Raw genomic sequence first — 282,035 nt, 5'->3', positions numbered from 1 at the left:
GGCAGAAACAGACACCGGAGACATAGGGAGCAACAGAGACAAAGACAGAAAGACAGAGAAAGCATCACTGAGCCAAGGGGAGGCCCCTGGATGGCCGGCCCTGGACAGCAAGCACATTGGGCTGCATTGTCTGCAGAAGCTTGTCTGTCTCCACGATTTCTCTTGAAATTCTTCTATAATGAGCAGTCAGTCCCTTCCCACAGGCCTGATGCCAGCACAGAGGGTGAGGCTTTGCTCCTCACATCTAATGAGGAGTGGGCTCTCCCTCTGTGTAGGCTGGGCAAAAGTAAATCAGCATCTGGGGAAATTGGGGACAGAGAAGACCAGACATTTGGGTCAAAAGGAACCTTAGAGGTTACCTGGTCCATCACTCCACATTTTATGTTTTTATGATTATAAAACACAATTTATTGAAGTCTTTTGTTTTTAGTCATTACACACATTCACACACACTCACACTGCATGCATGTATGTGCACACACTCTCACAATACACATACTTGCACATATGCACACGCACAGTACACACATCTATACCTCACACACACATACACACTCACAATACACAACTCACACACGTATACTTTCACTCATGCACACACACACATGTGCACACAGGATGAATTCTCTTGGCCTATGACCCCATTTCTTGGAGCAGAAATCTAACCCTCCAGTCTGGCTCACCCAGCTGGCAGGAGCAGAGCCAGTGCCAGGAGCCACATTACCTGACTCCTGGTCTGAAGCTCCTTGGAAGACTTTTGTTTTCAGGGACTAGGTGGGTGTTTATGCTGGTCTTGGCTCCCATCATGGTCAGCTTCCCTAGTAACTCCAGGGTGAAAAGGACAAGTGGCTCAGCTGTGATCTGCAGCCCCAGAACCCCAAAGCCAGGTATACTAAGCCATATCTGAATAGGAATGCCTTCTATGATATCCCTGAGAGTAGCCACCCAGCTTTTGCTTGGAGATCTCCAGTGATGATGGGGAGCTCACTACCTTCCAGGACAGCCCCTTCCACTTTGCTCAATCAGTCAGTCAATAAACATTTACTGAGTACCTACCATATTCTAGGCAGCTGGGTGGCATGGTGGATAGAGTCAGGAAGACTCATTTTTGTGGTTCAAATCTGGCTTCAGACACTTCCTATCTGTGTGACCTTGGGCAAGTCAGTTCACCCTGTTTGCCTCAGTTTCCTCATCTGTAAAAGTGTTGGAGAAGAAAATGGCAAACCACTCCAGTATCTCTGCCAAGAAAATCCCAAGTGGGGTCACAGAGAGTTGTACACGACTGACAGACAACCGTACAACAACCACAACAACAAATATTATAGGCATGGTGTAAAGTGCTGGGGATCAAAATAAGAAAAACAGGGCCTGCCTTAAGGAGCTTCCAGTCCAATGAGGGCAGCCAGTGCACAGCAGGAAACTGAAAAGGGAGGAGCTAGCGGGGAGGCAGGAGCCGGGATGTCCAGGAGGAGCCACAAGCAGGCAGAGCCACCGATGGGAAATGGAGAGTTCCCTGGAAAGCTCTGAGCCTTCCACAAAAGGAGGCTCTGGGAGGAGGCGCATGCTTCCCGCTCCAGCCCTTGCATCAGTGGGGGCCATTGGGTCCATCTCGCCTTCTTGGGGCTGGCTGTGTCCTCCTCCCCGAAATCCTGGCTCCAGGGTTGTTATGGTTGGGTGGGTGGCAATAGTCCCTGTCTTCAAGCATCTCACAATCTAATTGGGGAAAATAAAAGCAGACAACTCTGTACAAATAGGCTGTGGACAAGAGCGGCTGGAGATTGTCCACAGAGGAAGGCGCTGAGATTCAGAGGCACCAGGAAGGCTTCCTGGAGAAGGTGGGCTTTTAGCTGGGACTTGGAGGAGGCTGGCAAGGCCAGGAGGAGGACTTTGGTGCAGGTCTGATTGTCATGAAGTTTCAATCTGCCTCTCAGCAGCTTCTCCCACCTCACTTCTTGTTTGGGGCTGAGGAGAACAAGCCCTTCAGATACCTGGGACAGCTCCCAAATCCTCCCTGGCTTCTCTTCTCCACAGTTCTCCCCCTCCCCCTCACTGCCCTGATCTTGAGAATGGCACACACTCCAACTGCCTCCTCGGACCAGTCTCCAGCTCATCACTGTGGTCCTCACGTCTGGACACCCCTGCTCTGGGGAAACCATCATTTCCCTCATCCCAGACTCTCCACCTCTCTTGTTTTTATTTTTTCAAGGAAATGACAAGCCAGGCAGCCTTAGAGCAGACCCTTCCCCAGACCCCGTGGGCTAATTTCCCATGCCCTTGCTTGGCTCACTGCTCTGGACTTTCTCAGCTGTTCTGGGGAGCCCACACACATTTGAACTGCCTGTCAGTCAAGGGTCTGTTAAGCATTGTAAAGAATGAAGGGGAAAAAAGAATGAAGAGGAAGACTCCCTGCAGCCTGCTACTGTGGAGTCACTCATCCCCTCCTCCAAGCTCACGAGGACTTCAGATCACAACGAATTCTTGGTCCTGGTTTGGTCACGTGACTTTGGACAACACCTCCCTGCTGAGCCTCTGCCTTTAGAGATTGGCATCTGAACCCTTAGCCAGCATGCTGCTCCAGGAGGAAGTCAGCCTGCATGTCACCAATCCAAGCCTCCCCTGCCATTTCATATGAATGATGATAAGAGAATGTAGCAGGACCTGTCTCCAAGGACAGGGACAGTGAGTCAGTCAGATTGCCCAGTGTGGAGACCCTGAGGCTGCTGACTCAGCCTGGAAAGCTGAGCAGAAACCAGGCGGAATGGGCTTGAAAGGCCAAATGGAGCAGGTTTTATGTTATTCTGAGGACCACAGGGAGCCACTGAAGCTTCTTACATCGGGTAAAGAGTTGGTCAGATCTCCCTCCCTCCCTCTGTCTCTGTGTGTGTGCATGCGTGTGTCTGTCTGTCTGTCTCTGTATTCTCCCCTCTCCCTCTACATCTCCCTCTCTCTATCTCTGTCACTGAAGAGTCCTAGACAGTCCGAGTCTGTCATTGTTTGCAGGCTGCCCAGGATGCCAACCTTTACTTTGCTCATTCAGGTCATTAGCAGGTTTTTGTAGAGCTCTGCGTGGCAGTGTCCTGAATTTGGAGTCAAGGACCCTGAGTGTGAATTTCCAGTTCTGATGCTTACTCCCTACATGACCCTGGGCAAATCACAAATCCAGTGACAAATAGAGTAGGTGCTTAATAAATGCTAAATAAATAACTCACTGACCACCTCTCTGGGCCTTAGTTTCTTCAGCTGCAAAGTGATGGGCTTGGAATACTTGAGCCTAGAGCCCTAGCCATCAATCAATTAAGTAATATTTATTAAGCACCTACTATATGCTAGGTGAGGTGCTGGTGAGACAAAGAGAACAGCAATAGTCTCCCCCCTCAAAGGGCTTGGAGTCTATCTGGAGAAACAAAAGGTGCTTCTCTCAGTGAATAGGAAGCAGACAGAAAATGAAAACAAGGTAATTTGGGGGCAGGGGGCAGAAAGAAAGATTTCCTTCCCACGTAGCTACATGAGCTGCTGAGCTCTGAAAGGAGGCAGCTGTGAGGAAGGAGGGCATTCCAGGCATGGGCAAAGGCATGGGGGCTGGAGATGGGGAGCTCTGTGTGTGAAGACCAGTAAGTATTCCACTTTGGCTGAGCTGTGGAGTTCATAAAAGAGACCGATGTTCCATAAAACAGAAAAAGGGGCAGCTAGGTGGCGCAGTGGATAGAGCATCAGCCCTGGAGTCAGGAGTACCTGAGTTCAAATCTGGCATCAGACACTTAACACTTAACTAGCTGTGTGACCCTGGGCAAGTCACTTAACCCCAATTGCCTCACTTAAAAAAAAAACACAAAAAAAAACAAAAAACAAAAAAAGACAGAAATAGATGGGGGAAGGGGAGGGGGAGGATGAGGAGAAGCCCAGAACATGTGTGCTCTGCCTGTAGGGGAGATAAGGCATGGCCATGGGGACAGTTAATCGAGCATATCCAGCCTTCTATCTCTAGGTGCCAGCCTGTATCAGTCAGGATGTGGGAGCCATGGTCGATTGTAGGGGAGAAGGAAATGCTGGGGGGTGCAAACTTCCTAAAGGACAGGGTAGGTGAGATGGGTTTCAAAGTAGGAGTCGGCACGAGCCATAGGCCCTCCCTGGAGTCCCATTGCCCTGGTATTCTGTGAAAGTGGGAAAATGAGAAAGTTTGTTAAGCGTGAGATGCTCCCCAAAGTACAAAGGCTCATCTTTTTTTTTTTTTTTTTGTGAGGCAATTGGGGTTAAGTGACTTGCCCAGGGTCACACAGCTAGTAAGTGTTAAGTGTCTGAGGCCGGATTTGAACTCAGGTACTCCTGACTCCAGGGCCAGTGCTCTATCCACTGCGCCACCTAGCTGCCCCAACAAAGGCTCATCTTAACAGGTGGTTAGCTCCCCTTCCTTGCAAGTCCATATCAGGGATGCTTGGTCAGCTGCTGGTTGGACTAGATATCTCTGGCAAAAATCCTTTTCCAGGGAAGGGCCAGGGACTGTTTGAAGGAAGATAGGGGCTCCAATTGAGAGAGAGAGATTGGGGTGGGGGGCTGGGGCAGGGGGAGGGGGAGGTGGGAAGTGAGGCTAGGGAAAGCCAAACAGCACGAGGCCAGCTTCAAAATGGAGGCCATGGCCAGGTTATGAGGGCCTCTGCTGCCATCCAGGATTATATTTTTCATTCCTCAGCCAGTTGGGATCTACAGATAACTTTTTACCAGACAAGTGTCCTGACCATGGTGAATATTCTGATGGAAACCCTTCTGATGAAGGACTTGTATTCCCCACACCACCCCTCCCCCCAATGTCTCCACCTAGCAAGAAGAGCAGTGTCCTGGGCAGCCCCTGGGCATGGGCCTGGGCTCCCAGCAGGGGCTGTTTTCTAAGCTTCACTTGGTCTTGCCCTCCTAAAGAGGCAAGGCCTGGCTCAGATGAAGGCCTTGGCCAGTGATGGGCTTGTTTTTCCTAATAACAGAACAGTCACCTGAGCAGAACCAGACCTGATCAAGGCAGCTGATCTGGGAGAATTGTTTGGGGAACACAGCTAGCAAGACAGCACCTTCCTCACCTCCTCTTAGGTGCTGTTCCCGGGCCCCTGGAGACCCTCCTCAGGAGGGCTTTACGGGCTCCAGTAAGAACTCAGTCAGTCCATAAGTGTTTATTAAGCATTATGTTCCAAGGGTTGTGCTAAGCACTGGGGGTGCAAGAAGGGGTGGTGGGGGCAGGGTTTCTGCCCTTGAGGAGTTCTCATCCTGATATGGAGGACAACACAGAAATAAGGAGACGCAGACAAGGGTTTTCTAAGTCAATATGGGGGCCCTCTCTATTTGGGGCTGACACCACAGGCCTCTTCCAGCTGGAATTCATGATTCTCCAGCTCTGCCACCTTCTCTTCTCCAGGCTAAACCTCCCATTCAGGCCTTTGTCATTGCACACAATCACAGCAACAGCAAACGATGATCAGCTGTGAATGACTTAGCTCGTCTCAGCAATACAGAGATCCAAAGGTCTCATGATGTAGCGTGAGATCTGCCTCCAGAGAAAGGACTGAATGTGGATCGAAGCTGACTTTTTCTCCTTTGATTTGTGTGTGTGTGTGTGTGTTTGGTCTGTGTTTCTTTCCACAACATGAGTCATATGGAAATGTTTTGCGTGACTGCACATGTAGAACCCATGTCAAAGGGCCTGCCTTCTCCAGGAGGGGATGGGGGTGGGAGAACAGGAGAACATTTCAAACTCAATTTTTAAAAAGAAAGCTAAAATTGTGTCTACATGTAATTGAAAAAAATGTGTTTGTGGATGAATTGAAAGGCGTGAATCAGTAAACCATTTGTTAACTGCTTCCTGTGTTCCAGGCCCTTAGGGTTCAAGGACAACCGCAGAGACAGCCTCACCTCACTTCCATTCTAAGAGGGGAGACAACCTCCAAAGAGGGAGTTCAGCTCTCTGGGTACATGTTGCCTAGGATCCTAGATCCGCAGCTGGAAGGGCTCTCAGATAGCAGCCGGGGTAGCCCCCCATTTTCCAGGGAGGGAAACTGAGGCCCAGGTTGCAGACGGGCTCTGCCAGGGCTAAATCCAGCTGGAATTTGATCCCAAGTTGTGTCTCCATCTGTATGTAATCCTGCAGAGAGAGAGAGAGAGAGAGAGAGAGAGAGAGAGAGAGAGAGAGAGAGAGAGAGAGAGAGAGAGAGAGAGAGAGAGAGAGAGAGAGGAGAGAGAGAGGAGAGAGAGAGGAGAGAGAGAGAGGAGAGAGAGAGGAGAGAGAGAGGAGAGGGAGGGAGAGGGAGGGAGAGGGAGGGAGGGAGGGAGGGAGGGAGGGAGGGAGGGAGGGAGAGAGAGAGAGAGAGAGAGAGAGAGAGAGAGAGAGAGAGAGAGAGAGAGAGAGAGAGAGAGAGAGAGAGAGAGAGAGAGAGAGAGTGTGAGTGAGTGTGTGCGCGCGCGCGCCCCTCTAAGTGTTGGAGGGAGGTGGGGGGGGAGGGGGTGGGCGCTACGGCTGACTAGGTCCTCCTGGGCGGTCCAGGGGCGGGTTCTGGGCCGGAGGGCCCCGCCCCTGCCCCTCCCCGCCGGGCCTCCCTCCCTGCGCTTGTCCTGCTCCAGACGCTGCTGCTGAGACTGCTGCGGCTGCGGCTGCGGCTGCTTCCCCCACCTCTTCCCCCAGCCTCCTGTCCCAAGGCTCGGGCTCCCCTGGTTCCAGGGCTGCGAGGAAAGAGAGACAGAGGTAAGAGACTGGGCGTGGGGGAAGCGGACTGCGGGGTCCGAAATGGGCCCCCTCGGCCGCCCACTCTCCTGCGCTCTGGGGGGCCCGCTGAGATGGAGGTTCTTGGGGCATCCGCGGGTCTGCAGCTGCTGGTCTTTGGGTGGGGGTCTCAGGTTGGCTCCGGCTCTTTCCTCTCTCACTCCCCCGGTTTCTCCCCTCCCGCCCCAAAGTCTCTGTCTCTGTTTCCGGCTCTCAGTCTAGGTCTCTGTCATCTTCTCTCTTTTTCTCTCTCTGCTCATCGCTGTGTGTGTGTGTGTGTGTGTGTGTGTGTGTGTGTGTGTGTGTGTGTGTGTGTGTGTCTGAGCATGGATATATCGCTCTGTCTATGGCAGCGCGTACGGGTTATATGTCTGTCTCTCGCAGTGTGGGTCTCTGAATCTGCCCATGGTGTGTGTGTGGGGGGGGGGGGTCTGTCTGCGCATGGATGTCTCGCTCTGCCTATGGCAGTATATGCGTTATATGTCTGTCTCTCGCAGTGTGGGTCTCTGAATCTGCTCGTGGCTTGTGTGTGTGTGTGTGTGTGTGTGTGTGTGTGTGTGTGTGTGTGTGTGTGTGTGTGTGTGTGTGTGCGCGCGCGCGCGCTCGCCTTCTCGCGTCTTTGTCTCTCCCAGCCCGAGTAATCCCCTGCCCTCCTAAAAGCTCGCCGCGGAAGACCGGGCTACCTGACTGACACCCGGCATCAGCCTGGGGTGGGGGTGGGGGGGAAGAAGGAGGGACGCTCCGCCCAGTCCCCCCTTCGCCAGCACCCCGCCTCTGCCAGCAGTCAGCGCCCCACCTTTCCAGGTCCCGGACCCGGCACGTCCCGCTGGCCTCGCCTGTGGGCCGGAGGGAGTGAGCCTTGAGGACTGTGTCTGCGCGCTCGCGATCACGCTCTCAGCGCGCATCACCGGCTTGATGTCTCCCTGCCCGTTTGTCCCGGGTTGTCCCCAGCCTGACAGACGGCAAGAGGAAGGGGTAGGGGGCAGGAGGGGACAGAGGCGAAGGGTCCCAGGTGGCACCTGAGGATCGAGGGGCTACCTCAAGTGAGACCAAAATCTCAGCAGAGGAGGGGTGACGCTGAGGAGTTTCCTAGGCCAAAGGGTGTGCGTGCGTGTGTGGCAGTGTGTGTGTGTGTGTGTGTGTGTGTGTGTGTGTGTGTGTGTGTGCAGCCGTGTGCCAGTGTGCTTGACAGTGTGTGTCTGTTGCAGGGGTGGAGGAGGCCCGGCTGCCCCTGCTCCTGCGGCGGTCCGGCCTTTCTCGTCTTCTGTCCCTCAGTCCCCCTGTGCAGCCATTTCCCCTGCCCGTAGAAGTGCTATTCTCCAGGTCCCAGTCGCGCTATTGTTAGTTGTTGAAAGGGACCCGTGGGACGCCTGGGAAAAGGAAGAAAGTGGAAGGCGCGGGGTCTTAGCAAGTTCAACATGAAGTCTGGCTCGAATGCCGTGGATCATTCCTTTCTTCTTTCCTCCAATAGTGAGCCTTTATTATGCACCCGCTGTGTGTGGAGGCCTTAGCTGAGGGTCGGGGTCTGTACTGGAAGAAGTGTTGTTTGTGTAGGTGTGGGGGGAGAGTCCTGGACTGGAGACACCCCAGGACACCATTACACCCGGGCTGGGCCAACAACAAGCTGCGCCCCAGGGAAAGTCTCTTTCCCTGAGTGCCCTCTGTGGCACGTGGGACTCGGCACTGTGGGATTGGCTGGCGGAGGCTCAGGGACCATTCTCCCAGGATGTCGTGCAGATGTGGATTCCGCTGGAGAGCCTCGATGGGCTGAGCTTTATTGACTCCAAGCTGGTGGATTTGAGTGCGAGACTTCCCTGGCCTCAGTTTTCCTCATCTGTAAACTAGGATAGTAGTACTGGTTGTCTAGGGCTTGGATTGCGGTGAGGACAGGGCTGTTGTGCAAGCCACAAAGCAGTGGAGGTAGGAGCATTCAGAGATTCTTGCTTTAGGCTCTGCCCTGTTGTATTTGCCTCAGTCCCTGAGTGAGCTCCTTTCTGGTTCACATGGTCCACGACTCAGAGATCTTCCTGTGTCTGGGCTCCCTGAGGTTCCCACTGCCTCTAAGATGCTGCACCTCAGAGCTCTCAGCAATGGCTGCCGTTTGGCAGTGCCTCCGGATGGGCTCCAACCCCTGCCGTCATCTCACTTACTACCTGGATTTGGTGTTTGGGAGCCGCTGGGCAAACCTGCATGGCTCCTGCTTCTCCGGTAGCCTGGGGTCTCACTGGGTATGCCAGCTGAGACCGTTAGAAGCTGGCAACCTGTACTGAAATGAGGCTCCCCCACACTGACCCTTCATTGGAGGGGAAACATTTCCTGAGAAAAGCTCTTCCCTTTGGGGACTTCATGATCAAGCACAATGATTAACCAGCTCCAGATGCCTGGCTCGGCTCAGGAGGCACAAAGGTGAAAGCCACACAGATACACACACACACAGCCTAGCTGGGGTGGTGAATGGTGGGCTGAAGGGAAGAACAAACACACCAATGGACCTGAGCTAGAGTGAGGAAGGTCCTAGCTTCCGAATAGGTCCAGAGCAGGGCCCAAAAGGAGGTGGGGTTGGGGGTCAGGGAAGCTGCCCTAAGCCGGGCCTTGAAGGAGGAGAAGGGTTTCTGCCAGAAGAGATGCTGACGGAGGGAGGGAGTGGTGGGGGTGCTCCCCAAGGCAGCCCGTTGAGGGTAGGGCTTGTTCATCTTTGGGGGCTGAATGAAAGCTTGCTGACCAAGGCCTCGCCTGGGGCTCCCCAGCCTCACTCGGTGCTGGGCACAGGCGGGCACCAGAATGGGTGAGCTCCTGAAGGTACGTTCAAGGTGGCCCAGGTTATTCCCCTCCCCTCCCCCCCACCCCCACTCCACTTCATTGGACAGAGGAGGAGCCTGGGTCATTTGCCCAGGAGACTGAGCTAAGTGAAGGCAGAGAAGGGCTAAGACTCAGGTGTCCCCACGACGGGGGTTTGCTTTGGTCTCAGGCCTGAACTGGGGGGAGCTGGAGCTCACGCTCAGCTGGCTCTCCTGCCTCCACCTTCTGGCTTCTTATCCCACCCCCTGAAGCTTCCATTCAAAAGGCTTATCTCAATGGGAATTTCCCAGGTGATGGAGATAAAAGCCAAAGCATGCTGATTCCCCTTGGTCTGTGACTTTGTGCTCACTAAGCCCTGGTTTTAAATTCATTTTAAAATGAAGAAATGCCCCCATTGAATTGGAGTAGAAGTCAGTGTAGGCTCCATACAAGGAGGTGCCTCCCAGCACCCATCCCAGGAGCTAGTTAGGCCTAACCTTTGTCAGGGCTGCATTGGGTGAGTCAAGGGGGGAGGGAGGTAAGCCCAGTGGTGTCTGGGGTCCTCTCTGGCCCTCGATGACCCAACCCTCGGATCCTTTGGCCACCCGTGACTCCTACCCATACTACCTATGGCAAGGCCATGCCCAGCCCAGTATGTTCTGTACCAATTTAACAGAAAGTTGTACCTAGGCAAGTGCTCAAAGGGAGCTGCCTGCCTAGGAAGGGAATGATACACGTTTGGATTCATCCTCTCTACAAGACTTCTCAGTCAGTTCAGGAGAGAGGCCAAGAGATATGTGAGGTCTGCTGGGGCTGGTTGCTGAGATCCGGGGAGGGCAGAAGAGGGGCAGGCATCCTGCTTAAGGAGGCCTTTCAAAGGTGGCTAGCAAAGGTGTGTGTGGGGGAACATTCCAGTCAGAGAGGGAAAGGAGCAAGGAGGACAGTCATCCAGTTTGGCTGAAGCACATTTCCTGGAGGGTGGCAGCAGGTGCTGGGGTGGGGGGGGGGGAGGTAAGGGTTCAGATGCCAGCCTGAGGACCTTGAACCTTACTCTACAGGCTGCAGGGAGCCCTGGAACATTTTTGAACAGAGATGAGACAGAATCAGATGACTACATGAGAAGATTATCCTGGTAGGTTCCTGAAAGATGGGTTGGAGAAAAAGAGAGAGAGAGAGAGAGAGAGGGGAAGGAGTGTGCTAGGCACTGTGCTAAGCACTTGACAAGTACTTTCTCATTTGATTTTCTCAACAACCCCAGGAGGAAGCTGCTATCATTATCCCCAATTGAAGAAACTGAGGAATAGAGAGGTTCAGTGACTTGCCTAGAGTGGCACAGCTGGTCAGCGTCTGAGGCTGGATTTGAACTCTGGTCTTCCTTACTACAAGGGCAGTGCTCTGGGTACTGTGGCGCCCCCTGGCTGCCTTAGAAGAGACTCTTGCACCAGGTTGGGCAGGTGGTCATGATGTGTGGTACTAAGGGTGATGGCTGGGAGATGAGGGGCAAAGGAGACTTACATTTGAGTCCTTGGTCTGTCCTCCTCGGTGACTTCAGACACACCAACTCATCCCTCTGAGCCTCAGTTACTCACCTAACAAATGGGGACAATTTTTTTGAATTTTTTATGTGTTTTGTTTTTATATCCCCTTCACTTCCAACTCTGCTTTGTTCCTGTCAAACTCAACAAGCCATCCCTAGTAACAATAATAACAACAACATGACATATAAGGACACACCAAGGAGCATTTCAGTCAGACTAACTGACTGAGCCCTAGCCTCCCTGGCCCCCCCACCCCACCCCACTCCTGTAAGAAGGGGAGGGAGAGGTGACTCTGGCCAAGTCTTCTTGGGGGATGAGCTCCCTGTCTGTCGGAGGGTTTGGCTGCTCTCCCTCATTGGCCTGTGCACCAGGACTGTCACGGTCTTCCTGGCTCTGCCGACCTCAACCTGTATTGACTCTTCTAAGATTCCTGTTGCTTCTTGGCGCTCATCTCGCTTCTTCTTCCTTCCAGTCCAACAGTGTTTGCTTCCATTCCACTTCTCATCGGTCATTCCTCCACAGGGAGCATCCACCTTGTTTCCTGGTCTTTGCTACCGTAATTTAGGGCTTGTTGTTGATGGAGCCTTCCTTGACCTCCTTGGTCTGTGGCCCCAGCAGCAGAACCTCGAGCACAGAGGGTCTGGACATTCGAATCACTATCTTATAAGAAGCTTCCCTGGGGCCGGCTAGGTGGCACAGTGGATAAAAGCACTGGCCCTGGATTCAGGAGTACCTGAGTTCAAATCGGGCCTCAGACACTTGACACTTACTAGCTGTGTGACCCTGGGCAAGTCACTTAACCCCCATTGCCCCGCTTAAAAAATTAAAAAAAAAAAAAAGAAGCTTCCCAATTGCTTTCCCTGGTGGTCCCCCAACACATAGTTGTGTGCTCCTCCCTGCAGCACCAGTCATTCCCATCCATTGGGAGTCCAGGGAAGCCGAGGACTGTTTCAGCTTTTATTTCTCTCATTATTAGTGATTTGGCACAATTTTTCACATAGTTGTGGATTGTTTGAGAACTGCTTCTGACCTCAGTTCTATTGGGGTACTGGGGCCTACAATTCTGACCTCCCAGACTCTTGGAAATATTCAACAAGGTGACTTAAGGAAATGATAGCCAGCACGTAGCAGACAGCTAAGAAATGGCTGTTGGATCCTATGAAAACCTCTTTGTAATAAAAACTGGCATAGAACATTGTCTGTATATTGAAGAAATGGTTTGTCTGCCATGTGAAGAAGTTAGTGAGCTCTCTGTCAATGGATGTATTCAAGCAGTCTGGATGGGCTCATCTAGAAGGGATGCTAATGAACATATTCTCACCTGGAGAAGGAGGTTGTACTAGATTGCCTGTAAGACTCCTCCCCAGCCCCAACCTTCCCTGTTCTCAGGCCCCTCCCAGCTCTGACATCCCCTGTTCCTTTCAGTTGTACAATTTTATCAAATGAGACAATTTAATAACCCTACCATGAAGGTTTTAAGAGGCAATAGTGAGGGGCAGCTAGGTGGCACAGTGGATAGAGCACCGGCCCTGGAGTCAGGAGTACCTGAGTTCAAATCCGGCCTTAGACACTTAACACTTAAGTAGCTGTGTGACCCTGGGCAAGTCACTTAACCCCAATTGCCTCACTAAAAAATAAATAAAAATTAAAAAAAAAAAGAGGCAAAAGTGAAAAGAGCATGGTGGGGCAGCTAAGTGGCTCAGTGGATAAAGCACTGGCCCTGGATTCAGGAGGACCTGAGTTCAAATCCAGCCTCAGACACTTGACACTTACTAGCTGTGTGACCCTGGGCAAGTCACTTAATCCTCACTGCCCCCCCCCCAAGCATGGAATTTCGATTTAGAAGACCTGTCCCACTCTGCCCCTTATCAAGCTTTGTGACCTTGGATGGAGGGGTTCCCCTTTGTGGGCCTCAATTTCCTCACCTGCAAAATGGACATAATTCTGCCCTTTGCTCCTGACTTCACTGGGCTTTTCTGTGGAAGCAAGAGTCGCAACGATGGCCTGTTCTTACCCTTTGCCAGCGTCACCCCTTCCCTTCTCTGCCAAGTTCTCTTCCCCTGTAACCTGGGCCCGGCCTGGCCTCCTTCCCGGGCCGTTGGCGGCATTCATGGGCGACTGTGACCTTGAGAGGGGCTGCAGAAGGTGCAGCTTTTCTCTCAGGACCCCCCCTCCCGAGAAGAGCTCAGGGTTGTTTAGCCAATAGGAGACACCGTCCTTGGTCCCTGTGGAGAAGCCCTGGCCCAGAAGCCGCTGCTGGCTGGAGCCCTGCTGAGCTGGGGTGGGGGAGGCAGTACTGGAGGCTTCATTTCCATTCTGTGCTCCTTCAGCTGGAGTTCTTGGAACAGGAGGAGGTAGAGGAGAATTCTCGGAGTTCAGCTGAGTCACCGTGGAGACTCATCTCTATCATTTGGCTTCTGAGTCAACAATTCGCTCACCTCTGAAATGGGCAAATTGATGCTGTGTTACCACAAGGGCTGACTAATATTTCCTAAGTTATTTGAATCCCAAAGTCATCTAAAGGGCTTCTGGGATGTCGAAGCAACATCACTATAGCAGCAAGAGGATTGATTTCCCAATGCATGCCTGGGGGCTGCCGACGGGCTGTGCAGGCTGGAAGGGACCTCGGAACAGAGGCTGTGCTGGGTGCACCCATACTCCTGAGCCTGCAGCCTAAAGAGAGCAAAGGAGGAGGAGGCAAAGGGAAGGAAATGACTGTTCTTGATTTATTCATTCTATGTGTGACGAGCACTGTGGGAAGCACTTTACAAATATTATCTCATTGGATCCTCACAATAATGCTGGGAGGGAGGGAAGTGCTGCTATCAACCCTAGTTACAATTGGGGAAACTGAGGCAAAGTTAAATTTCTTGCCCAGGGTCACAGTGTTTGAAGCTATTTTTGATATGCACAAGAATACTGATAGCGGCTCTTCTTGAAGTGACAAAGAACTGATAATGGCAGGAGTGTCCATCAATCAGGAGGTAGCTGAACAAGTTGTGACAGATGATTGGGATGGAATCCTAGGGTGCTGTAAGAAGTGATGGAGAGGCGGGGGCAGCTAGGTGGCACAGTGGATAAAGCACCGGCCCTGGAGTCAGGAGGACCTGAGTTCAAATCCGGCCTCAGACACTTGACACTTACTAGCTGTGTGACCCTGGGCAAGTCACTTAACCTCCATTGCACCGCAAAAAGAAGGAGGAGAAGGAGAAGGAAAAGAAGGAGGAGAAGGAGAAGAAGGAGAAAAAGAAGTAGTGATGGAGGGTTAGGGTTAGGGCCAGAGAAACCTGGGAAGCTACAGATGAATAGATGTAGAAATGGGAGAACAACTTATAAAATCACAATGACAATGCAGAGACAGACAAGATGACTGACCATGACTCCTGAGGGCATATGGGGAAGCACCGCTGACCTCCAGAGATGGGGATGGCCAATCCAGGAGGTAGACCCACTGTCTGGCACGTGGCCAGTGGGGAAGTTGAAGCCTTTGGTTTTCCTTATGTCCTGGGGAGAGTTAGGGGCTGGAGGGGGGTGGGGCAAAAACAAAAGGAAAAGAAAAGAGGCTCATTGAAGGATTTTTCCAAATGCATAGATGGAAACAGAGACAAACAGGACATGATTCAAGGAATTATGGCAAATGTATCTACCATTTAAAAAGACAAACTGTACATCGAAGAGACTCACAGTTTCACATATAAATCATTTCCTTTTCTGTTTTGTATATGGAAATATTTTCCCTTTTGGGGGTATGCATTAAGTTGAGAGTAAAAAACTAATACTATATAACAAAGAGCATAAAACATGCAATGTATGACCTGGGAGGGGCCTCAGAACAGGGCAGGGAGAGCCGGTAGGGGCCTTTGAGCTCCTCCATCCTCCTTTTCCCCCTCCCCCCATTCTACAGAGAAAAAAAAAACCCAAACCTAAAGTGAGATAGTGAGCAAATCAGTGGTGGAAAAGTTGGCACTTGATCCTGACACTTGCATCTGCGGCTTGTTCCTCGAGGCCACCCACCCCCGGCCGGGCCCTTAGCTGCCCATCCTGGCTGTGGCAGTGAGGAGTACAAGGTGGCTGGGGTCCCCCCTCCACCAGGCAGCTCCAGCCTCTTCCTGATATCAGACCATTAGAAGGCTGCTGAGGTGGTCTGAGGCCCAAGCATTAACAGAGTTTCTAATGAGGTTCAGTTTCTTGGAGGTAACCAATGGGGCCTCTCTCCTCTTGTCCTGGGAACGAAGGAAGGAGAATCAGTACATCTGATTCAATGGAGCCATCGCTCTCCCTCCTGCCAGTCACCAGGAGCTGATACAGACGCCTCTGGGAGCCTGGGGTCCTCTGCAGATAAGATGGAGTTTCCTCTTCTAGGGAGTCAGAAAGTTTGGTCTGACCTTGCAGGTTGATAGGGCACAAGATGCCAGACTGGAAAAGCCCCAGGCCCACCTTCTCATTTTCCTGGTGGTTTGAGAGGACCTGGCTTTCATTGCTGCCACCTAGGTCACCTTGGGCTGGTCCCTTCACCCCTGGTGGCCTGACCTAGGCACAGCCTTATCCCTTATTTAGGGCTTCAAAGGCCCTTTCCAGCTCTGTCTGTGATCTTCTCAACAAATAGGAAGCTAATGGGACCCACAGAATGAGTCCCCAAACTCTGCCTTTGGAAAAAGGTAGGGTTGGGCTGGGATCCTGGCCCTGTCACACATACATGTGTGACCTGGACAATTCACCTTACTCCTTCATGCCTCAGTTTCCCTATCTGTAAGATAAGAGTTTGGCACTGACCTCAAAGGTCCTCATAAATCCATAGCCTGTGGGGCATGAATGGGGCTCAGCATAAACAGGTACCCCAGGGGAAAGAACCTTGACTCACCCCACATGGCTTTGAGTGAGTCAAGTATCCTCTTTGTGTCCCAGTTTCCTCATCCATAAACTGAGGAGGTTGGATTAGCTGGGGTCCCTTCTATTCTTAGGTCTAAGAACCTTTGAGGAAGGAAGGAGGGAAGGAGGGAATGAAGGAGGGAAGGAAGGAAGGGAGGGAGGAAGGAAGGAAGGAAGGAAGGAAGGAAGGAAGGAAGGAAGGAAGGAAGGAAGGAAGGAAGGAAGGAAGGAAGGAAGGAAGGGAGGAAGGGAGGGAGGGAGGGAGGAAAAAAGGAAGGAGGGAGGGAGGAAGGAAAAAAGGAAGGAGGGAGGGAGGAAGGAAGAAAGGAAGGAAGGAAGGAGGGGGGAGGAGGGAGGGAAGGGAAGAATGAAGGAAGGAGGGGGGAGGAGGAAGGAAGGAGGGGAGAGGACAGAGGGAGGAATGAAGGAAGGAGAGGGGAGGAGGGAGGGAAGGGAGGGAGGGAGGAAGGAAGGAGGGGGGAGGGAGGGAGGGAAGAATGAAGGAAGGAGGGGGGAGGGAGGAAGGGAGGGAGGAATGAAGGAAGGAGAGGGGAGGAGGGAGGGAGGGAGTAATGAAGGAAGATGGGGGGAGGAGGAAGGGAGGGAGGGAGTAATGAAGGAAGGAGGGGGGAGGAGGGAGGGGATCCTCCAGATAGAGCCAGCAGGTACTTCAGAGGCGGTCTATCCCAATCTCCTCATTTCACAGAGGAAACAGCTGAGAGGCAAGAACTTGTCCAAGGTCAAACAGGGAGTAAGCATCAGAGGTGTGATTTGAACCCGGGTCCTCTGACCTCAGAGCCAGTGAGAGGAGGTTAAAGGAAAGATGGCAGGAAGACAGACAGGCAGGGCTGTGATACTTTGGCATTTCCCTGAGTCACGTGGTCATGTGCTGAATGTTAGTTAGATTCAGAGAATGCCTGGGAAAAGGCCTGCCCCTGTTACCCTTCCTTGTCCAAGCTACTGCTCACTCCCCATCTACCTAAGGAATCACTAGGATGGGTCATGAGCCCTGGGCTTGGGGTCAAGAGACCTGGGCCTGCCACTGACCTGCTCAGGTGACCTGGGGGAGGCACTTCCAATCTGCTTTGGCATCTTAGTTCCCTGAGGAAGGAAGCTCTAGCTCTGAGGAGAAGCAGCACCAATGCTCGTGCTGACTACTGAGAAGGAGAACCACAAAACAAAACTCCTGGGAATGATGAGGTATCCCCCAAAGGCAGAGGGGGGGTGGTCTCCTCCTCACAGGAGGGCACTGTCACTCCGACTTCTTGGGAGGCCCCTGAGGTCCCTCTTTGGACATAACCACCGGCTTCTCCATCATCTGCCCCCTGCCCTGCCTTACTGGCTTTTCCCACCCTTCCCCAGATGCCACCTCATGTTTATTTCCTACATGTTTGTGTGTGTTTGCATGTGTGCATACTGTTTTCTCTGATGGAATGTCAGCTCCTTGGAGGCAGGGACCGGTCTGTCTCGGTGGCTCCTGTTTCTAGCCCAATGTTCATTGCCTAGGAACCACTCCCTATGTGCTTGCTCCTTCACTGATTGATTTGCCCCAGTGGGGTGGGAGATAGAGCATCCCATTTTATGAAGGAAAATGTTGGAATCCACAGTGAGGAGAAGACTCGCACCACGTCATGCAGCAAGATTGAGACAAGTCTGGACTTGGGAGGCTTCGTGGGACAGCAGGAAGAGGTTTGGCTTTGAGCTGGAGCACCCTGGTTCAAATCCTTTCCCTGTCACTGAGTTTACCTGCGTGATCTTGGCTAAGGCACTTCCTCAGTCAGTCACTACACATTTATTAGACACCTAGGATATTTTCTTATACCTTACTCTCTCCACCCCACTCCACTATCTGTTCTTCAAACTATTGACCCCAACGTCTTGGCTGTCCCATGAACAAGATCCTCCATCTCTTGGCTCTGGGCTTTCTCTCTGGCCGTGCCCCATGCCTGAAACGTTCTCTCTCCTCTGCTCTGACTACTGACCTCCTGGATTCCTTTAAGACCTAAATAATATCTCATCTTCTACCAAAAGCCTTTCCCTCCTTAACCTTAATTCTTTCCTCTGATATTTACCTAATTTACTACACACATATGTAGATATTTGCATGTTTTCTCCCCCATTATATCCCTAACTCTTAGCACAGTGCTAGAACACAGTAGGCACTGAATAAATGCTTGTTGACTTGATGACTATGTATGTGCCAGACACTGCTAAGCTCCGAGGATACAAAGAAAGGCAAAAACCAGTCCCTGCCCTCAAGGAGCCCAAAGTCTAATGGGAGAAGAGAACTCTGTGCAAACAAGCTATGGACTGAGTGAATGAAAGGTAATTTGAGAGGGGAAGTCACTTGATGGGGGTGAAGGGGGCAGAAAAGGCCTCTTGCAATAAGCAAGCGAGCCTGAAACTGAGTCTTGAAGGAATTTAGGAAAACCAAGTAGCAGAGGTGAGGTGACACAGTGTTCTTTGCATGGGGAACAGCCAGTGCAGAAGCATATCAAAGGAGGGATGGAGGGTTGTGTTAGAGAAATAGCAAGAAGTCTGGTGTGACCAGATCATAGAGTACCTGGAGAGGAGGAAAGCAAAGTATAAGAAGACAAGTTAAGGGAGGAGGGAGCAAATTATGAAGGGTTTTGAATGCCAAACAGAGGATTTTGTACTTGACCTCGAGGCGGCCATCTGGAGCCACTGGAGCTTGCTGAGTACAGGGTGACATGGTCTGACTTGCAATTTAGGAAAATCATTTTAGTGGCTGAAAAGAGGATGGACAGGAGTTGGGGAGACTGGAAGCAGGCAGACCCCACCTCCAGCAAGTTACTGTAATGGTCCAGGTGTGAGTTGCTGAAGATCTTCTCCAGTGTGGAGACAGGAGAAATGGAATATTGGAGAGATGCTGGAGAAGTAAAATTGATGAGAAATGTTGCAGAAATGAAATCAACAAGAGATATGGCAGAGGTAAAGTTGCAGGGGTGGTGATGAAATTGATAAAAAAATATTGCAGAGATGAAATTGAAGAGATAAAGTTACAGAGGTGAAATCAACAAGACATCTTGCAGAAGTGAAATTAAAGAGAAGCTGCAAGAGATATTGCAGAGATGAAATTGAAGAGAAAAAGCTGCAGAGGTGAAATCATGGACAAGAGATATTGCAGGGAGTGAAATGGACAAGAGGTGGTGCAGCAGTGGAATCAGAGGACTTGGCAACAGCTCCGATGTGGGGGAATGAGAGATAGTGAGGAAACCAGGATGACTCCTAGGGGTGGGACCCTGGGATCCTCAGAGGATGGTGGTGCCCTCCCCAGTAACAGGCAAACTAGGAAGAGGAGAGGGTTTGGGTGGGGGAGATGAGAAGTTACACTTTGGATATGTTGAGTTTGAGATGCCTATGGGAAATCACAGTAGAGATGTCTAAGAGGTAGAAATGTTTAAGAGGTAGTTGGCGGGGCAGCTAGGTGGTGCAGTGGATAGAGCACTGGCCCTGGAGTCAGGAGGACCTGAGTTCAACTCGGGCCTCAGACACTTAACACTTACTAACTGTGTGACCCTGGGCAAGTCGCTTAACCCCAATTGCCTCACCAAAAAAAAAAAAAAAAAAAGAGGTAGTTGGCGATACAGGCCTGGAGCTCAAGAGAGAGCCTAGGGCCAGATGTAGAAATTTGGGCCTTATCTGCATAGAGATGAGGGTTGAGAAAAGTCCATTAGCGTTGGGATTGAAGAGATGGTTGCTAACTCTGGAGAGAGCAGTTTCACTGAATGAGAGTCCTAGATTATGGGAAAGCTGGATGCAATGGTCCTTGAGGCTCCCTTCCAGGTCTCAGTCCATGACCCTGCAATGCCCAGTCCAGTGCTCTTGGCAGAGACTCTCTGCATCTGGGTGTGAATGCTTCTCTGATTAAACTGCACTTTCCTTGGTGTACCCACATGGGGCTCAGCTTGGCACTAGCCCCAAAGCTTTCAAGTGGGTCCATAGTGTGTGTGTGTGTGTACGTATGGGGGGGGGTGTCCAACTGTTTATCCTGCTCAAGCAGCCCTTCTTTTATGGCCAAGGGACTCAGTGCCCTGATCTCTCAGTGGTGGGAGGGTTAGGAAATGATTTTCTGACATGTACAGGAAACCCACACAATTCACCAGCTGATGAAAAGCTGTTTCAAACCTTAACGATGTGGTGGAAACTGGCCACGGAGAGGAAGGAAGACATCTTCACCCATGCTCAGATGCTTCTCCCTGTGAACCCTCTAGGGCTAGAGGAGAGGAAGGCTGGAGCCAGGGGAGGGGGCAGTCAGATCAAGGCATGTGGCCCATCCAGGAAAAGTCATCACATTTGCAAGTCTGCTTTAACCCTGAGGTTGGGACCACATCGGAGGAAAGGATGGACAGGGTGTGAAGTGGGAGTCTGTTAGGAGCCTAAGACCTTGGGTTCAAATCCCCTCTCTGTCAATCCTCCCTGGGCGGCTTGTGGGTTTGGGGTGAGGATTGGAAATTGCATCCAAGTGCTTACTGGATGCATGGAAGCCATGGGCTTGGGGGCAGGGGGAAGATGACCAGCAGGGTCAGGTGGGCCAGGTGGGCAGCACCTGACACTCTTCCTCTTGAGGGGCCAGAAGTGTGCCTCCATGAGTCTGGAAAGGGTGCAGGCCAAGGACCAGCAGGTCTCAATCCTGGAGGATGCCAAGGGGGATGAGACAAGCATGAGCACCTCACTGCCCCCAGCCTGTCCCACCCACCACATCCCCTGGATGCTCTTCCCCTTGTCAATGGCTCCATGCTTGAGCACAACGTTCCAGGTGTGGGTTGGCCAAGACAGTGGACAGCAGACCAATTGCTTTGCATGGTCACCTATTTTTCAAGGACTCGGCCTCTGCAGGTAGGGGTGCTCTGCGCCTACCCGGAGGGGACAGTGAGGCCCTGCCTACCCCTTGTGCCTCAGTCCTTCTGGACTTGGAGCCTGGCCTTGTTCTCTGGGCTTCCTGACCTCACCTGAGATTTAGGGCCCAAAGTGTTCCACTGGCTAGCTGGTCTTACCTTTGATCAGCCTAGTTCTGTCATTTCAGGGACAGTCACTGCAATTCAGTAAGCATTAAGTTAACAACGATATACAAGGCCCTGTGTACAATGGAAGGACTGACCCTCAACCCAAATGAGTTCACTTTTCTTTCCAATCCAGTCAGCAGTGATTGAGTGCCTGCTGACAGCTGATGCTGCCTTAGAGTTGGGGACGGCTGGCCCTGGCCTCAAGGAGTTTCCACTCCACTTAGATGGTTCCTCCTAGAAGCCAGCTATGCCCCCCCCAACATTCCAGGTGGGCAAGTTCCAGTCTGTTGACTGCTGACTGCTGACCTCATGTGGGTCCTCAGAGTTAGGCAGACCGACTAGTAGTAACCTCACTTTACAAGGAAGGTGAGACTCAGGCCCAGTGACAGGCTGCTGTATATTTGCCCAGGAGAGGGTCCCCTAAGGTAACCTGTGTCTGAGCATGCTGCTTGGTCCTGGGCATGGCATCTCAGGCTGAGGAGGCTCTAAGGATGTCATTTTGGAAGGACTTTGAGGGGGACTTGTGTTCATCCAGGTTTTATTAGAAACCCAAACAAACAAACAAAAGATCCTGGGTTCAGTCTATTGGCCAAACCACTCCTTTCACTGTGACCTTGGACAGATCCTGTCTCACCTTGAGTCCTCACCTACAAAATAAGGGGTATAGACAAAATGGTCCTTAGGTCTTACCTAGGGATGCCATTCAAAGGCTTCTTTCTGCCCTTTCTGTTCCATGTTCTGTGTCCCAGCTCTGACATTCCCTTTCAAAGGTTCCTGATACCTCACACCCCATGACTTCTGAAGCCCCTTCCTGCTTCAAACAGATGATTCTATGACCTTCCTTAATATATAAAAGGCCCTCTTGCCTCCATGTTAAGAGATTGGGCCTTCATAGAAGATGTTCTACAAGGAGGGCCTTTCCCATTTTATACTCACCCCCCCCCAACACACACACTTGCCATCCCACTCCCTATGAGCGGGGCCTGAGACTGGATGGGGGAACAATTGTCAGATGTGTCCTTCTCTGTCTCTCAGCAGTCGGCCCTGCCCAGAGATACCTGCTGAAGGGACGTGCAAGTCCCCATCTTGGGCTTCAGGATTCCTCCTTCTTGGGGCTGGAAGGCAGCTGCTTCCTGGTTCTCCCTCCGCACTGTCTGGAAGCCAGGGTCAGGCCTCTGCTCACTCACTCCTCCCAACTCCCTCCATCTTCCTGGGAGAACTCCCATCTCTCCCAACATCCTCTTGCCACAGACTGGGTAGGTGGGGAAAGGAAGAAGCTGAGGCAGGGCTGATAAGCTCTGGAAAAGGGCTGGGGAAGGGGGCTGTGCTGTGCCCCCCACTCCATCCCAACATTGGCTCACTGGCAGCCCACAGCCTTTATTGAGTCTTTACTGTGTACCAGGCATAGATTCAGGACTATTATTGGGCGCTAAGAAATGGCAAGTCTGAGGATGTCAGAAATGGGAGAAGAAAGAACTTCAGCCATGTTAATGGGAAGGTGACTACCAGGAGGCTGGAATAGGCAGGCCCTGAATGGGTGGGAGCCAGATGAGGAAACTTCCTCTCATTGGCACCTTCCTAGCCTCCAGGGGTAGAGCCTGAGGGTCTCAGATGACCTCAAGTCTGACCCTCTCATTGGACAGCTGAGGTCGCTGAGTAGTGAAGGGGCCAGACCAAGGTCACACAGTACAGCCAAGGCACTAACTACCCAGACAGACTCCGGTCTTCATAGCTGTATCTAATCCTTGTATTTGACATTTTAGCTCCCTCCTTCCTTCCTTCTTTTCTTCTTCTATTACATGGGGGAGGGGAAGAGAGTCTTTCCCCTCAAACTTTTGGGCTAGGAAGGCTGGAGGCATCACCACAATGCTCTTTCTTCCAAAGGTCTGCTTCATGCTTCTTGCTCCTAAGCCATGCCCTTTCCTTCCTCTCCAGGGTTGCCAGGAACCTCAGCAGGTGTGACTGTACCCCTCTCAGGCTCCCCTTGACCAAGATTCTGCCAGATTCCTCCAGCCCCTGAGCAGGTGAGACCGTTGGGGACACAGGGGCCTCCTGCTCCTGAAGGCCCCTTGGCCCTGCAGGGGTGAGGTCTTGCCCAGCTCCCCAGCCATACCCTTCTCACACCAGGATGCCTGGTGTGAGAGCCCAGGCCGGGAGCTGGACAGCAGGGTTCTAGTCCAGGTGTGAGTGCCTCTCTTTCTAGTTTTGCCGTGCCCTAGGACAAGGGGTGAAACTCGGTAGCCCTGTTTTACAGATGAGGAGGTACTGTGACCCAAAGATAGGAGGAAATCGAGTCTCCTTCTCCTTTTATGGTTGCCCAGCTCACAAGGCTGGTAAATGGCCCAAGTGGGATCCAAACCCAGCTCCCCATCTCCAAACTGTCCTCAGCTTCCCACAGTGGTGGCCACAAGGCATGAATCATGAGCCAGGACTTCAGGATGAGGTGTGTCGGAAGTCCGGCCTCTGGACCTCCTGGCTGGAAGCCGCCAGCTTCCAGGGGACAGGCACACCCACAGAAGCCCAGCCTGATGACCCCCCCCCCACACACACCCCTCTGCCAGCCTGGCTTTACCTGATCAAGGTAAGAGAGGAGCCAATGAAGGCCTGGCTTCATGAGGTCCAAGGAGGGCTGGGTGGCATGTGGGCCCTCCAAGCTAAATCAGTAGTGGGGACAGAGGACGGGGAATCCTGGGCTGCTGGACCTGGAGACAGGTCCTGGGTGCAAATCTCCACCTCGGGTCTTTTCCCTGGGGTCCTGGGACAAGTTGCTCCAAGTGCCTGAGTTTCAGTTTCCTCATCTGTAAAAGGAGAGAGTAGGGCTCCCCGAAGTCTTGGATACGAATAGAGGGTATGAATCGAGGCCGGCCATTAGGGGACAGAGAGGTTCCAAGCTAGACTGCAACAAGATCCAGGAGGCCTCTACTAGCAGGTCAAACGGGAAAGGCAGGCTGGCAGGGGCTTAAGGAGGGCCTTGAATGCCAAGTAAAGAGGGGAAGGGCAGCTTTCCCTGGTGAGCAGGGGCAGAAAGGATGGGTTGATGAGGAGAACGGCAGAGCTCGGGGCTAGGAGGCAATGGCTGCAGTCCCGGTGGAGGCTGGGCTGGGCAATGAGAGCCGGAACAAGCCTGGGAGACCTGAGCAGAGCCCGGGAAGAGCGGAGGGGTTAGAGGCACGGGGGCGTTGCCGGGAGCATGGACAGGACTAGGGAAGTGAGAAGAGGGAGCGGCAGGAAAGCTGTCGCTGAGCCCAGTCTGCACGTGAATGTGGGGGTCCGGGCAGCCTCGTTAGGGGGTCCTGGTTGACTTTGCTGAATCACTGGCTCTCTTGCTTTGTCTCCGCTTTCCTCGGTTGGTCTCCCCGCGCCCAGATCTCCCCAGGTATTGGTCACTCCTCAATGTGCAGCTATGCATCGCGGTGATGAGGTTTGCCCAGAAATCTGAGGAGGCTGGAGCCACTGGACACATCACAGCTCAGGGATGGGCTGAAGCATTCCTAGGAACAGCTGACCCGTATAACGACTTAATGATTTCTTCTGGCTAAGGACATTAACGTGGGTGTGCGGAGGCGGGGAGGGGAGGGGGGGGGAGCTTAAAAGTCCAGCAGTGATTGGAGCAGGGGGAGGGGGGTTGGAGCTAGAGTGAGGAGGAATTTGATGCCGGGCTGAGGGATGTCTCTATATTGGGCTCCAAGCAATAGGGAGCTGCTGCAGGTATTTGAATAGAGGAGCGGTGAGGTCAGCGTATGCCTTGGGAAGATTGTCTGGGCCCCTGACTGAAGGATAGATTGTCAAGGAAGAGTCTAGAAGCAATTAGGAATGGATTAAAGCCATCTGGATCGTAGGGTCTGACAAGTGTGACCACAGTGGGGGCAGAACATGGGGTGGGTGAAAACAGAGCCCTGGATTTGAAATCAAAGGACCTGAGCAAGTCTCCTCAACTCTCTGCACACCACTTTCCTCATCTATGAAAGAAGGACCCTGGACAGAAGGTCCAAACTTGGGAGCTCAAAGTCTCTGAGCTTCATCTTATGTGATGGGGGCAGGATTGAGCAGTTGATTGGCTGGGGGGGGGGCGGGGAATGAGGGAGAGAGAAGGGCCAGAGATGCTGCTGAGGTCTGAGCTTTGATGACTAGAAAGATGGAGGAGTCATCAATACAAGTGAGGCAAGTTGGTAAAAGGAACCTAGAAGGAGGGGGGAAGGATGAGAAGTTCCTTTCAAAGACACTCTAAGGGATCCTGGAAAGGGGCTGGTGACTGACAAAGGGGTTTATCTCCAAGAAGCTTCCTTGGGCTTGCTGGACGGCTTGGCTACAGATCCCTAGTGTTCAGCTGTTCACCCTCAGCTGGTTGAGACCTGACCATCACTGGCAGCATCAGAGACCCCCTTCCCCCTTGCTCTGAACCTAGCTGGCCCCTAGCACCATAGTGGTCCTGCTCCCAATGTGTGTGTGTGTGTGTGTGTGTCTGTCTGTCTGTCTGTCTGTCTGTCTGTCTGTGTGTGTGCAGTTGGTCTCTGGGAGCACAGGCTCCCTGGGAAGAACTCCTTGGTCTGTAAATCAAATGCACAGAGAGATGTCCCAGGGCAAGAGCAGCTTCCCATGAAGATTTTACAGCACAGGAAGGAAAATGAGAAGTCACATTGTGGGGCTTCATGGACTTCAGTCTGGGAGAGATCTGAGAACAGAGAATGTCAGGATTTGTGGGGGTGGGGAGCACCTTAAGACTCAGCACAGAGAGGCTTCTCAGGGCCTCAGAACAAATGCCTGGTACGTCAGAGCTGAGAGGGACTGGAGAGAGAATCTCATTTAATTGTCTAATTTTACCAAGAAAGCAAGTCTGGGAAGGAGAAAGGGAATTGGAGGGGGAGGGGTGAGTCCTGGAAAGTGCTTTGGATGTGTTATTGTTACTATCAGAACCAGCACCACCATTGTTATCTGCCCCCTTCCGGTGGGCAAAGCACCTCCCCATCTCCTCTGAGTTCCCCAACAACCCTTGGAAGCAGTGGGTGCAAATATCATGTCCCCTTTGCCGATGAAGGGATTCCCGCCTTCCTGAGGGTGCAGAGCCTTTTGTGCTCTCCCTGCTTTGCCTAGAAGCCCAGCAGGTCACCTTCTGGAAGGCTCTTCTCCGTCTTAGACCTTGGACTGGCATCCCTGACTCCTGCAGGGTGGGGCAGGGTGGGCATGAGCCCTGCTCATTGACAGTCACCCTCTGTCTAGGCCTGGAAGAGTCTGCACCTTCTTTCCCCCTTCCTTCTTTCCCATCTTCCTGCCTGTTACCCTCCCAGGCCACTTCATCAGCATTTCGGGTCAGCTCCAGGCTTCTGCCTGAGCTCCCCTCTTCTGTTGTTTCAAAGGGACTATGAAGGTGACAGCTTGGGCTGATATGAGACAGCGAGGCCGGTCCGAGTCCCCCCCTTAAATCCCCAGCCAAAGAACACAGACAGCATGCTTTGTGGTGAACTTTCTGTCCCTGGAGTGGGGAAGCCCTTGGGGAGCAGGCTCTGGAGGGCAGATTGTGAATGTCTGTAAACCACAGATGGGGAGCAGCCGCCTGTGATCGCCAAGCTCAGCTCATGGCTGCTCACTCTGAAATCCCACTGCAGTTTTAACACCTTTTTTTTTTTCCTCTCTGTCATCTGCCTTTGAGATGAGTCGAACTGAAGGAGATTTTAAAAAACACCCCCTCCAGACACACACAAAGACACACACACACACACACACACACACACACGCACACACACACACACACTCTCTCTCTCTCTCTCTCTCTCTCTCTCTCTCTCTCTCTCTCTCTCTCTCTCTCTCTCTCTCTCTCCTGTTCTTCAGAACCTGAACTCATCAGGTGACTCAGAGTGACTCCCCCGAAGCAGGCAGGCTCTCCTAGCAAGCTGGATCACAGCCAGTTTCAGTGGAGGCACTGGGTAGTCTGGCAACATCAAGGCTCTCAGAGAAGGGTTTTGTACAAGTATCCTTTCCCCTTCCCAGACTTTTCAGACCCCACAGTCATTGAATTGTAGGCTCCAAGAATCGGGCCTTCACAGGTTCTTTGTCTCAGAAAATCTCAGACTCTTGATCCACAGAGGATTAGAATCTTGGCATTTTAGCCCTGGTAGCTCACCATCTTGTGGAGTTTCCCAGTCTGCCAGTCTTACACTTGTGGACTCTGTCGGGCTCAGAAAATGTTTGCTCCTTGTGCTCATAGAATTGTAGATTCATAGAACATTAGTCCCTTAGACTCAGAGAATCTCTGACTCATAGATGGGTAGAATCTTTGAGTGCAGAAAAGACCTTGGAAGGGATCTTTTCTAGCCATCCATCTGTCCATCCACCCATTCCTCCATCCAATGACAGAAGCCTCCATGCCACATCCCAGTAAGTGGCTTGTCCAGCCTCTGCTCAGACACCTTGGGTGAGGATGTGTGCTATAGTGTGTCAGTTTCCTCACCTGTGAAAGGGACAAGCCTGGCTGCCTCCAAGCCCCCTTTAGGAGGTTCCAAGGAGATATTATGTGGACTGCACTTTGCATGGGTCAGCTGAGGGCCACCACTCACCTGGGCAGCCTGTAGAAAAGATCGATCAGCCATCAGGCATTTCTTGAGCCACTTCTTATGGGGAGCATGGGGCTGGGGGCTGGGGGCTGGGGACCAAGAATGAAGCCATTCCTGCTGTCAGGGATCTGACACTCCCATGAGGGATGTAGAGAGTGGAAAAAAAAGAAGTGCATTTATACCAATATAATGCAAAGCAGTGAAAGTAGGCTAGGTTTTTGGGGAAGGGGTGAGCACTAGGGACTAAAGGAGGGAGGGAGATCAGTAATGGCTTTGTGCAGATGACAGTGTGGATTGTGGAGGGGGAAGGTGTGAGGGATGGCTGGAGGGAAGGTCAGTCGGGGAGTCCAGAATGCAGGTGGGGACAGGGAGTGCGCAAGGATGTAAATGGTCCTATGACCAAGGTATGTCATGGTTTTAAAGCCAAATGTAGGGCGATTGGATAGAAGGGTGATGTCAGAGGAAGAATGCTTTGGCCGCAAGTGCAGAGTGAATTGGGCAATGCGGACTTGAGGTGAGGAGACCGCCCCAATGGTTCAGGCCAGAGGTGATGAGGTCCGGACTCAGTGGGGATAGGATGTGAGACAGGTGGTGAAAAGAGAGGGGATTTGGCCACTGATGGGCTTTGTGATGGGAGTCAGTGGGGGACCTCGAAGTCAATGCTATGGTTATGAAACCAAAGATAGGAAGGACAGCAGCACCAGGGATGGTACTAGGGGAATGTGGAAAGAGCAGCAAGATGAGGAACTCTGCTGTGGACACGCCAGGTGTCCAGGATGTCCAGTCGTCACACTGTTCAGGAGGCCATTGGGGATTCAGGCTTGGAGCTCAGAAGAGAGACTGGGGTTGACACTTAACTAGTGGGAGCTTAATGTGGTCTGCAAGAAAGGACAGGGCAGAAAAGCAGATGAGAAGAGGACCCTAGTCAGGGCCTTGTGGAGCCCCACAGTCAGGAGCCAGCAATAAAGACCCAGACGGAGGAGGAGGACAGGAGGGGAAGGAGAGGGGGAGGAGGAGGGAGAGCAGGAGGAGGAGCACCCCACAGACCCAGAGAGGAGAGTGCCCAGTAGGTACCTGAAAAGTGCTTTTTGACTGACTGATGGACTAGCCCTGTCGCCTCAGAGCTCAGCCAGTCTGTGCTTACCTGCACATAGTGGTGAGAAGCAGGAGCCCCCTGCCTGAGCATCTCAGCTGATGTTACCGAGATCTTGTGAGAAAAGTGCTGTGGAAATAGTCATCCTAACACCAATGATGATGACTGACCTCTGCTGGGTTGCTGCTCCCTAAGCAAGAGGACAGAAAGTACCCCCAGACCACTCTTTGTCCTGAGCTCTGTCAGGATCCCTTAAGGGAAGCACCTTGCCCAAAGTCGCCCATGCAGTAACAGCGAGAATTTGAACTGAGGCCTCTTGATCCCAGGTCCAGGGCTTTTAGGTTAATAGACATAGAGATAGGACCTCCAAGGTCATCCAGTCCCCCTGCTGCACCCCCCCCCCTCCAATAGATGTGATCCAGGAAAAGGAAGGGATTTGTATAAGATCACACATGCTCCACAGTGGGATTTGGACCTGCTCCTCTGATCCCAGACTCATCCCTCTTTCAACTATTCCCCGATGCCTTAGTGGTCAGAGAGGGACAGAGAGAGAGAGGATTTGGTCTGATCCAACTCTGGACAGATGTGTGACTACTCCAAGCACCCCTGCCCTCCCTGAAGGGCCCTTGGATCCCTTGGCCAGAACAGACAGGAGTTTCTTTCTTAACTTTTTGAATTTTAAATTTTATTTATTTATTTATTTTTGCAACAAACATTTATTTTTTCCAGTTACATGTAAGGGTAGTTTTCAACATTCATTTTCATAAGATTTAGAGTTCCAAATTTTTCTCCCTTCCTCCCTTTCCTTCCCCCTCCACAAGACAGCAACCAATCTGATATAGGTTATATATGTACAATCCACAAGTGCTCTTTTTATCAGTTCGTTGTGTGGGTGTAGATAGTATGCTTCATTTTTAGTCCCTTGGGATTGTCTTGGATTATTGTATTACTGAGAGTAGTTAAGTCATTCACAATTGCTCATTGAATAATACTGCTGTCACTATGCACAATGTCCTCCCAGTTCTGCTCATTTCACTATACATCAGTTCATATGAGTCTTTCCAGGTTTTTCTGGGATCATCCTGTTTGTCATTTCCTATAGCACAATACCATTCCACTACAATCATATACCACAGCTTCTTCAGTCATTCCTCAATTGATGGACATTCCCTTGATTCCCAATTCTTAGCCACCACAAAGAGTTGCTATAAATATTTTTTGTACAATTTCCCCCCTTTTCTCTTTTTCATGATTACTATTGTTAACTGTTTCCCTCCATCCTATTCCCTTCCCCATGATATTTATTCCATTATCCATCTTCTTTCATCCTATCCCTCTTCAAAAGGGATTTGCTTCTGTCTGTCCCCTCCCCCGATCTGCCCTCCTTTCTTTTGCCCCTCTCTCTTTATACCCTTCCCCTCCTATTTTCCTGTAGGGTTAGATATATTACTCTACCCAATTTAGTGTGTATGTTAGTCCCTCCTTGAGCCAATTCTGATGAGATTGAGGTCTTTGAGCCAATTCTGATGAGTGTTAGGCTCATTTACCACCCAGACTAAATAGATTACTCCATCTAATTGTGTATATGTGTTAATCCCTCCTTGAGGCAACTATGATGAGTTTAAGGTCTTTGAGCCTATTCTGATGAGTGTAAAATTCATTTACTGCCCGGCTCCTTACCCCATCTCTTCCCCCACTCTATAAGCCCTTTCTTGTTTCTTTCATATGGGATTTCACCCCATGCTACCTCTGCCCTTTCCCCTCCCCCAGTGCACTCCCCTCACCCCTCAATTTTACCTTAAAGATGTCATCATGGGGCAGCTAGGTGACACAGTGGACAAAGCATCCACCCTGGACTCAGGGGGATCCCAGCCAAAATCTGGCCTCAGACATAAGACAGTCACCCACTGCATGACCCCAGGCATGTCCCCCAATTCCAATTTTTTATGGTTCTCTAGGGTCTTGTATTTGAAAGTCAAATTTGCCATTCAGTTCAGGCCTTTTCATCACCAATACCTGAAAGTACTCTTTTTCATTAAAGTCCCGTTTTTTCCTCTGAAAGATTATACTGAGATTTGCTGGGTAGGTGATTCTTGGTCCTTTGCCCTCTGGAATATTATGTTCCATGCCCTCCAGTCCTTTAATATAAAAGCTGCTAGATCTTGTGCTATCCTGACTGGGGCTCCACAGTACTTGAATTCTTTCTTTTTGGCAGCTTGCAGTATTTTCTCCTTGACCTGGGAGCTATGGAATTTGGCTATAACATTCCTAGGAGTTTTTCTTTTGGGATCTCTTTCAGGAGGTTATTGGTGGATTCTTTCAATTTCTATTTTACCTTCTGCTTCTAGAATTTCAGGGCAGTTTTCCCTGATAATTTCTTGGAGGATAATGTCTAAGCTCTTTTCCTTGATCATGGTTTTCAGGTAGACCAATAATTTTCAAATTATCTCTCCTGGCTCTATTTTCCAGGTCAACAGTTTTTCCAAGAAGATATTTCACATTGCCCTCTATGTTTTTATTCACTTGGATGTGCTTTATTGTGTCTTGCTTTCTCATAAAGTCACTAGCTTCCATTTGTTCAATCCTAATTCTTAGGCAATTATTTTCATCAGAGAGCTTTTCCATTTGACTTTTCAAGCTGTTGACTTTTTTCTCATGTCTTTCCTGCATCACCCTCATTTCTCTTTCCATTTTTCCCTCTACCTCTCTAACTTTATCTTCAAAGTCCCTTTTGAGCACCTCTATGGCTTGAGACCAATTCATCTTTTTCTTGGAAGCTTTAGATATAGGGGCCCTGATGTTGACATCTTTCTCTGAGGGTGCACCTCGATCTTCCCTGTCACTAAAGAAACTTTCTATGGTCCTCACCTTTCTTTGTCTGCTCATCTTGCCTTTCTTTTACTTGACTTTTAGCTCCTTAAAGTGGGGCACTATTTCCAGGCTGCACTATCCCAAACTTCAGGAGGTCCCAGGTGGTATGATTTAAGGAGGAGCAGGTTCTTCACTCACCTGGCCTGTTCCCTGGTCCGAAGATGACCCCAGACCAACTTGTTTTGTGTGCTGTGGTTGTCAGCTCTGATGAGCCTGTGCCCTTTCCCCACCTGGGCCACTGCTACTCAAGCCTACTTCTTGGTTCCCAGCAGGGGTTAAAAACCCAAGTTCTGCCTCAGCACCAGCATAGACCCCTGTAATCTCCCCCCTGCCAAGGGCTCAGTCCTCTCACCAGACTGTGAGCTTAGTTCCAGATGACACTGGCACTGCAGCTGATTCAGAGGCTCGGGGGTGGGGGGGTGGTCTCTTTCTCTGGTGAGGCCTTCCTAGGACTGGATCTGTGTCAGTGTGAATGTGGAGTTGGACTCCACTCCTGTCTCAGCACAGCAGTTCCCTCCTTCCGACCTTCCAAGGCATCTTTGGTTGGAAAATGATCTCAGCACATTCTTCTGTGGATTTTACTGCTTCAGGAATTGTCCTATGGCATTATTTGGATGTTTTTTTTGAGCAATCATGTCATGAGTTTGAGAGTTCACTGTCTTTCCTCTGCCATCCAGAAATTCTTTCTTGATTTGGCTCCAGGGCTCCCAAAGGGAGTAGCATCGGAGTTGGATTTTCTATATGAATAGAAAGTCAATGGGCAGAACCAGCAAAGACCAGATATGAAGGTGTTGGATGCATTTTCAGAGGTTAGGAATACATCCAGGTTGGCTGGACTTAAGTTTGTGGAAGGGGGTGATATGAGATAAAGCTGGAAAGATGGGGTGGGACCCAATTAGTAAGGCCTTGAGTACCAAGCAAAAGAGATGATCTTGGACTGGGAGGTAATGGCAGCCATGGAAGCTCTGTCTCTCCAGGTGAAGTAGAAGTTATGGGGGAGGTCCCATAGACAGAAATGGAGAAAGGGGACAGCAGAGACAGGGTTTGTCTGTGGAACTGGACAACTGCAGTACCCTCAGAAGGAATGGGAAAGTAGGGAGAGGAGGACTTGGGGAGAGAGATGATGTCTTTTAGCATCTTTGAGCCCCAAATTGCTTATCTGCAACATGTCCACTGAACAAGGGCCCTCTCAACTAGTGGGAGCCAGTGGGTTTGGTGCCCAGTTGCAGGGGAGAGGCAGAGAAGGGTGGTGAGAAGAACGTGGAGCCAGGAATGCTGGGACCTGAGTTCAAGGACTAGCTTTGCCACTTCTTCATTGGGACTTCTAGTCCCCAAATCCCTCTATTCCAACAGTGCTGAAAGGACTGTGAGCCAACCTGCCTAGAGCTATGGAAGTCACATCCAGTGACTGGGCAGCCCTGTCCTGTCCGCCACCCCTGGGCACTGGAAGTGGGGTCCAGCAAAGCCAAAAGTTTTATTGTAGGGCTCCTACTCTCACAGGGGAATCCCTGACCTTCCCTCTTCTAAGACCCCTCCCAGCTCTGACCTTCCCTGTTCTGAAGCCCCTCCTAGTTCTGACATTTCCTGTTCTGAAGCCCCTCCCAGTTCTGACATTTCCTGTTCTAAAGCCCCTCCCAGCCCTGACCTTCCAGGTTCTAAGACCCCTCCCAGCTCTGACCTTCTCTGTTTTAAAGCCCCTCCCAGTTCTGACATTTCCTGTTCTAAAGCCCCTCCCAGCCCTGACATTCAATGTTCTAAGTTCCTTCTGATTTGGCCTGATCTCAAAGGAGTCTAACCTCCCCACCAGATTTGGTTTCTGCCAAATTAGATGCCTAGAATTAGGCTCAGCTCTCTTGGCATCATGGGCCTTTGGGTATGGCCAGGCTGGAAGTTCATCCCCATGTTTACTTGTCCAGTAGTGGGAAAGGAGCCAGAGGCTGTTTCTTAGGGTCTCATGAAAAGAGCCCCACCTTTGGGGCCTGGGACCCTCAGTTTGGGTCCTGGTGTCACAGTGGTCTTGGAGCTCCAATGAAAGCTGGGTCAGAGCTGGGATTTGAGCCTAGGCCTTGGGCCTCTGAGTCCAAAGCTTCAGTCCGCTGACCCTGCTACACTGAACAGGATGGGAGGCTGGATGTGCCCTCCGGCCTGTCTGGACCTTATATACTCAGCTTCTCAGCCTCACTTCCCTCTTCTGGCCCTTCCCCGCTCTGTCTGTCTGAGCCTGGCCCGGGCATGGGCTCGGGAAAAACATCTTTCTCCCCTAATGATTGCTGCTTACTCCAGATGGAGGGTGGCATGTGACCAGCAGCAGGGTCAGCACTCAGCCAAGGCAGAATCAAACAATGAACACCGTCTTGGGCTGGAGTCCCAGGGCAGCCTAGAAATGCCTGCCTGGGGGAGCAAGTGAGCTCAGAATGGGCTTGGGTCAAAACTCTGAAAAGCCTTCCCTAGAGATGGAGGAAGATGGGCTTCCATCATGAGGCCGGGGTGGGGATTGGGGGTTCTTCCTCCAGACTCCTGGGGGCAGATTGTTCAGTTAGGTCCGGCTGCAGGGCCCGGGTCCTAAACCTGGCCAGTCACAGAGCTTCTCCTCTGGGGTCCTCCCATAATTTCCCAGTACCTAGAATGTCCTACTTGCTCTGGGTGCTCTGGAGCATCTGCAGGGCACACCTGAGCTTGCTTCTTCCTCTGCCTCCTGTGCTCAAGGAGCCCCATGGCATTCCTCATTGGCATTTCTGCCCAGAGGCATTGTGGGGCTGGAGCAGCTGCAGGAGCCCTGGCTATAGAGTCTGGAAACCTGAGTCTGTGATTTGTCAAAGGAATGAGAATGGACTCCAGGATCTCTGAGTGTCCTTTGAGCCTCTGTAGTCTAGGAAGCTCTCAGCGGCAAGCCTCTGCACCCTGCCCACACTGTAGATTTCTGGGAACCCTGCCCAGGGCATGTGGGGCCAAGGGCTCCCTGCCCTATGGTGGGAGACCAGTCCCAAATGGCCAAACCTGGCTATCTCTGAACTGCTTCTGAATGTCCCCTGGATGTTTGGGAGCATGGAGGGGGAGGAGAGGGGGGCAGTGCTGGATTTGTCATTTCTTTAGAAATGCAGAAAGTCCCTCCATCAATGCAGTTGGGGGGGCAGCTAGGTGGCGCATTGGATAAAGCACTGGCCCTGGATTCAGGAAGACCTGAGTTCAAATCCGGCCTCAGACACTAGACACTAACTAGCTGTGTGTGACCCTGGGTAAGTCACTCCTCATTGCTCCATCCAAAAACAAAAAACACTATGCAGCTTGGTCCTGTTGAATCCTCCCATAACAGTCCCTTCTCTGCCCCGAGCAGCATCACCCAGCCAGGAGGTGTGGGAGGGAGAGAGGTCTTTCTGAATCTGAGGTCAGCTTTCTGTGACCAAGAGCCCCAGGGCCATCTCCATCAGGGGGGATGGGGAGACCTGAGCTAGTTCTGGCTCTCCTACCGTCTGGGTCCAAGGGAAAGAGAGTAATCTGGGCCGACTGAGGGGCCTCTGAGTACAGAGTTAGGGGACCCGGTGACTGTCCCGTCTGCTGCCGGGTTTCTTCATGTGGCCTTCATCGGAGGCATGTTTATCTCTAAGTGTGTAGCATCTGGTGGTCGTGTCCCCAAATGTGTGTTGTTCCTGCCTGTGTTGTGTCTGGTGGCTTCTAGGTGTGTCTCTGGGTTTAAGGAGGTGGTGGGAATGTCTGGGTATGCAAGTGGGTGATATCCTAGGGCATGTGTGTATGCATGTGTGTGCATGCCTGTGTGTGTGTGGGGTGCTTTGTGTCCCAGTGTTGTGTACTTCCGTGGACGTGGTGGCAAGGGGGGCACCCACTGGGGCTGGGCCTCGAGTTGGCTCTGAATCGCTTTGCCTGGGTCTGTGTGTGTGCCCTACGTGCTGCTGTGAGTGTATCTGAGCATGTTTTCTCTGGATGCATCGCATGTGTGCTCATGAGCTGTGTGCGTGTGTGTGCGTGCCCAAGTGTGCTAAGGGGCTGCTGGTTTCCGGGAGAGGCCACAGCTGGCGAGGCTGGAGGGAGGAGCCTCAGGGTGACAGCTGCAGGGAGGGAGGGGGAAGCAGGGGTGGAGCTGCCTGAAATGCTGGGAGGGGGCGGGGGACCTGGATTGTGGGGCTCCCAAGGAGCTGGGTCTTTGGCCCGCCCTGCCCCGCCCTGCCCCGCCTGGCCCCCGCTGGGCCTTTGCCTCCGGGGCCCAGCAGGGAGGCTACATTATCTTTCTCTGCCTGTGTATGTGAGAGAGAGCGCGTGTGAGTGTGAGAGCCAGGGAAATGATTAACCACTGTCTGTGACGTGTGAGCAGGGCAGATTCAAAGTTTGCTTTCTGCCGGTGGGCACAGGCTGCTCGGGAGAGGCCGGACACGCTCGCTCCCTCATTCGCCGGCTCTTTGGGCTCTCTCTGGGCTCAGCCTCTCTCTTGTCTCACGAGCTCTGACTGTCTCTGGCTCTCTCTGAGTCTCTCGCGAGCTCTGACTGTCTGCCTCCCTCTAACCCTTCCTTGCTGGGCGGAGCCGCAGAGGCAGCCGACGTTTGTGTCTAGTCCAGCGCACAGCACATAGGGGTGGGGACTCCCCCCAACATCCCTGACCATGAGGACTCTCCGCAGGTTAAAGTTCATGAGTTCACCCAGCCTCAGTGATCTGGGCAAGAGAGAGCAGGCAGCCTTGGATGAGCGAGGGGCCCAGCAGCGCCAGGCCTGCTCCAACGCCACCTGGAACAGGTAAGGGCTTGTCCGCCTGCCCCGGGGGCTGGTCCTGGCCCACAAACTGCTGCTGCTCCTGCCCTGCAGCCCACAAGCCTTCTCTCTGCCATAGGCTCAGAGGGTTAGGGCTGGAAGGGGACCTCAAAGCTCAGGCAGCCCATTTTACAGGTGAAGAAGCTGAGGTCCACCGAGACCAAGGGGCACCTCTAGTGTAAGCTATGGACCGTGCTGCAGAACTGGGCTCTGGGTCCCAGCTTTGCTACTAACACACAGTGATGAGCCACTAGAACTTTTCGGGCCTCAGTGTCCACATCTGTCAAATGAGTGCCCACTTAAGTGGGAGGTAGGTGGGTGGGTGGAGGAAGGAAGGGAGGAAGAGAGGGAGGGAGGGAGGAAGGAAGAAAGAAAGAGAGGGAGGAAGAAAGGAAGGGAAGGAGGGAGGAAGGAAGGAAGGAACTATGTGATCTCTGAAGTCCTTCCTGGTTCTAAAACCTTTTTGGGGCAAACATTTTCTGCTTGCCTCCCTCCCTCCCTAATGGTGGTGTTTGTGTCTAGGTTTATCCCCCCCCCCATTCCCCCCCAGACACACCCATCCATTGTATTCATGACCAAGGACCACAGCTCCCCTCCCTCTCCCCCTCCACACATACATTTAATCATCCAGGGCTAAGTCAGCTGAGGTCTTGGGGTGAGCCTGGTTTGGGAATCCTGGCTGCTCCAAGGAAGTGTGGATCCAGGGTTGGGTGGACCCATCTCTGTATGGGTCAGTCCCAAGCCATTGTCCCAAGGGCTTCCCTCATCTCCTTTCATTCTTTGTTAAGAAGGAAGAGGATTGAAAGTGAAAGTGATGTATAAAACACCTTTTCTATAGTGACTTTCCTCTGACTAGCCCTGGGAAGCAGAAGCTCAGGGGTCAGCATCCCCACTCCACAGACGAGAAAACTGAGCCTCTGGAAGGGGAGATGAGTTATGCAAGGTCACCGTCTGAATGAACTCTCTGTAGAGCAGCTCCTGGGTTTTCTGGGCTAGAAAAGTGAAACAAAAAGATCTGTTCTTCAAAGAGTTTATTGCACTGATGGGGTAGGGGGTGGGGGAAAGTTCTGCGCACAGATGGTGGTAATCACAGTAGAGAGCAGGCATTTCAGGGGTAGGAGCGCCTGGGCAGCTGGGGCACAAGCACAGGCTGCGTGTGCGAGGTGATTCCCATGTGGAGTTCTTTGAGCTGGGGGTGAGGAGACATCCTTCCAGGGATGGGTCGTGAGACCTCAGGTGGGAAACGCTAAAAACGTGACGTGGGCCTGAACCCTGGGGTGTGTGAGGGGCACACATGTGAAAGCTGCGGGGGGGGGGGCGTTAAATTCCACTGCAGAGCTGGCATTTTCTCCTCCCTCCCGGAGCTGCATGGCAGGGGGTGCCCTGAGACCTGCCTCCATCCCTCCTCCAGGTGGAATGAAAGGGACCATTCATTCCTCTTTGCGGCAGTGGCCACAGCTCTGGAGCCGGCCGCTGTGGGAGGCATCTGCAAAGGGAGGGCTCTGTGGCACTCAGCAGGCAGAGCGAGAACAGAGCCTGCCCTGCTCCAAGACAGCAGCGGCACATCCAGAGGGGGTCCCATCGCAGAGAAGGTGGTCTCACTCCCTCTGAATTCTCCTCTCTCCTGGCATCATAGACTGAAAGCTAGAAGGACAGGGAGAGGGCAGACAGTCCTAGCACAGTTCCTAGCACACAATAGGAGTTTAAGAAATGGATGTTGGATCCCTCATTTCTCAGAGAAGGGGAATCGACTAAGGATCATAAATCTGGGGCTGGAAAGGCTTGTGAATCAAGGACATGGAAGCCCAAGTCAGGACTCAACCAAAGTCATGCAGGGAGTGAGATGCAGGACCCCTAGTCCTGCATTCTTTTCCTGCCTCAGTGCTGCAGCCCCGCTGTGGCAGCCCAGTGAACACATCCCCAAGAGGCCAGTCACAGGGGGGTGGGACAGGGAGAAGACCCCCACCCTTCCCCCAAGGTACAGTCTTGGTACTCCTAGATCCCTGGGGCATACAGGGCAACAGGGGCCGGTTTTACCTTCAGGGAAACTGAGCCAAGGAAGGAGCCATGACTTGTCCAGGGTCCTGAAACTGTCCAGGGCAGAGTGCCTCAGAATGAGGATTAGAGTTGGTTAGAATGTCTGTGTCCTTATCTGTGACACCCCCCCCCATTTCCCCACGACCAGGCTCTTGATGAGGAGGCCTGGGGGGAGGGGGATAACCTGGAGGTTATCCCCAGTGGGCTGACGTCACAGGGAGACCCCTGGGCCCCAAAGAAAGCTGTTGAAAGCTTCCCGTCTTGTGTCCTTTTCCTCTGCTCCCTTACTCATCTCCTTCCAGGGATCCCAGTAATTCTCAGTGCTTAACCACTTTAAGATGATAAATAAGCAATAATCTTTAAAGCTGCCAAAGCACTTCCAAGGCTACAGATATGGATATTGCCATTTTACAGTTGGGAAGACTGAGGCCGAGAGGTGACTTGTCTATAGTAACAGAGGACATGGGATTAGCACCCAGGTCTTCCTGACCCTGAGGCTGTGTCCACTAAACTCTAACCCCAGGAGGCAGCTAGAACAGGCATTAATTAGCATTGAAGGGAAGGAGCTGGCCTAGGCCCCCTGATTCTGCTCCCCTCTGTCCTGCTGAGGGTCCCTCCTCCCCACCCTTGACCTTTTGGGATGGGGCCCATCAGTGTTTTCTGGAGGGCACTGAGATGGAGAGATCTCCCAGGTCCCTGTGACCTGGACTCCAGTTATCTTAGATTCGAGTCTCCTCCCCCATTCGGTCTCTCTCCCCCAACTTATGTAAACAGTCCCCACCCTGAGTGACCCAGGGCTGGGGGGGGGGTTGACCTGTCTCAGGATTGACTGGCAGGTGTAGGTCCCTGGAGGGCAGAGCCTGAGGAAGGGCAGGTGGGACTGGTGCCAAGGAGCAGGTTGCCACAGGCTTGCTGTGTAGGAGGTGCAATGCCAGCAGTCACCAAACACTTGATGGGGCAGGATCTCCTTGGGTTCTGAAAGCTAGAGGGGTCCTGGCAAAGGGCATCGCCTGGAGCACTCATGAAAGCAGACAGGGAAACAGCCAGATCCCATCCTGGTCTATTTCCACTTTGTCCCAGAACCTGCCTGGCTCACAGGCACTGGCTGGGGAGGGGGCTCAGAACCTGCGCGGAGGACAGACCAGGTGGAAGGAGCTCAGCTTCCCCCCACCACCACTCTGGGCCTTTTTTTGCACGTGGAATCTCTTTCATCTTTCTTAGGGCTCTGACCTGATCTGGAAGGGGCCTCCCACAGTGGGATCCCTCGCTTTGAAAAGCCCAGGCCTAGGGGTCCCAAGACCTGCAGTCCTGCTGACAGCCCCTGTGAGGTCATCCAAGGCCTCGGAGCTTTTTACAGATGCAGAAACTGAGGCCCCCTGCGGCTCCCCAGTCTGGCAGTGGCCCCTCTGCCTTCTGCCCTGGTCAGGTCTCCTGAGGAGGCCTGGGCTGCGCTCTGCTGGACAGCAGGAGGATGTCCAGAGGGGAGAGGGGCCTAGAGACCCAGGAAGGAACTGGGCATGTGGACCCCGGAGGAGAGAGAGGTGGAACTCGGTGGCCATTGTTAGCTGGGCTCTGCAGAACAGCTGGGAAGAGGCTGAGGCCTGAGAGGGTGGAGGAGACAAAGGGGCCCCTGAGGCTTGGAGGAAGAAAATCTTCCCAGTCACTAGAGCCTCCCCTGCCCCCACCCCAAGAAATGGCCTCCTGGGGAGGCCGTGAAGGGAGGCCTGGGGAAACCAAGTCCAGCAGATGCTGGAAGGCCCCTCTGCAGGCCCAGAAGGTCCCTCCCCACCCTGGGAGTCTGGATATGAGAACACCAGGATGCTTGTGTCTATGACTCTGCTATCCTGAGGGGCTCATTGCGGCAAACATGCAATGTGGGCCAGGGACTGCACAGACGGACGTGAAGCCTGCCCTCAGTTGGCTGTCATTCTCGGAGAGGGGGTTGCAACGTGTCAGTGAATTCAAGGTTATGAAAGGTTGTGAAAAGGGAGAGAAAACTCACTAGCTGGTGAGGTCTATGCTGCAAAGGCAGCTCTGCATGGTACAGATAAGGAGGGAGGGGACACCAGGCAGTTCCTTGGCCAAAGTCTTAGAGGGAGGAGATGGCTGGTGGTGTGCTCTAAAGGCTTAGCCACTCCAGAAAGTATAGGAAAGGGAAGGGTAGGGAATAAGTCTGGAAATACACATGGGAGACAGACCGATGTCCTATTCCAGAACCATTGGAATCCCTAGGTTAGAGTGGAGGAAGTGTTTATGCTGTAGTCCTGGCCACCCAATAGAGGGACCAGGCAGCCAGGCACCAGCTGCTGTGTCTCTGCCCTTACCCCGCCCCCCCTTCCCCTGCCTAGCACCTTAGCAGAAGCCCAGGGCCCCTCCAGTGGTGAGCTGTGCCAGAGACAGGGCTGCCAGCTGTGCCCTTGGGCTCTAGAAGAGGAAGCCCCTCCCTTTCCCTGGGCCATTGAACCAGCCTGTGGCCACCAACCCGACCCACAGGTTTTTCCTGCCCAAGATACACACCTGATCAGATCTGCCAGGACTGCCCCAGGCAGACAAAGGACTTGCCTGAGTCACGGGCAGTGCTCGGTGCACTCAAAGGGGATGAGGAGATGAGATCCAGCCTGGGACTGGGGGGCAGGGGAGGAGGAAGAGCCTTCCCAGTGCAGCAGCCACAAAGGCCCCCAGCATCCCCAGGGTCAAGACATGGGGCCCATGGCTTCCTAGGTCCGTAATTAAAGGATCCTCACCCTGGGCATAGCAATAGCCAAAGGTCAAGGGGAGTCAGGGCCAGCCTTGGGAAACCCCCCTCCTCTCCTGTTCTCTCCTCTGATAGTGGGGACAGAGTAGAGGGCCGGTAGGGTCCGTAGTCTGCCACTAGCCTCTTGTGGAGGATACTGGGAGTCAGAGTGGCTACTGCCATGCCTGCAGGGACACTCTAACTGGCCTCTTCTTGTCCTCTCTACTGTAGCATCCACAATGGAGTGATTGCCGTGTTCCAGAGGAAGGGTCTTCCAGATCACCAGCTATTCCACCTGAACGAGGGTGTCAGGTATGTGAATGTCATGGAGGGGGAGGAGGGCAGGCCTAGGCGGGAGCCAGCACACCTGGGATCTGCCAGGACCCTTGGGGGGAGGCCGGTGTGGTCAGAGAACCAGGGGTTGTTAACAGAGGCAAAGAGGGAAAGAACCCCGCAGGGAGGGGGGGGGGTCTGAAAATGGGGGAGTCCCCTGGTGATAGAGGAGCCAGGAGGGGCGTCTTCCCCTGGCTCAGGTGGGCCAGGTCCCCACAGGGCCTCCGTGCAGAGGTAGGAGCCTCAGTCTCGGTGCTCTGGGCCCTCCCCGGCTCCTGGGGCTCCCTGGCTACACCCACTTTCCCCATGGCTGCCTGGGTTTATTTCGAGAAACAAAATGGAAATCATGGCTTCTTTTCTAAGTGAGCCAAAGGTCACAGAGCTGGGGTGATCTGGAGAGCTTTCTGTCTGATAGCCTAAATTTTCAGATGAGAAAACAGGGCTAGGGATTGATAACTGGCAGCAGTGGGCTTGAACCTGAGTCCCATGGTGCCATAATCGGCGCTCTTCTTACTTAGCTCTTGGCTCTGACAGTTGCTGGGGTCCTGTCGACTCCCTGGGTTTACAGGTGAAGGAAGCGGGGCCTGCGGCAGGGACGGCTCCTGGCCCCTAAGTCACAGGGTGAGCTGGAGCTCTGGTGCCCGGCCCTCAGAGGAAGATGACATCTGCATCTTCCCTCAGCATCACTGAAGGGCCTTCGAGAGCCCTCAGTCAGTCAGCAAGCATCCATTAAGCACTTCTATCTGCCCAGCTGGTACTGAGGGTTGGGCATACAGAGGAAGCCAAGATGATTGAGCAGGGCCTGAGCCCGCAGGAAGCTCCTGCTTGTGCATTTCCCATGTTCTATCCAGGGGGCCCCATGTCCCGGGGCAGCTCTAGAAGCTTTGGCCAAAGATACCGTGAGCCTCTCCATGCTCGTCTGGCTGGGTCCTCGCCACGCTGGTCAGTGCTGGGCTCTGAGCCCTCCCGGCACTGTCTATGAGCCCACTGTGTGATGAGACCTAGGAGGACTATGGGGGAGGGCCCTTGAGCCAGTAAGTCACCAGCTTATCTTCCTTTTGTGGCAAACCTGAGGTCACACAGCTTGTAGGGAGGAGCGCTGGGGAAGGCTTCCTGGTCCTCTTGCTTGGGGCTTGTCCTGGGGTGACTTAATTCAGAGGAGCCCCGGGCGGGGAGGTAGCTCAGGCCTAATGCTGGACTCCTGATGCCCTTTCCATTCTGGAGCTTCCATGGGGGCTGTCCCTCCGAGAGTCTCCTCCTGAGATCTCGAGTCACAGGTGCCATGCTCCCGGATTCCGCAAGGACGGTTCTGAGATGCTGAAATTCTGGGGCTCCTAGACATCGGGTGAACACGAGACTGGGCACGGGCAGCCCGCCTTGGCTCCTTTCTCTGGAGGCTTTGTTACAGGCGGCGCTGCGGCTGGATCTGATTTCCCTGGCCAGGGTGACACTGAGCCGAGCAGAGGCCTGCCATCTTGGAACCCTTATCTCCCCCGGGCCAGGCCTCACTCAGTTATGGCCAGACAGCCCCAAGTGCTTTCCGGGCTGCGCCAAGGCCTTTGTGAAATGTCCCTCTGGAGGCTCCTCTGCCCAGGGATCCTCTAGGAGGGTCCCTGACTCCCCGACCACTGCTTCGGCTGAGCCGGGCTCCCATTGCCACCCCCCTCAGAGACATGTGTTCACATGTTGGGAAGAGAGGAAGGTTAGCGTGAGGGGCCCATAGCCCACTGTGCCACCGGCACCGGACTTGGGGAGCCTGCTTCTCTCATCTGGGCCTCAAGTTCCCCATCTGCAAAGTGACTGAAGGCTCCCCACCCACCCCCAATCTTGACACTTTGTTCTGAGGGTCCTTCCAGCTCTGACACCCCGTGTTTACACCTCCGTGATGCCGAGTTATCCAAGAGTCATACGACGGAGGCCTGTTGGACAGCCCCTCTGCCCCAGAGGGGCAGCTACATGGCACCATGGTGCACAAACCCCCGGGCCTGGAGTCAGGATGGACCCATCTTCATGAGTTCGAATCCAGCCTCAGATACTAGCTGTGTGACCCTGACCAAGCCACTTAACCTGTTTGCCTCAGTTTCCTCACCTGTGAAATGAGCTGGAGAAGGAAATGGTGAACCACTCCAGGATCTCTGCCAAGAAAACCCCCAATGGGGTCACAGAGTCAGACACCCTGATAAAGTTTGGTGTCTCTGGCCACCTCTGGCCAGCTTACTGCCTTCATACATTATGTTGCTATCACAACTCCCATCAAACCTAGGACAAGGGGCAGCTAGGTGGTGCAGTGGATAGAGCACCAGCCCAGGAGTCAGGAGGACCTGAGTTCAAATCTGGCCTCAGACACTTAACACTTACTAGCTGTGTGACCCTGGGCAAGTCACTTAACCCCAATTGCCTCACTAAAAAACCAAACCAAACCAAACCAAACCTAGGACAAGCCTGCCCGACTCTTCTGCCTTTCTTGGGGAAGGGAAGAAGGCACTTGGATCATGCCCCAAACTTCCCGGAATGGACACCTCACATCTTTGTACCTTTGACCTTTATTTGATCTCTCAAGAGCGAGGCAGGAGTATGAAGAAACGTCTCCCACATTGGAGGAGACTTTGTCCCCATGCAGAGAAACCTGGAGGCGACTCTGCCTCAGTTGTGGCCTGGGCACGTCCTCATGTCCTCCCTGCCCCATGGGAGCCGGGAGAGTTTCTTGCATGCCTGGACCCCAGGAGCCCCAGCTTTACCTCTTGGGCGGCCTGTGGCAAGCCCCAGAATCTCACAGAAGTGTTAGACCAAATCATCTCCAGGGACTTTGTCTCAGGAGACCAAGCCCGCTACAATGCAGAAAACGCCGCCATTGTGGTTACTTCTTGGAAATGAGGCCGTGAAGGTCTGTCTGTAGGAAAGGCGGCCCCTGTCCTTGGGCCACTTGGGCAGGGTCACAACATGTTAAGCCGGCGTCACCCATCAGCAAAGCGGCAGGGTTTACTCTGGGAGATGGGCCAGCACCCGGGATTATCCGCTCCAAGACCGCCAGGCCTGCAAGGGTTCTTCTCCAAATGTCGAACAGTAGCACAAAGCAATTGTGATGGCTTATTATCACAGTTGCCTATGGAAGGATCCCAGAAAGCTCCCCAGAGGAGGTGCCATTGGAGTCACCTGGGAAAGGACGAGGGGGCATTGAGTGGGCCATGAGGTGAGGGAGGCGGCACTGGCGTGTCAGGAATGATGGGAACAAAGCCGTGTGGGTGGGATAGGAGGCAGGCCTGGTCAGGAAGGGTGGCACCAGCTTCTGGAGGGCCTTGAATGCCAGAATAAACTAGGGGAGCTACTGAAGGCTTTTGAAGGTGGTACTGAGGGCATTAGGAGCAATAAGCATTTCGAGCATTTGTGAGGAGCCTACTGTGTGTTGGGCACTGTGCTGGTCGTTGGGGCTAGGAGCTAAAACAAAACAGCCCTTGCCCTTTAGGAAACACAAAAGAGGACATCAAAGGCTGCAGCCGCATCAAGAGGGATGCGGCCGTGAGATCTCTGGGGATGTGGGAAAAGGTAGAAGCCAGAATGGGGAGGGGTGAGGGGAGAAGCAGGGGCCACAGAGGTGGCTGCATTTTTGGAGGAGCTGGACCAAAAAGGGAAGGAGAGACATGGGATGCTGGGAGGATGGAGGAGATGCTGGCCTCTGTCAGCCAAGCGGTGAAGCTTTCCGGTGAATGAGACAAGGAAGGAGTAGGAGTGATCAAGGAAGTGGATGGATGGATGGACAGACTCTGAGAGGAGGGGATGCAATGGGGCTCCCTTTGCCAACAGAATGTGAGACAGTCCCAGAGAAGAGGAGCAACTACATGGGGAGCTGGGGCCAGAGGCCAGGTCTGTGGACCCTGACTCTGTGCCCTTTCACTCCATGCTGGTGCTTCAGACTCAACACACTGTTCTACCAGATGGGTTAATGGCAGATAAGGATTCCAAGACCACAGAAACCTCATGGTCTTACTCTGCTCTGAGGACTGCGTGTTATGCTAGTAATTAATTAAACCTTTTACAAATGACTGGTGGAGGGAGGACATGATCTTTGTATTCTAACAGGCTCCCAAGAGGAGGCTTAAGGAATGGATAAGAATCTCAGAAGGGCAGCTAGGTGGTGCAGTGGATAGAGCACCAGCCCTGGACTCAGGAGTACCTGAGTTCAAATCGGGCCTCAAACACTTGACACTTACTAGCTGTGTGACCCTGGGCAAGTCACTTAACCCTGATTGCCCCACAAACAAAACAAAACAAAACAAAAACAAACAAACGCAAAAAAAAAAAAAGAATGTGATGGATAGGAGGCATGATGGGACAAGAAATGTCAGAGCTGAGAGGGGCCTTAGAACAGGGGATGTCAGGGCTGGGGGAGAGGGCTTCAGAATAGAAAATGCCAGAGGTGTAGGTAAGTACAAGACAAAACATAGAATGTCAGAGCTCCAATTAGCATATAGTCCAGTGCTTGAGGAAATTGAGAGCCAGAGAGAGGAAGGGATTGTGCCAAAATCACATGAATTCTAAGTAGCAGAGTGGAATTCGAACTTCAGTCTCCTGATTTCAAATTCTGTGCTTGTTCTCCCATGGTACCATGCTGCTTCTCTGAAGCTCATTTGTCTTATAAGTAGCTCACAGAGGCCAGAGTACAACTGGCCAGCAAAATGATTTGCAATTAGGATTTGCAGGAAGCTGACCTAGTTTTCTTCAATTGGGGAACAGCTTAACAAATCATGGCTCAGTGGATAGAGCACTGGCCCTGGATTCAGGAGGACCTGAGTTCAAATCCAGCCTCAGACACTTGACACTTACTAGCTGTGTGACCCTGGGCAAGTCACTTAACCCCCATTGCCCCACCAAAAAAAAAAGAGAGAGAGAAAAGAAAAGGAATAATAAATGTGAAGGATGCAGAGAAGCATAGGAATGGAAGACTTCTATGAACTGAGATAAAGTGAAGTAAACAGAACCAAGAGAACACAATGACTGCAAGACTAAATGGACCAAGCAGTAAGAAGACAATCTAAATTAAGCCTAGTGGATTGTGATCAAGCTGCACCCCAAAGAAGAAAGATGCAAAGGCCCCTCGTTCCACTTCTTTGCTGAGGTGGGGGTCTATGGATTGGGAACACTGCACACACTACCAAGATGAGCTGATGAAGGAGATAATTTTCCTGAACTGCTTCCCATCATTTCTTTTTTATTCTTTAGTATGTACAAAAAATTAATTATTAATAACTATAACTAACCTGGAAAATTATATATAATTGGATTTATGAAAAATTATGAGTGTATGAAAAATGATAAGCTTAGAGAAATTATAATTGGGCCGTAAGTCCCATCTGGGTCGCCATTCAAATGTAGAAATATTTTTGATGACTAGGGCTAATTTTGGGGGGCTAAACTATGGATGACTAGTCTGGGGACTTTTGACTATTTGGCTATCTGACTGCGTTTAATTTAATATGGACCGTTTATAAAGTTCCACCACACTTCTCCATTCCCAAATTGATAAACTAAAGATTAAGAAGCCTCTTAACCAAATAATCAGAGCAGAGTTTATTTATGAGATACTATTTAAAATTAGGAATACAGGGAAATAAAGTGTACAACCTGACTGCTTTCCTGCGGTCTCTTTCCACTGCGTCTCTTTCGCACCCTCTTTTGCACCTGCTGCTTCGAACTTCTTGAATACAATAAGGGCCTTAGCCGCCTCCGGCCTCAGGGCATGTTACACTTTCCCTGACTTGTTTTAAGGCCTGTAACCTTGTCAGACCCATCTCTCCTTTTCCTAACCGAACTCTCCTCTGTCCTTGTCCGAGCTCCCCTCTAGTCAGCCTCTCTCCTAGTCCGTCCCCCTTTCCTGTCTCACTCCCAGGTCTATATATACTTTTTCTTCTCTCCACTCAAATCTCGGGGCTTCCTTCGCCCCCACAGACCAAGCTAATCCGCCAGTCAGGGCTGCGGCTGGGAGGGGGATGCTCCAGCATCACGTGCCTCACCAGAGCCCAGCCTGGACAAGCCCAGTATCTCTTGGATCCCTCCACTCAGGTCAGAGGGAACTGGAGCTTTTTTTCCCCCAGCTGTCTGACCTGGCGTCTTGTACAGCCCATGGGGCTTTTTCTCTCAGCTGAAGCCGAGGAGGAGGGGGAGAGGCCCTGAGGGCCTAAGGCTTTCTAATCTCAGCCTAAAGGTAGGGTCCCCCAAATCAAAATAAATTTCCACAAGTACAAATGATGCCCTGCTGGGTAGAGGAATGGGACAGAAATATTAAGAAATGAAAGCAACTTTAAAGTAGAAGCTATCCATAAAAATGAAGAGATTGAGAGGGGGTGGGGAAGGAGATCTATATTTGCATTCCACCTCCAGCGGTTATCTGGAGTAACCTCAGAGAGTTATATCTCAGCCTGTTTGTTCATCTGTAAAAGGATGGAATGAGAAAGTGGTTGTGAGCCCCTTTGTGACTGTAAAGGTTGTGGACTTGTTTATTGTTCTTGAAGAAAGCACTTTGAAAGGGATGCTCGTACCCACAAATGGTCTTTGAGGATGCATTCAGAGGGGCTGAGCCTCCTGAGCCTGGTGCCGGTGCCAAGTGGGCGTTTCCATATGAACCTGTATCTTCATCAGGCATGTGGCCCATAATTCAGTAGGGATGTATATCCTCAGTCTATCATCCATGGAAACAGCCACAAATGGGCACATTAGTCTTGAGGATGCAGCTGGGGGAGGAGGGGCAGTTAGCAAGAGCACGACTCAGAGCCCCACGACCCATGTTCAGATCCCCCTGATCCACTTACTAGCTGGGGGACCTTGGCCAAGTCTCCCTCCTCCATGAAAGAGGGAGAACGCTGATTGTAGGACCTGTCTCACAGGGCTGCTTGGGGAATTCAATGTGGTAATGGTTAGAAAATAGAGAAACTGAGGCTTGCTGAATTACTGACTAGGACTTAGGAGAGACAGGGGTGGTGTCCAAGGACCAATGCTGGCCTTGCCGAGTAAGAGCTCTGTGTCTCCTCACAAGTCACTGAACCTCTCTGGGCCTCAGTTTCCTTTTTTGTAAACTGATTCAACAAGCTTTTATTAAGGTGTGAAAGATGAGTGCCCTGCCCTGGAGGAACAGACATAACACTCACCTGGACTCCAGAGGAAGCACATGGAAAGTCATGTCAAGGATAGAGGGCTAAGACCTGAGGCAGGGACGGCCTGGGGGAATGAGAATCAGGAGAGGATTTAGGGATGAGGAGGCACTAGGGAGGTAGGGATTCTCTGGGAGAGAGGGCAGCAGGGAGGATGAAATGTCTGGCACAGGAAATAGCTAGCAGGCAACTTAGCCAGCAGGAGAAGCTGAGGCTCCTGGATGTGTGATCTTGGGGGGCAAAGGCTATTCCTGAAGACTTGGGGCCTCCACAATTCTGCCTCCCTGTGGGTGTACCAGGGAGAGTTGCTCTGTTCTGATGTCTGCTCCCCTTTGTCTTCTGAGCACAGGCAGCTGCTGAAAACTGAGCTGGGCTCTTTCTTCACAGAATATCTCCAGGTGAGTGTGGTCGTCCTGCCCCCTTCCACCGAAGGCTTGGGGCTGGGGCTGGGGGCCTACAGGAACAGGAAAGGGAAGAAAACTGGGCCCTCAAAATTAACGTAATAAAGGTAACAGTGGGTGCTTGATAGTGCCCCTATGTGGGGCCACTGGGCTGAGCCCCTTACAAATGTGGTCTCGTTGCATCCTCCCAACAACCCTGGCAGCGAGGTGCTGTCATGACCCCCATTTTACAGATGAGAAAACTGAGGCAGGCAGAGAGTCACACAGCTAGCAAGGGTCTGGGATAGAATCTGAACTCAGACCTTCTTGACTCTAGGCTCAGAGCTGTAGGCACTGTGGCACCCCTCGGGTTGGAATCCAAAATCTGATCATTCCAGGCTGGATGACCTGGGTTAAAGTTGGGTTTTAGGGTTAGGGAGAGTTAGATGCCCTCTCTATCCTTATTTGTAAAATAAGGCCTCTTCTAGCTCTGCCATCCCCTGTTCTAAGGGCCATCCTAGCCCTGACATCCCTTGTTCTAAGCTCTCTCCCAGCTCTGCCATCCCCTGTTCTGAGGGCCCTCCCAGCCCTAATTCTCTGTGTGTCCCCCACCCTCATGGGTCAGCCCTACCTCCCCCATCCCCCACCTCAGGGTGAGGGGCGGGGCATCCTCGTCAGCAGCTGTGCCTGGACAAGGTCTGCTTTGGCCCATTGGGCTGTGCTGTTTGGTGACCTGCTTCTCTCCAGCAGCCTTCCATTAAGCCAGTCTCTCTTTCACCATGGGAGCTCATCATAACAGACTCTAATGAGGCTCTAGAATGGGGTTCTAATGGGGGGGGGTCTGGTGTTGTACTCATAAGCACATGTTCTCTCACTCCCTCCCTTCCCTCCACACCCAAGCCCAAATTAAACCCATTTGGATGTGCCATTCAGTGCTACCAGAACTGTTGAGTGAGGGGCCTTTCTTTTTGCCGAGTGGGTTGGGACTCAGACGTGTGGTCTGCCTTTGGTGCTGGGCTTCTGCCTTGATGGGTGATGATGTGGCCACAGCTGAGCTTCCGAGAGGGTGTGGGGGCCATCTTAGGGAGGGAACGGAAAGAGGCTGGACCTCCACAGATAGACCTTGCCGGAGTCCCTTCCCTTCCCTGGGCCTTGATCTCCTCTTAGATTAGGAGAATGGGCCAGATCAGGGGCATACGCCCCCTAAGGGGGAGAGAAGTCATTTCTGGCAGGTGGCCCTGTCACCCTTTCAAAATGAATCCATTTGACTTTGCACCTGCATGTGCCTATAAACACCTGGGTTTCTTCCCTTCTCTGTCCAATGGGGCACGGGAATGTTTGCTGACAGCTGAAGGGGGTTGGGGCCCGAGCCAGAGAGCCTGGTATGCCCAGGCCCCCTCAGACATTCTAAGCTCAAACTTGTGACCCTGTGTGCACTGACATCTTTGGTGGTTCCTCTTTCAGAACCAGCTGCTCACCAAAGGCATGGTGATTCTCCGGGACAAGATCCGATTTTATGAAGGTAAACCCAACCAGCTGGCCCCAAGGCCCAAACACCTGACTTGGCCAGTGTGTTCCCATCCTCATTGATCAGCTGGGCATTGTGCTGTGGTTCTGCAGAGCCAGCCTACATCTCCTGAATCCAGGCATTAGCCCTGGCTGGTCCCCACACCTGCAGTGCCCACCCTTCTCATCTCTGCATCCCCACCATCTACAGATGTTTCCTGATCCCCGAAGCTGATAGGGCTCCCTTTGTGCCCTGCTGGGATGTCCCCTCACCCCCATCCCATGAGAATTCCCAGTGAGGTCAGGGGCTCTGGTGCTTTGCCTGTCTTTGCACCCCCAGGCCTTAGGCCAATGCCCAGTGCTTGACTATAGAACACAAAGTGCTCCTCAGTGACTCAGGAGGGCCCTCCCACAGTGTGCAGTCACAGAACACGAGAAGGGGTCCAAAGGCTTCCCTCCGCGTGGGGACCAGGAGCAGGGCCGGGAAGGCCCTTCAGGGGGCAGCGCCAGGCTGTGACCAAGCACATGGGGCAGGGAGCAAAGGTGTGGAGGTGGGAAATAAGGGAGCATCTCGGGGTGGGAGAAGGTAGCTCAGAGGACTCAGAGCGACGGGTGGGGGACAAGGTGGGAGAGGGAGAAAATGGGTGTGTACTGTAAGGGAGGTACCCGCTATTGCCGGCTAGTGTGCTCGGCCCTCCGAGGTGAGACCAGTGGGACAGCCTGGCATACCAGGAGAGCCTGGCCAGGGCCAGTGGACATGGAGACATGCATGTCCCTCCAAGGGCAGGCTCTCCCCTGGGAATGTGATGCTGGCTCCCCACTTACCCCTGTTGGGTGACAACACATTCCTGGTCTCTATCGGCTTAGGTCCTTCCACCTTGTGGCCACCACAGACAGACAGACACACATACCCCACACACATGTACATACCATGCACACACACACCACACACATGCACACACCACACACGTGCGTGCCATACATACAGACATACACACCACATACATGTATACCCACCACACATGCCTACATGTATACACACACCACACACATGCACACACATACCTACACATACCACACCCACCCCCCTCCAAGGAGCACCTGGGGGCCACTTCAACCCCCTTAGCCCCTTACCTATGGGAGCACAGCCTTGTTCCCACTGGAGGCAAAAATGGCAGAGACAAGCCCTGTTGAGTCTCTCCGGAATATAATGCCACAGGATCATAGATTCAGAGCTGGAAGGGGCTTTAGGGACCTTCTTGTCCCTTGGAGAACAAAGGCCCTCAGAATGAAAAGGACTTGGCCAAGGGCACGCAGTTAGCAAGCTGCCAGCCAAGATTCAAATCCAGGTCTAGGGCTGTGCTCAAGACTCTGGCCTTTGAAGCCTATCCATTGCTCAGCAGGGCTTCTGGGATAGTAGCAGGAATTCTGGTAGCAGGCTTGCCAAGCATGTGATGGGTTTCAACATCCCAGGGGACAACAGGCAGGACAGCGATGACAGGGTGACGGGACAAGGGTCTGACACTTGTCAGCCTCAGGGGGTCTCAGGGTTGCCTGTGAAGGTCACGGCACTTTGTCTCCCTTACTGGGGGGCTGCGGGGGCTTTCTCTGGGAGGGCAGAGATAGCTCTAACCTTCTCATGCCAGGCAGAAGTGGGGATGCTGAAGGTGATAACGAGACAGATGCGTTGTGTCAGGTCATGTCACACAGAGAGCATTTCTTTCTTTCTTTCTTTCTTTTTTTTTTTTTTTTGGATGAGGCAATTGGGGTTAAGTGAGTTGCCCAGGGTCACACAGCTAGTAAGTGTTAAGTTTCTGATGCCGGATTTGAACTCAGGTCCTCCTGACTCCAGGGCCGGTGCTCTATCCACTGTGCCATCTAGCTGCCCCTACACAGAGAGCATCTCAAAGAGAACGGAACCGTTACCGAAGCATGTCATTCTCCATATTATACAGATGTGTGTGTGTGTGGGGGGGGTGGCGCTCAGGCCACAGAGTGCTGGACTTGGAGTCAGGAGGGCCTAAGTTCAAATCTTGCCTCAGGCACTTACTGGCCATGTGGCCCTGGCCCTGAACATGTCGCTTAACTGCTGCCTGCCCCTATTTCTTCACTTGTAAGATGGGGATAGAGTAACTCCTTCACAGGGTGGTGGTGAACATTCAATGAGATCACTCTGTAGGATTCTCTGTGAGCCTCAGAGCCTTCTGTATTTGACAGCTGTCAGGTGGGGAAACTGAGACTCACAAAGGACTGTCTCGGGCCTCACAGGGCTCATCAGAGGCAGGCCTGGCACCCAGGCCCAGGCCTTGTGGCCGAATGCCTGCACGAGACTGGGAGGTGTGGGCTCGACCAGGGCTCCTCGAGCTTTGTCCATTCCCCACCCCTTTATGCCCCAGAAATTGGAACCTGTGTATGCAGGTACATAAAATACTGTTGGGAGCCCCACACTCAGTTACATGGCCCCTCATTTAAGAAGCTTTGGGCCAGCCAACAGTACCTGACTCAGGCTCGATGTGGACCTGGAAGGCGGCTTGACGTCCCCTTCACTCCCTTGTCTGGGCTGACTTCACATTACTCTTTCCCCCATGTGCACTATGCCATTTCCCACCTCCATGCCTTTGCACAGATGGTCCTCAGTCTAGCCCTTTTTCCCATGATGCCTGAGGAAGGAGAGGGAGCCAGGGGCACCCAGAGGAGGATTTGTAGAGCTATGAGGAACAGGCAACAAAGCCAGGGGTGACACAAAAGATGCTGGTGCCCCAGTGCTCTGGGGACGTGACTGCCTCAGCAGCTCCTTCCCATTGCTGGCCTACACTTTGTAGAATGCCTCTGGCTTAGGGCCGGGGTCCTCCTCCTGAAAGGACTGAGCTTCCTTTCTTCCCACCCTTTGGGAGGAAATTCCCAGGCCTTTGTGCAGTGGAGAATGCTGAGTCAGGGGCCCTGGGGCAAATCACTGGTCTCCACCCCTCTGGAAGGGGCTCCTGGGCCTGGCCTGGTTTCCCCTCTAAACCTGGGCTCCCCGAATCTGGCTTGGGGGCCTCTAGGCTGAACCAGACCTGAGCGAGGGTCTCCTCCCTGGCCTCGATGACCAGTGGCCATCTGGCATTGGCTTGAGAGAAGCAGCCAATCCCCCACTGGACACTGTCCCAATATCAAGCCTAAATGAGCTGGTGCTCGAAGCCTTGCTCCCCAAGTCTTCTCCAGGCTAGTCATGCCCGCTCCTCCATCCGATCCTCATGGGCCTGAATTCCCCTCTTCCCCATCAGTATCCTTTTCACGCGGCACCTCAGTTCCTGCTGAGCTCTGGGCCCCAGTCCCTGCTACACCCTGGACACATCTGGAACAAGGAGCAGCTGTGCCCTAGGCTGCCGGCTCTCCAGGAGGCCCCAGGGGCCTGGCACCAGCTTCAGGCTTGCCCCTGGTGTGCTCAGAGAAGCTGTGGGAAACCAGAGACACGTTCAGCATTTGTTGCCCCTTGTCCAGCTGGCAGCCTTTCCTTCGGCACCCTGCTAGGAGTGTGCCTGTTTGTTCCTGGGATGCACTGCTGGGCTGACTCAGACTGCCCAGAAGCAGCCACCTTGGGCCAGGCCCAGGAGAGAAGGCAGAGGCTCGTGAAAGGCCACCCGGTCCTTTGAAGAGAGCCTGGGCCCCTCCCCGACGTGGCCTCATCTGTAAAATGGGGATCCTGATGTGCCCTTGCCACTGACCTGAGAATGGAAACAGGCACCAGAGATCTGTCCAGGGTGCTGTGCCCAGGGCATTGCCCCACAGCTCTGACACTTAGAGGGGGCAGGGAGACTCCAGGGACTTTAGACTTGCCCTCATTCCTAGCCTCTGGCTGTTTCAGAAGCAGGGTCTCTGCCCACAGGTGGAGGGGCTGATGTCTCCACCTCTCTCTCTCCTTTCAGCCTTTGGGCAAGGCCTGGCTACTGCTGCAGTGCTGACTAATGGCTCTGGCTATGATGCCTGCTGGTCCCCTGCGACCTCTAAAGTCTCTTGGACCAGAGACTAAAGAAAAGGAAGGGGGGTGGGTGGGCAGTGGGTGAGGCTGTCAAACAACCCCCTCTGCCAGCTGGGGGGCTGCCAGGCACAAGCTGGGTCTGTTTCCCCCTCAGATATGACCCAGTTTCTCTCCCATTTTTCTGTCGCCAAGCGGCCTTCCAGCATGCTCAGTCAGACAATGCTGGGGGCTTCCCTTGGTCTCCATGGCACTAAGTTGAGATGGGGTGGATTTCTCTCCCTGTGGATTTGTGGAGCCTTTGACTTTCAGAGTGGCAGTGCCCTTCATGGGCACCGGCTTTCCTGCCCCTCCGTAATCTGCCCTCCCCTTGGAGACCTCTGTCAATGGGGCTTGGTCCTGAGGCTGGGGAAGGGTTGGGAAAGGGGAGCTCAAGGAGGTGAGGGTCTGGGAGGACTGTGGTGTGGGGGTCCCTAGTTCTTTTCCTTGTTTTAGCCTTCACCTTGTCTTCTGGGGGTCTCGGTTTCCTCACCTGTCAAAGGATTGAGTTCCTTCTAGCTTGGACTCTGGCTCAGAGCTTTCTGGAGGAAAGCCTCCAGATCCCTGAGGACAGGGCAAGAAATACAACTCAGACCCAGTCAAGGGTTAAGCTTTGAGCTTTGTTATGGGGGAAATAGGTGGGGGTTTGGGGTAGGGGTTCTTAGGAATCCTCTTTAAAGAATCACACCCTCGCACACAAATCCAACTTGAATAAAATGATAGTTTATTTAGGGGCTAGGGAAAGGAAACCAAGAGAAATCCTTGAACTTCTTCTCATGGGGAGAAGGCATGGCACAGAGGCATGGCTGTCTGAGATACCTGAGACAGGCATTATAGAGGACTGATGGGGGTGACCATCTGACTGGAAAGTTCCCTTAGTGAGGAAGGACCATCCCCCACTGGTGGTGGCCTGGGGAAGTTGGGTGAGGGGCAGCTGTGCCTCTCTCAAGTCATCTCTCCTCCCACCACAAAAGCAGCAACCACACCTAATCTTATCTCCCCAGGGGTGGGGGAGACTGGAATGAAGGGTGGTGGTCCTGGAGCTAGCTCAGTCCCGATCTCAGTCCACTTATCTCTTTAGGTGTGTCTGTCCTTTGGTTTAGTTTCTCAAGGGGAAGGTTCTTTGATGTACCCCAGAGAACTTCTGGGGTGCTAGGCCCATAACAGCTTCCTGTGGCACGTGGATCCCACAGCAACCCCCTTGGCTGGTGAGACCTGGTGTGGCATGGCCAGAGCAGAGGTGGATTCACAAGGAAGGATTTACACCCAGTACCTCAGAAATAAGAACTAGGGAGGGACACCTGGACTCAGCCAGGGCACACGTGGAAGCTCCAGTGGGATGATGAGAGAGTGAATAGGAAGAGTGCTTTGTGAGGGAGCAGAGCCTGCAGGCAATACATACCAGCTGTTTATCGTGATTACTATTGATTAAGCATTTGCAGTATGCCAGCCACCAGTGATGCAGAGACAAAGTGGGACTGTCCTTGTCCCCAAAGAGCTCAGTCACCTAGACAGAGCCTGTATAGACGTGTGTATTTAAGAGATAGAGAAACGATATTGCATGAGAGGGGTCAGTGGCTGGGAGGAGGGGGTCAAGAACATCTTCTCTTAAACTGAACAGAATAAACTTTAAAATGTGTCCTGTGGCTGGTTGTTAAATATTTACCAGCACACCCCTCTATTCTCCCAAGGAGGGAAAGGAAGCATTTGACATGGGGAAAATAGGGTGGGGAGTTCGGGATAGGGATAGGGATAGGGGTTTGGGGTCCTTAGGAATTCGTCTTTAAAGAATTACACCCTCTTGCACATAAAAGCAATTAGAATAAGATAGTTTATTTAGGGGCTGGGGAAGGAAAGGAAAACCAAGAGAGAAATCCTTGGACTTCTCATGGGGAGAAGGCATGGCACAGAACGTGGCTCTGAGATACCAATTTCCTCAAGCAGGAGACAGGCAGGTACTTTTATAAAGGACTGATGGGGGTGACCATCTGACTGGAAAGTTCCCTTAGTGAGGGAGGACCATCCCCCACTGGTGGTAGCTGGAGGAGTTGGGTGAGGGGTGGCTGAAGATCTCTGAAGGCCATCTCTCTCCTCAGGACACAAAGAAGGCAGCCACACCTAATCTTCTCTCCCCAGGGTTGAGGGAGACTAGAATGAAGAGTGGGGGTACCGAAGCTAGCTCAGTCCAGTCTGGTTCCACTTATCTCTTTAGGTGTGTCTGTCCTTTGTATTAGTTTCTCAAGGAGAAGGTTTTTTTTTTTTATGTACCCCAGAGAACTGGGGTGCTCTGGGCCCATAACATATTTATTAAGCACTTAGGATGTGTCAGGGGGAAAAAGTTGTGGGGTCCTTAGGTATTCCTCTGTAAAGAGTTCCACTCTTGCACAGTCCAATTAGAATTAAAATGGTCCTTTATTGGGCGTTAGGGAAAGTGACAGAAGGAAATCAAAGACTTCCCCTCCAGAGGGAGGAGCTGGCTTAGAACCAAACCAAAGGAAGGCCAAACCTTTTTCAGAAACTATGTGGGGACCACCCGACAATGGATAGTTCCCTTTGGGGTGAAAGATTCCTGAGAGTCTGGACTGCTGGGCTTCTCCCCATCTCCCAGCTGACTTTGCTGCTGGAGAATTTTATCTCCCCTGACTTCTTAGGTGTGTACCTCCTGATAGCTAAACTTGAATAGTCCCTTGCCTCCTTGACACGTCCTAGGCCCTGTCAGGATGTGTCACACTGAAGTAAGTGTTAAGGGGAGTCAGTTCCTGCCCTCAGGCAGTGAGTGTTCTAAGGGCAATGGGCACGGTGGGTACCCATTATACAGGAAGGTCGAGTGGGTGGAGATGGACACATCCCATCCTGGAACAAAACTGAGGGAGGGTAGCCGGCAGGGAGGGGCTGAAGGGCATGACCAGGCCCACTTAGGGTCCCCTGGGGGTCTTACTGCTTTCTCCTCTGGACTGCTGGGGGTGTCCTCTGGGCAGTAACTGGTTTTCTCTTCTAGGACAGAAGCTACTGGATTCTTTGGCGGAAACCTGGGATTTCTTCTTTGGGGATGTCTTGCCCACACTCCAGGCCATTTTCTACCCCGTTCAGGTGAATACTTTTATTGTGGTGAATTGGAGACATGCACATCCAGCTTTGCCATTTGCTTGCTGTGTGACCCTGGGCGAGTCACTTAACTTTTCAGAACCTCTTTTTCAAGTACTAAATGGGATGAGGTTTTCTTGTACCTTCCCATCTCCTGGGATGCTCCAAGGGTCCGAGTGCTGTGTACAGTGGGACAGCCACCATCCGTCAATCAGGCACTCCCCTGTCACTGTTCCAGGCAGGGACACGCGGCTCTGGTTTGCATTGACTCGGTCCGGGTGCTGTGAGATCCTCAGGGAGGGGGAGCTGTCCTAACTCTGGCTCTCCTGTCTACAGGGTAAGGAGCCCTCTGTCCGCCAGCTGGCTCTCCTGCACTTTCGGAACATCATCACCCTCAACATTAAGTTGGAAGATGCCCTCTCGAGGTCGAGAGCCAGGATCCCCCCCTCCATCGTCCAAATGCTGCTGGTTCTGCAGGTCAGTGCTCACCACAGGGTGGCCCCACTCATAGCCACCCCTGGTTCCCGTGCCAGTCTCTCCATGCACCTGGCTGGCGCATGTTGGCCACACGTCAGACCTTGCCAGGTCCCTGAGGAACGATGCCGAGGAGGGGGCAGAGAATAGCGGGAAGTGCCCAGCCAGGGAGGCCAAGCAGCTGAGAGTTGTGGGAGTCACACGCTGGGGAGCTGGGGGGAGGGATCCCTGTCCCTGGCTCGCCAAAGTACAGATGTAAATGCATCAGATGGGCGGTGCCAGTGCCTTCCCTGGTCGAGCCCTCCGCAGGGTCTCGGGCACAGTGAGTGACACAGTTGTGAGAGGCCTCGACTGGCTTCCTGATGTCAGCTCCAAAGCCAGGGGGCCTGGACAGTTCTTGTCTAGTCCCTTCCCCGCGAAGGGTCTGCCCAGTACTAGAGGCCTCCCCGGCCTCTCGGACTATCTCAGGAATCCTAGCCCAGTTCCCTTCTGATCACACATACCCCCAGAAGGGCCTTTTACAATCACCTGTGATCATGCCTTATTGCTGTCACAGTTTCATTCATTCAACCAGCTCCCACTGAGTGCAGGGGAGAGGAAGCGAATGGATAGAGAGCAGGTCCTGGAGCAAGATGTCCTGGGCTCAAGTTCCACTTGGACACATAGGCCCGGCAGAGGGGCTGTGTGCCCCTGGACAAGTCCCTTGACCTCTGGGTGGCCCTGACAACTCTCTGAGGCTATAAGTTAGACCTGCATCAGTAGAGAGCATTTCCGTGTTGAGTTCCCTACCTTCAGGAAGTGAGCCCTTATTAAAAACAAGGTGCCAGACCTTAGGCTAAGCTCTGGGGACACAGAAACAAAGCAAAGCTTGCCTTCACGGTGCTTGTCTCTCCTGGGGTGAGCCCATGGGGAACCGACCACTTCGTCTGTCAGGTTGGTAAGCCTGGGCGGTGGGTGGGCGAAGCCCCAGGCACTGGGGGAAGCCCAGGGGACTCTGCCACAAAGTTGGTGAATTCCAAAAGAATAGACCAGAAGCTCTGGGAGGGCAGGGTGGGTCATCCTTTGTGTATGAAAGTTCTTCTTGGTGGTAAGGCAGGGACTGCCAGCAGGGAGCTGGGGCCAAAGGCTGGGTTTGCATCAGGGAGCCACAGGGGCCCTGGGAGGAGTGTCTCCCATTCTCCATCCAGCCTGCTGGTCTCCCTCACACCTCTAGGTGGGTCTACCAGCCTGTAGCCTCAGCATGTGCATATGGGCAGGGGGAAGGGGCACAAACTGCCCTGCCAAGTGCTCCCCGCTTGGAGTTCCCAGAAACCTGACTTGGAGGCTGTGCACAGGGTCAGGCAGGGGTACCAACCTTCTGCTGCAGGGAGCACCACGGCCACGCCTGACCATGAGAAGGGATGGGGCCGAGCAGCACCCTGGGCAGTAGGGGACAGCCATCGGATGGAGCGGTGGGAGAGCAGGTGCCAAGCCAGCCCAGGCCCTCCTCTGCAGAAGGGGCACTTTGGCCTCGACAGCTCGGCCAGCCCAGGGTCCAGGACCCTGGGAGCTGCGTTCCTTCCTTCTTCGAGAATGTCTCTGGGTTGGTCCTTTTTTGGGGTGGTGCTGACCCCACACAGGGGTTCCCAGATGTCCCAGGATCACAGGCTTTGAGAGAGAAGGTCTTAGTGGTCACTGGGTGTGGGGCCAGCCGTGGATTAGCCAGAGGGCTAAGGGAGGAGACGGAGCAGGCTGGGCAGGGCTCTTGACTCTGTCCCATGAAGATGGATGGAAGCCGCTGGGTCAGGGTGGGGTTAAAGCCGGGGAGGAGCAGGCTAAGGGGACCTGGGGGGCTCGTTCTTGACCTCAGGGTGCAGCCCCAGGAGCCCTGGGGGGACCTTCCAACATCCCCACCACGGGCTGTCCTGAAGGGCAGCGTCTGTGAGCAGAGATGGGGCCCTGTGGGGTGCGTCCACGTGGGATTCCTCTGGCCGCTGGGACGGCCTTGAGGTGGCTGAGCTTCCTTCCACATCTCAGTTCTGTGATTCTATGAAAGGCCCAAGAAGGCAGAAATAACTTGTGTCAGGTGGCCCACTGACTTCTCCCTCTCCTGGGCTCTAGGCACTGCTCCCCAGAGGGCCACTGAGTCTCACCTTCCAGCCTGGGCAGCGATCCCCTCCCACTGTGCTTGCACACTTCCAGTGACAGGGTGCTCACCAACTGACGATGCTGTCAGGGTTCAAGCTCGGGGCTCTTTCCACCACTTCCACTGCCTTGACAGGACCTTGGGAGAGTCCCTGCCCCTCACTGAGCCTCAGTTGGTAACATTAATGCTGACATACTCCCTTCTCTTTCAGGGGTGTTAGGGGGAAAGCATTTTGTAGGGCACACAGGGCTCTGGGGACGTACCACTGTCCAGTGGGAGGAGGGAGCCAGCCAGGCAGGGGACGGTGGTGCACGTAAATGAGTGAATTAAGCGACAGACTTTCCAAAGGTGTCTTCAGTCCAGCTGAGCAGTAACAAAGTCCTCCTGCCTGTCGTAGCTCTCCGGGGAGTTCTCCTGTTTTCTTCTCCATGCTTTGCTTATGGTGTCTGCTTTCTTCCCCCACATGCCGCCTCCTCCCCAGCCCAGGGGCTCAGCGGCCTCCTTCTGCCACCCCTAATTCACCCTGTCTGCAGCTTGTTTGTCTCCCTGTGCACTTGTAAGATCCCTGGGATCCCGGTCTGTCTTTTGTCTGTCTTTGCAAACATCCCCAGCATTCAGTGCCATTTCTGGCATGCAGTAGGTGCTTTATCAATGCTTCTTGACTTGACTTGCTACCACATAGTCCCTAGGTGTAGGATGGACATGAGCCCCTCCCCCCAAGGCTAACACAGCATCTTAGGGACCAGTGAGGGGCCAGCAGGGGAGCAAAGAGACCATGGCTGTGAGCCTGAAAGGCAGGGGGAGGCGTGTCAACCATGTCTACAATTCTGCCAACCTCGAGCTCAGGAAAGGGTCCCAGGTGAGTCTGATCCTGAGGTGTTGGTGCCCCCTGGTGGTGATGGCCGCAGATGCAGCATCCTTCAGCTTCCCGCCTTGACACATTCTGGGGCCTGAGAGCATCCTAGGGTGGTCTGGAATGGGATTCCTTTCTGGCGTGGCCCATCACTTACCCAGGCTGCCATCCTGTAGCCCCTTGCTCTCTCCACCATGTGCCCCTGCCCAACGAGCTTCCCTCTGCCTTCCTGCCTTCTCAGGGGGTCCATGAATCCAAAGGCATCACGGAAGACTATCTGAAGCTGGAGGCTCTAATACAGAAGGTGGTGTCCCCATACCTGGGGACCTATGGCCTCCACTCCAGCGACGGGCCCTTCACACACTCTTGCATCTTGGGTAAGTGGGAGCCCACAGGCAGGGAGGTCAGACCCAGCCCAGCAGCCCAGGCCTCTGTGACTACTCTTGGGAAATGCCCCAGGAGGGGCCCTGCCAGCCCACTCGGCGGCTCTTCCCTCACCCTTCCTCAGCTTGTGGCCTGAGAGCACCAGAGGCGTCCCCACCAGGTCCTGCTCTCCAGGATCTGAGCATCGTCCCAGCACCAACACTTCCTAGCTGTGTGGTCCTGGACGGGTTACCCTTCTGCTCAGTCTCAGCTGCTTTATCTACAAAGCAGCCACCTCCCTCACAAGCCATCTAAGGAAAGTGCTCTGTAAATGCTTCAGCATCTGAGAATGGGGAGCCACAATGAGGAAGGTCATGTACACACAGATACTGGGGCACCAGACGGCAGCCTGACAGGGCCTGGGGAGGAGGCTGCTCTCACCTGGGGAGACATTGGAGCTTTAAAATATAGGAGAGACCTCCTCAGCCAGAGACTGCAGGCCTGTCTGTCTTAGAAAGCATGCACGAGAGGCCTCCATCTCTGAGCAGTGTTCTTTGAAGGACATATGGCTTTGCACAGAAGGCAGGTTTGGAGGAGATATGGAGGGAGAGAGAGGAGAGGAGAGAAGAGGAGAGAGAGAGAGAGAGAGAGAGAGAGAGAGAGAGAGAGAGAGAGAGAGAGAGAGAGAGAGAGAGAGGAAGGAAGAGGAGAGAATGAGAGGGGAGAGAGAGAGAACATGCATGAGGGAGGGAGGGAGGGAACATGAGAGAGGCCCCCTTTGTACTCTAGCCTTAGTGCTGGGAGCAGACACCCTTTCTCCTGCTGGCCTCATGTGATCCTGATTTTGCTTCCTTCAACAGAAAAGCGCTTTTCCCGCCGCTCAAAGGCAGGCGATATCATGGCCAAGAACCCTGTCGTCCGCTCCAAGAGTTACAACAACCCGCTGCTCACCCCTGTGGCAGAGTATGAGGCAGAAGGGCTGGTGGCCAATGGCACGGGCATCCGCAGACACTCTGTCTCCGAGATGACGTCCTGCCCTGAGGCCCAGGACTATGCCAACCTCACCACTGCCCTTGACAGTGGCTCCAAGGTCTCCATGATGGCGTCCCTGGCTGCAGAGGCTGAGCACTCCAGTGCCAAGGCCCATCCGGTGGGGCCGCTGCCCCTGCCAGGCCTGTACCACCAGTGCAGTGAGCTCAGCCCCACTTTCAAGCTGTCCAGAGACCCAGCCTCCGTGTCAGCCCCTTCCTCCAGCCCAGAGAACTTAGTAGACCAAATTTTGGAATCCATTGATTCTGACTCTGAAGGGATTTTCATAAACTTTGACCGAGGACGCTCCAAGGCAACAGGATATAGTGTGGATGGGAGCAGACAGAGCGTGGTGTGACCATCTCCCACCAGGAAGATGACCTGGCTCCCATCTTGGGCTATGAATATGTGCGTCAAAGGCGGTCTGGTACGACAGAGGGCGCCCTGGACTGGGAAATGGGGGGCTTGGGTTGGAGTCCCTGCTCTGGTCATTGCTGGCCCTTCAACCCTGGGCAGATCACGTTCCCTCTCTGAGCCTCAGTGTCCTCATCTGTTAAATAGGGAAAATAATCCCTGCCTTGCTGACCTCGCAGGGCAGCCATGAGGATCCCATGAGATAATAACATGTGTGGAGGCACTTTGTAACTCTAACATACTATGTGTGTGTGATATGTATGCATGTGTGTGTATGTGTATGTGTGTGTGAGAGAGAGACAAGGAGGGAGGAGAGAGAGAGAGGAGAGAAGGGAGGGAGGAGAGAGAGAGAGAGAGAGAGAGAGAGAGAGAGAGAGAGAGAGGAGAGAAGGGAAGGAAGAGAGAGGGAGAGAGAGAGGAGAGAGAGAGAGAGAGAGAGAGAGAGAGAGAGAGAGAGAGAGAGAGAGAGAGGAGAGAAGGGAAGGAAGAGAGAGGGAGAGGGAGAGAGGAGAGAAGGGAGGGAAGAGAGAGGGAGAGGGAGAGAGAGATTGAGATCCTTTGGGTGTATTTTTTCACCCCCTGGTTCTCTTGCATCTCTCCCATCAGGTTTCTTGCCAACTGGGCAGGGCTTCTCCAGGGGAGGCTGTTTCCCAATGGATCTCTCTCAGTGCCCCTTCCCAACTCTTTCTGGACCCTTCAACCATTTTCATTGTGGGGAGCCATTTTTTACATTCCCAATCTAGTGATCACCAAACGTTGATCATGTTTTTGCCCTGACCTGGCACCGTGCCGGGCACTAGAGGTTCAGAGGAACAGTCCAACACCCCTTGTCCTGACAGGGATAGAACACGTCCCCAGACGAGTCGTTCTAAGCTATCAAAGACACACAAGGAGTTGTTTAAGTGGAAGGATGCTAGACTGAGCTCCAGGAGACCCACCCACAGACAGGCCCCAGGTCCACACCCTCCAGCCCAGACGGAAGAACCGAGGTTGGCCCAGAACACAGGGTGCCCAGCCTCAGTGGACACTCAAACACCCACTGGCACACACACACCTCCTCAGCCCCTTCTCAGGGGTCAGTGTTACACCAGGGAAGTTTCTCAGTGGGGCAGCCATAGCCAGACTGCGTCAGGGTCACTTCCTGGTCTGTCACCCCAGACTTCCCCACTTCTCCATCCGCCACCTGACAAGTGCCCTCCATGAATGGGCTGCCGGCCCTGTCTCCTGCTGCCCTCACCCATAGCTTGGCCCCTGGCCCTCCCAGCCCAGCCCGAGGATGGGGGACTGGTCTCCTCCCCTCTGCTGCTGGATCGGGGCTTCTCTGGAGCTGCCCTCCTCTCCCTCCTCTTCCCAGCCTCCCTAAACACAGGTTAGCAAAGAGGAAGGGACTGTTCCCCGGGGTGGTCTGTGGAGCGGGGCTGTGTGGGGCTTAAACACAGAAGGTGTTTCTGCGGCTCCGCCCTCCCAGCCCCATCCCGGACAGATGTCATTTGTAAAATGGGGGGTGGGGAGCAGCGGCCAGAGCCTTACCTTCCCTCCCGCCTTCTGGGCCCCAAGACCCCAGGTTCTCTTTTCCCCTCATTGGGCCAAGCCCCAGACAGCTGGACATTTAAATTAAAATCTATGAATACAAAACCGTGGGGTGTGTGTGTGTGTGTGTGTGTGTGTGTGTGTGTGTTCAAATCCTGCCTCTCCAGGCAGAGCATCGGAGGGACCCAGAGGTAGCAAACATCCCGTTTGATGAATGGGAGAGACCTGTCCAGACATGGGTGATACACAGGGATGAGCTGGACCAGAAGAGATCAAAGGCTTGAAAGAACTGGCCTTCATTAGCTGGAAAGCTTCAAGAAGCCTTGAGTGACAGTGCAGGACACACTGACTCTTCAATCCCGTCATTTGGTATGCCAAAGTACACAGCAAGTATTATAAAAATGAATTTTTGTATAAGGGAGCAAGTTGAATCACTGAAAAATCAGTCCCATTTCCCAAAGGGAACCCAGCTCACTGCCTTTAATCCCAGACCTGGCCTATCATCTGCCTGCTGGGCCTGCTGCACTGATAGGTCACCTCACAGGACCGCCCAGCCAGCTGTATGCCATGGCCTGGGCAATGGGCATTATTCATCCATTTAGTTTTCCCCATGTGGATTGCTAGTCCAGTCTCTTGAGTAGCCCTGGGTCTCACTGAGGAGGTGCTGTTGTCTTCTGAAGACTGACACCCTCAAAACAAGGAACAACTTGAGGACTACCACCTCCAGTCACCTTCCCTCGAATCCTCTTACTGTACCCAGTAGGTGCATAATAAATGCTGAAGACTGAATGAATAACATGGTTTTGTGGAAAGAAAGCTGGATGTGGAGTTAGAAGACTTTAACACTTCCCTCCAATCATCAATCAATCACCATCCATCAATCCTCATCATTGTTACTCAATCTTCATCTTCTTCATTCTACCACTTCCCTTCCTGAGGATTCAGACTTCTCACCTCTAAAATGCAGGGCCTGCACTCAAACCCCATGATGCCCAGGCTCAGGGGAGCCTCGTCCTGGGAAAGGGGGCAGACTCTGGTGGCAAACATGTTTCCTTATCTACCCTCCTCTGGCTCTTGTCAGGGAATGAGACACCTCTCACTTCTCACTGGGGTGATCGAATGTCTCCTTCACTGGCAGTGTATCCCCCCTTTTCCCTGGCTGCCAAGAAGTGGGTGAAATATAAATGCCCACTCATCTGGTCCTGGTGGCAAGAAGGTGCCCGCTGCCCTGCCCTGTGGCTCAGCCCCAGACTATGACAGGGAGATCACAGGGGGATTTTGGAAATCTTCAACCTCTTGGGGAAGGGGCAACATGTCTGTGGTGAACTGGTGCCCCTGGGTCCCCCTCTCACTCTGTGTGACCATGGAGAAGGATTACACTCTCTGGGCTTCAGGTTTCTTTTTTGTACAATGAGGGGCTCTCAGGTCCCCTCCAGGCATGACCCTGAAAATCTAACTGTCTCCTTTCATAGAGGGGGAAGCTGAGACTGAGAAAGAGAAGAGAATTTGTCCAGGGGCATCTAGTTAACTATTAGTGGACACACGGTATAAACTCAGCCCTTTGACCAAGTGGGGCTATTCCCACTGATTCCTTGATTATAGGCCAATCTGTGTATGGCTGTATTACGCAGGTTTGTGAGGTGCCCTTGGGACCCACCTATAAGGAGGAAGTAGACTTTTTTTTTTGGTGAGGCTATTGGGGTTAAGTGACTTTCCCAGGGCCACACAGCCAGTAAGTGTCAAATGTCTGAGGCTGGATTTGAACTCAGGTCCTCCTGAATCCAGGGCTAATGCTCTATCCACTGCGCCACCTAGCTGCCCCGGAAGTAGACGCTTAAACTTGGGGGTGTTCTTGTCTACAAAGCACAGATACCAGCTGTGTGACCTTCGGTGAGTCACAGAACTTGCCTGGGCCCCAGTTTCCTCAGCTATAAAATAAGGGTGGATAATCCCCAGAGTGTGAGGGAGCCATCATAGCCCTTAAACAGGTGACCGTCATTGTCACCATCATCAGAGTTCTCCTTTGGGGGAAACAAAAAGTGAGAGGAAGATGTTGGCAAAGGTGGAGAAGTGAGCGTCCGGGCTCTGTGCATAAACCTTGATCAGACCAAGGGCACCAGGAGTACCTTTGGAATGGAAATCTCTTGTGAGAAGACAAGCACAGAGCTGTGAAGGGCCTCTCAGGCCAGCTGTCCAACCCTTCAGTTTTGGAAGAGCAGGATCGGACCCGCCATTCTCTACCTCCAAATCCATCCTGCCATGATGAGTAAGGAGCAGGGTCAGGATTCGAACCCAGATCCAGAGTCCACAATCACTTCTTTTCCCCTGGTACCATGCTACCTCTCCAGCCAACAGCAGGGATCATGAAACAGGAAATAAAGCCACTGTTGGGAGGACTTCAGGGGCAGAGGCTATTTTGAAAGGAGAGAAATCGGAGGAGGGAGGGCAAGTTTTGAACCAGCAGCACAAGTTTGGGAGAATGGGAGAGCCCTTCTGCTCTTAGGTGTGGAAGCTGTGGAGCCCCTTTTAGCGATCTTTTGTGGGCAACAAATGGCGACTGATTCTGATCTTAGCCTGGAGGCTGAGTGGATAGCCCCAAGGAACTCTTTCTTCTTCATGAAGCAGCACCCGCAGCTCACTGGGGAGGGGGTGGGGGTGGGGACTGAGGGAGGACACCTGCTCAGATGGTCCCTGAAATCCCTCTGCTTCTACCATCTGGTGATTCTTTGACCTGGGACTTGTCCCTGAACTTCTCTGAATGAAGCATGGCCATCCGGACTTAGCTGATGATACACAAGACAAAAAGAATCATATCCTCGATGCTTTGGGGGACACTACACCTACTCTTCATGGCCAGCTGCATCTCTCTGGGTGCTGGTGACAATAATCAATCACCCCTGAGTGGCTGAGGATGGAGAACAAGATAAAGTGGCAACAGCTCTGAGAAGCAAGAATTGCTAAATGACAGAGGGATGGGTGTTTACATGGCTAGTAAGTGGTGGAGGTGAGCCTAGAACTCATGTCTCACACACACACCTACACAATACACACACATACATATTGTCACACACCACACATACATGTACACATATACACACAGTCACAATACATTCACACACACACAAGTGCTATTGGGTAATTTATAAGAAGTGAAGTCTTTGGCACAATCCCTTTGACAATGGTCACACACTGACTGAGTAATCACTGTAGTCATTTCTATAGCATCTCTTAGCTGAGATGAACATGTTACTTCATCATCATTCAAACACCGGCCACTGCTGGAAGTGTCTGAAGCACCCAGAGATCCCCCGGCATCAGAAGGAAGCCTGTCATTAAGGTGGGGCCGAGCTACCAGGGGAGGTGGTTGTACTTTGGTGATGATCATCCCGGGAAATCCCTGGAGCAGGATCAGTCTTGAAAAATCCTTCCTTATCCTTAACACTTTTTTGTTTGTCTGTTTTTTCTGTAAGTATTTTATTTCTCATTGAAGAAAAAACAGCAGCAAGTACTGTGTTGGCTGCAATAAGACCAGAGTTAATCATTAGCATGGCTACTACACTTCAAAATTGAAGTCAACACAGTCATTACTACAAAGTACTTGCTGAAAGAATCTATCCTGAAGACAAAGGAAATTAGGAAAATAATTTAAACAATTCCTCCACAACCACACATTTATAAATATTGTCATATTTAAAAGGCTTGAAAGGCATGAATTCTCCATTAATGGAAAAGCAATTTACTATTGGCAACAGAAAAAACTCAGCATTTGTATTCATTAAGCATTTATTAATCTCCTACTAGGTGCAAGGAAGCCTTGGGTTGAGGACAAAGACCAAGCCAAGGAGGGACCTCAGGAGCCCTCCCTGAACAGGGGGGCAGACAGTAGGCATTTAATAAATGCTCATTCCCTTTCACCAGGTGGGTTCTTACCCTTGACTTGGCTCTTAGTCCGAAGCTTCTCCATGGCTCCCAGACACTCTCTTTTTGTGAAAAATCTTTTTTTTGGTTTGTTTTATTATACTGAACTTGACAAATGACCACAGAATACACATTTCCAGAGCATCCCCATTCTTCCTGTCCCCAGGTGTGGCTTGGGACCTCCTTCACCCTCTATCTTTGGTCTGTTGTCAAGACCTTCAAAGCATCTCCCCAATATGCTCCCTTCTCTCTGACACTGCCCTGTCCCCCCCCCCTCGCCATCTGCAGTGGCCTGCTTGGGATGGGGTCAGCCTGCCTCAACACCACCCCTCCAGTTCTCTCTGCACTCGGCTGTCAGACTGATCTTAAAGTACAGCTCTTGCCAAGTCACCTCCCTCCCTCATTCAAGAAGTTTCTGTGGCTCCCTAGTCCTTCCAGAATAAAACACGATTCTCTGGTGTTCAAAGCCCTTCACGGCCTGCCCCCCCCCCCCTTTAGACTGTGATGCTCTTGAAGGCAGACACTTTTTGTTGTTGTTGTTTGGGGTTTGCTTTGTTTTGACTTTCTCTGTCTCCCCAAATGCTTTGCAGTTTCTGGCCCATTGGAGGCACTTAATAAATGCTTGCTAGTACTGTCCAATGCTTGACTCATTGAGGTGGGATCCCTGGGAGGGCTCCTTATCTGTGCATGAAGCAGCTGGAGGAAGAGGAAGATGGAGGAGAAGAATCATCTGACCCAATGGCAGCCCAGGCTGAAACAGGAGTCCCAGTGAGCTCGACCCTCTTGAGTGTCCGGGGCCAGCCTCCAGATGGGCTGTGGTAGAGCCACCAAGGACCTGAGTCAGAGCCTCCCCATGCCCTCCCTCGCCCAGGGAATGAGTCGAGCTGGTATTTAGGCTCAGGTCCAGGCTGAAGTCAGTCATGAAATGGGGCGGGGGGAACGACAGTTGGACAAGATGACCTCGGCTGCCCCCCAACTCCACGTCTGTGCTTCTCCCTTCTCTCCTAACCCCGTGCAAAAGCTAACGTAAAGGAAGAAAAGCAAAGCATGTAGCCTGAATTCTCAGGCTGTCATCTCTCCCATTTCTTTTCTTCTGCACAATTGTTGAAGTGCAGAGTTAGCATCACAGCAAGCACAGACAGTTCACCATAGAGGAGGACGGAGCTGGCATTGCCCTGGACACCTCGGGGAGGGAGGGTACCTGTTATGGAGAGTGGGGGTGGAAGGAGAGGCAGCCTCCCAGGACGTCATTCTTAAGCTGGGATTGTCCCACCATGGCTTGGCTTTTCCAGAACATGTAACCAAAATTCCTTTTAGGGGGCAAACGGAACAATTGTTCCTCTTTCAAGGGGGACTGATTTTACATGGATACAACGATGCTCGTGTGGCATGGGAAATATCCAGCCTGATTGGGGCTATTGTGTTCCAAGTTGGAAGGGCCCTTAAAGTACGGACCATTGGAGCTGGAAGTCAAGACAACACCTAGCCCGACCCCCTCGTTGAACAGGGGCTGCTTCAATGCAGACCCTGCAAACGTTCCCAGAAGGTGCAGGGGTGCTGGAGTGACTGGGGTTCTGATCCCATCTCTGAGGCTTACAGCATCCTTTCATCTCCTGGACCTCAGTTTCCCTGACTATGAGATGACAGGGTTGGCCCCTCCCTGCTCCAGGGGCCTGCGTGAGTGGGGCATTGTGGTGTACTGGCCAGCCCAGGCCTCCTGCCGGTCAGCAATCAGAAAACGTTGGTTTGGGTGACTGCCTGGGCACCTCCTAGGGTATGAGTTGGGGGAAGTGGAAAAGCACCCACATACCCGCTTCAGGATTGTGAGAGGCGGTGCCCAGTGCAGGAAAGAAGGGAGAACTCTTGTTCCTAAAGGTTCTCATTTCTTTAAACTCACTGCCCAACTTCTGGGATCCACCATCTCTTTGGTGTGTGGGGGCACCGAAGGGATCCTCCCTCCATCCTTTGCCTCCTAATACTCTTATGTGTCATGACCAGAACAATTCCTACCCCCTCCAGAGGTGCCTTCTTGGCCTGGCTGACTCTGACTCTGCCCATTCCCAGCCAAAGCATCTTGTAATCCTTTGGAATAACCTTCAAAAGCCCAAGTGACCTCCTTGCCATCGAAAGGAACTTCATTTGCCCATTCTCAAATGCTTGTTAAGTGACTGCTGCATGCAGAGCACTGAGCTGGAAATCAGAGAAGGGAAAGTTTTGAATCAGAAGTGTCCTAGATCTCAGCATCTAATGGGAAGGAATACAGACATTGAACCCATATGTGCAGGAGAGGGGAAGACGGGTATGGTCAGGAAATTGGGGTAGGCTTCCTGGGGGAAAAGACTTGAGCAGAAGGATGTCTACCAGCCACTCTCAGAGAAGGCATTAGATCGGACTGACTTGATCCTCCCTGTACCCCCTGTGCTGAGGCTGGGGAGAGAGTGAAGATGCCCTCCAGAGGCAAGGGCTTGTGTTGCTCCATTGTGGGTAGTCTCTAAATTCTAAATCCTGGCACTGTTTCCCTTTTTTGTTCCTTTAATCCCTGGGGGCTAGCACAGGGTTGTGTACACAGTAGGTGACTAATACATGCCTTTCCTCAATAGCAGGACTGGGACTCAAACATAGGCCACATTTTTCCAAGGCTGGTGTTCCCTAAGGGCCCTGCTGCTCTTGAGCTGTTGTCATCTGGACCTTGGCTAGGTCTCATCACCTCCCTCAGCCTCAGCTCCCTCATCTGAGAGATGAGGGAGGTGTCCAGGAAATGAGAATTAGCCCTAGCCTGTGGACTCTCCCCCAAACACAGCTAGGAATGGGGAGGGGGCGTTTACAGGGATGGTGATTTCAGAGACTCATTGGCAGAGAGTGGGAAGGTGGGCAGTCCACTGAGACCAGGGTCCGAATCTCATTTTTGTAAACTGAGGCTCTAGATGGTTCCAGGAGCCTTCCACCAGGCAGAGGGGTCTCCGAAAGGGAGGGAGGGCTGTGCCAGGAGCCACATTCACTCAGTCTTCAGGAAGAATCTGCTCAGCGAGATGGGGAATGACAGCAAAGGATTCTTGGAGTGGGGCAGCTCAGCGGTTTCTGGGGCTCCTCCCAACACAGGTTTTGGGCATCCGGCCCCCTCCCTTCTGTCTGGCTTCCCTTTCTTCCTTCCCCTCGGGTAGTGGCCCAGGTTGGGGCTCTCCAAGGTCAAGAGAATCAGGACAAGAGACATAAGCCAGGGAAGCCAGGGAGCAGTGGGGCCGAGCCAGGCGGGGGCAAGCGGGGGTGGGGTAAGGGGAGGAGGAAACCTGAGATCTCGGGGAGTCCAGCCAGCTAGGCCTGGCCTTATCGCAGAATGCAGGAATGTGCGCGCTGACCGGACCCCGAGTCACCTCCTTCATCCGGCCCTCCTCCAGTCCCGGGGGCGGAGGAGCAGGTGAGAAGCCGTCTCCCCCCCCCCCCTGCCCCTTCCCACCCACTCCCGGGGGCAAAGGAAAGAGAGACAGAGAGGAAAAGGAGCCCCTAAAAAGAGAAGCCCTGTCCTGCCTCCTCCTCCCTCTGTGTGGCCTGTACTCACGTCTGGTCCCTCTCGAAGCCCCTTCCCCCTAGCATTCCCCTCCCCCTTTTATTTCCTCTGCCTTCTCCTAAGCCCCCTTTCTCCTTTGGCTCCTTTCTACACCACCTCTCCTATCCCTCCCTTACCTCTTTCCATCCCTCCCTATCCAGCCCCTCCCTCTTCCCCTCCCTCTCAAACTTTCACTCCACTCGATTCACTGTCCTTCCCCCTACACACACCCCCGCCCAGGAAATGGGCTCCCGGCCCCGCCCCTCCCCCATCCGCTGACCAGCTCGCTGCCTGGGGCCTTAGGGAAGGAGAGGGGAGGGGCGCCGCACACCTGGTCAGCCAGGTAAATCAGCCTCCACTTTCTCCCCGACCTCGCCACACTCCTCAGTTTCTGGTCCCTAGGGCCCGCGGGGCTGGCCCGGGGTCCCCGCCGGAGAGCCTGGTGAGTCCAGGTTGGGCTGGGCTAGACTGGGGAGAGGAGGATGTGGGATCGGGTGCACTTGTTGCCTCAGTCTGGGGGTGGAGGGGGGTGGGGGGGGTGGAGCAAGGACTGGAAAGTTGTTGGCTGGAGAGGGAGGCCGTTCCACTGCGGTCACCTGGCTGGGTGTTGGGTCATTTGTCCCCGCTCCTATCCCCCATTACCTCCCCCCAAAACCACAACTCTAGAGAGCAGTTCTGGTCCTGGGTTGGGGGTTGCCCCGTTCCCCCACGGGGGACCCTGGCGTGTTCCTGTCCTTCCTCAGGTTCCTAGACTCCAAGTCAGAGCTGAAGGGAACTTCCGCCTCTTTTCCAAGGGGGTTGGGTGGGTGGGGTGGGTGGGGTGGGATGGGGTGCAGAGGGAGAGGCTGGGAGTCGGAGTAGCCGGGAGCCAGCTGCAGGAGGCCACAGACATCTTCCCGTTCATTTTACAGAGGAGGAAACTGAGGCCACGAGCTAGGAAGGGCCTCATTCCCCTGGGGCATACCAGGAGGGACCAAGTCTGTCGTGGTTTCACTTTGTCTGTCCGTCTCTGGCACCTTGGATTTATTTAGGCACACCGGCGGTGCCTAATAAAGGCGGTTCCCGTCCACTATCTCCTTGGAGCCTCACTATTTAGCCCTGAGTTCAGGCCCCTGCAGGTTTTATGTGCCACCATTTACAGATCCGGAAATGGAGGTTCAGCAAGGGGTCACTGACCCTCTGGTTCGGAGTTAGTGGCAAAGGAGAGGGGCGGGTAGGAAGCCCCAGTCTTCCTGAATTCCTAGCAGCTGATTGCCCCCGGGTACTTTCTCTGCTCACAAATGGTAGGATAAGTGGGGCAGCGCAAGGAATATCTGAACTGTTTTGAAGGTAAAAGGGCTCCCCCACCTCTATCTTTAAAAAGGTTGTCACTCTGTTGGGCTTCTATCCCACACACTTTCAGCCTTGCATTGAGCTTGTGTGACCGAGATTCCTGTGGTTCCTTCCCTCCCCCTTAAACCCCACCCCCCCACATTCCAGCCTGTCAGAGGAAGCTGGGAATGAAATGCCTCAAAGATAACTGGAATCCTTAATGGTGCTGGGTTCTAGTCTCTGCCTGACCTTGGCAAATGTCAGCATCCTGCACCCAGAAGTCATGAGCTTTGGACACATTGGACTAGAAAGGACCCCTGGACCCAGAAAATTAGGAGTCCTGGTTGCCAGCCCTGGCACACCACTGGCAACTTTGGGCTGCTGCTGTTGAGATGATGATCCTAATCAGCATTTCTATAAGCTTTAATGTTTCTTAGCCCTGTTGCATATCTCCTCTCATCCTAGCCTTACAACCCCCCAATAAGTAGAATTTCACCTCTATCACCTATTACTGTGTAAAAAGTGGAAGGGATATGCCCCACTCACTCTTGTTCTCCACCTCCACCTCCCATCACAAACATGCATCTCCGAGGGTTCATTGAGGAAGGAAAAGAGGATCTAGAAATCGAACCATAATTCTCTGGGATAAAAATAACTAGAAATGTATTTTTAAATGTTACTATTTTTAAAATTCTGGATTTAACAAACAGCATATAAAACGAGTAGTTCCATATACAAAGCAGAGCAGAAAAAAGAGGGTTGTATTATAGGTGAAACTATGACTGTTTAATTGCTTTTTAAGTATGTAATTGATTCACCTTGTCACTTTCAAAACTGTCAGGCTGGTTTGTGTTCCTTTCCAGCCTTCCTACTGTTCTCTTCTGTGTATGCAAAGTATATTTTACAAATCTGTTTGTAAATTTACAAATTAAAAAATCTATTTATAAATTTATAAATCTATATATTTATATATGTATGTGCATATGTATATGTATATGTATGCATATATATGGTCCCAGATTTGGGCATCCTGGATATTTCAGCCTTGCAGTTAAAGAAACCAAGGTTTTTTTTTTTTTTTTTAAGGAGGGGACAGGTGGATTCTTTCTTGTTCTGCTTTTTCCTCTGGCTCTAAAAGTTACAAGCTGTTTTCTTTCAAGATTTCTTAATTCCTAGGCTCTTTTTTTTTTGGTGAGGCAATTGGGGTTAAGTGACTTGCCCAAGATCACACAGCTATTCCGAGGCTCTTTTTAAAAAATTGGTCATGGTTTTCATGATTCTAAATTCCCTTCTCCTCTATTTGTCACAGCTTTACTTTATCTGGCTTTGAGGGTGAGGGCTGAAGGAAGTTCTCTCCCAGCACAGGGTTAAGAGCCTGGTGTATCATGAGTCATTGTTCGGTGTGTATGTGTGTGGGGGGGTGGGTTCTAATCCCACCTTAAATGCTTCCTAACTGGGTGATCTTGGGCAAGTCATGTTGTGCCTGAGCCTCAGTTGTACTATTCTTGTCTCATGGAATCATTGGCACCTATTTGCTCCATCTTAATTTTCAGAGAGTTTGCCACTTGGGCAAGGTTATGTACATCTTATGCCAGGCTGTTAATTCCCTTTCCAATATGTTCATCCTAAATTATAATTTCTTTTCCAATTTTTCCACAACTGCTCTCATTTCAAGGATAAGATACTTTTAACTTTCCTTTTAGAACTCTTGCTTCATCCCTTCCAGGAATTCTAGTTGAGTCTGTGCCTAAGATGTATTTTCCTCTGAGGCTTTGCCTGTAGCTGTTTTGCAGTCACCCTCTTATGGGTTTATATCCTGAGTGGCCCTGTCACTATAATAACCTTTTATGGTGGGGCTCCTTTGTGTGTTCTTCCAGCATACTTCCTGACTTTGGACTTTGTGTTAGGGCTCTTCATACTTCTTCAGGGAAGGTGTAGACTGGTCTCCCTTGCTGCTCTCTTGGGCATTAGGTGTTGTGTTATTCCAGGCTCTCAGGGACAGCTCAGGCTGGGGACCTGCCAGCTTTCAGGGGTCTGGAAGAGTGATGCCTGATCCCCTCTCCCCCTTCCCCCTAGTCTAAGCTCTTGAAGTTCTTGACCTAAGTTTGGGTCTGAGCAACTGCCTCTGGGCTTGCATTGATTGAGTTTCAGTAGACACTGTTGGATCATCATTGGGTCTGCTGCTTCAGAGACATGGACCTGAAGGCTCCCATTCGGCATGAGGTTCCTCTGTGGGCTTCAGACTGGGCTAGAAGCTGGAATGGAGATCTCCCTCTGCTCCTGAGCTCAGAGTCACATGGCTGCTGCTGGCTTCAGAATCCCCACCCCTCTCTTGGCACACTGCCTCAGGCCCTTCCGCCAGTGCCTCCCCCTGAGGGAAATGCCACCCCCACGCACAGGTCCCCTCCTCAGTCTGCCCTGGGTCTCAGACCTAGTATGGGGGGCACAGACTGGCATGTCGGCACTTGTTCCAGTGCCCTGGCTTCTTGCCCTGGTGCACAGCCTCTCCTGGAACTGGAGGGCTCTGGGGGGCATGCTCTTGTCCAGACTCCACCCCTAGCAGATGCTGGTCTCCCTATCTGTATTCCTAGGCTAGCTTAGGTTGTAAACGTCTCTCCCTGAGACTTTTTTTGGCTTTCCCAATCAGAATTTGGTCTGATGTGTTTTCTAGATATGTCTGGAGGAGGAGCTTGATACATTTCTTGCTGCTGCTTTGCTCACGCCCATTACATAATAAGGTCTTTGAAAGCCAGGGCAAAGTCTAGACTTTGTCGTACATAGACACATCCATACACATACCTGCATGCTCACACACATACAGACTCACACATGAATACACACATACATACATATGCACCTTATACACACACTAACATGCATATGCACATACGCACGTAGACATACACACCTCTGTGAACTGACCAAGGGCAGGCTGGCCTGTGATTTTGTTAGTATAAACAAAGCCCAATGAGGAAAGTGCCTCCCCCGGACCCATCTATGCCTACTCTGCAGCAGTGGAGTCTATGAGAGTGTTGGGGACCTGTCTGGGGTCATGTGGCAAGTGTGGCATGTCCACCACAGTCTTGGAACCAAAGCTGTTCTACCTCTGCTGTTGCCTCACTGTCTCCTAGGCAAGGCTGCCTTTCCTGTCTTATCTAAATGTGTCTGAGTTCCCCAGCCCAGAGCATGATACCTGCTGTGCCCTTGGTGGGCACTTAATAAGTATTGAATTGGGTTCAAATGACTGGGCCAGCATTTAGTTCTTGCACCGTCCTGGGCCTGGAATGAAGACTTCTAGGGACTTTCTATATCCATGAAGGATCCCTGCTCTCATCATCACCTGATGCTGGTTTGATGGAAGCTTACAAGTGTAGCCATCCCAAAGTGGACTGGGTTGCCTGAGTAGGTAGTACGTCCCTTTGCTAGAGCCTCCTTCTCTGGGCCAGGGGCAGGCACCCACCAAAGCCAACGTGAAGCCATCGGCTATGGGTGAAGGGCCTGCTGCAATTGGGGATGCTGGGGATTGGGTTGCTCTTTCAGTCCAGCTTGGGTGAGATTCCTCTGAGCGCCCTCCCAGGACGTGGGGCCTATAATCTGTGTGTTGGGGCATCTGTCTACCTGATGAGGGGGCAGGAAGGAGGTGTTTATCATTCTCTTCTTCTTGTGCCCAGTACTGGTAAAAGCACATCAGTGGTTGTGAAGTGAATAAATGAGTAAGTGAATGAATGACTTTTCCATGGTCATTGGTTGGTATCTGACTCTTTGGGAGTGCATTTAGGGTTTTCTAGGCAAAGATACTGGAGTGGTTTGTTGTTTCCACCTCCAGTTTATTTTACAGATGAAGAACTGAGGCAAATAGGGTTAAGTGACTTGCCCAGAGTCACACAGCTAAGTAAGTGTTCGAGGTCAGACTTGAACTCTGGTTCTGACTCCAGGCCAGTGCTCTATCTACTGCGCCACCTAGCTGGCCCTTGGCATAAGTAGAATGTTTCATTTCTTTTTTTCTTTTCTTTTTTTTTTTTAAGTGAGGCAATTGGGGTTAAGTGACTTGCCCAGGATCACACAGCTAGTAAATGTCAAGTGTCTGAGGCCCGATTTGAACTCAGGTACTCCTGACTCCAGGGCTGGTGCTCTAACCACTGTGCCACCTAGCTGCCCCTTCTTTTCTTTTTTTATTTTTTTGGTGAGGCAGTTGGGGTTAAGTGACTTGCCTAGGGCCACACAGCTAATAATTGTTAAGTGTCTGAGGTCAAATTTGAACTCAGGTCCTTCTGAATCCAGGGCCGGTGCTCTATGCACTGCGCCACCTAGCTGCCCCAGAATGTTTCATTTCTTTATGGGTGGAGAGAGAAGGCTCATCTCTACACCATGAAATGTTCTCTGTCTCCAGTTTATCTTATCACAAAGGTCAGAGGAGTTCTCTCACTAGCATGTCAACAGTGATCTGAACTGTGTGGTGTTGCTTTAGAGACTGTGTTATCTCCTTGTGGCAGAGAAGGTGTCCATCGAGGACATCAACTCCTTGAAGGCTGTAGGAAGTGAGACCAACTTCATCCAACCTGTGGGATTCCCTGGGAAGGGGATTGGGTAGAGCAGGCATCAGATAGCTCTCCATGCGGAGGACCTGCAGACCCATAGGGACCCTCATGGACCACTTTGGGTGGTTTAAGTCCTGCTATAGTCAGCTTTGGAAACCATTTCAACCTGAGGTTCTTTCTGAGGACATTTTAACTTAGTTGAAATCAATGTGTATTTGTTAGAGCGGAGACCCTGGACAAGTCACTTCTTCTTTCTTGACCTCAGTTTCTCCATCTGTAAACTGGATCCTTGCAGCTCTAGAGTCCTGTGGTGCATGGAATCAGTGAGGCCGTTGCTGGCAAGAGGAGACCAGGAGTGGAGGCGTGTGTGTGTGGGAATCATTTTGACCCTGTGGTGGGACGGAAGGTCCTGCCCCCCACCTTTTTAGGGTGGTCAGAGAAGATGGGAGCATGGGGTCATCAGTACAGAGCTGAGAGAGATCTCTGAGGACATCCATTCTTGAGGCTCAGAGAGGGGAAGGGGTTGGCCCCAGCAGTCCAGGTGGCTGAGAGCACAGGGCTCTGTGGAACACTGCCTCCCACAAGGCATTGAGAAGGGCGACATCACTTGAGTAATCTTTCCTTTGTTTTGTCTTTTTCTCTACTTCTTACTTCTTACGCCAGCCACTTCCCTTCCTGGGCCTCAGTTTCCTCCTGTAAAAGGAGGGGGTTGGACAAGGTGAGCCCTGAGGAGCCTTCCTTTTAGCTCTGAGCTGGGGTCCCATGATTTTGTCAGACCCTCATTGGCCATGTGCATCCCTTTCTAGAGCTGTGTGATGAGAGGCGACCTGGTGATCAGGAGGGACCCCTGAGCTCCACCCCCAGCCTCCCAGCCAGACTGGCTCCTGCTGAAAACATGTCGGGGATTGACTTGGAAGCATTAGCAGAGATCGGTAAATGCCCCTGCTTCCATTTCACTTGGTGCCCTGGAAGATCTGTGTGTGACACCACAGACAAACATGGGCTTCGGGGACGGCATGTCCTTCTGCTGTTTCCTGTCCTCCCAGCCACTGTTGGGGTCCTGGGGAGGGCAGTGGGCTGTAGAAGGGAGCACCTCTTCCTGTGTATGGCTCATTCTTCTCCACAGGCAGGGAGAGCCTGGGCTTCTCTGCCCATTTTATAGATGAGGGAAACCAAGCACCAGAGAGGAAAGGACCTAAGCCAGGTTCACCCAGAGCGGAGACTCTGACCCAGGTCTCAGGTCTATCTGCTGGAACTCAGCAGATCCAACGTCAGGAGGCATCTGCCTTGTGCAGAGCTCCAGGCATCCAGAACACCCCTAAGAGGCCGTGGCGCAGAAGGTGCTTGCAAACGTCCGGGTGCAGGGAGCCCTGGAGACACACCCATGGTGCCATCATGTCCCGGCCCTCCTGAGGCCTGATGTGGACCGCTGCCTCTTCAGCCTTAGCCCACGAATGGTGTAGTTACACCCCTACTTGCCGGGGTGTCTCCTTTCAGGAGCTTTCCACCCTTCATGGCTTGTTTTCTGCTCCAGAATTACAGAAAGACGAGGAAGAAGCAACCACATCAGGAGCGCCAAGGATGGCACTTGTGCCCAGCCCAGCTCGTGAAGACACAGCCCTGGGCATGGACCATCCATACTATGATGTCGCCAGGCATGGGATCCTCCAGCTAGCAGGTATGTGGGAGAGGGAGGCTGTGTGTAGGACGTCTCTCAACGAAGAGTGCAAAGCTAGCAAATGTGTGAAGAAGAAAGGCCGTGTGGCCCAGAGGCTAGAGCGCCTGCCTCAGAAAGGCTGTCTTCTGACCTGTCATGGTCCCAGCCTGGCCAGGGCGTCCTTGGTGCCCCAGGAAGCTCTGGGCAGGCGCTGATCTGTCCTGGGTGGGGGGCATTCCCTGAGAGGAGCAGCCCAGGTGCAGAAGCCGAAGCGGTCCCTCATCCTGCTGACCAAAGACACATCATCAAATCTCCCTCCAAACTGCCCCAGGGCGCTGCGGCATCCTGGGTGGCTTGGCCACACTAGGAGGTTTCTGAGGGGGCCCTCATGGTGCCCGAGGTCCAACCTTGAGAATCATGAAGAGCCCCTCTTCCTGACCCAGTGGGAGTCACGGGGGGATGAATTGGGTTGGGGTTTCAGGCAGTCATCATGTGCCTTAGGAAGGGAGAGGAGTTCACCCCCTGGAAGGGGGGAGGCCCCACCCTGGCGGGTCATAGATACTTGGGTGGGGATTAAGGGCCCCACATGCTTTTTACCTTCTCTTATCCCTTATACCTCTGCCCCCAGCCCCAGCAAGGCTTCAGCCTCTTCTGGGCCCCTTTAAGTCCTTCCTTTGCTTCTCTAATGACAGTCATGAGTGGGAGTTTTGTGGGCGAGCCTGTCTCACAGAGGAGGACACTGAGGTGCAGACTCAGTGATATGGAGACAGTCCCAGCACAGCCTGGACTTGAACCCGATGCATGCCCTCCTTGGGGGGGGGGGGCGGCGGAGCTGCTGACTCCATGTGGTGCATGGTGGGGTGGGGACCCTGTCATGCTGATCAGCCGGTTCTGTTCCTCCTCCACTCCCCTCCCCAGCTCACCACCAGCCATGGCCCCACACCCAGCCCCCCCCCCCTTCCTTCCAGGACTCAGGTGAAACCAGAGAGGACTGGATCTTCTCCAGCCACGTTCCCCCTAGGTGCTGGTGCTGGTGCTGGCGCTGGCGCTGGCTGCCATGCGGGAGGGGCATTTGTAGCATCTTTGACCTGTGGGGACAGGGATGAATGGTGACTTTTGGGGTTCAGGGACACAGGGGAGACATTCCAGGGATGCCCCTTTATCCCAAACGCATCCATGTGTTGGGGAGAGGTGGCCTCCTGGCCTGGGCCTGGGCCTGAGGCACCTTCCTCAGCTGATCACTGGGCAGCCTGAAGCACTCAGGGCAGCCAGCGCCCCTCCTTTGGAGCCCACTGATGACAGGGGGGCTGGAAAGACCACCCAGGGCCACCTTTTGGACCGAGGAGGGTGGACTTGTCGAGGCAGAGAGAAAGAACCTAAGGTCTCACAGCCTGAGAGAAACGGGCTCAGTCAGTCAGTCAGTCAGTCAGTCAGTCAGCAAACATTTAGTGAGTGCTTAGCATGGTTTAGGCCCTGGTTTAAGCACTGGGGATACAAAACAGGGTCCTTGCTCTCCAGGAAGTACAGGGTCACCAAGAAATGTAAGCTTGAACAGGGGACACACATTCGAAGGCCAGACAGAGCAGGCCGGAGCCAGCCAGCTCTTCCCCCCATCTCCCCTCCTCTTCCTCCTGCTCTCCTCCCCATACAAGCTCAGTGCTGACTCTCCCTCCCTCCCTCTCTCTCCCCTCTGGGGGACTTGGAAGTCGGTCCCTTCAGAGATGGTCCTGGGGCCTGGGCAGGAAGCCCAGCTGCCAGCCCGGCACCTTCTGGGGCTGCTCTCAAGGGCCCAGCCAGATGCCCTCACTATCAGCAGCCCTTCTAAGTCAGCAGGCACATGACCAAAATGGAGGTGTGGGCTCCGGGAAGACCCCTCAGGGTGAGCTGAGGATGCATTGTTGGCCTGAGGGGGCGGGGGGGGGGGGGTGAGGTCTGGCCTGGAGAATGCCAGGACAGCCAGCGATGGTCTCCCTAGCATCTTCTAGGGGAGGGAGCTGGCAGCCAAAGTTGTGCCCTGGCATCATGGGACCAAGGGAACCCTGGGGCCAGCTGAGGGATTGCTAGAGAAAGGGTACAGGGCAGGGATTCTACAGAAAGCTGCGTCCTCCTTCCCGAGGCAGGGGGCCTTCTCCCACCAAGTGGGAGACTTGGTGTAGCCTGAGATGGATGCTGTCATGAAATCATCCGCCCATTGCAAACAGGGAACTTCATCCTTTGTACTCCCATCTCCAAACCTAGGACAGTTTGGCACACAACAGGCACCGATTGAATTCTTGTCTTTGATGCCAACCTTGTGCCAATGTCACTCTGTATGGTTGGCAAAGTGTTTGCAGTCTGGTGTCATTTATCTCCTTTCTTTCCATCTCTCTCTCTCTCTTTCTTTTGCGGGGCAATGAGGGTTAAGTGACTTGCTCAGGGTCACACAGCTAGTGTCAAGTGTCTGAGGCTGGATTTGAACTCAGGTCCTCCTGAATCCAGGGGCTGGTGCTTTATCCACTGTGCCACCTAGCTGCTCCCTTTCTTTCTTTCTTTCTCTCTCTCTCTCTCTCTCTCTCTCTCTCTCTCTCATCTCTCTAATTACATTTTTTTTGGTGTCATTTTTCTTCACAACTGCCCTGTGGTATCATTCAGTCTCCCCTGTCCAGATAGGGAAACTGAGACTTGGCAGGAGTATATGATCCTAACAACCCACTGGCTTCCTCCTCATTCCCTCCCCTCAGTGCCTGAGAAGTGGGGCTGGAAGGAAAGAGCAGATGCCCCTAGTATTGGGATGACAGGAACTGGGGCTGGAGGGACCCAGAGGCCCTGTCCTCGGGTGCCCTTTGGCAGACCTGGAGGCTGAGGCCCAGAGAGGGGCCAAGTTTGCCAAGGTCACACAGGTTGTATGTTGGAGGACCAGGATTCAGAGCTGGATCCCTGGTGGTGGTGGTGGAGGTGCTTGAGGTACTGAGCGTCCCTGAGATCTCTGGGCTTCCTTCCTTCCCTCCCATGGTGGCCAGGAGAGGAGGGCTCTGAGGATCCCCCCCTTCCCAGGCACAAGCCCCATCTTCACTGGTCTGCCCTAACACCAGCTCTTTTGATTCTGCAGGGGATGACAACTCAGGAAGACGAGTCATTACCTTCAGCTGCTGTCGAATGCCCCCCTCTCACGAGCTCAACCACAGCCGCCTCCTGGGGTAAATCTGCCTCCTCTGCCTTTCCCACTCTCCTCCTCCCTCGAGAGAGAGGTCACTGTCCCTGACGCTCCCATTTCTGTGTAACATGGGATTTAGTGAACATTTTTATCAAGGCCTGTGCTGGGATCGGGTGGTGTCCAACAAGATGTTGTCCCTGCCCTCGTGGGTCTTACAGTCAAAGGAGGCATAGCACCCAGAGCTCTGTGCACTGCAGCCTCCTCTTGGTCCCCCAGACCTTGCCTGGGCTCTGTCCTAAATGCCCTCCCTCCTGCCAAGTTCCTTCTTATCCTTCAAAGCTCCAATCGAATGGGTATCTGTTACTGCACACCCCTACCCCAAACCCAGGAAGCTTCCTTGAATTCTCCTGTTGGCAATGACTTTCACTCTCAGACCTCACAAAGCCCAGAGTCGGTCCTTTGTAGTGCCCTGATTATTCAGAGTTTTGTGCCAGTTACTAAGAAGAGCCAGAGGCTGGACACCCCTGCATGGTGGGGTCATTCTAGAGGGGATTCCTGTTCAAAAGGTCCTCTCCAGCTCAGAGTCCCTGAAAAAGTCTTCTGTTGTTACCCAGGACTGACTAATTCACAACTCCACCAACAATGCATATGTGCCTATCTGCCTACAAAACCTCCAACATGGGCTGCTTCAGGGTTGTTTAGAAGGCGGGGGAATCCTATTCTATGATTATTCAGCCTATGCCTCCTTAGACCAAAAACCAGTATTTTCATTGTGGGCAGGAGGGTGGGGGGAGGTGAGAACTTTCTCTTCTTGGCTCCAGAGGGCATCTTTAAGAGCAGGGGGAGGAGTGGGGCAGAGGGAGAGTTTGGCTCAATCATTAAGAAAGACTTCCTAACTATTAGAGTTATCTAGAGATGGAATGGATGGCCTTTGGAAGTAGTGAGCTCCCTGTCCCTGAAAGTTTTCAAGTCGAGGTTGGATGACTTGGGTTCATATACAGCAACGAGATGGAGTCAGTGACATTCTCCCAAATATTCACTTCCAACAATTTTGTTGTTCAGTCATTTTTCAATCATGGCTGATCTTCCTTGACCCCATTTGGAGTTTTCTTGCCAGATACTGGAGTGGTTTGCTGTTTTCTTCTCCAGATCATTTTACAAATGAGGAAACTGAGGCAAACAGGGTTAAGTGACTTGCTCAGGGTCACACAGCCAGTAAATGTCTGAGGTCAGATTTGAACTCAGGTCTCCCTGACTCCAAGGCCAGCAGTCTTTCCACTGTGCCATCAGCTGCCCCATAAAATTTATATCTGTAATTATACCTAAGATGATATGATGTATATAACTTTAACTGTATTGTTTGGTATTATTACAACCTGCACTTGTGTCTTCTCCTCTCTGAGAGAGGATGGCTTAGTGGTGCACATGCCTGATTTGGGTTAGAATCCAGTTTATCCCATTTGTTGTCCCTGAGTCTTAACCACTCTGCACCTCAGATTCTTCATCTGACCATCTTTGTGACCTTATTACTGAGCCGCTTCAGGAAACAGTTTCTTCCCCTGTAAAAAGGAGGGGGCTTAATTAGGATACTAAGGACTCTGCCAACCTTGACATTTCATGTTCTAGACCCCCAGAAGCCCTATGGAAGTTTTCTCTGAACTGTCAGTGCCTGTAGCCTGAGCACTGAGATCTGTACACAGTAGGTGCTCAATAAATGAGTGTGGCATTGAATTGTCTCATAAAGGACACTGAGTTTTCCCATGGTTCTTTGATGCCTGGTGGTAAGGAGGCAGGGGTAGGGGAACATGAGGAGAGTTATTTATAAGAGTTGATTTGAACAATACAATTTGTCCCAGCCAGGTACCTGAAGTACACCCTCGACCAGTATGTAGAGAATGACTACACCATTGTCTACTTCCACTACGGGCTGACCAGCCGCAACAAGCCTTCCTTGAGTTGGCTTCAAAGCGCCTACAAAGAATTCGGCCGGAAGTACGTCTGGGGGCTGGTCTTGATGGGAATGGGGGGTGGGGTGTCTGCTTGCTGTCACAGCCCTGAGTTGGGTTGGGTGGAAGGAGCTCTTAGCTGGAGAGGACGGGCTGGTGGAGAGGAGGCCAGACGAGGGGAAGGAGATTGAGCCCAGTGGAATGGGTGCCTCCTCCGGGGACCAAGCATGGGGGCCTAGTTCATGGACAGGGGCAGTGTGGGCCCCTTGGTGAGGGTCAGGCCCCTATGCCTGGCCCCAGTCTTTGTGAGCCACTGTGGTCAATGCTTTGCTGATGGGACTCTGCACTCAGGTGAAACAGGCTTCAAATACCAGGCACGCAGCTGATAACAAAGATCTTTGAGGATAACTGATTTATAGCTGACAGGGATCTCAGGCCCCCTCGCTCAAGCCCCTTACCTTACAGAAGAGGAAACAGACCCAGAGGAGGAGAAAGGACTGAGCCAAGGTCACACAGACAGAGATGGGATTTGAACTTGGGTCCTTGGACACCAACAGCCATGCTCTTTCCAAGACACAGAGCAGAGTTGTTCTCAGTGACTGAGAGGCTCCATGCTGGGTACTCCCAGAATTACTAGCCAAGGAAGAGTAAGACTGTTCTTGAGGAACCAACTGTCTAGATGCCTGGGAGGCAGCCTAGAACATTGGAAAGAGGACAGAAGATCTGGCAGCAACACTGGGTACCAGCTCTGTGACTCAAAGCAACTCTCTGGGCCTCAGGCTCCTCGTCTGTAAAGTGAGTTTAAATTCCCTCCCCTGCCTCCTTCATGGAACTGCTGGGAAAGTCTGCTGAGAGACTAGAAGGGGCAGTGTTCATAATGGGGAGGGGGTGTCAGTAGTAGTGGCCAGAGTTGCTGGCCTTTTCCTGTCTGAAACCTCTCAGTATCATAGACCACTAGAACTGGGAGGGCCTTGGAACAGGGAATGTGTGAGCTGGGAGGGACCTTAGAACAGGGGATGGCAGGACTGGTAGGGCCTTAGACCCGGGGATGTCTGAGTAAGGAAAGGCCCTAGAACAGGGGATATCAGAGCTGAGAAGCACCTAAGAACAGCAAAGGTCAGGGCCAGGAGGGGCCTCAACAGGGACTGGAAAGCCAGGCAGGGATGGGATGAGCTAGGACTTAGAACAGGGAGTGTCAGAAGTGGGAGAGACCTTAGTGTTTTATAGAGGAAGCAGAGCCATGGAGAGGGGATAAACTTGTCCAAAGTCACAGGATGAATCAGGGCCAGATCCTGAGCTGCTTGTGCTGGCCTGCGGCCCCTCTGTCTGAGCAGGCAGGATGGAGACTCACTCAGATTCCCATGCGCTGCAGCCTTGTTGAACTGAGAGTCCAAAGTTGAGTCTGGATGCCCTCTTGTGGGCCTGTTGCTGAGAACCTGCGCCTTTCCCACTCTGTAGGTGCTTTCGCAGACGTGCTCACACGACCCCTTCGTTTCTTCCAACAGGTACAAGAAAAACTTGAAAGCTCTTTATGTTGTGCATCCCACCAACTTCATCAAGATCCTGTGGACCATTTTCAAGCCCCTCATTAGGTGGGTCTCCATCCCTGGGGCTGCTGATCGGGCAATGACATTGCCCCAAGAGAGGGTGTCCTCCAGGTCTCCCGCTTGTATCTGTGATGGGAACCCCAGCAGAAGCCAGCGGTGCTGTAGCCCTGCCAAATGATGTCATCAGCCTTTGCCAGATGAGTCCTGCCGTGATCACAGATCTGTCTGATCACCAGGCAGGGCTGCTTTTGTTTGATTGTTTTATTCTGATTTTTGGAGTTCTCACCCAGGGCAGCCATCACTTCGAGGAAACACCCTTGGCTTGAAATCCAGGAGATCTGGGGTTCATGTCCTCATTCTTCCAATGAGGATCTTATGGCCTTGGGCAAGTCCCTTCCCTTTTTTGAGTTCCCACTGGACAGGGAAAGTCCTTTCAGGGCCTGGTCTTACTCGTGTGAGTCTAGCTTCTGCACTGTCCCTTGTGATGTTTAAAATCTATATTGTGGTCGCCTTAAATTAGAAGCTTCAGCACCAGTCTTTGGACATTAAACATTTATTAAAGCATAGAGGTATTCACAAGGAGTTCAGAAAGTTAAGAAAAAGAAGTCCTACCTAGCCTAGACTTCCAGCCTGGTTGGGTTCTTCCTGAAGTCCTCCTCCACGAGCCTGCTTTAGTCAGGAACTCTCTCCAGCAAGCTGATTGTGGAAGCTTTTTATAGGTCTGAAACAGAGGCGGTCCTTACACACTGCTTCAAGCTGATTGGTTGGCGTCATCCAAATCCATTGGTTTTGAAGGTGTTCTCAAGTTGAGTTCACAGTCTAGCTTCTGAGAACAATACCTTCTTAAGGGCTAGCCAGGTGTGATTATAATCCAGTTAATTTGAAGGAGGTTAATCAGCAGTCAATCCCTCTCACTTGATTCAATCAGTCTTGATTAATCTCCAGGTGGGTCTTTGAGTATCTGCTAAATCCCATTATTTCATCACACCCTTTAGTCAGAACATTCATGCTTGTTGATACTAGCACTTATCAAGCAGCTTTTGTATGCCAGATGCAACTGGGGATAAAATGATGGAAAAGATGGAAACAGTGCCTTCTTTCAAGGTGCTTTGGGCTCTGTCAGGGAGATTCTCTCTCTGTGGGTGTGTCTGTCTTTGTCTCTCACATACACACTCACACTCACACTCTGCTAGAAAAAGGCATGGCCCCACCTCAAACCCAGGCATCCTGATTATTTTTCTACTGCTTACCCATAGAGTGACTTGGGAACTTTTCTTTTCTTTTTCTTTCTTTCTTTCTTTTTTTTTTTTTGTGGGGCAATGAGGGTTAAGTGACTTGCCCAGGGTCACATAGCTACAAAGTGTCAAGTGTCTGAGGCCGGATTTGAACTCAGGTCCTCCTGAATCCAGGGCCAGTACTTTATCCACTGTGCCACCGAGCTGCCCCAACTGGGTATGAATTAAGCAGCTTCTGGGGTTTGAAAGTTGAAGATGCTTTTGGGCCTGGGGCTCTTCCCAAGTCCTCCCCTCCCTTTTCTTCTTTCTGCCTTGTAGCCTCATTACTTCTTCTTTTTCTTTTTTTTTAGTGAGGCAATTAGGGTTAAGTGACTTGCCCAGGGTCACACAGCTAGTAAGTGTTATGTGTCTGAGACCAGATTTGAACTCAGGTCCTCCTTGACTCCAGGGCTGGTGCTCTACCCACTGCGCCACCTAGCTGCCCCATCCTCATTACTTCTGCTCCTCGTTTTCTGCTGCCTAGTTCTTTGAAGGAAAACCGTCCTTGGTAAAGGGTTGTCCCACGGAGGAGAGGCCGGGCTCTTTCTCCCCCATGGAGAGCCCTGCAAAGCCCCTCCATTGTGCTTCCTGAAAAGGGCTCAGGTGCAACAGCAGGGAATCGCTGGGTTCCATTTCCTCCACTAGAGGGAGGCAGTGCCCGCAAGTTGGCTGCTCCTGCAGTGAGCTAGTTAATGTGTATGTATGGGGATGGAGGGAAAAGGAGTTCATTCTCTTCACCCGACATTTGTTAAGCTCTTGCAGTGTACAAGGTGAAAACTGCCCCTGCCCTTTGGGCGTCTATATGCCACTAACTTTATCCTCTGGCTCACATCCAGGGTCGGAGTGAAGTCTAAGTGTCGCACACCTAGGGGTATATGGACCCTCAAGGGCCAACTGGAGAGGGAAACTGAGGCCCAGGCCTGTGAGGGGCCTCCAGCTACCCCGAGAGAGTCTCTAGCATCCATCCCTCATCAGAGATGTTGAAGAAAGTCGCTCCACTCCAGGCTGGGTGGAGCTAGGCAGCTCTGAGGTCCCTTCCAGCTCAGTCTCCAGTTGTTTCTTTTTTCTTTTCTTTTCCTTTTTTGTGGGGCAATGAGGGTTAAGTGACTTGCCCAGGGTTACACAGCTAGTGTGTCAAGTGTCTGAGGCTGGATTTGAACTCAGGTCCTCCTGACTCCAGGGCCGGCGCTCTATCCACTGGGCCACCTAGCTGCCCCTCCCCTCCAATTCTTAATGTAAGATTTTCATCCCCATCTTCCAAAGGAGGAAACCAAGGCTCAAGAGGGGAGCCTTGCTAAATCAAGGCATGGAGCATAGGCTCCCCATTCGTCCCTGTTGGGCCTGACTGTCCATGAGCCTGTGGACTCCTTGAGGGAAGGCCCTGGCTCTTCTTCCTCCTTATTCTCTCCCCCACCTACCTGTTTTCATATCAGCTCCCCTCTGTGGACCCATGGAGCTTGTAGCTGTTTCCATGTTGTCTGTTCCTTAGATCACATGTTCTTTGAGGGCCACTTTCCTTTTCTTTGTATCCCCAGTACTGGCATGGTGTCCAGCACACATTTGGTGCTTAATAAATGCTGGCTTAGGGCAGCTAGGTGGCGCAGTGGATATAGCACTGGCCCTGGATTCAGGAGGACCTGAGTTCAAATCCAGCCTCAGATACTTGACACTTACTAGCTGTGTGACCCTGGGCAAGTCACTTAACCCCAACTGCCTCACAAAAAAAAAAAATGCTGGCTGACTGGCCAACCCCTAGACTGGCCCAGTCAGTCCTTGCTGAAGTGACCTGTCAGCTCTGAGATTTCTGAACATCAAAACTTCATCACTCAGGTCTTCCTCTGGCTTCCTACAATGCCCCAGCTCCCAAGTGGCCTCTTCCCAGGGGGTGTAGATTCCCAGTGACTTTCATAGAGAGTTTGTAGGTTTGGTTTTGTTGAAATGAGATTGTCATGGGGCAGCTAGGTGGCACAGTGGATAGAGCACTGGCCCTGGATTCAGGAGGACCTGAGTTCAAATCCGGCCTCAGACACTTAACACTTACTAGCTGTGTGACCCTCAGCAAGCCACTTAACCTCAATTGCCCCACACACAAAAAAATGAGATTGTCAGGGAGCTTGGCTACAGGAAGGGAGCCTCTCCTGCCTCTGACTACATTGGTGTCCTTCCTGTGCCTTAGTGGCCACAACAGAGGCTCAGGAATCCCAGCTGTGGCCCTTCCTGGCAGGGTTAGTTTAGACAAGTCCCTTTCCCTCTGTGAGCCTGTTTTTTCCTCTACAACGTGGCATGATGGTACTGGAAGGGGCTTTCCCCTCAGGCCATTGAAAGGAGGGGAAGTTCCAGGTCTGATCAGGACTTGGGTTCTACAAGATGCAAAAGCTTGAGCTGGTCCAGTCTCACTCAGTCATCCTCTCCCCAGCTCCCCACCGGCAGCTCCTCTTTTTAACCCTGACCCCTTTCTTTTCTTAGCCACAAGTTTGGGAAAAAGGTGACATATTTCAACTACTTAAGTGAGCTGAGGGAGCATCTTAAGTATGACCAGCTGATGATTCCTCCAGAGGTTATTCGGTGAGTTGGAGGAATGAGGTTGGGGATGATGGGGACGTTGCTGATGGTGATAATGATTATGGAGACACTGGTGACAATGGGGATGTTGATGACAAGAATGATGACAGTAAGGGCAGCTAGGTGGTGCAGTGGATAGAGAACTGGCCCTGGAGTCAGGAGGACCTGAGTTCAAATCCGGCCTCAGACACTTAACACTACTAGCTGTGTGACCCTGGGCAAGTCACTTAACCTCAATTGCCTCACCAAAAACAAACAAAAAAGAATGATGACAATGGTCATAGGGATGTTGATGACAAGGATGATGGTTACAGTGGGGCCAGGAGGGGACAGGCGTAAGTGAGTTCAAGGAGGGTCAGAGCCAGCACCAAGGGTGAACAAGAGAGCCATCGGTTCAGGGTACAGCATACGTGGGGATGGATTTCTCATTCATGGGTGGAAGGAAGCTCTGCTGATTGGCTCAGACATGGAGATATATGGCTGGGGGTCAGGGCCACGTGGCCCAAAGTAATGCTTGGCCTGGGAGGACACACTTTTCAGAGCTTGTCCAAGGCCCATGTGAGGAACACTGACCTCACTCATCATCCTGGCCCCCAAAGGACCTTTCTTTATGGCCTTGGGCCAGTCACTTCCTCTCTCCTCAGCTTCTGAACAAGGGTCTTGACCTAGATGATAGCCACTTTGAACCAACAAGCGTTTATGAAGGACCTACTATGTGCCAAGCCTGTGCTAGGTGCTGGGGAAAGAAAACAAAATAGCTGGGGGCGGGGGGGGGGGGCCCCGGCGTGGAGCTCCTTGTCTTTCAGCCATTTGATTCTGTGGGGCTTTGCAGGTGAGAACTTAAACACGGATAAGGAGGTGTGCTAGAATCACAGCTGGAAGGGACATCAGAGGTCATCACATCCAACTTCCTCCTTTTACAAATAAAGAAACTGAGCCCCAGATTCATAAAGTATTGGAGGCAGGATTTGAACCTCGGTCCCCTGACTTCAGAATTAGTGTTCTTTCCGATGCCTCACATTGCTTCCATGAAGAGAAAGAATAAATTCAAAGCCTTTTGACAGCTTTAACAACTCAGGGAATCAGGGAAAGCCCTTGTGGGAGGTGGCCCTGGAACTGAGCCTTGAAGGAAGCTAAGGATTTTGTGAAGCTAAGGTGAGGAGGAAGGGCATTCCAGGCTGGAGGACAGCCCAGGCAAAAGCATGGCAATGGGAAATGGAGAGTCTAACTCTAAGTACCTGTCTAGCCCTCTAGTGAGTCTAAGACCTCAGAGCTTGGAGAAGCCTGGGAACATCGGCTCCTTCTGAGGGAGGGGCTTTGTGGCTGTCGGTGGGGACCAGCAGTGACATGGTGTTTGTTCTGTCCCCAGACACGATGAAAAGCTGCAGAACGTGAGGCTGGGCCGCCCACCCCCCTTGGTGAAGACGCCGCCACCCCGCCCTCCGCTGCCCACCCAACAGTTTGGTGTCAGCCTGAAATAGTAAGCCAAGGAATAGCTCCTTTCTCTGGTTTCTTCCAATGTCTGACTGTTTGTGTATCTGAGGACGAGTCAGGGATGGGCCTTCCAAGCTCACCATTTCCAAGAAGTCTTCCCTGATTACCACTCCTCCACCTCCCTGGCGGGGAGCAGGAAATGGCCATGAATCCTTCCTTTACTAGCCCAGAAGCCCCCCGGGGGCAGGGGATCTGATACTTGCTGTCGGCCCAAGCTTTGAACCAACGACTACATTTCCCCCTTCTGTAAAATGAGGGAATGTCCCCATGAAGGCTCCTCCAGCTCAGGAGCCTGTGATTAACTTGGCCAGCCCCATTGCCACAGCGGGCCTCAGTCTCCTCACTTCTAAAATGGGTCTGCTGCTGATCCCACCCCTGGCCTGAGGGGGGACTTGGCTGAAGCAGACCTCTGTTAGCCTCTCAGTACAAGGCTTAATAAATGCTTGAAGAATCGAGCGAGAACCTACTGGACACAAGATTGCTAGCACTTGTTACTGGCTAGGTGATTGACATCTGTGTGTGCCGTGTGTGCCTGTGCTTGCATACACATGAGTGGTGCATTGGAAGGAGCACCAGCCTCAAAGGCGGGCCAGAGGAAGGGCAGACTTCGGGCCAGGAATGCCCTCCTGGCCCCTCCCAGGGAGCATCCCTCCTAGCAGAAAGGAAGAAGGGAGAGTCGGCCTCCACCCCCACCATGGCCAAAGGGGGAACGAGCCTTCTCCCATCTCCCCTGGGCCCCAGGCTCAGCCATTCTTAGTTCCCAGCCCCCATTTCCATTGTCTTATGGGCATCACTCTCTCCCAACCCCAGTCAGGGTACAGGTTGGGTTCTGCATCCTTCATTCTCCATCAGTTCATGTAAAGTCAACTTTATTAGGTAGAGCTCTGGTCACATCACTCCTCCACTCCAATACCTTCAGTAGCTCCCTATTGCCTGCTGAATACCTGGTATACTGCCTAGACTTTGGGGCCTTTCACCCCGTCAGTCAATAAGACTTTATTAAGTACCTTCAGTGTGAATGTCCAAACAAGGGATAGAGAATATTATGAAATGCAAGATGGATGACTTTGATTACATTAAGTTATCTACATTATAGCTAATACTGGTTATTAATTTTGGAGAGAGACTACTTATTATCTTAAAGAATAGCTCCATTTATTCCTGTGCTTTCTAGTGGTGTTGTTGTTAATCAGAATGGAGGTTATAGCTCGTCAAAAACCTATTGACATATGATTTTTGATGTTTTTCTTATTAATATGATTAATTATGTCGATAATTTTCCTAATATTGAAACAGCCCTGCATTCCTGGTACAAATTCCAGTCTGGTCTTAGTGTATAAGCTTTGTGATATGTGGCTGTAGTTTCTCTGCTATTATTTTAAGATTTTTGCATCAATATTGGTCTATGGTTTTCTTTTTCTATTTTGACTCTCCCTAGTTTAGACCATATTTATGTGATACAAGGAATTTGGTAGGACCCTTCTTTCCCCCCCCCTTCCCCCTAGTTTTTGAGGTATCAGAATTAACTGTCTTTAAATGTTTGATAGATTTTGCCTGCAAATCCATCTGTCCCTGGGTTGTTCCTTTCTCTGGAGTTTATTTAGGAATTGTTGTAGCCTTTCAATAACATCTAGTAATAAGAGTACCAGCATTCCAGATTCCTCTTTAGGGGAGAAAAAGCCATAACAAACATGTGAGTATTAAACATTTGGAGCCCAGGTACAGAAACTCTCCTCTGAACTGAGCCTCAGCATGCCTCTTTGGATAAAGAACATGGAGAGAAAGCTGAGAGTACTGAATCCCCATTCATGCCTTCATGACCTCTCTCCAGAAATGGCAATGGACTGTCAGGCAGACTCTTAATTCTAATACACATATTCATTCATTGATCCAGAGTCCTGCTCTTGGGCCACTCACCTGGGTGTTTCAGTCCTGCCATGCACATGCCCCCTTCTAACCATTTTGGGAACAATAGATATTGCTGGAAATGCTGGTGCTAAACCCTAGAAAATATTGGCTATTATCCAGTTGCTGCCCAACAGAAAGAACCATGCCAGGAACCTACTAATGGTTTAGGCATGGAGCTGACCATATGCCCGTATTCAGGCTGCCTGCTGCCAGCACACAGAAGTGGGAGAAGGAAGGCAGTCCCTGGCAGAATCTGCATGCAGGAAAAAGAGGTACTTGGAATCACATCCTTGCTCTCACATTAGCTGTGTGACCTTGTATGTCCCTGCCTCTCTGTGTGCCTCAGTTTCCTTACCTGTGAAAGAGAGACCATAACTATCACACTCTTTACTTCACAGGCCTGGATTAGAGAAATCCTTTTGTAAACTGTAGGGTTTTCCATTAATATGAGCATATCATTATTACTGTAATAGGAGTTTTACATATTGACTATCCTCATATTTGATTTATTGCCATATTAATTCTCATGATCCAGGGATATGTTTGAATTTTTGCCCACTAATTACTAAAATTACAGCATGCCTATTATTAAACAATGAGCTTTGAGTCTCCAACCCATTTAATAAGTTGAAGAAACCTCTTTTCTAATAAGGGGTAGGTAACCTCTATATAGCAAAAAATCTTTCATCTCTGAGGCTTTAAAAAATATCAAAATTACCATTGATACAATTAATTCAAAATGTAAATAATAGCAATAATTTATAATGTTATAGCTCTGAGCAAGATTGTACCCAGGGTCTGTAACCACCGCTGTTACTCTTGACTTCTTCTGAAACTCTGCCCCACCATCCAACTGGGAGGATGGCAGTTACATTGTCTTGAGAATACTCTTACTCATCTGCGATATACAGGCTAAACTCAGTCCCTTCAGTGAATAAGTTCTTTCCCTCTGTCTTGTTTAGTACAAAGTTAACTCTTCAGAAGGACCTTATCTTTGCTTCTTTACAAGTAACAGCTAAAACTCAGTCTTTTTACAGGTAACAATTAAAAGTCTGTCTCCTCACAATTTTCTCATACTTAAAATTCAAACGCTCCCCACTGAATCCCCAGGAAAGTTAGTTAAATGGATACTGTTCAAAATTCTATTACCTCTTAAAGTGACAGTATCCATATACAGTATGTATAATCTCTGAGAGAGGAGATTTTATAGGTTTGTGTATAATAGCAATGTAATACCTGCCAATTATGGATATGCATATATATACATACATGTATCATGTGTATATATATATGTAATTACGTTTACATATAGTACGTAATAGTAATTAATTGCTAATTATATGAGTGTGTGTCTGTAGAATCAGGCTTGTGATATAGTGGAAAGATTGGTGAATTTAGGGTCAAAGGAAATGGGTTCAAAGGTTGAAAGCAGCTCTATTCTGTACTGCCTCATGACATCAGACAAATCAATTAACCTCCCCATGTCCTTGCCTGTCTCTATACCTCAGTTTCCACAACTTTAAAATGCAATAGTTGGATAGGATGGCCTCTGGCCAAATTCTAAATCCATGGTCCTGTGATTTAAGTGGAAGCTAGCTAGCCACTTGTCTTAAATATTGTGGAAAGGAATCACAAGGTGGGTTGGACCTGGACTAGATGACCCCCTAGGTCTCCTCCACCTCTGAGATTCAAATAAACTAAGGCTTAAAGAGCAGAACTTGGTAGGAAACATGGGTAGAAGCTACTGTGGCAGCTCAGCCCCTCTGAGCCTCCTTTTTCCTCATCTGTAAAATGGTAATAATCATCTTGGGACCTTCTCTTCCAACCAGCATTATTTATACCTGGAGCAGTGCCTGCTGCACTGGGGCCACAGGCATGAAATGCATCCTCATTCAAAGGTATAGTGGGGGATGCAGAGGAGATCACTTGGTGACCTTCCAACCACTTCCTATCTTAATGAACTTATCTTGCTAGATAGTTATTGCAGTGGAAGGATTGAAAGTGGCCTCAAGTCTGAGACAAAGCTCTGGTTTTTTTGTTTTGTTTTATTTTTTTGTTTTTTGCAGGGCAATGAGGATTAAGTGACTTGCCCAGGGTCACACAGCTAGTAAGTATCAAGTGTCTGAGGTCAAATTTGAACTCAGGACCTCCTGAATCCAGGGATAGTGCTTTATCCACTGCGCCACCTAGCTGCCCCTCTGGTTGTTTTTCAACTACATTTTGTGGTTAGAATAGCATGATCCCCAAGAGAGGGAACCTCAGTGTGTGGGGTTCACTAGGTCACGCTCCTCAGACCTTTGGACAGCTTGGTCAGCTGTGTCACACAAGAGGAGAGCACGGGAGACACCATCCATTCCCTCCTCCCCAAGCCTCGGCAGGAAGAGTGAGCAATGATCACCATCACCTCGATGGTGCTAATTGGAGATGACACTCTATTGCTGGTTGATTTAGCAGTCCAAGAAAAGTAATTAAGAGATGTAAGAGAAACAGTGATTAGGGGAATCATTGGCCTTATAATTGCTGCTAATTAATTTTTAATCATAGATTAAGTCAATGAAATGCTGAAGAGTCCCCTGTAAATCTCAGAGCAAAACTCTCAGATGGTGCAGTATGATAAGAGACAGAAAGAGAATGCGCACTGATTAAGCACCTACTGTATGCAGAGTCAGTGTTGGGTGGCAGAGAGGAGACCATGTCTGGACCAGTTGTGACCACCCTGCCCTCCTGGTACTTGTGTGCTAATGAGGGGACAATGCCTGGAGCATAGTGGATGATTAATAAATGCTATTTGGAGTGGGACAGACAGAGGAGTCCATTATCAGCCAGAGGGGGCAGGGAGGGCTTTATGGAGGAGGTAGTATTTGAGCTGAAATTGGAATGATGAGGAGCACAGTCTTGGGAAGGGGACTCAGAGCTCATCTAGTTCAACCTTCTTATTGTATGCCTAGGGAAACTGAGGCCCAGAGAGGGTACACAGCTAGTGAGAGGCAGAGCTGGGATTTGAACTCATGTCTCATAACTCCAAGTTTAGCCCTTTCTACCACTCTACACTGTCCCCTACTGTTGTCCTCCTTTATTGCCTCCTTTTGACTTGGAGGCCACCCCAGATTCCAAAAACCTTTCTAGCCCAAGTTCTAGCAGGTCTCCAGAGAGAAAGAGGTGGAAGGGGGCCAAGCTGAAAAAGCTGAAATAGACATGACATGTTTATAATTGCATTGCATGTCATGAGCGTGGGGGAAATCTCGGGGTCATACACCTAGAACTGGCACCATGTGGTCTGTCTTCCTCATCTCACAAAGGAAGAAACTGATGCTCAGGGGGTGTTAATTGGCCTCCCATGGCATGAAGAGGCCAAGCTGGGGTGTTCTTTGTGCCTCCCTGTCGATCACTGATGCCTTGTTTTAGCCAATGCCGATCCTGAAAACTGACTGGAAGAGTGGAGGGGGTAGAGCAGGTATATGACCTCCTGTGGAAAAGAAACATCCAAGCTTTTCCTTGAGACAAAGGCCCTCCTTTCAGTATTTGGATGTGACTTCTGGACTTCTACAATGTTAAGAGATTTAAACTATAGTATGACCCATGGACAGGGCAGGCTACAATGTGTCCCAAGCAAGGTGCTGCCTGGGAGCAGGGGGCTAGGGTTCTGACTCACTCTGTGTTCTGTGCAGCCTTGGGCCAGCCACTGACCCTCTCTGGGCCCGAGGGGCTTGAGCAGCATGGGAGAGGTGATCTCAAGGCTGGACTCATGGCATCTGAGCTAGTTTTCCAAGCATGTCCTCCTCCTTGGTTGTTCTTATAGCTCCTGGCTTCCCCAGCAGCCATAGCAGGACTGGCCGGGCTGGGAGCAGCAGAAGCAATGGACTGATCTGTTTCTCATTTCTGCTTTGTGCCTCTGAAATGGGAGAGAGATGGAAGCTCATGGAGCAACTTTTTGTTTTGTCCTGCATCCCAGGAGGCATAAATCAGTCAGAAGGGGTCCCCTTCCCCTCCTTTCCCTTCCCTCTTGGGGTGGCAGCCCAGAGCATTGGAGGGAGCCCTAAGCTCTGAGCCAAGAGGGTCATAGCCCTTCCTCTCCCATTCCATGGACCATCCCATCCCAGGCTTGAAGTCAGGGAGGACCCTTAGAGCAGAGACTGTCAGATGGGGGCAGGGCAGGTGGGGCTTCAGACTGGCTCTGGCTCAGAATTGGAACAAAATGATAGGCTCATGTGGTCACCATTATGTGGTCACCAAAAGGACATCAATTCACCCATCATGTGGAATTGAGGTTTTCAGCAAAGATACTGCTTTGGTACAATTGGGACCTGCCCCCTGCCTCTCTGGCCCTGTCAGTCTACAAGTCAGGAACTCAAGGGAAGAAGGAGTTCCTGACTCCTCTGGGCCTGGATTTAATACTTGGGCCACCAGGACACTGTCATTGTGCCCTGGGCCAGGTATCCCTTTTAAGGAATTCTAGCCCACCCCAGCTACATAAGGTGTAGGGTCTTAAGAGATTACTCCCATTGTTTCTAGGCAGCTAGGGGGTGCCACAGAGCACAGAGCATTGGGTCTGGAGTTCTTATCTAGCCTAAGATGCTTATCAGTTGTGTGACCCTGGGTAAGTCATTTAAATGCACTGTGATTCAGTTTCTTTCTCTGTAAAATAGTGTGATAACAGTACTTACCTACCAAGGTTATCATAAGGATCAAATGAGTTAATATTTGGAAAGCGCTTTGCACACCATCAGGTGTTCTACTCTTATTGGGAGCAAGTGCTGGGATCAATGCATGGTCTCTAACCTTAGGGGTTTCCATCTAGAGCAGAGGCATCAAGTGTGTCTCATGCAGCCCCCAATACTCCTGAGTGGGGCCCAATCCAGATCCAAACCTAATTGGGAAATATTAAGTAATATAAGAAAGGAATTAAAATTGATAAGATTATTTTAATGCTAAAGCCACATGTAGCCAGCAGCCTTAGGTTTGGCTTAGTGGCTTCCATTTCTATTTGAATTGGACCCCACCAATCTAGAAGGTTTAAAGTAGATTCCCCCCCAGCATCCAGGCTCCAGTTGGAGTCGTTGGAGCCAAAGTCAAGCCCGAACTCCCAACTTCTAGGCCCACTGGGCTTCCATAGGGTCACTGCCTCCCTAATCCATCTGGTCTCCACTGGGCTTGCTTAACCTTTGGAGTCCCTGTTAGCGAATTATGGTTTTTAAATTATTGTGCTAAACTATGTTTTTTAAAAGTGTTGATTGCTATTTCTATATTCATGGCTATTGTACCCATTTTGGCAGTAAGCATTTATTATTATTATTGTTGTTGTTGTTGTTGAGGCAATTGGGATTAAGTGACTTGCCCAGGGTCACACAGCTAGTGTCAAGTGACTGAGGTCAGATTTGAACTCAGGTCCTCCTGGAACCAGGGCTGGTGCTTTATCCACTGTGCCACCTAGCTGCCCCAGTAAGCATTTATTATTCATCATATAACATTATATTATATACCAGTAAACAATTGGCCATGTGTCTCCCTAACGTCTCATAGTCTCAGAAGTTCGCACCTACGTAGTCTTGAGGAAGAGTGTACCAAGTGAGAGCAAGGCCAGGAGAGACTGACCTTGGTGTGGCCAAGAGTTTGATCTTCCTTAGATAGAGAGGGGTCACTCCACATTGGTCTAAGCCAATTGATTATAGAATCAATCAGTTCCATTGATTGCCATGACTTGAGGGTGGTCTAGAGAGGGTAAATTTCAGTGTGTAGGTGTGGTTCTTTACCTAGTTAAACAAAAGAATCAATTTCCATTTCCCCTGCTCCCTTGGGCTTGTCTCTGACAAGCTAAACTTTCTGCGGCGGCGGGGGGGGGGGGGGGGGGGGGGGGGGGGGGGTGCGGTTGGAGAGAAAGGACAAACTGAACTCTGGGTCTCCCCAAGACATTCATTATTAATAATTTTCTCACAGAATTTATGGTTATAAAAACCATGAATGACAAAGGATCCATTTCACTCATAAAGATTATTGCACTAACCCCTTTCACACATGTATGGCACCTTCCAAGTCTTTGCTTTCAACACGGGTCTCAGTCTTCACAAGGTCCCTGAGAGGCAGCCAGGAAAAGAATTATCATCTCTGTTTTAGCAGAGAAAACAGTCCCGGGGCAGCTAAGTGGCACAGTGGATAAAGCACTGGCCTTGGATTCAGGAGGACCTGAGTTTAAATCTAGCTTCAGACACCTGAACCTAGCTGTATGACCCTGGGCAAGTCATTTAACCTTCACTGCCCTACCAAAAACAAAACAAAACAAAACAAAACAAAACAAAAAAACAGTCCCAGAATTGTCCAATGGCTTGTCCGAGGTCACATAGCAAGCAAGTGTTAGAGATGAGACCCAGAGCTTTTGACCCTGATATTATATTCAGCGCTGCCTGCTCTACACCTTTGGGGATTATTATTGGCAATGATAATGATAATATTAACAGTCATTTCTATAACCCTGAAGGTCTGCAAAGGCTGAGCATGCAAGGCATGGTGAGGTTGGGATTGGAGCCATTGTTATCTCCACTTTATAAATGAGAAAGCTGAGGCTGAGTGTGGGTGACTCATCCAAGGTGGCACAGCTTCCAGAAGTCAGGATGTGATGCATGCCTTGATTTTCCTGACTCCTACCTAGTCCACCATGCCATCCTAGGCCTCACATATTTCTTCCTTTGTCTTGCATTTCTTTGGAGAGCCTGGGCGGAGGGGGGGGGGGTCTTCCTCCTGCTTCATTTCCATGGCTCCCCAGGCTAAAAACTGGCACATTTTTCTTTTCTCCTTTCCAGCATCAGAGACAAAAATAAAGGCGAGCTTATCCCTCCAGTCATGAAGGAGACTGTGACCTACCTGAAGGACAAAGGTAGGAGCTGGAGGGTGTCAGCCCCCAGGAGAACTGAGGGGTAAGAGTCACAATGTGATTGATACAATGGACGGAGTTGGGACATTTGTAGCTCTTGGTTCCCCAAGGCCTCCATGCTTACCAACTCCTTTCCTCGAAGCTCCCCAGAGGGGTATGTGGTGTACTACCATCCCCCTTCTACAAAGAAAGAAACTGAGGCTCAAAAAAGGGCAAGACGCCCATAGACTTAAAGCTGGAAGGGACCTTAGAGACTGGAATTTACAGAGAAGGCAGCTGAAACCAGAGGGGAGTGACTTCCCCAAGGTCACACAGTCAATAAGTATTTCTAGATCCATGGCCAAGCTTTTTTTCTACTCTTTTGTAAATTAAAATTCAGGCTTTGTCCACAATCTCCTTAGCATCGATGGATTTAGCAGTGTGCTGGTACCACACCTGTGATTCCAGGGCCAGAGGGAGTTCTCCCCACCAGTGTAGACCACACCTGCTCACCAACTTGCAGCCTTAGAGAGGGAACTGGGGAGTGAAATAACCTGGCCAGGGTCACACAGTGAGGATGTGTCAGAAGCCCTGCCCTCCCAACCACATCACCAGCTCCCTTCCTGGCCCAAGCCCCGATGCTCCTGCTGAGCCTCTCCCAGCATCCCTCCCCTGGTCCCCACCCCCACTCTGGCCACCCACTTTCTACCTCTTCCTCTGAGAACAGGAATCCATCCACACAATGACTGCTTCTGCACAGGGGTGCCATTCACCCTTCCTATGACCCCACTCACCATCAGGGGATGCTCCCCAGAACCTCCATCTCCACTTCAGTAAAATATGGACAGTAAGTCACATACATACACACACTCCCCATGCTCTATGATGAGATGATGAAGAGGGTACATTGCACAAGACAGGGAAGGGTCCTCTTGTTCTGAGTCTGACTGTTCTCTTTGGGTACCAGTCCCCCAGAAGACCAAAGGGGCTCCCTGGGAAACTCAGCCTCATGTAAGGTCACTGGCTGAGAATCAGAAAGCCTCTACCTCTCTGCTGTGTGACCCTGGGCAAGTCCTTTCCCTTCCTTTCTCTAGGCCTCAGTTTACTCATCTGTCAGATGAGCCTCCAAGTTGTCTTCCAATTTTAAACTCTGTGCTCCTGTGTCTTGTCCAAAAGAATGACCTCCCAAGTGTCAGAGCCAGAAATCCAGCCTCGTTCAGAGGGCTGACATTTAAGGGACTTGGCAAAGCTTAAAGCATTATAGAAATGGTGGTGGTGGTAGTAGAGGTGGTGCTGGGGGGTGCTGGCAGTTGTTGTTGTGATCATTATCATCTCCTGCCCCCATAAGGGAAGGGATTTCTCTACCTCCCCAAGAAAGGCCATTCAGGCTCCCTGGAACGCCTATCTCTAGGGATGGGAGGCTCCCTCCCTTTCAAAGCATCTTTCCACTGCTGCGGAGCTGGGGTGCCCTTCTTCCAGAAGCCTCTGCCTCTCAGGAAGGGTCCCCTGCATGGCTGCATGGCTATGTGGCTGCACAACCAGTGGCCTATTCCAGTGACTGCCATGTAACGTCCAGTGACCATAGCCATACACTGGTTCCTGATGGGGGATGACTTGGCACCATAGAAACCTGATTTGCTTGTAAAAGTGGTCTGCAGCACTGAAGAACTTTCATTTGGGCTCTGCCAGGTCAGCAGTGAAAGACCTAGGAGGACTTTAGAATGTGAAATGTCAATGTCAGGGCTTGGAGGGAACCTAGAACAGAGAACATCAATACCAGATGAAATTTCAGCCCGTGGAAAATCAAAGCTTGTGGCCAGAAGAGAGCTGGGCAGCACCCCTGCCCTCACCCCCCACCTTGCAGATGGGGTCACCCTCACGTGGGGTGACCTCCTCAGGGAAGGCAGCTCAGCATTAAGTGCTCTCCCTTCTCTGCTCTTCTTAAGGGCTTGCTTGCCCCCTCCCTCCCCACAGACTCTCCTGTTCTCCCACAGTCTCACTGCCTTGGTGATATGAAACTTTGGGCTCATCCAGATGGACAATCCCCCCGCCCCCCAACAAGAAGGCTTAGGGTCCCTTCAAATGAGCTCCTGCCTAAAGACCTGGGGCAATGCCGATAGGGGTCCTTTCAGAGTTGGGGGTGCATTGGGAGGTAGTTTGTACAAAGGGAAGAGCTTTGGAGTAAGCCACTCACTTCCTGTGTGAGATCAGCCAGATGCTTCTCATCCCCAGGCCTCAGTTTCCTCCTCAGGGGTTAGGGAGACCCTTTCCCACCATTCTAGATACAAAATTTACTAGATGATGTGCCAGGTGTTTTTGTCTCTGGCTTACCAGTTCTTCACCCCTTGTCTATGCCACAGGCCCCACCCTGTCCACACTGTCCAGTTCAGAGTCTACAGCAGTAGAAGGAGGACCCTCCCCAAGAAGGGCACGCCACCTTGAGGTAGAGTGTCACTCTGCTTCAGTGACACTCTGGCCAGGGAAGGCCTTGTGGGACCCTCACCATTCTCATGTCCTGCCTCAGGCTCCCCAGATGATGCTTTGACTGCAGTGATTCTTAGTCCATATCAATGATGAGTCATGCCAAGCTCAGCTGACATCCTGCGGGTGGGACCTTGTCATGGTTGTTCACTTGTTGGCTTAGGTCCCATTCTTGACAATGGTGGGCCCTGCTTCATCCTCACACCAGCCATAGTCTCAGGATGAAATGGTGCCCCAGAAGCCCTGCTGGGCCTCAGCTTCCTTCCTGACCAACTGCCAGCCGGGTTGTGGGCAGAGGCATGGCCATCTCCTTCACTCGGTGTCTTCTTCCCCAGGTCTCCACTCTGAGGGCCTTTTCCGGAGGTCTGCCAATGTTCAGACTATCAAAGAAATCCAGAGACTGTATAACCAAGGTAAGCATCCCTCCTCCATCCTCCCGAAAGCACCCAATCCCAAGCCATGGGACCAGTGGTGAAAGGAGTGGGGAGGCCGGTTAGCCTGGCCAAGAGGAGACCCATCACCAAGTTCTCTAAGGGATTTTAAGTGGAAGAGAGGCTAGACTCTGTGCTCGCCCAGAAGGTAGAAGCAGGCCTGCCTGCTTGCAGATTGGGGCTCCACCCCCCAGAGTTGCCAAGCGGTGGGGAATGATGCGTTCCCCTACTAAAGGTGTGGCTGCTAAGGAGTGGTCAGACAGGTAGGAGGAGAACCAGGAGAAAGTCGTGTCATGAAAACCAGAGGAAGGAGTGTTCAGGAGGAGAAGAGGTGGTCTGCAGAGTCAAGGCTGCCCACATAGGATGAGGACCAAGGGCAAAAGCTACCATATTTTGTAATTTTGAGATTGTTGGGAACTTGGGACAGGGCAGTTTCCCATTGGTGATGACAGTGGGAGCCAGATTGCAGAGGGCTGAAGAGTAAGTGAGGGTAGACGAAGATGAGGCAATGAATGGAGACAGGATTTTCAAGAAGTTTGATTGAGAAAAGGAGAGATGTGTGATCATAGCTTGAGGGGATGGATGGGGGAACTTGGGGCATGTTTGTAAACCACAGATAAGGGATCATAGATAGGGAGCAAAAGAAGGTAGAGGATGGGGGCAGGGCACAGGGCACAGGGATTCCGAAACTAGAACAGCGTGGGGTTGAACTGGCTGACTCTTGAGCTGAGGTTGGAGAAGGAGGAAGAGGAAGATATAGCATTAGGCTGAGGTAACCACCGTTGTCTACACCAGACAAAAGACTTACTCAAGGTCCAACACCAGGTGAAGGCCACTGAGAGTCGTTGTTGATGTTGGTTGTAATGTGATGCTGTTTGGGGCCTGGGGGTGGTGATGGTGCCACTGGTGGGAAAAGCCACTCAAAATGCCTTTGGATGATGGAGCCTCTTCTGTCCTGTAGGGAAGCCCGTGAATTTCGATAACTATGGCGACGTCCACATCCCAGCCGTCATCCTGAAGACGTTCCTCCGAGAGCTGCCACAGCCGCTGCTGACCTTCGAAGCCTACGAACAGATCCTGGCGATCACCAGTGAGTACTTCTTGGGGACAGCTCCAGGTGGGCTTCAGGCCTGGCCTCATCGGCCCCGCTCCCTGCCTGTCTTTGCCTCAGGCCTGTGGGCTACAGGCACATTTCAGGGACCAGACTGTGGGTTCTCTGCAGCTTCTGTCTTTGGTTAGTTGACTGTTATGTTGTAAACCCACCCCTCTAGTTTCTTTCCTCCAGGCTAATTATCCTTCTTTCCTTCTTCTGAGAACTCTTGTATGGCCAGGCCTCCACTTCCTCATCCCTTGCCACAGGGCCCTGGGGACACAGACACAAAATGAGCCAATTCTTGCCCTCCGGACACTTCAGCTAGATCAGGGAACCAGCCAATGCCCAGATGAACAAAGGCCCGGGGAGGGGGGTTGGTCCCCATCCTTGGGATCTGCCCCAGCCTGTCTCTGACTTCCAGACTCCAAGGCCAGCACCTTCTGCACAGTCCCCCCACATCAACAGGATTCAAAGAGGAGAAGCAAAGTAGAATTGGGCAGATTTCAGATCCAGCAAATAGAAGCAGGTCTGAGATGAACCAAGGGCTGGAAACCCTTCCCTGCACTCTGTGCCCCGTGAGTCTAGGGGCTACTTTCCATCTTCTCTTCAAAGAACCTCAGGTAGCTCAGACCCTACTGTTGCCAGTGACTAGCTGTGTGAGCCTGGGGGCAGGGAATCCTCTCTTGTGCTACTTCTGAGGAGCAGTGTAAGGATCCAGAGAAGGTGGATGGAATACATGCCCTGGGGAGACTATAGAGCACTGTGGGGACCTGTGTGAACTGCCCTCCAGGGCAGTAGTTGAACACAGAGTCTGTGTCCGAGTCCTTCCAGCATCGTTGATGTCCAGGCTTCATGCCCACCTGGCCCACACAGTAATTAATAAAGGCTCATAGACTGACTTCCTAACCACTCTTGCCCCTCCAGGTGTAGAGAGCAGCCTTCGAGTGACCCGCTGCAAGGAGATTGTTGGGGGCCTTCCAGAGCACAATTATGCTGTTCTCAAATACCTCATGGGTTTCCTGCACATGGTGAGGAGAGGGAAGGGGGTAGGCCTGGCCAGGGCAAAGGCCAGAGGGGAAAAGCTGAGACATCCTGAGAACATTATCCTGCAGCATCTACTGTGGAGCAGAAACAATATGGGGAGGGAGGGAAGAAGAGAGAGGCAGAGGAGAGAAGAGAGGGAGATGGAAAGAGAAACTGCTTCAGTCTCTCTGCATCACTGCCTCCCTCACCATCCTGCCCATGCCTTAGCAGGAACTCAGCAGTGACTTCTCTGGGGATGGAAAACTGAGCTTTTCCTCCTTCTTGTCCTCTCACTCTCCCTTCCCTTTCTCCCTGTACTTTCTCCCCTCACCTGTCTTCTCTCTTCTTGCCTTTTCACTCCTCCCCATCTCCCTCTTCTTTCTTTCCTGCCTCCCCCTCTCTCTGGCTTTGTCTCTTAGATCTCTTCCACAATTCAGCCTTTGTATGAAACATCTTTCTGTTTCTCTGTCCCTGTTTCTGTCTGTCTCTCTGTCTTTGGACCTTTCACTGCCTTTTCATTCAGACTCTCCATCCTGGCCTCCAGGGTAGGGTGGGGAGGTTGAGGGTGAGAGCAGAGAGGATGGACCCATGGCTGCTCACCACAGGCTGACTTCGCCAGGATTGGAGGCAGCCCAGGATGTCCTTCACAGAGGGAGTCAGTGCCATGGGGAGTACAAAGGGGAGAGAACTGGGAAGGCACCAGTCTGGGCTGGATTCCGGGCTCTGTCTACCTGGCTGTGTGCCCCCAGGCAAGTGCCTTGTGCTTTCTGGGCCATAGTTTCGTCCTCTCTACGGTGAGGGGATTAGACTGGCTGCCTCCTAAGGGCCTTTCAGCTCTCAGTCTGTGTGCCTGGGACTCTCTGGAATGGGACACAATTTCTAGGACTCAAGGAGAACAGTGTACCATCATCAGAGGCTGGGTCCAGACCTGAAAGGGAGCTTGGAGGCAGTGGGACTCTTGCCTTGTTTAAGGAAGGGGAAACTGAAGACCAGAGCTATTGGTTGGGCACCAGAACCTCAGCCAGGATCACACAGGGAGTGAATCATAGAGCCTGGATTTGCTCTTGAATTCTGTGACTCCTGTTCTTGGAATTGACAAAACACTTTTCTTACAACCATCCTGAGAGGCAGCTGGTACAAGGGTGCTTCCCTCCATTTTGCAGTGAAAGAAACTGCTCCTGCACTGGCTCCCTGGGTCCACTACAAAAGCATCTTCTATAACCTCATCTGGGTCTTCCCGCTCTCCGTTCAGTGACCCTCTCCCATTCTCCTCAGAGGTGTTTCCAAATCTTCTCTCCCAAGTTCCCCTCCCTCCTCTCCTGCCACTGCCCTGTGGGTGTCCCCTAAGGCTTGGTCCTGGGCCCTCTTCTCCTCTCCACACTCATGGTGATCTTTGCTCTCACCATCTCAGGGCTTCATTTCTTCATGAGCGATTCCCAGGTCTCTAGAAACAGCTCCAGTTTCTCCCCTGAGCTTCGGTCTCCCATCAGCACCTGCCTCCTGGACATAGCCTGCTGTGTCATCTGAAGCTTGGCATGCATAAAAGGCTTCCCCTACCAAGCCTCCTCCTTCCCAGCTTCCTCAGTAATTGGGGCCCTTTGCTCCTGGCTCTGCTGTATTGAACTGCATTGAAATGCTTTTTCATTTCTTCTGTTTATGCTTATATTCTGCTGATAGAATGTAAGCTCTTGGAGGGCAAGAATGCTCTTTCCTTCCTTCCTCCTTCCCTCCTCCCTTCCCTCCTTTCCTCCTTCCCTTCTTCCTTCCTTCCTCCCTCACTCCCTCCCTCATTCCCTTTCTTTCCTTTCTCCCTTAGTGCTTGGCACAGTGCCTAGTACATAGTGGGTGTTTAATGAGGGCTTGTGGATTAAACAAATGAATGAATGATAAAGCATTTGTTAGGTACCTATGCTGTGTCATGCCAAGAATAAGTAAAAGAGTGTCTGCCCTTACTGAGCTTCCATTCTCATGAGAGATGGGTTGGCTGGTGGGAGAATTAGTATCTCAGTGACTGAAAGGATACACTGCATGGACATCAAGGACCCTTAGAAGTCTGATGTGCGAGGCCCGTTGCTAGGACCTCGTCAAAGCAAAGTGATACAACCTAATTCAATCCATCTCCTGTCTTCAGGGAGCTTACAATCTAAAGTAGGGGCGGAAGACAACAGACTAGAACAAATTTGCTAAAGGGAAATGACTTTGAATTGAAAAGTGAAGTAACAAATAGGCACTGGATGAACTGAGGCAGGGTGGGCTTCTTGGCAGAAGTAGATTTTGACCAGGGTTTGGAAGGGGATGAGTTTTCATGGGTGAAGGAAGCCTGCACCTTTGGGGTGCACAGTGATCTCATCTGTGCTCTTTCCCAGGTATCCCAGGAGTGTATCTTTAACAAAATGACAGGCTCCAACCTGGCCTGCATCTTTGGGCTGAACTTAATCTGGCCATCCAATGGAGCCTCGTCCCTCAACGCCCTGGTGCCTCTTAACTTGTTCACAGAACTGATGATTGATTTCTATGAGAACATCTTCAGCTCTAGGGTGTTGCCTTGTGGGACCTCACCATAGACTACATAAGGAAACACTTGGACTCAGTGGTCTCTAAGTTCCCTTATAGCTCCACTATTATGGTCTGACATTCTATGTTCTTGGTCTTGTGTTCTCTCTTCTAAGGCCCTCTCAGATCTGACATTCCATGTTCTAGGGCCTCACTCAATGTTAACATTCTGTGTTTTTGTGTTTGATGTTTTAACATTCTTCCCATCTCTGATGTTACATGCATCATCATGCATGTAACATCATGTCCTTTTTCAGGTGAAATGCCATCTGAACTTTCTTGAAGGAGGTGGATTATCCCATGCAAAGCTCTGGTTTTTGCTCTATTCACATCCCATTCATACCTCAAGACCAGTTATGTTAGAAAATAGATATTTGAAAGTTGGGGCACATTTCCAACCCTTAGATATGCTACTGTGCTCATTTCCCCTTTGGATGAACTGTATGAATCATATCAGCTTTCTGTCTGTTTGAAAAGACAACCAACAAAGGTATTAAATGTCTTGAGGATTTAGCCTGTGTTCTCTGGGTGAATTTTCATATTTAATTTCCAGAGAAGTCTCATGGCTACCTTGGCAGCTGTCTTGTGCTTAGCATCTGCAGTGACTTCAGTGAAGGATAGATATAGAAAGACAGATTCAAGACTTGCTAGAGACTTGTATGCATGCAATTGACTTCCCCCCTAACCCTCAGCTTCTTCCTCTACAAAATGTAGTCAGGAATGCCCACCTTCCCCATCTTCTCATTCCATTGAAAAGTTATGAAGACCAAGTAACTGAACAGATGTTGAACGCTTTATGACCCTAACACTTACTTTGGACTTGGGTCATTGTTGTTTCCTTGGGACATAGCACAGTATCCTAGAATGAACTCATGACTGGGAGGCCAGGAGATCTGGCTTCAAGTCCCGACTTTGCCACTAATCACTAGGCAAGTGACCTTGGGCAAGTCCCTTCCCTCCTTTACAATAAGACATTTGGACAAGGTGATCAGAAAAGGTTCATGTAGCTCTGAACTTCTGGGTTCTATCTTCTCTGCTATTTGCTATGGGGCAATAATACTAATTACTGACATTCACATAACACTTTAAAGTTTGAGCAGCACTTTCTGTGCAGTGTTTCCTTTCCACAGTGTCTGGAACACAGTAGGTGCTTAATAATCACTCATTAATTGGCTGATCATTGGTTGAAAATCTTGGTGAGGTAAATACCAGGAGTATTATTACCCCTATTTTACAGAGGAAGAGACTAAGGTTTAGAGAAGTTCAGTGATTTGGCCATTTGTCATGCAGCTAATAAGTGCTGGAGGTGGAATCCCACCTGAATTAACTGCAGTGCTCAGTCTGTTTTTCTGAGCTACCATCCAAGTCACTTAGACAATTCTATGAGTCAGAGGTCAGAAAAGAGAGCATTTCAGGCATGGGAACTAGCTATTGCAAAGGCATGGCTTCAAGAAGAAGGAAATTGAGTTAAAAACCCAGCATAATGCCCTTTGACTCAGCAATAGCACTACTAGGTCTATATTCCAAAGAATTCAAAGAAAAGGGGAAAGGAGCTACATGTACAAAAATATTTGTAGCAGTTCTTTTTGTGGTGGCAAAGAATTGGAAACTAAGGGGATGTCCATCAACTAGGGAATGGCTAAAAAAGTTGTAATATTGTAGTATTGTAGATTGTGGTGGTGTAAGAAATGCCAAGCAGGATGGTTTCAGACAAACCTGGGCAGACTAATATGAACTAATACAAAGTGAAGTGAGCAGAACCAGGAGATCATTGTACACAGTAATAGCAATACTGTATGATGATCAGTTGTGAACAACAGCAATACAAGAATCCAAGACAATTCCAAAGGACCCATGATGAAAAATGCTCTCCACCTCCAGAGAGAGAACTAATGAGCTCTGAATGCAGATTGAAGCAGACTTTTAAAAACTTCTTATTTTTCTTGCTGTTTTTTTTTTCCAACAAGGTAAATGAAGGATTATGTTTTGAGTGGGTTCACACGTATGATCAATATATTGCTTGCCTTCTCGAAGGATGGGGAAGGGACAGGCAGTAGAGAAAGAATCTAAAACTAATTTGTTTTTAAAAATGGTAAAAATAATTTAAAAGAAAACTAGCACAGAAGTCAACAGTAGAAGGATGAATACTAAACTTCAAAGACATTTTGAAGTTCTTATCAAATATTACAAGATCCAGAAACAGCCAATACCTAGTGAACCATAGTCTCTTAATGAAGCTCAAAAATGCACAGAAAGGGGGGCAGCTAGGTGGCACAGTGGATAGAGCACTGGCCCTGGAGTCAGGAGTACCTGGGTTCAAATCCGGCCTCAGACACTTAACACTTACTAGCTGTGTGACCCTGGGCAAGTCACTTAACCCCAATTGCCTCACTAAAAAAAAAAAATGCACAGAAAGACCATGGAAATGTCCCCAGGAATTCAAAGGAGAAATAAAACCCATGAGTGAAGAAGTTAGGAATTAATCCATGTTATAGCTTTGAAAAAACTCAATGAGCAAATTAGAGGGGGAAAATGAATCCACTGTGATGATTAAGAAGTTGAGAGATACAGTTTCTAGATTATTTAATTTTATTAATAATGCCAGCAGGTTGTTAATAAAAGGATGATCATTTGGCTGTCTCAGTCCAAAAACAAACGTGGTAAGCTGACTCACAATTTATATATTCTTGAAAAACAGTATGTGGTCAATGGGGCCAAGAACTGACCCCAGCACAGAAAAAATATCTCCAGCCTTGGGCTATCAATTCAGAGAATGTCTTCCCTCTTCAATTGGGGGGTGGGGGGGATGGCAAGTGACAGCCTCCCTGGATAATTACCACCCCCTGCCCCCCAAACAGAGAAGCCTTTGGTATCTAGACAAAAGGATCTTTCTCCACCCAAGCTTGAGCAGACCACAATGAGCTTTCCTACCCTAGATTAAATTTCTTGCATGTTTAGGTGGGGTCTGACCAAGATGAAGAGTTAATGGGATCTTATGATCAAGGAAAAACTGGGCTTTTTAAAATTCAGGATTTAGGGAGAAGAGAGGAGTTCTGAATCTCCCCAAGATATTACTTTTTTTTTTTTTTTGGCGGGGCAATGGGGGTTAAGTGACTTGCCCAGGGTCACACAGCTAGTAAGTGTCAAGTGTCTGAGGCCGGATTTGAACCCAGGTACTCCTGAATCCAGGGCCGGTGCTTTATCCATTGCACCACCTAGCCGCCCCCCAAGATATTACTTATTAATGCTATTTTTTTACATTCTCCCCTTTGATTCTTGAGAGGTGTGGCCTCAATCACTAACTCATACTACAAACACTTCCTAAAGGATTTCTAACATGGGACTTGGGAGACAATGTGAGGCGGGAAAAGGGAAAGATGGACTGTGCTTTGACAGAATCAGAGGGGGCAATCCACTTTACAGATGTGTGTGTGTGTGGGGGGGGGAAGAGTAAACAACAAAATAAAATTCATAGATGTGTCTCCTGTTCCTCTGGAAACATCTGATACAGTCCTATGGTTCTGGTGTGGTCTCAGAGCTGCTCTCCAGCTCAGCTCACTTGTGGAGGTTCTCTTCCTCTGTTAAAATATTTCCTAGAAAATTGCTCTTAACGCAAATTTAAATTGACCTTGCCAATAACCAGGTCAGATAATGAAAGTTAGCTCAAACTTTATGTCTCTATTAGAAAATGAAATTTGAAAAAAAAAAAAAGAATGAAATTTGGAACTTTTTAGACCAGGGAATTTACAATTTTAGGCTGTCCAATGGTTATGTTTATGTGTATGTATATGTGTGTGTATATGTATGTTTGTATATATGAAACTCAGACACAAACAAAAAACTAGAACCCAATTTTTAAAAATAAACGTTTTTATTTAAAGTTTTGAGTCCCAAATTTTGTCTCTTTTTGCTTTCCTCCCCTTCTCTCTCCCTGAGGTGGTAAGCAATCAAAATAGGTTATACATGTCTAATTATGTAAAACATTACCATATTAATAATTTTGTATAAGAAAACTTGAATAGAAGAAAAATGAAAGAAAGTGAAAAATAGCATGCTTCAGTCTGTGTTCAATTAATACCAGTTATTTCTTTGGGGGTGGATAGTAAGCTTCATCAGTAGTCCTTTGGGATTGTTTTGGATCATTGTATTGCTGAAAATAGTTAAATCATTCAAAGTTCTTCATCAAACAATATTGTTGTCACTGCACAACATTTTCCTGGTTCTGCTCATTTCACTATACATCAGTTCATACAAGTCTTTCCAGGCCTTTCTGAAATCATCTGCTTGCCATTTCTTATAGCACAATAATATTTCGTCACCATCATATACCACAGCTTGTTTAGCCATTCCCCAATGGATGGGCATTCCTTTGATTTCCAATTCTTAGCTACCAAAAAAGAGCTGCTATAAATATTTTTGTACAAATAGATCTCTCTCTCTCTCTTTCTCTCTCTCTTTCCTCTCGGATGTCTTTGGGATATAAACCTAGCTGTGGTATTGCTGGATCAAAGGGTATGGACAGTTTTATAGCCCTTTGGTCATAGTTCCAAATTGCTCTCCAGAATGGTTGGATCCATCCACAACTCCACCAACAGTGGATTAGTTAGAACCCAATTTTTAAACTTGGCATCATTCATACCCCTATTTGTTTTTGTTTTTGTTTTAGTGAGGCAATTGGGGTTAAGTGACTTGCCCAGGGTCACACAGCTAGTAAGTATTAAGTGTCTGAGGCCAGATTTGAACTCAGGTACTCCTGACTCCAGGGCCAGTGCTCTATCCACTGCGCCACCTAGCTGCCCCCATTCCCCTATTTGGATGATAAGATTCCTGTAAGGAATCTCAGAACATTTTTTATAAGAAGATGGACTTTAATACAAAAATGAATTCATTTAAAAGTTGCCAGATTAACTTCAGTTGTGACAAAAGGTTACATGATGGGATACATAAATACATTGAGTAACCAATTTTAAAACAGTGCATATCAAGAAAGTTATTTATAATAAAAACATTTTCAACTTCTAGCCCAGATCAAACCAATCACCCCTAACCAAAGTGGATGTCTCTTTAGGACATTTACAAGATAGATTACTACTTTTGCCAATATTCCATTCCTTAACATAGAACAGAGACAGTTATGATGCTATCTTCACTGAAAACAGAATCAAATCCTCATTTCACAAACCTTTGCATCATTTGCCATATAAAAGTATATATGTATATGCACACACACATATATATGTAATGTATAATTTGTCATACCATTATGAGAAATTAAGGGACCTTGACATATACAGGAACAGAAAGTTGAGAACAGATGTCAAAGCAAAATAATTAGTTGTTTGGAATATAGAAAGGACTAAAATAAATCTTATACCTACATCTTACCATAGTAACTCAGATGTGCTCCAGTATTAGCCTATAAGATAAGGATTTAATATTGTGTTCATACTAATCATCTAACATGATTATAGGAATTTGCCATAAAAGAATAATGGGGATGTTACAATGAGGGAATAATGCTTCCCTAACTTCATACCAATTCCAGGCAAAAGTTATATAGTTGAGGGGGCAACTAGGTGGCTCAGTGGATAAAGCACTGGCCCTTGATTCAGGAGGACCTGAGTTCAAATCTGACCTCAGACACTTGATACTAGCTGTATGATCTTGGGCAAGTCACTTAACCCTTATTGCCCCCCCCCCCCAAAAGTTATATAGATGGCCAACTGCATTGAGCCAGGCTTAAAATCAGCCAAGTTCAATATTGTTCTATTCCTTGTGCTATGTTGGGGAAATTGAATCAGGAGAATCCTACTTCAGCCCATGCTGATTGTCATTCTCTCAACCTTTCCCATGAGAACTCCAACTGTATTTTATGCATGTAAAAGCCCATAGAGTTGCTGGCATTGTGGTCCATTGGCTCAGCAGCATTCCTTGATATTCATACCTGGAATCATACTCAGAATATTATCAGTTAACTGTCCCATGAGGTCTTTTTTGTTTGTTTGTTTGGTGGTTTTTTTGTGTGTGGGGTGATGGGGGTTAAGTGACTTGCCCAGGGTCACACAGCTAGTAAGTGTCAAGTGTCTGAGGCTGGATTTGAACTCAGATCCTCCTGAATCCAGGGCCTGTGCTTTATCCGCTGCACCACCTAGCTGCCCCCCCCCATGAGGTCTTAAATAGCAAGTTCCAATAACCAGTGATTCAGGTGGATTCAGCTTTTAAAGATCACATATCCTGGGGGCAGCTAGGTGGTGGTGCAGTGGATAGAGCACTGGCCCTGGAGTCAGGAGTACCTGAGTTCAAATCCGGCCTCAGACACTTAACACTTACTAGCTGTGTGACCCTGGGCAAATCCCCATTGCCTCTCAAAAAAAAAGAAAAAAAAAGATCACATATCCTAAATAATTATTGACTGTACTCTTACACTGGTAGCAGTAAGAGATTATTTCAGAAAAATCACAACTTGATACAAGTAGTACTCATGGTAAGTGGATGCTTTTTATCCCTAAATTCAACACTATATGAATGATTTTGCTTTAAAATGCTTAATACCAAACAACCAAAGACTTGGGATGGGATGCGTAAATATAATAATCCCAAATTGTACAGAAATTAGATGATGTTTCATATAATAGTATATAGTAAAACATGTTCAATTATTGACCTTGTCCAAATGGACATAGACTACTGCTCTCAGAATCCTTCTAAACAATGGGAACATTTTAAAGGTGACCCTTAAGCAGTTTGCATGCACAAACATGTTCTAATTCCATATTAAATAATAAACATAAGTAAAATCATATTTCCCATGAAGGTGATACAAGATAGCTTATAAGTTACTACTTTTCATAACATAACTGACTACTGAAATCCCATTCCTTAAAATAAAAGAGGTTCCTGACTTTAACCTCACAACTTAATGGATTTACGTCTTTGTTTCACAAGCTTGTTTACCTTTGTATAATTATACTCATATCATTCTGAAAGAATGAGATACTTTGGGAATTGAATTTAACACATAACAATTTCAAATGCTAATTTAACTCTTGCTTAGGTCATGAAATGACAACAAATTCGGATCAAAACAGCAAGATCTTTCCCACTTACCACTTATTACAATGATTTAGAAACTTTAGTATTAATCTAATATGTAATAGAGTCAGTATTGCAATAGCAAACTTCCACTTTGTCTACCTTGATAATATACATTTGCTATGGGAGCTATAAGCAGGGACATAGTTATGTCAACATCAAAACTGGTCCTCAAGCCTATACCACTATAAGTATCCTAGCATTTGGAAGCAGGTGGACAGATTTCTTGTATAGGAAAATGAATTAAGAAGAGTACAACTTTAGTCTTCTCAAGATAACCTCCCTATCTTATTTCCAGGGACAGTAGCCTTAGTGGTAAATTGGCAAACATATGTAGCTTCCATTGAACTGCTGGTTGCTGGTCTTTCTCTAAAAGCACCCATTCAAGGCTGGTTCAAAGACACAACAAACCTAAGAATGAAACTCAAAAAGAATTTTCAGAGTCCCAGAAAAGGTTCTCCCTCAGACAATAAAGTCTCACTACTCACAGTAGGTTTGGACGTAATTGTTATCAACATCCAATTATTGCAATAGATTAGCTTACACATAAAATATTGGAGGCCTTCTAAAAATTACACAAAAAATCTTTTACTTAAAAATACACACAAAGTTTTTTTTCCAAAAGATTTTTGTACTTAAACATTCCTTCATAAGAGTATTTCTCTTTCTCAAAAAAACAAAAATTGCTTATAATTTATCCTGATTTTAAGAGGGATAACCACAGAACTTTGATGAAATAAGTTAATTTAATTGGAAACTTCTTAAATGACAGATATCTCTTATTCAATCTTAAAGCAAAAATAAATCTTTAAAATTGGAATTTGTCAAGATTAAGTTGGTGTAAAATGTCTTTAAGTATCATTAAAGATTCCAAAGTACTATGACAAAATAAATTCCTAATTACTACAAAATTCCTAGTTTCCATCCCTCTCTCATCAAAAAGTCTTTATGATGGGGAGGAAATTCAGTTTTTCTAAGCCCCAAAAGAAAAATACCCAATTAAATTAGCCTTTTCACAATAACAAAGTTCACCAGGCCTTTAAAATTTTACTCAATATCTTCTTTTTCCCTTTCTATTTAAATATATCACTAGAATGCAAGAAAAATAATTACACATCCGGGAATCCCCCATAGTGAATATGTGATAGTTCACTTAAACACCTAGAAAACAGAGACCTCCAAATTGACATATATACATATATCCTTCTCTAAAGGTACTCACCCTTTAAAGCAAAAGTAATCTTTAAGAGTGGAGTTTAAGACTAAGTTGTTTCAGGATGTATATAACCTCCTTAAGTGATAGACAAATAACCTTACATGAAACTCACTCTACATTATAAGTAGACTTGAATATTTCACTCCCATTTCATGCAAGAATTCTCATTTTGTATCCCATTCTACCACACATAAAAATTCTTGTACAAAGTTAATAAGAATTTATGAGTAGATGGTCCTCAGAATCCTTGTAGTTTTACAAAGGAAATTTTACAAGGTATTTTATTTGTACAATTGTGAGTTTTCTCTTTTAAAATACCTATGTAAACAGTTGATTAAAACAAATTAACAATCTCATAATTTTTTTCAATCTCATTATTTTCATAAGTAACAGCCAAATCATTTTAGGTGAACTTCCTTTTAAATACAGGCAAAACTTGGAAATTTATGAGTTCTTAATTACGGTATTTCGGGGGCAGCTAGGTGGCACAGTGGATAAAGCACCTGCCCTGGATTCAGGAGGACCTGAGTTCAAATCCAGCCTCAGACACGTGACACTAGCTGTGTGACCCTGGGCAAGTCACTTAACCCTAACTGCCCTGCAAAAAAAAAAAAAGTAAATATATATATAAAATTACAGTACTTCATTTGTCCCCAAACCTTCTCTATCTTGCATATTTCCCCCTCAAGCTTTTATTTCTCTTTCCTAATCTTTCAAACCCATTCATTGGACTACCCTGCTTTCCTTTACATTTCAACCATATCCCAGAATGCACATACTGTTGTTGTCTTACTAAAGACTTACATGTCTTACTAAAGCCCCTATTTTCCCAAGTTATGGAACTAATTTCAACCCAGGGGATTCTCTTCATTAATCTACATATCACAAAATTCAGGTGTTCTCTGGAAAATCAAGAAACTCTAAATCTCTTATTCTCCCCAAAGGAGATAGAAACTATCCCAATATAGGAAGAAGTTTGTGGGGGCAAATCCTTGAAAGAAATCCATTATGATGTTTTTAGTGATTAAAAACATTTTTAGGATTAGTGGCTTATATTCCTGCTGAAATGCAAAAGTGGGGTTCTGGCTACTCCAAAACACTTTTAAAATTACAAAGGATTGCCTACTTAACATTTTTCCAAATTAGAAATCACACTCACTCTCCTTTTTGTCCTCCTGCTCTTCCCCTTTTAGAATCTGGAGAAAGATAACACTTAATAATTTATAGATAAAGAGAGCTGTGTTTCTTTCACACCCTTCACTGTCATTTCTTATTTTTTAAAAACCCAGCTTTTACAATGTTAATATACATTTTAAACAAATCACTGAAATCATAAAGTGGTTACATTTAAGGCTATGATAGTAAAGTCCTGATCAAAGTACCTTACAAGGCAAAACACTTATTTTTGCAGTTTTAAACACATTGCCCTGGTGTCAGATATGGGGGGGTGGGGCAATGCCAGTTGTCTATATTTAATTCACACATAATCTACCAATTTTAGCTTTGGGATTAATTAAACCTCAATTCATCTAACTTTGGAGTGACAAAACCTCTCTTCGTTTTCCCTCATCAGCCCTTGTTATCTTCAGGCTGCTCAGTCTAGATCTTTTTAGTATAAAGCTGCTTCTGGGACTTCAGCCAGAGAAAAAGACCTTGGTGTTTTTACTCAGAAAGAAATATTCCTTTTCTGATTCCACCTCCCAATTTAACCCCTGGGAAGTTCTCATCCTGCTTTTTCAAATCCCTTTCTTAAACTAATCTTAGACACCTCACACAGATAAACACAAAGACAGAGTCTTAGAGTGACCTGAAAAAATGAAAAGTTGAGATTAAAACTTTCTTTCCTTGCTTGAATATCTCACACACTTTATGTGCTTTAATATCTCACATGCTTTACTCAATCTTCACACAAATGAATGCAAAATGGAAAATAGTCTTAGTGACCCAGACAAGACAGACATGAACATAGTGTATTATCACAATTACTTTAGTTTCATTATTGAGTCCTGTTTAAAAAAAAATGGAAAGCTTTATTTTCCTTTTTTCTTTGGGGGCAATTGGGGTTAAGTGACTTGCCCAGGGTCACACAGCTAGTAAGTATCAAGTGTTGGAGCCCGGATTTGAACTCAGGTCCTCCTGAATCCAGGGCCGGTGCTTTATCCACTGTGCCACCTAGCTGCCCCCTTTCTTTTACTTTAAAAAGCTCTCTTTAGCAGACTCACTTTACCTTACACTCCTCTGAACAGGGCTTTACACACTTCTGCCTCTCTCTCACACACAGCTCCTACCAGGACTCTAGGGCTCTTATACCTGAACTCTCCTACAAGAGAATTTAGACCAGGTTGATCTACAAGATTGGAATGACATAAATCTGTCTCATAGAGATCAAAGTCTCCCAGGAAGCCTCTCCAAAAATATTTTTGCACACAACATCAATCAATTTGTCTCTATTCCTGTCTTGAGGAGACCACTCCTTATTGTTAAGAGTGAAAATTCACAAAGACTGTAGTTCAAATGGTTAGAACAAATATATAGACACACAGATGCTTACCCAGAAATGAATGGAGGTTAGAATCAGAAGTTTTAGGTTGAGGAGAGTCAAAATCTCAAATTGGAGTTTCTCAAGAAAGGGCCTCTCTCTAGGTGAAGAAATCTCACCATGAGAAATAGAAAGGAGAGAGATTGTTTTCCTGGGAGACCCTAAGCCAGATATGTCTCTAGCTTCTAAAGGCCCTACATCTGGTCTTCATAACTGTGATGATTAAAAAGTTGAGAGACACAGTTTCTGGGTAATTTAATAATTTTATTAATAACACTGGCAGGTTATTAATAAAAGAACGGTTATTTGGATGTCTCCATCAGACCAAAGACAATAATGGCAGGCAGACTCACAGTTTATATATTCTTGAAAACCAGTATGTGGTCAATGGGGCCAAGAATTGACCCCATACAAAGAGAGATCATCTTCAGCCATGGGCTATCAATTCAATGAATGTCTTCCCTCTTCAGTGGGGGGAGGGGTAATGACACTCCCCCCAAGAAGAAGCTATCTAGACAAAAGGTCTCCACCCAAGCTTAAGTATAACATAAGGAGCACAATGAGCTTTCCTACCATAGATTAAGCTCCTAATGTTTGGGTGGGGTCTGACCAAGATGAAGAGAGTTAATGCAATCTTATTATCAAGGAGAAACTAGACTTTTAAAAAGTCATGACTTGGAGGGGCTCTGAATCTCCCCAAGATATTGCTTATTAATAATCCTTTTCTACACCACAAGGAAGAGTTGAGGGGGAAAAAGAAGAAAAGATGAACAAATTTGAAAAACTGAACTGGATGCAATCTGTCTGAAAGGAAGCAGGAGGAGTCAATTCCAAGCATTCCAGTTCTCTCTATAAGCTAAAATTCCTAACCTTGAGAACAGGGTATGTAGGGACAGCTTATGCATTGCAAGTCTTCCAGAAGAATGTGAAATTAAAGAAAAAAAAAAACACCACCTGAGTGCCCTAACTCAGGAATAATATGAGAAAACTTCCCAAAACTTCTGTCTGAACACAGAAAACAAAGCATCAGTTGAAAGAATCCATAGATTGCCTCCAGGAGGGGAAAAGATGCTTCAAACTCCAAGACATGGAGTTTTTAAATTGAATGATTCTTCTAGTGATGAACAAATTCTGTAAGCAGTGAGGGAAAAGACCTTCAAGTTTAAAGAAAAGGAAATTCGGGGCAGCTAGGTGGCGCAGTGGATAGAGCACCGGCCCTGGATTCAGGAGTACCTGAGTTCAAATCCAGCCTCAGACACTTGACACTTACTAGCTGTGTGACCCTGGGCAAGTCACTTAACCCCAATTGCCTCACTAAAAAAAAAAAAAAAAAAAAAGGAAATTCAAATAAGACAAGATGATTCCAGCAGTTTGTACATACTTGTTTGTTTCTCCCATTAGATTGTAAGATCCTTGAAGGCAAGAACTGCTTTTGTATCTCCAGAGCTTAGCACATTCCTGACACGTAGTAGGTACTTAATAAATGTTTATTAATTGACCGATGACACCGCACCCACACAAAACCTCAAAAGGGAATGAATGGCAAAAGAGCTCAGGCTGCCACCCAAATGACTTCCCCTGAAATCCTGAGCCTAGCCACCAATGGGAAAAAATGGCCATTCATGGGAGACAGGGTTGAACTTGGGGAGGCAGGTGCTATGTCGAGAGTGCACCAAGTGCCCAGGATTGAGGTAGAAGCTCCCCAAATTCACTTCCAAGTGTGACAGGCTGATGAATGGAGGAGTCTAAATCTCTTCTACTGTGAGACAGTGGCTTGGGACTTAGCTCCTCACTGACACTGCCTGGTTTCTGGCAAATCCTGGCATGGATTTCAACTCCAGAACAGAAGTTGGCTTGCTCTCCTGAAGTTTGGAAGCTCACAAGATTGTAGTCATAGACAGTCTCCAGAAAAAGACAGGAAATAACAGATGAGAGAGGGAGGAGAGGGAGAGGGAGAAAAGGAGGGGAGGGAAGAGAGAAGAGAGACAGAGGAAGAAGTGAGGGATAGGCTAGAAACACATGGTGGTGTGTGTGGGGGTAATCAATCAGTGGGATCATGTGCGCATAGGCCACTAGATGGCCCCCTTTGGGATGTAAAGACTTGAGCATCTCTTCCCAGATTGGGTTCAGTTCTTGCCTCCTCACTTGAAGACAGCCTGGTTGGATTTCAGCCTAATGATTTAAATTATCTTTCCTTTAACTGTTTTCCAGGTGTAGTATTTTTGATAGCAGGTACCTCATGTTTTCTTCTGGTTTTTTTTTTCATTCTTTTGATTTTATTCTCTTTCCTGCTGCCTCGTGGAGTCTTTTATTTCTCTTTGATTTATCCAAGTTTTGGGGGAATCTGTTGTTCACATAAAGTTTTAGCATTTTTCTCTTCTAAATCATTGATTTAGTTTTAATTTTATTTCTTACTTTAGTCCTTTAAGGGATTCGTGTAGTTGTGGGAAATGCATTATTTCCTTTGAGTCTTTTCATGTAGTTCTGGGGTCATTCTTGCTCTCTAAGCTGTATTTTGGGGACCTTCTGGATATATTAGAATTCTCTGTAGTGATGAATCAGCATCTTCCAATGTTTGCTTCTCTCTGCTGCCATGGCTCTTGACTTGGGGCTTTGTAATAGGGCCAGGTTCTGGCCTATGCTGTGCTATGGAAGCCTGTCCTGTTTGGATTCAACCTGAGTCATGTCCATTTCTCATCTGACCTCCACTGGCCAAGGTATCACTATGCTGGAAGACTTGGTTTAAGTTTAAGACCTCCCTGAACCTTTGAGTTCCAAAACATTGGCTCAGGGCCTTGGATAGTGTTTCAAGAGAGAGCTCTAAGACTTTTGGTTTCCTGGGATCAGGTTGGCCAAGACAAGTTCTGCCACCATTGATCCTAATCACTTCTAAGGTCCTTGCTATAGGTTTCTCCCCATCCTGGCACTTTTTGGGGGAAGACCTCCACTCCTGCCGCCTCTCAAGACAGATACACCAAGACTACATGTTTTTCTAGCCCAATCTCTGGTCATCCTGGAAGGCTTCTTTCTGCCTCGTTACCTGAGTATAGGCACCTTCTTTGCTGCTGTTCTTCCTTTCCTATAGCCCAGGGATTCTTAAACTTTTTCCCCTCGTGACTCTTTTTTGCCCCAGAACATTTTTATATAACCCCAGGTATATAGGTATATAAAATAGGTATACATAACCTTTTTTTTTTTTTTTGGTGAGGCAATTGGGGTTAAGTGACTTGCCCAGGGCCACACAGCTAGTAAGTGTTAAGTGTCTGAGGCCAGATTTGAACTCAGGTCCTCCTGAATCCAGGGCCAATGCTTTATCCACTGCACCACCTAGCTGCCCCTATGCATAACCTTTTAATGTTGCCAAATTTTTTGTGACCCGTACATTCAGTCAAATGACCTCATATGGAGTTGTGACCCACAGTTTAAAAAGCTATGCTGTAGCCCATGTTCTCTGGCTGATATTTCTGTGAGTTTCTGGGGTAGATGAGGTCACGGTCATCTTGATAGCTGTCTTCCCAAGCATCTTTTCACTGACATGCCTTCAGGCTCCAAAACTCTTTGATTCTCAGAATCCATTAAAAACAGAAGACAGCCCTGTCCATGTCCTGTCATCTAGTACACCCCCACCCCCACCCCTAGCACTCATGAAGGAGGAAAGGCAGGCCAGAGGGAAAGGGACTTGCTGATGGCCACACAGCTAGGAAGCAGCAGAGCCAGGAATCAGTGCTGTGCCCTTGGTTCCAAAGCCCGTACTTCTTCCTGGTGGCTGGAGTGCTACACAGGGGCTCCAAGGAAGTCCCTCTGGCCTCCAGTGCTGGCCAGTCTCTGAGTAGCTGGCCCAGCTGATGCTCTCTGGAAACAAAGGGAGGGCTTCACGATCCCCTGCAAACACCCTTTGTTAGTTTAGGAAGCTGCAGCTTTCTCCCCTGACAGGAGGCATCTTGCTCTCCAGCAGCTCAGAACAAAAGTGGGACTGTTTCAGGGTTCAGTCTCGAGGAGGGGGAGGGAGGACAATGAATACTGTGGCTTTCCAAAGAGCCAGAAGCTGCCAATGGCAGAGTGAACAATGACATTCAGGCGAGGCTCATGAATTATGCAGGAGGGGCTGTGGGGAAATGCGGGTTCGGGGAAAATCTATGTTTTAAATTTGCCGACTCTGAGAAGTGTCCCTGAGATGTCCCCTACCGTTCCTTTGATCACCATCACTCCTCACAAACAATAATGGCAGAATGCTAGCGTTTGTGCTGGGTGCCCTGATGAACTCTTCCCTCTTATCAAAGAATAATTTTTGGATCATTTCCATGGCAAAAAGAAAGTGACTGTGGAGATAAACCCCTAGCAATGCACACACGTGCCCATGGCCACACACACATGTGTGTGTGCGCAAAGCAGCTTTCAGCTGAAAATAAGGAAACGCCATCCAGAAATAACATCGGCCCATCTGATTGGTGGAATGTACAGGGGAGGACTTGGAGGACTGGAAGGGGAGCTTGAAATGGAAACTACTGCTAAGATGAGGCCTGGGGTCCAGAGCCTGGACCCTGCATCCCTGAAGAAGGTCAACTCTCCCTCAGCTTCCTGGGTCTGGACCTCAGGTTGAAGCAAAGCCTCAAGGGACCCAATTCCACTAGAAATTTCAAATCAAGATATTGGAGTGGGTGGGAAATTGCTCTGTATAAGTCCCTTTGGTCCCTGGAAGAAGTGGACAACAATAGTTCTAGAATTCAGGGACATGGCATTTAACCATATTCCCAATCATGGTGAGATGCATGTGCAGGAGTTGATTTAAAATGAGAGATGTTCATCTTGCTCCTTCACATGGACTCCAGGGTCCAAGTTAGAGGGAACTGGAGAAACATCTACTCACAGAAGCACAAGAACATGGACCTAGATCTGGAGGTCTCCAGAGGTCAGAAGATCAGACTTAAAGACAGAATTGAAAGTCATTTACTCAGTCAGTCAAAGATTATTTATTAACCACCTACTGTGTGCCAGGCACTGGGAATACAAAGAGAGGCAAAAGGGGCAGCTAGATGGCACAGTGGTTAAAGCACCAGCCCTGGATTCAGGAGGACCTGAGTTCAAATCCGGCCTCAAACACTTGACATTTAACTAGCTGTGTGACCCTGGGCAAGTCACTTAACCCTCATTGCCCCACAACCCCCCCCCACACACACACACCAAAAACAAACAAACAAACAAAAAGAGACAAAAGACAGTCACTGCCTCCGAGGAGCTTCCAAGCTAATGTGAGAAACAAGAAGCCAACAAATACGTACCAACAAGCGATTGACAGGAAATTGGAGATAATCAACGGAAGGATGGTACTAAAATGAAGGGGGAGCAGTACTGGCTTCCTGGACAAGGTGGGAGTTTAGCTGGGACTTGAAGGAGGCCAGGAAGGGAGAAGAGGGGGGAGAGGGTTCCAGCCATGGAGAACACACCCCCTGAGGTGGGGGATGGAGTGTTCTGTGTGAGGAGCAGCCCTGGTGTCACCAGACCTCAAAGCATGGCGGGGTAAATAAGGTGTAGGAAAGGTAGGAGGGTGGGGGCTGGATTAGGAAGGACTTTGGAGGCCAAGCAGAGCATTTTATATGTGGCCCTAGAGATGATTGGGAGTCCCTGGAGTCTCCTGATAGGGAAGGCAAACAGTCGGACCTGTATGTGGCAGATGGACTGGTTCGTTGCCTATTCCCTAGCCTGAAATGCTCTGCTCTTCAGCGCCACCTCCTGGTTCCCCTGGATTCCTTCAAGCCTCAGCTAATGCCCCACCTTCTTCAAGAAGTCTTCTTCCTCAGTGCTCTTAACCTTAATTCCTTCCCTCTGATATCACCACTAGTTTATCCCATACAGATCTTGCTTGTACATAGTTATTGCATGTTGCTTTCCCCCGGTAGACTATAAGTCCCTGGGGAGCAGAGACTATTTGTTTGGTTTTTGCCTTTCTTTGTATCTGTAGCCCTTGGCATAGTGCCTGGCTCATAGTAAATGCTTAATAAATGCTAGTTGGTAGACTCTGCTTTAGGGATATTAATTTGACGACTGTTGAGTGTATAGAGATGAGTCAGAGAGACCCACCAACAGGTAATAAATAGTTCATGATAGTCTGGACATGAAATGATTAGGGCCTTTACCAGGCTGGCAGTGTCAGAGGAGAGGAGGGGGCATATGGCAGAGATGTCATGAAGGTGGAAAGGTCAGAACTTGGCAACTGATTGGATGAGAAGGGTGAGAGTGAGTGAGGAGACAGAGTGTCTGGGAGGACGGTGGTGCCCTCCCCAGGAATAGGGAAGGTAGTGTTAAGGGCTAAAATTCTTGCTAGTCTGTCTAAAATATCTAATGAGTGGTCGCCAATCAATTACAAGCTTTAGCAAGAGTTAGACTTTTAAGCATTTATTAAGGAGAATAAGAATTTGGTAAAGAGAGAAAGGCCTAGATTCCTATCTATTAAAGGGAGAGCACATTTCTAGCTCCCTTCTCCGCCAGCGTCCTCAGGAAAGAGACCCAGAGTCAGCGCCAGTCTCTTCCTTCCTCCTCCCACTAGTCTGCGTCACTTCCTCCCCGCCAAAGAAAAGACTCCTGGTCTTGCCCTCAAAGACCTTCGCTTCATGGGCAGAACTCTTCTACAGTAAGTATCCAGCAGGTGGCGTCATTCCAATCGTTACAGTAGGAAGAGAGTCAGCTTGGGAGAAAGGATAATGGGCTGTTGGATTTAAAATGTCTACAGGACTTCATGTCCAAAAGGCAGTTGGTTATGTGAGACTGGAGGTCAGAAGAGGGATTAGGGTGGGATCCATAGGTTTGAGCATCATTAGCAGAGGGATGGTAATTGAGGCTGATTGGAGCAAATGAAGCAATACAGAGGGAGAAAAGGACCCAGGACAGAGTCCTCTGTCATACCCACAGTTAGAAGGCACACTGTGGCTGAAGATCCAGTAAGGGAGACAGAAGGAGAAGTCACATAGGGAGGAGGAGAGCCAGGAGGGAGTAATGTCAAGAAAACTTAGAGAGAAGGTGAGCAACAGTGTCGATGGCTGCAAAGGTTAAGAGGATGGAGAGAAGGCCTTTGGATTTGGCAATTAGGAGAGCTAGTCAGGCCAGCCCCTTCATCTTACAGATGAAGAAACTGAGGCCCAGAGAAGTCACACATGGAACAAATCGCAGAGGAGACAATGGGGTCCATCTTCCCCAGAGGGGAAGAGCATTTCCAGAGTGAAAGCCTGGACAGAAGTAACCCAGCATGTCAGAGCTGGAAGGGCCCTTACAGGCCACCTACTCCAACATCCCTGTTATATAGATGGAGAAACCACCTCACTGAGAGTAATGATTGCCCAGGGTCCCAGAGTGAGCTTCTATTTGAGCCAGAATTAGCACTAAGACCATTCAGGCCCCTCTTTTTCTGGAGTCAGAAACTGTGATCAAGGGTGGCCCAGTGGATAGGGTGCCAGGCCTGGAGTCAGGAAAACCTGAGTTCAAATCCAGCCAGAGGCACAAGCCAAGTCACTTAGCCTCTGTCTGCCTCAGTTTCCTCAACTACCCACCTCTCAGGGTTGAGGATCAAATGAGATAATCATACCTGGCACATAGTAGGTGCTATATAAATGTTAGCTGTTAATATTATTGATTATTATCACTTAGGGCCTGGGGAGAGGGTTGGTTCTTCCTCACTGGAGGACTTCCTTCACAGGCTGAAGGAATGTCTGATCAGGGAGGGGATGGACAGAATGGCCCCTGAGTTCTCTTCCAGTTCTGAGGTTCTGAGCTTTTATGAGTAGGGATAGTATCAGGGAGTGCCAAGAATGCAGTGGTGGTTGACCTTGGCAATAAATCATGGTTGACCAGGCCCTTGGGGGACCTTTGTGCCTTTTATCTGAGACAACTTCCCAGTACAATCTGGTACCCAAGGTTCTCAGGGCAACCAGAGGAAAGCTCCAGGATCCTCAGAGCACCAGAGTCCCCAGCTAGTCCATCTTTCCTTTGCCCCATCCATTCCTCAGGTGAAAAGAGCTGACTGTAGCTGCTTGGGAGCCAGGCTCTCTTGGCTTCATAGTAAGAGTCTCAAGCCTTTCTTAAGGCTGCCGGAAGCATCTGCTTCCTTCCTGCAGCTTAGCTCAGTTGTCCTGCCTCCATGAATGTTGACGAAGTCCATCTTCCTATTTCAGCTCTCCCTTCTCCTCCCCTGAGGCTGACTCTGCCATGCCCTCCTCCACGACACCATGACTGGGAAAGCCAGAAACCACCAGGAGCCTCTGAAATTGTCAAATGAGTTTAATGCATCATAAAGAATTAAAACTACAGAAGCATATTTAAGACAAACACTTTCCCCTCTATGCGTACTATCCACAGGACAGTCCCCTTTTGCAAAACCGAACCAAAGCAGAAAAATGAAAATGAAAACCAAAGCCTAGCACGACCAGTCCCAGGACACAGCACCAGTGGGGCTGGCCGCCACCCGTGTCCCTCCATCCAGTATTCCCATCGTATCCACCCGAGAAGAAAGAAAAGACCACAAAACCTGAACCAAATGTCCTACCACAAGCCCCCTTGTGATGTATATAAATATTGGCGTACAATCACCAACAATAACAATGGCGTTTCTTTAATCCACTTTGTTCGTCAATAAAAGAATATAAAAATCTTGTTCAACCCAGTGTTGAGTGTATTAAAATAGATCTGTATCATACGTTCTGCACAGTTTCTCCCGGAATGGTGAAAATGGTTGCAGGGCCCATGTGCTGTCTTCAGTTGATGGGTTAGTAAAGACCAAGCCCCTGGCTGGAGGCACCTGGAGCGGCTCATGGGTTATGGCACTGTGGGATCTTCAGATGCAGTAGACCCTCATCCCGCCACCTGTCCAAAGGCCACTTGGGCCATATGAGTGGGAGGACATGACAAGAATTGGCAACAGCTAGGCAAAAGCTGGTGAGTGCCAGGTCCATCTCAGTGGCAAGGCCCTGGTGCTGATCCTTGGACTCTTAGTCATCCTGACTTGTGAAACATCTGGAGATTTTCTCATGTAATCTCTTGCCACCATAACTTTGAATGGCCAGAGGACTCAGGGCTTCTGCAAACCCTTGAAATGTCACAAGTCAATCTTCCTCTTCTTTCTCCTCCCTGATCCAGTCCACCCCCCAACCCTAGAGTCTCTGGATCCCTCAAATTGGGCTGCCTCTCTCCCGCAGAGGCAGGTTGACCTTCATCTTGGGCCACAAGCAGCCATGGCCCTGCAGGGAAAGAGCAGCGATTTTTTTTCCTTCACATTAAATATCTTTGCAATAAAAACACAGTACAAAAATGTAAAAGTATTTTTGGCATAGTGTCCATACTGGCAAGAAACGGAAAAAAATGGAATATTTATTGGCTCGTTCAAAGGAAAAACAACAACAACCCCCCCTGAGGCTCCAACCCCAAGGTCAAATGATTGAAAGCCCCAAATCCTGCTGAAGAGCTCCAGCGTCTGGTCTAGGCTCCATCATGCCCCCAAACGCCAGGAGAAAAAATGCATCAATGGCAAAAGAAGTCAAAGGGACCTGCAGAATGAAGGCTCAACGGTTCTAGCTCATCCAGCACTTCAGAAGGTCCTCCCAGAGAGCTCTCAGAATCCCACCAGAAATGCTAACTATGCGTGGGCCTTCAGTGTAAATGAGAGTATTCTCTGCAATGAGAATCCTAGTGGAAGGGTCAGTGTGAGTGTGTAGGGGGAGGCTTCACTAGTGTCCCTATGATAGACGCCACCAGCCTCGACCCCAACTCCAGAGCCCTCCCACCTCTGCAACCCTGAGTCAAGGGGCACAACTCCCTGGTGATGGGCCTTCACTGCCCAAGGGGCCCAGGAAGGGGCACTCCCTAGCTTCACTTCCCCAATGGCTCTAAAACCTAACCCTAACCTTGCTAAGAATGATCAACTAAGTCTTGTACTTTAAGTTCTGCCCTCCTAGCCAAACAACTGTTAAGATGTCTGCTCATCAGTATGGCAGCAGAGGACCATCCCTTCTCTCCCATACCCCCTTCTTTCCTTGTGTCCATTCCTTCCTTCCACCCTTCCTTCGTTCCCTTCTTCTCTCTTGCTTTCACTCCTTGCCCCCTCCTTTTTTTCTCCTTTCTCTTGCTCCTTTCCCCTTCTCTCTTGCCCCTCATCCACCTCCCTTCCCTTTTTCCCTTCTCTTTCTTCATCTGAAATCATCATGACATCTTGACCGGTGGACAGAAGCAAATAGCCCTGGGTGACCAGAGGCTCCCAAGGAGCTGGCCCCTTGGAAGGTGACATGGGACAGGTGGGTGTCTGTGAAGGCTCATTTTCTGGGTGCCCCTCACCCCATGGGGTCCACTCCCTGCTGGGCCTCAGTTGTTTCCCTGGGCCTGCGGGAGGGCTGTGTGCATGGCCACAGTGGCCGAGGCAGCGGCTGGCTTGATCCAAGGCACTGCCAGCAGTGGGGAGGCAGAGGCAGTGGTGGTGGTCATGGTGACCTGAAGCATCTGCTCATTCTGGATGAGCCGGAGGAGAGTCCGGAGCCGCTCCAGGGATGACTGAGCCCCCTTCCGCCGGGCGAGCAGACTGGTCTTGAGTTCCAGGCATTTCTGTCCAAGGGAGCAGAAAGAGGATGAAAATGCCATCCCTTTCAGCCCCCTTCTGCCCTCCCAGTGTAGCCATGTGGGATGGAGCTTGGAGCCCTCCCTGCTTTGAAGGCAAGGAGACTTCAGCAATATTATGGTCTGGACAAGGGCAGAGCCATCCTTCACCTACCCACTAACATTCAGAAAAAGACTGTGGCAGGGGAAGGGGATGTAAGTCTGGGGTCCAGCTCCATTGCTTACTCATGGTATGGTCCCACCTGGGCAAGTCAGTTAACCAATACGTGGCTTGATTTCCTCATCTATAGAACCTCGAGGAGTACCAGAAATGGGAGCTGTTAATATGTCTGCAGTGGATGGGAAGCAGGTTGGCTGATCCAGCATGTTAATGCTGGAGTCAGAAGGGATGCTAGAAATTACCTCAGTGGGCTGACAGAATGGGGAGGATCTGACTCCAGAGAGATTCAGGTTAGATGCATATTGGACAATGCATCAGACCCCACTTAGATGGGCTTTCACTGTGCCAGACAGGAAGCTCAGCCCTTGCCTGGGTACAGGAGGGAGAGGAGGTTGGGCTCAATGGCATTCTCTGGGAAAAAGATCTCTGGTGTCTCAGTGGACTGGGAGCTTAATAAAAAGTAAAAAGCAATCCAAAGGGAAGGCACTCCCACCATCACAAGCAATGTTCCAGGATCTTCATTGTACCTGCCTCCCATGGGCACAATCCTCAAACATGTTTGCTGAATGATGAACCTATCTTGGCTGAACTTTGGGCTTGCCCCCAGGCGGGGCTCTGCACACAGTAGGTGCTCAATCAATGCAGGGTGAATGGTTAGTTATTTGTATTTGTAATAAATCCCCTTATTAGGCAGAAAACTCCCTGAGGGCAGGGAGCATGTCCTACATAAACCTATCTCCCCTAGCACCATAGAGAGGGCTGCCATGTATGTTTGCTAAATGGGGGCTTGTTGAAGAGAGAGCCCACATTTCCCAATTTGGATCCCTCTGGCTGGATCCCGTAGGGGAGGAGGAAGAGCCTGGCCTGGCCTGGGCTTGTGAGGCAGGACTGGACTTGGCTGAGCTGGGCAGGGAAGGGCTTGGCTGGGTTGGGCAGGACTGGGTCTCGGCCAGGCTGGCCTTGCCTCAGGCACACTGCTCCAGCTGCCCTGGCCAGACCTGAGACTCACCTTCACGGCTGAGTTCAGGAGCCGATCCTTCTCTTCCAGCTGCCTGTGCTCGCTCTTCAGCTCGCTGCCCCTCTTTAGGAGTTTTCTCTTCTCCTCTTCTTTGACTAGGACACAAGAAGATCCCAGCCCCCAGGTCAGGTGCAGACTCAAGAAGGAGGACAGGCGGCCAGGAGGCATCTCACCATCCCAGCCTCACTGGCCCCAAGTAATGGGCAGGGGCCAGTGCCCTTTGGGTAGAGCTCCCACTCCTGGTCTGTCAGGGGCACCGAACCTTGGCTGGGTGTCTCCAGGCATATGCTTCCATGTCTCTGAACCTCAGTTTCCACCCCTGTCAAAGGAGGAAGTTGGCTCTCCCTTAATCCTTCCATCTCTAAATGCCGACTGTTGGGATCAGAAGATCCCTGGTCTCAGCAGGAATGGACCTCGGAAGCCATTTGGCACAACCTCTCCATTTTAAGGAGGAAAAAACTGAGTCCCTGGAGGGGGAGGGGAGTCAGTCAGGGCCACATGAGGTAGGTTACAGTGGTCTCTATGATGCTCACTGCCCTGTGGCCCTTTCCTTCAGGAGCAAAAAGGGGGCTGACCCTTTGCCTGAGGACAATGATCCCCCCCACTGAGACTAACACAAGTCCTGGGTTTGAATCTCATCTCAGTCAGCTCCTGCCTAGCCCTAGGCTAGCCCATGACCAGATTATCATGAATCCTAAGAAGGGAGAGGAAAGTCAGAGGCATGGAGGGAGCCTGAGATCTGGTGGGAAGCCCAGCACAGTGCTCCAGGTAAGGAGGGTGCTTTGGACTCGGGCAGGAGGCATGGCACCTGGCTGGGACTCCTGGCTCTGCTCCTGGGAGCTTGGGAAGGTTCCTTCCACCACCCCCCCCCCCCATGCTCCAAGGTCCCTGCCAGGTCTGGAGTCTGTGACCAAAAAGACCTTTAGTCTCATCCTCATTATTCCAGGGCTGCCTCCCTGGCTGCATCTCCTGGGAGAGCGGCCCAGACCCCAAGGGCATGTGGGGGAGCAATGAGGCAGAAGGCAGGGGCTGGGCAATCCCTGGAGCTGATAGCAATCCCCCCTTCTCTCCTACCTGTCTTGTGGGTGACATAGGAGTGAACAATGGCCAGCATTCCTGTCCAGGGCACGTTTTCATCTTTGTTCAACACCTGAGGAAAGAGAAGAGGGAGCAGATATAAGGGCCTGGCACCCAGGGACACAGGGAGATTAGGCCTGAGTAGGGCAGCCTGGGGGGCAGCGCCAAGAGCCCACCTTCCTGGCTTTTACATACTGGATGCCAGGCAGGACCCGTACCAGGGCTACAAAGGCAAACAAAGAAAGTGGCCCTGCCTTCAAGGGGCTGGCATTCTGGTGTGGGATAGACTCACACGCAGAAACAAAAGAGGCAATATCAAGACAAAGTCCCTTTGAGGAGGGAAGAAGGCACTTGGACAGGATGTGGGCTCAGGAGAGACCTGAGCTGAGCCAAAAGAGGGGGAAGGGAGGCGGAAGGGACTGCGTTGCTGTCATCCTGGACAAAGGCCTGGAGGTGGGAAAGGATGCTGTGTCCGGGGCAGCCAGTAGACCTGTCTGGCTGGAGCCCAGGAAAGGCCAGCCTAAGTCTCCATCCCTGGAAAGCTCATTTTGGTGCTAGGGCATGATCCTCTAGAGTTTCCAGGGTCTCCAGGACCCATTGGCCTAGTGACCCTACTTCTGGCCAACTTCTCTGGTAGATACGCTGCAGCTGGAATGCCCACCCCTGGGCCCAGCACCACCTCCTAGGACACTCGGAGAAAGAGGCTCTCCTTGCCTCCCTCTCTGACTGTCCAGGCTCAAGTAGTTCCCATCAACTCTGCCTAGGCACATCTCAACACACACACACACACACACACACACACACACACACACACACACACACACACACACACACCCTCCCTTCCCGTGGCTGGCCCTACCTTCTCTTGGCACTTGGGGCACACCCAGACACCCTTGGGTGCAGTTTTGAGTGGGGGGTCGAGGCAGCTTAGGTGGTAGGCCCCCGGGCAGGTGCCACAGGGCTGCAGGTCCGTGCCTCTCTTACATGTCACACACACCTCCTCATGGGAGATCTCATTCTGAAAGACAGAGGAAGAAGGGATGAGGGTGGAGGGTGTTGCTGCAGGAGCCACCAGGCTGGGCCAGGTCTCCTAGGCAGCTCTCCCCAAGGCACCGGCTTATTTGTGTCCTGAGGCTGAAAAGAGAAGGGACTAGATTAAAAGGAACCCTGGCCTGGCCCCACTGTGGCCCAACTCCAGCTCCTGGTCACCAAGGGAGGCCACGCTGAGGGAGGCCATGGGAAGGACCCTGGAGGTCTGCTCCTTACTAAATGTGTGACTGTGGACATTTGAATGGGAGATGGCAGGGCCCTTGTCCAAGCCTATAATTGAGAAACTGGGGCTCAGAGAGGTCCCCCAGTCAAAGGCAGGCGTTCAGAGTCAGGCCCTCCAACTCCCCATCCAAGTGACTTCATCCTGGGAATCTGTTTCCTCACGTGCACTTTCGCCCTCTTCCTCAATTTCTCAGAAAAAGGCAGAAGGTCACCCAGAGGAAAAAGTGCTCTGGGGCCTTCACATCATTAGAAGCGGGAAGCCCCTTCTCCCATTGGATTCACACTATCCTTGCCCCACCGTGCAGAGGCCAAAACTCTGAAGCTCACTAGCCGGGTGATCCCCACACCATTCTTTCCACTGAGGCTCCATGTCCACTTCTGTACCATGAGGCTAACAGGGCTGAGCTGGAAGGGTCCTTAGAGGCCATCTGAGGCCTGTGACAGTGAGTGGCTTGCTCAAGGTCAGAAGGTGGCAGGGTTTGGATCCCCAATCCAACACTTTAACCCTTTAGGTGCTAGCTGTTGAGAGGTAAAGGCACCCTGGCAGTAGGAGCCAGAATACTTCTGTGGCCTCTGATGACCAACTGGTTCTTAGGGAGGAGGAAGCTACAGTTCAGAGAGTTCCAGAAGCTTGCCCAAGGTCATACTGTCAGCCGATGGCAGGACCAGGTCTAGGAACCAGGTCACCCCATGCCCAGCCTTGGGATCTCTTCACCTCCATTACTGATTCCCCAGGATTTCACCTGTCCATCAACCTAGAGCTGACTTGATGTTTAGAATGCAGAGCCCAGGGCTTTGAAAGGTCCCCAGAATTATAGGAGAGTCCTGCCTGTCTGTTTACTGAGGCAGGGAAGTGGGCAAGGCATTCCAGAGGGATTTGAAAGGACAAAGGATGAACCGTGATGTGTTTCCTGCTTTCTCCACCACTAAGCAGAAATATAAATACACAGACCTAAAACCAGAGCCTCCAAATCTGTGGTAGCAGATGAAAGGTACACCAACTGTAAGGGGATCACTCAGGTTCCACACAGACACCTCCTAGGGGTGACACCTGGCCTCTCCTCATCTCCCAAAACATTCCCATTAATCCAGGCTGAACTCTAACCCACCCTGCCAGCCACCAGATGGAGAACAGCCTGGTTCCCAAATGCCAAGCCCCCCAAATACACCCCTGCAGACATACAGACACACACTCACACATAGATATTTACAGACACACATACACTTGCACACACTCATACACATATATTCATTCACAGACATGCACACACACACACACATACACACACACACAGGAGATTCACATACCTTCCAACAGGACTCCTCATTTGCTAATGCATGGAAGAAGGGCAGAGAACAGTTAGTGGTGAACGAGGAAGTTAGTGAGCTAATGTTCTCTGGAGGCAGCACTGCAGGAGGGCAACCAAGGCCTGAGCAGGGAGGGGAGGGCAGGGGAGGGGGCACAGGTAAGAAACAAATGGTACAGGGCACCATGGTGAAGGTTGGAGGGCATTCCCGGGTCTGCTGGCCTGGCCCAAGGATAAGTGTTGCCCTTCTAGGACAAGATCAACCTGATGGTTGCACTGACCCCTTAGGCTATGGGTTCTTGATCCTCACTGAACTACGGAATGGAAGAGCTGGAGGGAACCCTAGAGCCTACCCTTCAACTAAATGATAGGGAAACTGAGGCAGAGAGAGGGCAGTGATTGGCTGAGGTCACAAGGGGACAGAACAGATGTCAAGTTCAAACCCCAGGAACAAAACAAGGCCAGTGGAAACTTATATCTGAGGGTCCTTCTGCTCTGTGGGCACAATTTCAAGGTACTCCATTCTGAGCCTTTGTTCTCCCTCCATACATGATCTGGTCTGTTGTACCGATAGGGCTAGGGAACAAGGCAAGAATCATGCCTTGTTTGTGGAAATACAGCTTTAAAGAGCACCATGATAAAGTCAGGAGATATGCATGGCAGTGGGAGATGGCGCAGAGAGAAGCATAGGAGACAACAGTGTTTGAAGGTCCTGGAGGCCTGGCTTAGGATCAAACTTTTGGAGTAGTTTTGGGGGAGCTGACCATGGTGCTGCCAGCTGTCCTGCTCTGACCAGAGAACAAGTGCCCACCAGGAGCCCTCCCTTCAAGCACGTAGGAATAAGGGGACCAGGCACTTACCTCTTGTTGACAGGAACAAAGGGCTGTTCAGGCAGTTGGACGCCAGGCGTTTCCGCTGTGGAGGATGAGAAAGCCTGAGTGAGTACCATTCACTATCCCAAAATTCTTCCTGGCCCTCAGCTGCTCACCTAGCTCAAAGCCTCCCATTCATTGAGGGGCACCCAGGGAGCAAGCTGCCATAATTTGTATCCAGCTCCTAAATTGGGGGGCTCTTCCTACTCTTCCAGAAATATGCCTACTTCTTACCTTCCTTCCTCTCCACCTGCTGGGGCAAGAATCAAGAAAGATCTTTCCTGGCAAAGGGCTTAGGAAAACCAAGGGATCAGAGTTTGGACTTTGGACAAGCCAAAAAGAGACTCTGAGGTTTTCAAGAAGTTCCTTTCCCTCATTTTGCAGAGCCTCCCAGACTCAGCAGCCAGAGATCGCAGAGTCTTGAGTTAATGCCAAGCCACCCACTGGCTGGACGATAGCATCTCCCATTCCCATAGCATGTATTGTGCCTGGTTCAGTGGGAAGAGCCTGACTCTGGGGCAGAGGGCCTGGATTCAGATTCCACCTGACCTTTAGAAGTAAGTGACCTTGAGCAAGTCATTTAACTGCTAATCTTTCTCTTTCTTCCTTGGTAAAACAAGGGGGTGGGACTCAAAACTTTTGCCATCTCTTTCAGTTCTATAGCCAGGCTCTTGTGATTTCATTTGGACCCAGAAGCAGCCCTGGGAGGTAGGTGCTATTGTTACATATGGGGAAACTGAGGCACTGGCTTGCTCAGGGTCACAGGCCTTGTAATATCAGAGGTGGGATTCAAGTCCAGTGCCCTGTCCAATACGTAAAAACTGGACTGTCAGGCATTACCATGAGGAGCTGCAGGGAGAACAAAGATGGAATGTGTCCTTGGCACTACACACTACCAGACTGGAGAGATAGTGGCATGTGGGGACAGGAAGAGGATTTGAACCCGGGCCTTGTGACTGTCAGGGGTGGGCTATTTCTAGGAAACTGCTAGGGTCCTTCACAGATGCAAGCTGTCCCTTTGGTTGCCATCTCTCTATGCCCCATGCAGGGCCACTCACCTCAGTCTCCAGGAGGCCACTGTATGCTGGGTTGGCTGTACTCCTCCTCTTCCTTTCTTGACGCTTGCTCTGGATTTCTGGAAGGGCACAGATAGACAATGCCCACCCTGTGATATGGCCTAGCATCATCCCCAAGGGCCATTGCCCTCCCCTGGCCAAACCCATTTCTTTTGGGACCTCAATCTCCATCACAACCTCCTTTGGAACTTCTGACCTTGGATAATCAAGGTGCCAAGAGGCAGCATCTGGCATGAATTCCCCAGCACATCTTGTGGTCCCAAACCAACCAGGTCATGGTGGGGGGGCAGTCACCAAGGCCCTGCTGTGCACAGCTAGAAGATAGCTCAGAAGGCAGCCAGATCAGCCTCTTGCTTGGTGTAGGAATCTCCCTTATAGAACCCTTGACAAGTGGTCAGCCAGCCAACCTCTACTTGAATAACTCCAGTAATGGAGAGCTCACTACATTACAAAGCCACCCAATCTAATTTTGGATATCTCTGATTGGTGGGAAGTGCTTCCCTTTTAGTTAGCCCAAACTAGCCTCTGCATCTTCCTCCTGCTTCTCATTCTGCCTCCTGGGGCCAATCCCTCTTCACCAGGACATCTTTTCCAATTCTTGAATCTACTCCTAAGTGCCATGATTCCATTGGCCAATCAAATGAGATATATGAGACATTTGTAAAACATTTAGCATAGTGCCTAGCACATAGAAGCTGCTAAATAAATGTATGTCTCCTTTTCTTCCCCTTCCCAAAGCCTAGGCTATTATCCCTTCCAACTAGTTTTATCTCCTTCCTTGCTTTGACCACAAAATTCCCAAGTGCAGCCATAACCAGATTAAAATGTGATTGGGAAGTGTTTACCAAGACAAAAATACAATGAAACCTAGAACATTAATTCATTTGTGGTTTTCTAAGTCACTGGCCTAGAACCCTGAGGGGTTAGGTGACCTGCCCAGGGTCATACAGCCAGTACATGTCAAAGGCATGGCTTCCTCTACTTCTTGCTCATGAATTATGAAGTACAATGATCCTTTCCCTCCAATATTCACTTCATTTCTACTTGAACTACCCCCTTCTTGTCAATCAACATCAGGTGCATGGAAACAAGTCTTATTGGCTCTTCTTCCACATTTGGAAAAATAAAGATTATGGAGACCAAAGAAAGTATTAGCTGAGAGATGGAGACAGAGATAGGGAAACAGAGAGGGGAGGAGGGAAAGGGGCAGAGATAAAGAGGGGAGGAGAGAGACAACTCATCATAGGGAGAGAAAAAGTGACAGAGGAAGATTAAGGAATAGAGATACAGAGACAGACAGCTCTGGCAAATGTCCAACTGACTGAAGTCCACCATCACTGTTATACCAATTAATCAATCAATCAATGAGCATTTATCAAGAGCAGCCTTGGGGCCCATTTCCCAGGTTCCAGGATTTCTTCCCAGATGGTCTTGAGTTCACTCCCACAAAAAGATCCTTTCTGTCTTTACCTTCATTGATCTTCCCTTACACTTCCCCCAAATTTCTCCTGATGCTTCCTGGATTTCCTCACCCTCCCCAGCTACCACCCTTCCATGGATTCTCTCTTGACTGTGTTGCACCCTCCCATAGCCATATTCCTGACTTGGGTCCCAATTCTACCAGGTCTCAGGAGCACTTCCTTTTCACCTTGCATGTCCCCCATGCCTTAGTTTGCTTGGCATGTGGACATGTGAGGCCATGGACATCATGGGTAATTCTCTGGGACTTTGCCTCCTCTGAATTCCAGAGCATATCTCCTGATATTCTTCCTCCATGCTCTCTGTGGGATCTGGCCTGATGGGCAAATATCAGCAGTTTCCTGCCTATTCCTTCCTTTTCACCTTCACCCCCTAATTAGGAGCTCATGAAAATGCCAGATAAATGCATCATCATGGGTCCGTGTTCTGTGTTCTCCTCCTGGCCACAGGCCCAGCAGGGTCGTTATATTCTAAGTCTTAGTCTATAAGTCCAGAGCCTGCATTTGGACACCAATTCCCCCAGCCTTCCCCTCTTGCCTGAAGATGCCCTCAATGCCTTCACTGGGCAGCAAGGATGGAAATGCCACCTGTGCACAGGTTGTCAGTTTCTTGTCCCGGATTTCATAATCTGCAGCCATGCTTCCTAATTCCTCCGGCCGGGCAGTGCCCATTATCCTCATGAGGTTCACCACAGTGGGGGAGGAGCCACTGGGGATGACCGCTGTTCTGTATTTACAGTTCTCCTCCCCCTCTCTCGAACTGCCATGTCTTTGCTCACATGATCCCATGTGGGGAAACTTGGTTTGTCCCTTCAAAAGCTATTATATATAAGCTATATATATATAAGCCATTTATACATAAGAATATATTTAAGCTATTTGTATTGGGGTTTTCTCTCCTTATGCATAGAAAGTTCCAAGAAATCAGGGCTCTGGTTCCTCTAAGCTTCCCCCCCCAAGAGGCCTCTGCACATAGTAGGCACTTTGTATTTGTCAAATTGCATTACACTGTGGAGATTTAATGAGTCACCCCTCCCCGCCCCAAGGTCTTCAAGCAGGGGCTGGATGACCACTTGTCAGGTTGACTATAGGAGGGGTTCTTTGGGAGCAGAGGGGCACAGACAGACTGGAAGGCTGCTGAGGTCTCTTCTAGTTCTGATTCTGTTTGGGCTCTGAGGCCTAGAAGTCATCTGGATGAGCCTTCTCATTTTGGAAAGGAGGAAACTGAGGCCTAGAAAGGGGATGGGGCTTGGCTCAGGGCCCACCCCCTGCCTGGAGCTCAGCCTGGGGTCTTCCCTGACCTTCAGGGTGATCCTCAGCCCGCCCATCCTACCAAGCCCTGTCTTGATAGAGGGAGTCTTCCCCATCGTGGCCTGGACCACTGAGTCAGGACAGAAAGGAAGGGCCCTTGGACATCTTACCTTCCAAGTGTTCTGCTGTGACCAGGCCTAATGCTACCATGAAGGCGATTTTCTGAGGGGGAAGAAACACACAGAAGAATCAGCCTGGCCATGTGCTCTTGTGCTCAGACATTGAAGTCATTCCCTGTACCTGGGGGCCTCCCAAGAAGCCCTGGTGGGCAGGGTGGAGGGCACAGAGTTCCAGCTGGATGCCCCTTTCTGTGATGTGGGAGCCACCCAAAGGCCCTCAGGGCAATTGGGCTTTCCTTACTCAAATGGCATTTTTACTTCCCTGGTGGAGTTTGCTGGCATAAGGTGGGATGGAAGGAGCCATCGATGGGCCCAGCGTCTAGTGCGAAGAGCCCTGGTCATGCAGTCAGAGGACCTGGGTTCAAATCCCACCTCAATCATTTACTAGCTGGGTGGCACTGGGCCCACTTCTTTCCCCTGGCCCTCAGTTTCCTTCTCTGTAAAATGAGGAGGTTGTGTGCCTTTCAGCTTGAGATCTGGGATTCTCTGAGCTTCAGATATAGACTGAGGACCTGGGTGTGACTATGGGTAACTGCTCACATTAAGGGACTACAGTCTTCTGAGGAGCCAGTGTACATAGCTCTAGACCTCAAATCAGGGGCTCCTCCCCCAGCAGCCACACACATGGATTATGTGATCCTGGGCAGGTACCTGAGCTTCCTCAGCTGCCCCGTAGGGCCAATAACACCTGAACACCTTTCCCTTTCCTGGCTGCTGGGAGGAATCAGGTTGGAAAGTTTGGCAGGCTAGAGAAAAAGCATTGCTACCCCGAAATAGTAGGTACAAAGGTGGTTATCCCCATTTTTCCAAGGAGAAAAATGAGGCCCAGAGAGGGGCAGGGACTTGGCTGGGGTCACACAGCTTGTGGGTGACAGAGGAGGAACCCAAACTGGGTCTCCTAATTCCTTTCTACTATACTTCCCGGCCTCACACTTGAAGGAGCCCTGGACTGGAGGAGTGCTGGTTTGTTTGTCTATGGGGCATGAACATCCAACCTGGGAATCCACAGTGAGAGGAAGGAAGGTAGGGATGGCAAGCTGAGGACGGTACGCGCTGTTAGCAAAAACATGAAGGTAGGAAAGCCCTGGGCAGGGCCACAGTCACGGTCTCCACATGTGCTGAAAAGTCAATCAGTCAATTAACCAACAAGTACTGGGGAAGCACGAGGTTTATGCCAGCTGCAATGATAAGTAATGGGACATCAAGTGCAAACATCAAGAAGCATTTGCCCTCCAAGAGCTTGTGTTGTAATGGGGGAGATATGGGGATGTAAGGACAGTTGTAAAATGGGAGCATACAGAGCCGACCCCAACTAGTATGGGGGTCTGGGCAAGGCAATGTTGGCTGAGGGGAGGCTGGGAAAGGCCCTTCCATGCTCAGAGGGGGGCATCCTCAGGATGCCATCAAGGCCAGTTTGTTTGGACCAGAGCATGCACAAAGCTGAATGATGTTGAAGGAGGCTGGAAAGGGGAGCCAACATCAGTTTATGAAGAGACCCAAATGCCAGACAGAAGAGTTTCTGTCGTCCTTCAGCAATGGTGGCCCCTGGCCAAATCTGAGCTTAAGGAAATTCACTGCAGCAGCTAAGAGGAAGGTGGGCTAGAGTGGGGAGAGAGCCAAGGCAGGCAGCCCCTCTGGACAGCGCGGAGACGGGAATAAGATTTCAAAGCATTGGGAAGAGAGGGGTGAGGGTACAGAAGGGATCCGTGAATGTAGACGGCTTTAATGGGGAGTTCCCCAAAATACGGAATAGGAGACACACCAGGGAAGGGAAGGCCCCTCGGAAATGCTCCTAAATGCCTGGCAAATGGGTACAAATTCCAGAGAGAATCATTATATCAGGCACAGTGCAGTCTAGCCTGGAGCTCAGCTTCAGGAGGGAACCGGGTTTAAGTGTGACCTCCTGATGACCTGCTGTGTGACCCTGCACAGACAGCTTGCCCTCTCTGAGTGTCAGTCTTCTCTACACAATGAGGATGAGGATGGTCACACTGGCTGACTCACAGGATCATTGTGAGGATCCATGGAGGTGATATGGGAGAAATTCAAGCAAACCTGGAAGCCCCCAGAATGTCCTCCAGGACAGTGGCACCAAGAGCCAAGAGCAACTGGAGGCACACTCTCTCCAGCTGAAAAGCATTTCTCCAAAGGGTCCTGGAACTGCATTTCTACCCCTGCCTTTGGGGGGGGCTGTCCAATTCAGTTCTTCATGAACTGTTCTCAAATCACAAAGCCACCCTCACTTCAGCTCACCCCCCTCTTAATTCTCTTCTGTCTCTGTCTCTGTCTGTCTGTCTATCTGTCTGTCTGTGTCTGTTCCTCTCTCTCTCTCTCTCTCTCTCTCTCTCTCTCTCTCTCTCTCTCTCTCTCTCTCTCTCTCTCTCTCTTTCTCTCTGTCTCCCTCCCCCTCTCTCTTTCTCTCTTCTTCCCTCCCCCTCTCTATCTTTGTCTCTCTCTGTCTCTCTCTGTCTCTCTGTCTCTCTGTCTCTCTGTCTCTCTGTCTCTCTCTCTCTCTCTCTCTCACACACACACACACACACACACACACACACACACACGTAGAGTGCACAGCTCCCTCAGAAAAATAAACTTTCCTAAGTATTTTTTTCAAGGCCATTGCATGTTGAAATGGCAAGTTCTGTTTAAATCATTAAATGAATTTACACTAATTATGTCATTAGCTGTAATTACACTAATTGTATAAATGCACAATAATCAACCAGAATTTACTTTAAAGAAACAAAGAAAACTGGCTTAGGAACTTTTCCTGCAGGTTCAGGGGGAAAAAGGCATGAGGCAAAACTTGATCATGATGAAGGCAGTAATGACCTGATGCAACCCCCTCACCCCAACCTGTGATGACCAACAGGCCTGGGAGACATTGGGGAGAATCAGTTCTGAGACCAATAAAACCCTGGCGTGTTACAGCCAATAGGGGCCTTTTAACATGAAAGATCAGAACTGGGAGGGGCTTTAGAACAGAGAATGTCAAAGATAGGAGGGAGTTTAGAACAGGGAATGTCAGGGCTGGAGGCACCTTAGAACAGGGAAGATCAAGGCTGGGAGGGGCCTTAGAATAGGGAATGTCAGAGCTGGAGGGGTCTTAGGACAAGGAAGGTCAGAGTTGGTTGAGGTCATACTCCCTGGCTGGAAGATCTACCACACTAGAAGATCTTGTAGTTTGGAAACAGCCTAGCTAAGTTCCAACTTGGGCATCTCCTGATTGACTGCAGAGTCACAAGCTGTGGGGACACAGGGACCCCCAACATCTGTCCCCATGTCACAGAGGTTATGTGATGTGCTGCAGAATAGGGAATCTGGCCTGGGAGGCCACGGAAAGCAAGCAAAGATTCTCTGAGAATTATTTCCTCATTTGCTTGAATTTGCTAGTTTGTAAGAGTTAGGTGGGTCTTACAGGGGACCAATGGCAAGGAAAGGAAGTAGGAGCCCCACTGGGCCTGGGCACTGGTCAGTGTCAGGTGGTTAATGTCAGGTGTGTTCCTGTGAGTGTCTCCATGGCAGACAGGCTTCAGCAAATGTCAGGAGCCTTCCTCCCTGAACCCCACTGAGAGGGTTGACATCCCCAAGATCCCCTTTATCCTGCATCTTAGAAGTAAGGAGGACGGGTGTGTGTGGGAGGGATAAACCTTCTCAGTCTCCCCCACACCCCTCCCCCATCACCTCCTTCTCTCTTCCTGGGAACTCCAGTAGGGGTGGGGAGGAAGAGGAGGAGTGCACCCAACACAGTCCGGGCAGGGAGACAAGGGGCCCACTGACCTCTGGACTCTCCTGGACATCAGGAGCTGCTTCTTTCTTCTTTTTAGAAGCCTGGACTCCCTGAGGCAACTCTTCTGGAGGCTTCTGTGTCTCTGCCTTGCTGTCAGGCTGGGTCTGAACTTGAGGCTGAATGATAATAACCTGGAAGGAAGGCAAGGCCCACCATGATGAGGCTAATTCTAAGACCCTCTCAGCCCTTCTTTCCTTTGGTCTCTGTCCTAGTTCTGGGCTTGGGCTTTCTACACTTGTGAGAGGTGGATATGCACAATGTTACAAGGTAGTTATTGGGTCCTCTCTTGCATAGGTCACATCCCTAACACTGTATCCATATTTATGAAACTATATCATCTTTCAGATGAGCGAAGGCTCACTTTATTTGGACAGAACTAAATCCCAGTCTCTAGACTACAGGCAGGATTTGAACCCAAGTCTTCTGGATTGAAAGATCCCAACTTGGGGCTGACTCAGTATTGCATGTCAGACCCCTGTGCCCTTCAGCTCACCTTCCCCAGGCCCCTTCCCCTGTGTGGCCTCTCAGCAGGTGGGCAGGCCAGCAGGGCTCCATCTCTAGCCCAGGCTCGCTCACTCACTTTGTTGTCGGCACTGATGAGGAGAGGCTGGACCTTGATGCTGTCGCTGACCATGGAGACAGTGGTGGCAGTGGCAGTGGTCGAGCTGGGTTTGATGGGAGAGGCAGCATTGCTGGGGGATGTGGAGATGATGGCGTAGGCGACCCCAGCCCCACTCAGGGGGGAGGTTAGGGCAGCAGGCTCCGCCACGGGTTGGTTGCCGGTGTTGTTGGCAGTGGGGAGGGCTGGGCTGGGGTTTTTGATGCTGACCACAGTAGCCTTCTGGAAGGCTGGTGCCTGCTTGGATGGGCGCTCTCGGCATGGGGAGATGGGAAGGCTGTCGGGAATCAACGTCTTTGGCCTGACCTGGGGAAAGGTAGATCCATGCTCACTCATGGAGCATTCTCCATCAAGGGGCCATTGGGAGGCAAGGAGGTCTTGATGGAGCCAGAAAGGGCAGTTCAGGAATAGGGAACTGAGGAGCAACCGTAAAGAGGCTGGAGAGGACAGTGGATGCTAAGGGGACACAGTCATCCAGCCTGGCTTGGAGCCATGTGAGCTTGTGGAGGTCCTTGAATGACAGGCAAGAACCTGACATTTCCCTGGGACACCCCAACCCATCTTTCCAGCCTCTTGGGAAAGTGTTCTTCTTCCCATCCCCTGCAACCCCATCAAACTGGCCTTCTCCATGTTCCTCTGTCTCTTGTTGTCCTTCCTCCTCCTCCTCTTTCCTTTCTTCCATCTTATCTCCATGAACTCTATGCTGTGACCACACTGGTTCATCTGTGGCTCCTCACATAGGTTACACCATCTCTCATCTCCATCCCTTTGCACTGGCCACCCTTCACACCAGGAAAGCACCCCTTCTTCACCTCAGTTTGCCAGTTTCCCTCTTTCTTCAAGTCCCACCTTCTGCATGAGCTCCCACCCAGATCGCCATGTGTTTACACCCTCCCCCTCTCTCAAACCACCTGTGGTTATGCTACTTTGCTTCATATGCATTTATTCTATTTAATTTTAGTCTCTGCTTATCTCCTCCATTAGAATAATAGTAGCCATCATTTATGCAGTGCTTTAAGGCTCAAAAAGCACTTTGACCCAAGCAAATTCATTTGAACCTTACAGCAACCTTTTGAGGTGTTCTTATTGTCTCTATAGATGAGGACATTGAGGCAGAGAGGTTGATATGCCCAGGTCACACAGATGATAGATGTCTGAGGTGGGATTTGAACTCAGGTCTTCTTGACACCAGGTCCACAGGTCCATCCACTACACCACCCAGATGCCCAAGAATGTAAGTTGCCTATAGATAGAGACTGGTTCATTCTTTTTTTTTGTTGTTTTTGTTTTTGTTTTTCAGGGCAATGATGGTTAAGTGACTTGCCCAAGGTCACACAGCTAGTAAGTGTCAAGTGTCTGAGGCCACATTTGAACTCAGGTCCTCCTGAATCCAGGGCTAGTGCTTTATCCACTACGCCAACTAGCTGCCCCCTTGGTTCATTCTTTATACTTATTTCCCCAGCCCCTAGAGTGTGTCTGGCATATAGTAGACACCTAAGAGATGTTTTCTGATTGATTGGGATATTGGGAGCCATTGATGAATTTGGAGCAGAGAACAGTGTGGCCTGATTTACATGGAAGCCCCTATTCTGGTTAGGATTTGCCTGATGGATTGATTGGGGTCAAGCCAGCCTGCCTGCCTATATCCATGTCAGAGCTGTAAGGGCAGTAGAATACAGGTGATTAGGGAGATCAAGTCTACCCCTCACATTGGTGAAGACCACTTCCTTAATGGGGAGAACCCAATCCCACCAGTAATGACTTGCAAAAAAAAGAAAAGATAAAAGACATGCTATAGTGGCATGGAGATGGGGAGGAACATTTGACCAGAAGAAGAGGTGGTGGGAAGGACAGGGAATGAGAGAGCTGGGGACCCTACATTTCTGACCTAGGCCACTCGAAGGTGCAGGTGGCTCTCAGAAGGGGCCATGCTCCCAGATGCAGCCAGTCTCTACAGATCAAAAAACAGTTTGGAGTTGGCAGGAGCCTCACGGGGAGGAAACAAGCATTTCTATAGCACCTACCTCTAGGCAGCACTGTGACGAGTGCTTTTTACCGACTAAAGCTCATTAAGCCCCCAAAGTCATCACATCCCATCCCCTCCTTTATAGAGGAGCAAATTAAGGCCCACCAAGGGGAAGGGGCTTTCCCAAGGCCAGGGGCCAAAGCTGTGCCAGTCCTGAAAAGGGAAGGGGCCTGTCCAGGTACCTTAGAACAGGGAACCCTGAGGAGGAAGGGATCTTATAGAACACCTCGTCCTAACCTGTTTATTTTGACAGAAGAGAAAACTGAGTCCCTGAGAAGGGAACAATATGCTCAGGGTCACACAGTAGCTGGGCAGCGGAGCCCAATGAGAACCAAGCAGTCTGGATTCTCAGTGTGGAGCAGACACTGTCTGGACAGTGGTCTGAACTGTCTGGGAGCCTCTCCGACTTCCATGACCAAGTCCTGGGCAGCATCAGCATTTCTGCACTCAGCCTGGACAGGCAGTGCTGATCTCGGCAATTCCACGGTGGTCTCACAAAGCACTGATGGAGTTGCAGGCTTCTGGGGCACATCCTCTCTGTCCAACATCCCAGCTACCCCTAGCACTGTGAGGCTGGTCATGCCCTGGTGGTCACTGACTCACACCCCTCCAGGGCCCTCCTGACAGGACCTAGCCTCTGTGGACAGCAACCACTGAGCAGACAAACGCTGAAGGCTGCCTGCCCCCTTGTGGCCAAGGACAGGAACTGTGAGGGGGTTCTTGGGCTTTGTCCAAAGGAGAAGGCGAGTGGGTAGGAATGGAAGGAAAGTGGGTAAGCATTTAGTAAGTGCCTACTATGTGCCAGACACTGAGCATATTGCTTTTTTGCAAATATTAGTTCATTTGAGCCTCATAACAACCCTGGGAGGTAGGTGCTATCGTCATCCCCATTTCCCAGCTGAGGAAACTGAGGCAGGTAAATGACTTGCTCAGGATTATATGGCTAGTAAGTCTAAGGCCAAATTTGAACACAGGCCTTCCTGATCAGCTTTCTAACCTAAGCCACCAGCTAGCTCCTCAAGGGAGCAGGGCAGGAGATAAGGAGTCAGACAGGATCAAGTCCTGACTGCCACTAATTCTAGGAGTGCCATAAGGCAAAGTCCCTCCTCCCTCGCAGGGCCTGTTACCTCACCTAGAAGCTGAAAGGGTTAGACTAGGTGACCACGAAGGAGGGCAGGCCTTTCCATAGCCCTTGCAAATGTCATTTCATTTGATCCTCCCAGGATCTGTGTGAGATGTGGAAACTGAGATGCAGAGAGGTGGAGTGAGCTGCCCAGACTCAACCAGCTTCTACATTCCTGAGCCTGGACTTAAACCCAGGTCCTCCTGACTCCAATTCAACATTTTCTCCACTGTGCCACCCCTTAAATGATCTCTAAGGCCAGCTCTTACACATCAGGTTTTAAGTTTCCACCCACCTCTGACTTTGAGCAGATGAAATTCCAAGAGGCTTTGCTGTCATGAGTCTGAGACTGAGATTCTTTGCTTCTAAGATTCTCAGCTTGGCAGGGCTGTTGAGAATGGGCTCCTGGGGATGCCGGCTGATGGGGACAGGGAGGCTTCAAGATCTAATTACTGTTTGCACTGAATAGCAATCTCATAATTAATATTTGTTGGGTTTCCTATTTAGTAGTGATTCTGCAGCACACTCAGTGACTTGGCGATCATTTATAACTCAGTGCCACTCCAGGCAAGAACTGTAGGAGGGAGCAGGATGATTCTTGGAGGTTTTTCCAAAGAAAATTTTCCACTTGGCATGGAGTGACCAAATGGACACCCCCCCCCCATGGCTTCCAGTTGATAGGAAGCTTCTCTTTTCCCCATTTTCAGCATCTAGACATAGTCCCCTCTTCCAGGCAATCTTCCCTGACTACCCCATCTCCCTGGCCCAGGGGGGTATCTGTCCCAACCATTTGGCCTTGCACATGTGGCTCCCTTTTACCTCTAGGATCAAATATTAATTATCCAATAAGCATTAAGAACTTATTATGTGTCAAATAGGGTTTTAAGGACTAGGAAAATAAGAAAAGGGAAGGAAACTGTCCCTATGCTCAGGGATCTCCCATTGTAATAGGATAGGCAAACTTTTCAGCATTTCAAGCCCTTCAGCTTGGCCCCTTCCTACTTCCCAACCTTCTTCCACTTCATTCCCCTGTGTAATCTATGATCCAGCAGCGCTGGCTCCTGGCTGAGCTTCTCACAAGACACTCCATCTCAGTGCCTCTGCACAGGCAGTCCCAAATACCTGGAATGCTCCCACTCCTCACCGCTACCTCCCAGAATCCCTCCTGTCCTTCAGGACTCACCTCAGACCCCACCTTCTACAGGAGAACTGCCTGGAGTCCCCAAAGCCAGCATCTCCCCTGCTTCTCCCATATTACCTTGTATTCATTTCCCACAGACTCTGTATATGTTTCTACATGTTCATTTTATCTCCCCTTCCCCATGAGAATGTAAGCCCCTTCAGGGCAGGGACTGTTTCCTTTTGGGTGAAGTAGCCCCAGTGCTTGGCATGCAGTCAACGGTTAATTAAATGCTCGTGATCAATTGCAGCACAATTGCCTAAAGTGGGTCATTTTCTTTTCATGGGGCTGCTGTTTTATGAGGTTGAGAGGCAGAGTTCTGAAGGACCCAGAGTTACAGTGCTGGGCTTGAGCTAGCTGTGTGACTTCAGGCAAGTAATTTAACTTCACACTTGTAAAAGGCAGTCACAGGATACTGGGATCATGCATTGAGAGTCCTAAGGGATCTTAGGGCTCAGTTAGTCCACCATCCCCTCCCTTTATGGATGAGCAACAGGCCCAAAGTCACACAGCTAGCCAGGATTTGAACTCGGGTCCCATGTTTGTTGATGGAGGGCTCTTTCCACCATGCCACAGAATAACCAGACTCACACTATGCTGTCTACTTCTCAGGGCTATTGTCGAGAAAGCTCTTTGTAAACTTGTTATCATCATCATCATTGGGGGGGGGGTGATGCAGTGGCCTGGAATCAGGAAGACCTGAGTTCAAATTCAGCCTCAGACACTTACTACCTGTCTGGGCAAGTCACTTAGCCCCTATTTACCTCAGTTCTTCATCTGTAAAATGGGAACACACTGGAGAAGGAAGTGACAAACCACTTCCAGTATCCTTGCTAAGAAAACCTGCCCATGGGGTCACATAGAGTCAGATACAGCTGAACATCATTGCTCCCATGGATACACAGGGACTCTTACATACATTTTCTCCTTTGAGGAATTCCATAGCCCTCCAGTGAAGGCAAAGTAGGAATTCATGCTGCCATTTTCCACATCGGGAAACTGAGGTCCAGAGTATGGAAGTGACTTGTCCAGGGTCTCACATTCTTTTCCTTTTAAGGCAAGTCACAGGACTGAAAATGAGAGACTTGGGAGGTCTTTAGAATGTAGCCCTCCCAGGTTTTTAGCCACAGTTGTTTGCATCACACTTAGGCTTCTTCCTCAGCAGAAGGAAGAAGCAGGGACAGGGACCCAGTGAATGTGACAGGACACCAGGGTCCCCTAGAGCCACCTCTGGCTCCTCAACAGCTAAAGGAGGGGTTTGAGAGGTGGGGACATCCACCAACATCCACCAGACACACACACTCACACATTCACACACACATAGAGCATGAGCACATGCATGTACACACCCACATCCACACACACACAGCCTCTAGGACTACGAACATGGCTGGCATCACAAATGCTGGTTCTCATAGGTGATGGGCAAAAGAATCAGACTGCAAGCTTGTAGGAACAGAACTCTGTCCTGGGCAGCCCAGATGTCCTTTCCAGAAGCCCCCAAGTTATCCCCCAGGATAGGAATGGAGGAGGGAGACTCCCATTCCCAGGGGCCCAGGCTGGTCATGGGGACTGGACACAATTAAATGGTGATGCCATGAAGAGAATGATGGATGTGGAGATAGAGGCCCTGGTTGTGAATCCAGCTCTGGAGGTGTGACCAAAGGGCATTTGTTTTGCTTCTCTGAGCTTCCCTCTGCAAGAGGGGTGGCCAAGGTAATCTTAAAGGTCCTTTCCAGCTCCTAAGGGTGACTCTACCATTCCAAGCTCCCTCTCCTCCCCTCTAGCCTGGGGACAGCTTGGCATAATGGACAAAGGAGCAAATTTAAGGTTGGACCCCAAAGTGTAAATCCAGGCTTTGTGTCTGGGCACATGTGAGATACTAAGTGACTTCCCCACTTCAGCCTCAGTGTCTTCCTTTCCAAATGAAAGGGCTGGTGTCAGTGACCTTAAAGCCCTGTGCATCTTGATTCTGCCTACCTAGCCACACTTCCACCTCAGAGCCTTTGCTGGGCTTTCTCAGCTCATCTGCTGAATCATGAAGGGTCCAGCTCCTTTCTCATCCCCCTTAATTTGGCCAAGACTGGGTTTAGTCCCCATTTCCCAAGGTTACATGGAAAAGGTGGTCTGGTCCTGGAATTTTGCCAGAGGCTTCAGGGTGGGGGTCCCATCACCAAAGTGGTCATCAAGGGAAATGGACACAAAAAGAAAGTCTTTTGTCTTTACCTGAGGTAGCGCTGCTGGTCCTTGCCCTGCCAATCTGTGCAAGGAGCTGACCTGAGGAACTTTAATGGGCACTGCCGCAATGGTGCCCAAGGCCTGCAGGAGGAAACAAAGAGAGCAGTGAATGAGAGCTCTGAGGGGCCAAAGTCAGGAGTCTGGGGGTGTAGTTACCCACCTCATCCATAATCTAATACAGAATGTCAGAGCTGGGGGAATTTGGAAAAGTCATGAACTAAAGAGACAGTATAACAACTATTATTGAGGATTCCAATGTGACCATTTCAGACCAAGACAAGCCTAACATAAAGATAAGAAAGAATTGGGGCAGCTAGGTGGCACAGTGGATAAAGCACCAGCCCTGGATTCAGAAGGACCTGAGTTCAAATCCAGCTTCAGACACTTGACACTTACTAGCTGTGTGACCCTGGGCAAGTCGCTTAACCCTCATTGTCCCACAAAATAATAATAATAATAATAATAATAATAATAATAGTGTGTGGAGGGGATCTTAGGAAAAGTAAACATGATTGAACCCTAGCACTTGCTGACTGGGAATCAGGAGGAACATACATGTTTCTGAGCTTTGCAATAACTGATTATGTGCTAGGATATAAAGAACTCATAAACAAAGAAGAAAAGAAGAAACATTACACACCTCCTCTATATATCACAACATAATAAGATTATAATCAGCAAGCAGAATGTAAAGAAAGGATTCATACCAACATGAACACTGAATAATAGAATGCTAAATGAGTGGGCCAAAGGACAAATCATGAAAATAATGAATAACAATGAGAGAGCATACCAAAACTTTTGGGATGCAGCCAAAGCAGTCCTTAAGGGGAATTTTATTTCTCTAAACACTTTCATCGACAAAAGAGTGAGAAAGTATCAGTAAATTAAGCATGTAGCTTCAGAACAAACATTAGAAAAGCAACACATTAAATAACTCTAAATAATCATAAAAATACAAATTCTAAAAACCAAAGACAAATTTTAAAACAAAAGTCATTGATTTGATAAACAAAACTAAGAGCTAGTTTTGTAAAGATACTAAATAAATAGGCAAAACATCAACTGATTTAGTTCTTCAAAAGAGAGGAAAACCAAATTATCAAAAGGAAAAAAGGGAAATTCACAATAGATGAAGAGTAAATAAAGGAAATTTTTAGGAATTATTTTACTCTAATATTTGCCAGTTACACCAAAAAATTTATATGAAATTGATGAATATTTACAAAAATATAGAATAACCAGATTTACAGAATAAGAAATTAACATCAGATTTAAAAATTGAACAAACTAGAAATGAACTCCCCAAGAAAGAAAAATGTCCTGCTATAAATGGACTTATAAATGAATTTTATTAAACATTCAAAGAAAATTAACTTCAACATCATTTAATGACTAAACAGAGAGAGAAAATTATTACCAAATTTCTATAAGTCAAATGTGATTCTGATAGCCCTAAACCAAGGAGACATAAAATAAAGAAAACTACAGATCAATATCACTAATGAATATTGATTCTAAAATATGATCAATGAGTTAAAAATAATATTTATAGAATTTTCCTTTTGGAAAGTACCACAGGAGCCATCTAGTTAATTCCAAAGATGATTCACTATGACCCAGTTGGATTTCTATCAGAAACATAGCTCAGCATTAGGGAAATCATAACAAAATGAACAAACTAAAATGTGTTAATTGAGTATTTAGTGTTTTCCAAGCCCTTCGAGGAGTTTACATTCAAATGAGGAGACAATACATATATGGAAAGCATGGACGGGGAGAGATGTTTTGGATTGAAAGTTACAGGGATTGTAAGCAATAAAAAACATCATGTGGGGACAGCTAGGTGGCACAGTGGATAAAGCATTGGCCCTGGATTCAGGAGGACCTGAGTTCAAATCCAGCCTCAGACACTTGACACTTACTAGCTGTGTGACCCTGGGCAAGTCATTTAACCCTCATCGTCCCACCCGTCCCCCCAAATCACATGGTTGTGTTAATAGAAGTAGAAAAATCCTTTGACAAAATATAATCTTCATTTTTGTAAAAAGCACTAAACCCAGGAATAAAATGGGCCTTTCCTTTATATAATAAATGGTATCTATCTAAATCTAAGAGCTAGCATTATTTATAATTGAGAAACACTAGAAGCCTCTCTAATAAGATTGGGAGTAAAGGAAAGATATCAAATGTCCACAATAGAAATTCTAGGCATGGGAGAGCAAGATAATAAAAAATGAGGAAATAAATATGAACAAAAAGGAGGAAAAATATCTCTTTACAGGAGATATAATTGTTTACTTATACAATCCTACAAAGTGGACACCAACACTGAAATTTAAAAATTGCAGTATTATCAGATTCTCTATATATTTTGTTTTTGTTTTTTGTTTTTTGCAGGGCAATGAGGGTTAAGTGACTTGTCCAGGGTCACACAGCTAGTAAGTGTCAAGTGTCTGAGGCCGGATTTGAGCTCAGGTCCTCCTGAATCCAGGGCTGGTTTTTTATCCAGTGCACTACCTAGCTGCCCCCAATTCTCTATATATTACTAACAAAATCCAACAAGAGGAGATAGTAAATTCCATTCCAAATAGCTAAAAATGTTTTTTTTTTTAAATCTTGGAAACTACCTATATCCAAGATTTATGTGACTATAACTACAAAACACTCTTTATAGAAATCAAGACTTAAAGAAATGGAGAAACAACTGTTCATGATTGGGCCAAATAAATATTTTTTTAAATTAAGATACTACATCAATGAATTAGTTCACAGATTTAGTGCTATAGCAGACCACCAAGAGGTTATTTTATAGGACTGTACAAAATAATAACAAAGTTAATCTAGAGAAACAAAAAATCAATAATCTAGCATTGTTAGATAGGAAAATATACCATAAAGCAGAAAACATAAAATCAATTTAGTAGTGCCTAAAAATGTAGAAAAAATAAAACTACAAAAAAACCCCATAAATATAGAATATACTAGGTCAATGAAACCCAGAAATAATAGCACCCAGTAGCCTAGAAAAAAATCAAGGACACCACCTATGAAATAAGTGCTTCTTATTTAACAAAAACTTCAAGAAAATTTGGAAATCAACCTGGAAGAAATTAGGTTCATACCAGGATCTTACAATATATACTTTCCACTAAACTTCAAGTGGATATATAATTTTTTTTTTTGGTGAGGCAATTGGGGTTAAGTGACTTGCCCAGGGTCACACAGCCAGGAAGTGTCAAGCGTCTGAGGCCGGATTTGAACTCAGGTCCTCCTGAATCCAGGGCCGGTGCTCTATCCACTGAGCCACCTAGCTGCCCTGATATATAACTTAAATGCAAAAGGTCACCAAAAAATTCATAGAATAGACATAGGTATTTCACATAACAATGGCTAGCAGGAGAATTTTTAACTAAAATAATCATAGTCATAGAATGGACCATTTCAACTACATAAAACAGAAACACATGATGAAAATCAAGGCCAATAGAGTTAGAAGCCATTAACTGGGATAGGTTGGCGTGGAGAGTCTTTGCAGCAAATTTATCTCAGAACAATCTGATATAAAAGATATAAAGGAAACTGATGCAAAAATAAAAGAACAAGATCGATCCCTCAGTAGACAAATAGTCAAAGAATGTGAACAGGAAGTATACAAAAGGAGAAAAGCAAGTTATCAACAATCATATAAAAGAATACTCTAAATCACTAATAACTATGAGGCATACAAATTTAAAATATGTGGTTCCAGTTTACAGTTGTCATATTTACCAAGATGACAAAGATAAAAATGGAAAATGTTGTTGAGGTTGTTCTAGGTAGGACTGTGAATTGGCCCAGTCATTCTTTAAAACAATCAGAAATTATTCCTAAAATTCACCAAACTACAAACACTTTGATACATGGATAACAATATTAGGAATATACATCAAAAAGAAAAAAGATGAAGGAAAGTCCCATGTATATAAAACTATCTGTGGCAGCACTTTTTATAGTAACAGAGAACAAAAACCCAAATGGGTGCCCATTCATTGGCTGATGGCTGGAACAACTGTGGTCTATGTCTGAAATGGAATATTACTGGGTGATGAGAACAAATACAAAAAATATACACACCGTATTTCAGCCAGAAAGAATGGATGGCTTGGAATCATGCTCTATTGTCCTAGACCTACCCCTTCTGAACATCTTTATTTCTATGGAACACACTATGATCCTTCCAGTCTTTCATGACCTCAAACCCCTGCACACTCTTCAATCTTCACTGAGTTGAAACTGCTCTCCTCAAAGGTACCAATGATCTTTTAGTGGACAGATGTAAAGGTCTTTTCCCCTCAATATTCATTCTTTCTAATTCTCTTTGTAGGATCTGACATCACTGACCACCCTCTCTGCCTAGATACTCTTTCTTCCTGGCTTTACTGTGACACTGCTCTCTCCTGCTTTGCCTCCTACTCCTGATGCCCTCCGCCCCAGTCTTCTTTTTGATGCTGCTCAGTTATACCCCACACCCAACTGTGGACATTCCCCAAGGTTCTGTCATAAGCCCTCTTCTGTCCTCTCTGTACACTCTCTCACTTGGTAGTTTCATCAGTTCCCTAGGTTTAATGTAAATAGCATCCTCTTCTATATATTATTCATCCTCAGTCTCTCTTCAGAAGCATCTCAAATGCAGAATGCCCCAAACCTTTCCCAAGTTCACTTCTGTTCTTATCTTCCCAATGTCTGTTGAGTAGTTCTACACCTTAGTGTTTTCTACCTTGGCATTGTTTTTCTGACTTTTCACTTGCTCCTCAATCCATATATCCAACCCATTACCAAATCTTGACATTTCTACTTCTACACTATCTTACTCTGACTCAGCAGCCATAATGCAGATCCTCATCACTTTCTGTCTGGACTGTTCCAAGAGCTTCCTGTAAGGTCTCCCTGCCTGAGGTTTCTTTCCTGTCTGATCTATTGTTCATTGGCCCTGAAGTGAATTTCCTAAAGTATAGATTGGATCATGTCACTTTCCCATTCAATGAACTCCAGTGGCTTCTTACTGATTCTAGGATAAAACATTATTTCATCTTCATTTCACACTTTTAAATTCTTATTTTGCATTACTTTTATAATGTATATATTGATTAATGCATTATCGTTTGGAAATAAATCAATATGCCATATTGGGGTGAATGTACTTTTTTATTGATAAGGGATGCAATCAAAAAAGGTGCTGAGGCCACCAACCTGGACAATATTCAACATGACAGAAAGGAAAACATTACTGGAATTTTCCAGAACTCTGGCAGCAGCTAATAAGAGCTTGAGTACACTTTGCTAAGGCAGGCTTCCCACCCCTTGACAGAGTTGGTGCCCAAGATTTGTAGACTGGAGAATATATTTTCAGACATGGCCAATGTGTTGGTTTATATTGTTGAGTATAACTACTTATTACGTATGAATGATTGAAAAAAAAAGCATTAATTAAGCATTTACCATGTTCCAGGCACTGTACAGTGGTTGCAAAAATAGTCACTTCTCTCAAGATATAAATTCAGATGGAAAAGATACCACATATTGAGCATAGTGTCCAGTGAGGACTACTTTGGCCTGGAAAATTATCAGAGAGTGGGTTACAAAAGACAGCTTTATGGGAGCCAGAGGAAATGAGGATCAAGGGGGAAAAAGTAACCAAAAAAGGTAACACCAACAAAACTTAAAAAGAAAATTATGGGCAAGTTTTGCACAGGCTGAAGAGGCATGTCCAAAATGAAACCAACACTCATGCAAGTGCCCATATGACCTAAAGGAAATCATGATTTCATCAAACTGGAAACACTTAGGTCCTGTGGGCTCCTGAGAGTGGGAATGGGGGAAGATTGGAAAGGTGCTTATTTTGACCCACTATGAAGAAGAATTTCCTAAGAAGAAAGCAATCAAGTTAGAGTGGACCCACAACGGAGTTGGAGGTAGAGTGAGTGCCTGACACTTGAAGTATTCCAACAGAGGCTTAATGATCAGGAAGTATGACTATTTCCATTTTACATATAAGAAAACTGAGGACCAGAAAATGGAAATTACTTGCCTATGGTCACATTGCTAATGAGTGGCAGAGTCAGGACTCTAAACCCAGTGGTCCTGGGTCCTTCCATTACACCACATGTTTACATTTATGTTTATGTCTTTCTCCCTGTGTCTGTGTCTGTCTGTCTGTCTGTCTGTCTGTCTGTCTGTCTGTCTGTCTGTCTCTCTCTCTCTCTCTCTCTCACACACACACACACACACACACACACACACACAGTCTAGGTCTCTCCATCTGGCCCAGGTAGTCTAATCCTGGGCCTGATCCCATGACTGATTAGTGCACTAGCTTTGATCTGGTCCAGTTTGCCTGTCTTTAGGCAGCCTGGGCTCTCCCTCACATTCTCAGAGACTCACTACATTGATGACAAATACCAGATAGGCATAATGGGATTGCAAAGCCAATGGTTAAATTTTCAGTGAGACATTTACATATCAGAAATTAGCAATTGCTAAAAATTGGGGCTTGATTTATTGTTTTCTTGATTGTTTAGACTTTAGAAAGTGATGGAGAAAATGTTATAAACTTAAAAGTCAGTCAATAAACATGTGTTAAGCATCTACTGTATGCCAAACACTGTTCTGAGCACTGGGGATACAGGAAAGAAAAGAAAGAATCCCTGCCCTCAAGGAGCTCACAATCTAATGGTAGAGACAACAATCAAACACAATATATACAATTAAACTCTATACAGGATAAATAGGAAATAATTAACAGAGGGAAAGTACTAGGATTAAGAGGGTTTGGAGAAGGCTTTCTGTAGAAGATGAGATTTTAGTTGGGACTTAAAGGAAGTCAGTAGTCAAGCATGAGGGCAGAGCATTCCAGGCAAGGGAAACAACCAGAGAGAATGGCCAGAGCTGAGAGGTGGAGGGTCTTGTTTGGAGGACAGTCAGCAGGCTGGTGTCCCTGGATTCAAGAGTATGTGCTGGGGAATCAGGTGTAAGAAGATTGAAAAGGTTACAGGGGGCAGGTTATGAGGACCTTTGAATGCCAAACAAAGCATTTTGTATTTCTTCTTTTTGATTTTTTCTTTTTTTTTTTAAAGAAAGGTTTAAGAAAGGGACCGAGTCTTTCTTTTTTTCCATTTCTAAAGATAATAGGGAGCCACTGGAGTTTACTGAGTAGGGGGATATGATGTGGCTGGACCTGTGTTTTAGGAAAATCACTTTAGTGGCTGAATGGAGGATGGACTGAAGTGGGTGAGACTGGAGGCAGGAAGACACCACCCCACTCATCCCTCCAGCAGCTATTACAATAGTCTAAGGGTGAGGTGATGAGGGTCTGTGCTGGGCCATCAGAGGAGATTAGAGGGCATATTAGAGAGATGGTGCAGAGGTAAAGTCAACAGACATTGGAAACATTGGATATGGAGTTGGGGGAGGTGTGGTGAGAGACAGTTGGGAGTCCAGGATGATTCCTAGGTTGGAAACCTGAGGAACTGGGAGAACGGGAGTACCCTGAGCAGTATTAGAGAAGGTAGGAGCAGAGTGGGTTTAGGAGAAAAAATAATGAGTTCTGTTTTGGACGTGTTGAAGTTAAGATGTCTACCAGACATAGATGACTGAAAGGCAGCTGGAGATGAGAATAGAGGTCAGCAGAGGTGAATGTTTATCGTGCATACTTTTTTTCTCAAAGAGACAATTGTTAAGCATTTTACCAGCAGACCAGTGGACACAGCACATTTCATCTCAGAGCTCTCAAGCTCAAGAGGCTCATCACTTTCAGCCTCCTCAGTAGCTACGATGACAGGCATGGATCGACGTGCCCAGCCACATATTTCTAACACAGCAGAGTGTGGTCAAGGCCCTTGTTCAGCAGTGGGATGGGCCAAAGGAAAACCAGACAGCGGCTCAGTAGAGTGGAAGCCTCCTGAGGGCAGGGCTTGTTTTATTATTTTCCTTTCATACCCAGTGTCCAACACATGATTAGTTTAGCATTTATTGGGTTGAATTGAATGAAAAAGAACTGAGCTTTACTGCCTTCTAATTCTCCCTTCTGTATGGGAGATGCACCATGTGTTTAATGCCTCAACAATTTTCAGACTCTCTTCTCTATTTAAATTTGATAAAGAGCCATCTGTCTGTTAGTTTTAATTAGTTAATTAAAATCAAACTAAGTATTGAGTTGCTCAAAGATCCAGTCCCACACTCAAGCCCAAGGAGGGGGCACTGGTTTCATAAAGACTCCTCCCCATTTCTTTGGATGTTGGACTTTCCTAAACCACTGGCCAATATGCCCCCAGGAATATGGAACTTGGAGGATTTGCCACTTACTTCATGAGGTCTTTATTGGGTTTTTAAAATTTTTTCTTTTGTCTATTGTTTTAAGCAGCTGCCAAGGATGCCAGCACTTCACTGTCTGGAAACCACAGCAACTATTAACATCTATGTAGCACTTGCTATGTGCCAAGTGCTGTGCTAAGCTCTTTACAATTATGATCTCATTTGATCCTCACAACCACAACCTTGAGAGTTAGATGCTATTGTTATCTCCATTTTGAGAAAACTGAGTCAGGCAGAGTTTAAGTGACTTGTCCAGGTTCACACAAATGTACTAGGGTCTGTTCCCATGAGAGGATTAGAGTGATGGCATAGTGACTGCCTTCAAACTCTAAGTCTGGAAAAGAGGTGAACATAGCCAGAAACAACTGTTGCATACACACCAGAATGTAACTCACACATGGGCCATATGCTTCCAAAAGGTCCCTCTCCTTACAGGCCCACCCTGAGAGACCTGAGGCTGGAGTCACTGTCCCCTGGTCAGTTCTGGGAATGGAATGTTGATTTTGCCATTGGCTAAAAGTCTTATTCTATGCTACAGTTAATAAAGGTTTGGGCACTTGGTTTTGCTCATATGCACATAAGTTACGTACCTAATTTGGGCAAGACACCAGAGATACAAAGGCACAACCTCAGGCCCCAGGGAGAAAGCTGCTTCCAACAGCTTGGATCTGAAGCTTAGCCCTAGAAAGGACTTAGAGTCCACTTAGAGCTCTAATTTTGTAGAGGAGGGAACTAAGGGCACAAGACCTGACCAGGGACACCCTGATGGTCAATAGGAGAACCAGAACTTAGCCTGGGTCCTCTGGCTCTAAATTTAACACTCCTTCCATGACATCACTCACAAAGAACTCTCCATCCACAAGGGAAGTCAAAGGGAGCCACTTGAAGGGTGTAAGACTTGAAGAAGCTAGTGGCACTCTGGATAGAGCTGGACCTAGGGTCAGGAAGACCTGAGTTCAAATCCAGTCTTACAGGCTTACTAGCTGTGTGATTCTGGGAAAGACACTTCACTTCTATTTGTCTCCATTTCCTCAACTGCAAAATGGAGATGATAATAATAGCACCTACCTTGCAGTGTTACTGTGAGAATAAAATGTTACAATATCTGTAAAAACACATAGTAGATGCTATATAACTGCTTGTTCTGTTCCTTCCTTGAGGAGAGAAGGATCATTTTCAGCTGGTGGGAAGGAGAGGGAATGGGGTGGGTTAGGGAAGACTTCAAGGAGAAGGCAACTGAACTGGACTCTGAAGAAGAGGATGGTCAATAGGCAGACAAAGCCAGGAGTCCATTCAAGGCTTGAGGGAAGTGGGGAGAATGACAGGCTTGGAGGGAAGACAAGGCAGGAGATCAGCAAACTTTTAGAGCTGTTGCTCAGCTACAACAGAGTGTGAGAAGGGGAAAGGGATGAGAAAAGGCCAGAGTGGCCAGCTGGAGTCAGAGTAGGAAGTCATCAATGTGCCAGGCTGAGGCGTGTGGAAATAAATGCTTGTTATTCCTTGGAGGGACTGAGAACCAAGGTCAGAGCTCTTCAGAATTAGGAGGACCATTTCTGCAATTCTAAAGACTCTATTAGAACAGAGAATTGATGGCAAATTAAGGTATTATGACAATAGTCCAAGCAAGACAACTATTCTCAACAATACAATGATCCAAGACAATCCCAAAGGACTATTGATGAAGCATACTATCTACCTCCAAAGAAAGAACTGATATTGATGGAACAGACTGAAGCTTGCTATTTTTCACTTTTTTCTTTTTTCTTTTAATCAAGTTTTCTTGTACAAAATGAGAGATATGGTGATGTTTTACATAATCATACATGTATAACCCATATCTGATTGTCTGCCTCCTCAGGAAGGGGGAGGGAGGGAGAGAAAGAGGGATAAAAATCGGAACCCAAAACTACAAATAAAATGTTTATTATTTTAAAAAAAGAAAAACAAAAAAGAGGCCATGAAGGCATGAACCAAAGCAGTGGCCATCACAGTAAAAAAAAAAATGGGACATGGGTCTGAATGAAAGAAATGTTGTGGAGGTGGAGTTAGCAGCACATCACAGCTAACAGTGCCCACAATATCTGTGATGGCTCTGATTTCCACATGGATGCAGGGTTTTCTCTGAACAATAATTGGCCTTTATCTATAATATAACCATCACTACCCACCTCCTGTTACAGGAAACAGAAGGCTCAAGGAGATGAAGCCCTTGCTCTCCATATGCCCTTGGTCACATGAAGAGTAAGTGCAGGATCTAGAATTAAAGGGAGGACAATGTGAAAGGATCACTTGATCGTAGACTTAGAGAAGGTGAAGAAGGATCACCCTATCCTAGATTTAGAACTGGAGGGGATCAGAGACCATTTAGCCTAATGCCTTAATTTTACAAATGAGACAACTGAGACCTAAAAAGGTGAATCACACAGGGAGCCATTGTTAGAGGTGAGATCTGAACCCAAGTCTAGTGACTCCAAAAATTGTTGTTCTTTTGAGACTTTGCAACCAGGTCACAGACAACGGTGAGATAGAGAAGGTGCAAAGAGAGGGCCTGCCATCCTTGATGCCCGACTCTTTCCTGCCTCACCTATCTGTGCACATGTTGCACACATACACACGTTGACAAGGATGTTTGCACCAGATGTGTGGCCCCATGCTCATTACTTAAGTAAGTACTTAGCAAATTGTCATTGAATGGCCTGAATGGAATTCAGTCTTGGCCACATTCCATTTCCCTTTGAATCCTCCTTCTTCCAGACTTACCCCCCACCCCTAAAGAGCAAACCCAGCCACGTTCTTACAAACCTTTAATTAACAAGCAGACATGTTTCCTGGCGATGTCTGACCTTTCCCCACTTTAGCAGAATTTATTGATACCAGCAGAAACAATCATCAAGAAGGTGATTTTTATGAGAGCTTTGTCAAGATAAATGAGTTTCTTATGACGACATTTACAATTCTAAGCATTTTAATAATAATCTTCAAAAAGGAATCTTAAAAGTCAAAGATAACTTCTGATCTCTTCCTGGTCTTCAGGCTATCTTGGGTGTCCCGAGAACCCCTGTAAACCTCCTGACAAAGCGAGACTGGATGGTTGAGGAGAGTGTGGGAAGGGAGGAGACCAGGATCAGAGTCAGCAATTGGTGGTTCTTACAGCCCTTGGCATTTTCTCCACTATGGGAGGGGATGGGGGGTGGGTGGGAATAATCAATAATAATAACTCAAATTTACATTGAGCTTTATAATCTATTATTATTATTACTACTAGTAATAAAAAGAATTATGGACTTTTGGAACCTCATAATCTCCAAAGAATACAACTTGCCAGTAGCCAAAAGGGCAATTCAAGTAGTGGCCATGGCATGTTACCAATAACAATTCATACTCCTCGAGTGCTATACCAGACCCATTCCAGAATGTGTGTTCTTAGAGAAGGAAGGGGTTGGGGTGGACATGAGGCAAGAATGAGGGGCAACAGGCCCTTCATCTCACCTCTGCCCAAGTCCAGAGCATTAGTGAGAGGATATATGAAGAATTTAAGGGAGACAAATTGGGAAGATCCATCATAAAGGCTTTATGCCAGGACATGAAAAAGAATCACACAGGGTGAGGAGATGGAGACAGACTGCAAGCAGTGACTCTGAAAGGAAGTCCCACATTAATTGCTTAATAAATGTGTGCCAACTGACTCTGATGAAACCCTTCACAGGATATCCTATAGGACTTCAATATATAATAAATTTATATACAGTTTTTTCAAAAGATCCTTACTTTCTTTTTTTTTTATTTTTTAATGTATGAGATATTTTATTTTTTCCATTACATGTAAAGATAGTTCTCAACTTTTGTTTATACATGCTTTATAATTTCAGATTTTTCTCCCTCCCACCCCTCCCTCCCCCCTCCCGTAGACAGCAGATAATCTGATATAGGTGTTTTATATATATATATATATATATATACATATATATATATATATATATATACACACACACACATATATATACACATAATAACATTAATCCTATTTCTGCATTAATCCTGTTACAAGAGAAAGAATCAGAGCAGTGATGCAAAACCTCAAAATAGAAAGAAAAAAAAAACCAACAGCACCCAAAACAAAAGAAATAATATGGTTCAATCAGCATCTATACTCCACAGTTCTTAAAAGATCCTTACTTTCATCAATATGGATACACCTTCCAGCAATGCAGAACACCAGTATTCCATGTCTCAGTAGATATTTTAATGAAAATACTGCTTCTCTCACCTGGAGGTCATACTTTTGGTAGTGGGCATCATTACTATTGTTATAACAGTGATGGCAGACATTTCTCAATAGCTTTATCAAAATTTACCAAGTACTTTCCTTCATTCGAGGAAGGGAGGTAAGTACTACAGATAGCATCCAATCCAACAAGCCTTTATTGAGGAGTAACCACATGCCAGGTGTGGTGCTCAGCGTTGGAGAGGCAACAACAAAGTGAGCACCTTCCACGTAATAAAAGGGCTTACCCAAAATGCCAGAGTTTGGCAGTGGTAGAAACAATGCTGAAACCCAGGTCTTCTGGCTCAGAACAATAATAACAATAACAACAATTGCTGTCATTCATCTGGTGCCTCAAGGTTTACAAGATGCTCTCTATATTTGTATTGTTTCATTTGACACTTATAACAACCCTCTGGGGTAGATATTTTTCTAGAACATGAAGTGCAGGGAAGGATGCAGTGAAAAGTACATTGGCCAGGTCAGAGGAGCTAGGTTTAAATGTGGCCAATAATGTCTGCTGCTTGGAACTTTGGGCAAGTCATTTCATCTCCCTGTGCCTCAGTCTCCTCCTTTGTAAAGTGTTAGGAGGTGGCCTTTATCATCTGTGAGGTCTCTTTCTGGTCTAGATTTCCATGATCTTGCTCATGATCACACAACCAGTAAGTGTCAAAAGCAGAATTCAAGTTCAGACCCAGCACTCTTTGCTCTACACCAATGCCTCAACAAATATTTCCTGAATAGATTTGAGCCTCAAACCTTAATATGTAATAAAAGTAGCTCCAATTGTCATCATAAGCATCCTGTTGGGGAGCACAGAATAACAGCACTATTCCATACATAAGGAAACAGCTTCAGAAGAGTGAAATAATTCGCCAATGCCACATAGCTCCTGAATGGCAAAACCATGCCCTCAGACTCTAGTCTCTTGAGTCTAGGTCTGGGGCTCTCTCTCCTTGACAGAAACCTAGTCTCCTTCCACTAACATCACCTTGAGTATACCAATGACCACTGTCACCCAAAGTTCACAAAGAAAGTGGAAACCTACATTTAATCATCCCTTTGCAAACCTTCAACTACACTAAAATTTTCACACATTTCCCTCTAGAGTTTAGAGAATGACCTTTCAAGTGGGATGAGGGAGGTGGAGCTGAGAACTGCCTCGCTTTCCACTCCCTTATTTTCACACAAGCCCATCCCATTTCATTTTCTGGAACAGCAGCTTTATCTACACGACAGCAATGTCCGTTCAGCACCACAGACAGCGTCATTTTGCACCCGCTCTGGTCTTTTCAGAACTACAGACAGAGACACGTTCTACCCTATTTCAAGTCCTTTGTGAACATTCTCTATTTGTCCTAAGGCCGTTTAAGGTCCATGGGCAATAATAATTTTAACCACACGCCAGGGTCCTTTCCGTGCCTTAGTCAATTTCAATCTCTCTCATGTCCCAAAGCCCTTATAGAAATATGTATGGTAATATTCCCTACACTTGGGGCAGCTAGGTGGTGCAGTGGATAGAGCACTGGCCCTGGAATCAGGAGTACCTGAGTTCAAATCTGGCCTCAGACACTTAACACTTATTAGCTGTGTGACCCTGGGCAAATCACTTTACCCCAATTGCCTCACTAAAAAAATATTCCCTACACTGTTCTAATGACCTCATTGGATCTTTTTTAAGCCTGCCGAAGTGCAGTGGAGTCTCCTTACAGAAAGACAGCATTGGAAGCAAGTAAGATCTGTGCTCGGTGTTGGCAACAACAGGCAACAGCCAGAGGATGGAATGGATTCTTCACAGGAGAGTGATGAGGGCCCAAATTGCCATGGCAATGGTAAGGTGGAGCATTCTGAACCAGAAGAGGGGAGAGTTGGGGATGCTGCTGCATCCTGTGTTTTGGGGTCTTGTGTGGCCTTGCTTTGTCTTCTTCCTCAGTGTCATCTTCCCATGTGAGGGTGGCCCTCATCTCTGAGGCACAGGTGTGCAGCTCAGGAAGTGGCTTGTCATTCCAAGCTGGACAATCCTGTTGGTCTTGCTGCCAAGGTGTTACTAAGGCACAATACCAGAGCCAAATGTGCCTGGATCTACACTGTCTCCTGAAAAATGGGCGCATGAAATCCTAAAAGAAGCCTGGAGTTCATCTGAGGCCAGAAGCTAGGCTCTGCTAATCACTGCCTGGGTGACCTTCATCTCGATGGGCACCAGATTCTTCATTTGTGAAAGGTGGAGAAGGATACAGACCTTTCAGACCTGGTGGAAGAATCAGAGGAGGGACTTACAGAGGGAGCTTTGCAAAGCTTGGGGTTTCTCTAGAAATATCAATTCCCATTACTACTTGTAACTCCCATAAACAATCCAGTCCTAAAGTTGGGGAAGGGGCATTTCATTGTCTTCTAGTCCAGCCTCCCTCCTGGAGCAGAAATTCCCCCCACAACAACCATGACAAGCACTTGCACGACTTCTGCCTCAACTCTCCCAGGTATAGGGAGCTCATTCTCTCAACAAGGCAACCAATTGAATGGTTGACTACCTCTCACTGTTAGAAAGTTCCTCCTTCTATTAATCCCCAAACTTCTCTTGCCATTTGGGTGCCCTGACCTTAGGTCTCCCTCAAGGACTTAATTCATTAGACAGTTTCAAGTACATAAACCTCATCTCCCCAATTGGATCATATGTGCCTTAAGAAAGACAACAACAAACAATAATTGATATTTCTTGGGCACTTTAGAGTTTACAAAGTGCCTTTTATATCCACAGTCTCCTTTGAGGCTCACAACAGTCCTGGGACACTGGGACCATAGGTGTGCCCATTTCATGTCCATTTTACAGATGTAGAAACTGGAGCACCAAAGGATGAAGCTAGGCATAGATGGACAAGAGGAGAAAGAAGGCTGGGAAGGCAGGCTGCAGATATATTGAGAATGGGTGGAAATAGTGATTATGTTAGGTTCCCCAGGCAGGCAGAATAGGTGTTAAATGAAATTGCTAATAATGGGGAAGGTCCTGACTGATTATGGCTAGTAATGTTCATAGACCTCTCCCTCCAACCCACTCCCACCCAACAGCACCCAGGACAGGTAGGCAAGGCATGCTGGCAGCAATCAGTAGCTTTGCCCAGGATGCTGCAGCAGAAATCTTGACATGCCAGGGGAGTGGTCTGGTGGTTGTGCACTCTGTGAGGCAAGCTTGCAGGAAGGCCAGAAATCCCAGAGAGCCCAGACCACTCCCCAGGCAGTACACTTGACTTGTCCTATTCTACCAGAAAGTCATTGCTAATCAGGAGACATGAGAATACACAAGTGATGATTTGGAGGCTGACAGGGAAGCCTCTTACCAGAAGTCACTGCCCTCACCATTGCAAAGTGGATTAATTCAGGAATGTCATATGGTGTCACTGAGGAGGCAATGCATCCCTTAAAGGGCAGCAATGGGTGCCCTGACCTGTGAAGCAGCTTGGGCTCTGCCAGGAAAAGGGCCTGGGGAGGGAGATACTTGGCACACACACTGGTATGGGGATTGGCATCACTCTGAAGCCCCATGACTTCAAAGGAGCTGACCACTTCATGGAAACAACTGACTTTAGGAAGCCAGGGAGCGCGACCTGGGGAGCAGCCTGCTTTCCCACTCCTCTTCACACATTCCACATTGCAGTCACAGCAGACTCTAGGCCGTTGGGTCTTGCCCTGTACTCTCCCGCCTTCTTGCATTCACTATAGCCATCTGCCATTCCTGAAAGACACTCTATTTTCATTCCTGCCTCCCGAACTCCTCTTCTTTAGATTTTTGCTGGAGCATTTTGGATCATAGGATCACACAGAGGAAATTTCTGCGGCAGGTCTAGGCTGGACCAGGCAATGCATTTAGAACTTCTGAGAAATTCAGAAACTTGTCTTAGGTCAGTAGCACAGGAAAGAGGCTATATCAGAAGCACCATGATATGGGTTTGGGGTTTTTTTGGGGTTTTTTTGTGTGAGGCAATTGGGGTTAAGTGACTTGCCCAGGGTCATACAACTAGTAAGTGTTAAGTGTCTGAGGCAGGATTTGAACTCAGGTACTCCTGACTCCAGGGTCAGTGCTCTATCCACTGTGCCACCTAGCTGCCCCAAAGAATTTTTTTGGGGGGGGCAGGGTAATGAGGGTTAAGTGACTTGCCCAGGGTCACACAGCTAAGTAAGTGTCAGGTGTCTGAGGCCAGGTTTGAACTGAGGTCCTCCTGTATCAAGGGTCGGGCTTTATCCACTGCACCACCTAGCTGTCCCGATGATATGGGATTTTTAACTTAATTTTCAGTACTTGCTCCAACATTTACAAGATTGAATGTCATTGGGAGTAGCTAGGTGGCGAGTGGATAAAGCACTGGCCCTGGATTCAGGAGAATCTGAGTTCAAATCTGACCTCAGACACTTGACACTAGCTGTGTAACCGTGTACAAGTCATTTAATATACCCTCATTGCCCCGCAAAAAAAGAAAAAAGATTGAATGTCATTTCCCTGCTCTGAGCCTCGATTTTCTCTTCTATAACATGAGTAACAATCCCTGAACTGCCTGCTACTTACTACTGCCTGACTTTGGGAAAGTCGCTCAACCTCTAGGGGCCCAGTTTCCTTACAGGTAAAACAAGGGGGTTGTACCAGATGACTTTTAAGTGACCTTCCAGCTCTAAATCCTATGATGTTATGACCTAGAACATAGAACATAAAACGGCCAGACATGGAACACAGAACAACAGCAGAGTCAGAAAGGAACAGGGCACAGAGGCAGAGAGAGTGGAGAGCAGGAGATGGGTGTAGGAGACATGAAAGAAGAACCGACACCAAGTAAGTATAGAATAAAAGGGTAAGTGAAATGCTTCTTTTATTCCATAAATTACAATTTTAATAAATAAAATTTTTAAAAAGAAGGAAAAAAAGATACAACAAACATGAATGGTCCCCCTGACAGAAATAGAGATCTGGAGTAAAGGCCGTCTTGGAAAGGGAATGAGGGGGTTTGGGATGGAGATGAAGGATTTGCCACACCCAGGAGGAGCTGTCCAACAGGCAGCAGCAGAAGACTTAGGTCTGAATGCTAGCACAGAAGTCTGAGTCAGAGAAAGGAAATTGGAAATCCCCGGTATTAACAATAGCTAATTAACTAACAATTCTATAGTACTCTAAGGTGTACAAGGTACTTTCCATACACACATATTATTTATGTGCATCTACATATGTGTATTGTGGATATGTACATACATGTGTGTATGTATGTATGCATGTAAGTGTGTATGAACGGATTAAATTGGATCCTCACAGCCAACCTGTAAGGTAGATGCTAGAGAGCAGTGATTGCTGCCACAGGAGTGAATGAGTTAGCCAACGGACATCATATCTAGAGCAGACCATAGGACTAAGAAATGAATTGTGGAGGACCCCCATAGATATGGGGACTGAACAAAAAAGAGGGGCCGTGAAGGAACTACTAGAGATATGAAGAATCAGGAAAGATCAATGTCCTGGAAGCCAAGGAAGAAAAGAACACCAGGAAGGAAGTATTGGTCTAAGGAACCAGAAAGGATGAAGGAGGATGAGCACTGAGAAATGGCCACTGGCTTTGGTACTGCCGAAAGGAGGTTAAGGAGTGATTTGGCGGTGAAGAGGTGGAAACAGAGAATACAGACCACACATGTGATCTGAAAAGAGCAATAAAAACAGGACAGTGCCTTGAGGAAGGTCTTGTCAGGATAGGGAAGAACCTGAGAGCAGAAGGAAAGCCAATCACACATTCCAGATAGAAACCGCCATCTCCCAAACAATCCCCTTTTCCAAACTTTCCTCCTGCTTTGGCCACCACTTTCCTTCCACATCTTTCTCATCTTCCTAACTTTCCCCTCAGACACAATCACTTGCCAAGCCTCGTCCATTCTACTCACTGTTTTGTCTCTCAGTATCCTTCTCTTCTATGACACTGACACCACCTTGTCTGCTGCCTCATCACCTCCTACCTGAAGTACTGCTATAACTTGCTCTGGGGTCTCTCTTCCTCAAGTCTCTCTCCACTCCAATGTAGTCTCCATCCATCCTGATGTCAAATTAATCTTCCTAAAACTGAGGTCTGATCATTTCACCTCTCCCATTCAATCAACTCCCATGGCTTCCTGCTACCTACAGGATGAAATGCAGACTCTCATCTGTGGCATTTAAGGCCCTTTCAACATGGCTCTTTTCCACTTTTCCAGCCTTATTATACATCACTCCCTTCATCACACTCTACAATCCATTAAAACTGGATTTCTCCCACGTGGCACTACACCTTCTATCTCCTTCACTTACAGATGCTTGTTGATTGAATAATTATGTGAATAACTGTCAGGTTTACTAAGACGTCTGTATTTTGTATTTGTTATCTCATGTGAACCTCTCAACAACCCCAGCAGGTAAATGCTAGAAATATTATCATTCGGGGCAGCTAGGTGGTGCAGTGGATAAAGCACTGTCCCTGGATTCAGGAGGACCTGAGTTCAAATTCGGCCTCAGACACTTGACACTAGCTGTGTGACTCTGGGCAAGTCACTTAACCCTCATTGCCCGGCAAAAAAAAAGAAAGAAAAGAAATATTATCATTCTATTCCACAGATTATGAAACTGAGGCATAGAAAAGCTAAGTGATTTATTCAAGGTGACATAACTAGGTAAGCATCTCAGGGAAATTCAAGGCCAGATCTTCCTACCTGCAAGACTATCTCTCTATTCATTATGTTGAACCCCAAGGACAGGGCCAGTGACTGACACAGTCTGACACAGGATGTGCTTCCTGACAGCTCCTTCAAATGAGCCTCAGTGACTTGGGACAGGCTGTGCATTTGAAATTGTGACTTCTTAAGGTTATTTGAGTCCACATTCTGTGCCTGATCCAACTGTCCCCACACTTGGGCCCCTAGACTCCCTTCACTATTGTGCAGTGCCTTGTATACATCTCCCTAGGGTACCTAAGAGATGCCTGTTGAATAGGATTGAATTCAGGCATTTGCTGAATGGGACGTCCAAGTTCATGGCTGGGAAACAAAATCACAGATTTTCTCAGTTGGAAGAGACAAGTAAAGATGTCCAGTCTGACTAGTACTGAACAGAACCTCCCCCCTCAACACACACACACACACACACACACACACACACACACACACACTAATGAATGGTTCCACAAGCCTCGGTTTGAAGCCCTCCAGGGATGAAGAACCCACTTACTCTCCAAGGCATTAAGTGCTACTTCTGGCAACCTGATTGTTGGGAAATGTTCTCCTATAGCCAGGTATATGCCTCTCTGACCCCCCCCCCCACCCAAGCTCCAAACCAGGAACCATTCTTTCTCCAATCCCTATGAGAACTCCCAAGGCTTCAGAGGCTTAGAACCACAGCAAGAACATCTTATAATTAAAAGGATTCTTGTCAAACACCTAGTTCAGCCTTCTCTCCTGCCCAGTGCAGGAACCCCATCTCTAACATCTCAGGCTAAAGTCCCCAGCCTCCTGATCTAAGCAATCTTAAGAAATCCAAAGCAGGTTCCTCAAACAAGGTTCAACTCCATTCTGCTTTCCTGGAACCTCCCCTACCTTCTCCCTTAGAGACAGATGGCTTTCTAGTATTCAAAAGGGGGCTAGAAAATCCAGCAATTCAAGTTAGCCTGTTTGACAATCAGATCTGTCCCATGGTGGAATGAGCTGCCTCTGTGAGTGCCCTGTGACACTGAAGGGTTGCAAGGCTTGGGACTAAGCTAATGCAGCCTCTAAAAAGATCAAGCCTTGAGTCTTGCAGAGAGGGTTCAAGAAAAGACCACCTGTGGGGGAGAGCAAGGCTAGATCTCTAGATGGGGATTCCAGCTCGAAAAAGGACTTATGTCCTGTGACTCTCTTCCAGTTCTGGATTCTTTGTATTGTCTGGGCTCCCCAATCTCCAACTTCCTGCTACCTGTGAGTACAGCCCTGGCTCCTTTGCTCAGCACTCAGCCCATAGGAGGAGCTTAATAGAGGCTCTGAGAATGAATGAATGAATGAATGAATGAATGAATGAATGAATGAAGAAACGAATGAATGAATGGCCAGTTGCTGTTGGTAACATCTTCTCCCTGGGGACCTGGAACCTGAGACAGGAATTCTCCATGGAGGAGAATGCAGGAGTCTTGAAAAAGAATGTAACCCTTAAGGCACTGGGTAATGAGCAGCCCTTTCTTCCCTCCCTCCTACCCCCAACTCTGAGTGTTTCTAACTCATTAACCCTTGAGATTGCTGCTTCTCCCCCCACCCCAACCTCATTAACCCAAACCCAGCATGCCCCCCCATGGCTGTTGACCCCTGCCTGCCCACAAGGAGTCCATTAACCCCTGCTGTGGTCTCAGTCCCCATTAACCTCTGCCTGCTCACAAAATGCCAGTGAAGGAAGATGGTGTGATGCAAAGGATTAGAACCCTGCGTTGGAATTCTATCTAATGTGCTACCTACTGCTGCTGTGACCTTGGCCAGGTCACTGACCCCTGTTTTCTGGCTTCCATGGGGTGAGGATAGATCCCACTTCTCCGCCACTACAGGTTCTAAGGTCCAGACTAGCCCCAAATCCATGGAAGCCTCCCCAGCCCGAGCCATGCTCATTAACCCTTGCGTGCCCACTGCAGTCCAAGAGCCCTGGTAAGAGCCACGACAGCGATACTGTGGGCCATGGGTGGGATAGAGGGAGCCCACTTCCTCCCTACCCGTCCCCGTCCTTAGGCGCGGCTCTACCTACCCGGGTGGGACAGTTAATCAGCGCTGCCAGATGTCATGGACCCCGCGGTGTAGAGGAGGAAAGGGGGCGGGGAGCGGGGTAAGGGGGGCGGGGGAGCTGCTCAGTCTTGGACCCGGCGTTCATCGAAACCCTTCCCTACCCACGCACCCACACATTTCTTGGCAGCAAAAGCTACTCGGATCCGCTAGCCCGGACAGGGGAGGGCAGGCTGCAGAGCTGGGCCATAGTCCGCCCTCGGCGCCCGCAGCTCCCACCAGCTCCTCAGGAATGCTCCGGTAACCCGCATCTGGTCCCTCCGCATTCTCTCCAGTGGCTGACAGCCGGGGCCCTGAGTGTGCGGGTGGGGAAAGAGGGAGGAGATTAGGGCCGATGCCACTCGGGAGCCCTGGGCGGGAAGAGCAGCTGATAGGTAGGATTAGGACGTCTCTAAGGTCCCTCTCACCTCTCAAATCCCCTGTTCGGAGGCCCCTCCCAGCTCTGACATTCCCGGTTCTAAAGCCTTTCCCAGTTCTGACATTCCTATTCCAAAGCCCCTCCCAGCTCTGATCTTCCCTGTTCAGAGTCCCCTCCCAGCTATTACATTCCTATTCTAAGACACCTTTCAGCCCTGACATGTTCTGCTCTAAGGCCTGTTCAAGCTCACAGCCCAGTTCTAGTGTCTCTCAATACCTCTCCAGCATGTACATAACTAATGGGTACCCCCTGGGGACAACCCATCTAATGCTTGGCCCTGTCTGGAAAGCTTGCATGCTTCATCATCCACTTGGGGTTTCCTCTGTGCATAGCTAAGCTACTGTTCTTTTTGGGGGGGGGTTGGTTTATTTTTTAAGCTACTGTTCTTGTATGGAGGGAAAGGATCCCATGGACCACCTGAGAGTAGGTCTGCTTCTCTAAAGGCTCCATTGATAGGGAATCTGTCTTTGGATGAGACCCTGCCAGGGACCTGAGGTAGGCACAGGCCTCCCAGTTTTATGACCAATTTGACATCAGTACTTAGGGGATTATCAAACAAGGTTATCTCTACATGGAATTATCACTGATGGCCTCATGAAGGAAGCCCAAGACAGCAGAGCTCAAACATGCAGAGAAAGCTGGGCTTGTTTTAGAGTCCCACAGTATGGCTCCTTCTGCTCCATCACTGAGTGCTGGGCTTGGCTGACCCATACAGACACTGACACAGTCAAGGGCGATTCCACCCTCCTGCCAACTGGAGGACTCCCCACTTTAGTCTCTGGCACTCAGGGCTGTAAGAACATCTTGACAACTAAGAGCACGTGACTGTTGTTTCCCAGCCAGAGGGGCAGAGGGGGAAGGCTTGCTGCCTTCACCCCCATGTCCTCTGGGCTGAGGACCCTTAAGGCTTTTGGCCCCATCCTGGTAACAGACTTCCCCATATCTTTCCTTTTATGCCCTGTTCATAGCAAAGCCTCAGCAAACTTCAGGTATACCTCCCAAATAAGGAACTTCCCTGGAAATTCCCAGGGCTACCAGGCTGATTCACTTTATCAGCCAGACCAATAATAGCTTCCCCTTAAGGAGGGGAGCTTCCTAATTAGAAGACCCTCTTGGTCTTTGCTCCCAGCCAGCCTCCACCACCTCTGAGTTATTCCTTGTAACAAAAAAGAGAAAATCAATCTACTGTTGAGCAAAGTCAACCAACATGGTGAAAACGCTTGACATGATATGCTGTATTCCGTACCCATAGCCCCCAACCCCTGCACAATAGTAGGTTAGCAGCCTGCTCCTCTCCCTTATTTGCCTTCTTCCCTTTATCATCTTTACAAATAAGGAGAACATGAGATGTGCTATTTAAAGAGGGGAGCTCAGCACGCTGGACGAACGCATTCCCAGTAATGGCCAAGTATTCCACAGACTATCTCACCATAGCTTTACAGCCCTGCCTATGGAAGAGGACTTTCAAGGGCAGATGAGAGTGAACACTGCCCAAGATCACACAGTTTCCAAGTGTCAGAGGTCCAAGTCAGGCATCCCATCTACCAGTCAACTGTCAGTCAATAAGGATTTGTAAAGTATCTCCTGTGTGCCAGGGGTGGCTGGGTGGCACAGTGGCTAGAGCGCTGGGCCTGGAGTCAGAAAGACCAGAGTTCAAATCTGGCCTCAGACACTAGCTGTGTGACCTTGGCCAAATCATTTAACCCTGCTTGCCTCAGTTTCCTCATCTGTCGAGTGGGCTGGATAAGGAAATGGCAAACCACTCCAATACCTTTACCAAGAAAACCGTACATGGAATCACAAAGACTCAGACACAACTGACCACCACTAAGAAGATGTGCCAGGCATTGGTGCTAATCAGTGAAGTAGAAAGAAAGGCAGGAAGCACGTGGGATCCTCCAGGACCTCACATTCTGATGGAATCGTGTGCATTTCTGGAGTACCTTAAGGCTGGCAAAGCCCCTTATTTATGTGCTCATTTGATCCTCATACCAGGTCTAAGGTAAATGCTATTATCATCCTTGTTGAACAGATGAGAGAGAGCCCTGCTTTACATAAGGGAGTCTGAAGTAGGATTCCAACTCAGACCATTCTTGCTTTTGTCACATAGACCCTCCTCTCTCCTTTGACACTGTGAGCACTCTGCAGGCATTCCTGGTCTCACACTGGACTAGTCTGCTGAGGAGCCTGCCTGCCCATCCTCCTTTTAGCTGTCAGAGTCCTCTTAAGGACTGTGCTCCAAACATCTCCAGGATCAAATACAAAATGCTGGTTGGCCTTCAAAGCCTTTGCCAGCCTGTCTCTCTCCCCTTCCTTTCCTCCATGGGCTCTGAGGTCCAGTGACACTGTCCTTGCTGAGCCTCACCCAGAGTGCCATCCTCTCTGCCTGGAATGTCTTGCCTCCTCATCTTCACCTCCTGACTTTCCTCAAGTTCTAGCAAAATGCCTACCTTCTACAGAAGGCCTTTCTCAAAGCCTCTTAATCTTCGTGTGTTCCCTGTATTACATATTTCCTATTTATCTTTTTTTATGTGGGGCAATGGGGGTTAAGTGCCCAGGGTCACACAGCTAGTAAGTGTCAAGTGTCTGAGGCCGGATTTGAACTCAGGTCCTCCCGAATCCAGGGTCTGTGCTTTCTCCACTGTGCCACCTAACTGCCCCCTCCTATTTATCTTGTATCTAGCCTGTTTGTACACACGTGTTTGCCTGTCATATCTAAACCTTTTGCCTCTTTTGTATCCCCAGAACTAAGCACATTGCCTAGAACACAGCAGGCACTTGATAGATGTTTGTTGACTGCCTGCTTAACTGGCTGATAGGAATCTAGGTTTGCTAAATCAGTGTGTAAATGGCCACAGGTCACTTGCATCTCTCTTAATATACAGATGCTTCAAAGGCTCCAGAATGTCCTGGGGGGGGGAGGGGGCTGCTTCTTCTGGCTGCTTACCATGGGCCAGTCCTGTCCATATCTGTTCCTAAATCCTCTACAGGAAGAAAAACTGCTGTTCACACAGCCGCGTGGTTGCCAATGTACAAAGCACACAAGCAGTCTCCCTACGAATCCACCTGCCGCCTTCACGCTGCCCAAGTCACCTGCCTGGAACCCTCCTTGGACCCCATCTTTCCTCTAGCTAACATTGCCAGGGATCCCAACATCTCTAAACTCCTATGCTCTGGGTCTTCCTCAGCTATAACTGCCCATGTTTCATGTTCAAAGGTGCTTCCCAAGGAAGCCTGGCATCACTGAGAGAGAACCCAGGAGACAGACATAGCCTCTCTGACCCCAGTCTCCTCATCTTTAAAATGAGGGGGTTGGGTTACATAACCTCTAGGGCCCTTTCCTAGGACCAAAATTCTAAGGCCCCTCCCAGCTCTGGCATTCTGTGTTCTGTATTCCTTCCTGAGATTTTAGGGTTTATGTGCTAAGACCTCTTCCAACCAAAAAAATCTCTGTTCCTGGATCAGACATGCTTTTCTTCTAAGCCCCTTCTAAGCTCTGACATTCCTTCCTCTAAGATCTCTCTGAGCTCTAATATTCTATGATCATCAAATTCAGCAAGAGAGGAGATGCTGCCATCAGCATTAAAAAGAAACAAATTACAGTAATTCATGAAATCTAATTTCAAATAAAGTCACTGATGGATTGGCCTCCTCAGAAATTGGGGTGTTTTTAAAATAATAAACACTAGTTTGGAAAATCTAACTTCAAATGGGCTAGGTGCTGATCCTCTCTCCTCCTTGCCTGACTCCATCATCTTTTCTCCCCAACAGAGGCCCCATAGTATTTTGAGCCCATATGGGGAATGGGGGGGGTCTTGCCTATCATAGAAGCTGGCCAAGCATTTTCCACCACTACCTCAGATCTTCCAGTGATGACAGTTAACCCATCTACTGCCCTATACCCCTAGTGAATGAATGAGGCTTTCCAAAGCATGAAACTAGCAAGTCTTTGATAAAAGGAAAAGATAGATGGAGGGAGGAAGAAGAGAAGGAAGGAATGAAGGAAGGAAGGGAGGGAGGGAAGAAGGAAGAGAAGGAGGAAGGAAGGGAGGGAGGAGGAAGATGTTTCTTCTCTCTCTTCCTTCTGTTTTAGAGGCAGTTGCTGATGCAGTGGATAGTGCTAGGCTTAAAGTCAGCAAGCCCAAAGTTCAAATCTGGCCTCAGAAACTTACTGTGTGACCTGGAATGCCATTTACCCTCTGGTGCTTCAGTTTCCTCGACTATAAACTATAAAATGGGGTAAATAATAGCACTTATATTCTAAAGTTCTTGTGATCAAATGAGATAATATTTGTAAAAAGTGCTTAAAATAGCACCTGGCACATAATAGGCACTATATCAATACTTCATCCCTTCTGTGGAAAAAGCTCAGCTCAATGTCCATTTTTGCTGCCTATTTTAGAAATAGTGTGTGTGTGTGGGGGGGGGGTAAGTTCTATAGGTTATCAGATTGCATATGTCATAATCTAGACAGTAGGCATTTCTTATCCACTTGGTTTTTCCTGTGTGGATGGTTAGACCAAACTCTTTTGAGTGGTTATAGATCTCTTTCAGGAAGATCTACAGTGCTCTGGGAGTTAATTCAAACAGCACAATGTCATTTGCAATTAGGAGTTCCTGGAGGACTTCATCTTCCACACAGAATCTCTTGTCAGCTTGTACTCTGGGTTGGATTTCTAGATGAAAATGGTAACATGCTTGGCAAGCACACTATTTCCTCCTTCAGGAAATATACATGATCAGAGAACCAAACAAAGTTGTCTAAGTAGTTATATCTTTTTAGACTCTGAAATAATTTTTATGTATGGATAGGAGACACTTGTTGGAAGAGAGCCTTTAAGTAAGCATGTTGCTTTACTGAATCAAATGTGTTTTTTAAAATGAACAAACAATAAGCGCAGTGTGAATGATTCTCATAAAAAACATATAGATAGAAGAGTAGATTTATTTATCCATTCATTCATCTATCTATCTATCTATCTATCTATCTATCTATCTATCTATCTATCTATCTTGTGGGCAATGAGGGTTTAAGTGACTTGCCCAGGGTCACACAGCTAGTAAGTGTCAAGTGTCTGAGGGCTGGATTTGAAATTAGGTACTCCTGAATCCAAGACCAGTACTTTATCTGCTGCACCACCTAGCTGTCCCTATTGATTTATTTTTTGATTGCTGTTTCTCAGTATTGCTGGGGTCCAAGAGGTTTTTTCATGCCTTTGGAAAGCCATTTTTCCATGTTCCTCATTGTATTCTACCATCCTTCTCCATGTGACTTTACAAATGAGTTTAAAGCCTAAATTTCATGCCCTTGGTCATCATCTCTCTCAGCTTGGACAAATATTTGCTAACTGAGATGTTTGTAGACTTCTTTTTTAGATTCTTTTTGGTCTGATTGATTTATGGTGGTTAAGCATATGAAAGAAATCATTGTATTTCTGTGACTATGTCCACTTTGTTCTTAATATACCTCAGGCTATCTATAAATAAGATTCTTCCTTTCAACTGTTGGAACTGACTTGGGAGTAAGGAGTAGAATTTTTAAACAGAAACGAAGAATCAATTTAGAAATTATCCTTGCTCTCACATGGTCACATTGCTCCACCTGGTCACAATGAGCAGGTAGCAGATCTTGAGCTCAAACCCTAGGCTGGCTGGTATACTAGTCTTGTGGTTTCTGGCAGGATGTTCTTTTCACCATATCATACTGATCTTTATTTTCAGATTTTGAAAGGAGTTTCAGTTATCCAGAGGAGCAAAATGAGGGAGGGAGTTAAGTGATCATAGTCTAAGGACCCTCCTAGCTCTGACATTCCCTGTTCTAAGCTTCCTCCCAGCTCTGCCATTTCCTGTTCTAAGGTCCCTCCAAGCTCTGACTTTCTATGATTTTAATTTGCATCATATTTTATGCTGTGATGATTCTTTAGTAACCACAAGCTTATTCCAAACTCCAAGTTTCCCTCTCAGAATCCCCCAAATACTAAGACACCAACTCACATCAGATCCAAAAATAACTAAGTGAGCACATGCTTCTGTTCTGAAGGAACTGAGGAGAAACTCAAAGTAAAGACAAATGGACCTTGTCCAAATGGCCCCAACTGAAAATATAGTTGTTCTATTTGTGGCTATGAAGGTCTCCAAGCTGGTGCTTTTCTCTCTTCCTTCTTTAAATTGCACTTTAAAGGCCTTGGGAAGCATCCGAGCCTCATTTGTGAGCCACAGGCTGGAAATAAACATTTGTGTGGGTTGTCATGTTAGCTAGTTGATGTAACTCAGAAACAAATTTCCTATTGGCGGAATCCCAGCTAACTGGTGCATTTGAAGGTAGTGTGTGTGTGCTCCAGCTCATGGGAGGCAGGCAGTTGAACCCAGCCATGGGACTAGGCCACACAGCCCTCTTGGTAGCCCAGTGGAACATAAAGAGCATGGGACTAAGGTCTGGAAGACTTGGGTTCTATTCTCAACTCTCCCAAAACTCACTAGGGAACTGTGGACAAGTGATTTCATCCCTCTAACCCTCATCTGTCTAATTGAGATAATGCCTATCTTCCTGCCTTAATGGGGTTGTTATGAAGATTCTTTTGTTCATTCATTCTTAGGGACACCACTTTGTGAACCATAATGTGCTATGTAAACATATAAATGTAAATTCATTCACTTTCTTTTCTATACCTCACCTTATTCATCTTTATAATGGAGATAATAATACCTGTGCTGTGGGGCATACAACACTTGCTCTCTAGATATTGTCATGTCATGCTTACCGCCTCCCACGCTGGGACTCTGCATTGCCCCTAAAAGATGAGAGCTCTGTTGCTAGCCCAATGCTGACCCACTAGCTGCTTCTCTTAAGGCCAAGTTCAGACCATGTGCCCTCCCCACCCTTTCCAACTCTAGTTGTGGGAACAGTCAAATCTATGCTCCTAACTCCAATTGTCCTGTGGCTCCCCTCACTGTCCTTGTTGGGACATGCCCAAAATAGTCCTTTACCTGGTCAAGTCAGCCCCGTTCTCTGTAACTTTCAGTCTTCAGAACAGTGAAAGGTCCAGGGACTTGCTTGGGGTCACACAGCCAGTAGGTGTCAGAGGCTAGACTCAAACCCAGGTCTCCTTGGCTTTGAGGACAATTGTCTCTCCATCATATCTTGTTGCCTCTCCACATGGGCCTGGTATGCAGTAATCACCTAATAAATACTCATTGTCTTCATTCCTTCATAGAGTAAATATAGAAGACCATTTTGTGAACTACAAGATGCCATGTCAATTTGACATCATTTGGAATTATAACTAATACAATAATTGGGGGGGGGGGCTCCAGACCTGTGATTTCATTTGTATGAAGAACTCTGATTACAGATATACCCTCTAGCAATGAATAGCATCAATGTTTTGGCAACTTGTAGGATTAGAAAGTTGTTAGGAATGCTAAGAAGTGAAATGATTTGGACAGTGTCACAGACTGGGTCAGAGATGGAACTCCAATCCAATTATCCTGACTCCCAGGCATATTTTTCTAATCACCACAATACCCTGCCCCTCTTTATAAAGAGTTAATAGCAAATATATCACAACAATCACACTAGGTTTACAATACATTTTCCTCACAGCCATTCTGTGAGACCAACAGTACAAATACAATTAATAAGGATAATGAAACACATTATTTATATACACATATTAAATATATAGTATATATATATATATAATATATGCTATTGCAAACATTTGAAGTTTGCAAAAGCTCTTGAGATTTATTGCCTCATTTTGTCCTCTAAACAAACCAATTATAGTAGATGTTAAGGGTATTAGGAGACCATTTTACAGATGAGGGAACCAAGGCTCAGGGAGTGAAAGGGCTTGTCCATTGCCCAAGGTAACAAGACTAGGAAGAGGCAAAATGAGGACTCACATACCTCAGGTTCAGCACAATTTCCATGACACTCTCTGTTCACTCAGCAATGACTACAGGAAAGCCCTTATGGTCATCATTGGGGGGGGGATATGGGGATCAATGGTCCTAGTTCTGAAGATAGCCTAGTCTGGAGGATAGATGCATGCATTGGGTAATTCAACATAATTAGCAAATGATATGTGCTAGGAGGCAGCTGGGTAACTCAGTGGATAGAGTTCCGGGCCTGGAGTCAGGAAGAACTGAATTCAAAGCTAGCCTCAGTCATTTACTTGTTGTATGACACTGGATGAGTCACTTAACCCCACTTGCCTTAATCTACTGGAGAAGGAAATAGCCAACCACTCCAGTATCTTTGCCAAGAAAACCCCATGGACAGTATGGTCCATGAGGTCATGAAGAGTCAAATACAACTAAACAACAAACAATTAGATTGTAAGTGCCTTTAGGGCAGAGATTGTCTTTTCGGGGGAACAACTGGGTGACATTGCATTGGATAGAGTTGCTGATACTGGGGACAGGAAAATCCATCTCATGAGTTTGAATCCAGCCTCAGACATTTCTTATCTGTATGACCCTGGACAAGTCACTTCACTCTGTTTGCCTTAATTTCCTCATCTGTAAAATGAGCTAGAGAAAGAAATGGCAAGCCACCTATTATTTCTGCCAAGGAAATCCCAAAAGGAGGTCATGAAGAGTCAGACATGACTGAAAAATGTCTCAACAATATGTGCTCAGAGATAAGACTGAGGGACAAAGAAGCATCAGAGGTACAGTGATGATAGATGCCAGCTCATTTCTGGGGCTTCTCACCTCATTTCAAAACATCCCCAGCCAGACATGTTAAGAACTTATCAGCTGTCAATAGCACTTCCTTTAAACAAGCCCTGGAGGATAGAGTGCAAAAGTTATTGTCTCCATTTTACAAATGAGGGAGTAAAATCGGTGAGGTTCAGTCACTGACCTGGGTCACCAAATAATAACTATTAAAGCTAATAATGGAACCAAGGTCCCCTGGCTCCTAGGCTAAATGCTCCTTCATTCTATAACTTGCTCTTTTCTGAAGTCCAGAGAAAAGTTGGGGTTTTGGTGGTTGGGCTAGTCACAGTTTCATGCTTTGATCACCCCATCCACTTAAAGAATGGTTGGGCTAATCTTTTCTTTCTTTCTTTCTTTCTTTCTTTCTTTCTTTCTTTCTTTCTTCTTTCTTTCTTTCTTCCTTCCTTCCTTCCTTCCTTCCTTCCTTCCTTCCTTCCTTCCTTCCTTCCTTCCTTCCTTTCTTTCTTTCTTTTTTGCAGGGCAATGAGAGTTAAGTGACTTGCCCAGGGTCACACAGCTAGTTAAGTGTCAAGTGTCTGAGGCTGGATTTGAACTCAGGTCCTCCTGAATCCAAGGCCAGGGCTTTATCCACTGCACCACCTAACTACCCCTCTAGGCTAATGTTCTTAAAATAATCATTTCAGGCAGAAATGTCTTTCAATTGCTGGGCTTTGATACGTCATAGTGCAATAAGATATAGCATGATTTTCCTGTAATTAAGTAAAAATTTTTGGAAAACAAATTCATTCTCTATGGGCTCTTTGGGATAGCTTCTGGAGTAGACAGGATGAGAAGGGGATGCATATACCCCATCTGTTTCCACATATTTTTTGTTTGTTTTGTTTTGTTTTTTTCGAGACAATGAGGGTTAAGTGACTTGCCCAGGGTCACACAGTTAGTAAGTGTCAAGTGTTTCAGGATGGATTTGAACTCAAGTCCTCCTGAATCCAGGGCCAGTGCTTTATCTACTGCGCCACCTAGCTGCCCTCTCCACATAGTTTTTATTTCTATATTTTTAATGAATTTCACTCCATGTCACTTGAAAATTATGAAGATGCAGTACTGGACAGGGGAGAGAAAGCATGCCTTAGAGTCAAGAAGGACTGAATTAATAACCTACCTCTAATACAGACTAGCTGTGTGTTCCTGGGCAAGTCACTTCACCCCTTCATGCTCTAAGATAGTAAATTGCCAAACAAGTGTCAGCCTGCATTAGTGGAGAGAGTTTTCTCATCTGGAAGTCCCTTGTATAAATGAAAGTCTAGGTCCAGTCCTTATCCTGCTTATCATTGCTGATGACAGTGATATTGTTTATAGATGGCCAGGGAGAAAGCCCATGGTGTACTGAAGAAGGGTGCCAGATTTATGGCCAGAAAAATCTGAGTCCTAAATTCTGACACTACCACTTACTACTTGTGTGACTGTGAGCAAGTCCCCTTTCCCTCTCTGGTCTCAGTTTCCTGGAGGTCTTGAGCTAGAAAACCTCTTCTATTTACAGAGCTCCATTTCTATACTGCTCATTTTGGCTGGAGCAGGTCAGGAAAGGCTCCCTGGAGGAAATTTGTGCTGGGTCATGAAGGATAAGCTGGCTTTTAGAGAAGCAGAAGATAAACACTCCTGAGCACCAAATAAAGGATTCATCTCAGCCCCTTTCTTCTTCCTCCTTCCCCCTCCCTCCCTCTCCTCCTCTTTGTCCCCTCCTCCTCCCCCCTCTTCCTCCTGTCTATTTCATTCCATTACCCAAAGAAGTAGGCGATACAGGTAGAGAAGACTCTGCATCAGGAAGGAGAGTCATGACCTCTTAGTCATAATTAGAGTTTGAAAATTCAGTGACAAGAAGCAGGAGCTTCAGCACACATTTGTTCAATGAGGATGTCATCAACAAGAAAGCTCAAAGAGCTGTAAAAACACACATTAATTATGCTGATCAAACCCCTCCAGGATGGGTCGGCAGGAGGGACTGCAGTGTAATGAAAACATTTATCTGTTAAGGCACCACAAATAATTTCTGAAGAGAAGCTTGAGGAGACATTTCTATGTTTTTGTTAGGATAAAGACAACCTTCCTAGAAGACTCTGAGTACCTCCAGCAATATTACACTTTTTAAGTCCTACTGAAGGGGAGTAGGACCCTAGCTAAACTCTCACCTCTGGGCATGACTAAGGAGGAGGAAAGTTGGTAATTAATAGAAAATTCACAAATAAGAAAGACACAGGAAAAGCACTGAGGAGTCAAGGGTAAGAGTCATCTTAACCATTATCTTTCCTTGGATGTGATGTGTTGTAGTATAACAATGTTACTGTTGTTGTTCAGGCTCGTTCAACTCTTTGTGATTCTGTGGACCATTGCACACAATACTGTCCATAGAATTTTTGTTTGTTATTTTATTTTTGTGTGTTTCCATAGAATTTTTATGGCCAAGATACTACTTGTGTGACTGTGAGTGGTTTGGCATTTCCTTCTTCCATGTATTAAGGCAAACAGAGGTTAAGTGACTTACCCAGGCTTACACAACTAGTAATGTCAGAGGGCCAGATTTGAATTCAAGTCTCCTGACTCCAGGCTTCAGTGCTCTATCCACTGAAACACCTAGCTTCCTCCAGTAATAAAGCAAATAGTAACAATCAATCACATTTATCTAGTGCTCTAAATTTGCAGAACACTTTGGGCTATATTATTGATTAGAATCTTACAATAACCAACTTAGGAAGATGGTATTAATGTCTCCTTTTACAGATTAGAAAACTGAGGTTCAGAAAATTTAAGTGACTTGTCCAGGGTCATAAGTAAATGTCAGAGATAAACTCAGGTCTTCCTGACTCTACTCCAGCACCCTACTCTATGTCAGACTGCCTTTCATAACTCAATCAGGTGTCTAAAGAAAAGACTGCTAGAGAGTCCACTCCCCCCCCCTTACCCATCCTAGAGAGCCCCCCCACCTCCAGATTTGTCTGGCATTGGCTCCAGTAGCTAGAACCAGGGACTGTTTCCTGTCAGCCTATATTAACGCAGAGATCAGTAAAAGACACCAAGAACTCCATTTTCTCGGACATGTGGAATCTAGGATACACTGAATCTGAACCAATACCGCATCCCTAAACAAGGGTCAGGTGCTCACAAAGGAAGATAGGTTCAGCAACAGACACTACAAGAACAGGGTTCATCGAGTGTATCCTCATACTCATGGACTGAAAAAACTCTGAAGGGGAGAAGGGAAAGACTGGAAAAAAGAACTCGAGTGAGTTAGGCACGCCTTGCTGAGTGTCAGCGCCATCGCCAATCACACTGCTACTGGGATGGATATAAGGGCGACCCTGCTGAGAGGCAGCTAGCGTCATGGAGAGAATGCTAAACCTGAGATACGAAGTCCGAAGCTCAGTCTTTATTCCAGACTAACTGGGCTAGTCTGGGCCAAATTACCCAACCGCTCTAAAGCTCAGTTTTTTAATCTATAAAATGAGGAGGCTTGGACAAGATCATCTCTAAGGTCCCATCCAGCTCACAATCTACGATCCTCTGAAAATTAGACCAGCCCGGGTTTGTATCTTGTCTCCATTAAATCTCTGAGCCTCGGCTTCCCCAACGATAGAATGGGAATAACGATACAATACTTACAGCACCGACCTCACAGTGGAGCTGTGCAGCTCAATGAGAAAATAGCCAAAAAATTCTTTACAACTTTCAAAGCTCTTCAGATACGTCAGCATTCCTCACGTAGCAATTGTCTGTGCTTGCGGGGCTCAACTGAATGCTGGCTTTAGCTGGCACAGAGCTGCGGTCACAGCCTGTGATTCGGCACAATGGCCAGCTCCCAATTAGAACCAATCGGATGGTTCTGGTTTCAGCACCACGGTCAGCTCTCCCACTGTGATTTCCTAAAGAGTTCGCTGTGGCTGATTTGACTTCTGCAAGATTCTAGTAAGCTACTCCCCTCATTGTTACCAGGCAGCGTAGCCATGCTGCCTTAGACAGGGTCTCCAGCTCCGGTTTTGTGGGCACTTCATAGTGTCTACATTTGCATCAAGATGTGTTTCCATCACTTACTGATGGATGACCCCGTTGTGTTTGAGCACACCAACTTTATATACTTTAAATTGTTTGTAAACATGAGATTTGCTATGGTGCCAAGTTCCCCTCTACCTCTTATATTCTCTATTATTCAATCAAATAAATATGAATTAAATGCCTACTGTATGCCAGGCACTGCGCTAGTTCTGAGAATACAAATACAAATAAAAGCAAAAACAGTCCCTGTCCTCAGGAGGCTCCAGTCTAATAAATCTCTATGCTTATGAGACTGGCTGAGATGTTGTAGACTTTACATGGTAGGAAAGATAAGAAAAAAGACCCCAAAATGACCATTTTCCTAGCTTGTTTGATACACTTATTGCTTCTAGAAACTCTTTTTTTGTTCATCAATGTGTATGTGAGAAGGCAGCACCCTTAGACTGGCAAGACTCTATCCATCACTCCAACCAAATGTATCTATTAGGCTGGAATGCTCATCATGCTGTTTATTCCTCACATACCTAATAAGCAACTATTGCATGGGAGATATGTGGTAAAGATACATGTCAGAGTAAGTTGCAGTCCCCTCCTCACATAGCTCACAATAGGTCTGCATGTAGGCATGGCATGAGCCTGGATAATGGTCACTATAGTCTCTAAGTGACTCTATGCGAATTTAATGTCTGGCAAAATGACACAATAAGGGACAGTGAAGGTTACAGGAAGGTCATAAAGATGGACAGTGAGACCTGGCTGTTCCAGCAGAGTTCTGCTAGAATGCATAATGACCAGAGTAATGATCAACAGTGGCCAGGGTGACATTAGCCAGGTCCAGTCTGTGAGATCAGGTATAATAGGGAAGTCCCAGGAGGCAAGCCCAACATGCTGAGAGAGTTAAGAGTCTTGGCTCTGCTGCCAGTTTTCTCTGCGACATTCTATGGAAAGTCACATATCCTCTCTGAGCCTCTACTCACTTTTCTGTAAATGGATGGTAAAATGCCAGTCCTTCCAACCTAATCAGGCTGCTTCAAGGATCCAAGACATCATGAATGTGACAGTGTTTGGAAATCCACAAGGCTATATCTACATTCAGGGCTTCACTTTGAGCACCATCCCCATGGGGCCCATGTTTTCTCTCTAATGGCAATCCAGAGGGGCACCAGGCACAATTTTGCCTGGCCTATAATACCAAGGGTACACACACATATATATACACACAAATACACACACATACAGACAAATTCACAAACACAAATGGTACGTGCATCTTGGGGAAGTGACAAGAGTTCTAGGCTTGGAATGCAAAACAATAGAGGCCCTCTCCTCTGAGCCATGACTTCTAACTCCTTTTTTTTTTTTTTTAGTTTTTGGTCTTTTAGTGTTGTTTTTGTTTTTGGTTTTGGTTTTTTTTGGTGAGGCAATTGGGGTTAAGTGACTTGCCCAGGGTCACACAGCTAGTAAGTGTTAAGTGTCTGAGGCCGGATTTGAATTCAGGTCCTCCTGACTCCAGGGCCGGTGCTCTATCCACTGTGCCACCTAGCTGCCCCAGGTTTGTTTTTTTTGTTTTTTTGTTTTTTAGTGAGGCAATTGGGGTTAAATGACTTGTCCAGGGTCACACAGCTAGTAAGTGTTAAGTGTCTGAGGCCGGATTTGAATTCAGGTACTCCTGACTCCAGGGCCAGTGCTCTATCCACTGTGCCACCTAGCTGCCCCAGGTTTGTTTTTTTTTGGCTTTTTTGGTTTTTGGTTTTTAGTGAGGCAATTGGGATTAAATGACTTGCCCAGGGTCACACAGCTAGTAAGTGTTAAGTGTCTGAGGACGGATTTGAACTCAGGTCCTCCTGACTCCAGGGCTGGTGCTCTATCCACTGCGCCATCTAGCTGCCCCTGACTTCTAGCTCCTTAAACACACCGTAGACCATGATTAATAGTCTTTGCTGTCTCTTTCACAGGGTGATTGTTGAAAGTAATGTGTTATCTGAAAAGTGCCACAGAAGTTGAGTCATCATTATGATTCATAATGAACTAATAAAGCCCACTAAGTAGACAACTCAAACCCCAAGTCCAACAGGTTACCTGCTTTTAGATCTCTTGGAATAAAAGTCTAAATTGATGCAGTGAGAGCTACGTTGAACATGTACTCAGAGGGGACAGGCCTAAGGTTTCACTGACCTAGGAAAGTCCCCAGTGAGGTAACTCTGTCTACCGATGCAGGACAGCATATTCTCTGAACCTTATAGTCCTAAGGAGTTGGCTAGAGCACTGAGACATGAAGTGATTTGGCCAGGGAAACTCAGCAAGTACTTGGGCCCAGCCCTACCTGACTCTGAGAAGGCTGTACCTCCAGCCACTAGCCAACACTACTTCCCATAGGACTTGGATTCAAACCATAGCCCTGACTTCGAGATGCTCTTCATTCCCAATTCTGACATTTGACAACTAGGTGCATTGTGCAAGTCTCTCCCACGAGCTTCTTTGCCTGTAAGGGTTACAGAAATCTGAGCTTTTATTTCTCAACTATTCAACATTAGAGGCTTTCAAAATGATGGACTGGGGAAGGGGGATGCCTGATCTAGAGGTGGAAGGGTCCTTGAGGTTGTGGAGTCCCAGGATCACAGACTTTCTAGGTGTGGGGTCAGAAGGGGCTTCCAGAGCCATCCAGCACAACCAGTCAAGGAAATTAGGGCCCAGAGAGGGGAGGTGTCTCACCTTCACAGGGTCTCCCAGCCAAGTAAGTGGCAGAGCTGGGGGCCTTGAAAGTAGGTCTTCTGACTACAAACCAGCCTTCTTTGCACAGCACTTCACGATTTTGTACCACATGGGCCTGGCCTGCTCCTGGGTAATGTGAACAGACACCAAACATTCTGTCCTTTCCCCTGAGGTATTTTTAGAAAGAACAGCACTTCTTACTGGAAACAGAGAATGTGGTGAAAATAAGCTTCAGATTTTCAGTTCAATGCACTCAGGGAAGAAGGGGAGAAAGCTTTGTGGGCTGGATTTAGCAGGAGCCACATCTTGAGGGGGGGGCATTCACTGACATGTTTCTTCTCCACTCCCAGAGCAGATTGATGGAGGTTTTTCTCCTGGCAGACTTATGGGGATGGCACCTGGCCCTCCCGTTCTCAGTAGGTATCGCCAAGAACTGGAACCAAGGGCACTCCTCCAAAGGCCTTTGGTGGGGGAAGTAGGTTGCTGAGCTACAGAACAAAAGGAGAATGCAGCAATCAATGTGTTAATTAAAAGACTTCTTTCTGAGGAGCATTGGAAAGCGGTGAGAGTCAAGGCCACCCATTCTGTCCCCAGCCCTCCACGACTCAACGGGCGAGCTCATGAGCTCCTGGCTGGGGAACATTTCCACTCCTGTCTCCTGGCAGGCTGCCCCGGCCTTCACATTCCCCCTCTCCCTTTTCTGTCTCTCAGCCCACTCACCTCCCCCTCTCCCCATTTAGCCACAAAGAACTGGAAACTTGCTTTTGTGGTGAGGACAACACGTGGTCAAAGACAGTGCCTGGAAGGTTGGGACTGCGAGCTCCTCATTCTAGAGGCAGCACGGGGCAGTGGAAAACTGGAGTCAAAGTGCCTGGGTTCAAATCTCAGCTCCACCACTTTCCAACCAGCTGTCGGAAGCTGGGCATGTCTTTTATTCAGCTTTGTCTCCTGAAGATAGTGCTAGAAGAAAGAGAAGCTTCCATCCAGGGCTGGCATGAAGATAGAATTCATTGATAAATGTAAAACCCTCTGCACCCTCTGCACACATGAAAGGGTGACAAGATGCTGCTTGTTGTTTCTGGTTTTGTTGTAGTGTTATTGTCAGTGGTATGGTGTTTATTCCCCATGTAAACTTGAACCAGGCATTTACTCTCTGGGCCTTAGGTTCTTTCTCAGTTAATTCTGAACTCCCTTCCAGCTCTCTGGAATCAGAAGCATTGAAAAAGGAGCCAGAAGCAGAGGTCATCATTGACAGCATTGCAGCAAAATGGGGGTGACAATGTTAGCACTGCCTGCTGCTGGGTGGCAGCCAAGGCATGGGGCAAACTGACTTCTGGGAGAGGGAGTGTGGTGTAGTGGGTGGAGAACCTTCTTCACAGCCAGGAAGTTGTGGGTGACCCAACTTTAGGGTATCATAAGAAATGCAGCAGTACTTTGTGTGTCTGATAAAGTCCCTCTGAAATTAGAAGAGCCTAAGGAGCTCTGGGTGCTCTGCCCAAGCCAGACCAGGTGGGAAGTGTTGCAATCTGTTTGGAGAACTGCCTTTTGGCAAGGACCTTCCCAAGTGGGAGTAGGTCTGTCCCCAAAAGAATCTCCAGGCTGGTGAAATGACCACAGACTGTGTGCCTGAGGACAGACTTCAGAAGTAAATTAGGCCAACACCCTCACTTCATAGAAGTGTAAACTAAGGCCCAAAAGGGGAAGTGACTACCCCAAGGTCACACAAACAGGAAATGAAGGAGCTCAGATGCCAATTCAAATCCTAGGAATCCAACTTCAATTTCCTTTCTTTTTTTTCTTTAAAATTTTCTGGATTGCTTTTATTTTTATATCACTTTCATTGCCAAAGAGATCATTCCTTTCCCCTACATAGTGAGCCATCCCTTGTAACAAAAATTAAGTAGGAAAGGGAGGGGAAATGCAGTTCAGTCAGTGAATCCACATATCCACAATATGACAGTGCATGCACTGCTCTGTCCCCATAGCCCCTCACCTCCACAAAGAAGGAAGATAGCTTCCCCACTTTAACACTGGGCTGGGTCATTATACCATTCCATTTCTCCTTTGTTCTTTCCATTGACATGTGGTGGCCACCGTCTACACTGTTTTGCTGTTTCTACTTCTCACCTACCAAATGAGGGCTTGGGCATCATGCTCTCAGAGGCCCGCTGCAGCACTAAGATTCTCTGGTGATCCTTGTGCTAATGGACAATCTCTCAGGATAGAGAGGAGGCTTCCACTGGGCTAGAATGTTCTGTTGGCAGGTCAGTTCCCTGAGAGCAAGCAGTTCCTTTCTGTTCCTGTGTCCCCAGCTCCCAACATGTAATAAAACAAATGCTTGGTGCAAGATGTACTGTGCACCCATTTGATGTTCTTGTCCCTGAGGATACTAAGGTTGGTGTGGGAAGAAGGCTGGCCCAGAAGGTGGGGGATTAAGCTTGTCCAGCTTGACCCCAAAGGACTGAACTAAGCAGGAGCAGTGGGTGCAAGTTGTAGAAAGTATATTTCCCTTCAACATAAGGGAGAGCAGTGACATTGCTGTCTCAGTAAGTATTGAGGCTCCTGGTACTGGAGGTGTTCAAGTAAATGGTTGTCAGGGTGGCAACAAAAAGGAGGCCCAAGTTTTAGGGAAGGCTTGCCCTGGAGGACTTCTAAGTCTCTTTCGGCCCTAAGAGTCCATAATTCAGCAGCAACATGGGGTAGAATGTCTTGATTTCTCTGGTCCATTTAAGTTAGGCATGAAGCAAAACACATTTTGAATTCTATTCTATTCCAGGCTTGCTGGTCACGATGCCCTGCTTCCCAACAGTTAAATTACTGCACATGGCACACAGGCACACACATGCACACACACACACTCTTACTTGACTGAATTATTTTCTGTCTCAGGGTCTCAGTGACATCGCACAAAGAGCACACAATATCTAGTAGAGGCCACAAGGGTGGAAAACCAGAAACCCAAAGGCACAGTTCTGAGCTGGGTGACAAGCTTGACAGCCCTTCCCTGATGGTCATCCTGTGCCCTCTGCTTCTCCCCAGAGCTTCAGAGTGGGGGTGGGCAGCAGGAGGAGGAAGGGGCCTCGAAGCCCTGTGCCAAAGGAGCTCTGATCTGGTAGCTCTGGACATGAGTTCAAATTCCCACTCTGTCATGTATGACCTGCATGATCTTGTGCAAGTCACTTAATCTCTGGGCCTCAGTTTCCTTATCTGTAAAATGAAGGGGGTGGACCAGATGGCTTCTGAGGTTCCTTCCAGCTCTGGGCAATAAAACTGTGATTTGGGGCAGCTAGGTGGTGCAGTGGATAAAGCACCGGCCCTGGAGTCAGGAGTACCTGAGTTCAAATCCAGCCTCAGACACTTAACACTTACTAGCTGTGTGACCCTGGGCAAGTCACTTAACCCCAATTGCCTTACCGGAAAAAAAAAACTGTGACTTGGCCAAGGTCACATTGCTATTTAGTGGAAAAGCCAGAACTGAAATGTGGGTCTCCTGCTCCCAGGACGGGCCTCTTTTTCCATTTCCCCAGTATTTGGCTTATAATGAGCACCTAGTAAGTACTTTTCATCCATTTATTTATTCATCCATCCATCCAATTAGCCATTTATCCATCCACCCACCCCTCCATTTGTTACATCCTTTATTCCACATTGTCACTCAAACAAGTCCTGGTTAGTGTCCTCAAATATATGGATTGTTATAGAGTTGAATCCTGGAGCAGTGAAGAGGGGTAGGCCTGGTTTTCAAGAACCTCAGTTCAGATCCCAACTTGACCACTTACTAACTATATGACCTTGGGCCTAAAAGGAGACAGGCCAAGGTAGCTAACGTTGGACCTTAAATCAGAAAGTCTTGAGCTCAAATCTAGCCTGTGTGACCCTGGGCAAGGCATTAACTTGACTGAGTCAGTTACCTTGACTGGAAAATGGGAATTATAGCACTTACCTCCCAGGGTTGTTTTAAGGAGCAGATGAGATAAGCACTTAGCAAGCCTCAAAGCGTTATTATTAGCAAGATATTATATAAACCATTCAATCAATTAATAAGCATTTAAGAGCCTACTATACTCCAGGCACTAAGTGATGGAGATAGTCACAAAAGCTTTTAGTGTAGACACAGATATAGACAAAAATCCTCTTGATTTGAGCAGTGTCCTGATACTGGAGGGTGGGGGAAGAGTCAGGAGAAGCTTTGGAGAGAAGGTGGTGCTTGAGCAAAGTTTTAAAGGAACCCAGAGATTTAAAGGGGCAGTGATGAGAAGGGAGGACACTGCAAGCATGGGGAACAGCCAGTGCAGAGGGATGGAGCTAGGAGAAGGAGGGTTGGTTAGGAGGAATGGCCCCAAAGAATCCTGTTTGGCCAGATTTTAGAGTGCATGATGGGGAGGGAGGGAGGTATAATAAGGCTGGGGACAGCTTGGGGAAATCCCTCCCTGCAAGCCATGAGATCTATGATCCTCAAGAGAGGGGATAATTTCATGTTTGTCCTTGTAACCCAAACAGCTTATCCCATCGAGGGCGGGGGCTGGATTTCTGATTTCAGCATTGGGGAAATCCTGGGAAGGAAACTCTCCACTGAAGGAGCTTCAGCAGCCAGACAGTGACAGATCTTAGAGAGCTGCTTGGGGCACTGGCCTGCCCAGGGCCACAGGGTCAGCATGTGTGGCCAGCAGATCTTGAACCCAGGTCTTCCTTTCTCTGAAGCTAACTCTATACAATTTGTTGCCTCTTGCCTTGCAGACAGCAGACAAGTAAAACAATCTTGGTGAAGCGGATTAAGGCTCAGAGAGAAGTGACTCCTTGTGGCCAAGGGGAGTGAAGTGCCAGGCTCCAAGCTTTCTTTTGGGTGCATCAATTCACTGCTTTACCTCAACACCATCCCTGTCAATCTCCTCCACCACCACCACCCCCTGACACCTACACACACACATACCAAAAGCCAGGCTGCATTGATTGCCTTATTCTCTCCCATTGGCACATTTACAGTTAACTTGTTTCATTTAGGACTGAATCAATATTTCTAATGATGCCAATTAGAGCCTTCAACATAAAGTGATCAGATAGAGAGAGGTGAAAGGGGGACATTACAAAGTAATGGGCCCTGGCTATGGCTGAGCGAACACCTAAGATCAATAGCCACAGCTCATCTAAATAACAACAAAGAACACAATACATGTAGAAAGTAACCAGTTTCCTCATCTGTACAAGGAGAGTTGGGTTGGGGTTGGACTAGATGATGACCAGTGTTTCATCCAGCTCTAGAGACTATGAGACTAGCTTGGATTTCAGGGGCTACTAGGATGGGGATTGGGGAAACAGGGTCCTGTAATGGAGGACAGCAAGCATCAATCACTCGAAGTGTGCCAGGCCCTGTACTAAGCACTTTACAAACATTATCTCATCTGATCTTGGGACAGTGGGATATAGTGGGAGAGTATCAGCCCCACAAGAGCTGAAACTGTCTTCCTCTTGTATTCATAAGCCTTTCAGAGGGCACATCATTGTGGAATGGATAAGTGAAAGGTAAGAACGCAGGCTTCAGAGCAGAGAACCTGGTTTCAAACAGTGGCCCCCCTCCTGATTCTCTTGGTGACCTTGCACAGGGACCAGTCTATTCTTCCCCTTTCTGATCTCAGTTGTAAAATGAAGGATGTGACTGGATCACCTTGAAGGTCATTTCCTATGGGGTTTTTAACATCACCTCCCTCTATGGCCTCAGAGCAAAATTAGTCATTTTACCTTGATGAGTCTCAGTTTGCTTGTCTGGGAAGTGGGGATGCTTCTCCCTGCATGACCAACTTCCTAGGCTGATCAATGAGAAATGGAAACCCTCTCTATTGTCATTATTGCTGTTAACTCAGGAAGCAGCTGATGAAAGCATTATCAAGGCGCTCGCGCGTGCACACACACACACACACACACACACACACACAGGGCTTCAAGTCCATCAGAGCCAGGGTCTTTTGTTTGCTTGCACTAATGGAAGTGATCTCCTGCATACCCCACTTTTAACACTAGTCAATAAAGTATACAATTTTTACAAAGGCTTGATTAATTAAGGTCAATGTGTGCTTTTCAATGACCCACTGGCATTCTTTGATAAAAATTCAGCTATGTTCAAACAGTGAATGGCCAGATCACAAACCAATCCTGCCCAAGACCAAGTAATTTTCCTAATGTGGGAAGCCCCAGAAAGCCTGGAGAGAAGCTGTCAGAGACAGAGACAGCCTAGAGGAGGAGGCAGGGGCAGGGGCTGTAGTGCTGAGCCTCCCTGGCCCTGGCCAAATCCATGGGCCACCATGGGCAGAGGAGATGCTAAAAGTCTAGATTAAGGAGTTGGGAGGCCTGGAGGTGAAAATCCCATTTCTGACCCTCTTGCTGTGGCCTTGGGTGAGTGACAACCTCTCTGGACTTCAACATTTTCATTTCTAAAAGGAGAGGATTAGATTATCTGTTTTTCTTCATAAGGGATCTCAGAGGTAATCGAGTCCAACTTTTTTTCGAGTCCAACTTTTCAAGCAAAGAAGAATGCTATCAATAAGCTCCCTGACAGGTGGTCCAGGAGAACTCCCTCCCTCACATGTGCATTTTGAGCCAATTAGGTCTTCTGCTAAATTTAAAAAGTTTTCCTGTAATTCCTATGCTCACTACTGGTTTTCTGCCTTTTCCTCTACATCAGCAATCACGCCTTCTTGTCTCCATGCTAAAGACCCCAAATTCAATCATTCCTCATGAAGATCTGCTCTTGGACAGACTCTGACCTGTCCCTCTGAAAATAGGGATGCCAGGACGGGACACAGAAGCCAGACGAGAAATGAAGGCTAGGGTAAGACTGGATACCCTCCAAGGGCTTTCTAGTTTTCAAACCATGATCCAATGTGGCAAGACCAGGACAGAGAGCACGGGGGCCCAGCTCTCCTCTCCTTCATGACACTGAGTCCAAGATGCTGTGAGCTCTTGCTCCCCATATCTCACTGCTAAGCCATATTATATATGACTCATAGGACCAGAGATTTGGTACCATAAGCACCACAGGATTGCCATGCTCAGGCTGACATTTCTAGTGAAGGTCAGGGCCAGATTCAAACCCAGATTCCCCTGACTCTAGGTACAATATTCTCTCTCCTTCAGCATCCCAAAGCATATATTCTACCCTGGCTCTTCTATTACTACTAATGAGATCCATTCACTTCCCTGGATTCTTGGCATGTCAGAGCTGGGAAGGGAGTTTAGAATAGGGAAGGCCAGAGCTGGGAGGGACCTTAGCCATTTACTTGGTCCAACCCCCTCATTTGACAAATGGAAAAAATCAGTCTTGGTGTTGAAGAACATCTTTGCTGAGTTCATAGGGATCATTGGATCTATTGCTAGAGCCAGCAAGAGCCATCTCATTCAATTCCCTCATTAAAGAGAAGAAAATTGAGGTTGGTGGGGAGGGGGGAAGATTTAGCCTTCATCACACAGGGATGTCAGAGGTGGGATTTGAACCTAGGTTTCTGGCTCTAGAGCCAGTACAGAATTTGAATCCAAGTCTTATTCCAAGATTATTCTTTCTCTTTCTTTTCTCTCCTTCTTTCTTCCTTTCCTCCCTCCATTCTATTTCTTTTTTCCTTTCCTTCCTCCTTTATCTTCCTCTCTCTCTCTCTCTCTCTCTCTCTCTCTCTCTCTCTCTCTCTCTCTCTCTCTCTCTCTCCTCCCTCCCTCCCTTCTGTTCTTTCTTTCCCCAGCCCCCTTTCCTCCTCCCTCTCCCTCTCTCCCCAGCATCCTCACATCTCCCAGCTGTACAAAGCCCCAATCAGTAATTCCTCCCTGTGGCCAGAGAAGAGTCACTTCCCCATGGCTTTAGGAACAATCCAGGCTCCTCCATGCAAACAAGTCAAAGTCACCCCTTATTGATTCAGCAAATTTCTCCTCTACATCCTCTAGGACAAAACCTCTCCTCTCTCCCCTTCTCCTATGGCTTCCTGGACTGAGATTTTTAATCTATAAGGCTTAGAATGTCAGCTGTGGGGGGGGAAAGGCCTAGGAAATTATAGATCACCAGGCTAGAGTAAAGAACTTTTGAGTTAAACCTTAATTCCTTTGACCTTGGTGGTAGCCACAGAGAGCAGAGTGAGGAAACATGGCCAACGCAACCATCCCTGCCAGAGGAGACAGGGGAAAAGGCTCCCAGAGAACTGGCAGGCAATTCCCTGGAACCAGCCTCAGACTGAGTGAGTGCCTGTTCCCTTACAGACCCCATTCACCTAAAGATCTGGATCCCCACCCAACTCTGTCCCAGGAACAGACTGGGTGAGCTTGGGCAAGGCCCTCCAGGCCTCAGTTTCTTCATCCATGAAATGAGTGGATAAGACTAGCTGATGTTTTATCTACCAATACAATACAAGAGTCCATAGAACAAATGGTAAAAGAATTATAGCTGGCTGATAACTCATCACAGGATCATTTCTATCTGATCCCCATCCAAAAAGATGAAAAGAATGAGATAGGAATGTGACTATTATTTTACAGATGAGGATACTGAGGCAAACAGGGTTAAGTGACTTGCCCAGGGTCACACAGCTAGTGAGTGTCTGAGACCAGACTTGAGTCTTCCTGACTCCAGGCCTAGCACTCTAGCCACTGCAGTGCCACCTAGCTGCTCCCGGTGACTATTAACAGGAACTGGCATTTCTTGGAGACATCAAGGTTTGGAAAGCAGAGATTGTGGCCTCTGCTTTTCACGATTGTGCCATGCTCTGGGTACTATTATCCCCTCTTACAAATGGAGAAACTGAGACTCATGGAAGTGAAATGATTTGGCCAGTCACAGAGCTAGGATGTATCCCTCCCAGGTCTGGCCAACTCAAGTTTCTGCCTGATTTACTGAGAACTGATGAAAATGTGATTCTCAGTATTACCTCCTTTCCTTCCCTTTCTTTTACCAGGAAAAGGAGATCTTAGAACAGAATAAACATTGGATGTTTGGCTGATGAGAAGAATTCATATGGGCACATGACAACTCACAGAAGATTGAACTCACAACAACAACAACAATAATCACATCTTACTGTAGGCCAGGCACTGTACTAAGACATTTCCAACTATCATCTCATTTGATCCTCCCAACAACCCTGGGAGGAAGGTGTTATCATTGTCCCCATTTTACAAACATGGAAATTGCATCAGACAGAGGTTAAGTGACTTGCCCAGGGACACACAGCTAGCAAGAGTTTGACTGGAATGGAACCCAGGTCTTCCTGACTCCAGGTATGGAGCTCTAGCCACTGTCATGCCACCTACCTGCCTCAACACCTACGGTATTCTTTTTCCCATCAAGGGGGTGGTGGTATGGAGAGAGGAGGGTCCATGATTGCATCAGGACAGGGAACTCATGGGATCATACAACATTGAGTTGGGAGGGACCCCAGAGGCCACCGAGCCCAACCCTCCCCAAAGGTCAGATGATACAGACTTAGGCACACAGGCGGCAAGCAGGCAAGCCAGGATTAGAACCAAATACATGACCCTTTCCAGAGAAAGCTTTGTGTAAAAGTGATTCCATCGCTGGACAATAACAAAGCCTGGGGGTTCTAAGAGGGGAAAGAGGAGGCCACTGAGGCAGACAGAGAGACAGGCAGTGACTCTCCCATGGCTGAGTCTTCTGAAGCAGCAATGCCTAGGCCTGCTCTATTGTCACCAGCCCACAGGAAACTCCTGAAGGCCTTAGGACAGCACATCCACAGCCTGTGAGGGCCCCAAGGAGTCTGTCCTGGACCCTCATCTCTTCCCCCTTCTGTGCTCTTTTACTTCATGATCTCATCAGCACTCGTGGGCTCAGTTATTATTTTTGTGCTGAGGGTGATCAGGTCTTTATATCCAGCACCAGTCAGTCTCCTGAGCACCAGTCTTGCTTCATCCTCACCTATGAACCCTCACTCCCCACCATACATCCTATCTGTGGTCACCATATTTGTCCCCTTCATCTCTCTTTTTGTCCCTTTCTCACCACTCACAGGGCTACCACCTCCCTCATCACCTCTCACCTGGGCTACACCAACGGCTTCCTAATTGGTCCCCTCACCTAAGTCTCAAATCTGTTCTCCACAGAGCCAGCTGTGGAGTGCCCTAGGGCACAAGCCTATATCATATTCCCCTATTGCATAAACTCCACTAAGCTCCCTGGTACTATCAGGATCAAATAAAAATCTTCCATATTTAAAGTTCTTACATCCTGGTACCTTTTTACATTTTCCCACCATGCACATTAACCCCTTCTGCATACCCTGGTCTACTTGCCCTTTCTCATATACAGTGCCTCATCTACCATCTCCACAGGGCAGCTAGGTGGCAGCATGGATAGAGTGCCAGGAAGGAGTGGAGTCAGGAAGACCAGAAAGACCAGAGTTTAAATCTAACTGTGTGACCCTGGGCAAGTCACTTTATCCTGTTTGCCTCTACTCAGAAAATGAGTTGAAGAAGGCAATGGCAAACCACTCCCGTATCTTTGCCAAGAAAACTCCAAATGGGGTCACTGAGAGTCAGACACAATGGAAACAACTGAACAACAAAATATATTATATATCATATAAAATATATCATATATATGATATATCTTGTTGTTCAGTCATTTACATTGAGTCTGACTCTCAGTGTGTCTATATGTATATGTATATATACACAAATATACATATGTGTGTATGTATATGTATATGTGCATGTATATGTGTGTATGTATAGATATATAGAGATATATCTTTGTGTGTGTACAAGTTGTCTCCCCATTGGACTGTAAGCTCTTTTAGGAAAGGAGCTGCATTACTTCTATCTAGTGCCAAGCCCAAGACCTGGTAGACAGCAGGTGCTTAATCAATGTTCAATGATTGACCAAATGAATCAATGAATGGATTTCCTTTCTTTCTCTCCAAAGACTGCCCCACTACCTCAGAAGCTGGTGACACCCAGGGGAGAAACTTTTCCACATAAACATAGAACAATACTCATACAGGTCATCTGCTCCTTGATACCCCCTGGAACGTCCCTGGAAATGTGGAAACTTAAAATATGGCCCCCGACTGAGTACCTTCTTAGTCCTTCCATTCAAAGACAGATAATGAACCATTAACAGCAAGAGCTGCTGCCTGATTGAATTAAGTGAATTCGGCCTCTACAATCTCATTTCCTAGGCACAGGAAGACAACCAAGATTCCAGGACCCAGAGCAGCTGACCATATAGAACTTAGACTAAAGTGCATGTCTATGAAAAACAATTTCATAAGTAATCAGGCTCCAAAGCTGAAACTCCTGAACTGATTAAAGATGAGCAAAACTATTTTGGTAGCCCTGCAGTGTCTGTGAGTAAGTATGTGACAGCTGTTTGGCAAATTTAATTGTCTATATATAGGCAATAAGAAATGAAATAACAGATATATACATATATATATATATAATTACATATACACACATCTCCATGTCTACATACTTGGCCTCCTTCATGGTCTATGGCAGTCTCAGTTCTCTCTTACTAAAGACAGCTAGCTTCAGTTGGCAGGGCGGAGGGGTGGCACTGACCACATCCCCCAGGATTCTCAGCTCGGCCACTCAGGTGCTGAGTGACCTTAACCAAGTTATTTCCCTTTGATGATGCCATTCCTGTGAAGCCTGCCTTGCAGGATCGTTCCCAAGGTTGCAACAGAGAGGGCTGACAAAGCTCCTTCCTCAAAGACATCCTGGGGGAGGGCCTAAAACAAGCCCCTCCTCCCAGCCCTGTTCCATGCTTCTTTGGAGTTTTATAGTTCCTGGGGGATCTTTCAAGTTATAAAAAGGGAGACTGGCTACAAAGGTCTCTGTTTCAAAGCAAAACTATTTTTCTTCATGGGCTGGGGATGACAGGGGGACAGCCCAAAGGTGCTTCCTCATGGCAGGAGAGACCAAGAACAAATAGAGCTGCATCATTTGGGTAGGAGTGGAAGGGTTCCCGTCTGGGCTGTTTTAAGGGACATTTGTGTGCAGAAGATGCCAGAACCATCAGGGCTCACTTTGCAGTGGAGTCCACAAACCCCAGTTCTGCCCGCTCCTGCTTGTGTGGCCTCTGGGCCTCAGAGAGTGCTGTGTCCAGGCCCAACTCCTAGGACCCTCACATGTTCTGTGAGGACAAAAATACAGGCCTGGGTCCCTGAAGCAGGGTCTGCCTGCTGTGGGCTGCCATGGAAAGAGCCCTGCATTGGGTACCAGAGGATCTGGGGGAGTCGTGGCTCTGCCCCCCCACCCCTGCCACCTCTGAGCAGGAGTCTGAGGGGGCCATCTATCCAGCCCCCCAGGTGGTGGCAATCACTCAACAGGTGCTTCCTGGGCCCTCCACATCCCTCAGGATGGAAGCTCCCTGAGAGCAGGGCCTGGCACCCGATAGCTACTCAGTAATTGTTGACGTGAAGAGACTGGCATTCATCCTATCAGTCGTTCAGGTCCCAGGACCACCTTGTGTGGGGGAGGGGAAAAGACCATTTCCCCACTTGCCAGAGGAGGGCCCAGAGTGGCCTATGACTCATTCAAGGCCCTACAGCCAGGAAGGGTCAGGATCCAGAGCTTACAGATATCAAGTCCAGGCCCCAGCCATTGACTAAATCAGGTTGTCCAAATCCCAGCTCTGCTCCCTCATCCTTGAGAAGCCTTAGGCCAGTGTCTGCCCCATGAGTCTGTACTTGAACTGTAGGAGGCCAAGGTCCATTCCAGAGCCAGCGGGTGCAATGGAAAGAGACCTGCACCCCTTCATCCATCAGGCTCAGGCTCATGTCCTGCTTCTGACATGTACTGGGCGGCTTGGACAGATCGCGTCTCCCTTGGGCCTTTCTTGCTCATCTGTAAAATGGCCACCAAGGTCCCTTTCTTTTCTTTTCTTTTTTTTGCTGGGGCAATGAGGGTTAAGTGACTTGCCCAGGGTCACACAGCTAGTAAGTGTTAAGTGTCTGAGGCTGGATTTGAACTCAGGTCCTCCTGACTCCAGGCTGGTGCCCTATCCACTGCGCCACCTAGCTGCCGCTAAGGTCCCCTTCTGATTCTTGGCTTTGGTCCTGTGTTCTACCCCACAAGTAGCACTCATGCCCCTGCTCTGCACCCTTTAGTCGGCCAGTCAACAAAACACCTGCGGAGCCTCCACAGAACGAGAAATCTGCGTTAGCCACGAGGCCCATTGGGGAGCCAGGGACACAGAGGCCCCAGCCAGGCAGCCCAGCCGCCTCATACTTACCAGGCTGCCAGAGCCATTTAGTCAGCCAAGTTCTTATTAAGTGCCTGCCATGTGCCAAGGCCCTGTGCTAAGTCTGTGCCCTACTCTCCCAGTCTAATGAGGGAGACGACCCCCACACAGCTACATACAAATGATCCAGACAGGGTACATTGGCCCCAGAAGTAAGAAGGTGGGCAGCCATTGATGATGGAACTTTAGCTGAGATCTGAAGGGGACAGAAAAGCCAGGAGGTGGAGATGAGGAGGGAGAGAGTTCCAGGCATAGGAACAGTGAGGAGAAAGGCTCAGAGTCTGGAGGGAATACGTGAGGAATGGCAGGGAGGTGGGTGTCTCTGGTTCACAGGTTCTGTAGGAATAAATGAAGTGTAGCAAGACAAAATGTAGAGAAGGCCAATGAGGCATCATGGAGGTTAGTGAATGTGGAGAATGTCATGGTCAGGCCTGTGCTTTAGATGGGTCCACTGGACAGCTGAGTGGATGGCAGTCTGTGGTGGGGAGAGATCTGAGAAAGGAAGACCACCCAGAGGGGCTAAGGTGATTAGGGCCTGCCCCAGGAGGGTGAGCGGCTCTGAGGGCTTCCATTATCTCCCTTCCCCAGGTAGCCCCTAACCGCCTGACAATAGGGAAGAACCTTCCGCTGCTTTGGGCTGGGCCAGGGGCGGGCAGGCCCTTTCAGAGACTGGTGTTATTTTCCTAGAAACCCCTTTAGACCACATCCCACAGGGAAACTGGGACCGCAAAGGCCGCAAGCCTCAGAGGGCATTCATTGCAGATGCATTAACTGCTGCTCTTAGCAATGAGTAGGAAGCTTTCAGAAACAGGTTTGAGTCCCAGGTTCCACTTTCTACAAGCGAGGGCAGGTCCCTGGACCTCTCGGAAGTCTCTTTCCTCCACAATGAAAGGTGGGGTTGGCCCAGAGTCATCCCACATCTCTTCCTTCTCCACAATCTGGTGACTTTGTCAATCCCCTTCCATCCCTCAGCAGCCTCAGGTTCTTCCTCCATAAGGTGAGGAGTCTGGACCGGCTGATCCACAGTCTCCCCCAGCACTGACAATCTCCAATACTTGGGAATAGGAGTGTAGTGAAGGGGACTCCTTCCCTTGTCGAGTACATCTTTTCCTCATTATTCAACTTAAGGGGATGACAGCTCAGATGAAATGGGAAGGCATTCCCAGCTCCATTACAGCTCCAGTGGATTGCTGCAAATTAAATCTAACAGTCAATGAAATAGTCAATATTTAATTTACTCATTGTAGGTGGTGAGTTTGCCTTGGCAACGGTATTGTTTGATGGCAGAAATATGAGTGTCTGGCCCTTTGGATAGCAATGCAGAGACGTGGGTCTCCTTGGGAAGGGGCACGGGGAGGGGGAGGGTGCTTCCCACTGCCGGAAGTCAAGTGCTCTTGCTAAAGCCAAGACTAGCCCTCCTCTGATCCAAGCCAGACCTAGATCTGGACCTCATTGCCACAAATCCAGACAAAGACATCCTGTTCCTCTGTCCTGCAAGCCTCCTCCCTGGTGGAGCCAAGAGTTGGGAAGGCTCAGAAGGCAGCCCCTCCCCATGTGACGGACAACGAGGAGCACCTAATTCGGTGGTGGCAGCCCTCATCAAGATTATGGCAGGACGTCTCCTAGGACCCTCCCCCCCACCATTTGGCTAATAGGCAATCAGTGGAGCTCATAGGGAAGTGAGGGATGTTCATTGAAAGCATTGGTGACAGTCATTGGCAATTTTTTTGACCACATAAGAGGTGACCACGGGAAGAGAGACTGACTTTTCCTCTCCACACCCACACACAAGGGCACCCACACACGAGGGGAGCAGGGATGAAGCCATCTAGGCATGTCAATCATCTTCAGGGCTGCTCCAAAACACGTTCAGACCCTCTTTGCATTTTCTGGTGGCAGATATTTCACAGATGCTGAGAAGAAACTGAGCTGAGGCATGACGTGCTTGCCCAGGGAAGCCAAGGAAGGTGCCTGTCTTGAGTTTCCTTCTCAACCAAGCCTCTCTAAGACCTTCCACCTTGGCAGGGGCTGCCAGAGGTTGGATCCTACTCCACAAGCTCTAAGAATCCAGGGTCACCCCTGCACTCTAATGAGACATCAGAGGATCACCACAGGGAGGGGACCTTGCATGGCAAAGGCCACAGGAGGGGGTGGGTCTCGAAAAGGGAATCCAGGATAGCAGCATCCAAACCAATGCTTAAAGGTTAAGAAAGGCATGGCAAGCATACACATGTGAATACACCTGAGTACAAGGACAAACCTTCTATTCAACACTAAGAGAAGATTGCAGACTCAGCACTTCAGAACATCCATTCCATCCCTGACTTCTCCTTCTGGCCTGCTCTTGTGCATGCCCAACATGTGTGGGGGTAGAACCTCTCCCAGGCCCCTTTACCTTTGGTGTGCCCCCCTGTGGATAGCCCTCCTCTCATGACATGGCTGGCCAGCCTCCTTTTCCTATCAGATATTTGCTGGATGACTTCCCTTAAGCTACACCTCGTATGGAAGTCAACATGAACAACGAGCTGCTGCCTCCTTCTGCCAACCACACACCCTTCAACCACAATAAGCCAGCCAAAGCACTGATTCTTTGGTGATCAGGATGCTCCCTTAGGCAGCCACAGAACATGGAAAATAATGGTATTTCCAAAGGTGGCGTCCCACTGAAGAGTCCCAATCAATACAATAACCAAACCGTCATGCCAGGGGACACTGACAGAGAGGTGATGGACTGAGGGTGAACCATAAACACGTTTGGGTGCAGCCAGTGTGGGAATTTGTTTGCATGACTATGCACATTTGGTTCCCAAAATGAAAATAAATTCAAAAGACATCACGAGGAGTCTGTGTCTACGGAAAGGCCCAAACACAGGCTCCCCTCCTCACTTCCTCCTGCTTCATTAGGAGACCACCACACCGTTCAGCTTCTGGCACTGTCCTTGTCTAGACAACAGACATTCTTCATCTTTTTTCCTGTTCAGGTTTTTATGCCAGTCTCTTGAGGCATCCTGACTCTTGGTGAGATGGCTCTGTAGCATTCTGGAGTCTGATGCGATTATCCATACAGAGGAGCATTTTGAGGCCCTTGGAACCACCAGAGAAACCCTCTTCCAAAAGAAAAAGGGAAGCAGCTAGGTGGCACAGTGGATAAAGCACTGGCCCTGGAGTCAGGAGGACCTGAGTTCAAATCTGGCCTCAGACCTTGACACTTACTAGCTGTGTGACCCTGGGCAAGTCACTTAACCCCACTTGCCTAAGAAAGAAAAGAAAGAAAGAAAGAAAGAAAGAAAGAAAGAAAGAAAGAAAGAAGAAAGAAAGAAGAAGAAAGAAAAGAAAAGAAAGAAAGAAAGAAGAAAGAAAGAAGAAGAAAGAAAGAAAGAAAGAAAGAAAGAAAGAAAGAAAGAAACCCTCTTCCACTTGGCTTTCCCCCAGGCCATGTTTTGTGACAACAGGGAATGCCTTTGGGGAGCACACCCTTTTCCTTGTTGTATCCCTAGGTTGGGTTGGTCCTGATGATGAGACTCATTGAACAAAGTGATCTCTGTGCTTGCATCGATCAAAGAACCTTAGGTGATCAAATGAGATCATGTACATAAAGCTCCTGCCACTTGGCCCTGCTGCCTGAGTGCTTGTTGTTGCTGGGCTCAGGTGGACCTGGGGCAAGTCCCTTCACCTGCTCTGGGACCCAGTTTCCTCAGGGTTGGGAATTAGACTCTCCTTCTACTAAGGCCCCTTCGGCTCTAAAAATCCTGTGTCTGTCAACCAGCACCAGGTGTCTTCTAGTGCTAGGAATCTGAGCTTCACTGGGGACCCCAGGCCTTTGGATCTGATGCCACAGGGACCTCAGTCCTTAAGAAAGTCTCCAGGTCAGTCCAGCTTTCTCTTGGGTAACTGTAGGTGTGTCTTTCTGGGTCAGGACCTTGGGCCCTGGAGTTTGGGCCAGGGTAGGAAAGTGGGCCTCATCTTCTGTGTCTCCAAGACAGAAGGAACATAAACCCCAGAACACCCTTCTCCTCTGGCTGTCTGGATGGAGGGAAACAGGACATTTTCTTGAGACATGGTGGGTATTGATGAGCATGAGTCTTGGACTGGTCTGGGTATAAGTCATGCCTGAAAGTGGAGTCTGATGACCCAGCAATCTCTGATAGTGAGTGGCGGTCTCCTCAAACAAGGCAGGGTTTTTCCTTCACAGCCCACTCAGCTACAAGTCTTGGATTCTATGCAGTTGTGCAACTTTCCTGCTTTTACAATCTACTCATGACAGTTTGAGCCAGAACACACTGCAATCCCAGGGAAGTTGAGCACGCACTTCTGCGTATCCAATCTCCACTGATGAGACAATGCACAGCAACTCCAGGGGGCAGAAAAGGGGACACTCTGACACACTTAGGCTCAGCATTTTAAGTAACTGATTATGTTAATTTGGGTTACAGTGATTAATAGTCACATTTTAAAAGAAAATACCTCCCAGGATGAGACCTTTGGTATAAAGTTTGCTTGCAGCCAATTTTTCCAACTGATTTTGGACAAGAAAACACTGAAGGGCAGCAGCTGGGGGGAGGTCAGGGCCCTGGATGTCAGACCCAGCTCTGACACTCATCAGGTGTCCCTTTACCCCTGCCTCCATTTCCTGGTCTGTACAATGAGAAGGATGGGCTCAATGATCATAATGTGCATGTGCCACATCTAACATTTTGCCATAAAGGAGCATCCCTTCCATTTCTTTCTTTCTTTTTTTTTGTGAGGCAATCGGAGTTAAGTGACTTGCCCAGGGTCACACAGCTGGTAAGTGTTAAGTGTCTGAGGCCGAATTTGAACTCAGGTCCTCCTGACTCCAGGGCCGGTGCTCTATCCACTGCGCCATCTAGCTGCCCCTTTTTTTTCTTTTACTTATTTACTTACTTACTTATTTATTTATTAGTGAGACAATTGGGGTTAAGTGACTTGCCCAGGGTCACACAGCTAGTAAGTGTTAAGTGTCTGGGGCCGGATTTGAACTCAGGTCTCTTCACTGCAGGGCCGGTGCTTTAGCCACTGCACCACAGAGCTGCCCCATCCCTTCCATTTCTAACATCCTCTATTCTGACATCCTGTGCTCCCTTTCAGATCCTTCATGTTGTGAGTCTCTGAGATTCCATGGAAAGTCCTTATCTAGCAAACAGACCGCCTTTCCTACAGTGGACACTTGGGTCTGCATCCTGTCCCACTGAACAAAGAACTTCCAATCTGATGACATCTTATCCTTTGCTCATCTGCCTTCAACTCTCCCTTCAGGGAGAAAATAGGGTCCTTCTCACCCCCAGACTCCAATGCAAGGAGAACAGCAAAGGTGGGGAGCTCAGTGATGTGGCACCACAGAGCCAATTTCTTTTAGAGGTCTCACTGGAGACAGTGCTTGGCCTGGAGCTGGGAAGACCTGAGTTCAAATCTAAACCTTGTAAGTTAGGTGCTATTATTATCTCCATATCACATTTGAAGAAAATGAGGCAGACAGATATTAAGGGACCTGTCCAGGGACACACAGCCAGTGTCTGAGACTGAATTTCAACTCAGCTCTTCCTGACTCCAGAACTCTATCCACTGTACCACCCAGCCGTTGAATGAATGTTTGATGAGGTGAACTGAAGTCACTTCACTTCTGGGGGCCTCACTGATTTCTTTGCCCCTAAAATGAGGCCAATGGACAAAGGAAAAGACATCTCCAAGGTCTCTTCCAACTCCAAAGGCTACAATTCTACATTTAGTTGCATATGGGTGGAGGATGCTGTGACCTCAGAGTGAGTCTGAGGCCCTGGGCCCAGCCCCACTGAGGAGGGAAGGGAGGGACTCTCCCCACCTCGGCCAAAGAAAGAGCTGTGCATCTCCATAGCATAGAATCACAGCTGCACTGCCTGCTCACCTGGCCCAGCAAGGGTCTGAGGAACCAAGATGCACCACATTGATGGGGAGGGAGGAGGGAAGGAGGAAGAAGAGGGCCTCAAAGGCTCTGATTAAGCAACACAGCAGCGGCTAGCACAGTCTAATGACCAATCCTCAGTGTTACATGGTGTGCTGTGGACACAATCAGAATACAGAACAGGCCTTTGTGCTGGGAAAGATAGGCCTTATCAGCCCCAGCCTGACTGTCGCACCCCATGGCCCACTTTCCTCCCAAGCAAAGTGCAGCTTTCCAATTCTAGTCCTCCAGCCTACTACAAAAACTCAATTTATAAACTGCATTATTCTAACTCCGAACTGCAGAGCCCATTAACTTCCCTCTCATAAGGTGATTCCTCACACAGAAGTTATCATTTGGGGAGTTCGGAGGGGAGAGGCAGAGCAGGCACAGGGATCTTAGGGAAATCACTTGCATGGCACTAAACATTTTGAGTTGAGGCAGAGCCTGCTAAGGATATAAAAGCCCTGCCCTTGGGGTCAGTAGGCCTATAATTCACAGTCCTCAACTACACAATTGGAGGCAAGTCACTGAACCCCTCTGGGCCTCAGTTCTCTCTTCTGTAAAAGAGATAATTGCTGCCCAAAGAGATTTAATACATTCCACCTTAGGTTCAAAGACTCAACAGGAGAGGGAAGGTGTGGCTGCACAACAGTTTGGAAAGGAAAAGATTTGGCAAGTTCAAGGGATCAACAGTGATGTGACAGCTTCAAAGGATGGCAAGTGAGGTCCTAACACCAACAAATATGAAGGGGAAGTATCATCCAGGACAAAGGAGGGGACAGTCCCTGTGTCCTCGCCCTGACCAGACCTTCAGGGAAGCAAACAGTCTTGGGAGACAGGACAGTTTCCTCCTAAAAAGGCACTTTCCAATTCTAAGGCTCTTGGATCACTAATGGGTGAAGAGCACAGACGGGGTGCAGAGCACTGTTCTCCCCACAGCTCTCTGAGGCCATCACACAAGCAGAGAGTGGTTTGGTATACATTCTTCTCCTGCTTATGCTCATTTTGTTCTTTGTCACCTGATGAAAATTCTCAGAAGGGTTTATTTTAATATATCAGTGTTCTAGGACCAATTCTTCTCCTGGTTCTGCTCACTTCCCTGTGCATCAGATGTTCATAGAAGTCTTTCCACGTCTCTTTGAAATCATCTATTTACTCATTTCTTACAGTACAATAGTTTTCTATCACATTGATATGCTATAAATTATTCAGCCACTCTTCAATTGATAGGCATGCCTTTCCAGGTTTGGTTTTTTTTTACTACCACAAAAAGAGCTGACATAAATATTTTTGTACATAAAAGGACTTTTTCCTATTTCTTTGATCTCTTTGGGGTATTTTGCTTAACTATGCATATTTGTTACAAGGGATGTTTTTCTTTTCTCCTTTTTTATTGGGGTGGAGATAGGGGGAGAGAAAATAGATTTCTGTTCATTTTTTAAATTAACATGGAGAGGTTGGGATGGTGCTCTTTCAGAAGAGATTACTGTATTTTGGCTTTAGCTGAATTGTTTTGCTTTGTTACAAGAATAGGGGGAATCTGGAATTGATTGCATAAAACAAAAACATAAAAAAACCTTTAAAATAAAATTTATTTTTAAAAAACAGAAAAATTCAAGCTTCAAGATGTCAAGGGAACTAATTTACCCAGTGCCACACAACCCATAAGGACAAGAAGCCAGGCCCTTGCTGATGCCCCACTCAACCAGCCTTCCACCCTTCCATGCTGCCTCACTGACATGAAAGAGATCTTTAAGATCGTTTAATCCATGTCTGACTTTAGAGGAGGGAAGGGAAATGCCAAGTTCTTGGGAGTCCAGATTCAGTTCTCTCTCCACTAAGTAGTCCCACACTTATCCACTAGACTGCTAGGTGCTGACTGTGGCCAGTTCATAAGCGTTCTGCTCCCCCAAGAAGATGGCTGGCTGATAGGCAGCTGAGGGGCACCTGACAAAAACTGCATCACTCTGCACCAAAAGCATGGTTGGCAGAAAGTGATCCCAAAATATATTGGGACAGAGAAGACACGAAGAAACCAGTGTTCATGAGAGGAAAAGAAACAATTGGATTTTTTCAGCCAAACCAAGCTTTCTTCAAATGGCCATTGGCCCTTATGCAGACAGTGACAGTTTGCACAAATCACCTGTGGATATGACCTAGTACTGCTGGTCTGGCTGAGCTGCTGGTCACAGGGATGCTGGCATCTTGGATCTTGCACTACAAGGACCTTGGAGGTCATCTAGTCCAAGCCCTTCATTTCACAGAGAGGAAACTGAGGCCCAGAGAAGATAAGAAACTTTCCCAAGGTCACACAAGTCTCCTCTCGCCCAAGGCAAGCAAGCTTTGAAAAGTATCAGAGGAGGGACAGCTAGGTGGCGCAGTGGATAGAGCACTGACCCTGGATTCAGGAAGACCTGAGTTCAAATCTGACCTCAGATATTTAACACTTACTAGCTGTGTGACCCTGGGCAAGTCACTTAACCCCAATTGCCCCGCAAAAAAAAAGAAAGAAATATTTAAAAAAGAGAGAAGTATCGGTGGACTTCTCAGGAGGAATGCTTCATTGACCCATGAAAACCAGGCTTTGCTGGGAGTATTGGGAGCCTCCCGTCTCCCTATTGGATGTTTGTGTAACTCTCATTCAAAGTCTGCCTGTCTGAGTCCAGGTCCAAGGAGAAGTGCGCTACATTTGTGCTCCAAAGGACACCTGGGATCTAGCCCTCATTGATACAGCAAAGCATATTGAAGCACAAACCTACATTAAAACTCAGGAGATGTGTTCTCACATTTTACTTTCCATAAATATTTCTACCTAAAACCACTGCAATGCACATCGGGGCTGGCTTCTGCTAGTGCTGTGGCAGTGTCATAGCCAGCAGAAGGGACAACAGAATTAGTGTGACCACTCTGGCTGACTCTACCCCAAGACTCCTTTGACTGGCATATAGTCCTGGAGCTTCGAGCATGAGCTGAGGGAGATTGGTATGTAGCTTATTCACATTCTTGGCCATTGATTTCTAGGATCATGGAATCATTGATCCAGAGCTGAGAGGGACCTCAGAGGCCAGCTAGTTCAACTTGCTCATTTTGTAGAGGAGGAAAATAAGGCCATGAGTGACTGGCCTGACGCCTCATAGGGAGGCAGCATCAGAGATGGGATTTGGTGCCAGGCCTTCCCAACTCTAACATTCCCTGTTTTAAGGCCCCTCCCCAGCTCTGACTTTCTACAATTCTAATTGATACATTCCAGCATGCCCCACAGCTCTGGTAGCCAAGAAAATGGGTAAGTAGGTCATGACCCAGGAGAGAGGTGATCTGAGGGTCTTTTCTTTCTATATAAATGGGTCTTGTACACATTTGGGCAGATTCTTTACTTCTTAAAACACAAATAGTTCATTTGCATAACAAAGGACACTTGGAGAGCTTCTGTGAAGCAGGCCCAAGTCACCTCCATCCACAGCCACCTACCTCAGAAATCTTAAACAACTCTGCTCCAGCTCACTAGATCACTTGCCTTTTAAGGACATGGGTCTCCCAACCAACCCCCTTTAAGCAGAGCAGGGATTGTTTTCCTCATTTAACAGAGGAAGAAAATAAGTTCCCGAGAGAGGAAGTGACTTGCTAGCGAAAAGTGTTTGCTGGATTTGGAATAAAAGGATCTGGGTTCAATCTATCTCTGCCAATGGTGTGAGCTGGGCCAACTCATTTCACTTCTCGGAGGATCAGTTTCCAAATCTGTAAAATGAATGGGATGGAGTAGATGGCCTCAAGTCCAGCCCAGTTGTAAATTTAGAATCACATGTAGTTAGTGGATGAACTGAGGCTAGAGTCCAGGTCCCCAGCTTCCTGGTGTTATGGGGACAATAGGTGGGGGTTTGGGATAGGGGTAAGGGTCCTTAGGAATTCCACTTAAAGAATTACACCCTCTTGCACACAAACCCAATGAGAATACAATGATAGTTTATTTAGGGTGCTAGGGAAAGGAAACCAAGAGAGAAATCCTTGGATTTCTTCTCACGGGGAAAAGGCATGGCACAGAGGAGGCTCTGAGATACCGACCTCGAGCAGGAGACAGGCAGATACTTTTATAGATGATTGATGGGGGTGACCATCTGACTGTGGAAAGTTCCCTTATTGGGGGAGGACCATCCCCCACTGGTGGTGTCTGGGGGAGTTGGGTGAGGGGTGGCTTCAGATCTCTCAAACCATCTCTCTCCTCCTCCCACCACAAAGGCAGCCCCCACACCTAATCTTATCTTCCCAGGGGTGGGGGAGACTGGAATGAAAGATGGTGGTCCTGGAGCTAGCTCAGTCTCAATCCAGTGCCACTTATTTCTTTAGGTGTGTCTGTCATTTGGTTTAGTTTCTCAAGGAGAAAGTTCTTTGATGTACCCCAGAGAACTCCTGGGGGACCCAGAGCCATTCAAATGAGGTAACCAGGTCCATAACATTGGGATAGCTTCTGCACCACTCTTTCTCCTCCTGGATGAGCCACAGCCTCACTTCTCTGCATAAGTAAGATTTCTGCTTCCAGCCTTGGCAATGTCAGCAGATCCATTCAATTCACAAATATCTGCTGACTGTCTCCTAGGTGCAGGGCTCTCTGCCGGGCACTGGGGGAGGAGAACGAGTCACAGTCCCACTTTCTGAGAGAAGAAGCCAATACTGAAGTAAACATGGCCGGGCTCTGGGAGACTTTTCTAGATTAAGAGAATCTCCATTCTAGAACCCTCTTGTGGCACCAAGCCCAACATTACAGCTTTTCAGCCTCTGTCTCAGCCCTCTGTGTGAAGCCCTGATCACGACATTCTCCTTCCTGAAGGTGATCTGGTTCCCCATCGAGGTAGCCCAGGGTCAGAGCTCTGGGCCTGGAACAGGAAGACCTGAGTTGAAATCCAACTTCGGACACTTAATGGGTGACCCTGGGCAAGTCACTGAGCCTCTGTTTACCTCAGTTTCCTCTTCTCTTTGTCCTGGACCTCACCAGACAACACCCCATTCCCTCCCTACCTACTCCCCTTGCCTCTTGCCTCCTTGCCTTCTTCTAGTTGGTGTATACATGTTTGTGAATGTGGGGCAGCTAGGAGGTACAGTGTCGAGAGCACTGGTCCTGGAGTCGGGAGGACCTGGCTTCAAATTCAGCCTCCAACACTTACAAGCAGTAATTGGGCAAATCATTTAACCCCGACTGCCTCCAAAGGGGAAAAAGTGAGTGTTGCTTTTCTCCAGTAGGATGGAAGTTCCTTGAGGATGGGAATAGCTTTGTTTGCCTTTGTTTGCTGGGGGCTTAGCCTGGTGCCTAGCCTGCAATGAATGCTTATGGGGTTGGGCCGAGCCCCCAGTTCCTGTCTATCCATCCATCCATCCATCCATCCATCCATTCATCCATTGAGCAAACAACCTAAGCATGGGCTGTGGGCTGCGGGCTGCAGGCTGCGGGCTGGTTCCCGTGCTAGGGGCTGGGCACTGGGGAAGATACTAGGTTCTCATAAGACCCTGGGGGGCCACACAAACCTGAGCCTTTATCATCATCAGGAGGGGCCCAGAGAAGGAAGCCTGTGCCTCTGCCAAGGAACACAGGCCTGGGACCTCCAAAAGGGGGCAGAGTCTTTCATTCACAGCAACTCATGACTGAGGTACAGAGGGAGGAAGATCATCGACAATGGAAGGCATGTTCTTATGAGTAGAGTCACCTGTTCTTGGTTCTTGAAGCAAGACAAGATGCCACTAAGGACCATGATGACTCAGATGCTGGGATGCTCTTGGGGTGTGTGGGAGGGGTGCTTTCAGCCCAGTCTTCTCTTCCTGCTCCAACCTCTTCTCTTACTGCTACTGCTGCTGCTGCTGCTGCTACCACCACCACCACCACCACCACCACCACCACTACTACTACTACTACTACCCACCACTACATTATTTGATCAGGTAGCAAGGTGAAACCTAAGTAGGTCAAAAATGCTTTCATTTTTTTTCCATCTTCAGTGAAAATTGTAAAGGCCATGGATCTCAAACTTTCTGGTTATCACTAATAGGAATGTTATTTACTCCCAAAGGAATAGTAAGTAAAAGTGTCTCATAACTAAGAAGGAAAATGACCGACCCCAGGCCACTAAGGCCAGATATAATCAATAATTCCTGACATAAAGATTTTTATTGGTTTGAAACCAAGCAATCCCAATTTGATTGTTTCAGTGACATCCTATCTCTCAACAGAGTCCAAAAGTAAAGCAGACCCCACCAAGTAGGCCTTCCTTCCACCCCATGCCCAAGTCCTCCCTTCAACCAGCAGCCTCCATAGGTGGGCAAACAGGGTTCGTGCTATCCCTTCTTGAGCTGTGGTTATCTTATGGAAGGCTATGGCACAAGATAATTTCCAACCCAAGCCTCCACTCCAGTGAGGTCATACTCCTATACCCATCCAAGATTTGGTTGCCTCTGAACTTTTGCTCCTGTTTCCCCCAAATCTCTACCCTAACAGAACTAAAGAAACTCAGCATTGAATTGCTCTCAGTGGTCATCTAATCTAAGCCATCCCTGGCTAAGAATCCACTCTTCACCTTCCCTGATAAGTGTTTATCCAGCCTTGGCTTGAAGACCTACAGTGATGGGAAAGCCACTATCTTATGAGACAGCTCATTTTCCTGTGTGACAGCTCTCTCTTCTCTCCAAATACCATCCATGCCTCAAGGTACCCTAAACCACCCTGATGCCTCCAGGGCATCTTCCTGACAATTCCAATCCCAATGGTTCTCTCCTGGCTCTGACTTCCTACAAAATGTAGGATCTGTGCCCTACATTCTAGTCCTTAGCTATAGAATCACAGAGTTAGAAGGAGCATCAGAGACTCTGCACCATCCCTGGTAAGTAGCCATACAGTCTCTTCTTGGAGTGATGGGTACCTCCCTCCTAAGGAATGAAACCTTGTAATGAAAGAGAAATGGGGGGGGCAGCTCGGTGGCTCAGCAGAGAGAGCACCAGCCCAGGAGTCAGGAGGACCTGAGTTCAACTCGGGCCTCAGACACTTAACCCTTACTAGCTGTGTGACCCTGGGCAAGGCCCTTAACCCCCATTCCCTCACTAAAAAACAAAAAGAGAGAGAGAGAATTGGGTCTTCAGGTGTTATCCAATCGCATATGTGTGCTGTCTCCCTATGAGAGAGAAAGGTTTTTTTCCAGAATCAGTGCCAGGCTTTACCCTTCTTGTTTAACCACCGCAGCACTTATCATCAGTCTAGACACAAAGGAAACACTTAATAAATGCTTATGGAGTTAAACTGTTTGTCCATGGGATGAGGTGGAAAGAGATGCTATGACTCTAGCAGTCTCCCAGTGGTGTTAGTGCCAACTGGTACTCCTGTCAATCAACCCTGTGCAGGCAGAAAAGACAAACCAGCAGCTCTTACTCTACAGTGGTGAACTTTAAGGGAACACCTACATTCTGGTGACTACCTTGGAATAACCCTGCTTCCAACTGCCAAAGTGTGCAAACCTTTGGCCAAAAGACCCTCTTGCTATCACCTCATCGGCACTTGTCAGTCAGTCAACAACACTTGTGCTCATCACTGAGAAAACAAAGAAAAGCAAGGAAGAAGGGGAGTGAAGAGGAGGGACTCCCACTTGAAAATGGGGGGAACAACATTTTAAACAACTTGTTACCTACAAGACACATACAAAGTAAATGGGAAGTAATCTCAGATGGGAAGACAGTGCAAACTCACTCCCACAGATGGATGCCCCTGTTCAACTCTCCAGTCTATTTCATCTCAAGTTACTTCCTAGTAAGGCCTGGCCTTAGGGCTTGGCACTGTCCCCATTCTTATCATCAGTCGCTGTGGTGGAGCCATGACATTGCAATGACTAGAGAGGACCTCACAATTATCGGGCACTCTCTGCTCATCCAGCTTTTTACATGAGCATCTAACGTACTCATACTTACCACAAGCCCATAGGCAATACAACTATTATCTTCACTTAATATATGAGGAAATTGCCTAGAAAGGGTCATGAACCCACCCAGTGTCCCCTGAACAGCTGGAGGAAGCAGAGGAGAGCCACAAAGGATCTTCTGTTTCTAATCCCAGTGCTCTGTCCACTGTAGCCCTCTGCCTCTCAGTCCCTACCCCTAATCAATATTTCCCCTGACTCTGCTCCACATACAGGAGGAGGTGCAGGAAATAGATTCCCGAGGGTCAGAGACAGCCTCATTGGGTCCTTAATGATACCCAAAATATTCACAGCCTCCTTTGTGACATCTGGCCCAAGACCCTTCTCTCCATGGCTAACATCCTTCCAAACCACTGTCAGCATACTTGGGGCAAGCTCTCTACTAGCTAATGCCACAGCAAAGACTTCTCCAGGCCCCCTCACCAGAGCCCCCTCTCCACCCAGTGTTCTTAAGGAGTGGAGGCTTCCCTTTGAAATTCGAATTCCTTTGGTTTCTGCAGCTTCTTGCAGGAGGAATAGGATTCAAAAGAGTTTGTTCTAGATCTAATTGCTTTGATGTTGCTAATGAAACTATGAAGGCTGATGAAGAAAAGCTCTCTCTGCTATATTGCATAAATTCATAATGAGTTATAGATTGGGGCACTTTTGCCAACTATGCATTTTCATCATTTTACGAAAACAAGCAGAGAGGGGAGGCTTAAGGCTATAAAAGTTGATCCTGCCTCAGAGAGAAAAGGAGAGAGAGAGACAAGAAAGAGAGAAGGATAGAGACAGACCACCTGGAGCAGTCATCATTTAATATGCATACATTAAGCACCTGCTGTGTGCTCTCTTCTGTTCTGCATTAGTCAGGGGAGGTAGAGTTACCAAGAGCACAGAGTGAGCTAAGACACAGTCTCCCAGGGACAAAGAGCTCAGGCCTCTCTAATACTTTAAGGGGTACAAAGGATTTTACTTCCACCAGCTCTCAGGTGTACAAAGGACCACTATAGCATGACAATCCCCATGTTACAAATAAGGAAACTGAGGCCCAGAAAGGTTGTAAATAGCAGAATGTGTCCCATCCTTAAAAAATTTTTGCTTGACTCTAGCATCCCCTCAAGCTATAATCCTAACCCTCTCCTCCCTCTCAGGGCCAAACTCCCAGAGAAGGCTATCTGCTCTCTTTCTCCCCCCCATTTACTCTCTTTGTTCTCAGCCCCTTCTCATTTAGTTTCCAACCTCACTCTTCAATACCAACTGCTATCTCCAGGGTTACCAATAAACCCCTAACTTCTAGGTCTGCTGGGCTTTTCCCAGTTCTCTTACTTGGTGAATGCAGTCTTTGGCATTGTTGGCCACCCTGTCCTTCTAGACACTCTCCTGCCTCAATTTTCAGGATGTTAAGATGTCTTTCGCTCTCCCTTCTGTTATGGCTCTTCTCAGCTTCCTTTGCTGAATTACCATTCATGTCTCACCATCTGTGGGTAGCCTTCAAGGTCTGGTGTTGGGCACTATCTTCCTTTCTCTACATTATACTGTCCTAGGGGGCAGCTAGGTGGGGCAGTGGATAAAGCACCAGCCTTGGATTCAGGAGTACTTGAGTTCAAATCTGGCCTCAGATATATTATACTGTCTTCCCTTTTTTGAGAAGGTGATTTCCCATTAACTCATATCTATGCAAATGACTCTGATAGGTCTGACTGCCTGGGTATCTGTCTGTCTCTCTGTCTCTCTAACTACTTACCTACCTACCTACAGCCCTAATATCTCTCCTGAGTCACAGCTGACATGAAGTGCCTAGTGAGTTTCTCCAGCTGAATGTCCCACCAACAGCTATAACCCAACACACCCAAAGCAAATTCATTACCCCCTCATGGATCCACCCAACCCTCAAACTTCTCTATTTCTTCCAGTCACACATGCTCAAAACTGCAGGGTCACCCTTGACTCTTTCCTCTCCCTCATTCCTCCTCTGCAATTAGTTGCTAAGTCTTACCATCATAATCCATATTCTCTTGCACCTTCCTCTTTTTGCCTCTCCTAAGGCCTCTGGCCCAGTGCAGAGTGCCCTTAATGACCTCTACCCTAGACTTTTGCAGTAGGTCTCTTACCATCACCCCACCCTTGCCAACCCCAAGTCTCCCCTGATCACTTCCTTGCCCAAGAACTTTCATTGGGTCTTTATTGCCATAAGGAAAACTACCCAGCATGTTATTTCAAGACTTTCACAGGTTGGCTCCAGCCAACTCTTCCAGGCATGCTGCCCATTGCTTCCCTTCGTGCACTTAACGTCACAGCCCAACTGGCCTATCTGCTGTTCTCCCAATGCAATCTTCCATCTCCCACCTGTGCACCTTTGCATGTCCCCCATATTTAAAGGTCATTCCCTCTTTTTATCAGTCTCTTAGAACCCTTGGTTTCCTTCAGAACTCAGCTTAGAAGCCTCCTCCCACAGGAAGCCCTCCCTGATGCTGCCAGTGGTTAATTCTCCCTCTCTTCCTCCCAACCTTCTTGGATCAATTTGTCTATACTCCTTTATTTAGACATGCAGTATCCTCCAGGAGAGTGTAAGCTCCTTGAGGGAAGTTTGGGGTTTTGCTTTTGTCTTCATATCTCTATTGCCCAACACAATGCTCTGCTCACTGCAAGGACATCATAATTGCTAGCTGGACAAGACTGGATAAGACAGTTACATTCAAATTCAGGTTTTTTGACTGCAAAATCAGGACTTTTTCCACTGAAGCACACTGCCTCCCACGATGATCCCCTGCTCACTTCACACCAGGGCCAAAGCTCAAGGAATGTTGGAGTCGGAAGGGCCATCAGAGGGGTCCAACTCATTCACTTTACAGACAAGTAAACAATGTACCACAGGAGCAAATACAGTCAGTAGGTAGAATGGCCCAGTTTGGCTGGAAAAGAAAACATATGGTAGGATACAGTGTGAGACTCAGCTATAGGTCAGAGTTTATAAAATAGCAGAGCCAATGGGAAGCCTCTGATGTAGTCCAACCTTCTTATTTCAATGACTTTTGGGGGGGTGTGTGAGGCAATTGGGGTTAAGTGACTTGCCCAGGGTAACACAGCTAGTAAGTGTTAAGTGTCTGAGACCAGATTTGAACTCAGGTCCTCCTGACTCCAAGGCCAGTGCTCTATCCACTGTGCCACCTAGCTGCCCCCAACCTTATTTCATAGAGGCAGAAACTGAGGCCCAGAGAGATTAGAGAATTTTCTCAGGATCATGCAGATAGTTAACAGGAGAGACTAGATGAGAACCCAAGTCTACTGTTATCTAGTTCCATGTATTTTCAGCTGTACCATCAGGCTCCCCAAGCAGGCAGGAACCACACAAGAAAGGACCTTGAATGTAAGCCTGGGCCTGGACTTTATTCTGTAGGTAACAGGATGCTCTTAAAGGGTTCTAACTAGGGGAAGAAAATCCTGAGACCTATATATTAGGAGAATTAATCTGGAAGCATGTATGAAATTGGAGGCAGGGGGAGAGGCTGGGGGCAAGGAGCCAAATTAGCTAGCATACAGGAATAAATGAGAGCCCACCCAAATGTGCTTGAAGTGAGAGAGTAGAGGAGGGTCTGGTTGTCAAAAGCAGTGAGGCAGAACAGACAGGACTAAACTAATGGAATGTGAGGAATGGCAAAATGGAAGACAGGAAAGGATGATCTTTGGTCCCAAGCCAGGGAAAGTTGGAAGATGAACAGAAATAGGAAGTCAGGGAAAGAGAAGTCGGAGAAAAAGCAAGGGAAAAGGCAAGAGAAAACGTTTGCCCAAATGCACCTACATTCAGCACTCAGCTCCCATCCTACCTCCCATTGGAGGCCTTCCCCATGCCTACCCCCAGTGCCTTCCAGCTGTTCTGTACAATCTCGTATGTACCTCACTGTGTATGTGCTGTCTCTTCCATCAGGAGGTGCAGTCCTTGGGGCCAGGGACTGTTTGTGCCTTACTTTGTCTTCCCAGCACTTAGCAGATTGCTTAATGAGTGATTATTGATGTTTGTTGACCCAAACGAGGGAAAGAGGAAGCAACTCATTCTGATTTCATAGTGGTTACTTGATTCAATTCAACAAGGATCTATGAAGTACCTACTATGTGCCAGGAATTATGCTGGGCACTGAGGCTAGAAAGATAAAATCACAACGTCTGCCTTCAAAGAGTTTACATTCTATTACAAGTGCACCGTAAGTCAAATAAAAAAGTAATTAAAAAAAATAATCTCAGAGGGAGGGAGTTCTAACAACTAAGAGGATCAAGAAAGACATTGGGATGGTTGGCAGCTGAATTGTGCCAACCGTGAGACACTAAGCTAAAGCAGGGAACCTGGACCAGTGGGGTACTACTTTTGCAAAGGCATGGGGGCAGGAGATAGCCAGTGCTCTCACCAACTGGCACATTCCAATAATGGCTAGGATGCCTCTGATGGTGCTCTGACATCAACATCTTCGCCATCAGTGATATGAATGACAACTAGAGCGTTACTCTCATGTATTTTCTCTCTCTTTTTAGTTCGATTTGGGGGGGGCAGGGCAATGAGGGTTAAGTGACTTGCCCAGGGTCACACAGCTAGTAAGTGTCAAGTGTCTGAGGTTGGATTTGAACTCAGGTCTTCCTGAATCCAGGGTCGGTGCTTTATACACTGCACCACCTAGCTGCCCCATCCCTCTCTTTTTAGGATGAAAAAAAACCCCACAAAATAAAATAAATACCAGCCCTCATAGAAGCAACAACACTTGGAAAGTGATTGGTTTTGCTTCATAGATAAGCAGCAAACACACCAGAGGACATCACTTCACTAATATAAGAAATAGTGTTGTTGGCTAATCTGCCCCATTGGCATTTGGCAGGTGGCATTTGTATACTTCCACCGAAGCCGGGAGCTGTCCTCCACAGAAGTGCTTCCATAATACTAGGAGCAGTCCCTAGTGTTACTGGGTGGCAAAAGAGGGAGAGCCCGCTAAAGAACCTCGAGTTTACAAGCAGTGCTTCCTACAAAGACTGCAACACTGGTGATGCCAGTAGCCACTCCCATTTATATAACTCTTTAAGACAAAGTTCTCTCCACACAATAGTTAGGAGGCAGGAAATGCTAGGAGACTTCATTCCATCTCATAGAGAAGCAAACTGATGCTTACAGGTGGGAGTTTGGGGATAAATTGCAACTGTCATTTCTATAGTAATGTGTGAAATGCTTTGCTCACTTGGAGCTGCACAATAATCTTGTGAGGCAGGTATTATTGAGGCTCAGAGATTTGCTTTTGGTCACACGGCACTGTATGAAAGGTATTTGACACTAGACTTTAAGGTTTCAGAACTGAGCAATTCTCCCACTCCAGAAATCCCACAAGCTGAGTCTTTTTAAGGAAAGGACTTTGTCAACTTTAAAATATTCTGGAAATGGAAGCCATTGTCTCTCTGGGGAGTCAAGGGCAGGGATTCTCTTCTGACCACTTCATTCTAAAAGAGATATCCTCGAGCAGGAGTGTGTCAGAGGAAGGAAGGGAAGCAGACCTGGGGTTCTAGATATGGGAGAACTGAAGCTGAGCTGTCCACCCCCTGGTGTTGACAACCAGGAGCTGACTTGTGACCAGATCACAATGGGCAGCCATTGATTAATTAACAATCACTTATTCACCACCTATTTTGTGCTGGACCCTGTGCCAGGCACTGGGTATCCAAAGACAAAAGTAACACCATCACTGTCCCCTAGGAGTTTGCCTTCTACCAGAGGACAGAGGAAGGAGCATGAAATCAGTCAGAAGGACAGGGCTCAAGTACTGCTATGACTCTTGTGAGCTGCTCGTCCATCACTTCACCTCGCTGAGCATCAATTGAGTCACCTGGGACCTATCTCACAAGGCTCCTGTGAGGAAAGCATTTTGTGAACTTTAAGATGCTACAGAAATGGGGATGTGCACACTGATGGCTTCTAGTTCTTGGACAAATTTAAGAGGGGGTGAGAAGCCTTTTTCTAGGGACCAATACCAAGGGAAGAGCACTGGGTTTGCAGTCAGAAGACCAGCTTTTACTTCCATTCTAGCTTGTACTTGTTATTTCTGTGACTTAGGGAAAGTCATGTGCCCTCCCTGGGCCTCAGTTTCCTCCTCAATAATAGGAGGGGGCAGCTAGGTACTGCAGTGAATAAAGCACTGACCCTGGATTCAGGAGGACCTGAGTTCAAAGCCGGTCTCAGACACTTGGCACTTACTAGCTGTGTGGCCCTGGGCAAGTCACTTAACCATCATTACCCCACACAAAAAAATAATAGGAGAGGGCCGGGATGATATGGTCCTTAAGGTCTCTCCCAGCTCTAAAATCCAAAGGTCCTAGGTGACCTTTGAGTTGCATGCCATGAGCACTTCTAGACTCATCTACTTCCTCTCCCATAGTTCCTTGTCTTTGCCACTAAGGGATTCAGATCCCAGAAAGTTTCTGCTTGGATCTTCTCATGGTTCCTCCAAAACTCTCCTACAGCATGCAAACCACCACATCTCCAAAAGGTTGCCTCAGCTGTAGCTGGGGATTGAATCAGCATCTGTGGAGGACACTAACAGCCTGCAGTGGCAGATTCAGTGACAGCAGTGGAGTTATTGCCACTTTTATAGGCTCCCCGATGGTGTGGCTGTGATTCTTTGTATCCCAGGAACATAAATACGATTGGTTAACTAAATGTCTCCATTTATCTATTTCAGGCCTCCTCAGGAGACAGAGATTGAATGTTAGCTGAGGCCACTGCTGCCCCTTCTCCCCCAGCACAGAAACCAAAGCAGCATTAACTAGAACCAAGCAAGCAACAAGCATAGATTAAGTCCCTACTCTGTGTCAGGTGCTGTCCTAGGTTCTGGGATAAAAAAGTTGAAAGTGAAAAGTTCCTGCTCTCGGGGGGGCTTACATCCCATCAGGAAAGAGCCCTATCCTACATGGAAGCACACACTGAATATACATAAATATAAGGTGGTTTGGGAGAGGGGAGAAGGCTTTGTGGAGAAGATGGTCCTTGAACTAAGCCTTTAAGAAAGAGAGGGATTCTGCAAGGTGGGAGCACATTGCAGGGCTGGGAGTAGCCAGTGCCAAGCAGCAGGAATCTGTAGGATGTAAAACAGGGGCATGTACATCTTGATGCCTGATCTTCTGGCAAGTCTCCTCTAGAGCTCAAGTGGAAATGAGGACCTGGAGCTCCCCTGCATGGAGAATGGGTTTTGGGAGCCTCTTGTCCAAGCCTTTTATTTTACACAGGGAGAAGCTGAGGACTGCAGGAATAAGGTAGTCAGACACAATTTCATCCAGCATGATCACATGGGAGTCAGAATCAGACTCTAGGTTTCTTGTCTCCCACTGCACTGGATTGGAAGTCAGGAAACTTCAGTTGAACTGTACCTATGCTCCTCACCCCCTCGTGCGATCCAGGGCAGCAGTGAGCAGGCCTTAGTTTCCATCTCTATAAAATGAAAAGGCTGGGCAGGAAAGTCACTAAGGTTCCTTCCAGCTCTAAGCCCTGAACTCCCCAGCTCAACACCTCTCAGACCTAACCCCTACCCTCACACTTGGAATCTCTTCAAACCCACCATCCCCCTCAACTCTTACAGCCTACAACTTTGCTCCCCTATTCATACAGTCATGAAGGGGCTCACACCTTGGATTCTACTATCATCCATCTCTCCTAGGAGATAGATTTGCATTAGATTCACAAAAGAAAGTGCTGGCGAGTGGGTGATTTCATTGCTGGGTTTGTGCCCTCCTGTGTGGACATGGCCAGTTGATTTAATATATAAACAGGAACTATCTTGTGAAGAGGAAAGAGAATTGAGTTGGTGTTCAGGGGATCTCAGTTCTAATACTGGCTCTGTTGTTAATTTGATGGGTGACAATTGGCAGATCACTTCATCTCTCTGGGCCTCAGCCTTCACATTATGATAAAGAGAATGGCTAGAATATCTCTAAGGTCCCTCTCCACTCTGACAATATATGCATTTCCAAGTCAGCATGGAGATGTTAAGTTGGCAAGCTTGCCTTTAAACCACTTCACTAATGTTCATATTTTCCAGCTAACCAATATTTTCTTCCTAGGTCATGTGAATTCTTGTCTACACATTCTGGTTAATACAGAGATTAGCTGGATAATTCAACAAACACTAAACACTAACCACCCTATATGTGCACTGTACTAGGCACTGAGGGTACAAAGATGAAAAACAACATAGTTCCTTCTTCCAAGGAACTTACTCTTTAAGTAGGAAGCTACATGTACATGAAAAAGCAGAATTCAATGAGAATGTCAAAGAGGCAAAAGGGGACCTCAGATAAGGTCCTCAAAGAAACAATAAGCAACAGAGATCATTTTTCCTGGAGCATTAGGTAGGAGGGCTTCCAAAGGGAGAAAATACCTGAGCTTGGCCTTGAAGGAGGTGACCAATTTCTAAAGACATGAGCATGGAAATAAGGGGACCAGTGGCTGGCCATCCACGAAAACTTGGGCATGTCTCTCATACACTAGGGGCCTCAATTCCCCCATTTGTAAAGTTAAAGGGTTGGCCTAGATCGGTGGATCCCAACCACTATGGGCCGAGGAGCCCCGAGGAGCAACAGAATAATTGCAAGGAGTCCTCCAATCCATATGTCCCCTAAGCACTGCCATGTTGATCTTTAGTGCTAACAAAATATGCTTTGTGCCTCTGTGTAACAAACAAGCAAGCATACCATCTGCAGCCTGAACAAATACACTCTTTCATACATAGATGCATGACTAGTTTTCCAGTGGATAGAGACACTGGTGTGTTTTTTTAAACCACAAATCCATTTGAAATCCTTCAGAATTCATTGCCACCTTTGTCACCATGGGATGTCTCACTTGATGGATATTGAGTGAACAAACAGCCATAGTTTATCGTGATCTACGAAAGTTTATTCTATTAAAAAGTAGTCCCTGTGCTCTGAAAGGCTAGACCATCTGCAAAGACCCCTCCAACCTGTATTCCAGGCACTAGAGACAGAGCACAGTTCAACCCTCCCTTTGGGGAATGGTGATCTTTCTGAAAAGTATGGGAGTAGAAAGAAACTGAGCTTGATGTTGGAAGGCCTGGCTATGCTACTCTCACTAACTGTGTGGCCTTGGAAACTGGGGGGTGCATTGGGAGCAAGAGCTAGATTTGGAACCAGAATACCTGCATTCAAAACCCAACTCTACCATTTGCTATCTGTGAGACCTCAGGTGAATTCCTTAGGAATTCTACACAACTGGTGCTTAATGTGGACCTCAGTTTCCTCCCCTGAAAATAAAGGGTCAGTCTCAATGACTTCTGGGGCAGCTTCCTGCTCTGAAGCTAATAACACATTCTCTCTCTGGGCCTCAGTTCCACACCTGTTATATGAAGAGACAGAGCATTGGACCTAATGATGTAATGGTTAGGAGTGCCAACAAATGCATGCCATATCGTGATGATGCACCTGCCCTTCTATACAATGCCCAAGTCCTTGGCACATACCAAGAGATGATCCCTCCATAATTTGTGGCTTCACTGGCCAAGGTTCTTGTATCAATGTAGAGACACGGCCCACTCCATCTGTTTGTATCCTGCTTTGTGTCTTCACCTGACTTGCCCTTTCCAGATGTGAATGGACATTGTACAATTTATGTCAGATCAAATCTGAAAGTGAAGGGAAGAGGTTGCTCATTTGCAGAATGGGTATTGTCCCATTCATGCTGGCTTAGTAGTTTAAATCAGATCTTCCAGACATGAATGTCATTTAGATTTTAAAAGACAAGGGTTGTATATGATGGTACAGAGGCCAGCCAATTTGTTTCATGTAACAGCATTGTGCTCCCCCTACTTGCTTGGAAGTTATCTCAAGCACAGGTACCTACTCAGACCACAAGGATGCCCAAACAAAATGTTATTTTTTAAATGAATAAACTTTATGGAGGCAAACCAGAAGTGATGTCTTGGAAAGAGCCATAGAACACATCCAGTGCAATCAAACATTTTACATAGAAAGAAACTGAGGCCCAGAAAGGGGGAAGGGATTTGTCCAAGATCACAGTCACAAAGAAGGAAGTTGAATGCTGGAAGTTGATTCCGATCTCCAGATTCTTCCCACAGAACTGAAAAAACCCTGAGCATTTTCCACCTCCTTTTGTGATAATTCAACCCAATACTTATTGAAGACCACTAGTTTTCAGGAAATATTATTTAAAATTAGATGTTAATATGGATTATTTTAAAACCATTAGCTGTCACATTTCCCTCTGATCTTGATCTTTCCCTTTTGGAAGGCCAGTAATGAGAGAAGGAGCCTCTCACTGTCTGATGCCTACACCACTGTAATCCTAAACCCCAAGAATCTCAGGGTCATCAAGTATCATGTAGCCGAACCTAGAGCTGAGCAGGAATCCTCTGCAACACCCTATTCAAGGGCTCATGTGGGAGCACCTGCTTGCAGATCTTAAATGATGTGGAGCTCATTTCTTCCCTTGTCATACAGCTCTGTTAATTAGGAATGTCTCACACTGATTTAGCATCTACCTCTCTATAATTCCTCTCCATTCTCCTAGTTATTCACTCTGGGGTTGAAAAAAATCTAGTCTCTCTTCCCCAGGCAAACACACTGCCACTTGAAGATGGGCAAAATATAACCTTTCAGTTGACTCTTCTCCAATCTACACACTCTCAGTTCGCTCCATAGATCCCCACCTGGCCAAGTGTCCTGGCCTTTCCCCATCCCGGCCAGCCTCTCCTGGTCAGTCCCCCAGGTCATGCTCCAGCACTTTAACATTGCTAACACCTTTCCTTCCCGTGTCACTCAGAACTGAGGCCCTTATTGCTCCAGATGGGCTCTGACCAGGCCAGAGGGAAGGAGCACCATCACCCCCATGCACAGCCCCCAGACAGGTCTCTTTGTACCTTCTAACCCTTCTGGCTCTTTTGCTGCTGTGATGCTGTGGATTCCCAGGAAGCTTTCAGTCCCCTACAATCCAAAGATCTGGTTCACACGGAGTGTTGTTGCTTCCCCTTGTATGTGCTTGGACTTTTTATGGTCAGTACTCTACACTGACCCCAGTTAAATTTCACCTTGTCGTTCACCCCGGTCCACTTGAAGACATTAGCACCTGCACCTTAGTTAATTACTACATTAATATTAATTGTGAAAAACCAATTGCTTGCCTTCAAGAAAAGTGAAAGTTAAGCATCTGTCATAATAAAACAAAATATGGAGAAAATTAATGTGCTAAAAACCAGGAAATCAAGGTTCCAGCCCAAGAGTTAAATGAAACCCCTGTGTTTCCCAGGCCATGTTGTTGTTGTTGGTGGTGGTGGTGCTCATCCTCTATTTCTGGAGGGAACCAGTGACATCCTGTTTGATGTCTTGAATCATTCCTGAATTGGTTTTAAGTGATGCAGAGTTGAACAAAGTCATCAGCTTCACTCTCTCTTCCAGAGCCATCAAAGTGCAGTGACAGGACAAACGCCAAGACAACTGGTGATGGCCTGGAATGCAATGTATGATCTAGGCATCTCCAATGTCTGACCAAGTTCTCAGCATTCCACAGTGCCTGCTTCCACTGCCTTCATAGCTGTTGGAACAAATTTTTCACTCCTGCCTATTCCACTGGGGGAAGTCTCTATATTCTTGAGGTAGACACCCCCTTAGTTCACCCCCTTAATGGGTTGAGGCCCATTGCTTACCTTCCACTTAGTTTAGCCCATCTGCAGACATAGTTTTATCTGAGTGTGGTCCCTGCACATGCTACAGTTTCTTGGAGCCACAGATGAGAGTTGGGTGACAGGTAGACACCAAAGATGGATAAACAGCCCTAAAAAGAGCTCAACAACCCTCACCCCAGAGATGCTGGTCCTCTTTGAGCATTCCATACACTCCAGGCCATGTCACTCCCTATCCAGGAGCCCCAGTTGTCTCATTTTAAAAAATGACTTGGAGGCAGCTAGGTGATGTAGTGAATAGAGCACTGGCCCTGGATTCAGGAGGACCTGAGTTCAAATCGGGCCTCAGACACTTAACACTTACTAGCTGTGTGACCCTGGGCAAGTCACTTAACCCCAATTGCCTCACCAAAAAAAACAAAACAAAAAAAAATGACTTGGACTAGATGTTCTCTTCCAACTCTCATAATTTGAGCTCTAAGGTCCTGCCCAGCTCTGACAACCTCAATGCTAAGATACCTTCCACTTCTGACTTCTTTTCTAAAGCCCCTCCAGCTCTGACATTCCCTGTTCTAAGATTCCCTCCTACTTCTTAGCCCGGACATTTTTGGTTCTTGGATCTAAGGTCCCTCCCAGCTTTGCTGCTATTCAAGGTTCTGTCCTCTCCACATAGAATGCCCCGAATTCAGCCCCTACCTTCCTTTCAGTGAGTTTCTCTTCCAGACAAGGAGAGAGTTGCTGTGTTTCCTAGGGAGCTATGCTGATGCTGACAAACTTTGGTTCTAATTAGCTCTTGGAAAGTTCAATGGCAACTGCTCTATTTTCCCATTTTTTATATTAAAGGGACTTTGTTTTGCCTCCACACACATTTGGAACCCAATTTGACTGTGTTTGGCTCCCAGCTTTGGTCATGAGATCCTACCTGCTTTGATCTCTTTGTCACAGTTTAGGGATCTTCCTCTCCACCAGTCTCCCAAGGCCCCAAGCACCTCCCACCCCGAAGCAGGCCCTGGGCCACTCCTGTGCACACACTCCAGCCTAATGAGCTACCTTTTTCAGGAAGAGAGAGGCATTGATTTCCTGATAAAAATCACAATTAATTTTAAATGCCCTTCACAAACCTTGTTATAAATAATTGCTAGAAACATGCAAAGTCTGAAATTAGTTAAAATCGATGGCCTTGTTTGATACCCTGTTATTCTCTTCTTTGTTAGAAGCAGGAGATGCTTATTAGGATCACAGACCTCTAGCACCCTAGAGCTACAGGGAACCTCAGAGAGTAGCTTACCCAGGCTTCTGCAGGCTACTCGGGTCAAGCGCCTTGACCACATGCTCCTAAACAACCATCAAGTGGCATTCAAAGCTTTTCTTTATGAGGTATGGGAGGAATTGTTCCTGTAATGGTGTTACATGCTCAGGACCCATTCACAATATTGTTGGGCAGCTTCCAGGGGCAAATGAGGGTTTTGTCCACAAACACTTGGTTGGTTTTAGCACCATTGCAGAAGTTTAGAGATGGGATGGACCTTAGAATAGAGTTTCAGAACTGGGAGGGGTCTTAGAACAAGGAAGGTTACAACTAGGAGAGGCCTTAGAATAGGGAATGTCAGAGCTAGGGGGCTTTAGAACAGGGAATATTAGAGCAAGGGAGGACCTTGGAACACAGAATGTCAGAATTGGGAGAAACTTAGAAAAGAAAATGACAATCCTAGAAGGAACCCTAGAAATTAGAATAGGAAAGAACTTTAGAGATCATCTCATTCAATACTCTTTTTATGGATGGAGAAACTGAGTCCCAGAGAAGGTCACTGACTTCCCAAAGTCACACAGAGGCAGAGTGTGAATTTAAACTCTATCTAAAAGCAGTATTTCCTTTCCAAAGTAAGGTGATAATGGCATGGAAGGTGTTTAGAATTGGTCTTGGGAAGACTGTCTTGCACATGTGATTCACAGATGTGTTCAAATAAATGAGATAGCACATGAAAATGCCAGTTAGTTATCATCATTATTAAAATAAGGGAACTGGTAAATTATTCACCTTTGCTAAATGGATGGAAACTATGTATCCACACATGCAAACTTACATGCATAAAAACATTTTTTTAAATCTCAGAATCCACCTTCGGTGGAAGAGATGCTAGAGGGCACCCAGGCCCAGGCCATACCTGACCAGGAATCCACTCTCCTATCTTTCCAACAACCTGCTACCCCAGCCTCTCTGGGATAACTCCATTAAGAGGCTTTTCCTTGTCTCCTTGTGATTCTCCCAGTTATTCCCTCCACCTCATCTCACATTGCCCTCATACCCAGTATTGGCTTTCCTTCTAAAATGGTCAGAATCTTCTTTCTCAGTGTCAGTAAATTAAGTGTGGCAATTGTCCTTATTTTCTCCATTTACCATTCTCTCTTTCTCTATATTTCTCTCTTCACATTCTTTCTAAGTCTATCTTTTATTTAATTTTTCTCCTCTCTCTCTGCCTCTGTCTCTGTCTCTCTGTCTCAGTCTCTCTCCGTCTGTCTGTCTCTCTCTCTCTCCCCCAAATCCTACCCCCAAAAGGAGATATAAGAAGATGTAAAGGTCTACTACTACCACTACCACCCACCAACGTATCTACCCCACCACTAGTCACTACATTATTTTCTACAGCTTTGGCCCCACTGAGAAATAAAGGGCAGACCTGATAAACTTTCCAGACAGCAGCCACACAAAGTGGTAACAAAGCTGGGGGTGCTAGTGTTTTCCCCCACCTGGCAGAAATGTTTACTTGAAAGCATCATTGCAAGGTAGAAGAGTTTGATTTGATTAGCAAGTCTAAATGTATTAGCAGCAAGCCAGAAACTATCTTACAATTAGTACTAATTAGGTGCACTGATTGCTTCAGCCTGCAGTCCGGGATGACAGCTGTTGTTCAGTGGGACCTCAGTGGAATAAGAGGATGCTTTCCCCTTGTAAAGGTACTTGGATCCCTCAGGGAGCAAGACCCCAGCCTAGCTGTCAGTCACTTATTAAAGCCTCAGGAGCAGCTAATGAGTCACTTCACAGAGAAATTCGTGCAGGTGCCTTCTGAGGTATGTGGCTTTGTGCTTGGCACTGGGGATGAAAAAGTACAGATGACACAGCCTAGCCTAGGGTGAGAAGGGACCTTGGGAATTGCCTAGTTCCACCAGATGAGCAAACTGAGGCCCAGAGAGGAGAAGCAATGTGCCAGAGCTCACATGGGCGGCGAACAACCGAGCTGGGAAATGAAAGCACATCTTGAGATTCTAAAGCTGAGTTCTTTCTAGTCTAACACACTGGTGGCCCTGCCTTTGAGCAGACACTCCAGGGAAGGAAAGGCATATGTACAAATATGGATGGCCCAACAAAGTTGAGGATGAGTAGCAGAGGGATATGGGCACCATGCCATGAGAATCAGAGGAGGGGGCACAAGCTTCCACCTGGGAAATTAAGGTGGAGAAAATTAAAAAGCCCACACAGGGTAAGAGACAAGTGAAGTGGGCAGACCTTGGAAGAAAGGAGCCAGGGAGAAGGAGAGAGGGGGAAAGCCATTCTAGGCCTAGGGGGTAAGGCAAAAAAAGTGGGGACTGGTAAAGTGGTGGAGAGCAGGGCATGGTGAGCAGGGATCACTCCTGGAACCTCAGGCACAGATGAGGAAGAGCTTGAGACATGGAGAGGTTGGCTAGGCCCGAGTCAGGAGAGTGTATGTACACACACCCAGGCAGGGAGCCACCAAGGGCCAGATGTCATGGGAGTGAGAACCAGAAGGGATTTATTTCATTTTTTATCAGGGCCCACTGACAACAAACGAGTGAGTAGCTACAAGTAAGTCTCATGAACACGTCAGCTCCACAGCACCAGAGTGGTTCTCCCCTATATTGGACCCTCAGCGCCTGGCACATGACAAGTGCTGGAGACACTTCAATGTCCAGAGAACAATGTGGAGGGTCAGGAGCATGGCCAGGGCCCTTACGGAAACTCTCCCATTTTTGAACACATTCACCCGAAGGATCGTCCTGAGGTTCCCTGGATCTTCATTGTTGTCCCTTCCCTTTCCAAGCTGCTAGAGAGTCGTTCAGAACCAGATCACAAAGAAACAGCCACCATCAATTTCCACCCCCAGCCATGGTAGCCCGGTCCCTCACGTAAGGCTCTCAGGAAATCTGAAGCAGAGTCCATTCCTGAGGCAGCCCCTGTCCCTTGGGGTGCCTCTCACAGTTCAGGAGTCTTTCCTTCTATTGAACCAAAATCCACTTGTTGGTGTCCTCCACCCATCCTTCTTGGCTCTTCCCTTTAGGACCAAGCAGAGCAGAGTTGATCTCTGCTTTACATCACAGCCCTTCAGGTTTGTGGATAGTTCTTATACCTCACCCTCCCCAGCCCCCAACAAAATTCTCTTCTCCAAGATAAAAATCACCCAGCTCTTTCAATAATCTTGGCAGGATCCCAGTTATGATTCTCTTCACTAATCCATCCCTATTTTAGAAACAAGGGAATGGATATTCAGGGGACAAGTGACTTAACCAAAGTCACATAACCGGTGGCAGCAAGACAAGGCTTCAACCTCAGTTCTCCTGACTAGCCTGTATTGCCACTATTAATATGCAAGACACCAGAGGAGGACAGTGACAGACACTATCCTGGGCAGAGCTCTGGGCAGGGCAGGGAGATGGTGCTTGTATTCTGATCAGAATTCCTGCGAGAGGAGACCTTGTTCCCAGCAACAGTCACTCCCTTGGGATATCCATAATGAAGATTACATCCCAGGCATACCCAAAAGACACTGAATCAGGTCTTTTCTGGGGATCAAGAAAGAGGTGGCTTAAGGAACTGTGGAATATGGATGCTGATTGGACCATCCTTTTTCTTTTGTTTTTGGGGCTGTTGTTTTTCTTTTTTGAGGTTTTTTTTCCTTTTTGCTCTGATTCTTCTCATATAACATAACTAATGCAGAAATATGTTTAATGTTATTATATATATATATATATATACCTACATCAAATTACCTGCTGTCTAGGGAAGGGGAGAGGGAGGGGAGGGAGGGAGAAAAATTTGAAATTGGAAATCTTATCTAAACAAATGTTGAAGGCTAAAATAAATAAACTAAAATTAATTAATTATTTATTTTTTTTTAAAGAGAAAAAAGAAAGAGGTGGCTTGATGCTACTTGCCAGAAGTCAGGAGAATCGAGCTCAGCTCAACTTTGCTAACTTGCCAAGTCAATTCTCTGACCCGGTTTCTTCATCTATGAAACTGGGGAAAGGGAGAGGGAGGGGTAGATTAGATAATCCCCAAAATCCCTCTGGGCTGTGACATTACATTCCAAGGTTCTCCATTCTATCTTCTGAGGCCCCTCCTACCCATCACATTCCATGTTCTAAGTCCCCTCCCAGCTCTGGTATTCTCTGTTCTAAAGGCACTCCCAGCTCTGACCTTTCACATTCTAAACTGTAAGGTCTTTTGACTCTCTAAAATTCTAACTTCTTTTCTAACATTCCATGTACCAACTTTCTACTGTAGTGCTAACATCCTACTTTCAAAGTCACTTCTCTCTGGAACTCCATTTCCTCATTCCTACAGTATTATTTGTCTCCTCTCTTTTCACCCTTCTTCAGGTTATTAAGAACCCCTCTTCTATCTCCTCTAGCCCTTTCATAACAGGCATCTGTCCAAATTATGCCCTCTCCTCATTCTCTATGACAGCAGAAAGAGAAAATTCCTAGAAACATCCCTTCTCGTGAAACATCCTCTGCTCTCATTGATATTTTCCTCCTCTCACTGCCCTGCCCAAGACCCTGGTGCCTGAGAGACTCTTGGATGTCAGCATGCATTGGGGAAATTTCACATTTGCCATGAAAGTAGGTGAGCCGAGTTCAAATCCAGCCTCAGACCTTTGACACTTACTAGCTGTGTGACCCTGGGCAAGTCACTTAACCCCAATTAACTCACCAAGAAAGAAAGAAGAAAGAAAGAAAGAAAAGAAAGAAAGAAAGAAAGAAAGAAAGAAGAAAGAAAAGAAAGAAAGAAAGGAAGGAAGGAAGGAAGGAAGGAAGGAAGGAAGGAAGGAAGGAAGGAAGGAAGGAGGAAGAAGGAAGGAAGGAAGAAAGAAAGAAAGAAAAGAAAGAAAGAAAAGAAAGAAAGAAAGAAAAGAAAGAAAGAAAGAAAGAAAGAAAGAAAGAAAGATAGAAACAAGAAAATATTAGGGGGACAGCTAGGTGGTGCAGTGGATAAAGCACAGGCCCTGGATTCAGGAGGACCTGAGTTCAAATCCAGCCTCAGACACTTGACACTTACTAGCTGTGTGACCCTGGCAAGTCACTTAACCCTCATTGCCCTACCAAAAAAAAAAAAGAAAGAAAAGAAAAAGAAAGTGGGTGAGCCTCTAGGAGCTGGCCTAGGACCAGAGGAACTGGAATTCAGAGTCAGAGGAAAATACATATCCCTACAATGGAGGAATTAAAGTCAAGGAGCCACTCCTGCTTGTGGCCTTCTCTCCCCTGACATCTCATTGACTCCCCTGACTTTCCATTGAGACTGGATGAGCCTCCATTGCCTATTACCATCCTTCCATCTCCCAGAAGTGTGCCATCCCTCACACTGTGCTCTGAGCCAACCCACCTTCTTCTCAATCCTCCCCTCCTTCAGGGATGAGAGAACAAGTCTGGCCTGGCCCCTCAAAAGAAAGGGGGCTTGTACATAGTCATACAGCAATTGCATTAATGAGAGTTGATATTTGAACCCACATCTCAATTCCAAACCCAGGGTCCTTTTCTATGAATCACATGTCCTCTCTCAACATGAGTCCATATGTATTTCCAACAATCAGTCCATCAATTAGCCCATAAGGATTTTTAAAGGACCTACCAGGACCTACCAGGGACTATATTGCACATCAGGATTGGAAAGACAAAAGTCTGCCCTCAGGGAACTCACATTCATTCTATCTAGTAAGACATGGAATTATATACAAATATACAAAATATGCATAAATATAGGATAATTCAGGGAGTGTGAAGGCACTAACTACTTTGGGGGGGAGGGTCAAAAAAGGTTCATGCAGAAGGCTGCTCCTGAACTGAGCTTTGGAGGAAACCTGGGATTCTAAGTAGAGGTAGGGAGGGAATATATTCCAGAGGTGAGAAATGATAGTAATGATGATGAAGATGGTGATGGTGATGATGGTGACAATGGTGATGGTGACGATGGTGATGATGATGGTGACAATGGTGATGGTGACGATGACGATGGTGATGATGGCGACAATGGTGATGGTGATGATGGTGATGGTGACAATGGTGATGGTGATGGTATGATGGTGACAATGGTGATGGTGACAATGGTGATGGTGATGGTGATGATGACGATGGTGAAGATGTTGATGACAATGGTGATGATAATGGTGGTGATAGTGAAGACACTGATGGATATGATGCTGCTAAAGATGGTGATGATGGTGGTGATGATGCTGATGCTGATGACAAGGATGAAGACGGTGATAAAATGGTAATGATGATGATGCTAAAGATGGTGAAGATGATGATGAAAAAAGTGGTGAAGGACTGGTGTTGGTGGTGGTGATGCTGGAAATGATGATGGTGGTGATGGTGATGGTGATGGTGCCAATGGCAAAAGTAACAATATCTCTGGTGCCATAACATCAACACCAAGCAGAAGCCTCAAACACAGTCATGGCCCAATAAACAGGTGACAGCTGGCACTGATAGTGACTGAATACTTAGCACTTCTCAGCTTCCACTGGTCTTTCATGTTTCCCAGTCTGTTCTGTGCTAAGCACCTGCCTTTGCTGAACAACTCCTTCCCAAATGGACCCTTGGTTGATGTTCTCAGTCCTTTCTTTGAAGCAGAACTGTGGGAGGTAGGGGTCTAGACATATCCACGTCCTCCAAGAGAGATGAACCTCCCTAAGACTTTACCTTGATCAGGGAACTCCCCCATGCATCCCTCTGTTCAGCGATCCTGGGAATTTAAAAGGGCAAGAATGACTATCTCCACTTCAAAGATGAACAAACTGAGACTCAAACCCAAGGTTGTCTAGCTGTCTTACAGTTGGTAAGGGGACATAGGTGGGGCCTAAATCCAGGTGTCCTGACCCCTGCTCCAGTGTTCTTCCCACTACAAAACACCTATGGGTGATCAGAGGCTGTAGGGGTCACTTCTTCTAGGAGGATTGAGAGGGAAATTGTCTTTTCAGGGTGAAGATGAGGCTGGGGGCTGGTCTAATTCAGCTTAATCTCCCACAGGCGCTTGTATGGAAAAGACCCTGCATAAGTGTGTTTGAAGGGACTTTCTTAATGGGTTTGCTGAATTGAAGAGGATGAGTTCTAACCACTGGATTCTCTGGAAGCCTCTGCAGATCCCAGGTAGCTTAGGAAGGGGGCAGTATTGGTCCATGACAGGGACTAGACCTGGACATGACCTGAACAGGACCCAGACTAGACCTGGACTAGACTTGTGGAAACCTGGGAGCAACTGCTGGGGCCAGAGAGGAGACTTGGCCAGCCAAGCCACCTGATGACACTCCCAGTGATCCCTATGAACCAGAAACTTCAGTCAGGGGAGACAAGTCTGATGTTAGCTGCCCTTGCCTTGAATATCTCCCCCTAGGACAGCCAATGGAACAATCCCTGATGTTTCTGCTCTGAATCAAATAAGAGACCAATGAAGCTTTCATCCTACCCGTGTCTTTGCCAAGAGAAAGAGTCCTTCTGGAATATTTCCAAAGGCAGGGTTTGTAACCCCTCCTTCCCCACTCTGCCCTCCACTCTCAGCTCCATACGCTCAATGGTGAAATGATAAGCCTGGCCCAGACCCATCAAAACAAGGGAATAAGAGGAACCCCTGGGAAAAGACCTGGCTTGTAGGGTTTCATTCTATTCTGTTTAGTTTTCTATATCTATGTCAATCTTCCTTTCCACTTATCTATCTATCTATCTATCTATCTATCTATCTATCTATCTATCTATCTATCTATCTATCTATTCATCCATCCATCCACCCATCTATCTATGTGGGAAGCCCTGGGCCTCTAGGAGAAGAAAGCTAGGTATGACACAGCCCCTGCCTTCATGGAGCTTGGAGTCTCTATTAAGGAGGAGGCACACAGCTTCAAAACTTCCTAATCCTCCAGTGTATATGCAACCTCACCCATGTGGCACTCCTCCCAACAATGAAAGATGGCAGACCACTGTCCCTCTTCCCTACATCCTCCCATATGTTTGCCACAGGGAAAGGGTCACTCAATAGGGTGGGGTGAGGGTGCTTCCTCACTTCCCATTGAAAACTTCTCTTAGTGGCCCCCAAGTAACAAAGACTCATCCTTTCACTACCTACATTCTACTAGTGAGAACCTGCTGCCTGGTGGAGTTGATGGGGAGCCAGCAGGCCACAGCCAAGAAACCCTGGCTCAGATTCTTGCCTCTGACACTCACCAGCCAGGTGACCCTGGAGAGGTCACTAGATCTCTTGGTGTCCCAGGCCAACACTGAGTTGAGGAGCAGGTGCCAAAGTTATATGCGGGGAGGGGGAGTTCCATTTACTGATGAAACCCCAGGACTAGTCAAAGAAGAAAATTCTACAGGTGCTGTTACACAGCTGCAAGTTATGGAGAAGCATGCATCCAAAGAACTAAAAATTGGTCTCACTCCAAGCACCAAGGAGAGGTACCCAGTGGTCAGCAGCAGCAGAAGCCTAGTCCTGGGTAGGGGTGAGGAAGGAGAAGCACAGGAACTGATGATGCACTGTCAGAATTGAGGCTGGGGGCAGCTAGGTGGCACAGTGGATAGAGCACTGGCCCTGGATTCAGGAGTACCTGAGTTCAAATCCGGCCTCAGACACTTAACACTTACTAGCTGTGTGACCCTGGGCAAGTCACTTAACCCCAATTGCCTCACTAAAAAAAAAAGAGAGAGAGAGAAGAATTGAGGCTGGAGCTGAGAGTGGAAGAAGAGAATCAAAGGAACAAGGTGTGGAGACACCTGGCCCTGACTGTGTGACCTTGGACAAGTCCCTTCCCCTCCCTGGGCTTAGTTTCCTCATCTGTAAAAACAAGAACATTGGGCTCAGTGGTTTCTTAGACCACAGTTCTAGCTCCTGGATCCTATGAGTACATGATGTAATCAATATAATGTAATATAATATAATAATATGATCGGATGACAAGGTGGGAGGCTGCCTGGGAAAACAGAAAGAGCATTGGCCTTGGGGCCAAATTCTGACAGCACTACCTCAGACAGCTCCGTCATCTCTCCAAGCCTCCTCCATGAAGGGAGGGGGTGGGGCTGGAGGACCTCTGAGACCCCTGAAGTTCTAGCCCTAATTCCTGGGACTCCATGAGATCAAGGTCCCAGCAGCTTAGATGCTCTGTGCCTAGGACCAGACCCCACCTGTCAGAAGAGGGGTGGTTCAGGGATGGGGTCCAAGGGCCTGCCCCTCCCCCTCTTGGCCCAAGGGCCCTGGGCAGGGAGGAGCATGAGAAGAAGAGCTGCCCCACCTTCCCCGGCTGGGGAGGAGGAGCAGGGGTGCAGCCACTTTCAGAACGTGGGGAGAGGGAGCACGAGCCCTGAAGCAAAGGGTCTTTCGTTGGTCAGGGAGCCGAGTTCTAGGTGATAAACCAAAGGTTGGCAGGGACCTTTAGCTCCCTTCTCCCTTCCCAAAGACAACATTCGACCTCATCCCAGGGTCCCCCTCCTGTTCTATGTGGAAAGTTCTCAAGATGGCTTTGTGGCTGTGGCTGTAGGTGTTCTTGACCTTGTATACTCTCAATATAACTATCCTCAGCCTCCGAAGCTGGAAATGACAGTGTGAATAACTCGTGAGGGCTGGACAGGGCACTGGGCCAGGAGTCAGACTTGAGTTCAAATCCAGCCTCAGACACTTGCTAGCTGTGTGACCCTGGACAAGTCCCTTCACCTGTCTGCCTCAGTTTCCTCATCTATAAAATGGGATAATCAGCATCCACCTCCCAGGGTTGTTGTGAGATCAAAAGAAATAGTGTCATTGTGTTAAATAGGTGCTAATTCCTCCTTTCCTTCCAGCTCATCTTCCCTCCTTCCTCCAGGAGTTCAGTCCCTGCCCAGTCTCCCTTCTTCAAGGCCAATTCCTACCCTCAGACTCAGGGACTTCATTACATCTACCTTCAGGTGCAGTCAGACCCAGGACACTGCCAGCAGCCAGAACAGTGCGGCCCTGAGCCTAAATGCAGAAATTCTTGATCTGATCCCAGCCTGGTCTCCTTTCCTCCCTTGTTGTGAATTCAGCTTCAGCCTTGCTATCCCCTCCTATCCCTCACCCCTACTCTGGCCCCACAGTTTCCTCCCTCAACCTCTGAACTCTAGAGTTAACCAGTCCAAATGGATGCTGCCCTGTTCATCTAAATCTCCTGCCCCCTTGACCTATGACCACTTACCCTTGTCCAACTGCAGCCCTGTGTTAGTTCTTCCATCTGTCACCATCATATCCACTTCCATGCTGCTGGAGAGTAGCATGAACCAGCTCCCACCTGGACCTCCTCTGAGTCCCACTGGCCTTTCTCTGCTGTGCCCATTATTCCTTTTAATCTTCCCATATGGATACTGGAAACTTTCTCTTCTCTCCTCCAGGCACTTCCACTACCATCATCTCCTCCAGGCCATCCTTCATGATCTCCCTCTCCCCCCATACTCCAAAACCCCCTAACCACCTCCTATTCTCACCTCCTTTCTTCCAGTCTCAAATGAAGATGTGGCTATCTCCCTGTCCAGGGCCAACCCCTCCAGGAGCAGAGCTAGCCCCTTTGGTCATATTCTCTCTATTCTCTCTCTCTCTCTCTCTCTCTCTCTCTCTCTCTCTCTCTCTCTCTCAGTGTGTCTCTTTCTCTCGGTGTTTCTTTGTCTCTCAGTCTCTTTCTCTGTTTTCCTCTCCCTCCCCCCTCCTTCTCCTTCCCTCTTCCCTCTCTCTTTTCCTCTCTTTCTCTACTTCCTTGCTGCCTACGAACATCCCTGATCCTTAAAAACAAAAACCAAGGGGCAGCTAGATGGCGCAGTGGTTAAAGCACCGGCCCTGGACTCAGGAGTACCTGAGTTCAAATCCGGCCTCAGACACTTGACATTTACTAGCTGTGTGACCATGGGCAAGTCACTTAACCCCCGTTGCCTAAAAAAAAAAAAAAAAAAAAAAAACTATTGTCCTGACTCTGCTCTTGCCTCAAGCTATTGCCCTTCTTCTTAGCTCCTTGCAGTGTGGGTTCCAATGCAACCAACTCCACTGAAACCCTTCTCTCCAGGGTTGATAAGAATCTCTTCAGTGCTGTATCCTGTGAATCTTTCTCAATCCTGATGTCTTTGCTGCCCTGGTCACTGTCAGCCACTCTAGCCTCCTGAACACTCTCTGCCCCAGGATTCTATGATGTTTTTCTCTCCTGATTCTTCTTCTATCTAACCAAGGGCTCCTTCTCAGTCTCCTTTACTGCCTCGTAACTCATCTCCCACCCATTTTATGTGGATGTCCCCCAAGGCTGTGTCCTCAGTTTGTTCCCTGATGACCTCAAGAATTCCTATGTGGTTTAGTTATCATCTCTAACCCTGCAGTCCTTTCACTCTGGAAGATGACTTCACCACCACAACCCCGACCTCTGATTGCCAGTTCCTTTAGGACTCTCCATTTTTAGAAAAGTGCCTAAGCTAGCTATATTCACTCCTTCATTTGTCTCTAGGATTTGACCCCAGACTCTCCGGTCTACTTTCTCCACTCATAAATCTCCCCCACCAACCTTTTGCAGTTTCCTTGTATTTACATATGTAAGTATATTCCATATATACACATATATTCCATATATATACATATATATACATATATATTCCTTATATTTACATTCCCACTTTTAGCACAGTGTCAGGCACACAGAAAACACTTAATAAATGCTTGTTTATTTGACTTTGCTCTGGCAAAGACTCCCAAAGTTCCAAATCAAGTAAGCATCTTCCTTAACTCCAATGTCAGATCTCTGCTTGTCTATAAGACATCACCAATCTGTCCCACCATCATCTCAAACTCACCACATTCAAGACAGAATAGGTTATCTTCCACCCTACCCAATTATCCTTGTTAATGTGGAAGATATCCCCATCTTTCCAGTCAGCCAGGCTCACGGTCTCAGTGATTTACAAGGCCCTCGGTCCCCAGGACTAATCATTTGACAAGTCTTGTCCATTCTGCCTCTACACCCTTCTCCCGATCTTTACTGGCCCCACCACCTCCAAAGTTCAAACTTTGTGGATTCCATCCTCTCTGAACCACAAGCAGTAGCCTCCTAATTCATCTCCCTGCTTCCAGTCTCTTCTCTCTCTTATCCACCTTCCATTTAGCTTCCCAAAGAATCATTCATCAGCCAAGCTCTAACTATTACCACATCTGCTCAGAATCATCCACTGGCTCCCTATGGCCTCTTGGACAAATATGACCTCTTTGGCCTGATCATTGAAAGCCTTTCCTCACTGTGTACCAACTTCTCTTTGCACACTCATTCCACATAGCTTCCCTCCAAGCCTGCCATCTTCCAGTCAAACTGGCCTGCTCTCCATTTCCCACATATGACCCACCATCTCCCAATCTATGCCTTTGCACAGGCTGTGCTCCATGCCTGGAACAGCCTCCCTTTTTCTCCTTCTCTTTCAGAATCCTTAATTTCCTTCAAGGAGCAGCTAAAGTGCTGCCTCTTCCAGGAAGCCTTTCCTGGTCTCTCCCACCCTAAGTTCATGGTTCTCTCTCACTCCTCAAATCACCATGTCTACTCATCTCTCTCAGCATTAAGAGGGCAGGTTTGTTTTTCATCTTTGTGTTTTCATCTCCAAAATCTAACTTACTACCTTGCATAGATTGGGCACCTGATAAATGTTTATTGAATTGAATTCAATTGAACTCCTGGCAAAATTCTCCAAGGTATTATTCAAAGAAAAGGCAGTAAATAACAGTGGTTAGAAAGCTGGCCTCAGAATTAGGAAGACCTGAGTTAAAGTCCTGCCCGAAGCACAAACTCGCTAGATGACCCTGGAGAAGACACTTAACCTCCTGTTGCCCCAATGTTGACCTGCATTAGCAGAGGAGATTTCCCTAGTAGGGCTTCCCTATTCTAATGAAATTACAGACCTGTTACAGAAAGAAATATTCGAAGGAGGGCTAGTAAATGTCTAGAAAAATAACCCCAATCAATCACCAGAAACCCGCCCCCCCCACAAGCTTCACCAACAACAGATCCCCCAGGGCCAAGCTAATTTCCTGTCTACCAGAGCCAGAAGACTGCAAGATCAGAGGACTACTCTAGAGGAAGATTCCCTGGACCTCAGCAAAAGGTTGTGTAAAGTGTCTCTGGCTACTCTTGTGGATGCTGGAGGAAGCTATGAGTCACATAGGAGCACACTTAGGTGTGCTTGAAACAAGACAAAAGGGAAAACTCAAAGAGAAGTAAACAATGCCTCCATGTCCACAGAGCAGATCTCCAATGACACATCCTGGGTATTATGGCCTGGCCCTGAACTATCCAACATTCTTCTTAATGAGTTGGAGATAGGTGGAGACTGACGGCTCCCAAGACTTGCAGATGACCTGTTGGTGGAGTTGTGAACTGATCCAACCATTCTGGAGAGCAGTTTGGAACTATTCCCAAAGGACCTTAAAACTGTGCATACCTTTTGACCCAGCAATATCACTATTAGGTCTATATTCCAAAGAGATCACAGAAAAGGAAAAAGCACCCACGTATACAAAAAATATTTATTGTAGCTCTTTTTGTGATGGCTAAGAATTGGAAATTATGGGTCTGCCCATCAACTGGGGAATGGCTGAACAAGTTGTGGTATATGAATGTAATGGAATACTATTGTGCTGTAAGGAATGATGGGAAGGCAGATTTCTGAAAAACCTAGAAAAACTTACACAAACAGATGCAAAGTGAAGAGAACAAAACCAGGAGAACATTGTACACAGTAACAGCAATATTGTACAATGAAGAACTGTGATAACTTAGCTATTCTCAGCAATACAAAGAGACAATTATGAAGGACTTAATGATGAAAAATGCTAAATAGCTCCAGAGAAAGATTTAGAGTCTAAATGCAGAATGAAGCATACTATTTTTGTATTTTCTCCCTTTTTATTTTATTTTTTGGTTCAAATTTTCTTCCACAAAAGGGCTGATATGGAAACATTTTACATGATGCACATTTAGAACCTATATAGCATTGCCTACCATCTCAGGGAGGGAAGAGTGAAGGGAGGAAAAAAGATAATTTGGAACTCAACATTTAAAAAAAACAAATGTTAAAATTTGTTTTTAACGTATAATTGGGAGATAAATAAAATGTTATTTTAAAAGACTTGCAGTTGGCAACAAACAAGAAGGAATGTCAAATATGTTGGAAAACAACCCATCTCCACCCATCAACTTCCCGCCAATCACACAAGGGCCATGATTCTCATTTGGACCCTTGTCACCTCTCAGCCTACTATACTATACTATACTATACTATACTATACTATACTATACTATACTATACTATACTACTATACTATACTATACTATACTATACTATCTACTATACTATACGAAATTCTTCACTAGACTCAGCTGCCAAGTCCCAGCCCTCTCTAGTTTATCTCCCACAGCTGCCAAACTGATAAACTCAAAGCCCAGAAGTAACTACATTGCTCCCGTGCTCAAAAAAGTGTCAGTGGTTCCCTTTGTCTCTAGTATGAAACACAAACTCCTGTTACACAACAAAAACTTTCCCTAAACTGCCTCCGACTTGTATCAGTACTAAGAAGGGACTTAGAAAAGAACTTGTCAGAGATGAAAATGCCCTTAGACCACAAAATGTGAGAGCTGGGAGGGCCTTAGAACAGGAATGTTAGAGCCAGGAGAGGCCTTGGAACATGGGATGTAAGGGGGAGGATCCTTGGAACATAGATTGTTGAGCATACAAAGACCTTAAGTGAGAAACAGTATATTTAGAATTTTCTGTATTTGGAGGCAGAGAACCCAGTCTCAAAGTGTGACCCTTGTCCTACAGCACAGTGCCTAGTATGTAGTAAATGTGTAATAAATGCTTATTGATTAATTGAGCCTAACTCAGACAACAGCTATGTAACCCTGGCCAACTCAACCCCTTCTCCAAGCCTCATCCATAAATGGGGATAATAATGACTCTGGTGTCAAAGGATTTGTGTAAGGATTAAAGGAAATGACATATAAAAAATTTTGCAAACCTTAGACTACATAAATGGACATCACCACCAATTACTGTTATTGTTATTATTACTATTACTATTATTCTTTCCGTGACACTCTGCTGTTTCTGGGAGACCTCTGGTCCTTCTTGATTTGTGTGTTCTTTGTAAAGCTGAGGGATGGCCCAGAAAGAAGCTGGGACCCAAGGCTGGGGGAGCTTATGGGATATAGGGCTGGGGTTGGTCAGAGGTCATCTGTGTCCAGTAACACCTTCCATGGAAAGTGAGTCACCACCATGACCCAGCCTCCTCTTTCCAAGGCTGGGTTCTTCTCCCAAAGCTTAAGCCCTACTTCCCCTCCAGTCCAAAGAATAAGACTAATTGGTCTGAGGATCAAGCATGTGCATATAACCAGCAGAGAGAGAACAATAGCTTTGTCCACAAATAACTGGTGGCCTGCAAGCTGGGCAGGAGAGGAGGGGGACTCCCCTTTCAGCCACATCCATTGAGAACCTTCTGGCTTCTCCTAGGCAGGCAGGCTGAGGGCAAATACCTCTCTCATCAGCATCACTGAGCAGCAACAATCTGAATGGACCTGTTGGGAGGAGGAAGCTTGTCTGCTGATCTGTGGAGAATCACAAGAAGTGCAATCCACCACCACAACAAAAAGGCGGGTGGTAGAGGGTCCTCGAGGAAAAGAAATGAAAGCTGCACACCAGCCGAGCCTTCTGACCTGGGAGGTGACAAAATGGGTTGCTAAGATACTGACAAGAAGCAAGTTCATTATAGGATACTTTAAAAAAAAGGCTGCCAGGCTCCACTCCCAATGGGGGGCTCCTGGGGACCATCCCCTGTGCTCGGAATGCCATCCACCCTCCATCCAGACAGCTCAGCAGTGCTGGTCAGCAGGGCACTTCACAGAGATGCTGGCTTTGTGGGGATGAGGGCTCTGGGACAGCAGTGGGACTCGCATGAACAGAAATGCTCCAGGCACCACTGGAGGCAATTGCCAAGAGACCAAGGATCAAATCCTAGCTCTGAAATGTACAAGATAATCCACGGACTCCCAAGTTGGAGATCATCCAATTCAATGAAGGAAACACTTAGGCAGCACCAAGCTGCCAGGCACCAAGGATGCACCAACTGTATGCCAGGCTTTAGGCTGGGCACAAAGGATGCAAAGACAAAGAGAAATCACCCCTGTCCTCAGGAAGTTTCCATGCCACTGGGCCAGGAGACAATGCCTAGAGAGACAAGTTAATACATGCATGTAAAACCTCAAATCCAGAGGGGCCTTAGACCATAGAACATGGACTGTCAGACTAGGAAGAACCTTAGAGGTCCTGTCATCCATCTCTCTCATTTGACAAAGGAGCAAACTGAGACCAAGGATGACAATGGCCCATGATTGAGGTCACAGCTAGGTAGTTAAAGAGGTAAAAAGAAAGTCTCACACAAAGGTGAAGGGCCATCATCAAGAATCAGCATCCAACAAGCATTCCTTGTACATTTCCCAGAATCCTAGAATATTTAGGAATCTTAAATTATTTCAAGTTCAACCTGCCCCTGTCCAGAAAATCCTTCTACGATATCAGTAACCAAGTGGGCACCAGCCTTTGCTTGAAGTCTTCCAGTGACAGAGAGTTCACTACCCTACACCAGAAGATCCTCCTTGGGACAGCTCTCATTGTTAGCCCCATCGAGGATGATTTATCAGTAATATTTGCATGATTACACCTGGTCTTGGAAGCATCTAGGTGGCACTACAGTGGATAGAGCACTGGGGGTGGAGTCAGGAAGACTCATCTTCCTGAGTTCAAATCTGGCCTCAGATACTTCTTGGCTGTGTGACCCTGGGCAAGTCACTTCACCCTGTTTGCTTTAGTTTCTCACCTGTGAAATGAGCTGGAGAAGGAAACATGAAAACAGGAAGCATTTCCTTCACTTGCCAGGCTCCCTCTGGCCTCCCTCAATTCCCTGCTACAATGCCCTCCTTTCCTTCTTCTGGGTCTCAGTCTCAGAAGTTTCCTCCAAGACTCTTTACTTGTGTTGCATTTAATAGCCCACAAGTTGCCTTAATCATGTGATAAGTTGGTACCACTGATTATGGGAATGTTACTTGTCACTTTGTAGTCTGCATTTAACATTCAATTCAGTATCACAGTTCCCGATGTGTGCAGTGTTCCTTACATTTTCAAGTTCATTTAAATGAACATATTGTCTTTCTGCCTGAATGATATCAAAGAGAAAGACCTCTCTTCCTCTCTTCTTTCTCTTTCTTCCCTCATCTTTTTTCTCTGCCCTCTTTCCTTTTTCCCCTCCATCTTCTAACCCTCTCTTCTTCACTCCTCTCCTTTCTCTTTTTCTTGCCCTTTCTCCCTCCTCTCCTTCTAAACACTCAGATATGCATAATTTTCCAGTCAGAATATTTTGCTAAGAAAAGCCTCACTTCATCTGCAAATCTTTAAGTAATAAATGAGGATTCCAGGAGCTTTAGAGAATGGAGATTCTCCTACTCTGGGTGTTATCATGAGCGTCGCTCTCAACCGAAGGGTTCAAATTCTGGGTCACAAAGAGAAAAGGGATGACCAAGAAAAAAGCCTGAGTCCTGTTCCAGCCCTTACTTCCTTACTAGGTGGCCATAGGCCAAGCCCTTCATTTCACTAAGCCTCAGTTTCTTCCTCTGGAAAATGGGGAAAATAATCTCTGTCCTGTTTTCCCCACATATACATACCCCAAGGTTGTTGGGAGAATCAAATGAGCTAAGAATATCTATGGAATCTACAAAGTGTTTTCTGAATGTGAGTGGTACTTACCACTGCCAACAATGGCATGTGAGGTAGTTTTTTATGTGGGCACTGCCCAAACACAAGGTGGCAGTGGCAAGGCTTTACAATACTTTTGAAAAAGGGCTGGGGCAAATTGTTAAAGATGAAAAAAGAGGAGCAAACTGATGTGGAAAGAAAATAAGGAACCTCTGGTGGAGTTGTGAATTGGTCCAGTTATTCTGGAAAGCAATTTTCAATTATGCAAAGAAAGTGATAAAAATGTCCATACCCCATTGGCCAGAGATCCCATGGTTTAGCACATGCCAAGGAGGTCAATGGCAAAAAGGGAGGTTCCATAAATATCAAAATATTCAAAGAACTGGAAACAAATTTGATGGTCATCCATATGGAAATGCCGTGGTACATAAATGTACCATAATATTGTCGCACCATTAGAAACAATGAATATGATGAGTAGAAGTATGAAAGACTTAGACAAACTGATCCAGAGTGAAGGAAGCAGAACCAGGAAAAGAACTTTAGAATGAGTGCACTAAAAGCACAACAATCTGAAACTGAACACTGGTAAGTAAGAACAAGTTTGTCCCTAAACAAAGGATGAGACAATGCAGTTTCCTCTCTTCTATGCAGAAGTGAGAGACTACAGGTGTGGAACTCTGTCACACTCAATTTGGGTTGGCTAGTCTGACTAAATTGCTCCCACATCCCCTTCCTCTTTTTTATTCTTTGTCCCAGGGTAAAGGGTTGGGGGTAGGGGAAGGATGCATTAAGAAATGAAGGGAATATAAAACAAAACACATCAACCAAAATTAATGAGTACAAAAAGAAAACACAAAGTAGTGAGGGTTTAGTAGATTGCAAGGTCAATATGAGTCGAGTACAGTCGGGTTGCCCAAGAAATCTAATGCCAGCATAGGTGGCATTATGAAAGGGATGGTGTCCATAACGTTCCATTATCTGCTGTGTTAGCCAGACTACATTTGGAGGAATGTATTCAGTTCTAGGCACCACATTTTAGGTCAACCAAATAAAATGCATCCTGGGATGCCCAATGATAAAAAGTCTAAGAAGCTCATGCCCTGTAAAGATGTAGTGAAGGCCAGAAGATGTTTGGCCTGAAGAGGACTTGGGAGGACAGGATAATCCTGTCATGCGCATGAGAGCTTATATTTGATCCCAGATGAAAGAACTGGAAAGAATGGGTAGAAGAAGTCAGAGGAAAGATTTCAACTTGATATATGGAAACAATAATAATTATTTTCAGTTACTTTTCAGTCACGTCCAACTCTTTGTGAACCTATTTGGAGTTTATCTTATTATATACATAAGAGGGAAAGCCAGCTGTATATAACAGAAACCTACATTTTGATGCACAATCTTCTTTTTCTAGTCTACACTGTAAAAACATATGCCTAGGGGGCAGGTAGGTAGCACAGTGGATAAAGCACGGGCCCTGGATTCAGGAGTAGCTGAGTTCAAATCCGGCCTCAGACACTTGACACTTACTAGCTGTGTGAACCTGGGCAAGTCACTTAACCCCCACTGCCTTGCACAAATTTTAAAAATAAAAACAAAAACAAAAAACAAACAGCAAAAAAAAAAAAACCCATGCCTAGTCTGGTTTTGTTGTTGTTCTGCCATTTCAGTCATGTCCAACTCTTTGTGTTCCCATTTGGATTCTTCCTGGTAAAGATATTGGAATTGTTTGCCTTTTCCTCCTCCATCTCATTTTAGAGATGAGAAAACAAACAGGGTTAAGTGACATGACCAGGGTCACTTAGCTACTAAGTTTCTGAGGCCAGATTCCAACTCAGGAAGATGAGTCTTTCTTACTCCAGGCCTGGCGCTCTGTGCACTATGGTGCCACCTAAATGCCCAATAATAATTAGGGCTATCTAAAAGTGCAATTAGGCTGCCTTGATGGTGGTAAGCTCCCTGTCCCTAGAGGTTTTCCCACAAGGCTCAAGATGACCACTAGTCAGTGATTCTGTAAAGGAGATACTGTTCAGACAGAGGTGGACTCAGTGCTTCGAAACCCCCCTGGGCCCAGAGGTTCTGTGATTCTGAGACTGGGCTAACATAACACTTTGCTTGTACATCCAGAAAGCTCATATGAACATCCTACTTGGTTCACAAAGAAGACACCACCATTGAATCCAGTGGCTTCCCAACCTATCTATGACACCAGAGTTTCCCCCAAAAAAGCTCAAATTTGGAACTACGCCCAAAGGGCTATGGGACTGTGCATACCCTTTGATGCAGTAATACCACTACTAGCTCTGTATCCCAAAGAGATAATAGAAAAGGGAAAAGGACCCACATGTACAAAAATATTTATAGCAGCTCTCTTTGTAGTGGCAAAGAATTGGAAATCAAGGGAATGCCCATCACATCAACTGGGGAATGGCTGAACAATTGTGGTATATGAATGTAATAGAATACTATTGTGCTGTAAGAAATGATGAGCAGGCAGACTTCAGAAAAACCTGGAAAGACTTAAGTGGACTGATGTTGAGTGAAGTGAGCAGAACCAGGAGAATATTGTACACAGTAACAGCAACACTGGGTGATGATCAACTATGATAGACTTAGCTCTTTTCAGCAATACAATGATCCAAGACAATTCCAAAGGACTCATGATGGAAAATGTTCTCCACATCCAGAAAAAAGAACTGTGGATTCTGAATGCAGATTGAACCATAATGTTTCTACTTTTGTTTTTGTTTTTTTTCTTTTTTGAGGTTCTTCCCTTTTATTCTGATTCTTATTTCACAACATGACTAATGCAGAAATATGTTTAATGTGATTGCACATATATAACCTATATCAGATTGCTTTCTGTCTTGGGGAGGGGGGAGGGAAGGGAGGGAGGGAGAAAAATTTGGAACTAAAAATCCTACGAAAACAAATATTGAAAACTATCTTTACACATAACTGGAAAATAATAAAATACTTTTATGATTTTAAAAAGAAACTCAAGACTGGCTTCATCTGCTTTAAATAAGACCTTTTTCCCTATGAGCCTGTTTCCTTATCTCAGAACTGAGAAAACTGTACTGGATTTATACTCAAAGCCCCTTTTAGCTCTAAAATGCAAGTTGACCCAACAGCAACTGCAAACTTCTCCCAAATTTAAACTGAGGCTGAATCCAAGCCCTGGAATTGACTCCAGTCTTCAAACATTCAAAACTCTGCAGACTGGTCCTTCCCTGGCCAAGGCCAACCAAGTGAGTTTAGCTACTTTGGGCAGCAAAAACAAAACAAAACAAAGTAAGTTGGGGACACTGCCCCAATTCTGCTGGGCTTCTTGGTCCCCTCTGGCTCTTACATTCTAACTCAGGGACAAAGGTGGACATTTGCATGCATGCACGTGCACATAAACAATTTCTGGAGTTACTGCAGCCAAGGATCAATTCAGCATACAATCCTAAGTGTTAGAAGGGACTCAGAGACCTTCTCGTCCAAACCCTGCCAGAAGCAGGGCTCCCCTCCATGGCATCTCTGCCAAGTGGTCATCCAGCATGTGGCCAAAGCCCTACCACAAGGGTGACCTGGGAAGCACAGCAGGGATGCCCTGGTCTTGGAGCCAAAGGTGAGGGTTAGGGTTGAAGAGTCACTACTTGGATGCTAAATCCTGTCTCTGTGCCTCAGCAAAATGAGGCAGGTGATCTTGCAAATGGTATCTCAAGTCCTCCTTCTCAAAATTCTGGGGATCCTCCCAATAGACCAACCCCCCCCACCACCACCACCACCAAGAGAAGCTCTGCCTGTCTGGAAGTTTTGTCTGATTTTGAGGTGAAAGCCACCTCCTATAAGTTGTTGCCTCCCCTTGCCCCACTACTCTTGGTTCTGTCCTCCTTCCTTCAGTCTCGACAGTCCCTGTACACTAATTCTTCAACCCCATCCAAAAGAGAGAGTGTCTTGTTAGATTTCCAGAGAAGCTGCAGTCTAAGGCTGAGCAAGGATGGTGAACAAGGAGCTGCCTCAGCAAGTTCCCGTGACCCTCTGGAAATTGCTGCTACACAACAATAAGTTCCTGAATCAAAAGGAGGAAGGAGATGGGGGGTGGGGGTGGGAATGAAGGGGAGATTCTGTACAGGTCCAAAGAAAATGAACTGAGATCCTGAGAAGGCTGAGCCCTCTGTGGGCTGCTCTTGCAGCCCTGAGGGAGCAGGGATTGTGGGGGGCCAGAATAGCGAGAGTCCTGGGAGGCGGCTGCCCCCAGCCTGCTTCCAGGAGCCCGGGATGACAGAACCTGGCTCTGCTCAGTGGGTAGAGGGGAAAGTTTTTGTGGTTTACAGCTCAATCTGAGTCAGCCAGATCCCTCGCAGTGAACAAAATAAATTTGCATCTGTTGAGCCCAGGCCTTCTTGACCCCTGGACACTTTTTTTTAACCAGGCCTGTGATTTTATTGGTGTAAGAAATGTACAAGAGGACACTCTCTATGAGGAGGCCCTCTGGTGGGGTGCTGAGCCATTGAGGGATGAGCCCAGGGTTACATGGTCAGGGGAGGGAGAGGCTAGACAAGGATGAAGGTCTTGGTGAGTCTCCAAGGCAGGCCTTCTATTCACCCCACCACCCTGCCCTTGAAAGCAGTGAGCCAAACTGGCTTTCTCCTGGTCCCCCTTGATTTCAGATCCCAAAGTGGTAGCAGCTCAGAAGCCTCATTTCCCCAGCCTTCCATGTAGGCCTCAAACAAAAGTGAAAACAGCTACTGTCACAGTAAGGTTTGCAAAGCGCTTCATAGGAATTATCTCACCGGCCCCAGGAGGGGGGAGCTACTGTGATTCTCATACCATGATGAGTGGGTGTGCTCGGGGTCACACAGCTAGAAAATGTGGAAGGTTAGATTTGTATTCAGGCCTTCCTGATTCCAGGTGAAGCGCCAGATCTCTTCCGTCTGTCAAGAATTCCATTCCTGACTTAAGTAATTTCAACTTTGGGAGCTTCCCTTTTCTCACCTATAAAATCCAGGACTTGGACATCTCTTGTTGTTTAGTAGCGTCTCACTCTCTGTGGCCCCATCTAGGGTTTTCTTGGCAAAGGAAAATAAAATTGGTTTGCCATTTCCTTCTTCAGCTGAGGAAATTGAGGCAAACAGGGTCCACAGCTAGTAAGGTCACACAGCCAGTAAGTTTCAGAGATTGGATTTGAACTCAGGTCTTCCTGACTCCAGGCCTAGCACTCTACCCACTTCTCTATTCTGTCTCTTAAGCACTTCACAAGTTTCAAAGTGCCACAAAACTACTGGTTATTATTATCCAAGCTCAAAAATTATTTGGTTTGGTTTTGTTCCTTTTGAAGGACAGGGGCAGCTTAATGTCCTTAGAATTAGACTTGGGTTGTAGTCCAGGCTTACCCTTTACTAGCTGGGAGACCTTGGACAAGTCCACTCCATTTCTCTAGCTCCTATTTTTCCCCTCATCCATAAAACAGGCATAATAATATATATGCTGAAAAACAAACAAACAAAAAGAGGGCAGCTAGGTGGCACAGTGGATAAAACACCGGCCCTGAATTCAGGAGGACCTGAGTTCAAATGTGACATCCGACCTCAGACACTTGATACTTACTAGCTGTGTGACCCTGGGCAAGTCACTTAACCCTCACTGCCCTGCCAATATATACATACATACATACATACATACATATATATATATATATACATATACTGCCTCTTCTCACAGGGCTTCTGGAGATTGGCTATAAAATGTTTTGTACCCATGAAGCACTAAACAATAATAATAAGAACAATAGTAAATAACCGGCCTTGATAAAGTGCTTCAAACACACACACACACACACACACACACACACACACACACACACACATATGGATGTGGGGGGGGTATAATTGGAGCCTGGTAAAAAGTCTGGGAGGCAGATATTTTAAGTATCATCATCATCTCCATTTTACAGATGAGGAAACTGAGACTTAGACAAGTGAAGGGACTTGCCTCAGGTCCTCCAGGCAGTGAGTGTCAGAGGCAGGATCTGAACCCAAGTCTTCCAGGCTCTGTCCATGAAGCTTCAGATAAATGGCCACTGCCAACGGACAGGCCTGACCATCAGGCTTCACATAAAGCTCAAATAAAGGTTTCCACAGGCACAAGGAGGGATATCCCAGACAGAAAGCCTGGTGCTCTTGGACCAGAGACTAACCACATCCTTTACACTGTGCCCTGAAACCATCCCCACCCAATGCCTTGACCCTAGTTTACAGCAAAGAGAAAACAAGCATGGTATTGCACAGCCCCGAGAGCTGTCTGCTTCGGGAGCAGATCACTGCTCCACTTGGGGCCTCAGTTTGCCCAGGTGTAATAGGAAGGGATTAGGCTGGATGACCTCTAAGGACCTCCCAGTGCTTAGTCATCCTGGCATTCTCCAGGCAGCAGCTAAGGGGCTTCGTGGATAGAGGCTTGAACTTGGGTCAGAAAGATTCGAGTCCCAACACTGGCCCAGAACAAGCCAGCCACGCTGTCTGAGGCTGTTTCCTCATCTAGAAAGCAGCACCTCCCTTGCTGATTTGCAGAAGATCAAAGGAGATGATATATGCACAGTGCTTGGCCAATTTTAAAGGGTTGTATAGCTAGCTAGCTCTGGCCCTTCCTGTTCCAAGGCCCCACCCAGCTCTGACACTCTGGGAGACTGTAGTCAGAAGGGCCTAGGCCCAGGCCCAGGTGACCCTTGGTGAGTCCCTTCACCTTGAACTCTCTGTAAAATGGGGCCAACTCCCACCCACCTACTGTGGGCCACCCCCTCCCTGGACCACAGGCAGTTCCAGAGGGGCAATGGGTGGGAAACACCTTGTATACCATAAGGCGTGACTTTGGTCTTGAGGGACCCCACTTCCCTTCTCTGGAGTCAATGACCTAGGGAGGGGGCTTGTTAGGTCCACAACAGGTATCTTAGGCCACCCCCCTAACCAGGCATCATTAAAGGATCAAAGGCAGCCATCATCAGAAGTACTCTCTGAAGAAGTTCAAAGTTCATTGAGATCAGCTTCATTCTTCAGACAGCTGGTCTTTTGAGTGGCTAAAATATCAAAACAAACACTTTAGAGTAGGTAGAAAGGATATTTCTCTGAGGCCACTCAGCAGTGAACCAAGCAACTGCCATGCAGAAAAAGTCAGCAAGACAGAAGGAAAGATGCTAGCTCCAAAGTGGGCATCACCCTCACTAAGAGTGCCCCAAAGGAAGTTTGGCCCAGACCTGTGCTTCCCTAAGCCAGACCCATGCCAGGAGTAGGCATCCATGTGGGGCAGAGAGGGAAGAAGGCAGGGGGTGGGGGCAGAGAAACATGGAGAGGAAGGAGGCCAAAAATGGAGGTGGGAAGAGGAGGAGAGGAGGGACAGGAAAGGGAAAAGGAGGAAATAAGGAGGAAAAGGAGGAAGAAGATGGGAAGGGGAAGGATAAGAAGAAGAAGAAAAGGAAAGATGTAACAAAACCAAAGAGGGAGATGGATCCATGGAGAGAGAAGTTAGATGGTACAAAAAGCCCTTCATCTGAGAGTCCAGAGAGCTTCATTCTACCCCAACCCCAGTACAAAGCCCTATCACAGAGCAGCGGTGGGAGAGAAATAGAAGCCTTACCCCCCTTTCCCTCCCCAAATCAAGCAGCTAAGAAGTGTTAACCAGCAAAGATTGAGTAAACCAAGCCAGAAGGACACAGACACAGAGGTATTGAGATGGGGCTCAAAATAAGGCTGGGACCAGGTGTGGGCAATCACCCAGAAGGCAAGCCCTGGGCAAGAGAGGGGAAATAAAGGACCCTATGCCAGTAGGACTTTTTACAGATGCACAAGCTTAGAAAAACAAAACAAAAAAACAAATGCACAAGCTTTCTCTACATGGCACCCAACCTTCTTATTACTGGTGAGAGGACCCATATCCTCCCAGTCACTCAGGCTCTCTACCTGGGTATCATCGTCTATTCTTCACTTTCATCCCCCATATCCAATTTGTTGCCAAAACTTCTTGATATTACCTTCGTAGAATCTCTCCAGTGTGCCCCTTTGTCTCCTCTGATACTACCACACTCTGGTGAGGGCCCCCATCACACACACCTAAACTATGGCCATAGCTGCCTCAAGTCTCTCCCCACTCCAGCCAGTGCTCCACTCAGCTGCCAAACTGATCTTCTTAAAGTGTGGGTCTGAATGTGTCACCCCCACGTCAACTCAATTAACTTCAGTGGTTCTATCGCCCCTGAAAGCAAACACAAAATCTATTGGCCTTCAAAGACCTTCATAGCCAAGCCCCCTCTTATCCTTCCAGTCTTCTTGCACCTTCCATTCCCCCACTCCCACACACTTTTCCAATATCTTTATACCCTCTTGAACACTAGGTAAGCCAGGGACAGAGCAGCCGAGGGCTGCTCTTCTTGCTGTTACACAAGAAACTCCACTCCCAACTAGGGGCATTCTCCTTAGCTGTCTACCCGCCATGCCTGAACACTCTCTCTCCTCATCTCCACCTCCATCCCACCTTCTATAAGAAGTCCATCCTGGTCCTCCTTAATGCTAGTGCCTTCCCTCTACTAATTCTCTCCAATTTAGTCTGTCCACAACTCACTTGTAAATAGTTGTCTGCATGCATGTCTTCCAAACCCACCGCCTTAGACTGGGAGCTCCTTGACAGCAGGGATTCCTGCCTGTCTTTGTATACCAGTACTTAGCACAGAGCCTGACACAGGGTAGACTTTTAAAATTTTGATGACTAACTAAATCTCATGAGGACATGTAGGAAGGGTGTCTTATCTAGTTTTTACACCCTCTGCATACTGTAGGTACTCAAAGATGTTTGATTCCTTCAAAAGGTAAGTCAACAGAATTTACTGATGTTCCTGTAGAGAGTAATCCATATGGAATCAGATCCTCAGGCCAGGTCTTCAAGCAGCTGGGGGATGGGGGGAGGGAGCAGAAACTCCCTTGTGGCACAGGAAAAATGGAAAATGGACTCTATCAGAAGACTTGGGTTAAAACCTGCCTCTGCTACTTAGTACCTTGAGCAAGTCGATTAACCTCTTTTAACCTTAGTTTCCTCAGCTGAAAAAAATAAGGGGGCTGGACCAGGCACTGCTATTCTATGATAGGAAGACAACAGTTTGGGGAAACCGTCTCCCAAAGTTCACTCTTGCTAAAGAAGTATCCCGAGTATGCATCCAAACGAGAGCTTCATCTGGAACAGGATAGCACAGGCAAAGCCTAGTGGGTCTTCCCCATCACTGGCAAGTTCTGGCAAAGACTAGAGACTTTCCTGGTAGTGGCTATGTCCCTTCCATCTTTCATGAAGACTCTGAATCCTGAGTCTGCAAATACAACTGTCCATGAAAGGCCCCACTTCATTTATAACTTCTTTCTGGCCAGGCAATGGTCCTCATTAACATCCATTAATTTGGGAACATTTTCGTCTGTTTTCATTTCTTGTGGTTCACTTTTCATTTTTCACTTTGAGTTGACTGTAAAGTTGGAGCTTCTGAAGAACAACTTAATCAGGTTAGAATTATATGGGGTGTTCACAATCCATATAGGAGGTCACTTCTTTAATAAGAAGAAAAATCATTTTAAGAGATCAATACATAGGATGGTGCTGTCATTTACAAAGAAACGCTCCAAAGCTGGATGATTTCAATTAAACTGTTATTGCCTAGGGGGCCGCTAGGTGGCACAGTGGGTAAAGCACTGGCCCTGGATTCAGGAGTTCAAATCTGACCTCAGGCACTTGACACTTACTCGCTGTGTGACCCTGGGCTAGTCACTTAACCCTCATCCCAACCACCCCCCCAAAAAAAATTGGGAAAAAATCCTCTCTGGATGTGATCTCTTACTCTCAAGGTAGTGGGCCAACTAATAGTCTTCACATATCCTAGCTTGTTAAAGAAGAGGCATTATCCTTTTGGCAAAGAGTCGAGCAAGAAGGAAGTCTTATTTCTGCCTTCTTCTAAGGGTATCTGCCATGATGTGTTACTGGTATCATTTTAAAGAGGGGGAAATGAAAAAACAGGTAAGGAACACATTCTCCACTCTCTACCTCCAAACCATCATGGTGGAGGCAAAGGTTGGAATCACTGGAATGCCTTAAGCAAGAAAATTTCCCTAACAAACTACTTCCTCATTTAATGTGTGAGTTCTTTAAAAATAAAATAAAATAAAAATTCAGACAAATTACCTATATTTACATGCACAACTTTAGGAGGAAGGACATTTCATACTAATGGAACATTTCAAGGAATCCAATAGGAAATTGATGAATGGGACACTGAAATACATCATTTGCTTCAACTGTATTTCTAACTGATATGGATAATGTTCTCATCCATTCATTTGGCTATCGATTTCATCACTCACATGTGCCTCTTAATGGAATGCACAAATTCATTCTAGGGGACAAATGCATCACATCCAAACAAAAGTGACAGTGAGTTGTCCTTACAGTTAGGCAGCTAGATGGTAAAGTTGATAGAGCACTGTGCTTCTAATCAGGAACACATGAGTTCAGATTTAATAGAAGACACTTACTAGTTATGCGATCCTGGGCAGGTCACTTGACATCTTTGTCTCAGTTGTAAAATGGGGGTTACATTAACAGCACCTATCTTTTGGAGTTGTGAGGATAAAATCAGATAATATTTGTGATCCATTTAGTACAATGCCTGGCACATATTAGGTATTATAATAAATGCTTATTCTGTTCCCTCCACAGGGACAGGCTTTTGTAAAAAGTTCAGAGCAGTGAAACATCCCCAGAACTTCCCTTCTAACCCCACCAGGATGTGACGCTGTCCAGATTTCGAGTAGGGTGGTGTGATGGCGTTCACTATTCCTGAGCAGAGCAGGCTAAAAGTGTCTCAACCATTTAGTTAAGACACAAGTCTCAAGGACCCCTCAGGTCTAGCCTAGAAATTTCTCAGAAAGCACCTTTAATGACCTTTCCAAGTAGGAGCCTGCCAATCATTGGCCAACTCTCTGAAGGAAAGACCCAGCCAAGCTCACATTAAGTCCACCAAACTCATTTCATTGGTGACCTCTGATGGGTTTCAACTCCAGGCTTCCCAGAGAGAGACAAGGCAGGTTTATTAGCATGCTACACCACCTCCTCCTCCCCAGCCCTCCCTCCTCTTTTCTCCCCTCCCCCCTCCCCTTCTCTCCCTTCTTTACGAGCCCTTGTTATATAAAATGCCACAAAGGGAAACTGGGGAAAAAAACATTTGCAGCTACAAATCTGAGTTCCAACCTAACAGGCCAAATCTTTATCATTATGCAGGGCTTTTCTCTAACTTAGTGATGAGTTGTTTTTGTTTTGTTTTGTTTTAAATCGGAGTGATAGAAAGGAGTTTGTTTTTAAAGTGTTTTTCTTTCTTTTTCTTTTCTTTCTTTCTTTTGTTAATGGCCAGGAGCTGCCTGAGCCTTGTTTCTGGGAGTTCAGATTGAAGGCAAAAAGGCCGTTTGGACCCAAAACCATCTTGGGCCAAATCAAATCTCGATGTTTGGACCACCTTCCCTAGTGGGGCTTTCAGCCTCGGCCAAATTCCACCACGACATCCAATAATAGTCGTTCATCTACTAACCACCATCATACACACTGAAACAGCCTTGAAGTAGATGCTACGATCGAGGAAGAGGTGGATCAGAAATCCAGGGCCCTCCCACAATCCGCTGAAGAGATCCTCAACACCCCCACTCCGACCCCCACCCCCCACGGAAGGAAGCCCTGTTATAGAATCGGGGGCGAGTGGCAGAGAGAAGCCGCAAAAGAGACCTCAATCCGAGGAGATGTCCCCCTTTTTATATAGACTCGGGGGAGTCATCGACTTGCTGTTTTACTGGGGTGGGGAAGAATCCACAATACTTGGAACCCTTAGTTATCACTTCGCGTCAGGTTTGCTCTTTTCTCTCCCCCCCTTTTTCTTTTTTTAAGGAAAAGAAAGTCCCTGATTTGATTCCATCCAGTGATTAAGCATCTTTGTGCTCGGCTGAATCGGGCATTCTAACCCCTCCCCCTCCAAAAAATGGCATCGAAGCAATCAAAATGGTAATGTTCGGCATGAATGGGGCCCCTCCCCCACCCCCAAACTCTGCAGACTTTTCTCCATGTTGAGAGGAGAGAGAAACCCCCCCCTTCAACACAAAATGGGAGCTCCCACTACCAAATGGGGAACGCTGACCAACTCGGGCACAATGAAGAGAGCTGGGGCTTAAAAAAGGATACATACACACAACACAAAACACAATTCATTCATTTTCAAAAGCCATTCCTCTCCCTCCGCCTTCATCTCCTCCTCTTCCTCTTCCTCTTCCTCCTCCTCCTCCCCCTCCACGACTATCTTACAGACCGACAGAACCAGCCATATTTCTCCCCCAACCTTCCATCACTTTTCAACTTTCCCTGTGACTCCTTAAATAAACCATTTCAATCTCAGTTTCTTCTCCGCGCCCCCTCCCCCCACCTTCACCCCAGGCCTTAGCCACCAACATCCTCAGCAGCAGCTTTGTCAACCACGACCTCCCCCTCCCCTCTCAACCAAGAAAAATTAACCTAGAAGTCTTCCTCTTTTCACTAGCCATGGAGTGGGAGATTTGGCAAATAAAAAAATTCTTTTGAGGGTGGGGGCGAGGGAGAGGAAGGTCTAAGGCTCGGCTCCAAGTTTGGTCCGAGAGAGCTATGCAGCATTCCAAAGGAAAAGCGATCGATTCAGGGAAGAGATCGGAGGGAGAGGAGAGTGTGAGAAAGAATGGGGGAGATCTAGAAAAAGAGAGGGGGGGAGGGAGAGATGCAAGGAAGAGAAGGAGGGGCAGGGAGAGAGAGAAGAGAGGGAGAGGGAAAGAGAGAGGAGAGACAAGAAAGCAAAGAGAGATAGAGGGGGAGGGGATTAGAGAGAGGGAGAAGAGAGGAAGAGAGAAAGGGAGAAAGGAAGAGAAGGGGAGAGGGAAGGAGGGAGGGGGAGGAGGAGGGAGAGGGAGGGAGAGGGAGAGGGAAAGGGAGAGAGCGAGAGCGAGCGAGCGAGCGAGCGAGAGAGAGAGAGAGAGAGAGAGAGAGAGAGAGAGAGAGAATATGGGCGAGCGGGAGGGGGGAATCTCCGCCGAAGGGTCTTTCGGAAAGCTGCGGGAGATGCAATTGGACGCGATATAGAAAGTTCTTAGTTATGGGGGGAGGGGAGGGGTGGAGACGGAGGGGAGGCTGGGAGGCAGAAAGGGGGTCGGCGGGGGGAAGCTTTGCAATCCGGCAGATCCTGGATGGGTTTTGCAAGCTGCCAGGTTTTGCAGAAGTACAGAAAGGGGAGGGGGAGGGGGAAGGGGGAGGGGAAGGGGGAAAAGAGGAAGGGGGAGGAGGAGGAGCTGGGGAGAGGAGGGGGGAGGAAGGGAGCCGCGTTTGCAGAGCGTGGAAGACGTTTCAGCGGCATCTGTTCGTGGTGCTGAAACCTAACCACGCCGGCTCTTCGCCATCAGCTGATCTCAGCTGAACAAACTCACAATGGCCAACTTTTCCCTCAGCCGGGAGGAAGGGAGAAAAAAGGGAGGGGGGAGGAGGAAGGGACAGAAGAAAGATTGGAAAGGGGGAGGGCAACCCGACATCTTCTCAGAGGCAAACTTTTTTTTTTTAAATGAACAAAAAGAAGGCAGCAGCTCCAAGTTCGGGAGGATTGTATCGGCCGAGGTCGGCTTGGTTAATTACCATTTTTTGTTTTTTGGGTTTTTTGTCTTTCTTCTCCCCTTCCCTCCCCCTCCCTTCCGCCGGGGCAGGACCTCGGCAGGGAAGACAACCAGAGGACAAACACGAGTTCAAGTGCCGGGGGGGGGGGGGGGTAGAGAGAAGAGAAACGGGAGAGGAAAAAAGGGAGAGGGGATGGGAAGGGTCCCCTAGCCCAGAAAAGAAATCGGTCAATTGTGGGGGGAGGTCTTCCAGTGATCGATTCGGACCACCTCTGCCACAGAAACCAGAAACTGCTGACAAGTCGCCTCTGTCTCCCCAGCCCCCCCCCCTCCCCAGCTCCCCCACTGCCCCGGACAAGCAAAAGGCCAGTAGTGCCAAGGAGCCCAAGACAGCAGCAATGTTCCTATTCCTAAAACATGTCGACCAACTCAAAATGGACGCCTTGGTGGGGGGCGGAGGGAGTGGAGCCTTGAACCCAGGTTCTGCATGGGGGGGGGGGGGAGACACAGAGTAATAGAGTAATTTACATCCCTCCTCCTTGCCCTGGCCCTGGCCCAGGCTGCATCTGGGGTCGCTTCCGAGCCACAAGGGCCCACCTGGGCTCCCCGAAGAACTTTAGGATTCCGGCCTAAAGGCATTTTTCGCTAACGCAACCACTTTTCAGACACTGAGAAAGTGCATTGTCCAAACCCTGGTCACCTCGGGACCGGCAGATGAGTGAAGAACGGCGGGAGCCAGCCTTACTTGTCTCTCGCTTAGGGCCGGTAGCCGGGAATGCCTCTCTACGAGCTGTTTCTTAAGGTCGCCGTTCTGCAGAGAGAGCGATAAAAAGAAAGAAATAAATGACTGATACCAGGAAGACGGAGACAGGTTATCAACTGCCCAGCAAGGGGAGAGGAACGGAGAGGAGAGGAGGGGAAAGGAAAGCCTGGAGCCGCTGGGGAGCTCGGAGCACAGCCCCACCGGCAATCTGGGCCCGATAAAGTTTCTCCCTCTCGGCGCCTGGCACGAGGGCTCTGATGCCAACAGGAGAAGCCCCGGCGGCAAGCAGGCAAGGTCTGCATTTACCTGTGGCTCGCCAAGCCTCATCGGAGCAACTAGTTTGGTCCGGTCTTTCTCTTAATCACCCCAAAGGAGGGATCGCGAAGGGCTTCAAGTTTAGTGATTGTTTTCTTTACAAATCAACCCCCCAAAAGCCAGACATAGGAGTGAGTGTGAGACAAGGAGATTGTGCGTGTGAGTGTGTGTTTGTGTGTAAGTGCGAGTGAACTGGAAAGGGGGGGGGGGGAAGGAACAAAGAGCCAAGTAAACACTGCGAGTCAGTTTCAAGCAAAGCTCATAAATATTCAGGTCTCGTCCTAATCTCTCCAACACACACGCACGCTCTCGCTCTCTCTCTCGCTCGCTCTCTCTCTCTCTCTCTCTCTCTCTCTCTCTCTCTCTCTCTCTCTCTCTCTCTCTCTCTCACACACACACACACACACACACACACACACACACACACACACTCACACTCACACTCATGAACACTCATGAACACTCGCCCAAGCACCAGCAGTCGCAAGATCACTCCGGATTCCGGCGAGAACAACCCAGAACTCCGGGCAACATTCTGCAAAACTACTTTGGCAAAGTGGGCGGATGGTGTAGGGGAGGAAGGGGGCGGCGGGCTGCAGGGAGCAGGTCGGGGGGATTTATGCGAACCTCGAATCCCCTCTCCTCGACAAGCCCCCCCCCCCCCCAGCGAGATAGCGATGGGAGCCCTGAGCAAAAGGGGAGGGGAAAGAGAGAGAAGAAACTAGTTATTTTTTTTCCATGTATTTTGCTCGTAACGGGAGAGCCAAGCAAATCCCTCCGTACACGCGGAGCCCTGGTCCCCAGTTCTCTCTGAAAGACTCGATCTCTTTCTCTCGCTAGAACTCTGGGTATACGGGTCTCTCTCTGTCTCTGTCTCTCCGTCTTTCTCTCTCTCTCTCTCTCTCTCTCTCTCTCTCTCTCTCTCTCTCTCTCTCTCTCCCCCCCTCCCTCCCCAGTACCCCCCCTCCCCCCGTTCAGTCTCTCGGTGTTGGTCTTGGTCTCTCGGGGCTAACTCCCAAGACTAGAGTTCATCCCCACTTACCTGATGACCCTGGATCCCCACTTTTAACGCTTCCTGGAGGCTCTGGAGCTCCATTCCTGGAACTTGTCGGGCACTTTCCAGCCAGTTGGAGTCTCGATCCCAGGGAGGTTGTCAGGCCTCACAGGGGAGTAGAGATGGGGCTACGATCCCCTCGCGTCCTCCAGGGGGAAGAGGAGGAGGAGGAAGGGGAAGGGGGAAAACTTGACGGGGCGGGGGAGGGGGGAGGAACCTGCCCCCTCCCCCACCAAAAAATCCCCAGCAAACGGCCCCCCTCCCCTAGCCGGACCACGATAGTCACCCCCCTCCAACCGAGCTCCTGGGGAAAAGAAGAAAAAGCGGGCGAAGAGCGGCGACAAGCAGGGCAGGCAGGAACAACTCCGGGAGCTGCAAAGCAAGTTGGGAGTGTGCGAGTGGGGAGAGCGCGAGTTAGTGCGAGTGGGAGTGGGAGTGGGAGTGGGCGCCTGGGCGCAGTACTTGACCTCCCCAGGGGCGCCCAGACGACCCAGCCCCTGCCCACCGCCCGGAGCCCGCCTTCCAGCCCGAGAGAGGCAAGGAGGGAGGCAGGCCGGCTGGCAGGCAGGGAGGGAGGCAGGGACTATATTTCCGTGCCCGAGTGCGCGCCTGGATTTCCCTCGGCCTCGGGAAAAAGTTGTGCCTCGGCCGTCAATGCTAATTCGGCAGTGCCCGGATGGAGCGGGCAGGGGAGGGGGAAGATCGAGGGGGGAGGGGGAGAGGAGCGAGGGGGAGGGGGAGAGAAGGGACTGAAAGAATCCTCCGCCCCCCGCCCCCCCCATCGGTACATGCGCACTGGGGGCTCCGCGGTAAGCTAGAGAGAGAACAAGGGAAGGGGAGGGGGAACGGGGAGAGGGAAGGGGGAGAGAGAAGGGGGAGAGGAAAGGGGGAAGGAGAAGGAGCCTAGGAGAGCGGCCCAAACTCTGGGCCAAGGGAACTTGGAAAGTGCGGGGGAAGAGGGCCGGCAGGTTGGCCGGGGCCTGGTTCTCCACCCCAAGACTCCCGCTCTTCATCCGGTCCCTGGGTCTCCATCCCCTCCTCCCCCCACACACACACACACATAGAATCGTGGAGCTGCCGGGGCCGGGCTGCGGGGTCGCTGCCAGGGCCTCGGTCCCCTTCCCCCTAAGCCTACTGCAGCGTCCCGACCCGGCCCCCTAAATGCGGGCTGGGCGGCGAAGGGGCAGCTCCTCGAAACAGCCTGCCCCGCCTGACCAGGGGCACCGGCTGGCAGGGGAAAGGCTGCAGGACTGGGGGTGGGGGCGGTAGCGGTCACCCTGATGGCCTCTTGCTACTGTCTCTTCCCCCTCCCCCTCCCTCCCTGTCTCTTTCTGTGTCTCACTCTCACTTTCTCTCTCTGCCTCCTCCACCTTTGTTTCTGTCTTTTCCTCCTCTCTTGGTCTCCTTTCGCTTTCTCTCTTTCTCCGTGTTCCCCTTCCTCGCTGTCTCTTTCCCCCTCCCCCCTCTCTGCGTCTCCCACCCCCTTTCTCTCAGTCTCCCTCCCCGCTCTTGTTCCCCTTTCTCTCTGGCTCTTTCACTTTCTCTCTCTGTCTACACTTATCTCTTCTCTCTTTTTCTCCTCTCGGGTCCCCAGCATTTCGACGTGAGAAAATTCATTGTGAAATTTTTGTACATGTAAACAGCCCTCCGCAACAGAGATTCGCGGACTTTTGGAGACACTGGCGTGGCTTGGGCTGTTCACCCCCTTTTCCCCTCCTTCCATCCTGCCCCCCCCCCATAAAAGATGGTAAACGGTTGGAAGCCAGCATGGATCAGTCACTGCCTAGGGCCCCCTTCGGGAGCTCAACTTGACTGCTTCTGGGTGAAGATCTCCAAAAGGCCCCCTTCCCCCGGATTGGGGTTCTGTGGAGCAGGGCCCTGGGGGCCAAGTCTCTGTGCCCCCAAAACTGAGATGGAACAAAGCGGAGAATGCCTGCCCCGGGTTGTAGGAGGCGAGACTTTTGTTCAAAATTCCTGCACCACCATTTTACCCCCCCCCCCCAGAAAACAGTCTCTTTGAGTTTAGTTGATCAGTCACAAAGGGCCTACCTGCGGGGGGGGGGGGGGGGGGGGCGGTGCAAGCAGGGATCGACTATTCCTTTTTATAAGCAATGACGCTGGAGTAGCCTGAAGAGGAAGACCAAGATAGGGAGGGCAGCATGTAGGGGACTGACCAGCCCCCCCACCCCCCCTTATGACCAAGGCACACGATCTACATAATGGGGAGGGGAGTACTGGAATACCCCAATGACAGGAAAAAGTCCCACAAAATATAAAGGCTCCTCCCCCAGGTCTCAGCAAAGTAAAGCCTAGTGTGCCCAGGCCTGTGTTGGGTGTGGGGAGCAGATCCAGAGATCTGGCGGGCCTGTTTCTTGACTTCCAAGAACTGATGGGTAACCTGCAGCAACAGCTGGTGCTGACCTAACTTTGGACCCTTTCAAAGGCCCTCAGGTTTAGGAAGCATAGGAATCAGTAACTCTCTTTTGGTTGTGGAAACTGAGGCAGAGAGAAGTGAGGTCAATGACTTGCGCACAGCCACAGGCCTAGGAAGTGGCTGGTCAGGATTTGAAAACAGGCCTTCTGACTCCTCTCACAAACACATGAAGGATCTCAGGAGAAGTACACAGGAAACAAAGCAGAGCAAGGCATCTCTGCCACCTGAACAAGGTTGGAAAAATCTGCCCTGTGCCTCAACACACTGAACAGAGAGCTGGAGCTGGAGCTGGAAGTGCTCAGCTCAAACTAGGCCTTCAATGGCAAATCACTGGTGACTTAGCACCTCCATCTCTTTCCATAAAGTGCAATGATGCTGCCCCTCCCCAGGCCTTGTGGGAGACTTCCTGGAGATCATCTCTGTGAAGGGCCTTGCAAACTTTCCATTTTTCTGAGATGCTGGGGGGCCTGACCAGTGTTGGAGCTGCCTTGCTTGACTGGGCTGATTTCTTAAAGATTTTTACAAGGTGGGGAGGGGGTAGGAAGGGAGGAAAGAAAACAAATACTCACTAATTTAAAAAATAAATTTTAATTTCAAATTCATCAATTATAATTTATGGTAACCAAGTGGAATTTCTTTACCCAAACATCAGTTGCTGCCATGCCACACCAAGCTAGTATTGGGGGCAGGCTCAGAGGTCATGCTTCATTTCAAGTTGAGCACTCTAGCCACTAGGCAACACTGCCCTTTAACTTACGCATCAAGGACTGGCTTTGAACCTGGATCATGTAACCCCAAATCTTTCCCCTCAATAGTCCTGTCTTGATTCAAGGACACCCACCAGGTTTGCGTGTCTCTCCCAAGTGGAACTGGGACACAGAGTGTAGAAGGGGGTCAAAAAGGGCACTTTGCATATGATTTAAGCAAAGCAAACAGATCTCCATCAGGCTGTTGTTCATCAGTAAGAATAGCCACAGACCTTTGGTGGCCTTGGGCTGTGGTCACAGACTTCTAAGTGCCCAGATTGCTACTCTTTAAAAGGAGAGGATAGAATTTAATGGCCTCTGATGCATGGGTTCTTTACCTGCTTTGTATCCTGGACCACTGGAGATGGGGAAGAGAACAAGCACTTGTTAAACACCTACTGGGGACCAGGCACTGTGCTGAGCACTTTAGAAATATTTCATTTGATCCTCACAGTAATCAAATCTCATTGATCCTGTGTGAGATAAGTGCTGTCATTATGCCCATTTTACAACTGAAGGAAATGAGGCAGACCAAGATTAAGTGACTTGCCCAGAATGACATGATAGTAAGTGTCTAAGGTGGGATTAGAAATAAGGTACTCTACCCAGTGAACCACCCAGCTACTCCTAGGTGACCCCTTAGTGAAGCCTGGGGAATCCTCAGAATTCTCTTTTTGAGTGTATAAAATAAACTACATAGGACTACTAAGGAAATCAGTTATGCATAAAAGAAGAAAACAAACTCATGGGTGGTCAGCTTAAGGTCTCTTCCAGCTCCTGTTGCTAGAAGCCTTTAATCCAGATGAGAGAAAGCTCACAAGGGGCTGAGGAAGGAGCAGAAGCACCTTTCAGGAGGAAGTGATAGTTATGGCTTTCCTTGAAGGATGCAACTCAACAGACAAAGCAAGTCATTTCTTTCATTCACTTTTGGAAAAATTCCAAGAAGGCTTCTTGGTGAGTGAAGCCATTTTGTTGGGGGCTAAAGGAGATCTAGGAATTCAACAAGTGAGGAAGATATGGTGTAGTGAAGAACAGGGGGGAAGGCATGGAGACAGAAAAGCACAGAGCATGTTGGAGGTCACTGAGGGGACCTATTCACCAGAGCCTGGACAGCTAGATGGCACCAGGTGGGAAAGGGCCCAACATGTCAGACTAAGGAGTGTACATTGTCTTCAGGAGGTCAAAGAAAGGCACTGAAGGGTCAGTCCCCTAGAAATGCCTCCCTTGTAGGAAGACCACTCCCCTACAAAGCTAAAAGGGTGAGGAGTGTGATCATCAAAGCCTTTTTCCAGAGGAAAAAACTCTTGCAATTAACTTTCAAAATGTTCATGGCTCTATGAAAGTTTTGTCAAAGATTGAGTAATATATTGAACCAGTGTATTCTAAACTAAATAAAAATAATGCATCATGTTGGTGTTAAGGATCAGGACACAGACTACACCTGTGGCTTTATTAGGATGGGTAATTTCCAAATGAGGGAACTCCCTCTACCAATGTGGGTCAGTCTTTTCTCCATTGAAAGGTTAAGCCACTTGCTCAGGGCCACACTGCCAGGCTATGTCAGAGGCTGGACTTCCTGGACCGAATACTTTCCCTCACACTGCCATCTCTTTACAAATCAACTTGTGGAAGTCGTTCAGGACAAGAGCTCCTCTTGTTGAAAATGTACAGAAAGAACACAAGTCATTCCCCAACTGACAAATGGTTCAAGGGTATGAACAGGCAGTTTTCAGATGAAGAAACCAAAACTATTTACAGTCATATGAAAGATGTGCTAAATCACTACTGATTAGAATAATGCAAATGAAAACAACCCTGAGGTATCACCTCACATCTTTCACATTGGCTAACATGACAGAAAAGGAAAAGAATCAATGTTGGAGGTGATATGAGAAAACTGGGATACTAATGGACTGTTGCTGGAGCTGTAAACTGATCTGCCCATTCTGGAGAGCAATTTGGAAGTGTCCAAAGGACTATAAAACTGTGTACATCCTATGACCCAGAAATACCATTACTAGGTCTGTATCCCAAAGAAATAAAAAGTGGAGGGAAGGACCTATTTGTACAAAAATATTTATAGCAGCTTTTTATGGTGGAAAAGAATTGAAAATAGAGGGGATGCTCACCAATTGGGGAATGTCTGAACAAGTTGTAATATATGGTTGTGATAGAATATTATTGTGCTATAAGAAGCTAGGAGCAGGATGCTCTCAGAAAAATCTGGGAAGACTTACATGAACTGATACAAAGTGACGTGAGCAGAACTAGGAGAACTTTATACACACTTACAGCAATATTTTTTTTGATGGGGCAATAGGGGTTAAGTCACTTACCCAGGGTCACACAGCTAGTAAGTGTCAAGTGTCTGAGGTCGGATTTGAACTCAGGTCCTCCTAAATCCAGGGCCAGTGCTTTATCCACTGTGCCACCTAGCTACCCCTTTACCACAATATTTTAAAGATGATCAACTGTGAATGACTTAGCTATTCTCAGTAATACAGTGATCCAAGACAATTCTGAAGGACTCATGATGAGAAATGTTATCTACCTCCAGAAAAAAACTGATGGAGTCTGAATGCAGATCAAAGCAGACTTTTTTTTAGCTTTCTTTATTCTTCAGGGGCAGGGGGATAGGAGGGAGTTGGTCTGTGTTCTCCTTCACAACATAACTAATATGGAAATATTTTTGCATGACAATACATCTATAACCTATATCAAAAAGTTTGCCTTCTCAAAGAGGGAGGGAATTTGGAATTCCAAAGTTATTTAAAAAATAATGTTAAAATTGTTTTTACATGTAATTGAGGAAAAAATGAAAACATTTTTAGGAAAGAAAATGTACAGAAGGGCTTGTGCACTGTTTATTATAATCATACCAAGATCCTTGCCCATTTGTGTTCCTCAGTAATTATCCAGATCCCAAGTGGCAAATGGGCTTTGTCCTTTAGCACAATGGGAGACCAGGATGATTTTTTTAAAGTTTGTGTTTAACATTTTTTCAATTAGCAAGCACTTGTTGTCTATCCCTTCCACCCCTACCCCAACTGGAAAAGAAAAAAAGGAAGAGAAAACCCTTGTAACAAATAGACATAGTCAAGCAAAACAAATCCCCATACTGGCCATGTCCAAAAATGTGTCTCTCCCCACATGTTGAATCCCTCCCCTCTCTGCCAAGGAGGCAGATTGGATGTTTCATTCTGAGTGCTCTGGTCCTACACTGGTCAGAGTTCTTAAGTCTTTCCTAAGTGTCCATTTTTACAGTGTTGCTCTAGTATAAATTGTTCTCAGATCAGGATGATTGTGAAAGAAGACAGAGGATTGGAGTCCTTAGTAAGGATCAGGAGCAGGGTACACCCAAAGAGCCACAGAAGGCTTTCATTATAGTTCTGGACTAGAATCTCAGGGTTGAAAAGGAATTCTGTGGACATTTAGCAGCCACACCCTACACAAAACAGGAAGCTTCTCTACCACATCCCCAAAAGGTGGCCAGCCACCCATCCACCAGAGAGTTCTAGAGGTCAGCAATGCCCACTGACTGGGTGATTCTTGGAGCTGAAAGGAGCCTCAGAGCAACCAGTACATAGGCAGGAGTGGCCTCCATAGCAACTGTGACAAGTGCTCCTCCACCCTCACTTGGAAGCCCTCCAGAGATGGGGAACCACCCAATGAAAAGCTACTAATTCCCATCCAAAGCCCCTCAGCCTTCACTTTTAGGAAGTTCTCCCTGGTATCAGACTTAGATCTATCCCTTTGCCACTCCCACATTGCACCTATGGGGCCAGAACTTCAACTGAATGGAGTCTGGGACAAGCGAGCCACAGAGATGAGAAATGGCTGGCTCTGATGAACGTGGCCTTCAATCTCCTCTCTCTCCCCAGGGCACTGGGGGATCAACTTTGCCTTAGGATGGAAAGGAAATTAAAGAAGGAAAATCATAAGGAGAATTTCAAAAGCAAATCAGAGACTATAGCATTTCATATTATTAAAGTATGTGGAGAGGCCAAAGTTTCAAGAATCAAGGATATGACAAGACTGTAGGGAAAGCAGTAATGTCCATTAACACAAGGCAGCCCAATGTGATGGAAGCAGCCTAGGACTGAGAGTCAGGAAACAAGTATTCTAGTCCAAAGATATCAAGTTCAATATGGTCCAAAACCCCCTTGAGTATAGCCCAATCCACATGAAAATGTAATTGGGAAATATTTAACCAAGCAAATAAAAACACAATAAACATAGGCATTATATCTTAAAATTAAGTCAATATGCAGCCTACAGGAATCCTAATGTATAGATTAGTGGTCTCCATTTCCATTTGAGTTTGACACTACTGCTCCAAACCAAGTTTGCCCTTGGCGTATATAACTTTCTGCTTGGTTACTATATTAAGTGCTTGCTGACAAAGGAGTTTTAAGGCCCTTTTGGTATTCTCATTATCACAACTGTTAAGTTCTTGCATGAAATTGTTGTGGTCTGTGTCTATGTCCATTCTTTTATCTATAGCTCATTTTTTGTCATCAATAACTTGTAATAGTTGGCCAAGATGATGAGATGGATCTCTGGGAAGGGGAAGGGAAAATATATATGGGATACTATGGTGATGTAAGAAACAGAAAATATCAATAATTTTTTTTTTTGCGGGGCAATGGGGGTTAAGCAACTTGCCCAAGGTCACACAGCTAGTAAGTGTCAAGTGTCTGAGGCTGGACCTGAACTCAGGAACTCCTGAATCCAGGGCCGGTGCTCTATCCACTGCGCCACCTAGCCACCCCCCATTAAAATTATTTTTTAAAAGTTAAGCGGGGGCAGGGTGCAGCTAGGTGGCGCAGTGGATAAAGCACAGGCCTTGGATTCAGGAGGACCTGAGTTCAAATCCAGCCTCAGACACTTGACACTTACTAGCTGTGTGACCCTGGGCAAGTCACTTAACCCTCATTGCCCTGCAAACAAACAAAAAAAAAAAGTTGATCAGGATGAAATTGTTTACATTGCATCCTACAGCTTTTTCCTTTTGGTTTCTTCTTGGTTTTAGACAAATGATAAAAAAAGACAAACTCCATCACTTCCCTTTTTTTGCTTCTCCAAGAAGTACTCAGGAGCCATCTTTCTAATCAGCTGTAACTTCCTTCTTTCTTCTGGTTTTCTTTACAATAAGAATATCAAGATTGATAAGATTCTCTTCTCCCAGCATTGTGTCCACTTGTTAGTCACTGGGCAAGGATTCCACCTGTAGAGTTGCAGCCCAATTCAAGTTTGTTCTAAAACCAGTGATTCTTGGGCTCTTCTCCCCCTCTCCCACCATTCTGCTACTATCACCATAGGAGGCCTAAGGGCCATTTTCAGCTTTTTCATTGTTTCATAACTTTCCAGGGCCAAAGAACTGATCACCTTGTGTCCAGCCTTCAGATGCTGGATGAACTTCTTGGCACTTATTTAGACTAGTCCATGGAAAGCAGACTGTTATAGCCAGGGAAGTGCTCAGGCCTTTCCAGTGTGGCACCGCCTGCTGGTAATTTGCCCTCCACCTGGCAGAGATGTCTACAGTCCAGGGTCCTCTTCATTGCCCCCACTGGCATTCAAAGAGTCCCTGGAAAGATGATGATTCCAGCTGACACCTGAGAGTGCCTGAGGTTGGCCAATGAATTTAAGCCCCATGCCAGGACAGCCCTGGGAGGTTGGGATGGCAAGTCTTAATCTCCAGATTTTACAGGTAAGAAAACAGAGGCTCACAGAAAAGAAGGGACTCACCTAGAGTCATGCAGCTAGTAAATGTCAAAGGTGGGATTAGAATTCAGGGCTTCTTGACCCAATGCTGTGACTAGGCTGTGACACTTGACTGTTATTGTTCTATTATCTATTATCTGTATCTATGTATTGATTCTAAACTCCACAGAGAGGTACATAACCAATATCTGTTGAATGTTTAGTATTATCATTACTACTGGGGCAGCTAGGTGGCACAGTGGATAGAGCACCAGCCCTGGAGTCAGGAGGATCTGAGTTCAAATCCAACCTCAGACACTTGACACTTGCTAGTTGTGTGACCCTGGGCAAGTCACTTAACCCCAATTGCCTCACCCCCCAAAAATATATATATATATTTATTATTACTACTAAACAAATACATGACACCTTTTGTTATTTACTTTCCAAATCACTTTCCAGTTGAGAGGCACCAAGAAATAGTGGGAGGAGCAGAGGCTTTAGGGGCAAAGATACCAGTTTCTCCTTTCATCTCTCCTATTTTTTGCCTGGTGTGACTTGGGACAGGAGACTTTGAATTTTTGCTTTTCTGCCTTCCAACTTTAGTTTCCTCATATATAAAATGCAGGGACTAGACCAGAGAATGTCCAGAAGTTCTTACTGTTTTAAATGCTAGAATCCTATCTGATTCCCATTGGAGCCCCATGGGGTAGGCAGGGTAAATTTCAGTATTTCCATTTAATGGAGTAGAAGTTAAGGCTCAGAGTGGTAAGTGACTCTCCCAAGGTCACATAGCTAATTGCATCAGAGCCAGGGATTGAACCATGATCTCCTGATTCCTTCAGTCTACTAAAACCCACTTGATAACAGCCTTTCTGAACATAAATCCAATTCACTGTAAATCATGACATCTGTTATGCTACTCTTTGAAAATTAAGGATAAACAACAACTTGATCATATTCACACCCACCCCTATCTAGCCATGCCTCTCCTATCCTGCACTTGGAGGTGGGGGGGTTAAACAAGTGAAGGCCTTATTTATTCAAACAATATTTCATCAAATATAAATTTGCTTGGAATATCTTATGAAGGTGATGAGTATCACCACATAAAGAAAGCAGTATCTCTTTTACTCAGGTGATGTTGGGGAGGGAGGAGTTGGCCTGAGGACTTTTCCTCCTCCCAACAGAAAAGAGGAAGGGATCCTCCCACATGACACTAAATTTCCTCCACCACCACCCCTGCCCATTCCCCTGGTCAGGTTAGGGAGTAACCTTTCCTTTCATTGCCACTCTCCACTTCACAGGCTGGTGATGTTTTTTGCCTAAGGTCCCTGAATTTACAATAAGCCTGGCTACAACAGACCCAAAGTTCACAATTTTAACCTAAGGGCAGAGGCCTGAATCCACATGGACCCATTTCTCTGCACTTTTATAGAGCTTTTTTAAAAACCCAGGTTATTAATTTTCACAGGGTGATTCCCCAATTCAGAGTCAAAGTCTGATCACTTGAACAGAGTTAAGCCCCAAACCTATTTAAATCTTATATGTGGAAGCTATCCACTAGCATCTCCCATTTGCACTCTCTGTACTCAATTAAACACTTACCTACACCCAAAGCAGTTAAAATTTATCTGGAGATAGCTGACTTTAAAGTATTATCTAAAACAGCTCTGGGTTTAAACATCTGATCTTTCAGATGAAAAGAAAGGGGAAGAAAGAGACATTGTAACAGTCACTCTGGTTTCTTAGCCAAGAGAATGTTTGCCAGTGATCAGCCATCCCACTCTCCCATCTGTCCCTAGTGGACAGAGGTTCTGGCTGCCCTGTTGTAACCGGACTGAGCTCAACCCTACTCTCCTCTGCCTCTGCCGTCTGCCCATCTGTGCATCTTTGTGTCTGCCTCTCAGGCTGCTGCTAGAGCAACCACAACCAGCTGCTCCTCTCCAGAACTAAAAGCCAAAAACCTCCACACTTTTGCTGCTCATGCTGTTCTATCTCACACAAGCCTTCCCCCATGGAGCTTCAGTGCTCATGCTTGTGTTTGCAATCCAAAAGAGTTCAACCCACCTTCGAATTTCAACTCTCCTCATGCATTTCTCTGTGGCCCAGAAATACTCACTGTAACAGCAAGAATCACAGGAGGGAAAAACAAATTTAAAGAGAGACCCAACTAAGCAGAATCCTCTAGAGGGCACTGAAACATGAAAGTGAGGGGGGGGCATGGAGAATACATGTACAAGGATGTTTCAGAGCACCCTCTTTTCACCATCAAGGACAGAAGAGTCACCACATTGGGATCTACTATGGCCTTCTCACCTATGCTGCCTCAGGTAGTAATAGAACTGGACAAGGATTGACGAGAGCGATTATACTCAACCAATTGTGCTTAAGCTAAATGTGAAGGGCATTGAGGGATTGGTTCATAAAATGTCTGAGAGGACATAGAAGTCTTGGGGTAAAACCTCGTACCTTGGTATTATCACTAAAAAAAAGAATGATGTAACTATGAGTATATCCATAACCTTCTATCTATATACCAAAATTTCCATCTCTAAGTACCAAGTTCCATCTACAAAAATTTTTATGAGAATAATTGAGAGATGTCTTGAGGTCATCATGGATGAAGATATGAGAGGGGAACAGTCAGGTTCTCCAACACAGTTCATCTTTACAGTGCAGCAACACACACTTGTCATTGAAGTAATAATGCAGACAATACATGCCTTTCCAGCTCTCCTACAACAAATTGTGTCCCATCTAAGTCACAAAAGATTCCTTGAAAAGGGTGACAAGAAATAAAACTTTGTCCAAAGACCTTGGATTATTAATATTAAATAAAGTATAGGGGCAGCTAGATGGCGCAGTGGATAGAGCACCGGCCCTAGAGTCAGGAGTACCTGAGTTCAAATCCGGCCTCAGACACTTAACACTTACTAGCTGTGTGACCCTGGGCAAGTCACTTTACCCCAATTGCCTCACTAAAAAACAAAAAAAAAAGGAAGTATAAAATGGAGAGAAGCATCTTTCTCAAAGACAATTAACAGCCCTGCAAAAAAAGAAAGAAAGAAAGAAAGAAAGAAAGAAAGAAAGAAAGAAAGAAAGAAAGAAAGAAAGAAAGAAAGAAAGAAAGAAAGAAAGAAAGAAAGAAAGAAAGAAAGAAAGAAAGAAAGAAAGAAAGAAAGAAAGAAAGAAAGAAAGAAAGGACACAATCAAAGGCCTTAACTGTCATGGAGCTGCCTAACACACAACCCAAATCACCTACACTTGGTGAGATCCTCCAAGTGCTCATGATTGCCTCAATCAATCAACAAGCATGTATTGGTCATTCACTACAGGCCAGACCCTGTGCTAAGTGATGGGGATAGGAAGAAAAAAAGTGAGACTATATTTTATCAAGGTACACATACCTACACATAGGCTCAATTTAACTTGTTAGGAAAATGCAAGTTGTTGGGGAGATGAGGATAGGTCCCGAAGAAGGTATTTAAACTAAGTTTCAAAGAAAGCCAGGAGTTCCAAGAGGTGAGGTTTGGCATTCCAGACAAGAGACATAGATGGCCAGCTCGAATCCTGTTGTAATAAGGAAGCAAAAATACCTGCTGTATACTGAATAGACAATGACTCACACAAACTGTTATGACTACTTTTAATATATGTCAGTGATGCTCTGATGGATTAAAAAAATAAGTTTAAAATGTCAATTAATTCTTTGTTGCTTTTTGTCATTATATGCTTTCTCTATCAATGGGTACCAACAGTAAAACTACTTACTATTTTTTTTTGTTTTATTTTGTTTTATGGGGCAATGAAGGTTAAGTGACTTGCCCAAGGTCACACAGCTAGTAAGTGTCAAGTGTCTGAGGCTGAATTTGAACTCAGGTCCTCCTGAATCCAGGGCTGGTGCTTTATCCACTGCACCACCTAGCTGCCTCCATAAAACTACTATTGTATAGACATGTGGGTATGTGCGTATACAACCTTTTCCCCCCCAAAGGACTCTTACTCAAATACAAAATCTTCTTTGACATTCAAAGCCCTTCCCAATCTGCCTCTTTCTACCTTTCCAGTCTTCTTACACCTTCCTCCCTAACAGATACTCTTCAACCCAATGACAATGGTATCCTGGCGGTTTCCCCAATGAGACTATCTCTCAGCTCTGAGCTGTCTCCCATATTCTTCCTCATCTCTGCCTCCTAGTTTCCCTTGCTTCCTTCAAGTTCCATCTTCTACAGGAAGCTTTTCCCAATTTTTCTTAATTCTAGTGCCTTCCCTCTGTTAATTATTTCCTCTTTATCCTCTATATATCTTGTTCTACATATTTATTTGATTGTTGTTTCCCTTGTTAGATTGTAAGCTTCTTGAGGGCAGGAACTATCTTTTTTTGCTTCTTTTTGTATCCCCAGTACTTAGTGCCTGGCACAGCAAAAGCACTTAATAAATGTTTGTTAATTGGAAGTGAGTCAGGAACCACTGACCTAGCCCATGTTTATCTTGTCCATAGGGATAGCCTAAAAGTCTCTGTCAAATGGCATCATCTGGGGAAACCCTTCTTGCAGAGAAGGGGCCAGCCACACCAACAAACTGTTGACTGGTTGCTGAGTAGGAAACCCTGTATAGCTGAAGCAACCAGCTCCCCCCACCGCCCCCTTCAACCGTGAGAGAGACAAGAGGCAGTATGTTCCAGGCAAGGCAAACCACAACTACCACCTTGACTCCCATCCCCCCTTCAATGCTTAAGGAGACAGCCTTCAGCTTTGAGAATAGCGGTGGTCTCCCAAACCTGCTTCTAACCCAGCCCCCAGAGCCATTAATGAGGGAAGAAGGGATCCACTTTCTCATTAGCAACAACCTCTGGCCAAAAGAAAGCTCTGGGAGGGACAGCACTCCCCAGACCACCAGTCCTACTTCTAGACTAGCCCTTGAAACCATCCTCTGAGGAAGCATCCCCCAAGGGGAAGCAACTTGGAACCTGCTTCTGCCAAGGCTGTAGCCACCATTACTGAAGACTCAGAAAAGAAAGTTCTCCCTCACCAACAAATACAGTGGCATTGTCAAACGGTTCAACTTCAGAAACAGATGTGATTTTTATAGATAGAAATGACACTAAAGAAGATAATTACTATTGTCTTTGCTTATTAACTCCCAAGAACCACAGGCCCTTCCCTGTGCAGCTAAACAATCCTCTATGTGATGGTTCCTAAGAGGATGTGAGTGTCTTGAGATTAGAAGCTGTCACATTTAGCTGTTTGTATTATCCAGCACTTAGCATAGTGCTTGGCACATAACCAGTGTTCATTCGTTCACTCATCCATTCATTCATTCATTCATTCATTCATTCATTCATTCATTCATTCATTCATTCAAATGGTTTGTTACAATCCAGGCACAGTATATCAACAGTATTCCCCTTATCCACCAATATCAGAAAATGTAGAAAAGCAGGGGGAGAAGTCAGTTTGGCCTGCTGGGCTCCCAACAAAGCCGTGCTGGCCCCCTGGTGGTCACTGCTTCCCTTTCTCAAATGCTCACAAACCATCTCGTTAATAACATCTTCTGAAACTGTCCTAGAGCCTGAAGTCAAGCTCCCTTTCCTCAGAGTGAAAGTTCTACTCAATTCCCATTCTGAATATTGAAGCCTTTTCTTTCTCTCTGTTACTATGGCCCTTCTTCCATTCACTTTTGTGTCTCTAAAAGCATTGCCATGACTTGGTGGCCACATACATCAGTTCCTTCAGGACCTTGGGCATCCTCAATAGGTTCTTTAATCAAACAATCAATCAATCACTCAACAAATATTTATGAAGTGCCAGGTCCTGGAGAGCTTCATGCAAAGAACAAAACAAACTTCACAGGCCAGGAGCCAACATTCTAACTGGGGAGACAAGGACATCCATGGGGTTAAGGTAATGAGAATTGATGCAGGGCATTGAGGAAAGGATCAGGAAAAGCCCAGGAGGTGAAACAGAGAGAGTGGATTCCAGGTGCTCCGGAAAACCAGGGCAGAGGCCCAGGGATAGAAGATGCTGTCATACTTGAAGAACAGAGAGAGGGTCAATTCGGTTGCATTCAAGAGTATGGCAGGGGAGTCACATGCAAGGAGGCTGGAAAGATGGGTTGGAGCCAGGATGTGAAGCACTGATGGGAATTCCTATTTTTGTCCTAAAGAACATGGGAGCCACTGAGAGTGTTCTAGACAGAGCTATGCTCAACGAAGGCCACTTTGGTATCTGAGAGACTAAAGGCAGGGAGGCCAAGTGGGAGGCCAGGTAAATAATATAGATGAGAGGGAAGGAGCTCTGAACTGAGGTGGTGCAGGTTTGAGAGAAAGGAAGTCATCTTTAGACATCACCTCATTTTCTCCTTCTATTAGCTTATGCTAGTAGTCTTCAGAATTTCCTTCTTGGGAACTTTCCATTGCTCTTGGGACATCTTCTATAAAATTGTTGGCCATGAAATCCTGCCCATCCTTTCTCTAAACTCCAAAATGTGTTCTTCCAAAAACTGGGCCTAGCTAGCATGTATCTGAGAAATGACAGCCAAGATGGTAAGATGACTGGAGAATTGATTGAAGGGACTGGAGTGGGATGGAGGCAACATTATTCTGGAAAAGAGAAGACTCAAAGACAGAGAGCTGACTTAGCATTTGAAGAATCCTTGGGAGAAGAAGCATCCCAGTCTTCTTAGCCCCAAAGAGTCCAATTATATAACCATTCAAGAGAGGTGGATTTTGACTTCTGAAAGTGAGAGCAACCCCGTGGCCAGGGAGCACCCCTGCCTACCCACATAGACTAAATAAGATACCCTCTGAGGGTCATTCCATCTCCAGGATTCTCTCTGCCCTGCTGCTTTTACCACGGCCAATTTTGAGAGGACAAAATCCATCTTTCATTTCATGTCTAGAACCTCAATATGTAGAAAGGTGTCTTTTAAAAGTAACAGAACATAAAAGTAACAGAGGGTGTCCTCAGTATGATGTTACATTTTTTGTTTATCCTTCATTCTTGAAGATGACTGTGACATAGGGGTAATATCATGACTTACACTGAAATGGATTTAAGTAAGGGAAGGCAGTGCAAGGTGACCAGCCTCACTCTCTTCTCCAGAGCTATCTGGTCCACTGGAAAGATATGCTTCAGGATGACTGGAGATGGCCCTGGATGTTTGAGACAATTGGGGTTAAGTGACTTTCCCAGAGTCACACAGCTAGTAAGTGTCTGAGGCAAGATTTGAACTCAGGTCCTCCCAACTTCAGGGACAGTGCTCTATCCACTGTACCACCTAACTGTCCCTGTGATGCTACATAGGCCTGGACTGAATTGAATTTTATATTCTTTCCCTCTTAGCCCTTAATCACTTCCTTGTTTAAGGGTCATCCTGGACAATGTTGGACAATCCATTCCTTTTATTTATTTATTTTTTTGGCAGGGCAATGAGGCTTAAGTGACTTGCCCAGGGTCACACAGCTAGTAAGTGTCCAGTGTCTGAGGCCGGATTTGAACTCAGGTACTCCTGAATCCAGGGCTGGTACTTTATCCATTGTGCCACCTAGCTGTCCCCTAATCCATTGTTTTGGAATGGATTCTGTTTACAGTGGAGTGCCCTGAACAAGGGACCCAGGTTTCTGGTCCCCCGGGTATGCGCTTCTTACCAAATGTTCTCCAGCTGACAATATACTAGGATTCAAAGGTCTTACAAATTCTACAATCACTTATTAAGTGCCTACTGTATGCCTTGTCCTGAGCTAAGCCCCAGGGAGACAAAGACAAAAACAAACCAATCCAGTCCCCCAAGAGCTTCAGTTTCACTGGAGACAACATGCATACAGGAAAGAGACAGAATAATATGGAGTGGAGGAGAAGGTGCAACCAGGGCTGAGGAAAGGTGTCACATAGGAAGTAGCACCTGAACCTTGAAGGTAGCTAAAGATTCCAAGGGGTGGAGGTGAGGAGGGAGAGCATGCCAAGCAAAAGGGACAGCCTGGGCAAAGGCATGGAGGAGGCAGGAGGGGGGCATCTGCTGAGAATAGCAAGGAATTCAATTTTGCTGGAGATGTGTGAATCCTTGGAGGGGCAGGTCATTGGCTGACCTCCCTCTGCTCTGAGTCAGCATTCTTTCCCTCTCCCAGGCACTGATCACATTCTACCTGTACCTGCTCAACAAGACCATGAGTTCCACAGCAGGGGGAAGCCCCCAACATGGGGCCTTACCTAATGAGGGTACCTAATAAATATTTATTTAGGTGCTCTTTCTCTGTCTCTGTGTCTCTGTTTCTCTATCTCTCTGTGTCTGTGTCTCTCTGTGCATTTCTCTCTTTCTGTGTCCCTGTGTCTCTGTCTGTCTCTGTGTCTCTGTCTCCTCTCTCTCTGCCTCTCTTTCTCTGTCTTTCTGTCTCTGTCTCTGTCTCTCTGTCTCCTCTGTCTCTGTGTCTCTGTCTCTTCTCTCTGTCTTTCTGTTTCTGTGTCTCTGTCTCCTCTCCTTCTGTCTTTCTGTCTCTGTCTGTCTCTGTCTCTCTGTCTCTGTGTCTCTGTCTCCTCTCTCTGTCTTTCTCTGTCTTTCTGTCTCTCTGTCTCCTCTCTCTGTCTCCTTTCTGTCTCTCTCTGTCTTTCTGTCTCTCTGTCTGTCTCCTCTCTCTGTCTCTGTCTCTGTCTCCTTTCTTTCTGTCTCTGTGTCTCTGTCTCTCTCTCTCCCCCTAGGATTCTATCCTTCTTTGATTATCAGAAAGCGTCTCTGCTAGGAACCCCCCTGGAGTGACAGTCCATCTTCAGGTGCTACAGGTAGTGTCAAAAACTGCAGCTTTGGGCTCCTCACCACCTGAGCCCAGGACCTCACAGAAGCTTCTATTATTCGTAGGAACTCTCCTAATTGGTACTTTCACTCTTGGATCATTCTATGTTCCACAGAAGTGGTTCAGTTCTCTTTAGAGCACAGGGAACTATTCTGTTCCTGTATATGAGATAGAAAATGCCTCGGGATATCCACTCTCATAACCACTTGGAGTTCATCATCTATTTGCCTTTAGTAGATGGGGGGGTGGGTATTCAAAGTGCCCGGGTTCAAATCCAGCTCTGCCACTAACTTCTCTCTCATACCTCAGCATCCTCATTTGCAAAACAGAAGGACAACCCTTTCACAATCTGCCATGGAGTTGGCCATAAAATGATTATAGCTTACAAAAGAGCCCCAGGTCATATATTTAGAGCTGAGCAGGAAACTTGGAGAACACCAGATAGAATACTCACATTTTATAGGTGAGGAAACGGAGAACCAGAGAGAGCCTCTCACCTCTGGTCAGGCTTAGCTGTTGCCCTGTGGGGTCGCATAGAACGCCAGGATTGGGTGAACGAACTTTGTTAACTACAATGCACAAGAGAAACATGAGGCACTGTTACTACTGACACTCTGTTGATTGACACATGAAAGCCCAGCTCTCAGTTCCTCTTGCTCGTGTTGGCATGTGGAGGTTGCAGTGCTTCAGAAACCTTTGTTCTCAGATGTGGCACTGGGTCAGGACCCAGCCGGGCAATAAGGAGAGCAGGCGCTTTTCTCTGGCCTCCCCTAGTGCCCTGCTGCCATCCGAACAGTCAGGGTTGTGGCCACTGCCTGCTTCAGAGGTGGTCACTATCTATGATGAAGAGCTCCTGAGCAGCCCTGGCCTGCACACATGGGCAGGGGCAGCCAGTGCCAATGCTCCAGGTTAGGAAATGGAGTCTCCTGCTTGGAAAATAGCCACCAGGAGGCTCCTGTCCCAACATCACAGAGTACATAAAAGGAGGGAGGAGGGGCAGCTAGGTGGCACAGTGGATAAAGCACCGGCCCTGGATTCAGGAGGACCTGAGTTCAGATCCGGCCTCAGGCACTTGACACTTACTAGCTGTGTGACCCTGGGCAAGTCACTTAACCCCCATTGCCCAGCAAAAACCAAAAAAAAAAAAAAAAAAAAAGGAGGGAGGAGACAGTGAAGGAAAACTGGAGAGGCAAGAGGGGGCAGGCTGTGGAAGGATTGGGGGGGGGGGGGAGAGAGCCAAACAAAGGGCTTTAAAAGACAATCTTGTGGGATGTTCTTCCCTTAGACCTTCTTTCCTTTTTCACCTTTTCGCCATTAGCCACGATCTGCTTAACCTCAAAGGCCAGGATGAGAAACTGCAGCTGGAAACTAGTTTACATTTTACAGTCACACACTCAGCTCAACAGGAGAAAAGTCAAGCTAACAGTGAGTGGAGTGGCTGCCTCTGAAGGTATACTGAGTCTATTAGAGGTCTACAAGAGGACATTGGCTGACCACCTGCCAGGAAAAATACAGAAGGGATTCTTGTCCATTATGGGCTGGATGAGATGACCTCTGGGTCCCTTCCAATCTACAGACTTGGGGATCTGTGACTCTGACCTGTACTGATGGCCACACCATGGATCCTGATGACGACAACATGTGTCTCTCCACCACTCATCTGTTTTCAGAGCCAAGGGCCTCCCCTACCATGTAGCTGCACCTGGATGTCCCAAGGCACCTCGGACTCCACATCGCTCCAGCCGAGCTCACAATTCTGTGCATAAGGAGCTCACAATTCTGTGCATAACGCCACCCTCCACACCATCTCCCACACCCCTGAACCATCACAATAATCTGCTAACAGGGCTTATCACTTTCATTAAGCTTTCCTTTTGCATGCCTTTATGTGGTAACATCTCTTCTTTACTTAAAAATCTTCCGTAGCAATCTATTACCCAAGTGAAATGGAAACTCCTCTAACTGGAATCCAGTGCCCCACCTCCACCCACCTCCCACTCCCACCCCCACCCCATGATCTAGAGCTGCTCCATATTAGGGATTTCCCTGGTGGATGAAATCACAGTCTCAGGATTCCCTCATACTTCTCCTCTCCCAAAAGACTCCTAACCCATGAAGCAGATAAAATAGCAATATTATGGCCATGATTACTATTCCAGTATGGGGCATCTAGATGGCACCATGGTGCACAGAGCACTGGACTTGGAATCAGAAAGACTCATATTCACGAGTTCAAATCTTGCCTCAGACACTTGTCTCTGTCTCCTTTCAACTTACTAGTTGGGTAACCTTGGGCAAGTGACTTAACCTCTGTTTGCCTAGGAGGCAGCCAGGTGGCTCAATGGATAGAGCACTGGACTTGGAGTCAGGAAGACCTGAGTTCAAATTTGGCCTCCGACATTTGCCAGTGGTGTGACCTTGGACAAGTCACTTCACCTCTGTTGCCTTAATCTACTGGATAAATTCATCTACGGTATCTTTGCCATGTACAGTATTGTTCCACATGGTCATATAGAGTCAGATACAACTGAACAACAACAAAGAGAAGCTGGGAGCCAGAGCCACCACCCACCTTTCTTGGAGACTCTTGTTCCCTTGTGGAGTTGAAATCATAGTTTCCTCCTGAAGAGAGAACATGCACCAAGCACCCTCTGTTCATAAGAACAGCCCAGAATAGACAGGTACAGCTTGTGTCCGTGGAGAGAAGCCAGAACACGGGGCTGCTAGCACTTACCTCTTCATTTCCATTTGATGTATTTTGGTTCTGCTCCACCTGGGAGCTGGGAGCTCACAGGTATGGTTGCTTTAATGGATCCATTTTCCAAAACATCAGTTTGTCTTGTACTCTAGGTCTGAGTCCACTCCTCCCCACTGAGGACATGATGCAGCAGGCAACCAGCAGCCCTGTACCCCTTCCTGAACAGCAGTGGCTCACTTCCCTCGGGGTGTGTCAATCAACACCACCAGCAAAAAAGAATGGACTCCATTTGGCCTCTTTGTTTGTATACCAAGGTGAAGTGGACCCACAGCCAACTGTAGTATTGATACTCCCCACCATCCAACCAAAGGTAATATAAGAGAGCTTCAGGATGTTCTGATACTGGCTATCAGAAGAGAAGGCATGATGGGAAACCAACTTTAGAATGTGGCCAAGCGTGTGAAGATTAAGTACAAAGGGATGCTGAGAATGGAGATGGGGCAGAATGCTAGTGTCAGACTAGGAGTGAAGCTGGTTGTAAATTAGAGATACAGAAGGATTAGTGTCATGACTGTATGTAGCTTGAAGGGCTGAGTCAGAACATATGACTCTGAGGGGGTAAGTGTTTGAGTATTGAAACCTGGATGATTTTAAGATGCCTTTTGAGCACGTGGACTCTTAGAGTTTGGGGGTGCTACCTCAAGCATTTAGGGAGTGTGGGGATGACTGAAAATTAAGTTAGCACAAGGGGGTAGGAACTCCTAGCCTGAGTTCAGTCAGGAGAGTGGAGTGTGCTAGGTCCTACACTGAACCCCACAGAGCAACTCAGTAAAGCTGTGCTAACCAAGTCCTGGTACATGTGTCATACCCTCAGAGACTCCACAAAACACAGGGAGCTTAGTTAGTGATTAGACATGAAACCTGAGTAAGAAACATGTTATAAGACAAACACTTTCCAGCAGAGTCTATGGACACATTTCATTATGGCCTCACCTGCAGTAACCTGACCAAACCCCAGCCAGCCCTAGGCTTCCTCCACTGCTCCAGAAATGATCAAAGGGATTTTGTGAGGGAATTTTCTTCACCTATCTCCACCTTGCCATTGGTCATGACACTTTCTTTCTTTCTTTTTCTTTCTTTCTTTCTTTCTTTCTTTCTTTCTTTCTTTCTTTCTTTCTTTCTTTCTTTCTTTCTTTCTTTCTTTCTTTCTTCCTTCCTTCCTTCCTTCCTTTCTTTTTTTTGGTGAGGCAATTGGGGTTAAGTGACTTGCCCAGG

At 48.1% G+C, this 282,035-nt stretch overlaps 3 protein-coding genes across 8 annotated transcripts; 2 read left to right on the top strand and 1 right to left on the bottom strand.

Moving 5' to 3' along the window:
• Positions 1-6,561: 6,561 nt before the first annotated feature.
• Positions 6,562-63,053, top strand: PRR5 (proline rich 5). 4 transcript variants are annotated; one of them, XM_043965109.1, is made up of 10 exons: positions 6,562-6,718; positions 22,884-22,972; positions 36,091-36,204; positions 41,222-41,302; positions 48,815-48,863; positions 50,310-50,367; positions 57,347-57,438; positions 57,769-57,909; positions 61,126-61,261; positions 62,108-63,053. In XM_043965109.1, the coding sequence occupies exons 3-10, from the start codon at positions 36,101-36,103 to the stop codon at positions 62,632-62,634; spliced, it is 1,188 nt and encodes a 395-aa protein (XP_043821044.1). In that variant the 5' UTR covers positions 6,562-6,718; positions 22,884-22,972; positions 36,091-36,100; the 3' UTR covers positions 62,635-63,053. The 4 variants fall into 4 exon arrangements, with proteins under 4 accessions (XP_043821044.1, XP_043821045.1, XP_043821046.1 ...); XM_043965111.1 differs by lacking the exon at positions 6,562-6,718 and adding an exon at positions 18,160-18,246; XM_043965110.1 differs by lacking the exon at positions 22,884-22,972 and having other exon boundaries at positions 6,564-6,718.
• Positions 63,054-78,411: 15,358 nt separating this feature from the next.
• On the top strand, positions 78,412-107,488 carry ARHGAP8 (Rho GTPase activating protein 8). The gene is made up of 12 exons (XM_043965112.1): positions 78,412-78,463; positions 79,066-79,209; positions 82,277-82,364; positions 84,182-84,313; positions 85,773-85,859; positions 89,555-89,653; positions 91,020-91,130; positions 99,847-99,920; positions 102,713-102,790; positions 103,770-103,898; positions 104,826-104,929; positions 107,291-107,488. Exons 1-12 carry the CDS (start codon positions 78,427-78,429, stop codon positions 107,486-107,488), a joined length of 1,281 nt encoding a protein of 426 aa, XP_043821047.1. The 5' UTR covers positions 78,412-78,426.
• A 19,100-nt stretch (positions 107,489-126,588) lies between these two features.
• On the bottom strand, positions 126,589-260,518 carry PHF21B (PHD finger protein 21B). 3 transcript variants are annotated; one of them, XM_043965104.1, is made up of 14 exons: positions 260,380-260,518; positions 258,960-259,070; positions 149,566-149,658; positions 146,455-146,577; positions 142,972-143,316; positions 142,382-142,522; positions 138,596-138,647; positions 135,679-135,755; positions 134,609-134,663; positions 133,750-133,772; positions 132,029-132,187; positions 131,167-131,242; positions 130,084-130,187; positions 126,589-128,902 (listed from the first exon to the last, which is right to left on the bottom strand). In XM_043965104.1, exons 1-14 carry the CDS (start codon positions 260,431-260,433, stop codon positions 128,666-128,668), a joined length of 1,650 nt encoding a protein of 549 aa, XP_043821039.1. In that variant the 5' UTR covers positions 260,434-260,518; the 3' UTR covers positions 126,589-128,665. The 3 variants fall into 3 exon arrangements, with proteins under 3 accessions (XP_043821039.1, XP_043821040.1, XP_043821041.1); XM_043965105.1 differs by lacking the exon at positions 146,455-146,577 and having other exon boundaries at positions 142,885-143,316; XM_043965106.1 differs by lacking the exon at positions 146,455-146,577.
• Between the last annotated feature and the right edge of the window lie 21,517 nt (positions 260,519-282,035).

The sequence above is a fragment of the Dromiciops gliroides genome, chromosome 5 (genome assembly GCF_019393635.1).
Source record: "Dromiciops gliroides isolate mDroGli1 chromosome 5, mDroGli1.pri, whole genome shotgun sequence".
NCBI lineage: Eukaryota > Metazoa > Chordata > Mammalia > Microbiotheria > Microbiotheriidae > Dromiciops > Dromiciops gliroides.
The sequence above is the reverse complement of the archived record's forward strand: the minus strand, read 5'-3'. Positions and strand labels throughout refer to the sequence as shown.

Bases quoted from the DNA above. Each gene is read 5' to 3' on its own strand.
- PRR5 (XM_043965107.1), top strand. From the start codon at position 36,074: ATGAGGACTCTCCGCAGGTTAAAGTTCATGAGTTCACCCAGCCTCAGT. The intron at 36,205-41,221 runs GTAAGGGCTTGT...TCTCTACTGTAG, and splicing joins TCCAACGCCACCTGGAACAG to CATCCACAATGGAGTGATTG. The intron at 61,262-62,107 runs GTAAGTGGGAGC...TTCCTTCAACAG, and splicing joins CACACACTCTTGCATCTTGG to AAAAGCGCTTTTCCCGCCGC.
- ARHGAP8 (XM_043965112.1), top strand. From the start codon at position 78,427: ATGTCGGGGATTGACTTGGAAGCATTAGCAGAGATCG. The intron at 89,654-91,019 runs GTGAGTTGGAGG...TTCTGTCCCCAG, and splicing joins ATTCCTCCAGAGGTTATTCG to ACACGATGAAAAGCTGCAGA. The intron at 99,921-102,712 runs GTAGGAGCTGGA...CTTCTTCCCCAG, and splicing joins GACCTACCTGAAGGACAAAG to GTCTCCACTCTGAGGGCCTT.
- PHF21B (XM_043965104.1), bottom strand. From the start codon at position 260,433: ATGGAGCTCCAGAGCCTCCAGGAAGCGTTAAAAGTGGGGATCCAGGGT. The intron at 133,773-134,608 runs GTAAGTGCCTGG...TCCATGCATTAG, and splicing joins TTTGTTCCTGTCAACAAGAG to CAAATGAGGAGTCCTGTTGG. The intron at 130,188-131,166 runs GTAGGAGAGAAG...CTTGTGTCCTAG, and splicing joins CTATGTCACCCACAAGACAG to TCAAAGAAGAGGAGAAGAGA.